This window comes from Macaca fascicularis, chromosome 1, assembly GCF_037993035.2.
Source record: "Macaca fascicularis isolate 582-1 chromosome 1, T2T-MFA8v1.1".
In the NCBI taxonomy this organism is placed as follows: domain Eukaryota; kingdom Metazoa; phylum Chordata; class Mammalia; order Primates; family Cercopithecidae; genus Macaca; species Macaca fascicularis.
This window is the reverse complement of record NC_088375.1, coordinates 91,865,214-92,153,571: the sequence shown is the minus strand read 5'-3', so window position 1 is coordinate 92,153,571 and position 288,358 is coordinate 91,865,214.

Sequence of the window (288,358 nt, the reverse complement as noted above, 5' to 3'; positions counted from 1 at the left end):
AAGAAGCTTTCTGAGAAACTGCTTAGTGTTCTGTTAATTCATCTCACAGAGTTACATCTGTATTTCGTGGATCTCTTTGCTAGCCTTATTTCTGTGGAATCTGAGAACAGATATTTCGGATCCCTTTGAAGACTATAGGGCCAAAGGAAATATTCTCCGATAACAAAGAGAAAGAAGCTTTCTTAGGAATTTCTTTTGTTCCGTGAAATCATCTCACAGAGTTACAGCTTTCCCCTCAAGAAGTCTTTCGCTAAGACAGTTCTTGTGGAATTGGCAAAGTGATATTTGGAAGCCCATAGATGGCTATGGTGAAAAAGGAAATATCCTCAGATGAAATCTGGAAAGAAGCTTTCTGAGAAACTGCTTAGTGTTCTGTGAATTCATCTCACAGAGTTACATGTGTATTTCGTGGATCTCTTCGTTAGCCTTATTTCTGTGGAATCTGAGAACAGATATTTCGGATCCGTTTGAAGACTATAGGGCCAAAGGAAATATCCTCCGATAACAAAGAGAAAGAAGCTTTCTGAGAAACTTCTTTGTGTTCTGTGAAATCATCTCACAGAGTTACAGCTTTCCCCTCAAGAAGCCTTTGGCTAAGACAGTTCTTGTGGAATTGGCAAAGTGATATTTGGAAGCCCATAGAGGGCTATGGTGAAAAAGGAAATATCCTCAGATGAAATCTGGAAAGAAGCTTTCTGAGAAACTGCTTAGTGTTCTGTTAATTCATCTCACAGAGTTACATCGGTATTTCATGGATCTCTTTGCTAGCCTTATTTCCTTAGAATCTGAGAACAGATATTTCGGATCCCTTTGAATACTATAGGGCCAAAGGAAATATCCTCCGATAACAAAGAGAAAGAAGCTTTCTGAGAAACTTCTTTGTGTTCTGTGAAATCATCTCACAGAGTTACAGCTTTCCCCTCAAGAAGCCTTTCGCTAAGACAGTTCTTGTGGAATTGGCAAAGTGATATTTGGAAGCCCGTAGAGGGCTATGGTGAAAAAGGAAATATCCTCAGATGAAATTTGGAAAGAAGCTTTCTGAGAAACTGCTTAGTGTTCTGTTAATTCATCTCACAGAGTTACATCTGTATTTCGTGGATCTCTTTGCTAGCCTTATTTCTGTGGAATCTGAGAAAAGATATTTCGGATCCCTTTGAAGACTATAGGGGCAAAGGAAATATCCTCCGATAACAAAGAGAAAGAAGCTTTCTGAGAAACTTCTTTGTGTTCTGTGAAATCATCTCACAGAGTTTCAGCTTTCCCCTCAAGAAGCCTTTCGCTAAGGCAGTTCTTGTGGAATTGGCAAAGTGATATTTGGAAGCCAATAGATGGCTATGGTGAAAAAGGAAATATCCTCAGATGAAGCCTGATAAGAACCATTCTGAGAAACTGCTTAGTGTTCTGTTAATTCATCTCACAGTGTTACATCTGTATTTCGTGAATCTCTTTGCTAGCCTTATTTCTGTGGAATCTGAGAACAGATATTTCGGATCCCTTTGAAGACTATAGGGCCAAAGGAAATATCCTCCGATAACAAAGAGAAAGAAGCTTTCTGAGAAACTTCTTTGTGTTCTGTGAAATCATCTCACAGAGTTACAGCTTTCCCCTCAAGAAGCCTTTCGCTAGGACAGTTCTTGTGGAATTGGCAAAGTGATATTTGGAAGCCCATAGAGGGCTATGGTGAAAAAGGAGATATCCTCAGATGAAACCTGATAAGAAGCTTTCTGAGAAACTGCTTAGAGTTCTGTTAATTCATCTCACAGAGTTACATCTGTATTTCGTGGATCTCTTTGCTAGCCTTATTTCTGTGGAATCTGAGAACAGATATTTCGGATCCCTTTGAAGACTTTAGGGCCAAAGGAAATATCCTCCGATAACAAAGAGAAAGAAGCTTTCTGAGAAACTTCTTTGTGTTCTGTGCAATCATCTCACAGAGTTACAGCTTTCCCCTCAAGAAGCCTTTCGCTAAGACAGTTCTTGTGGAATTGGCAAAGTGATATTTGGAAGCCCGTAGAGGGCTATGGTGAAAAAGGAAATATCCTCAGAAGAAATCTGGAAAGAAGCTTTCTGAGAAACTGCTTAGTGTTCTGTTAATTCATCTCACAGAGTTACATCTGTATTTCGTGGATCTCTTTGCTAGCCTTATTTCTGTGGAATCTGAGAAAAGATATTTCGGATCCCTTTGAAGACTATAGGGCCAAAGGAAATATCCTCCGATATCAAAGAGAAAGAAGCTTTCTGAGAAACTTCTTTGTGTTCTGTGAAATCATCTCACAGAGTTTCAGCTTTCCCCTCAAGAAGCCTTTCGCTAAGGCAGTTCTTGTGGAATTGGCAAAGTGATATTTGGAAGCCAATAGATGGCTATGGTGAAAAAGGAAATATCCTCAGATGAAACCTGATAAGAACCTTTCTGAGAAACTGCTTAGTGTTCTGTTAATTCATCTCACAGTGTTACATCTGTATTTCGTGAATCTCTTTGCTAGCCTTATTTCTGTGGAATCAGAGAACAGATATTTCGGATCCCTTTGAAGACTATAGGGCCAAAGGAAATATCCTCCGATAACAAAGAGAAAGAAGCTTTCTGAGAAACTTCTTTGTGTTCTGTGAAATCATCTCACAGAGTTACAGCTTTCCCCTCAAGAAGCCTTTCGCTAAGACAGTTCTTGTGGAATTGGCAAAGTGATATTTGGAAGCCCATAGAGGGCTATGGTGAAAAAGGAAATATCCTCAGATGAAATCTGGAAAGAAGCTTTCTGAGAAACTGCTTAGTGTTCTGTTAATTCATCTCACAGAGTTACATCTGTATTTCGTGGATCTCTTTGCTAGCCTTATTTCCGTGGAATCTGAGAACAGATATTTCGGATCCCTTTGAAGATTATAGGGACAAAGGAAATATCCTCTGATAACAAAGAGAAAGAAGCTTTCTGAGAAACTTCTTTGTGTTCTGTGAAATCATCTCACAGAGTTACAGCTTTCCCCTCAAGAAGCCTTTCGCTAAGACAGTTCTTGTGGAATTGGAAAAGTGATATTTGGAAGCCCATATAGGGCTATGGTGAAAAAGGAAATATCCTCAGATGAAATCTGGAAAGAAGCTTTCTGAGAAACTGCTTAGTGTTCTGTAAATTCCTCTCACGGAGTTACATCTGTATTTCGTGGATCTCTTTGCTAGCCTTATTTCTGTGGAATCTGAGAACAGATATTTCGGATCCCTTTGAAGACTATAGGGCCAAAGGAAATATCCTCCGATAACAAAGAGAAAGAAGCTTTCTGAGAAACTTCTTTGTGTTCTGTGAAATCATCTCACAGAGTTACAGCTTTCCCCTCAAGAAGCCTTTCGCTAAGACAGTTCTTGTGGAATTGGCAAAGTGATATTAGGAAGCCCATAGAGGGCTATGGTGAAAAAGGAATTATCCTCAGATGAAATCTGGAAAGAAGCTTTCTGAGAAACTGCTTAGTGTTCTGTTAATTCGTCTCACAGAGTTACATCTGTATTTCGTGGATCTCTTTGCTAGCCTTATTTCTGTGGAATCTGAGAACAGATATTTCGGATCCCTTTGAAGACTATAGGGCCAAAGGAAATATCCTCCGATAACAAAGAGAAAGAAGCTTTCTGAGAAACTTCTTTGTGTTCTGTGAAATCATCTCACAGAGTTACAACTTTCCCCTCAAGAAGCCTTTCGCTAAGACAGTTCTTGTGGAATTGGCAAAGTGATATTTGGAAGTCCATAGAGGGCTATGGTGAAAAAGGAATTATCCTCAGATGAAATCTGGAAAGAAGGTTTCTGAGAAACTGCTTAGTGTTCTGTCAATTCATCTCACAGAGTTACATCTGTATTTCGTGGATCTCTTTGCTAGCCTTATTTCTGTGGAATCTGAGAACAGATATTTCGGATCCCTTTGAAGACTATAGGGCCAAAGGAAATATCCTCCGATAACAAAGAGAAAGAATCTTTCTGAGAAACTTCTTTGTGTTCTGTGAAATCATCTCACAGAGTTACAGCATTCCCCTCAAGAAGCCTTTCGCTAAGACAGTTCTTGTGGAATTGGCAAAGTGATATTTGGAAGCCCGTAGAGGGCTATGGTGAAAAAGGAAATATCCTCAGATGAAATCTGGAAAGAAGCTTTCTGAGAAACTGCTTAGTGTTCTGTTAATTCATCTCACAGAGTTACATCTGTATTTCGTGGATCTCTTCGCTAGCCTTATTTCTGTGGAATCTGAGAATAGATATTTCGGATCCCTTTGAAGATTATAGGGACAAAGGAAATATCCTCTGATAACAAAGAGAAAGAAGCTTTCTGAGAAACTTCTTTGTGTTCTGTGAAATCATCTCACAGAGTTACAGCTTTCCCCTCAAGAAGCCTTTCGCTAAGACAGTTCTTGTGGAATTGGAAAAGTGATATTTGGAAGCCCATATAGGGCTATGGTGAAAAAGGAAATATCCTCAGATGAAATCTGGAAAGAAGCTTTCTGAGAAACTGCTTAGTGTTCTGTAAATTCCTCTCACAGAGTTACATCTGTATTTCGTGGATCTCTTTGCTAGCCTTATTTCTGTGGAATCTGAGAACAGATATTTCGGATCCCTTTGAAGACTATAGGGCCAAAGGAAATATCCTCCGATAACAAAGAGAAAGAAGCTTTCTGAGAAACTTCTTTGTGTTCTGTGAAATCATCTCACAGAGTTACAGCTTTCCCCTCAAGAAGCCTTTCGCTAAGACAGTTCTTGTGGAATTGGCAAAGTGATATTTGGAAGCCCATAGAGGGCTATGGTGAAAAAGGAATTATCCTCAGATGAAATCTGGAAAGAAGCTTTCTGAGAAACTGCTTAGTGTTCTGTTAATTCATCTCACAGAGTTACATCTGTATTTCGTGGATCTCTTTGCTAGCCTTATTTCTGTGGAATCTGAGAACAGATATTTCGGATCCCTTTGAAGACTATAGGGCCAAAGGAAATATCCTCCGATAACAAAGAGAAAGAAGCTTTCTGAGAAACTTCTTTGTGTTCTGTGAAATCATCTCACAGAGTTACAACTTTCCCCTCAAGAAGCCTTTCGCTAAGACAGTTCTTGTGGAATTGGCAAAGTGATATTTGGAAGCCCATAGAGGGCTATGGTGAAAAAGGAATTATCCTCAGATGAAATCTGGAAAGAAGGTTTCTGAGAAACTGCTTAGTGTTCTGTCAATTCATCTCACAGAGTTACATCTGTATTTCGTGGATCTCTTTGCTAGCCTTATTTCTGTGGAATCTGAGAACAGATATTTCGGATCCCTTTGAAGACTATAGGGCCAAAGGAAATATCCTCCGATAACAAAGAGAAAGAAGCTTTCTGAGAAACTTCTTTGTGTTCTGTGAAATCATCTCACAGAGTTACAGCTTTCTCCTAAAGAAGCCTTTCGCTAAGACAGTTCTTGTTGAATTGGCAAAGTGATATTTGAAGCCCATAGTGGGCTATGGTGAAAAAGGAAATATCCTCAGATGAAATCTGGAAAGAAGCTTTCTGAGAAACTGCTTAGTGTTCTGTTAATTCATCTCACAGAGTTACATCTGTATTTCGTGGATCTCTTTGCTAGCCTTTTTTCTGTGGAATCTGAGAACAGATATTTCGGATCACTTTGAAGACTATAGGGCCAAAGGAAATATCCTCCGATAACAAAGAGAAAGAAGCTTTCTGAGAAACTTCTTTGTGTTCTGTGAAATCATCTCACAGAGTTACAGCTTTCCCCTCAAGAAGCCTTTCGCTAAGACAGTTCTTGTGGAATTGGCAAAGTGATATTTGGAAGCCCATAGAGGGCTATGGTGAAAAAGGAAATATCCTCAGATGAAATCTGGAAAGAAGCTTTCTGAGAAACTGCTTAGTGTTCTGTTAATTCATCTCACAGAGTTACAGGTGTATTTCGTGTATCTCTTTGCTAGCCTTATTTCTGTGGAATCTGAGAACAGATATTTCGGATCCCTTTGAAGAGTATAGGGCCAAAGGAAATATCCTCCGATAACAAAGAGAAAGAAGCTTTCTGAGAAACTTCTTTGTGTTCTGTGAAATCATCTCACAGAGTTACAGCTTTCCCCTCAATAAGCCTTTCGCTAAGACAGTTCTTGTGGAATTGGCAAAGTGATATTTGGAAACCCATAGAGGGCTATGGTGAAAAAGGAAATATCCTCAGATGAAATCTGGAAAGAAGCTTTCTGAGAAACTGCTTAGTGTTCTGTTAATTCATCTCACAGAGTTACATCTGTATTTCGTGGATGTCTTTGCTAGCCTTATTTCTGTGGAATCTGAGAACAGATATTTCGGATCCCTTTGAAGATTATAGGGCCAAAGGAAATATCCTCCGATAACAAAGAGAAAGAAGCTTTCTGAGAAACTTCTTTGTGTTCTGTGAAATCATCTCACAGAGTTACAGCTTTCCCCTCAAGAAACCTTTCGCTAAGACAGTTCTTGTGGAATTGGCAAAGTGATATTTGGAAGCCCATAGAGGGCTATGGTGAAAAAGGAAATATCCTCAGATGAAATCTGGAAAGAAGCTTTCTGAGAAACTGCTTAGTGTTCTGTTAATTCATCTCACAGAGTTACATCTGTATTTCGTGGATCTCTTTGCTAGCCTTATTTCTGTGTAATCTGAGAACAGATATTTCGGATCCCTTTGAAGACTATAGGGCAAAAGGAAATATCCTCCGATAACAAAGAGAAAGAAGCTTTCTGAGAAACTTCTTTGTGTTCTGTGAAATCATGTCAAAAAGTTACAGCTTTCCCCTCAATAAGCCTTTCGCTAAGACAGTGCTTTTGGATTGGCAAAGTGATATTTGGAAGCCCATAGAGGGCTATGTTGAAAAAGGAAATATCCTCAGATGAAATCTGGAAAGAAGCTTTCTGAGAAACTGCTTAGTGTTCTGTTAATTCATCTCACAGAGTTACATCTGTATTTCGTGGATCTCTTTGCTAGCCTTATTTCTGTGGAATCTGAGAACAGATATTTCGGATCCCTTTGAAGATTATAGGGCCAAAGGAAATATCCTCTGATAACAAAGAGAAAGAAGCTTTCTGAGAAACTTCTTTGTGTTCTGTGAAATCATCTCACAGAGTTACAGCTTTCCCCTCAAGAAGCCGTTCGCTAAGACAGTTCTTGTGGAATTGGCAAAGTGATATTTGGAAGCCCATAGAGGGTTATGGTGAAAAAGGAAATATCCTCAGATGAAATCTGGAAAGAAGCTTTCTGAGAAACTGCTTAGTGTTCTGTTAATTCATCTCACAGAGTTACATCTGTATTTCGTGGATCTCTTTGCTAGCCTTATTTCTGTGGAATCTGAGAACAGATATTTCGGATCCCTTTGAAGACTATACGGCCAAAGGAATTATCCACCGATAACATAGAGAAAGAAGCTTTCTGAGAAACTTCTTTGTGTTCTGTGAAATCATCTCACAGAGTTACAGCTTTCCCCTCAAGAAGCCTTTCGCTAAGAGAGTTCTTGTGGAATTGGCAAAGTGATATTTGGAAGCCCATAGAGATCTATGGTGAAAAAGGAAATATCCTCAGATGAAATCTGGAAAGAAGCTTTCTGAGAAACTGCTTAGTGTTCTGTTAATTCATCTCACAGAGTTACAGGTGTATTTCGTGTATCTCTTTGGTAGCCTTATTTCCGTGGAAGCTGAGAACAGATATTTCGGATCCCTTTGAAGACTATAGGGCCAAAGGAAATATCCTCTGATAACAAGGAGAAAGAAGCTTTCTGAGAAACTTCTTTGTGTTCTGTGAAATCATCTCACAGAGTTACAGCTTTCCCCTCAAGAAGCCTTTCGCTAAGACAGTTCTTGTGGAATTGGCAAAGTGATATTTGGAAGCCCATAGAGGGCTATGGTGAAAAAGGAATTATCCTCAGATGAAATCTGGAAAGAAGCTTTCTGAGAAACTGCTTAGTGTTCTGTTAATTCATCTCACAGAGTTACATGTGTATTTCGTGGATCTCTTTGCTAGCCTTATTTCTGTGGAATCTGAGAACAGATATTTCGGATCCCTTTGAAGACTATAGGGCCAAAGGAAATATCCTCCGATAACAAAGAGAAAGAAGCTTTCTGAGAAACTTCTTTGTGTTCTGTGAAATCATCTCACAGAGTTACAACTTTCCCCTCAAGAAGCCTTTCGCTAAGACAGTTCTTGTGGAATTGGCAAAGTGATATTTGGAAGCCCATAGAGGGCTATGGTGAAAAAGGAATTATCCTCAGATGAAATCTGGAAAGAAGGTTTCTGAGAAACTGCTTAGTGTTCTGTCAATTCATCTCACAGAGTTACATCTGTATTTCGTGGATCTCTTTGCTAGCCTTATTTCTGTGGAATCTGAGAACAGATATTTCGGATCCCTTTGAAGACTATAGGGCCAAAGGAAATATCCTCCGATAACAAAGAGAAAGAAGCTTTCTGAGAAACTTCTTTGTGTTCTGTGAAATCATCTCACAGAGTTACAGCTTTCCCCTCAAGAAGCCTTTCGCTAAGACAGTTCTTGTGGAATTGGCAAAGTGATATTTGGAAGCCCGTAGAGGGCTATGGTGAAAAAGGAAATATCCTCAGATGAAATCTGGAAAGAAGCTTTCTGAGAAACTGCTTAGTGTTCTGTTAATTCATCTCACAGAGTTACATCTGTATTTCGTGGATCTCTTTGCTAGCCTTATTTCTGTGGAATCTGAGAATAGATATTTCGGATCCCTTTGAAGATTATAGGGACAAAGGAAATATCCTCTGATAACAAAGAGAAAGAAGCTTTCTGAGAAACTTCTTTGTGTTCTGTGAAATCATCTCACAGAGTTACAGCTTTCCCCTCAAGAAGCCTTTCGCCAAGACAGTTCTTGTGGAATTAGAAAAGTGATATTTGGAAGCCCATATAGGGCTATGGTGAAAAAGGAAATATCCTCAGATGAAATCTGGAAAGAAGCTTTCTGAGAAACTGCTTAGTGTTCTGTAAATTCCTCTCACAGAGTTACATCTGTATTTCGTGGATCTCTTTGCTAGCCTTATTTCTGTGGAATCTGAGAACAGATATTTCGGATCCCTTTGAAGACTATAGGGCCAAAGGAAATATCCTCCGATAACAAAGAGAAAGAAGCTTTCTGAGAAACTTCTTTGTGTTCTGTGAAATCATCTCACAGAGTTACAGCTTTCCCCTCAAGAAGCCTTTCGCTAAGACAGTTCTTGTGGAATTGGCAAAGTGATATTTGGAAGCCCATAGAGGGCTATGGTGAAAAAGGAATTATCCTCAGATGAAATCTGGAAAGAAGCTTTCTGAGAAACTGCTTAGTGTTCTGTTAATTCATCTCACAGAGTTACATCTGTATTTCGTGGATCTCTTTGCTAGCCTTATTTCTGTGGAATCTGAGAACAGATATTTCGGATCCCTTTGAAGACTATAGGGCCAAAGGAAATATCCTCCGATAACAAAGAGAAAGAAGCTTTCTGAGAAACTTCTTTGTGTTCTGTGAAATCATCTCACAGAGTTACAACTTTCCCCTCAAGAAGCCTTTCGCTAAGACAGTTCTTGTGGAATTGGCAAAGTGATATTTGGAAGCCCATAGAGGGCTATGGTGAAAAAGGAATTATCCTCAGATGAAATCTGGAAAGAAGGTTTCTGAGAAACTGCTTAGTGTTCTGTCAATTCATCTCACAGAGTTACATCTGTATTTCGTGGATCTCTTTGCTAGCCTTATTTCTGTGGAATCTGAGAACAGATATTTCGGATCCCTTTGAAGACTATAGGGCCAAAGGAAATATCCTCTGATAACAAAGAGAAAGAAGCTTTCTGAGAAACTTCTTTGTGTTCTGTGAAATCATCTCACAGAGTTACAGCTTTCTCCTAAAGAAGCCTTTCGCTAAGACAGTTCTTGTTGAATTGGCAAAGTGATATTTGAAGCCCATAGTGGGCTATGGTGAAAAAGGAAATATCCTCAGATGAAATCTGGAAAGAAGCTTTCTGAGAAACTGCTTAGTGTTCTGTTAATTCATCTCACAGAGTTACAGGTGTATTTCGTGTATCTCTTTGCTAGCCTTATTTCTGTGGAATCTGAGAACAGATATTTCGGATCACTTTGAAGACTATAGGGCCAAAGGAAATATCCTCCGATAACAAAGAGAAAGAAGCTTTCTGAGAAACTTCTTTGTGTTCTGTGAAATCATCTCACAGAGTTACAGCTTTCCCCTCAAGAAGCCTTTCGCTAAGACAGTTCTTGTGGAATTGGCAAAGTGATATTTGGAAGCCCATAGAGGGCTATGGTGAAAAAGGAAATATCCTCAGATGAAATCTGGAAAGAAGCTTTCTGAGAAACTGCTTAGTGTTCTGTTAATTCATCTCACAGAGTTACAGGTGTATTTCGTGTATCTCTTTGCTAGCCTTATTTCTGTGGAATCTGAGAACAGATATTTCGGATCCCTTTGAAGAGTATAGGGCCAAAGGAAATATCCTCCGATAACAAAGAGAAAGAAGCTTTCTGAGAAACTTCTTTGTGTTCTGTGAAATCATCTCACAGAGTTACAGCTTTCCCCTCAAGAAGCCTTTCGCTAAGACAGTTCTTGTGGAATTGGCAAAGTGATATTTGGAAACCCATACAGGGCTATGGTGAAAAAGGAAATATCCTCAGATGAAATCTGGAAAGAAGCTTTCTGAGAAACTGCTTAGTGTTCTGTTAATTCATCTCACAGAGTTACATCTGTATTTCGTGGATCTCTTTGCTAGCCTTATTTCTGTGGAATCTGAGAACAGATATTTCGGATCCCTTTGAAGATTATAGGGCCAAAGGAAATATCCTCCGATAACAAAGAGAAAGAAGCTTTCTGAGAAACTTCTTTGTGTTCTGTGAAATCATCTCACAGAGTTACAGCTTTCCTCTCAAGAAACCTTTCGCTAAGACAGTTCTTGTGGAATTGGCAAAGTGATATTTGGAATCCCATAGAGGGCTATGGTGAAAAAGGAAATATCCTCAGATGAAATCTGGAAAGAAGCTTTCTGAGAAACTGCTTAGTGTTCTGTGAATTCATCTCACAGAGTTACATCTGTATTTCGTGGATCTCTTTGCTAGCCTTATTTCTGTGTAATCTGAGAACAGATATTTCGGATCCCTTTGAAGACTATAGGGCAAAAGGAAATATCCTCCGATAACAAAGAGAAAGAAGCTTTCTGAGAAACTTCTTTGTGTTCTGTGAAATCATGTCAAAAAGTTACAGCTTTCCCCTCAATAAGCCTTTCGCTAAGACAGTTCTTTTGGATTGGCAAAGTGATATTTGGAAGCCCATAGAGGGCTATGTTGAAAAAGGAAATATCCTCAGATGAAATCTGGAAAGAAGCTTTCTGAGAAACTGCTAAGTGTTCTGTTAATTCATCTCACAGAGTTACATCTGTATTTCCTGGATCTCTTTGCTAGCCTTATTTCTGTGGAATCTGAGAACAGATATTTCGGATCCCTTTGAAGATTATAGGGCCAAAGGAAATATCCTCTGATAACAAAGAGAAAGAAGCTTTCTGAGAAACTTCTTTGTGTTCTGTGAAATCATCTCACAGAGTTACAGCTTTCCCCTCAAGAAGCCGTTCGCTAAGACAGTTCTTGTGGAATTGGCAAAGTGATATTTGGAAGCCCATAGAGGGTTATGGTGAAAAAGGAAATATCCTCAGATGAAATCTGGAAAGAAGCTTTCTGAGAAACTGCTTAGTGTTCTGTTAATTCATCTCACAGAGTTACATCTGTATTTCGTGGATCTCTTTGCTAGCCTTATTTCTGTGGAATCTGAGAACAGATATTTCGGATCCCTTTGAAGACTATACGGCCAAAGGAATTATCCACCGATAACATAGAGAAAGAAGCTTTCTGAGAAACTTCTTTGTGTTCTGTGAAATCATCTCACAGAGTTACAGCTTTCCCCTCAAGAAGCCTTTCGCTAAGAGAGTTCTTGTGGAATTGGCAAAGTGATATTTGGAAGCCCATAGAGATCTATGGTGAAAAAGGAAATATCCTCAGATGAAATCTGGAAAGAAGCTTTCTGAGAAACTGCTTAGTGTTCTGTTAATTCATCTCACAGAGTTACAGGTGTATTTCGTGTATCTCTTTGGTAGCCTTATTTCCGTGGAAGCTGAGAACAGATATTTCGGATCCCTTTGAAGACTATAGGGCCAAAGGAAATATCCTCTGATAACAAGGAGAAAGAAGCTTTCTGAGAAACTTCTTTGTGTTCTGTGAAATCATCTCACAGAGTTACAGCTTTCCCCTCAAGAAGCCTTTCGCTAAGACAGTTCTTGTGGAATTGGCAAAGTGATATTTGGAAGCCCATAGAGGGCTATGGTGAAAAAGGAATTATCCTCAGATGAAATCTGGAAAGAAGCTTTCTGAGAAACTGCTTAGTGTTCTGTTAATTCATCTCACAGAGTTACATGTGTATTTCGTGGATCTCTTTGCTAGCCTTATTTCTGTGGAATCTGAGAACAGATATTTCGGATCCCTTTGAAGACTATAGGGCCAAAGGAAATATCCTCCGATAACAAAGAGAAAGAAGCTTTCTGAGAAACTTCTTTGTGTTCTGTGAAATCATCTCACAGAGTTACAACTTTCCCCTCAAGAAGCCTTTCGCTAAGACAGTTCTTGTGGAATTGGCAAAGTGATATTTGGAAGCCCATAGAGGGCTATGGTGAAAAAGGAATTATCCTCAGATGAAATCTGGAAAGAAGGTTTCTGAGAAACTGCTTAGTGTTCTGTCAATTCATCTCACAGAGTTACATCTGTATTTCGTGGATCTCTTTGCTAGCCTTATTTCTGTGGAATCTGAGAACAGATATTTCGGATCCCTTTGAAGACTATAGGGCCAAAGGAAATATCCTCCGATAACAAAGAGAAAGAAGCTTTCTGAGAAACTTCTTTGTGTTCTGTGAAATCATCTCACAGAGTTACAGCTTTCCCCTCAAGAAGCCTTTCGCTAAGACAGTTCTTGTGGAATTGGCAAAGTGATATTTGGAAGCCCGTAGAGGGCTATGGTGAAAAAGGAAATATCCTCAGATGAAATCTGGAAAGAAGCTTTCTGAGAAACTGCTTAGTGTTCTGTTAATTCATCTCACAGAGTTACATCTGTATTTCGTGGATCTCTTTGCTAGCCTTATTTCTGTGGAATCTGAGAATAGATATTTCGGATCCCTTTGAAGATTATAGGGACAAAGGAAATATCCTCTGATAACAAAGAGAAAGAAGCTTTCTGAGAAACTTCTTTGTGTTCTGTGAAATCATCTCACAGAGTTACAGCTTTCCCCTCAAGAAGCCTTTCGCCAAGACAGTTCTTGTGGAATTAGAAAAGTGATATTTGGAAGCCCATATAGGGCTATGGTGAAAAAGGAAATATCCTCAGATGAAATCTGGAAAGAAGCTTTCTGAGAAACTGCTTAGTGTTCTGTAAATTCCTCTCACAGAGTTACATCTGTATTTCGTGGATCTCTTTGCCAGCCTTATTTCTGTGGAATCTGAGAACAGATATTTCGGATCCCTTTGAAGACTATAGGGCCAAAGGAAATATCCTCCGATAACAAAGAGAAAGAAGCTTTCTGAGAAACTTCTTTGTGTTCTGTGAAATCATCTCACAGAGTTACAGCTTTCCCCTCAAGAAGCCTTTCGCTAAGACAGTTCTTGTGGAATTGGCAAAGTGATATTTGGAAGCCCATAGAGGGCTATGGTGAAAAAGGAATTATCCTCAGATGAAATCTGGAAAGAAGCTTTCTGAGAAACTGCTTAGTGTTCTGTTAATTCATCTCACAGAGTTACATCTGTATTTCGTGGATCTCTTTGCTAGCCTTATTTCTGTGGAATCTGAGAACAGATATTTCGGATCCCTTTGAAGACTATAGGGCCAAAGGAAATATCCTCCGATAACAAAGAGAAAGAAGCTTTCTGAGAAACTTCTTTGTGTTCTGTGAAATCATCTCACAGAGTTACAACTTTCCCCTCAAGAAGCCTTTCGCTAAGACAGTTCTTGTGGAATTGGCAAAGTGATATTTGGAAGCCCATAGAGGGCTATGGTGAAAAAGGAATTATCCTCAGATGAAATCTGGAAAGAAGGTTTCTGAGAAACTGCTTAGTGTTCTGTCAATTCATCTCACAGAGTTATATCTGTATTTCGTGGATCTCTTTGCTAGCCTTATTTCTGTGGAATCTGAGAACAGATATTTCGGATCCCTTTGAAGACTATAGGGCCAAAGGAAATATCCTCTGATAACAAAGAGAAAGAAGCTTTCTGAGAAACTTCTTTGTGTTCTGTGAAATCATCTCACAGAGTTACAGCTTTCTCCTAAAGAAGCCTTTCGCTAAGACAGTTCTTGTTGAATTGGCAAAGTGATATTTGAAGCCCATAGTGGGCTATGGTGAAAAAGGAAATATCCTCAGATGAAATCTGGAAAGAAGCTTTCTGAGAAACTGCTTAGTGTTCTGTTAATTCATCTCACAGAGTTACAGGTGTATTTCGTGTATCTCTTTGCTAGCCTTATTTCTGTGGAATCTGAGAACAGATATTTCGGATCACTTTGAAGACTATAGGGCCAAAGGAAATATCCTCCGATAACAAAGAGAAAGAAGCTTTCTGAGAAACTTCTTTGTGTTCTGTGAAATCATCTCACAGAGTTACAGCTTTCCCCTCAAGAAGCCTTTCGCTAAGACAGTTCTTGTGGAATTGGCAAAGTGATATTTGGAAGCCCATAGAGGGCTATGGTGAAAAAGGAAATATCCTCAGATGAAATCTGGAAAGAAGCTTTCTGAGAAACTGCTTAGTGTTCTGTTAATTCATCTCACAGAGTTACAGGTGTATTTCGTGTATCTCTTTGCTAGCCTTATTTCTGTGGAATCTGAGAACAGATATTTCGGATCCCTTTGAAGAGTATAGGGCCAAAGGAAATATCCTCCGATAACAAAGAGAAAGAAGCTTTCTGAGAAACTTCTTTGTGTTCTGTGAAATCATCTCACAGAGTTACAGCTTTCCCCTCAATAAGCCTTTCGCTAAGACAGTTCTTGTGGAATTGGCAAAGTGATATTTGGAAACCCATACAGGGCTATGGTGAAAAAGGAAATATCCTCAGATGAAATCTGGAAAGAAGCTTTCTGAGAAACTGCTTAGTGTTCTGTTAATTCATCTCACAGAGTTACATCTGTATTTCGTGGATCTCTTTGCTAGCCTTATTTCTGTGGAATCTGAGAACAGATATTTCGGATCCCTTTGAAGATTATAGGGCCAAAGGAAATATCCTCCGATAACAAAGAGAAAGAAGCTTTCTGAGAAACTTCTTTGTGTTCTGTGAAATCATCTCACAGAGTTACAGCTTTCCTCTCAAGAAACCTTTCGCTAAGACAGTTCTTGTGGAATTGGCAAAGTGATATTTGGAAGCCCATAGAGGGCTATGGTGAAAAAGGAAATATCCTCAGATGAAATCTGGAAAGAAGCTTTCTGAGAAACTGCTTAGTGTTCTGTGAATTCATCTCACAGAGTTACATCTGTATTTCGTGGATCTCTTTGCTAGCCTTATTTCTGTGTAATCTGAGAACAGATATTTCGGATCCCTTTGAAGACTATAGGGCAAAAGGAAATATCCTCCGATAACAAAGAGAAAGAAGCTTTCTGAGAAACTTCTTTGTGTTCTGTGAAATCATCTCAAAAAGTTACAGCTTTCCCCTCAATAAGCCTTTCGCTAAGACAGTTCTTTTGGATTGGCAAAGTGATATTTGGAAGCCCATAGAGGGCTATGTTGAAAAAGGAAATATCCTCAGATGAAATCTGGAAAGAAGCTTTCTGAGAAACTGCTTAGTGTTCTGTTAATTCATCTCACAGAGTTACATCTGTATTTCGTGGATCTCTTTCCTAGCCTTATTTCTGTGGAATCTGAGAACAGATATTTCGGATCCCTTTGAAGATTATAGGGCCAAAGGAAATATCCTCTGATAACAACGAGAAAGAAGCTTTCTGAGAAACTTCTTTGTGTTCTGTGAAATCATCTCACAGAGTTACAGCTTTCCTCTCAAGAAGTGTTTGGCTAAGACAGTTCTTGTGGAATTGGCAAAGTGATATTTGGAAGCCCATAGAGGGCTATGGTGAAAAAGGAAATATCCTGAGATGAAATCTGGAAAGAAGCTTTCTGAGAAACTGCTTAGTGTTCTGTTAATTCATCTCACAGAGTTACATCTGTATTTCGTGGATCTCCTTGCTAGTCTTATTTCTGTGGAATCTGAGAACAGATATTTCGGATCCCTTTCAAGACTATAGGGCCAAAGGAAATATCCTCCGATAACAAAGAGAAAGAAGCTTTCTGAGAAACTTCTTTGTGTTCTGTGAAATCATCTCACAGAGTTACAGCTTTCCCCTCAAGAAGCCGTTCGCTAAGACAGTTCTTGTGGAATTGGCAAAGTGATATTTGGAAGCCCATAGAGGGTTATGGTGAAAAAGGAAATATCCTCAGATGAAATCTGGAAAGAAGCTTTCTGAGAAACTGCTTAGTGTTCTGTTAATTCATCTCACAGAGTTACATCTGTATTTCGTGGATCTCTTTGCTAGCCTTATTTCTGTGGAATCTGAGAACAGATATTTCGGATCCCTTTGAAGACTATAGGGCCAAAGGAATTATCCACCGATAACATAGAGAAAGAAGCTTTCTGAGAAACTTCTTTGTGTTCTGTGAAATCATCTCACAGAGTTACAGCTTTCCCCTCAAGAAGCCTTTCGCTAAGAGAGTTCTTGTGGAATTGGCAAAGTGATATTTGGAAGCCCATAGAGATCTATGGTGAAAAAGGAAATATCCTCAGATGAAATCTGGAAAGAAGCTTTCTGAGAAACTGCTTAGTGTTCTGTTAATTCATCTCACAGAGTTACAGGTGTATTTCGTGTATCTCTTTGGTAGCCTTATTTCCGTGGAAGCTGAGAACAGATATTTCGGATCCCTTTGAAGACTATAGGGCCAAAGGAAATATCCTCTGATAACAAGGAGAAAGAAGCTTTCTGAGAAACTTCTTTGTGTTCTGTGAAATCATCTCACAGAGTTACAGCTTTCCCCTCAAGAAGCCTTACGCTAAGACAGTTCTTGTGGAATTGGCAAAGTGATATTTGGAAGCCCATAGAGGGCTATGGTGAAAAAGGAAATATCCTCAGATGAAATCTGGAAAGAAGCTTTCTGAGAAACTGCTTAGTGTTCTGTTAATTCATCTCACAGAGTTACATCTCTATTTCGTGGATCTCTTTGCTAGCCTTATTTCTGTGGAATCTGAGAACAGATATTTCGGATCCCTTTGAAGACTATAGGGCCATAGGAAATATCCTCCGATAACAAAGAGAAAGAAGCTTTCTGAGAAACTTCTTTGTGTTCTATGAAATCATCTCACAGAGTTGCAGCTTTCCCCTCAAGAAGCCTTTCGCTAAGACAGTTCTTGTGGAATTGGCAAAGTGATATTTGGAAGCCCATAGAGGGCTATGGTGAAAAAGGAAATATCCTCAGATGAAATCTAGAAAGAAGCTTTCTGAGAAACTGCTTAGTGTTCTGTTAATTCATCTCACAGAGTTACATCTCTATTTCGTGGAACTCTTTGCTAGCCTTATTTCCTTGGAATCTGAGAACAGATATTTCGGATCCCTTTGAAGACTATAGGGCCAAAGGAAATATCCTCTGATAACAAAGAGAAAGAAGCTTTCTGAGAAACTTCTTTGTGTTCTGTGAAATCATCTCACAGAGTTACAGCTTTCCCCTCAAGAAGCCTTTCGCTAAGACAGTTCTTGTGGAATTGGCAAAGTGATATTTGGAAGCCCATAGAGGGCTATGGTGAAAAAGGAAATATCCTCAGATGAAATCTGGAAAGAAGCTTTCTGAGAAACTGCCTAGTGTTCTGTTAATTCATCTCACAGAGGTACATCTGTATTTCGTGGATCTCTTTGCTAGCCTTATTTCTGTGGAATCTGAGAACAGATATTTCGGATCACTTTGAAGACTATAGGGCCAAAGGAAATATCCTCCGATAACAAAGAGAAAGAAGCTTTCTGAGAAACTTCTTTGTGTTCTGTGAAATCATCTCACAGAGTTACAGCTTTCCCCTCAAGAAGCCTTTCGCTAAGACAGTTCTTGTGGAATTGGCAAAGTGATATTTGGAAGCCCATAGAGGGCTATGGTGAAAAAGGAAATATCCTCAGATGAAATCTGGAAAGAAGCTTTCTGAGAAACTGCTTAGTGTTCTGTTAATTCATCTCACAGAGTTACATCTGTATTTCGTGGATCTCTTTGCTGACCTTATTTCTGTGGAATCTGAGAACAGATATTTCGGATCCCTTTGAAGACTATAGGGCCAAAGGAAATATCCTCCGATAACAAAGAGAAAGAAGCTTTCTGAGAAACTTCTTTGTGTTCTGTGAAATCATCTCACAGAGTTAGAGCTTTCTCCTCAGGAAGCCTTTCGCTAAGACAGTTCTTTTGGAATTGGCAAAGTGATATTTGGAAGCCCATAGAGGGCTATGTTGAAAAAGGAAATATCCTCAGATGAAATCTGGAAAGAAGCTTTCTGAGAAACTGCTTAGTGTTCTGTTAATTCATATCACAGAGTTACATCTGTATTTCGTGGATCTCTTTGCTAGCCTTATTTCTGTGGAATCTGAGAACAGATATTTCGGATCCCTTTGAAGATTATAGGGCCAAAGGAAATATCCTCTGATAACAAAGAGAAAGAAGCTTTCTGAGAAACTTCTTTGTGTTCTGTGAAATCATCTCACAGAGTTACAGCTTTCCTCTCAAGAAGTGTTTCGCTAAGACAGTTCTTGTGGAAATGGCAAAGTGATATTTGGAAGCCCATAGAGGGCTATGGTGAAAAAGGAAATATCCTGAGATGAAATCTGGAAAGAAGCTTTCTGAGAAACTGCTTAGTGTTCTGTTAATTCATCTCACAGAGTTACATCTGTATTTCGTGGATCTCTTTGCTAGCCTTATTTCCGTGGAATCTGAGAACAGATATTTCGGATCCCTTTGAAGACTATAGGGCCAAAGGAAATATCCTCCGATAACAAAGAGAAAGAAGCTTTCTGAGAAACTTCTTTGTGTTCTGTGAAATCATCTCACAGAGTTACAGCTTTCCCCTCAAGAAGCCGTTCGCTAAGACAGTTCTTGTGGAATTGGCAAAGTGATATTTGGAAGCCCATAGAGGGCTATGGTGAAAAAGGAAATATCCTCAGATGAAATCTGGAAAGAAGCTTTCTGAGAAACTGCTTAGTGTTCTGTTAATTCATCTCACAGAGTTACATCTGTATTTCGTGGATCTCTTTGCTAGCCTTATTTCTGTGGAATCTGAAAAAAAATATTTCGGATCCCTTTGAAGACTATAGGGCCAAAGGAAATATCCTCCGACAACAAAGAGAAAGAAGCTTTCTGAGAAACTTCTTTGTGTTCTGTGAAATCATCTCACAGAGTTACAGCTTTCCCCTCAAGAAGCCTTTCGCTAAGACAGTTCTTGTGGAATTGGCAAAGTGATATTTGGAAGCCCGTAGAGGGCTATGGTGAAAAAGGAAATATCCTCAGATGAAATCTGGAAAGAAGCTTTCTGAGAAACTGCTTAGTGTTCTGTTAATTTATCTCACAGAGTTACATCTGTATTTCGTGGATCTCTTTGCTAGCCTTATTTCTGTGGAATCTGAGAAAAGATATTTCGGATCCCTTTGAAGACTATGGGGCCAAAGGAAATATCCTCCGATAACAAAGAGAAAGAAGCTTTCTGAGAAACTTCTTTGTGTTCTGTGAAATCATCTCACAGAGTTTCAGCTTTCCCCTCAAGAAGCCTTTGCTAAGGCAGTTCTTGTGGAATTGGCAAAGTGATATTTGGAAGCCCATAGAGGGCTATGGTTAAAAAGGAAATATCCTCAGATGAAATCTGGAAAGAAGCTTTCTGAGAAACTGCTTAGTGTTCTGTTAATTCATCTCACAGAGTTACATCTGTATTTCGTGGATCTCTTTGCTAGCCTTATTTCTGTGGAATCTGAGAATAGATATTTCGGATCCCTTTGAAGATTATAGGGACAAAGGAAATATCCTCTGATAACAAAGAGAAAGAAGCTTTCTGAGAAACTTCTTTGTGTTCTGTGAAATCATCTCACAGAGTTACAGCTTTCCCCTCAAGAAGCCTTTCGCTAAGACAGTTCTTGTGGAATTGGAAAAGTGATATTTGGAAGCCCTTATAGGGCTATGGTGAAAAAGGAAATATCCTCAGATGAAATCTGGAAAGAAGCTTTCTGAGAAACTGCTTAGTGTTCTGTAAATTCATCTCACAGAGTTACATCTGTATTTCGTGGATCTCTTTGCTAGCCTTATTTCTGTGGAATCTGAGAACAGATATTTCGGATCCCTTTGAAGACTATAGGGCCAAAGGAAATATCCTCCGATAACAAAGAGAAAGAAGCTTTCTGAGAAACTTCTTTGTGTTCTGTGAAATCATCTCACAGAGTTACAACTTTCCCCTCAAGAAGCCTTTCGCTAAGACAGTTCTTGTGGAATTGGCAAAGTGATATTTGGAAGCCCATAGAGGGCTATGGTGAAAAAGGAATTATTCTCAGATGAAATCTGGAAAGAAGCTTTCTGAGAAACTGCTTAGTGTTCTGTCAATTCATCTCACAGAGTTACATCTGTATTTCGTGGATCTCTTTGCTAGCCGTATTTCCTTGGAATCTGAGAACAGATATTTCGGATCCCTTTGAAGACTATAGGGCCAAAGGAAATATCCTCCGATAACAAAGAGAAAGAACCTTTCTGAGAAACTTCTTTGTGTTCTGTGAAATCATCTCACAGAGTTACAACTTTCCCCTCAAGAAGCCTTTCGCTAAGACAGCTCTTGTGGAATTGGAAAAGTGATATTTGGAAGCCCATAGAGGGCTATGGTGAAAAAGGAATTATCCTCAGATGAAATCTGGAAAGAAGCTTTCTGAGAAACTGCTTAGTGTTCTGTCAATTCATCTCACAGAGTTACATCTGTATTTCGTGGATCTCTTTGCTAGCCTTATTTCTGTGGAATCTGAGAACAGATATTTCGGATCCCTTTGAAGACTATAGGGCCAAAGGAAATATCCTCCAATAACAAAGAGAAAGAAGCTTTCTGAGAAACTTCTTTGTGTTCTGTGAAATCATCTCACAGAGTTACAGCTTTCCCCTCAAGAAGCCTTTCGCTAAGACAGTTCTTGTGGAATTGGCAAAGAGATATTTGGAAGCCCATAGAGGGCTATGGTGAAAAAGGAAATATGCTCAGATGAAATCTGGAAAGAAGCTTTCTGAGAAACTGCTTAGTGTTCTGTTAATTCATCTCACAGAGTTACATCTGTATTTCGTGGATCTCTTTGCTAGCCTTATTTCTGTGGAATCTGAGAACAGATATTTCGGATCCCTTTGAAGATTATAGGGCCAAAGGAAATATCCTCCGATAACAAAGAGAAAGAAGCTTTCTGAGAAACTTCTTTGTGTTCTGTGAAATCATCTCACAGAGTTACAGCTTTCCTCTCAAGAAACCTTTCGCTAAGACAGTTCTTGTGGAATTGGCAAAGTGATATTTGGAAGCCCATAGAGGGCTATGGTGAAAAAGGAAATATCCTCAGATGAAATCTGGAAAGAAGCTTTCTGAGAAACTGCTCAGTGTTCTGTTAATTCATCTCACAGAGTTATATCTATATTTCTTGGATCTCTTTGCTAGCCTTATTTCTGTGGAATCTGAGAAAAGATATTTCGGATCCCTTTGAAGACTAAAGGGCCAAAGGAAATATCCTCCGATAACAAAGAGAAAGAAGCTTTCTGAGAAACTTCTTTGTGTTCTGTGAAATCATCTCACAGAGTTTCAGCTTTCCCCTCAAGAAGCCTTTGCTAAGGCAGTTCTTGTGGAATTGGCAAAGTGATATTTGGAAGCCAATAGAGGGCTATGGTGAAAAAGGAAATATCCTCAGATGAAACCTGATAAGAACCTTTCTGAGAAACTGCTTAGTGTTCTGTTAATTCATCTCACAGTGTTACATCTGTATTTCGTGGATCTCTTTGCTAGCCTTATTTCTGTGGAATCTGAGAACAGATATTTCGGATCCCTTTGAACACTATAGGGCCAAAGGAAATATCCTCCGATAACAAAGAGAAAGAAGCTTTCTGAGAAACTTCTTTGTGTTCTGTGAAATCATCTCACAGAGTTACAGCTTTCCCCTCAAGAAGCCTTTCGCTAAGACAGTTCTTGTGGAATTGGCAAAGTGATATTTGGAAGCCCGTAGAGGGCTATGGTTAAAAAGGAAATATCCTCAGATGAAATCTGGAAAGAAGCTTTCTGAGAAACTGCTTAGTGTTCTGTTAATTCATCTCACAGAGTTACATCTGTATTTCGTGGATCTCTTTGCTAGCCTTATTTCTGTGGAATCTGAGAATAGATATTTCGGATCCCTTTGAAGATTATAGGGACAAAGGAAATATCTTCTGATAACAAAGAGAAAGAAGCTTTCTGAGAAACTTCTTTGTGTTCTGTGAAATCATCTCACAGAGTTACAGCTTTCCCCTCAAGAAGCCTTTCGCTAAGACAGTTCTTGTGGAATTGGAAAAGTGATATTTGGAAGCCCATATAGGGCTATGGTGAAAAAGGAAATATCCTCAGATGAAATCTGGAAAGAAGCTTTCTGAGAAACTGCTTAGTGTTCTGTAAATTCATCTCACAGAGTTACATCTGTATTTCGTGGATCTCTTTGCTAGCCTTATTTCTGTGGAATCTGAGAACAGATATTTCGGATCCCTTTGAAGACTATAGGGCCAAAGGAAATATCCTCCGATAACAAAGAGAAAGAAGCTTTCTGAGAAACTTCTTCGTGTTCTGTGAAATCATCTCACAGAGTTACAACTTTCCCCTCAAGAAGCCTTTCGCTAAGACAGTTCTTGCGGAATTGGCAAAGTGATATTTGGAAGCCCATAGAGGGCTATGGTGAAAAAGGAATTATCCTCAGATGAAATCTGGAAAGAAGCTTTCTGAGAAACTGCTTAGTGTTCTGTCAATTCATCTCACAGAGTTACATCTGTATTTCGTGGATCTCTTTGCTAGCCTTATTTCTGTGGAATCTGAGAACAGATATTTCGGATCCCTTTGAAGACTATAGGGCCAAAGGAAATATCCTCCGATAACAAAGAGAAAGAAGCTTTCTGAGAAACTTCTTTGTGTTCTGTGAAATCATCTCACAGAGTTACAACTTTCCCCTCAAGAAGACTTTCGCTAAGACAGTTCTTGTGGAATTGGCAAAGTGATATTTGGAAGCCCATAGAGGGCTATGGTGAAAAAGGAATTATCCTCAGATGAAATCTGGAAAGAAGCTTTCTGAGAAACTGCTTAGTGTTCTGTTAATTCATCTCACAGAGTTACATCTGTATTTCGTGGATCTCTTTGCTAGCCTTATTTCTGTGGAATCTGAGAACAGATATTTCGGTTCCCTTTGAAGACTATAGGGCCAAAGGAATTATCCACCGATAACATAGAGAAAGAAGCTTTCTGAGAAACTTCTTTGTGTTCTGTGAAATCATCTCACAGAGTTACAGCTTTCCCCTCAAGAAGCCTTTCGCTAAGAGAGTTCTTGTGGAATTGGCAAAGTGATATTTGGAAGCTCATAGAGATCTATGGTGAAAAAGGAAAAATCCTCAGATGAAATCTGGAAAGAAGCTTTCTGAGAAACTGCTTAGTGTTCTGGTAATTCATCTCACAGAGTTACAGGTGTATTTCGTGTATCTCTTTGGTAGCCTTATTTCCGTGGAAGCTGAGAACAGATATTTCGGATCCCTTTGAAGACTATAGGGCCAAAGGAAATATCCTCCGATAACAAAGAGAAAGAAGCTTTCTGAGAAACTTCTTTGTGTTCTGAGAAATCATCTCACAGAGTTACAGCTTTCCCCTCAAGAAGCCTTTCGCTAAGACAGTTCTTGTGGAATTGGCAAAGTGATATTTGGAAGCCCATAGAGGGCTATGGTGAAAAAGGAAATATCCTCAGATGAAATCTGGAAAGAAGCTTTCTGAGAAACTGCTTAGTGTTCTGTTAATTCATTTCACAGAGTTACATATCTATTTCGTGGATCTCTTTGCTAGCCTTATTTCTGTGGAATCTGAGAACAGATATTTCGGATCCCTTTGAAGACTATAGGGCCAAAGGAAATATCCTCTGATAACAAAGAGAAAGAAGCTTTCTGAGAAACTTCTTTGTGTTCTGTGAAATCATCTCACAGAGTTACAGCTTTCCCCTCAAGAAGCCTTTCGCTAAGACAGTTCTTGTGGAATTGGCAAAGTGATATTTGGAAGCCCATAGAGGGCTATGGTGAAAAAGGAAATATCCTCACATGAAATCTGGAAAGAAGCTTTCTGAGAAACTGCCTAGTGTTCTGTTAATTCATCTCACAGAGGTACATCTGTATTTCGTGGATCTCTTTGCTAGCCTTATTTCTGTGGAATTTGAGAACAGATATTTCGGATCCCTTTGAAGACTATAGGGCCAAAGGAAATATCCTCCGATAACAAAGAGAAAGAAGCTTTCTGAGAAACTTCTTTGTGTTCTGTGAAATCATCTCACAGAGTAACAGCTTTCCCCTCAAGAAGCCTTACGCTAAGACAGTTCTTGTGGAATTGGCAAAGTGATATTTGGAAGCCCATAGAGGGCTATGGTGAAAAAGGAAATATCCTCAGATGAAATCTGGAAAGAAGCTTTCTGAGAAACTGCTTAGTGTTCTCTTAATTCATCTCACAGAGTTACATCTGAATTTCGTGGATCTCCTTGCTAGCCTTATTTCTGTGGAATCTGAGAACAGATATTTCGGATAACTTTGAAGAATATAGGGCCAAAGGAAATATCCTCCGATAAAAAAGAGAAAGAAGCTTTCTCAGGAATTTCTTTTGTTCCGTGAAATCATCTCTCAGAGTTACAGCTTTCCCCTCAAGAAGTCTTTCGCTAAGACAGTTCTTGTGGAATTGGCAAAGTGATATTTGGAAGCCCATTGACGGCTATGGTGAAAAAGGAAATATCCTCAGATGAAATCTGGAAAGAAGCTTTCTGAGAAACTGCTTAGTGTTTTGTTATTTCATCTCACAGAGTAACATCTGTATTTCGTGGATCTGTTTGTTAGCCTTATTTCTGTGGAATCTGAGAACAGATATTTCGGATCCCTTTGAAGACTATAGAGCCAAAGGAAATATCCTCTGATAACAAAGAGAAAGAAGCTTTCTGAGAAACTTCTTTGTGTTCTGTGAAATCATCTCACAGAGTTACAGCTTTCCCCTCAAGAAGCCTTTCGCTAAGACAGTTCTTGTGGAATTGGCAATGTGATATTTGAAGCCCATAGAGGGCTATGGTGAAAAAGGAAATATCCTCAGATGAAATCTGGAAAGAAGCTTTCTGAGAAACTGCTTAGTGTTCTGTTAATTCATCTCACAGAGTTACATCTGTATTTCGTGGATCTCTTTGCTATCCTTATTTCTGTGGAATCTGAGAACAGATATTTCGGATCCCTTTGAAGACTATAGGGCCAAAGGAAATATCCTCCGATAACAAAGAGAAAGAAGCTTTCTGAGAAACTTCTTTGTGTTCTGTGAAATCATCTCACAGAGTTAGAGCTTTCTCCTCAGGAAGCCTTTCGCTAAGACAGTTCTTGTGGAATTGGCAAAGTGATATTTGAAGCCCATAGAGGGCTATGGTGAAAAAGGAAATATCCTCAGATGAAATCTGGAAAGAAGCTTTCTGAGAAACTGCTTAGTGTTCTGTTAATTCATCTCACAGAGTTACATCTGTATTTCGTGGATCTCTTTGCTAGCCTTATTTCTGTGGAATCTGAGAACAGATATTTCGGATCCCTTTGAAGACTATAGGGCAAAAGGAAATATCCTCCGATAACAAAGAGAAAGAAGCTTTCTGAGAAACTTCTTTGTGTTCTGTGAAATCATCTCACAGAGTTACAACTTTCCCCTCAAGAAGCCTTTCGCTAAGACAGTTCTTGTGGAATTGGCAATGTGATATTTGGAAGCCCATAGAGGGCTACGGTGAAAAAGGAAATATCCTCAGATGAAATCTGGAAAGAAGCTTTCTGAGAAACTGCTTAGTGTTCTGTTAATTCATCTCACAGAGTTACATCTCTATTTCGTGCATCTCTTTGCTAGCCTTATTTCTGTGGAATCTGAGAACAGATATTTCGGATCCCTTTGAAGACTATAGGGCCAAAGGAAATATCCTCCGATAACAAAGAGAAAGAAGCTTTCTGAGAAACTTCTTTGTGTTCTGTGAAATCATCTCAAAGAGTTACAGCTTTCCCCTCAATAAGACTTTCGCTAAGGCAGTTCTTTTGGAATTGGCAAAGTGATATTTGGAAGCCCATAGAGGGCTATGTTGAAAAAGGAAATATCCTCAGATGAAATCTGGAAAGAAGCTTTCTGAGAAACTGCTTAGTGTTCTGTTAATTCATCTCACAGAGTTACATCTGTATTTCGTGGATCTCTTTGCTAGCCTTATTTCTGTGGAATCTGAGAACAGATATTTCGGATCCCTTTGAAGATTATAGGGCCAAAGGAAATATCCTCTGATAACAAAGAGAAAGAAGCTTTCTGAGAAACTTCTTTGTGTTCTGTGAAATCATCTCACAGAGTTACAGCTTTCCCCTCAAGAAGCCTTTCGCTAAGACAGTTCTTGTGGAATTGGCAAAGTGATATTTGGAAGCCCATAGAGGGCTATGGTGAAAAAGGAAATATCCTGAGATGAAATCTGGAAAGAAGCTTTCTGAGAAACTGCTTAGTGTTCTGTTAATTCATCTCACAGAGTTACATCTGTATTTCGTGGATCTCTTTGCTAGCCTTATTTCCGTGGAATCTGAGAACAGATATTTCGGATCCCTTTGAAGACTATAGGGCCAAAGGAAATATCCTCCGATAACAAAGAGAAAGAAGCTTTCTGAGAAACTTCTTTGTGTTCTGTGAAATCATCTCACAGAGTTACAGCTTTCCCCTCAAGAAGCCTTTCGCTAAGACAGTTCTTGTGGAATTGGCAAAGTGATATTTGGAAGCCCATAGAGGGCTATGGTGAAAAAGGAAATATCCTCAGATGAAATCTGGGAAGAAGCTTTCTGAGAAACTGCTTAGTGTTCTGTTAATTCATCTCACAGAGTTACATCTGTATTTCGTGGATCTCTTTGCTAGCCTTATTTCTGTGGAATCTGAGAACAGATATTTCGGATCCCTTTGAAGACTATAGGGCCAAAGGAAATATCCTCCGATAACAAAGAGAAAGAAGCTTTCTGAGAAACTTCTTTGTGTTCTGTGAAATCATCTCACAGAGTTACAGCTTTCCCCTCAAGAAGCCTTTCGCTAAGACAGTTCTTGTGGAATTGGCAAAGAGATATTTGGAAGCCCATAGAGGGCTATGGTGAAAAAGGAAATATCCTCAGATGAAATCTGGAAAGAAGCTTTCTGAGAAACTGCTTAGTGTTCTGTTAATTCATCTCACAGAGTTACATCTGTATTTCGTGGATCTCTTTGCTAGCCTTATTTCTGTGGAATCTGAGAACAGATATTTCGGATCCCTTTGAAGATTATAGGGCCAAAGGAAATATCCTCCGATAACAAAGAGAAAGAAGCTTTCTGAGAAACTTCTTTGTGTTCTGTGAAATCATCTCACAGAGTTACAGCTTTCCTCTCAAGAAACCTTTCGCTAAGACAGTTCTTGTGGAATTGGCAAAGTGATATTTGGAAGCCCATAGAGGGCTATGGTGAAAAAGGAAATATCCTCAGATGAAATCTGGAAAGAAGCTTTCTGAGAAACTGCTTAGTGTTCTGTTAATTCATCTCACAGAGGTACATCTGTATTTCGTGGATCTCTTTGCTAGCCTTATTTCTGTGGAATCTGAGAACAGATATTTCAGATCCCTTTGAAGACTATAGGGCAAAAGGAAATATCCTCCGATAACAAAGAGAAAGAAGCTTTCTGAGAAACTTCTTTGTGTTCTGTGAAATCATCTCAAAGAGTTACAGCTTTCCCCTCAATAAGCCTTTCGCTAAGACAGTTCTTTTGGATTGGCAAAGTGATATTTGGAAGCCCATAGAGGGCTATGTTGAAAAAGGAAATATCCTCAGATGAAATCTGGAAAGAAGCTTTCTGAGAAACTGCTTAGTGTTCTGTTAATTCATCTCACAGAGTTACATCTGTATTTCGTGGATCTCTTTGCTAGCCTTATTTCTGTGGAATCTGAGAACAGATATTTCGGATCCCTTTGAAGATTATAGGGCCAAAGGAAATATCCTCTGATAACAAAGAGAAGGAAGCTTTCTGAGAAACTTCTTTGTGTTCTGTGAAATCATCTCACAGAGTTACAGCTTTCCCCTCATGAAGCCGTTCGCTAAGACAGTTCTTGTGGAATTGGCAAAGTGATATTTGGAAGCCCATAGAGGGCTATGGTGAAAAAGGAAATATCCTCAGATGAAATCTGGAAAGAAGCTTTCTGAGAAACTGCTTAGTGTTCTGTTAATTCATCTCACAGAGTTACAGGTGTATTTCGTGTATCTCTTTGGTAGCCTTATTTCCGTGGAAGCTGAGAACAGATATTTCGGATCCCTTTGAAGACTATAGGGCCAAAGGAAATATCCTCCGATAACAAAGAGAAAGAAGCTTTCTGAGAAACTTCTTTGTGTTCTGTGAAATCATCTCACAGAGTTACAGCTTTCCCCTCAAGAAGCCTTTCGCTAAGACAGTTCTTGTGGAATTGGCAAAGTGATATTTGGAAGCCCATAGAGGGCTATGGTGAAAAAGGAAATATCCTCAGATGAAATCTGGAAAGAAGCTTTCTGAGAAACTGCTTAGTGTTCTGTTAATTCATCTCACAGAGCTACATCTGTATTTCGTGGATCTCTTTGCTAGCCTTATTTCTGTGGAATCTGAGAACAGATATTTCGGATCCCTTTGAAGACTATAGGGCCAAAGGAAATATCCTCCGATAACAAAGAGAAAGAAGCTTTCTGAGAAACTTCTTTGTGTTCTGTGAAATCATCTCACAGAGTTACAGCTTTCCCCTCAAGAAGCCTTTCGCTAAGACAGTTCTTGTGGAATTGGCAAAGAGATATTTGGAAGCCCATAGAGGGCTATGGTGAAAAAGGAAATATCCTCAGATGAAATCTGGAAAGAAGCTTTCTGAGAAACTGCTTAGTGTTCTGTTAATTCATCTCACAGAGTTACATCTGTATTTCGTGGATCTCTTTGCTAGCCTTATTTCTGTGGAATCTGAGAACAGATATTTCGGATCCCTTTGAAGATTATAGGGCCAAAGGAAATATCCTCCGATAACAAAGAGAAAGAAGCTTTCTGAGAAACTTCTTTGTGTTCTGTGAAATCATCTCACAGAGTTACAGCTTTCCTCTCAAGAAACCTTTCGCTAAGACAGTTCTTGTGGAATTGGCAAAGTGATATTTGGAAGCCCATAGAGGGCTTTGGTGAAAAAGGAAATATCCTCAGATGAAATCTGGAAAGAAGCTTTCTGAGAAACTGCTTAGTGTTCTGTTAATTCATCTCACAGAGGTACATCTGTATTTCGTGGATCTCTTTGCTAGCCTTATTTCTGTGGAATCTGAGAACAGATATTTCAGATCCCTTTGAAGACTATAGGGCAAAAGGAAATATCCTCCGATAACAAAGAGAAAGAAGCTTTCTGAGAAACTTCTTTGTGTTCTGTGAAATCATCTCAAAGAGTTACAGCTTTCCCCTCAATAAGCCTTTCGCTAAGACAGTTCTTTTGGATTGGCAAAGTGATATTTGGAAGCCCATAGAGGGCTATGTTGAAAAAGGAAATATCCTCAGATGAAATCTGGAAAGAAGCTTTCTGAGAAACTGCTTAGTGTTCTGTTAATTCATCTCACAGAGTTACATCTGTATTTCGTGGATCTCTTTGCTAGCCTTATTTCTTTGGAATCTGAGAACAGATATTTCGGATCCCTTTGAAGATTATAGGGCCAAAGGAAATATCCTCTGATAACAAAGAGAAAGAAGCTTTCTGAGAAACTTCTTTGTGTTCTGTGAAATCATCTCACAGAGTTACAGCTTTCCCCTCATGAAGCCGTTCGCTAAGACAGTTCTTGTGGAATTGGCAAAGTGATATTTGGAAGCCCATAGAGGGCTATGGTGAAAAAGGAAATATCCTCAGATGAAATCTGGAAAGAAGCTTTCTGAGAAACTGCTTAGTGTTCTGTTAATTCATCTCACAGAGTTACATCTGTATTTCGTGGATCTCTTTGCTAGCCTTATTTCTGTGGAATCTGAGAACAGATATTTCGGTTCCCTTTGAAGACTATAGGGCCAAAGGAAATATCCTCCGATAACAAAGAGAAAGAAGCTTTCTGAGAAACTTCCTTGTGTTCTATGAAATCATCTCACAGAGTTACAGCTTTCCCCGCAAGAAGCCTTTCGCTAAGACAGTTCTGGTGGAATTGGCAAAGTGATATTTGGAAGCCCATAGAGGGCTATGGTGAAAAAGGAAATATCCTCAGATGAAATCTAGAAAGAAGCTTTCTGAGAAACTGCTTAGTGTTCTGTTAATTCATCTCACAGAGTTACATCTCTATTTCGTGGATCTCTTTGCTAGCCTTATTTCCTTGGAATCTGAGAACAGATATTTCGGATCCCTTTGAAGACTATAGGGCCAAAGGAAATATCCTCTGATAACAAAGAGAAAGAAGCTTTCTGAGAAACTTCTTTGTGTTCTGTGAAATCATCTCACAGAGTTACAGCTTTCCCCTCAAGAAGCCTTTCGCTAAGACAGTTCTTGTGGAATTGGCAAAGTGATATTTGGAAGCCCATAGAGGGCTATGGTGAAAAAGGAAATATCCTCAGATGAAATCTGGAAAGAAGCTTTCTGAGAAACTGCCTAGTGTTCTGTTAATTCATCTCACAGAGGTACATCTGTATTTCGTGGATCTCTTTGCTAGCCTTATTTCTGTGGAATCTGAGAACAGGTATTTCGGATCACTTTGAAGACTATAGGGCCAAAGGAAATATCCTCCGATAACAAAGAGAAAGAAGCTTTCTGAGAAACTTCTTTGTGTTCTGTGAAATCATCTCACAGAGTTACAGCTTTCCCCTCAAGAAGCCTTACGCTAAGACAGTTCTTGTGGAATTGGCAAAGTGATATTTGGAAGCCCATAGAGGGCTATGGTGAAAAAGGAAATATCCTCAGATGAAATCTGGAAAGAAGCTTTCTGAGAAACTGCTTAGTGTTCTGTTAATTCATCTCACAGAGTTACATCTGTATTTCGTGGATCTCCTTGCTAGCCTTATTTCTGTGGAATCTGAGAACAGATATTTCGGATAACTTTGAAGAATATAGGGCCAAAGGAAATATCCTCCGATAAAAAAGAGAAAGAAGCTTTCTCAGGAATTTCTTTTGTTCCGTGAAATCATCTCTCAGAGTTACAGCTTTCCCCTCAAGAAGTCTTTCGCTAAGACAGTTCTTGTGGAATTGGCAAAGTGATATTTGGAAGCCCATAGACGGCTTTGTTGAAAAAGGAAATATCCTCAGATGAAATCTGGAAAGAAGCTTTCTGAGAAACTGCTTAGTGTTCTGTTATTTCATCTCACAGAGTAACATCTGTATTTCGTGGATCTGTTTGTTAGCCTTATTTCTGTGGAATCTGAGAACAGATATTGCGGATCCCTTTGAAGAGCTATAGAGCCAAAGGAAATATCCTCTGATAACAAAGAGAAAGAAGCTTTCTGAGAAACTTCTTTGTGTTCTGTGAAATCATCTCACAGAGTTACAGCTTTCCCCTCAAGAAGCCTTTCGCTAAGACAGTTCTTGTGGAATTGGCAATGTGATATTTGAAGCCCATAGAGGGCTATGGTGAAAAAGGAAATATCCTGAGATGAAATCTGGAAAGAAGCTTTCTGAGAAACTGCTTAGTGTTCTGTTAATTCATCTCACAGAGTTACATCTGTATTTCGTGGATCTCTTTGCTGGCCTTATTTCCTTGGAATCTGAGAACAGATATTTCGGATCCCTTTGAAGACTATAGGGCCAAAGGAAATATCCTCCGATAACAAAGAGAAAGAAGCTTTCTGAGAAACTTCTTTGTGTTCTGTGAAATCATCTCACAGAGTTACAGCTTTCCCCCTAAGAAGCCTTTCGCTAAGACAGTTCTTTTGGAATTGGCAAAGTGATATTTGGAAGCCCATAGAGGGCTATGGTGAAAAAGGAAATATCCTCAGATGAAATCTGGAAAGAAGCTTTCTGAGAAACTGCTTAGTGTTCTGTTAATTCATCTCACAGAGTTACATCTGTATTTCGTGGATCTCTTTGCTAGCCTTATTTCTGTGGAATCTGAGAACAGATATTTCGGATCCCTTTGAAGACTATAGGGCCAAAGGAAATATCCTCCGATAACAAAGAGAAAGAAGCTTTCTGAGAAACTTCTTTGTGTTCTGTGAAATCATCGCACAGAGTTACAACTTTCCCCTCAAGAAGCCTTTCGCTAAGACAGTTCTTGTGGAATTGGCAATGTGATATTTGGAAGCCCATAGAGGGCTACGGTGAAAAAGGAAATATCCTCAGATGAAATCTGGAAAGAAGCTTTCTGAGAAACTGCTTAGTGTTCTGTTAATTCATCTCACAGAGTTACATCTCTATTTCGTGCATCTCTTTGCTAGCCTTATTTCTGTGGAATCTGAGAACAGATATTTCGGATCCCTTTGAAGACTATAGGGCCAAAGGAAATATCCTCCGATAACAAAGAGAAAGAAGCTTTCTGAGAAACTTCTTTGTGTTCTGTGAAATCATCTCAAAGAGTTACAGCTTTCCCCACAATAAGCCTTTCGCTAAGACAGTTCTTTTGGAATTGGCAAAGTGATATTTGGAAGCCCATAGAGGGCTATGTTGAAAAAGGAAATATCCTCAGATGAAATCGGGAAAGAAGCTTTCTGAGAAACTGCTTAGTGTTCTGTTAATTCATCTCACAGAGTTACATCTGTATTTCGTGGATCTCTTTGCTAGCCTTATTTCTGTGGAATCTGAGAACAGATATTTCGGATCCCTTTGAAGATTATAGGGCCAAAGGAAATATCCTCTGATAACAAAGAGAAAGAAGCTTTCTGAGAAACTTCTTTGTGTTCTGTGAAATCATCTCACAGAGTTACAGCTTTCCCCTCAAGAAGTGTTTCGCTAAGACAGTTCTTGTGGAATTGGCAAAGTGATATTTGGAAGCCCATAGAGGGCTATGGTGAAAAAGGAAATATCCTGAGATGAAATCTGGAAAGAAGCTTTCTGAGAAACTGCTTAGTGTTCTGTTAATTCATCTCACAGAGTTACATCTGTATTTCGTGGATCTCTTTGCTAGCCTTATTTCCGTGGAATCTGAGAACAGATATTTCGGATCCCTTTGAAGACTATAGGGCCAAAGGAAATATCCTCCGATAACAAAGAGAAAGAAGCTTTCTGAGAAACTTCTTTGTGTTCTGTGAAATCATCTCACAGAGTTACAGCTTTCCCCTCAAGAAGCCGTTCGCTAAGACAGTTCTTGTGGAATTGGCAAAGTGATATTTGGAAGCCCATAGAGGGCTATGGTGAAAAAGGAAATATCCTCAGATGAAATCTGGAAAGCAGCTTTCTGAGAAACTGCTTAGTGTTCTGTTAATTCATCTCACAGAGTTACATCTGTATTTCGTGGATCTCTTTGCTAGCCTTATTTCTGTGGAATCTGAAAAAAAATATTTCGGATCCCTTTGAAGACTATAGGGCCAAAGGAAATATCCTCCGATAACAAAGAGAAAGAAGCTTTCTGAGAAACTTCTTTGTGTTCTGTGAAATCATCGCACAGAGTTACAACTTTCCCCTCAAGAAGCCTTTCGCTAAGACAGTTCTTGTGGAATTGGCAATGTGATATTTGGAAGCCCATAGAGGGCTACGGTGAAAAAGGAAATATCCTCAGATGAAATCTGGAAAGAAGCTTTCTGAGAAACTGCTTAGTGTTCTGTTAATTCATCTCACAGAGTTACATCTCTATTTCGTGCATCTCTTTGCTAGCCTTATTTCTGTGGAATCTGAGAACAGATATTTCGGATCCCTTTGAAGACTATAGGGCCAAAGGAAATATCCTCCGATAACAAAGAGAAAGAAGCTTTCTGAGAAACTTCTTTGTGTTCTGTGAAATCATCTCAAAGTGTTACAGCTTTCCCCACAATAAGCCTTTCGCTAAGACAGTTCTTTTGGAATTGGCAAAGTGATATTTGGAAGCCCATAGAGGGCTATGTTGAAAAAGGAAATATCCTCAGATGAAATCGGGAAAGAAGCTTTCTGAGAAACTGCTTAGTGTTCTGTTAATTCATCTCACAGAGTTACATCTGTATTTCGTGGATCTCTTTGCTAGCCTTATTTCTGTGGAATCTGAGAACAGATATTTCGGATCCCTTTGAAGATTATAGGGCCAAAGGAAATATCCTCTGATAACAAAGAGAAAGAAGCTTTCTGAGAAACTTCTTTGTGTTCTGTGAAATCATCTCACAGAGTTACAGCTTTCCCCTCAAGAAGTGTTTCGCTAAGACAGTTCTTGTGGAATTGGCAAAGTGATATTTGGAAGCCCATAGAGGGCTATGGTGAAAAAGGAAATATCCTGAGATGAAATCTGGAAAGAAGCTTTCTGAGAAACTGCTTAGTGTTCTGTTAATTCATCTCACAGAGTTACATCTGTATTTCGTGGATCTCTTTGCTAGCCTTATTTCCGTGGAATCTGAGAACAGATATTTCGGATCCCTTTGAAGACTATAGGGCCAAAGGAAATATCCTCCGATAACAAAGAGAAAGAAGCTTTCTGAGAAACTTCTTTGTGTTCTGTGAAATCATCTCACAGAGTTACAGCTTTCCCCTCAAGAAGCCGTTCGCTAAGACAGTTCTTGTGGAATTGGCAAAGTGATATTTGGAAGCCCATAGAGGGCTATGGTGAAAAAGGAAATATCCTCAGATGAAATCTGGAAAGCAGCTTTCTGAGAAACTGCTTAGTGTTCTGTTAATTCATCTCACAGAGTTACATCTGTATTTCGTGGATCTCTTTGCTAGCCTTATTTCTGTGGAATCTGAAAAAAAATATTTCGGATCCATTTGAAGACTATAGGGCCAAAGGAAATATCCTCCGATAACAAAGAGAAAGAAGCTTTCTGAGAAACTTCCTTGTGTTCTGTGAAATCATCTCACAGAGTTACAGCTTTCCCCTCAAGAAGCCTTTCGCTAAGACAGTTCTTGTGGAATTGGCAAAGTGATATTTGGAAGCCCATAGAGGGCTATGGTGAAAAAGGAAATATCCTCAGAAGAAATCTGGAAAGAAGGATTCTGAGAAACTGCTTAGTGTTCTGTTAATTCATCTCACAGAGTTACATCTGTATTTCGTGGATCTCTTTGCTAGCCTTATTTCTGTGGAATCTGAGAACAGATATTTCGGATCCCTTTGAAGACTATAGGGCCAAAGGAAATATCCTCCGATAACAAAGAGAAAGAAGCTTTCTGAGAAACTTCTTTGTGTTCTGTGAAATCATCTCACAGAGTTACAGCTTTCCCCTCAAGAAGCCTTTCGCTAAGAGAGTTCTTGTGGAATTGGCAAAGTGATATTTGGAAGCCCATAGAGGGCTATGGTGAAAAAGGAAATATCCTCAGATGAAATCTGGAAAGAAGCTTTCTGAGAAACTGCTTAGTGTTCTGTTAATTCATCTCACAGAGTTACATCTCTATTTCGTGGATCTCTTTGCTAGCCTTATTTCTGTGGAATCTGAGAACAGATATTTCGGATCCCTTTGAAGACTATACGGCCATAGGAAATATCCTCCGATAACAAAGAGAAAGAAGCTTTCTGAGAAACTTCCTTGTGTTCTGTGAAATCATCTCACAGAGTTACAACTTTCCCCTCAAGAAGCCTTTCGCTAAGACAGTTCTTGTGGAATTGGCAATGTGATATTTGGAAGCCCATAGAGGGCTACGGTGAAAAAGGAAATATCCTCAGATGAAATCTGGAAAGAAGCTTTCTGAGAAACTGCTTAGTGTTCTGTTAATTCATCTCACAGAGTTACATCTCTATTTCGTGCATCTCTTTGCTAGCCTTATTTCTGTGGAATCTGAGAACAGATATTTCGGATCCCTTTGAAGACTATAGGGCCAAAGGAAATATCCTCCGATAACAAAGAGAAAGAAGCTTTCTGAGAAACTTCTTTGTGTTCTGTGAAATCATCTCAAAGAGTTACAGCTTTCCCCTCAATAAGCCTTTCGCTAAGACAGTTCTTTTGGAATTGGCAAAGTGATATTTGGAAGCCCATAGAGGGCTATGTTGAAAAAGGAAATATCCTCAGATGAAATCGGGAAAGAAGCTTTCTGAGAAACTGCTTAGTGTTCTGTTAATTCATCTCACAGAGTTACATCTGTATTTCGTGGATCTCTTTGCTAGCCTTACTTCTGTGGAATCTGAGAAAAGATATTTCGGATCCCTTTGAAGATTATAGGGCCAAAGGAAATATCCTCTGATAACAAAGAGAAAGAAGCTTTCTGAGAAACTTCTTTGTGTTCTGTGAAATCATCTCACAGAGTTACAGCTTTCCCCTCAAGAAGTGTTTCGCTAAGACAGTTCTTGTGGAATTGGCAAAGTGATATTTGGAAGCCCATAGAGGGCTATGGTGAAAAAGGAAATATCCTCAGATGAAATCTGGAAAGAAGCTTTCTGAGAAACTGCTTAGTGTTCTGTTAATTCATCTCACAGAGTTACATCTGTATTTCGTGGATCTCTTTGCTAGCCTTATTTCTGTGGAATCTGAGAACAGATATTTCGGATCCCATTGAAGACTACAGGGCCAAAGGAAATATCCTCCGATAACAAAGAGAAAGAAGCTTTCTGAGAAACTTCCTTGTGTTCTGTGAAATCATCTCACAGAGTTACAGCTTTCCCCTCAAGAAGCCTTTCGCTAAGACAGTTCTTGTGGAATTGGCAAAGTGATATTTGGAAGCCCATAGAGGGCTATGGTGAAAAAGGAAATATCCTCAGAAGAAATCTGGAAAGAAGCATTCTGAGAAACTGCTTAGTGTTCTGTTAATTCATCTCACAGAGTTACATCTGTATTTCGTGGATCTCTTTGCTAGCCTTATTTCTGTGGAATCTGAGAACGGATATTTCGGATCCCTTTGAAGACTATAGGGCCAAAGGAATTATCCACCGATAACAAAGAGAAAGAAGCTTTCTGAGAAACTTCTTTGTGTTCTGTGAAATCATCTCACAGAGTTACAGCTTTCCCCTCAAGAAGCCTTTCGCTAAGAGAGTTCTTGTGGAATTGGCAAAGTGATATTTGGAAGCCCATAGAGATCTATGGTGAAAAAGGAAATATCCTCAGATGAAATCTGGAAAGAAGCTTTCTGAGAAACTGCTTAGTGTTCTGGTAATTCATCTCACAGAGTTACAGGTGTATTTCGTGTATCTCTTTGGTAGCCTTATATCCGTGGAAGCTGAGAACAGATATTTCGGATCCCTTTGAAGACTATAGGGCCAAAGGAAATATCCTCCGATAACAAAGAGAAAGAAGCTTTCTGAGAAACTTCTTTGTGTTCTGTGAAATCATCTCACAGAGTTACAGCTTTCCCCTCAAGAAGCCTTTCGCTAAGACAGTTCTTGTGGAATTGGCAAAGTGATATTTGGAAGCCCATAGAGGGCTATGGTGAAAAAGGAAATATCCTCAGATGAAATCTGGAAAGAAGCTTTCTGAGAAACTGCTTAGTGTTCTGTTAATTCATCTCACAGAGTTACATCTGTATTTCGTGGATCTCTTTGCTAGCCTTATTTCTGTGGAATCTGAGAACAGATATTTCGGATCCCTTTGAAGACTATACGGCCATAGGAAATATCCTCCGATAACAAAGAGAAAGAAGCTTTCTGAGAAACTTCTTTGTGTTCTGTGAAATCATCTCACAGAGTTACAGCTTTCCCCTCAAGAAGCCTTTCGCTAAGACAGTTCTTGTGGAATTGGCAATGTGATATTTGGAAGCCCATAGAGGGCTATGGTGAAAAAGGAAATATCCTCAGATGAAATCTGGAAAGAAGCTTTCTGAGAAACTGCTTAGTGCTCTGTTAATTCATCTCACAGAGTTACATCTCTATTTCGTGCATCTCTTTGCTAGCCTTATTTCTGTGGAATCTGAGAACAGATATTTCGGATCCCTTTGAAGACTATAGGGCCAAAGGAAATATCCTCCGATAACAAAGAGAAAGAAGCTTTCTGAGAAACTTCTTTGTGTTCTGTGAAATCATCTCAAAGAGTTACAGCTTTCCCCTCAATAAGCCTTTCGCTAAGACAGTTCTTTTGGAATTGGCAAAGTGATATTTGGAAGCCCATAGAGGGCTATGGTGAAAAAGGAAATATCCTCAGATGAAATCTGGAAAGAAGCTTTCTGAGAAACTGCTTAGTGTTCTGTTAATTCATCTCACAGAGTTACATCTGTATTTCGTGGATCTCTTTGCTAGCCTTATTTCTGTGGAATCTGAGAACAGATATTTCGGATCCCTTTGAAGATTATAGGGCCAAAGGAAATATCCTCTGATAACAAAGAGAAAGAAGCTTTCTGAGAAACTTCTTTGTGTTCTGTGAAATCATCTCACAGAGTTACAGCTTTCCTCTCAAGAAGTGTTTCGCTAAGACAGTTCTTGTGGAATTGGCAAAGTGATATTTGGAAGCCCATAGAGGGCTATGGTGAAAAAGGAAATATCCTGAGATGAAATCTGGAAAGAAGCTTTCGGAGAAACTGCTTAGTGTTCTGTTAATTCATCTCACAGAGTTACATCTGTATTTCGTGGATCTCTTTGCTAGCCTTATTTCCGTGGAATCTGAGAACAGATATTTCGGATCCCTTTGAAGACTATAGGGCCAAAGGAAATATCCTCCGATAAAAAAGAGAAAGAAGCTTTCTGAGAAACTTCTTTGTGTTCTGTGAAATCATCTCACAGAGTTACAGCTTTCCCCTCAAGAAGCCGTTCGCTAAGACAGTTCTTGTGGAATTGGCAAAGTGATATTTGGAAGCCCATAGAGGGCTATGGTGAAAAAGGAAATATCCTCAGATGAAATCTGGAAAGAAGCTTTCTGAGAAACTGCTTAGTGTTCTGTTAATTCATCTCACAGAGTTACATCTGTATTTCGTGGATCTCTTTGCTAGCCTTATTTCTGTGGAATCTGAAAAAAAATATTTCGGATCCCTTTGAAGACTATAGGGCCAAAGGAAATATCCTCCGATAACAAAGAGAAAGAAGCTTTCTGAGAAACTTCCTTGTGTTCTGTGAAGTCATCTCACAGAGTTACAACTTTCCCCTCAAGAAGCCTTTCGCTAAGACAGTTCTTTTGGAATTGGCAATGTGATATTTGGAAGCCCATAGAGGGCTACGGTGAAAAAGGAAATATCCTCAGATGAAATCTGGAAAGAAGCTTTCTGAGAAACTGCTCTGTGATGTGTGACTTCCACTCACAGAGTTACATCTGTATTTCGTGGATCTCTTTGCTAGCCTTATTTCTGTGGAATCTGAGAACAGATATTTCGGATCCCTTTGAAGATTATAGGGCCAAAGGAAATATCCTCTGATAACAAAGAGAAAGAAGCTTTCTGAGAAACTTCTTTGTGTTCTGTGAAATCATCTCACAGAGTTACAGCTTTCCCCTCAAGAAGCCTTTGGCTAAGACAGTTGTTGTGGAATTGGAAAAGTGATATTTGGAAGCCCATAGAGGGCTATGGTGAAAAAGGAAATATCCTGAGATGAAATCTGGAAAGAAGCTTTCTGAGAAACTGCTTAGTGTTCTGTTAATTCATCTCACAGAGTTACATCTGTATTTCGTGGATCTCTTTGCTAGCCTTATTTCTGTGGAATCTGAGAACAGATATTTCGGATCCCTTTGAAGACTATAGGGCCAAAGGAAATATCCTCTGATAACAAAGAGAAAGAAGCTTTCTGAGAAACTTCTTTGTGTTCTGTGAAATCATCTCACAGAGTTACAGCTTTCCCCTCAAGAAGCCTTTCGCTAAGAGAGTTCTTGTGGAATTGGCAAAGTGATATTTGGAAGCCCATAGAGATCTATGGTGAAAAAGGAAATATCCTCAGATGAAATCTGGAAAGAAGCTTTCTGAGAAACTGCTTAGTGTTCTGTTAATTCATCTCACAGAGTTACAGGTGTGTTTCGTGTATCTCTTTGGTAGCCTTATTTCCGTGGAAGCTGAGAACAGATATTTCGGATCCCTTTGAAGACTATAGGGCCAAAGGAAATATCCTCCGATAACAAAGAGAAAGAAGCTTTCTGAGAAACTTCTTTGTGTTCTGTGAAATCATCTCACAGAGTTACAGCTTTCCCCTCAAGAAGCCTTTCGCTAAGACAGTTCTTGTGAAATTGGCAAAGTGATATTTGGAAGGCCATAGAGGGCTATGGTGAAAAAGGAAATATCCTCAGATGAAATCTGGAAAGAAGCTTTCTGAGAAACTGCTTAGTGTTCTGTTAATTCATCTCACAGAGTTACATCTGTATTTCGTGGATCTCTTTGCTAGCCTTATTTCTGTGGAATCTGAGAACAGATATTTCGGATCCCTTTGAAGATTATAGGGCCAAAGGAAATATCCTCTGAAAACAAAGAGAAAGAAGCTTTCTGAGAAACTTCTTTGTGTTCTGTGAAATCATCTCACAGAGTTACAGCTTTCCCCTCAAGAAGCCTTTCGCTAAGACAGTTCTTGTGGAATTGGAAAGGTGATATTTGGAAGGCCATAGAGGGCTATGGTGAAAAAGGAAATATCCTCAGATGAAATCTGGAAAGAAGCTTTCTGAGAAACTGCTTAGTGTTCTGTTAATTCATCTCACAGAGTTACATCTGTATTTCGTGGATCTCTTTGCTAGCCTTATTTCTGTGGAATCTGAGAACAGATATTTCGGATCCCTTTGAAGACTATAGGGCCAAAGGAAATATCCTCCCATAACAAAGAGAAAGAAGCTTTCTGAGAAACTTCTTTGTGTTCTGTGAAATCATCTCACAGAGTTAGAGCTTTCTCCTCAAGAAGCCTTTCGCTAAGACAGTTCTTGTGGAATTGGCAAAGTGATATTTGAAGCCCATAGAGGGCTATGGTGAAAAAGGAAATATCCTCAGATGAAATCTGGAAAGAAACTTTCTGAGAAACTGCTTAGTGTTCTGTTAATTCATCTCACAGAGTTACATCTGTATTTCGTGGATCTCTTTGCTAGCCTTATTTCTGTGGAATCTGAGAACAGATATTTCGGATCCCTTTGAAGACTATAGGGCAAAAGGAAATATCCTCCGATAACAAAGAGAAAGAAGCTTTCTGAGAAACTTCTTTGTGTTCTGTGAAATCATCTCACAGAGTTACAGCTTTCTCCTCAAGAAGCCTTTCGCTAAGACAGTTCTTGTTGAATTGGCAAAGTGATATTTGAAGCCCATAGTGGGCTATGGTGAAAAAGGAAATATCCTCAGATGAAATCTGGAAAGAAGCTTTCTGAGAAACTGCTTAGTGTTCTGTTAATTCATATCACAGAGTTACATGTGTATTTCGTGGATCTCTTTGCTAGCCTTATTTCCTTGGAATCTGAGAACAGATATTTCGGATCCCTTTGAAGACTATAGGGCCAAAGGAAATATCCTCCGATAACAAAGAGAAAGAAGCTTTCTTAGGAATTTCTTTTGTTCCGTGAAATCATCTCACAAAACTACAGCTTTCCCCTCAAGAAGTCTTTCGCTAAGACAGTTCTTGTGGAATTGGCAAAGTGATATTTGGAAGCCCATAGATGGCTATGGTGAAAAAGGAAATATCCTCAGATGAAATCTGGAAAGAAGCTTTCTGAGAAACTGCTTAGTGTTCTGTTAATTCATCTCACAGAGTAACATCTGTATTTCGCGGATCTCTTTGTTAGCCTTTTTTCTGTGGAATCTGAGAACAGATATTTCGGATCCCTTTGAAGACTATAGGGCCAAAGGAAATATCCTCCGATAACAAAGAGAAAGAAGCTTTCTGAGAAACTTCTTTGTGTTCTGTGATATCATCTCACAGAGTTACAGCATTCCCCTCAGGAAGTCTTTCGCTAAGACAGTTCTTGTGGAACTGGAAAAGTGATATTTGGAAGCCCATAGAGGGCTATGGTGAAAAAGGAAATATCCTCAGATGAAATCTGGAAAGAAGCTTTCTGAGAAACTGCTTAGTGTTCTGTTAATTCATCTCACAGAGTTACATCGGTATTTCATGGATCTCTTTGCTAGCCTTATTTACTTGGAATCTGAGAACAGATATTTCGGATCCCTTTGAATACTATAGGGGCAAAGGAAATATCCTCCGATAACAAAGAGAAAGAAGCTTTCTGAGAAACATCTTTGTGTTCCGTGAAATCATCTCACGGAGTTACAGCTTTCCCCTCAAGAAGACTTTCGCTAAGACAGTTCTTGTGGAATTGGCAAAGTGATATTTGGAAGCCCATAGAGGGCTATGGTGAAAAAGGAAACATCCTCAGATGAAATCTGGAAAGAAGCTTTCTGAGAAACTGCTCTGTGATGTGTGACTTCCACTCAAAGAGTTTATCTGTATTTCGTGGATCTCTTTGCTAGCCTTATTTCTGTGGAATCTGAGAACAGATATTTCGGATCCCTTTGAAGACTATAGGGCCAAAGGAAATATCCTCCGATAACAAAGAGAAAGAAGCTTTCTGAGAAACTTCTTTGTGTTCTGTGAAATCATCTCACAGAGTTACGGCTTTCACCTCAAGAAGCCTTTCGCTAAGACAGTTCTTTTGGAATTCGCAAAGTGATATTTGGAAGCCCATAGAGGGGTATGGTGAAAAAGGAAATATCCTCAGAAGAAATCTGGAAAGAAGGTTTCTGAGAAACTGCTCTGTGATGTTTGACTTCCACTCACAGAGTTACATCTGTATTTCGTGGATCTCTTTGCTAGCCTTATTTCTGTGGAATCTGAGAACAGATATTTCGGATCCCTTTGAAGACTATAGGGCCAAAGGAAATATCCTCCGATAACAAAGAGAAAGAAGCTTTCTGAGAAACTTCTTTGTGTTCTGTGAAATCATCTCACAGAGTTACAGCTTTCCCCTCAAGAAGCCTTTCGCTAAGACAGTTCCTGTGGAATTGGCAAAGTGATATTTGGAAGCCCCTAGAGGGATATGGTGAAAAAGGAAATATCCTCCGATGAAATCTGGAAAGAAGCTTCTGAGAAACTACTTAGTGTTCTGTTAATTCATCTCACAGAGTTACATCTGTATTTCGTGGATCTCTTTCCTAGCCTTATTTCCTTGGAATCTGAGAACAGATATTTCGGATCCCTTTGAAGACTATAGGGCCAAAGGAAATATCCTCCGATAACAAAGAGAAAGAAGCTTTCTTCGGAATTTCTTTTGTTCCGTGAAATCATCTCACAGAGTTACAGCTTTCTCCTCAAGTAGTCTTTCGCTAAGACAGTTCTTGTGGAATTGGCAAAGTGATATTTGGAAGCCCATAGATGGCTACGGTGAAAAAGGAAATATCCTCAGATGAAATCTGGAAAGAAGCTTTCTGAGAAACTGCTTAGTGTTCTGTGAATTCATCTCACAGAGTTACATCGGTATTTCATGGATCTCTTTGCTAGCCTTATTTCCTTGGAATCTGAGAACAGATATTTCGGATCCCTTTAAATACTATAGGGGCAAAGGAAATATCCTCCGATAACAAAGAGAAAGAAGCTTTCTGAGAAACAGCTTTGTGTTCCGTGAAATCATCTCACAGAGTTACAGCTTTCCCCTCAAGAAGACTTTCGCTAAGACAGTTCTTGTGGAATTGGCAAAATGATATTTGGAAGCCCATAGAGGGCTATGGTGAAAAAGGAAATATCCTAGGATGAAATCTGGAAAGAAGCTTTCTGAGAAACTGCTCTGTGATGTGTGACTTCCACTCAAAGTGTTATATCTGTATTTTGTGGATCTCTTTGCTAGCCTTATTTCTGTGGAATCTGAGAACAGATATTTCGGATCCCTTTGAAGACTATAGGGCCAAAGGAAATATCCTCCGATAACAAAGAGAAAGAAGCTTTCTGAGAAACTTCTTTGTGTTCTGTGAAATCATCTCACAGAGTTACAGCTTTCCCCTCAAGAAGCCTTTCGCTAAGACAGTTCTTTTGGAATTGGCAAAGTGATATTTGGAAGCCCATAGAGGGCTATGGTGAAAAAGGAAATATCCTGAGATGAAATCTGGAAAGAAGCTTTCTGAGAAACTGCTTAGTGTTCTGTTAATTCATCTCACAGAGTTACATCTGTATTTCGTGGATCTCTTTGCTAGCCTTATTTCTGTGAAATCTCAGAACAGATATTTCGGATCCCATTGAAGACTATAGGGCCAAAGGAAATATCCTCCGATAACAAAGAGAAAGAAGCTTTCTGAGAAACTTCTTTGTGTTCTGTGAAATCATCTCACAGAGTTACAGCTTTCCCTTCAAGAAGCCTTTCGCTAGGACAGTTCTTGTGCAATTGGAAAAGTGATATTTGGAAGCCCATTGAGGGCTATGGTGAAAAAGGAAATATCCTCAGATGAAACCTGATAAGAAGCTTTCTGAGAAACTGCTTAGAGTTCTGTTAATTCATCACACAGAGTTACATCTGTATTTCGTGGATCTCTTTGCTAGCCTTATTTCTGTGGAATCTGAGAACAGATATTTCGGATCCCTTTGAAGACTATAGGGCCAAAGGAAATATCCTCCGATAACAAAGAGAAAGAAGCTTTCTGAGAAACTTCTTTGTGTTCTGTGAAATCATCTCACAGAGTTACAGCTTTCCCCTCAAGAAGCCTTTCGCTAAGACAGTTCTTGTGGAATTGGCAAAGTGATATTTGGAAGCCCGTAGAGGGCTATGCTGAAAAAGGAAATATCCTCAGATGAAATCTGGAAAGAAGCTTTCTGAGAAACTGCTTAGTGTTCTGTTAATTCATCTCACAGAGTTACATCTGTATTTCGTGGATCTCTTTGCTAGCCTTATTTCTGTGGAATCTGCGAACAGATATTTCGGATCCCTTTGAAGACTATAGGGCCAAAGGAAATATCCTCCGATAACAAAGAGAAAGAAGCTTTCTGAGAAACTTCTTTGTGTTCTGTGAAATCATCTCACAGAGTTACAGCTTTCCCCTCAAGAAGCCTTTCGCTAAGACAGTTCTTGTGGAATTGGCAAAGTGATATTTGGAAGCCCATAGAGGGCTATGGTGAAAAAGGAAATATCCTCAGATGAAATCTGGAAAAAAGCTTTCTGACAAACTGCTTAGTGTTCTGTTAATTCATCTCACAGAGTTACATCTGTATTTCGTGGATCTCTTTGCTAGCCTTATTTCCTTGGAATCTGAGAACAGATATTTCGGATCCCTTTGAAGACTATAGGGCCACAGGAAATATCCTCCGATAACAAAGAGAAAGAAGCTTTCTCAGGAATTTCTTTTGTTCCGTGAAATCATCTCAGAGAGTTACAGCTTTCCCCTCAAGAAGCCTTTCGCTAAGAAAGTTCTTGTGGAATTGGCAATGTGATATTTGGAAGCCCATAGACGGCTATGGTGAAAAAGGAAATATCCTCAGATGAAATCTGGAAAGAAGCTTTCTGAGAAACTGCTTAGTGTTCTGTTAATTCATCTCACAGAGCTACATCTGTATTTCGTGGATCTCTTTGTTAGCCTTATTTCTGTGGAATCTGAGAACAGATATTTCGGATCCCTTTGAAGACTATAGGGCCAAAGGAAATATCCTCTGATAACAAAGAGAAAGAAGCTTTCTGAGAAACTTCTTTGTGTTCTGTGAAATCATCTCACAGAGATACAGCTTTCCCCTCAAGAAGCTTTCGCTAAGACAGTTCTTGTGGAATTGGCAAAGTGATATTTGGAAGCCCATAGAGGGCTATGGTGAAAAAGGAAATATCCTCAGATGAAATCTGGAAAGAAGCTTTCTGAGAAACTGCTTAGTGTTCTGTTAATTCATCTCACAGGGTTACATGTGTATTTCGTGGACCTCTTTGCTAGCCTTATTTCTGTGGAATCTGAGAACAGATATTTCGGATCCCTTTGAAGACTATAGGGCCAAAGGAAATATCCTCCGATAACAAAGAGAAAGAAGCTTTCTGAGAAACTTCTTTGTGTTCTGTGAAATCATCTCACAGAGTTTCAGCTTTCCCCTCAAGAAGCCTTTCGCTAAGACAGTTATTGTGGAATTGGCAAAGTGATATTTGGAAGCCCATAGAGGGCTATGGTGAAAAAGGAAATATCCTCAGATGAAATCTGGAAAGAAGCTTTCTGAGAAACTGCTTAGTGTTGTGTTAATTCATCTCACAGAGTTACATCTGTATTTCGTGGATCTCTTTGCTAGCCTTATTTCTGTGGAATCTGAGAACAGATATTTCGGATCCCTTTGAAGACTATAGGGCCAAAGGAAATATCCTCCGAAAGCAAAGAGAAAGAAGCTTTCTGAGAAACTTCTTTGTGTTCTGTGAAATCATCTCACAGAGTTACAGCTTTCCCCTCAAGAAGCCTTTCGCTGAGACAGTTCTTGTGGAATTGGCAAAGTGATATTTGGAAGCCCATAGAGGGCTATGGTGAAAAAGGAAATATCCTCAGATGAAATCTGGAAAGAAGCTTTCTGAGAAACTGCTCTGTGATGTGTGACTTCCACTCACAGAGTTACATCTGTATTTCATGGGTCTCTTTGCTAGCCTTATTTCTGTGGAATCTGAGAACAGATATTTCGGATCCCTTTGAAGACTATAGGGCCAAAGGAAATATCCTCCGATAACAAAGAGAAAGAAGCTTTCTGAGAAACTTCTTTGTGTTCTGTGAAATCATCTCACAGAGTTACAGCTTTCCCCTCAAGAAGCCTTTCGCTAAGACCGTACTTGTGGAATAGGCAAAGTGATATTTGGAAGCCCATAGAGGGCTATGGTGAAAAAGGAAATATCCTGAGATGAAATCTGGAAAGAAGCTTTCTGAGAAACTGCTTAGTGTTCTGTTAATTCATCTCAGAGAGTTACATCTGTATTTCGTGGATCTCTTTGCTAGCCTTATTACTGTGAAATCTGAGAACAGATATTTCGGATCCCTTTGAAGACTATAGGGCCAAAGGAAATATCCTCCGATAACAAAGAGAAAGAAGCTTTCTGAGAAACTTCTTTGTGTTCTGTGAACTCATCTCACAGAGTTACAGCTTTCCCTTCAAGAAGCCTTTCGCTAGGACAGTTCTTGTGGAATTGGAAAAGTGATATTTGGAAGCCCATAGAGGGCTATGGTGAAAAAGGAAATATCCTCAGATGAAACCTGATAAGAAGCTTTCTGAGAAACTGCTTAGAGTTCTGTTAATTCATCACACAGAGTTACATCTGTATTTCGTGGATCTCTTTGCTAGCCTTAGTTCTGTGGAATCTGAGAACAGATATTTCGGATCCCTTTGAAGACTATAGGGCCAAAGGAAATATCCTCCGATAACAAAGAGAAGGAAGCTTTCTGAGAAACTTCTTTGTGTTCTGTGAAATCATCTCACAGAGTTACAGCTTTCCCCTCAAGAAGCCTTTCACTAAGACAGTTCTTGTGGAATTGGCAAAGTGATATTTGGAAGCCCGTAGAGGGCTATGGTGAAAAAGGAAATATCCTCAGACGAAATCTGTAAAGAAGCGTTCTGAGAAACTGCTTAGTGTTCTGTTAATTCATCTCACAGAGTTATATCTGTATTTCGTGGATCTCTTTGCTAGCCTTATTTCTTTGGAATCTGAGAACAGATATTTCGGATCCCTTTGAAGACTATAGGGCCAAAGGAAATATCCTCCGATAACAAAGAGAAAGAAGCTTTCTGAGAAACTTCTTTGTGTTCTGTGATATCATCTCACAGAGTTACAGCTTTCCCCTCAAGAAGCCTTTCGCTAAGACAGTTCTTGTGGAATTGGCAAAGTGATATTTGGAAGCCCATGGAGGGCTATGGTGAAAAAGGAAATATCCTCAGATGAAATCTGGAAAAAAGCTTTCTGAGAAACTGCTTAGTGTTCTGTTAATTCATCTCACAGAGTTACATCTGTATTTCGTGGATCTCTTTGCTAGCCTTATTTCCTTGGAATCTGAGAACAGATATTTCGGATCCCTTTGAAGACTATAGGGCCAAAGGAAATATCCTCCGATAACAAAGAGAAAGAAGCTTTCTCAGGAATTTCTTTTGTTCCGTGAAATCATCTCACAGAGTTACAGCTTTCCCCTCAAGAAGTCTTTCGCTAAGACAGTTCTTGTGGAATTGGCAATGTGATATTTAGAAGCCCATAGACGGCTATGGTGAAAAAGGAAATATCCTCAGATGAAATCTGGAAAGAAGCTTTCTGAGAAACTGCTTAGAGTTCTGTTAATTCATCTCACAGAGTAACATCTGTATTTCGTGGATCTCTTTGTTAGCCTTATTTCTGTGGAATCTGAGAACAGATATTTCGGATCCCTTTGAAGACTATAGGGCCAAAGGAAATATCCTCCGATAACAAAGAGAAAGAAGCTTTCTGAGAAACGTCTTTGTGTTCTGTGAAATCATCTCACAGAGATACAGCTTTCCCTTCAAGAAGCTTTCGCTAAGACAGTTCTTGTGGAATTGGCAAAGTGATATTTGGAAGCCCATAGAGGGCTATGGTGGAAAAGGAAATATCCTCAGGTGAAATCTGGAAAGAAGCTTTCTGAGAAACTGCTTAGTGTTCTGTTAATTCATCTCACAGAGTTATATCGGTATTTCGTGGATCTCTTTGCTAGCCTTATTTCCTTGGAATCTGAGAACAGATATTTCGGATCCCTTTGAATACTATAGGGGAAAAGGAAATATCCTCCGATAACAAAGAGAAAGAAGCTTTCTGAGAAACATCTTTGTGTTCCGTGAAATCATCTCACAGAGTTATAGCTTTCCCCTCAAGAAGACTTTCGCTAAGACAGTTCTTGTGGAATTGGAAAAGTGTTATTTGGAAACCCATAGAGGGCTATAGTGAAAAAGGAAATATCCTCAGATGAAATCTGGAAAGAAGCTTTCTGAGAAACTGCTCTGTGATGTGTGACTTCCACTCAAAGAGTTATATCTGTATTTCGTGGATCTCTTTGCTAGCCTTATTTCTGTGGAATCTGAGAACAGATATTTCGGATCCCTTTGAAGACTATAGGGCCAAAGGAAATATCCTCCGATAACAAAGAGAAAGAAGCATTCTGAGAAACTACTTTGTGTTCTGTGAAATCATCTCACAGAGTTACAGCTTTCCCCTCAAGAAGCCTTTCGCTTAGACAGTTCTTGTGGAATTGGCAAAGTGATATTTGGAAGCCCATACAGGGCTATGGTGAAAAAGGAAATATCCTCAGATGAAATCTGATAAGAAGCTTTCTGAGAAACTGCTTAGTGTTCTGTTAATTCATCTCACAGAGTTACATCTGTATTTCGTGGATCTCTTTGCTAGCCTTATTTCTGTGGAATCTGAGAACAGATATTTCGGATCCCTTTGAAGACTATAGGGCCAAAGGAAATATCCTCCGATAACAAAGAGAAAGAAGCTTTCTGAGAAACTTCTTTGTGTTCTGTGAAATCATCTCACAGAGTTACAGCTTTCCCCTCAAGAAGCCTTTCGCTAAGACAGTTCTTGTGGAATTGGAAAAGTGATATTTGGAAGCCCATAGAGGGCTATGGTGAAAAAGGAAATATCCTCAGATGAAATCTGGAAAAAAGCTTTCTGAGAAACTGCTTAGTGTTCTGTTAATTCATCTCACAGAGTTACATCTGTATTTCGTGGATCTCTTTGCTAGCCTTATTTCCTTGGAATCTGAGAACAGATATTTCGGATCCCTTTGAAGACTATAGGGCCAAAGGAAATATCCTCCGATAACAAAGAGATAGAAGCTTTCTTAGGAATTTCTTTTGTTCCGTGAAATCATCTCACAGAGTTACAGCTTTCCCCTCAAGAAGTCTTTCGCTAAGACAGTTCTTGTGGAATTGGCAAAGTGATATTTGGAAGCCCATAGAGGGCTATGGTGAAAAAGGAAATATCCTCAGATGAAATCTGGAAAGAAGCTTTCTGAGAAACTGCTTAGTGTTCTGTTAATTCATCTCACAGAGTAACATCTGTATTTCGTGGATCTCTTTGTTAGCCTTATTTCTGTGGAGTCTGAGAACAGATATTTCGGATCCCTTTGAAGACTATAGGGCCAAAGGAAATATCCTCCGATAACAAAGAGAAAGAAGCTTTCTGAGAAACTTCTTTGTGTTCTGTGAAATCATCTCACAGAGTTACAGCTTTCCCCTCAGGAAGCCTTTCGCTAAGACAGTTCTTGTGGAATTGGCAAAGTGATATTTGGAAGCCCCTAGAGGGCTATGGTGAAAAAGGAAATATCCTCAGATGAAATCTGGAAAGAAGCTTTCTGAGAAACTGCTCTGTGATGTGTGACTTCCACTCAAAGAGTTATATCTGTATTTCGTGGATCTCTTTGCTAGCCTTGTTTCTGTGGAATCTGAGAACAGATATTTCGGATCCCTTTGAAGACTATAGGGCCAAAGGAAATATCCTCCGATCACAAAGAGAAAGAAGCTTTCTGAGAAACTTCTTTGTGTTCTGTGAAATCATCTCACAGAGTTACAGCTTTCCCCTCAAGAAGCCTTTCGCTAAGACAGTTCTTTTGGAATTGGCAAAGTGATATTTGGAAGCCCATAGAGGGGTATGGTGAAAAAGGAAATATCCTCAGAAGAAATCTGGAAAGAAGGTTTCTGAGAAACTGCTCTGTGATGTGTGACTTCCACTTACAGAGTTACATCTGTATTTCGTGGATCTCTTTGCTAGCCTTATTTCTGTGGAATCTGAGAACAGATATTTCGGATCCCTTTGAAGACTATAGGGCCAAAGGAAATATCCTCCGATAACAAAGAGAACGAAGCTTTCTGAGAAACTTCCTTGTGTTCTGTGAAATCATCTCACAGAGTTACAGCTTTCCCCTCAAGAAGCCTTTCGCTAAGACACTTCTTGTGGAATAGGCAAAGTGATATTTGGAAGCCCATAGAGGGCTATGGTGAAAAAGGAAATATCCTCAGATGAAATCTGGAAAGAAGCTTTCTGAGAAACTGCTTAGTGTTCTCTTAATTCATCTCACAGAGTTACATCTGTATTTCGTGGATCTCTTTGCTAGCCTTATTTCTGTGGAATCTGAGAACAGATATTTCGGATCCCTTTGAAGACTATAGGGCCAAAGGAAATATCCTCCGATAACAAAGAGAAAGATGCTTTCTCAGGAATTTCTTTTGTTCCGTGAAATCATCTCATGGAGTTACAGCTTTCCCCTCAAGAAGCCTTTCGCTAAGACAGTTCTTGTGGAATTGGCAAAGTGATATTTGGAAGCCCATAGAGGGCTATGGTGAAAAAGGAAATATCCTCAGATGAAATCTGGAAAGAAGCTTTCTAAGAAACTGCTCTGTGATGTGTGACTTCCACTCACAGAGTTACATCTGTATTTCATGGGTCTCTTTGCTAGCCTTATTTCTGTGGAATCTGAGAACAGATATTTCGGATCCCTTTGAAGACTATAGGGCCAAAGGAAATATCCTCCGATAACAAAGAGAAAGAAGCTTTCTGAGAAACTTCTTTGTGTTCTGTGAAATCATCTCACAGAGTTACAGCTTTCCCCTCAAGAAGCCTTTCGCTAAGACCGTACTTGTGGAATAGGCAAAGTGATATTTGGAAGCCCATAGAGGGCTATGGTGAAAAAGGAAATATCCTGAGATGAAATCTGGAAAGAAGCTTTCTGAGAAACTGCTTAGTGTTCTGTTAATTCATCTCAAAGAGTTACATCTGTATTTCGTGGATCTCTTTGCTAGCCTTATTTCTGTGAAATCTGAGAACAGATATTTCGGATCCCTTTGAAGACTATAGGGCCAAAGGAAATATCCTCCGATAACAAAGAGAAAGAAGCTTTCTGAGAAACTTCTTTGTGTTCTGTGAAATCATCTCACAGAGTTACAGCTTTCCCTTCAAGAAGCCTTTCGCTAGGACAGTTCTTGTGGAATTGGAAAAGTGATATTTGGAAGCCCATAGAGGGCTATGGTGAAAAAGGAAATATCCTCAGATGAAACCTGATAAGAAGCTTTCTGAGAAACTGCTTAGAGTTCTGTTAATTCATCACACAGAGTTACATCTGTATTTCGTGGATCTCTTTGCTAGCCTTATTTCTGTGGAATCTGAGAACAGATATTTCGGATCCCTTTGAAGACTATAGGGCCAAAGGAAATATCCTCCGATAACAAAGAGAAAGAAGCTTTCTGAGAAACTTCTTTGTGTTCTGTGAAATCATCTCACAGAGGTACAGCTTTCCCCTCAAGAAGCCTTTCGCTAAGACAGTTCTTGTGGAATTGGCAAAGTGATATTTGGAAGCCCGTAGAGGGCAATGGTGAAAAAGGAAATATCCTCAGATGAAATCTGGAAAGAAGCTTTCTGAGAAACTGCTTAGTGTTCTGTTAATTCATCTCACAGAGTTACATCTGTATTTCGTGGATCTCTTTGCTTGCCTTATTTCTGTGGAATCTGAGAACAGATATTTCGGTTCCCTTTGAAGACTATAGGGCCAAAGGAAATATCCTCCGATAACAAAGAGAAAGAAGCTTTCTGAGAAACTTCTTTGTGTTCTGTGAAATCATCTCACAGAGTTACAGCTTTCCCCTCAAGAAGCCTTTCGCTAAGACAGTTCTTGTGGAATTGGCAAAGTCATATTTGGAAGCCCATAGAGGGCTATGGTGAAAAAGGAAATATCCTCAGATGAAATCTGGAAAAAAGCTTTCTGAGAAACTGCTTAGTGTTCTGTTAATTCCTCTCACAGAGTTACATCTCTATTTCGTGGATCTCTTTGCTAGCCTTATTTCCTTGGAATCTGAGAACAGATATTTCGGATCCCTTTGAAGACTATAGGGCCAAAGGAAATATCCTCCGATAACAAAGAGAAAGATGCTTTCTCAGGAATTTCTTTTGTTCCGTGAAATCATCTCATGGAGTTACAGCTTTCCCCTCAAGAAGTCTTTCGCTAAGACAGTTCTTGTGGAATTGGCAATGTGATATTTGGAAGCCCATAGACGGCTATGGTGAAAAAGGAAATATCCTCAGATGAAATCTGGAAAGAAGCTTTCTGAGAAACTGCTTAGTGTTCTGTTAATTCATCTCACAGAGTAACATCTGTATTTCGTGGATCTCTTTGTTAGCCTTATTTCTGTGGAATCTGAGAACAGATATTTTGGATCCCTTTGAAGACTATAGGGCCAAAGGAAATATCCTCCGATAACAAAGAGAAAGAAGCTTTCTGAGAAACTTCTTTGTGTTCTGTGAAATCATCTCACAGAGATACAGCTTTCCCCTCAAGAAGCTTTCGCTAAGACAGTTCTTGTGGAATTGGCAAAGTGATATTTGGAAGCCCATAGGGGGCTATGGTGAAAAAGGAAATATCCTCAGGTGAAATCTGGAAAGAAGCTTTCTGAGAAACTGCTTAGTGTTCTGTTAATTCATCTCACAGAGTTACATGTGTATTTCGTGGATCTCTTTGCTAGCCTTATTTCCTTGGAATCTGAGAACAGATATTTCGGATCCCTTTGAATACTATAGGTGCAAAGGAAATATCCTCCGATAAGAAAGAGAAAGAAGCTTTCTGAGAAACATCTTTGTGTTCCGTGAAATCATCTCACAGAGTTACAGCTTTCCCCTCAAGAAGACTTTCGCTAAGACAGTTCTTGTGGAATTGGCAAAGTGATATTTGGAAACCCGTAGAGGGCTATGGTGAAAAAGGAAATATCCTCAGATGAAATCTGGAAAGAAGCTTTCTGAGAAACTGCTCTGTGATGTGTGACTTCCACTCAAAGAGTTATATCTGTATTTCGTGGATCTCTTTGCTAGCCTTATTTCTGTGGAATCTGAGAACAGATATTTCGGATCCCTTTGAAGACTATAGGGCCAAAGGAAATATCCTCCGATAACAAAGAGAAAGAAGCTTTCTGAGAAACTACTTTGTGTTGTGTGAAATCATCTCACAGAGTTACAGCTTTCCCCTCAAGAAGCCTTTCGCTAAGACAGTTCTTGTGGAATTGGCAAAGTGATATTTGGAAGCCCATAGAGGGCTATGGTGAAAAAGGAAATATCCTCAGATGAAATCTGATAAGAAGCTTTTTGAGAAACTGCTTAGTGTTCTGTTAATTCATCTCACAGAGTTACATCTGTATTTCGTGGATCACTTTGCTAGCCTTATTTCTGTGGAATCTGAGAACAGATATTTCGGATCCCTTTGAAGACTATAGGGCCAAAGGAAATATCCTCCGATAACAAAGAGAAAGAAGCTTTCTGAGAAACTTCTTTGTGTTCTGTGAAATCATCTCACAGAGTTACAGCTTTCCCCTCAAGAAGCCTTTCGCTAAGACAGTTCTTGTGGAATTGGAAAAGTGATATTTGGAAGCCCATAGAGGGCTATGGTGAAAAAGGAAATATCCTCAGATGAAATCTGGAAAAAAGCTTTCTGAGAAACTGCTTAGTGTTCTGTTAATTCATCTCACAGAGTTACATCTGTATTTCGTGGACCTCTTTGCTAGCCTTATTTCCTTGGAATCTGAGAACAGATATTTCGGATCCCTTTGAAGACTATAGGGCCAAAGGAAATATCCTCCGATAACAAAGAGATAGAAGCTTTCTTAGGAATTTCTTTTGTTCCGTGAAATCATCTCACAGAGTTACAGCTTTCCCCGCAAGAAGTCTTTCGCTAAGACAGTTCTTGTGGAATTGGCAAAGTGATATTTGGAAGCCCATAGATGGCTATGGTGAAAAAGGAAATATCCTCAGATGAAATCTGGAAAGAAGCTTTCTGAGAAACTGGTTAGTGTTCTGTTAATTCATCTCACAGAGTAATATCTGTATTTCGTGGATCTCTTTGTTAGCCTTATTTCTGTGGAATCTGAGAACAGATATTTCGGATCCCTTTGAAGACTATAGGGCCAAAGGAAATATCCTCCGCTAACAAAGAGAAAGAAGCTTTCTGAGAAACTTCTTTGTGTTCTGTGAAATCATCTCACAGAGTTACAGCTTTCTCCTCAGGAAGCCTTTCGCTAAGACAGTTCTTGTGGAATTGGCAAAGTGATATTTGGAAGCCCATAGAGGGCTATGGTGAAAAAGGAAATATCCTCAGATGAAATCTGGAAAGAAGCTTTCTGAGAAACTGCTTAGTGTTCTGTTAATTCATCTCACAGAGTTACATCGGTATTTCATGGATCTCTTTGCTAGCCTTATTTCCTTGGAATCTGAGAACAGATATTTCGGATCCCTTTGAATACTATAGGGGCAAAGGAAATATCCTCCGATAACAAAGAGAAAGAAGCTTTCTGAGAAACATCTTTGTGTTCCGTGAAATCATCTCACAGAGTTACAGCTTTCCCCTCAAGAAGCCTTTCGCTAAGACAGTTCTTGTGGAATTGGCAAAGTGATATTTGGAAGCCCCTAGAGGGCTATGGTGAAAAAGGAAATATCCTCAGATGAAATCTGGAAAGAAGCTTTCTGAGAAACTGCTCTGTGATGTGTGACTTCCACTCAAAGAGTTATATCTGTATTTCGTGGATCTCTTTGCTAGCCTTATTTCTGTGGAATCTGAGAACAGATATTTCGGATCCCTTTGAAGACTATAGGGCCAAAGGAAATATCCTCCGATAACAAAGAGAAAGAAGCTTTCTGAGAAACTTCTTTGTGTTCTGTGAAATCATCTCACAGAGTTACAGCTTTCCCCTCAAGAAGCCTTTCGCTAAGACAGTTCTTTTGGAATTGGCAAAGTGATATTTGGAAGCCCATAGAGGGGTATGGTGAAAAAGGAAATATCCTCAGAAGAAATCTGGAAAGAAGGTTTCTGAGAAACTGCTCTGTGATGTGTGACTTCCACTCACAGAGTTACATTTGTATTTCGTGGATCTCTTTGCTAGCCTTATTTCTGTGGAATCTGAGAACAGATATTTCGGATCCCTTTGAAGACTATAGGGCCAAAGGAAACATCCTCCGATAACAAAGAGAACGAAGCTTTCTGAGAAACTTCCTTGTGTTCTGTGAAATCATCTCACAGAGTTACAGCTTTCCCCTCAAGAAGCCTTTCGCTAAGACAGTTCTTGTGGAATAGGCAAAGTGATATTTGGAAGCCCATAGAGGGCTATGGTGAAAAAGGAAATATCCTCAGATGAAATCTGGAAAGAAGCTTTCTGAGAACCTGCTTAGTGTTCTCTTAATTCATGTCACAGAGTTACATCTGTATTTCGTGGATCTCTTTGCTAGCCTTATTTCTGTGGAATCTGAGAACAGATATTTCGGATCCCTTTGAAGACTATAGGGCCAAAGGAAATATCCTCCGATAACAAAGAGAAAGAAGCTTTCTGAGAAACTTCTTTGTGTTCTGTGAAATCATCCCACAGAGTTACAGCTTTCCCTTCAAGAAGCCTTTCGCTAGGACAGTTCTTGTGGAATTGGAAAAGTGATATTTGGAAGCCCATAAAGGGCTATGGTGAAAAAGGAAATATCCTCAGATGAAACCTGATAAGAAGCTTTCTGAGAAACTGCTTAGAGTTCTGTTAATTCATAACACAGAGTTACATCTGTATTTCGTGGATCTCTTTGCTAGCCTTATTTCTGTGGAATCTGAGAACAGATATTTCGGATCCCTTTGAAGACTATAGGGCCAAAGGAAATATCCTCCGATAACAAAGAGAAAGAAGCTTTCTGAGAAACTTCTTTGTGTTCTGTGAAATCATCTCACAGAGTTACAGCTTTCCCCTCAAGAAACCTTTCGCTAAGACAGTTCTTGTGGAATTGGCAAAGTGATATTTGGAAGCCCGCAGAGGGCTATGGTGAAAAAGGAAATATCCTCAGATGAAATCTGGAAACAAGCTTTCTGAGAAACTGCTTAGTGTTCTGTTAATTCATCTCACAGAGTTACATCTGTATTTCGTTGATCTCTTTGCTAGCCTTATTTCTGTGGAATCTGAGAACAGATTTTTCGGTTCCCTTTGAAGACTATAGGGCCAAAGGAAATATCCTCCGATAACGAAGAGAAAGAAGCTTTCTGAGAAACTTCTTTGTGTTCTGTGAAATCATCTCACAGAGTTACAGCTTTCCCCTCAAGAAGCCTTTCGCTAAGACAGTTCTTGTGGAATTGGCAAAGTGATATTTGGAAGCCCATAGAGGGCTATGGTGAAAAAGGAAATATCCTCAGATGAAATCTGGAAAAAAGCTTTCTGAGAAACTGCTTAGTGTTGTTTAATTCATCTCACAGAGTTACATCTGTATTTCGTGGATCTCTTTGCTAGCCTTATTTCCTTGGAATCTGAGAACAGATATTTCGGATCCCTTTGAAGACTATAAGGCCAAAGGAAATATCCTCCGATAACAAAGAGAAAGAAGCTTTCTCAGGAATTTCTTTTGTTCCGTGAAATCATCTCACGGAGTTACAGCTTTCCCCTCAAGAAGTCTTTCGCTATGACAGTTCTTGTGGAATTGGCAATGTGATATTTGGAAGCCCATAGACGGCTATGGTGAAAAAGGAAATATCCTCAGATGAAATCTGGAAAGAAGCTTTCTGAGAAACTGCTTAGTGTTCTGTTAATTCATCTCACAGAGTTACATCTGTATTTCGTGGATCTCTTTGCTAGCCTTATTTCCTTGGAATCTGAGAACAGATATTTCGGATCCCTTTGAAGACTATAGGGCCAAAGGAAATATCCTCCGATAACAAAGAGAAAGAAGCTTTCTGAGAAACTTCTTTGTGTTCTGTGAAATCATCTCACAGAGTTTCAGCTTTCCCCTCAAGAAGCCTTTCGCTAAGACAGTTCTTGTGGAATTGGCAAAGTGATATTTGGAAGCCCTTAGAGGGCTATGGTGAAAAAGGAAATATCCTCTGAAGAAATCTGGAAAGAAGCTTTCTGAGAAACTGCTCTGTGATGTGTGACTTCCACTCACAGAGTTACATCTGTATTTCGTGGATCTCTTTGCTAGCCTTATTTCTGTGGAATCTGAGAACAGATATTTCGGATCCCTTTGAAGACTATAGGGCCAAAGGAAATATCCTCCGATAACAAAGAGAAAGAAGCTTTCTGAGAAACTTCTTTGTGTTCTGTGAAATCATCTCACAGAGATACAGCTTTCCCCTCAAGAAGCCTTTCGCTAAGACAGTTCTTGTGGAATTGGCAAAGTGATATTTGGAAGCCCATAGATTGCTATGGTGAAAAAGGAAATATCCTCAGATGAAATCTGTAAAGAAGCTTTCTGAGAAACTACTTAGTGTTCTGTTAATTCATCTCACAGAGTTACATCTGTATTTCGTGGATCTCTTTGCTAGCCTTATTTCTGTGGAATCTGAGAACAGATATTTCGGATCCCTTTGAAGACTATAGGGCCAAAGGAAATATCCTCCAATAACAAAGAGAAAGAAGCTTTCTGAGAAACTTCTTTGTGTTCTGTGAAATCATCTCACAGAGTTACAGCTTTCCCCTCAAGAAGCCTTTCGCTAAGACAGTTCTAGTGGAATTGGCAAAGTGATATTTGGAAGCCCATAGAGGGCTATGGTGAAAAAGGAAATATCCTCAGATGAAATCTGTAAAGAAGCCCTCTGAGAAACTGCGTAGTGTTCTGTTAATTCATCTCACAGAGTTACATGTGTATTTCGTGGATCTCTTTGCTAGCCTTATTTCTGTAGAATCTGAGAACAGATATTTCGGATCCCTTTGAAGACTCTAGGGCCAAAGGAAATATCCTCCGATAACAAAGAGAAAGAAGCTTTCTGAGAAACTTCTTTGTGTTCTGTGAAATCATCTCACAGAGTTTCAGCTTTCCCCTCAAGAAGCCTTTCGCTAAGACAGTTCTTGTGGAATTGGCAAAGTGATATTTGGAAGCCCAAAGAGGGCTATGGTGAAAAAGGAAATATCCTCAGATGAAATCTGGAAAGAAGCTTTCTGAGAAACTGCTTAGTGTTCTGTTAATTCATCTCACAGAGTTGCATCTGTATTTCGTGGATCTCTTTGCTAGCCTTATTTCTGTGGAATCTGAGAACAGATATTTCGGATCCTTTTGAAGACTATAGGGCCAAAGGAAATATCCTCCGATAAAAAAGAGAAAGAAGATTTCTGAGAAACTTCTTTGTGTTCTGTGAAATCATCTCACAGAGTTACAGCTTTCCCCTCAGGAAGCCTTTCGCTAAGACAGTTCTTGTGGAATTGGCAAAGTGATATTTGGAAGCCCATAGAGGGCTATGGTGAAAAAGGAAATATCCTCAGATGAAATCTGGAAAGAAGCTTTCTGAGAAACTGCTTAGTGTTCTGTTAATTCACCTCACAGAGTTACATGTGTATTTCGTGGATCTCTTTGCTAGCCTTATTTCTGTGGAATCTGAGAACAGATATTTCGGATCCCTTTGAAGACTCTAGGGCCAAAGGAAATATCCTCCGATAACAAAGAGAAAGAAGCTTTCTGAGAAACTTCTTTGTGTTCTGTGAAATCATCTCACAGAGTTTCAGCTTTCCCCTCAAGAAGCCTTTGGCTAAGACAGTTCTTGTGGAATTGGCAAAGTGATATTTGGAAGCCCAAAGAGGGCTATGGTGAAAAAGGAAATATCCTCAGATGAAATCTGGAAAGAAGCTTTCTGAGAAACTGCTTAGTGTTCTGTTAATTCATCTCACAGAGTTGCATCTGTATTTCGTGGATCTCTTTGCTAGCCTTATTTCTGTGGAATCTGAGAACAGATATTTCGGATCCCTTTGAAGACTATAGGGCCAAAGGAAATATCCTCCGATAAAAAAGAGAAAGAAGATTTCTGAGAAACTTCTTTGTGTTCTGTGAAATCATCTCACAGAGTTACAGCTTTCCCCTCAGGAAGCCTTTCGCTAAGACAGTTCTTGTGGAATTGGCAAAGTGATATTTGGAAGCCCATAGAGGGCTATGGTGAAAAAGGAAATATCCTCAGATGAAATCTGGAAAGAAGCTTTCTGAGAAACTGCTCTGTGATGTGTGACTTCCACTCACAGAGTTACATCTGTATTTCATGGATCTCTTTGCTATCCTTATTTCTGTGGAATCTGAGAACAGATATTTCGGATCCCTTTGAAGACTATAGGGCCAAAGGAAATATCCTCCGATAACAAAGAGAAAGAAGCTTTCTGAGAAACTTCTTTGTGTTCTGTGAAATCATCTCACAGAGTTACAGCTTTCCCCTCAAGAAGCCTTTCGCTAAGACCGTACTTGTGGAATAGGCAAAGTGATATTTGGAAGCCCATAGAGGGCAATGGTGAAAAAGGAAATATCCTGAGATGAAATCTGGAAAGAAGCTTTCTGAGAAACTGCTTAGTGTTCTGTTAATTCATCTCACAGAGTTACATCTGTATTTCGTGGATCTCTTTGCTAGCCTTATTTCTGTGAAATCTGAGAACAGATATTTCGGATCCCTTTGAAGACTATAGGGCCAAAGGAAACATCCTCCGATAACAAAGAGAAAGAAGCTTTCTGAGAAACTTCTTTGTGTTCTGTGAAATCATCTCACAGAGTTACAGCTTTCCCTTCAAGAAGCCTTTCGCTAGGACAGTTCTTGTGGAATTGGAAAAGTGATATTTGGAAGCCCATAGAGGGCTATGGTGAAAAAGGAAATATCCTCAGATGAAACCTGATAAGAAGCTTTCTGAGAAACTGCTTAGAGTTCTGTTAATTCATCACAGAGAGTTACATCTGTATTTCGTGGATCTCTTTGCTAGCCTTATTTCCTTGGAATCTGAGAACAGATATTTCGGATCCCTTTGAAGTCTATAGGGCCAAAGGAAATATCCTCCGATAACAAAGAGAAAGAAGCTTTCTCAGGAATTTCTTTTGTTCCGTGAAATCATCTCACAGAGTTACAGCTTTCCCCTCAAGAAGTCTTTCGCTAAGACAGTTCTTGTGGAATTCGCAATGTGATATTTGAAAGCCCAAAGAGGGCTATGGTGAAAAAGGAAATATCCTCAGATGAAATCTGGAAAGAAGCTTTCTGAGAAACTGCTTAGTGTTCTGTTAATTCATCTCACAGAGTTGCATCTGTATTTCGTGGATCTCTTTGCTAGCCTTATTTCTGTGGAATCTGAGAACAGATATTTCGGATCCCTTTGAAGACTATAGGGCCAAAGGAAATATCCTCCGATAGCAAAGAGAAAGAAGCTTTCTGAGAAACTTCTTTGTGTTCTGTGAAATCATCTCACAGAGTTACAGCTTTCCCCTCAAGAAGCCTTTCGCTAAAACAGTTCTTGTGGAATTGGCAAAGTGATATTTGGAAGCCCATAGAGGGCTATGGTGAAAAATAAAATATCCTCAGATGAAATCTGGAAAGAAGCTTTCTGAGAAACTGCTTAGTGTTCTGTTAATTCATCTCACAGGGTTACATGTGTATTTCGTGGATCTCTTTGCTAGCCATATTTCTGTGGAATCTGAGAACAGATATTTCGGATCCCTTTGAAGACTATAGGGCCAAAGGAAATATCCTCCGATAACAAAGAGAAAGAAGCTTTCTGAGAAACTTCTTTGTGTTCTGTGAAATCATCTCACAGAGATACAGCTTTCCCCTCAAGAAGCTTTCGCTAAGACAGTTCTTGTGGAATTGGCAAAGTGATATTTGGAAGCCCATAGAGGGCTATGGTGAAAAAGGAAATATCCTCAGGTGAAATCTGGAAAGAAGCTTTCTGAGAAACTGCTTAGTGTTCTGTTAATTCATCTCACAGAGTTACATCAGTATTTCGTGGATCTCTTTGCTAGCCTTATTTCCTTGGAATCTGAGAACAGATATTTCGGATCCCTTTGAATACTATAGGGGCAAAGGAAATATCCTCCGATAACAAAGAGAAAGAAGCTTTCTGAGAAACATCTTTGTGTTCTGTGAAATCATCTCACAGAGTTACAGCTTTCCCCTCAAGAAGCCTTTCGCTAAGACAGTTCTTGTGGAATTGGCAAAGTGATATTTGGAAGCCCATAGAGGGCTATGGTGAAAAAGGAAATATCCTCAGATGAAATCTGATAAGAAGCTTTCTGAGAAACTGCTTAGTGTTCTGTTAATTCATCTCACAGAGTTACATCTGTATTTCGTGGATCTCTTTGCTAGCCTTATTTCTGTGAAATCTGAGAACAGATATTTCGGATCCCTTTGAAGACTATAGGGCCAAAGGAAATATCCTCCGATAACAAAGAGAAAGAAGCTTTCTGAGAAACTTCTTTGTGTTCTGTGAAATCATCTCACAGAGTTACAGCTTTCCCTTCAAGAAGCCTTTCGCTAGGACAGTTCTTGTGGAATTGGAAAAGTGATATTTGGAAGCCCATAGAGGGCTATGGTGAAAAAGGAAATATCCTCAGATGAAACCTGATAAGAAGCTTTCTGAGAAACTGCTTAGAGTTCTGTTAATTCATCACAGAGAGTTTCATCTGTATTTCGTGGATCTCTTTGCTAGCCTTATTTCCTTGGAATCTGAGAACAGATATTTCGGATCCCTTTGAAGACTATAAGGCCAAAGGAAATATCCTCCGATAACAAAGAGAAAGAAGCTTTCTCAGGAATTTCTTTTGTTCCGTGAAATCATCTCACGGAGTTACAGCTTTCCCCTCAAGAAGTCTTTCGCTATGACAGTTCTTGTGGAATTGGCAATGTGATATTTGGAAGCCCATAGACGGCTATGGTGAAAAAGGAAATATCCTCAGATGAAATCTGGAAAGAAGCTTTCTGAGAAACTGCTTAGTGTTCTGTTAATTCATCTCACAGAGTTACATCTGTATTTCGTGGATCTCTTTGCTGGCCTTATTTCCTTGGAATCTGAGAACAGATATTTCGGATCCCTTTGAAGACTATAGGGCCAAAGGAAATATCCTCCGATAACAAAGAGAAAGAAGCTTTCTGAGAAACTTCTTTGTGTTCTGTGAAATCATCTCACAGAGTTTCAGCTTTCCCCTCAAGAAGCCTTTCGCTAAGACAGTTCTTGTGGAATTGGCAAAGTGATATTTGGAAGCCCTTAGAGGGCTATGGTGAAAAAGGAAATATCCTCTGAAGAAATCTGGAAAGAAGCTTTCTGAGAAACTGCTCTGTGATGTGTGACTTCCACTCACAGAGTTACATCTGTATTTCGTGGATCTCTTTGCTAGCCTTATTTCTGTGGAATCTGAGAACAGATATTTCGGATCCCTTTGAAGACTATAGGGCCAAAGGAAATATCCTCCGATAACAAAGAGAAAGAAGCTTTCTGAGAAACTTCTTTGTGTTCTGTGAAATCATCTCACAGAGATACAGCTTTCCCCTCAAGAAGCCTTTCGCTAAGACAGTTCTTGTGGAATTGGCAAAGTGATATTTGGAAGCCCATAGATTGCTATGGTGAAAAAGGAAATATCCTCAGATGAAATCTGGAAAGAAGCTTTCTGAGAAACTACTTAGTGTTCTGTTAATTCATCTCACAGAGTTACATCTGTATTTCGTGGATCTCTTTGCTAGCCTTATTTCTGTGGAATCTGAGAACAGATATTTCGGATCCCTTTGAAGACTATAGGGCCAAAGGAAATATCCTCTGATAACAAAGAGAAAGAAGCTTTCTGAGAAACTTCTTTGTGTTCTGTGAAATCATCTCACAGAGTTACAGCTTTCCCCTCAAGAAGCCTTTCGCTAAGACAGTTCTTGTGGAATTGGCAAAGTGATATTTGGAAGCCCATAGATTGCTATGGTGAAAAAGGATTTATCCTCAGATGAAATCTGGAAAGAAGCTTTCTGAGAAACTACTTAGTGTTCTGTTAATTCATCTCACAGAGTTACATCTGTATTTCGTGGATCTCTTTGCTATCCTTATTTCTGTGGAATCTGAGAACAGATATTTCGGATCCCTTTGAAGACTATAGGGCCAAAGGAAATATCCTCCGATAACAAAGAGAAAGAAGCTTTCTGAGAACCTTCTTTGTGTTCTGTGAAATCATCTCACAGAGTTACAGCTTTCCCCTCAAGAAGCCTTTCGCTAAGACAGTTCTAGTGGAATTGGCAAAGTGATATTTGGAAGCCCATAGAGGGCTATGGTGAAAAAGGAAATATCCTCAGATGAAATCTGGAAAGAAGGTTTCTGAGAAACTGCTTAGTGTTCTGTTAATTCACCTCACAGAGTTACATGTGTATTTCGTGGATCTCTTTGCTAGCCTTATTTCTGTGGAATCTGAGAACAGATATTTCGGATCCCTTTGAAGACTATAGGGCCAAAGGAAATATCCTCCGATAACAAAGAGAAAGAAGCTTTCTGAGAAACTTCTTTGTGTTCTGTGAAATCATCTCACAGAGTTTCAGCTTTCCCCTCAAGAAGCCTTTGGCTAAGACAGTTCTTGTGGAATTGGCAAAGTGATATTTGGAAGCCCAAAGAGGGCTATGGTGAAAAAGGAAATATCCTCAGATGAAATCTGGAAAGAAGCTTTCTGAGAAACTGCTTAGTGTTCTGTTAATTCATCTCACAGAGTTGCATCTGTATTTCGTGGATCTCTTTGCTAGCCTTATTTCTGTGGAATCTGAGAACAGATATTTCGGATCCCTTTGAAGACTATAGGGCCAAAGGAAATATCCTCCGATAAAAAAGAGAAAGAAGATTTCTGAGAAACTTCTTTGTGTTCTGTGAAATCATCTCACAGAGTTACAGCTTTCCCCTCAGGAAGCCTTTCGCTAAGACAGTTCTTGTGGAATTGGCAAAGTGATATTTGGAAGCCCATAGAGGGCTATGGTGAAAAAGGAAATATCCTCAGATGAAATCTGGAAAGAAGCTTTCTGAGAAACTGCTCTGTGATGTGTGACTTCCACTCACAGAGTTACATCTGTATTTCATGGATCTCTTTGCTATCCTTATTTCTGTGGAATCTGAGAACAGATATTTCGGATCCCTTTGAAGACTATAGGGCCAAAGGAAATATCCTCCGATAACAAAGAGAAAGAAGCTTTCTGAGAAACTTCTTTGTGTTCTGTGAAATCATCTCACAGAGTTACAGCTTTCCCCTCAAGAAGCCTTTCGCTAAGACCGTACTTGTGGAATAGGCAAAGTGATATTTGGAAGCCCATAGAGGGCTATGGTGAAAAAGGAAATATCCTGAGATGAAATCTGGAAAGAAGCTTTCTGAGAAACTGCTTAGTGTTCTGTTAATTCATCTCACAGAGTTACATCTGTATTTCGTGGATCTCTTTGCTAGCCTTATTTCTGTGAAATCTGAGAACAGATATTTCGGATCCCTTTGAAGACTATAGGGCCAAAGGAAATATCCTCCGATAACAAAGAGAAAGAAGCTTTCTGAGAAACTTCTTTGTGTTCTGTGAAATCATCTCACAGAGTTACAGCTTTCCCTTCAAGAAGCCTTTCGCTAGGACAGTTCTTGTGGAATTGGAAAAGTGATATTTGGAAGCCCATAGAGGGCTATGGTGAAAAAGGAAATATCCTCAGATGAAACCTGATAAGAAGCTTTCTGAGAAACTGCTTAGAGTTCTGTTAATTCATCACAGAGAGTTACATCTGTATTTCGTGGATCTCTTTGCTAGCCTTATTTCCTTGGAATCTGAGAACAGATATTTCGGATCCCTTTGAAGTCTATAGGGCCAAAGGAAATATCCTCCGATAACAAAGAGAAAGAAGCTTTCTCAGGAATTTCTTTTGTTCCGTGAAATCATCTCACAGAGTTACAGCTTTCCCCTCAAGAAGTCTTTCGCTATGACAGTTCTTGTGGAATTGGCAATGTGATATTTGGAAGCCCATAGACGGCTATGGTGAAAAAGGAAATATCCTCAGATGAAATCTGGAAAGAAGCTTTCTGAGAAACTGCTTAGTGTTCTGTTAATTCATCTCACAGAGTTACATCTGTATTTCGTGGATCTCTTTGCTGGCCTTATTTCCTTGGAATCTGAGAACAGATATTTCGGATCCCTTTGAAGACTATAGGGCCAAAGGAAATATCCTCCGATAACACAGAGAAAGAAGCTTTCTGAGAAACTTCTTTGTGTTCTGTGAAATCATCTCACAGAGTTTCAGCTTTCCCCTCAAGAAGCCTTTCGCTAAGACAGTTCTTGTGGAATTGGCAAAGTGATATTTGGAAGCCCTTAGAGGGCTATGGTGAAAAAGGAAATATCCTCTGAAGAAATCTGGAAAGAAGCTTTCTGAGAAACTGCTCTGTGATGTGTGACTTCCACTCACAGAGTTACATCTGTATTTCGTGGATCTCTTTGCTAGCCTTATTTCTGTGGAATCTGAGAACAGATATTTCGGATCCCTTTGAAGACTATAGGGCCAAAGGAAATATCCTCCGATAACAAAGAGAAAGAAGCTTTCTGAGAAACTTCTTTGTGTTCTGTGAAATCATCTCACAGAGATACAGCTTTCCCCTCAAGAAGCCTTTCGCTAAGACAGTTCTTGTGGAATTGGCAAAGTGATATTTGGAAGCCCATAGATTGCTATGGTGAAAAAGGAAATATCCTCAGATGAAATCTGGAAAGAAGCTTTCTGAGAAACTACTTAGTGTTCTGTTAATTCATCTCACAGAGTTACATCTGTATTTCGTGGATCTCTTTGCTAGCCTTATTTCTGTGGAATCTGAGAACAGATATTTCGGATCCCTTTGAAGACTATAGGGCCAAAGGAAATATCCTCTGATAACAAAGAGAAAGAAGCTTTCTGAGAAACTTCTTTGTGTTCTGTGAAATCATCTCACAGAGTTACAGCTTTCCCCTCAAGAAGCCTTTCGCTAAGACAGTTCTTGTGGAATTGGCAAAGTGATATTTGGAAGCCCATAGATTGCTATGGTGAAAAAGGATTTATCCTCAGATGAAATCTGGAAAGAAGCTTTCTGAGAAACTACTTAGTGTTCTGTTAATTCATCTCACAGAGTTACATCTGTATTTCGTGGATCTCTTTGCTATCCTTATTTCTGTGGAATCTGAGAACAGATATTTCGGATCCCTTTGAAGACTATAGGGCCAAAGGAAATATCCTCCGATAACAAAGAGAAAGAAGCTTTCTGAGAACCTTCTTTGTGTTCTGTGAAATCATCTCACAGAGTTACAGCTTTCCCCTCAAGAAGCCTTTCGCTAAGACAGTTCTAGTGGAATTGGCAAAGTGATATTTGGAAGCCCATAGAGGGCTATGGTGAAAAAGGAAATATCCTCAGATGAAATCTGGAAAGAAGGTTTCTGAGAAACTGCTTAGTGTTCTGTTAATTCACCTCACAGAGTTACATGTGTATTTCGTGGATCTCTTTGCTAGCCTTATTTCTGTGGAATCTGAGAACAGATATTTCGGATCCCTTTGAAGACTATAGGGCCAAAGGAAATATCCTCCGATAACAAAGAGAAAGAAGCTTTCTGAGAAACTTCTTTGTGTTCTGTGAAATCATCTCACAGAGTTTCAGCTTTCCCCTCAAGAAGCCTTTGGCTAAGACAGTTCTTGTGGAATTGGCAAAGTGATATTTGGAAGCCCAAAGAGGGCTATGGTGAAAAAGGAAATATCCTCAGATGAAATCTGGAAAGAAGCTTTCTGAGAAACTGCTTAGTGTTCTGTTAATTCATCTCACAGAGTTGCATCTGTATTTCGTGGATCTCTTTGCTAGCCTTATTTCTGTGGAATCTGAGAACAGATATTTCGGATCCCTTTGAAGACTATAGGGCCAAAGGAAATATCCTCCGATAAAAAAGAGAAAGAAGATTTCTGAGAAACTTCTTTGTGTTCTGTGAAATCATCTCACAGAGTTACAGCTTTCCCCTCAGGAAGCCTTTCGCTAAGACAGTTCTTGTGGAATTGGCAAAGTGATATTTGGAAGCCCATAGAGGGCTATGGTGAAAAAGGAAATATCCTCAGATGAAATCTGGAAAGAAGCTTTCTGAGAAACTGCTCTGTGATGTGTGACTTCCACTCACAGAGTTACATCTGTATTTCATGGATCTCTTTGCTATCCTTATTTCTGTGGAATCTGAGAACAGATATTTCGGATCCCTTTGAAGACTATAGGGCCAAAGGAAATATCCTCCGATAACAAAGAGAAAGAAGCTTTCTGAGAAACTTCTTTGTGTTCTGTGAAATCATCTCACAGAGTTACAGCTTTCCCCTCAAGAAGCCTTTCGCTAAGACCGTACTTGTGGAATAGGCAAAGTGATATTTGGAAGCCCATAGAGGGCTATGGTGAAAAAGGAAATATCCTGAGATGAAATCTGGAAAGAAGCTTTCTGAGAAACTGCTTAGTGTTCTGTTAATTCATCTCACAGAGTTACATCTGTATTTCGTGGATCTCTTTGCTAGCCTTATTTCTGTGAAATCTGAGAACAGATATTTCGGATCCCTTTGAAGACTATAGGGCCAAAGGAAATATCCTCCGATAACAAAGAGAAAGAAGCTTTCTGAGAAACTTCTTTGTGTTCTGTGAAATCATCTCACAGAGTTACAGCTTTCCCTTCAAGAAGCCTTTCGCTAGGACAGTTCTTGTGGAATTGGAAAAGTGATATTTGGAAGCCCATAGAGGGCTATGGTGAAAAAGGAAATATCCTCAGATGAAACCTGATAAGAAGCTTTCTGAGAAACTGCTTAGAGTTCTGTTAATTCATCACAGAGAGTTACATCTGTATTTCGTGGATCTCTTTGCTAGCCTTATTTCCTTGGAATCTGAGAACAGATATTTCGGATCCCTTTGAAGTCTATAGGGCCAAAGGAAATATCCTCCGATAACAAAGAGAAAGAAGCTTTCTCAGGAATTTCTTTTGTTCCGTGAAATCATCTCACAGAGTTACAGCTTTCCCCTCAAGAAGTCTTTCGCTAAGACAGTTCTTGTGGAATTCGCAATGTGATATTTGAAAGCCCAAAGAGGGCTATGGTGAAAAAGGAAATATCCTCAGATGAAATCTGGAAAGAAGCTTTCTGAGAAACTGCTTAGTGTTCTGTTAATTCATCTCACAGAGTTGCATCTGTATTTCGTGGATCTCTTTGCTAGCCTTATTTCTGTGGAATCTGAGAACAGATATTTCGGATCCCTTTGAAGACTATAGGGCCAAAGGAAATATCCTCCGATAAAAAAGAGAAAGAAGATTTCTGAGAAACTTCTTTGTGTTCTGTGAAATCATCTCACAGAGTTACAGCTTTCCCCTCAGGAAGCCTTTCGCTAAGACAGTTCTTGTGGAATTGGCAAAGTGATATTTGGAAGCCCATAGATTGCTATGGTGAAAAAGGATTTATCCTCAGATGAAATCTGGAAAGAAGCTTTCTGAGAAACTACTTAGTGTTCTGTTAATTCATCTCACAGAGTTACATCTGTATTTCGTGGATCTCTTTGCTAGCCTTATTTCTGTGGAATCTGAGAACAGATATTTCGGATCCCTTTGAAGACTATAGGGCCAAAGGAAATATCCTCCGATAACAAAGAGAAAGAAGCTTTCTGAGAAACTTCTTTGTGTTCCGTGAAATCATCTCACAGAGTTACAGCTTTCCCCTCAAGAAGCCTTTCGCTACGACAGTTCTAGTGGAATTGGCAAAGTGATATTTGGAAGCCCATAGAGGGCTATGGTGAAAAAGGAAATATCCTCAGATGAAATCTGGAAAGAAGCTTTCTGAGAAACTGCTTAGTGTTCTGTTAATTCATCTCACAGAGTTACATGTGTATTTCGTGGATCTCTTTGCTAGCCTTATTTCTGTGGAATCTGAGAACAGATATTTCGGATCCCTTTGAAGACTATAGGGCCAAAGGAAATATCCTCCGATAACAAAGAGAAAGAAGCTTTCTGAGAAACTTCTTTGTGTTCTGTGAAATCATCTCACAGAGTTTCAGCTTTCCCCTCAAGAAGCCTTTCGCTAAGACAGTTCTTGTGGAATTGGCAAAGTGATATTTGGAAGCCCAAAGAGGGCTATGGTGAAAAAGGAAATATCCTCAGATGAAATCTGGAAAGAAGCTTTCTGAGAAACTGGTTAGTGTTCTGTTAATTCATCTCACAGAGTTGCATCTGTATTTCGTGGATCTCTTTGCTAGCCTTATTTCTGTGGAATCTGAGAACAGATATTTCGGATCCCTTTGAATACTATAGGGGCAAAGGAAATATCCTCCGATAACAAAGAGAAAGAAGATTTCTGGGAAACTTCTTTGTGTTCTGTGAAATCATCTCACAGAGTTACAGCTTTCCCCTCAGGAAGCCTTTCGCTAAGACAGTTCTTGTGGAATTGGCAAAGTGATATTTGGAAGCCCATAGAGGGCTATGGTGAAAAAGGAAATATCCTCAGATGAAATCTGGAAAGAAGCTTTCTGAGAAACTGCTCTGTGATGTGTGACTTCCATCACAGAGTTACATCTGTATTTCATGGATCTCTTTGCTAGCCTTATTTCTGTGGAATCTGAGAACAGATATTTCGGATCCCTTTGAAGACTATAGGGCCAAAGGAAATATCCTCCGATAACAAAGAGAAAGAAGCTTTCTGAGAAACTTCTTTGTGTTCTGTGAAATCATCTCACAGAGTTACAGCTTTCCCCTCAAGAAGCCTTTCGCTAAGACAGTTCTTGTGGAATTGGCAAAGTGATATTTGGAAGCCCATAGAGGGCTATGGTGAAAAAGGAAATATCCTCAGGTGAAATCTGGAAAGAAGCTTTCTGAGACACTGCTTAGTGTTCTGTTAATTCATCTCACAGAGTTACATCGGTATTTCGTGGATCTCTTTGCTAGCCTTATTTCCTTTGAATCTGAGAACAGATATTTCGGATCCCTTTGAATACTATAGGGGCAAAGGAAATATCCTCTGATAACAAAGAGAAGGAAGCTTTCTGAGAAACATCTTTGTGTCCGTGAAATCATCTCACAGAGTTACAGCTTTCCTCTCAAGAAGACTTTCGCTAAGACAGTTCTTGTGGAATTGGCAAAGTGATATTTGGAAGCCCATAGAGGGCTATGGTGAAAAAGGAAATATCCTCAGATGAAATCTGCAAAGAAGCTTTCTGAGAAACTGCTCTGTGATGTGTGACTTCCACTCAAAGAGTTATATCTGTATTTCGTGGATCTCTTTGCTAGCCTTATTTCTGTGGAATCTGAGTACAGATATTTCGGATCCCTTTGAAGACTATAGGGCCAAAGGAAATATCCTCCGATAACAAAGAGAAAGAAGCTTTCTGAGAAACTACTTTGTGTTCTGTGAAATCATCTCACAGAGTTACAGCTTTCCCCTCAAGAAGCCTTTCGCTAAGACAGTTCTTGTGGAATTGGCAAAGTGATATTTGGAAGCCCATAGAGGGCTATGGTGAAAAAGGAAATATCCTCAGATGAAATCTGATAAGAAGCTTTCTGAGAAACTGCTTAGTGTTCTGTTAATTCATCTCACAGAGTTACATCTGTATTTCGTGGATCTCTTTGCTAGCCTTATTTCTGTGGAATCTGAGAACAGATATTTCGGATCCCTTTGAAGACTATAGGGCCAAAGGAAATATCCTCCGATAACAAAGAGAAAGAAGCTTTCTGAGAAACTTCTTTGTGTTCTGTGAAATCATCTCACAGAGTTACAGCTTTCCCCTCAAGAAGCCTTTCGCTAAGACAGTTCTTGTGGAATTGGCAAAGTGATATTTGGAAGCCCGTAGAGGGGTATGGTGAAAAAGGAAATATCCTCAGAAGAAATCTGGAAAGAAGGTTTCTGAGAAACTGCTCTGTGATGTGTGACTTCCACTCACAGAGTTACATCTGTATTTCGTGGATCTCCTTGCTAGCCTTATTTCTGTGGAATCTGAGAACAGATATTTCGGATCCCTTTGAAGACTATAGGGCCAAAGGAAATATCCTCCGATAACAAAGAGAACGAAGCTTTCTGAGAAACTTGCTTGTGTTCTGTGAAATCATCTCACAGAGTTACAGCTTTCCCCTCAAGAAGCCTTTCGCTAAGACAGTTCTTGTGGAATAGGCAAAGTGATATTTGGAAGCCCATAGAGGGCTATGGTGAAAAAGGAAATATCCTCAGATGAAATCTGGAAAGAAGCTTTCTGAGAAACTGCTTAGTGTTCTCTTAATTCATCTCACAGAGTTACATCTGTATTTCGTGGATCTCTTTGCTAGCCTTATTTCTGTGGAATCTGAGAACAGATATTTCGGATCCCTTTGAAGACTATAGGGCCAAAGGAAATATCCTCCGATAACAAAGAGAAAGAAGCTTTCTGAGAAACTTCTTTGTGTTCTGTGAAATCATCTCACAGAGTTTCAGCTTTCCCCTCAAGAAGCCTTTCGCTAAGACAGTTCTTGTGGAATTGGCAAAGTGATATTTGGAAGCCCATAGAGTGCTATGGTGAAAAAGGAAATATCCTCTGAAGAAATCTGGAAAGAAGCTTTCTGAGAAACTGCTCTGTGATGTGTGACTTCCACTCACAGAGTTACATCTGTATTTCGTGGATCTCTTTGCTAGCTTTATTTCTGTGGAATCTGAGAACAGATATTTCGGATCCCTTTGAAGACTATAGGGCCAAAGGAAATATCCTCCGATAACAAAGAGAAAGAAGCTTTCTGAGAAACTTCTTTGTGTTCTGTGAAATCATCTCACAGAGTTACAGCTTTCCCCTCAAGAAGCCTTTCGCTAAGACAGTTCTTGTGGAATTGGCAAAGTGATATTTGGAAGCCCATAGAGGGCTATGGTGAAAAAGGAAATATCCTCAGATGAAATCTGGAAAGAAGCTTTCTGAGAGACTACTTAGTGTTCTGTTAATTCATCTCACAGAGTTACATCTGTCTTTCGTGGATCTCTTTGCTAGCCTTATTTCTGTGGAATCTGAGAACAGATATTTCGGATCCCTTTGAAGACTATAGGGCCAAAGGAAATATCCTCCGATAGCAAAGAGAAAGAAGCTTTCTGAGAAACTTCTTTGTGTTCTGTGAAATCATCTCACAGAGTTACAGCTTTCCCCTCAAGAAGCCTTTCGCTAAAACAGTTCTTGTGGAATTGGCAAAGTGATATTTGGAAGCCCATAGAGGGCTATGGTGAAAAAGGAAATATCCTCAGATGAAATCTGGAAAGAAGCTTTCTGAGAAACTGCTTAGTGTTCTGTTAATTCATCTCACAGGGTTACATGTGTATTTCGTGGATCTCTTTGCTAGCCTTATTTCTGTGGAATCTGAGAACAGATATTTCGGATCCCTTTGAAGACTATAGGGCCAAAGGAAATATCCTCCGATAACAAAGAGAAAGAAGCTTTCTGAGAAACTTCTTTGTGTTCTGTGAAATCATCTCACAGACATACAGCTTTCCCCTCAAGAAGCTTTCGCTAAGACAGTTCTTGTGGAATTGGCAAAGTGATATTTGGAAGCCCATAGAGGGCTATGGTGAAAAAGGAAATATCCTCAGGTGAAATCTGGAAAGAAGCTTTCTGAGAAACTGCTTAGTGTTCTGTTAATTCATCTCACAGAGTTACATCGGTATTTCGTGGATCTCTTTGCTAGCCTTATTTCCTTGGAATCTGAGAACAGATATTTCGGATCCCTTTGAATACTATAGGGGCAAAGGAAATATCCTCCGATAACAAAGAGAAAGAAGCTTTCTGAGAAACATCTTTGTGTTCTGTGAAATCATCTCACAGAGTTACAGCTTTCCCCTCAAGAAGCCTTTCGCTAAGACAGTTCTTGTGGAATTGGCAAAGTGATATTTGGAAGCCCATAGAGGGCTATGGTGAAAAAGGAAATATCCTCAGATGAAATCTGATAAGAAGCTTTCTGAGAAACTGCTTAGTGTTCTGTTAATTCATCTCACAGAGTTACATCTGTATTTCGTGGATCTCTTTGCTAGCCTTATTTCTGTGGAATCTGAGAACAGATATTTCGGATCACTTTGAAGACTATAGGGCCAAAGGAAATATCCTCCGATAACAAAGAGAAAGAAGCTTTCTGAGAAACTTCTTTGTGTTCTGTGAAATCATCTCACAGAGTTACAGCTTTCCCCTCAAGAAGCCTTTCGCTAAGACAGTTCTTGTGGAATTGGCAAAGTGATATTTGGAAGCCCGTAGAGGGGTATGGTGAAAAAGGAAATATCCTCAGAAGAAATCTGGAAAGAAGGTTTCTGAGAAACTGCTCTGTGATGTGTGACTTCCACTCACAGAGTTACATCTGTATTTCGTGGATCTCTTTGCTAGCCTTATTTCTGTGGAATCTGAGAACAGATATTTCGGATCCCCTTGAAGACTATAGGGCCAAAGGAAATATCCTCCGATAACAAAGAGAACGAAGCTTTCTGAGAAACTTCCTTGTGTTCTGTGAAATCATCTCACAGAGTTACAGCTTTCCCCTCAAGAAGCCTTTCGCTAAGACAGTTCTTGTGGAATAGGCAAAGTGATATTTGGAAGCCCATAGAGGGCTATGGTGAAAAAGGAAATATCCTCAGATGAAATCTGGAAAGAAGCTTTCTGTGAAACTGCTTAGTGTTCCCTTAATTCATCTCACAGAGTTACATCTGTATTTCGTGGATCTCTTTGCTAGCCTTATTTCTGTGGAATCTGAGAACAGATATTTCGGATCCCTTTGAAGACTATAGGGCCAAAGGAAATATCCTCCGATAACAAAGAGAAAGAAGCTTTCTGAGAAACTTCTTTGTGTTCTGTGAAATCATCTCACAGAGTTTCAGCTTTCCCCTCAAGAAGCCTTTCGTAAGACAGTTCTTGTGGAATTGGCAAAGTGATATTTGGAAGCCCATAGAGTGCTATGGTGAAAAAGGAAATATCCTCTGAAGAAATCTGGAAAGAAGCTTTCTGAGAAACTGCTCTGTGATGTGTGACTTCCACTCACAGAGTTACATCTGTATTTCGTGGATCTCTTTGCTAGCTTTATTTCTGTGGAATCTGAGAACAGATATTTCGGATCCCTTTGAAGACTTTAGGGCTAAAGGAAATATCCTCCGATAACAAAGAGAAAGAAGCTTTCTGAGAAACTTCTTTGTGTTCTGTGAAATCATCTCACAGAGTTACAACTTTCCCCTCAAGAAGCCTTTCGCTAAGACAGTTCTTGTGGAATTGGCAAAGTGATATTTGGAAGCCCATAGAGGGCTATGGTGAAAAAGGAAATATCCTCAGATGAAATCTGGAAAGAAGCTTTCTGAGAAACTACTTAGTGTTCTGTTAATTCATCTCACAGGGTTACATGTGTATTTCGTGGATCTCTTTGCTATCCTTATTTCTGTGGAATCTGAGAACCGATATTTCGGATCCCTTTGAAGACTATAGGGCCAAAGGAAATATCCTCCGATAACAAAGAGAAAGAAGCTTTCTGAGAAACTTCTTTGTCTTCTGTGAAATCATCTCACAGAGATACAGCTTTCCCCTCAAGAAGCTTTCGCTAAGACAGTTCTTGTGGAATTGGCAAAGTGATATTTGGAAGCCCATAGAGGGCTATGGTGAAAAAGGAAATATCCTCAGGTGAAATCTGGAAAGAAGCTTTCTGAGAAACTGCTTAGTGTTCTGTTAATTCATCTCACAGAGTTACATCGGTATTTCGTGGATCTCTTTGCTAGCCTTATTTCCTTGGAATCTGAGAACAGATATTTCGGATCCCTTTGAATACTATAGGGGCAAAGGAAATATCCTCCGATAACAAAGAGAAAGAAGCTTTCTGAGAAACATCTTTGTGTTCCGTGAAATCATCTCACAGAGTTACAGCTTTCCCCTCAAGAAGACTTTCGCTAAGACAGTTCTTGTGGAATTGGCAAAGTGATATTTGGAAACCCATAGAGGGCTATGGTGAAAAAGGAAATATCCTCAGATGAAATCTGGAAAGAAGCTTTCTGAGAAACTGCTCTGTGATGTGTGACTTCCACTCAAAGAGTTATATCTGTATTTCGTGGATCTCTTTGCTAGCCTTATTTCTGTGGAATCTGAGAACAGATATTTCGGATCCCTTTGAAGACTATAGGGCCAAAGGAAATATCCTCCGATAACAAAGAGAAAGAAGCTTTCTGAGAAACTACTTTGTGTTCTGTGAAATCATCTCACAGAGTTACAGCTTTCCCCTCAAGAAGCCTTTCGCTAAGACAGTTCTTGTGGAATTGGCAAAGTGATATTTGGAAGCCCATAGAGGGCTATGGTGAAAAAGGAAATATCCTCAGATGAAATCTGATAAGAAGCTTTCTGAGAAACTGCTTAGTGTTCGGTTAATTCATCTCACAGAGTTACATCTGTATTTCGTGGATCTCTTTGCTAGCCTTATTTCTGTGGAATCTGAGAACAGATATTTCGGATCACTTTGAAGACTACAGGGCCAAAGGAAATATCCTCCGATAACAAAGAGAAAGAAGCTTTCTGAGAAACTTCTTTGTGTTCTGTGAAATCATCTCACAGAGTTACAGCTTTCCCCTCAAGAAGCCTTTCGCTAAGACAGTTCTTGTGGAATTGGCAAAGTGATATTTGGAAGCCCGTAGAGGGGTATGGTGAAAAAGGAAATATCCTCAGAAGAAATCTGGAAAGAGGGTTTCTGAGAAACTGCTCTGTGATGTGTGACTTCCACTCACAGAGTTACATCTGTATTTCGTGGATCTCTTTGCTAGCCTTATTTCTGTGGAATCTGAGAACAGATATTTCGGATCCCCTTGAAGACTATAGGGCCAAAGGAAATAACCTCCGATAACAAAGAGAACGAAGCTTTCTGAGAAACTTCCTTGTGTTCTGTGAAATCATCTCACAGAGTTACAGCTTTCCCCTCAAGAAGCCTTTCGCTAAGACAGTTCTTTTGGAATAGGCAAAGTGATATTTGGAAGCCCATAGAGGGCTATGGTGAAAAAGGAAATATCCTCAGATGAAATCTGGAAAGAAGCTTTCTGAGAAACTGCTTAGTGTTCTCTTAATTCATCTCACAGAGTTACATCTGTATTTCGTGGATCTCTTTGCTAGCCTTATTTCTGTGGAATCTGAGAACAGATATTTCGGATCCCTTTGAAGACTATAGGGCCAAAGGAAATATCCTCCGATAACAAAGAGAAAGAAGCTTTCTGAGAAACTTCTTTGTGTTCTGTGAAATCATCTCACAGAGTTTCAGCTTTCCCCTCAAGAAGCCTTTCGCTAAGACAGTTCTTGTGGAATTGGCAAAGTGATATTTGGAAGCCCATAGAGTGCTATGGTGAAAAAGGAAATATCCTCAGAAGAAATCTGGAAAGAAGCTTTCTGAGAAACTGCTCTGTGATGTGTGACTTCCACTCACAGAGTTACATCTGTATTTGGTGGATCTCTTTGCTAGCTTTATTTCTGTGGAATCTGAGAACAGATATTTCGTATCCCTTTGAAGACTATAGGGTCAAAGGAAATATCCTCCGATAACAAAGAGAAAGAAGCTTTCTGAGAAACTTCTTTGTGTTCTGTGAAATCATCTCACAGAGTTACAGCTTTCCCCTCCAGAAGCCTTTCGATAAGACAGTTCTTGTGGAATTGGCAAAGTGATATTTGGAAGCCCATAGAGGGCTATGGTGAAAAAGGAAATATCCTCAGATGAAATCTGGAAAGAAGCTTTCTGAGAGACTACTTAGTGTTCTGTTAATTCATCTCACAGAGTTACATCTGTATTTCGTGGATCTCTTTGCTAGCCTTATTTCTGTGGAATCTGAGAACAGATATTTCGGATCCCTTTGAAGACTATAGGGCCAAAGGAAATATCCTCCGATAACAAAGAGAAAGAAGCTTTCTGAGAAACTTCTTGGTGTTCTGTGAAATCATCTCACAGAGTTACAGCTTTCCCCTCAAGAAGCCTTTCGCTAAGACAGTTCTTGTGGAATTGGCAAAGTGATATTTGAAAGCCCATAGAGGGCTACGGTGAAAAAGGAATTATCCTCAGATGAAATCTGGAAAGAAGCTTTCTGAGAAACTGCTTAGTGTTCTGTTAATTCATCTCACAGGGTTATATGTGTATTTCGTGGATCTCTTTGCTAGCCTTATTTCTGTGGAATCTGAGAACAGATATTTCGGATACCTTTGAAGACTATAGGGCCAAAGGAAATATCCTCCGATAACAAAGAGAAAGAAGCTTTCTGAGAAACTTCTTTGTGTTCTGTGAAATCATCTCACAGAGTTTCAGCTTTCCCCTCAAGAAGCCTTTCGCTAAGACAGTTCTTGTGGAATTGGCAAAGTGATATTTGGAAGCCCATAGAGGGCTATGGTGAAAAAGGAAATATCCTCAGATGAAATCTGGAAAGAAGCTTTCTGAGAAACTGCTTAGTGTTCTGTTAATTCATCTCACAGAGTTACATCTGTATTTCGTGGATCTCTTTGCTAGCCTTATTTCTGTGGAATCTGAGAACAGATATTTCGGATCCCTTTGAAGACTATAGGGCCAAAGGAAATATCCTCCGATAACAAAGAGAAAGAAGCTTTCTGAGAAACTTCTTTGTGTTCTGTGAAATCATCTCACAGAGTTTCAGCTTTCCCCTCAAGAAGCCTTTCGCTAAGACAGTTCTTGTGGAATTGGCAAAGTGATATTTGGAAGCCCTTAGAGGGCTATGGTGAAAAAGGAAATATCCTCTGAAGAAATCTGGAAAGAAGCTTTCTGAGAAACTGCTCTGTGATGTGTGACTTCCACTCACAGAGTTACATCTGTATTTCGTGGATACCTTTGCTAGCTTTATTTCTGTGGAATCTGAGAACAGATATTTCGGATCCCTTTGAAGACTATAGGGCCAAAGGAAATATCCTCCGATAACAAAGAGAAAGAAGCTTTCTGAGAAACTTCTTTGTGTTCTGTGAAATCATCTCACAGAGTTACAGCTTTCCCCTCAAGAAGCCTTTCGCTAAGACAGTTCTTGTGGAATTGGCAAAGTGATATTTGGAAGCCCATAGAGGGCTATGGTGAAAAAGGAAATATCCTCAGATGAAATCTGGAAAGAAGCTTTCTGAGAAACTACTTAGTGTTCTGTTAATTCATCTCACAGAGTTACATCTGTATTTCGTGGATCTCTTTGCTAGCCTTATTTCTGTGGAATCTGAGAACAGATATTTCGAATCCCTTTGAAGACTATAGGGCCAAAGGAAATATCCTCCGATAACAAAGAGAAAGAAGCTTTCTGAGAAACTTCTTTGTGTTCTGTGAAATCATCTCACAGAGTTACAGCTTTCCCCTCAAGAAGCCTTTCGCTAAGACAGTTCTTGTGGAATTGGCAAAGTGATATTTGGAAGCCCATAGAGGGCTATGGTGAAAAAGGAAATATCCTCAGATGAAATCTGGAAAGAAGATTTCTGAGAAACTGCTCTGTGATGTGTGACTTCCACTCAAAGAGTTATATCTGTATTTCGTGGATCTCTTTGCTAGCCTTATTTCTGTGGAATCTGAGAACAGATATTTCGGATCCCTTTGAAGACTATAGGGCCAAAGGAAATATCCTCCGATAACAAAGAGAAAGAAGCTTTCTGAGAAACTACTTTGTGTTGTGTGAAATCATCTCACAGAGTTACAGCTTTCCCCTCAAGAAGCCTTTCGCTAAGACAGTTCTTGTGGAATTGGCAAAGTGATATTTGGAAGCCCATGGAGGGCTATGGTGAAAAAGGAAATATCCTCAGATGAAATCTGATAAGAAGCTTTCTGAGAAACTGCTTAGTGTTCTGTTAATTCATCTCACAGAGTTACATCTGTATTTCGTGGATCACTTTGCTAGCCTTATTTCTGTGGAATCTGAGAACAGATATTTCGGATCCCTTTGAAGACTATAGGGCCAAAGGAAATATCCTCCGATAACAAAGAGAAAGAAGCTTTCTGAGAAACCTCTTTGTGTTCTGTGAAATCATCTCACAGAGTTACAGCTTTCCCCTCAAGAAGCCTTTCGCTAAGACAGTTCTTGTGGAATTGGAAAAGTGATATTTGGAAGCCCATAGAGGGCTATGGTGAAAAAGGAAATATCCTCCGATGAAATCTGGAAAAAAGCTTTCTGAGAAACTGCTTAGTGTTCTGTTAATTCATCTCACAGAGTTACATCTGTATTTCGTGGATCTCTTTGCTAGCCTTATTTCCTTGGAATCTGAGAACAGATATTTCGGATCCCTTTGAAGACTATAGGGCCAAAGGAAATATCCTCCGATAACAAAGAGAAAGAAGCTTTCTGAGAAACTTCTTTGTGTTCTGTGAAATCATCTCACAGAGTTAGAGCTTTCCCCTCAGGAAGCCTTTCGCTAAGACAGTTCTTGTGGAATTGGCAAAGTGATATTTGGAAGCCCATAGAGGGCTATGGTGAAAAAGGAAATATCCTCAGATGAAATCTGGAAAGAAGCTTTCTGAGAAACTGCTTAGTGTTCTGTTAATTCATCTCACAGAGTTACATCGGTATTTCATGGATCTCTTTGCTAGCCTTATTTCCTTGGAATCTGAGAACAGATATTTCGGATCCCTTTGAATACTATAGGGGCAAAGGAAATATCCTCCGATAACAAAGAGAAAGAAGCTTTCTGAGAAACATCTTTGTGTTCCGTGAAATCATCTCACAGAGTTACAGCTTTCCCCTCAAGAAGACTTTCGCTAAGACAGTTCTTGTGGAATTGGCAAAGTGATATTTGGAAGCCCATAGAGGGCTATGGTGAAAAAGGAAATATCCTCAGATGAAATCTGGAAAGAAGCTTTCTGAGAAACTGCTCTGTGATGTGTGACTTCCACTCAAAGAGTTATATCTGTATTTCGTGGATCTCTTTGCTAGCCTTATTTCTGTGGAATCTGAGAACAGATATTTCGGATCCCTTTGAAGACTCTAGGGCCAAAGGAAATATCCTCCGATAACAAAGAGAAAGAAGCTTTCTGAGAAACTTGTTTGTGTTCTGTGAAATCATCTCACAGAGTTACAGCTTTCCCCTCAAGAAGCCTTTCGCTAAGACAGTTCTTTTGGAATTGGCAAAGTGATATTTGGAAGCCCATAGAGGGGTATGGTGAAAAAGCAGATATCCTCAGAAGAAATCTGGAAAGAAGGTTTCTGAGAAACTGCTCTGTGATGTGTGACTTCCACTCACAGAGTTACATCTATATTTCGTGGATCTCTTTGCTAGCCTTATTTCTGTGGAATCTGAGAACAGATATTTCGGATCCCTTTGAAGACTATAGGGCCAAAGGAAATATCCTCCGATAACAAAGAGAACGAAGCTTTCTGAGAAACTTCCTTGTGTTCTGTGAAATCATCTCACAGAGTTACAGCTTTCCCCTCAAGAAGCCTTTCGCTAAGACAGTTCTTGTGGAATAGGCAAAGTGATATTTGGAAGCCCATAGAGGGCTATGGTGAAAAAGGAAATATCCTCAGATGAAATCTGGAAAGATGCTTTCTGAGAACCTGCTTAGTGTTCTCTTAATTCATCTCACAGAGTTACATCTGTATTTCGTGGATCTCTTTGCTAGCCTTATTTCTGTGGAATCTGAGAACAGATATTTCGGATCCCTTTGAAGACTATAGGGCCAAAGGAAATATCCTCCGATAACAAAGAGAAAGAAGCTTTCTGAGAAACTTCTTTGTGTTCTGTGAAATCATCTCACAGAGTTTCAGCTTTCCCCTCAAGAAGCCTTTCGCTAAGACAGTTCTTGTGGAATTGGCAAAGTGATATTTGGAAGCCCTTAGAGGGCTATGGTGAAAAAGGAAATATCCTCTGAAGAAATCTGGAAAGAAGCTTTCTGAGAAACTGCTCTGTGATGTGTGACTTCCACTCACAGAGTTACATCTGTGTTTCGTGGATCTCTTTGCTAGCTTTATTTCAGTGGAATCTGAGAACAGATATTTCGGATCCCTTTGAAGACTATAGGGCCAAAGGAAATATCCTCCGATGACAAAGAGAAAGAAGCTTTCTAAGAAACTTCTTTGTGTTCTGTTAAATCATCTCACAGAGTTACAGCTTTCCCCTCAAGAAGCCTTTCGCTAAGACAGTTCTTGTGGAATTGGCAAAGTGATATTTGGAAGCCCATAGAGGGCTATGGTGAAAAAGGAAATATCCTCAGATGAAATCTGGAAAGAAGCTTTCTGAGAAACTACTTAGTGTTCTGTTAATTCATCTCACAGAGTTACATCTGTATTTCGTGGATCTCTTTGCTAGCCTTATTTCTGTGGAATCTGAGAACAGATATTTCGGATCCCTTTAAGACTATAGGGCCAAAGGAAATATCCTCCGATAACAAAGAGAAAGAAGCTTTCTGAGAAACTTCTTTGTGTTCTGTGAAATCATCTCACAGAGTTACAGCTTTCCCCTCAAGAAGCCTTTCGCTAAGACAGTTCTTGTGGAATTGGCAAAGTGATATTTGGAAGCCCCTCGAGGGCTATGGTGAAAAAGGAAATATCCTCAGATGAAATCTGGAAAGAAGCTTTCTGAGAAACTGCTTAGTGTTCTGTTAATTCATCTCACAGAGTTACATCGGTATTTCGTGGATCTCTTTGCTAGCCTTATTTCCTTGGAATCTGAGAACAGATATTTCGGATCCCTTTGAATACTATAGGTGCAAAGGAAATATCCTCCGATAACAAAGAGAAAGAAGCTTTCTGAGAAACATCTTTGTGTTCCGTGAAATCATCTCACAGAGTTACAGCTTTCCCCTCAAGAAGCCTTTCGCTAAGACAGTTCTTGTGGAATTGGCAAAGTGATATTTGGAAGCCCATAGAGGGCTATGGTGAAAAAGGAAATATCCTCAGATGAAATCTGGAAAGAAACTTTCTGAGAAACTGCTCTGTGATGTGTGACTTCCACTCAAAGAGTTATATCTGTATTTCGTGGATCTCTTTGCTAGCCTTATTTCTGTGGAATCTGAGAACAGATATTTCGGATCCCTTTGAAGACTATAGGGCCAAAGGAAATATCCTCCGATAACAAAGAGAAAGAAGCTTTCTGAGAAACTTCTTTGTGTTCTGTGAAATCATCTCACAGAGTTACAGCTTTCCCCTCAAGAAGCCTTTCGCTAAGACAGTTCTTGTGGAATTGGCAAAGTGATATTTGGAAGCCCATAGAGGGGTATGGTGAAAAAGGAAATATCCTCAGAAGAAATCTGGAAAGAAGGTTTCTGAGAAACTGCTCTGTGATGTGTGACTTCCACTCACAGAGTTACATCTGTATTTCGTGGATCTCTTTGCTAGCCTTATTTCTGTGGAATCTGAGAACAGATATTTCGGATCCCTTTGAAGACTATAGGGCCAAAGGAAATATCCTCCGATAACAAAGAGAACGAAGCTTTCTGAGAAACTTCCTTGTGTTCTGTGAAATCATCTCACAGAGTTACAGCTTTCCCCTCAAGAAGCCTTTCGCTAAGACAGTTCTTGTGGAATAGGCAAAGTGATATTTGGAAGCCCATAGAGGGCTATGGTGAAAAAGGAAATATCCTCAGATGAAATCTGGAAAGAAGCTTTCTGAGAACCTGCTTAGTGTTCTCTTAATTCATCTCACAGAGTTACATCTGTATTTCGTGGATCTCTTTGCTAGCCTTATTTCTGTGGAATCTGAGAACAGATATTTCGGATCCCTTTGAAGACTATAGGGCCAAAGGAAATATCCTCCGATAACAAAGAGAAAGAAGCTTTCTGAGAAACTTCTTTGTGTTCTGTGAAATCATCTCACAGAGTTTCAGCTTTCCCCACAAGAAGCCTTTCGCTAAGACAGTTCTTGTGGAATTGGCAAAGTGATATTTGGAAGCCCTTAGAGGGCTATGGTGAAAAAGGAAATATCCTCTGAAGAAATCTGGAAAGAAGCTTTCTGAGAAACTGCTCTGTGATGTGTGACTTCCACTCACAGAGTTACATCTGTATTTCGTGGATCTCTTTGCTAGCTTTATTTCTGTGGAATCTGAGAACAGATATTTCGGATCCCTTTGAAGACTATAGGGCCAAAGGAAATATCATCCGATAACAAAGAGAAAGAAGCTTACTGAGAAACTTCTTTCTGTTCTGTGAAATCATCTCACAGAGTTACAGCTTTCCCCTCAAGAAGACTTTCGCTAAGACAGTTCTTGTGGAATTGGCAAAGTGATATTTGGAAGCCCATAGAGGGCTATGGTGAAAAAGGAAATATCCTCAGATGAAATCTGGAAAGAAGCTTTCTGAGAAACTACTTAGTGTTCTGTTAATTCATCTCACAGAGTTACATCTGTATTTCGTGGATCTCTTTGCTAGCCTTATTTCTGTGGAATCTGAGAACAGATATTTCGGATCCCTTTGAAGACTATAGGGCCAAAGGAAATATCCTCCGATAACAAAGAGAAAGAAGCTTTCTGAGAAACTTCTTTGTGTTCTGTGAAATCATCTCACAGAGTTACAGCTTTCCCCTCAAGAAGCCTTTCGCTAAGACAGTTCTAGTGGAATTGGCAAATTGATATTTGGAAGCCCATAGAGGGCTATGGTGAAAAAGGAAATATCCTCAGATGAAATCTGGAAAGAAGCTTTCTGAGAAACTGCTTAGTGTTCTGTGAATTCATCTCACAGGGTTACATGTGTATTTCGTGGATCTCTTTGCTAGCCTTATTTCTGTGGAATCTGAGAACAGATATTTCGGATCCCTTTGAAGACTATAGGGCCAAAGGAAATATCCTCCGATAACAAAGAGAAAGAAGCTTTCTGAGAAACTTCTTTGTGTTCTGTGAAATCATGTCACAGAGTTACAGCTTTCCCCTCAAGAAGCCTTTCGCTAAGACAGTTCTTGTGGAATTGGAAAAGTGATATTTGGAAGCCCATAGAGGGCTATGGTGAAAAAGGAAATATACTCAGATGAAATCTGGAAAGAAGCTTTCTGAGAAACTGCTTAGTGTTCTGTTAATTCATCTCACAGAGTTACATCTGTATTTCGTGGATCTCTTTGCTAGCCTTATTTCTGTGGAATCTGAGAACAGATATTTCGGATCCCTTTGAAGACTATAGGGCCAAAGGAAATATCCTCCGATAACAAAGAGAAAGAAGATTTCTGAGAAACTTCTTTGTATTCTGTGAAATCATCTCACAGAGTTACAGCTTTCCCCTCAAGAAGCCTTTCGCTAAGACAGTTCTTGTGGAATTGGCAAAGTGATATTTGGAAGCCCATAGAGGGCTATGGTGAAAAAGGAAATATCCTCATATGAAATCTGGAAAGAAGCTTTCTGAGAAACTGCTCTGTGATGTGTGACTTCCACTCACAGAGTTACATCTGTATTTCATGGATCTCTTTGCTAGCCTTATTTCTGTGGAATCTGAGAACAGATATTTCGGATCCCTTTGAAGACTATAGGGCCAAAGGAAATATCCTCCGATAACAAAGAGAAAGAAGCTTTCTGAGAAACTTCTTTGTGTTCTGTGAAATCATGTCACAGAGTTACAGCTTTCCCCTCAAGAAACCTTTCGCTAAGACCGTACTTGTGGAATAGGCAAAGTGATATTTGGAAGCCCATAGAGGGCAATGGTGAAAAAGGAAATATCCTGAGATGAAATCTGGAAAGAAGCTTTCTGAGAAACTGCTTAGTGTTCTGTTAATTCATCTCACAGAGTTACATCTGTATTTCGTGGATATCTTTGCTAGCCTTATTTCTGTGAAATCTGAGAACAGATATTTCGGATCCCTTTGAAGACTATAGGGCCAAAGGAAATATCCTCCGATAACAAAGAGAAAGAAGCTTTCTGAGAAACTTCTTTGTGTTCTGTGAAATCATCTCACAGAGTTACAGCTTTCCCTTCAAGAAGCCTTTCGCTAGGACAGTTCTTGTGCAATTGGAAAAGTGATATTTGGAAGCCCTTAGAGGGCTATGGTGAAAAAGGAAATATCCTCAGATGAAACCTGATAAGAAGCTTTCTGAGAAACTGCTTAAAGTTCTGTTAATTCATCACACAGAGTTACATCTGTATTTCGTGGATCTCTTTGCTAGCCTTATTTCCTTGGAATCTGAGAACAGATATTTCGGATCCCTTTGAAGACTATAGGGCCAAAGGAAATATCCTCCGATAACAAAGAGAAAGAAGCTTTCTCAGGAATTTCTTTTGTTCCGTGAAATCATCTCACAGAGTTACAGCTTTCCCCTCAAGAAGTCTTTCGCTAAGACAGTTCTTGTGGAATTGGCAATGTGATATTTGGAAGCCCATAGACGGCTATGGTGAAAAAGGAAATATCCTCAGATGAAATCTGGAAAGAAGCTTTCTGAGAAACTGCTTAGTGTTCTGTTAATTCATCTCACAGAGTAACATCTGTATTTCGTGGATCTCTTTGTTAGCCTTATTTCTGTGGAATCTGAGAACAGATATTTCGGATCCCTTTGAAGACTATAGGGACAAAGGAAATATCCTCCGATAACAAAGAGAAAGAAGTTTCTGAGAAATTTCTTTGTGTTCTGTGAAATCATCTCACGGAGTTACAGCTTTCCCCTCAAGAAGCCTTTCGCTAAGACATTTCTAGTGAAATTGGCAAAGTGATATTTGGAAGCCCATAGAGGGCTATGGTGAAAAAGGAAATATCCTCAGATGAAATCTGGAAAGAAGCTTTCTGAGATACTGCTTAGTGTTCTCTTAATTCATCTCACAGAGTTACATCTGTATTTCGTGGATCTCTTTGCTAGCCTTATTTCTGTGGAATCTGAGAACAGATATTTCGGATCCCTTTGAAGACTATAGGGCCAAAGGAAATATCCTCCGATAACAAAGAGAAAGAAGCTTTCTGAGAAACTTCTTTGTGTTCTGTGAAATCATCTCACAGAGGTTCAGCTTTCCCCTCAAGAAGCCTTTCGGTAAGACAGTTCTTGTGGAATTGGCAAAGTGATATTTGGAAGCCCTTAGAGGGCTATGGTGAAAAAGGAAATATCCTCTGAAGAAATCTGGAAAGAAGCTTTCTGAGAAACTGCTCTGTGATGTGTGACTTCCACTCACAGAGTTACATCTGTATTTCGTGTATCTCTTTGCTAGCTTTATTTCTGTGGAATCTGAGAACAGATGTTTCGGATCCCTTTGAAGACTATAGGGCCAAAGGAAATATCCTCCGATAACAAAGAGAAAGAAGCTTTCTGAGAAACTTCTTTGTGTTCTGTGAAATCATCTCACAGAGTTACAGCTTTCCCCTCAAGAAGCCTTTCGCTAAGACAGTTCTTGTGGAATTGGAAAAGTGATACTTGGAAGCCCATAGAGGGCTATGTTGAAAAAGGAAATATCCTCAGATGAAACCTGATAAGAAGCTTTCTGAGAAACTGCTTAGAGTTCTGTTAATTCATCACACAGGGTTACATCTGTATTTCGTTTATCTCTTTGCTAGCCTTATTTCTCTGGAATCTGAGAACAGATATTTCGGATCCCTTTGAAGACTATAGGGCCAAAGGAAATATCCTCCGATAACAAAGAGAAAGAAGCTTTCTGAGAAACTTCTTTGTGTTCTGTGAAATCATCTCGCAGAATTACAGCTTTCCCCTCAAGAAGCCTTTCGCTAAGACAGTTCTTGTGGAATTGGCAAAGTGATATTTGGAAGCCCGTAGAGGGCTATGGTGAAAAAGGAAATATCCTCAGATGAAATCTGGAAAGAAGCTTTCTGAGAAACTGCTTAGTGTTCTGTTAATTCATCTCACAGAGTTACATCTGTATTTCGTGGATCTCTTTGCTAGCCTTATTTCTGTGGAATCTGAGAACAGATATTTCGGATCCCTTTGAAGACTATAGGGCCAAAGGAAATATCCTCCGATAACAAAGAGAAAGAAGCTTTCTGAGAAACTTCTTTGTGTTCTGTGAAATCATCTCACAGAGTTACAGCTTTTCCTTCAAGAAGCCTTTCGCTAAGACAGTTCTTGTGGAATTGGCAAAGTGATATTTGGAAGCGCATAGAGGGCTATGGTGAAAAAGGAAATATCCTCAGATGAAATCTGGAAAGAAGCTTTCTGAGAAACTGCTTAGTGTTCTGTGAATTCATCTCACAGAGTTACATCTGTATTTCGTGGATCTCTTTGCTAGCCTTATTTCTGTGGAATCTGAGAACAGATATTTCGAATTTCTTTGAAGACTATAGGGCCAGGGGAAATATCCTCCGATAACAAAGAGAAAGAAGCTTTCTGAGAAACTTCTTTGTGTTCTGTGAAATCATCTCACAGAGTTTCAGCTTTCCCCTCAAGAAGCCTTTCGCTAAGACAGTTCTTGTGGAATTGGCAAAGTGATATTTGGAAGCCAATAGAGGGCTATGGTGAAAAAGGAATTATCCTCAGATGAAACCTGATAAGAAGCTTTCTGAGAAACTGCTTAGTGTTCTGTTAATTCATCTCACAGTGTTACATCTGTATTTCGTGGATCTCTTTGCTAGCCTTATTTCTGTGGAATCTGAGAACAGATATTTCGGATCCCTTTGAAGACTATAGGGCCAAAGGAAATATCCTCCGATAACAAAGAGAAAGAAGCTTTCTGAGAAACTGCTTTGTGTTCTGTAATCATCTCACAGAGTTACAGCTTTCCCCTCAAGAAGCCTTTCGCTAAGACAGTTCTTGTGGAAATGGCAAAGTGATATTTGGAAGCCCATAGAGGGCTATGGTGAAAAAGGAAATATCCTCAGATGAAATCTGGAAAGAAGCTTTCTGAGAAACTGCTTAGTGTTCTGTTAATTCATCTCACAGAGTTACATCTGTATTTCGTGGATCTCTTTGCTAGCCTTATTTCTGTGGAATCTGAGAACAGATATTTCGGATCCCTTTGAAGACTATAGGGCCAAAGGAAATATCCTCCGATAACAAAGAGAAAGAAGCATTATGAGAAACTTCTTTGTGTTCTGTGAAATCATCTCACAGAGTTACAGCTTTCCCCTCAGGAAACCTTACGCTAAGACAGTTCTTGTGGAATTTGCAAAGTGATATTTGAAAGCCTTTAGAGGGCTATGGTGAAAAAGGAAATATCCTGAAATGAAATCTGGAAAGAAGCTTTCTGAGAAACTGCTTAGTGTTCTGTGAATTCATCTCACAGAGTTACATCTGTATTTCGTGGATCTCTTTGCTAGCCTTATTTCTGTGGAATCTGAGAACAGATATTTCGGATCCCTTTGAAGACTGTAGGGCCAAAGGAAATATCCTGCGATAACAAAGAGAAAGAAGCTTTCTGATAAACTTCTTTGTGTTCTGTGAAATCATCTCACAGAGTTACAGCATTCCCCTCAAGAAGCCTTTCGCTAAGACAGTTCTTGTGGAATTGACAAAGTGATATTTGGAAGCCCATAGAGGGCTATGGTGAAAAAGGAAATATCCTCAGATGAAATCTGGAAAGAAGCTTTCTGAGAAACTGCTTAGTGTTCTGTTAAATCATCTCACAGAGTTACATCTGTATTTCGTGGATCTCTTTGCTAGCCTTATTTCTGTGGAATCTGAGAACAGATATTTCGGATCCCTTTGAAGACTATAGGGCCAAAGGAAATATCCTCCGATAACAAAGAGAAAGAAGCTTTCTGAGAAACTTCTTTGTGTTCTGTGAAATCATCTCACAGAGTTACAGCTTTCCCCTCAAGAAACCTTACGCTAAGACAGTTCTTGTGGAATTGGCAAAGTGATTTGGAAGCCCTTAGAGGGCTATGGTGAAAATGGAAATATCCTCAGATGAAATCTGGAAAGAAGCTTTCTGAGAAACTGCTTAGTGTTCTGTTAATTTATCTCACAGAGTTACATCTCTATTTCGTGGTTCTCTTTGCTAGCCTTATTTCTGTGGAATCTGAGAACAGATATTTCGGATCCCTTTGAAGACTATAGGGCCAAAGGAAATCTCCTCCGATAACAAAGAGAAAGAAGCTTTCTGAGAAACTTCTTTGTGTTCTGTGAAATCATCACACAGAGTTATAGCTTTCCCCTCAAGGAGCCTTTCGCTAAGACAGTTCTTGTGGAATTGGCAAAGTGATATTTGGAAGCCCATAGAGGGCTATGGTGAAAAAGGAAATATCCTCTGAAGAAATCTGGAAAGAAGCTTTCTGAGAAACTGCTCTGTGATGTGTGACTTCCACTCACAGAGTTAAATCTGTATTTCGTGGATCTCTTTGCTAGCTTTCTTTCTGTGGAATCTGAGAACAGATATTTCGGATCCCTTTGAAGACTATAGGGCCAAAGGAAATATCCTCCGATAACAAAGAGAAAGAAGCTTTCTGAGAAACTTCTTTGTGTTCTGTGAAATCATCTCACAGAGTTACAGCTTTCCCCTCAAGAAGCCTTTCGCTAAGAGAGTTCTTGTGGAATTGGCAAAATGATATTTGGAAGCCCATAGAGGGCTATGGTGAAAAAGGAAATATCCTCAGATGAAATCTGGAAAGAAGCTTTCTGAGAAACTGCTTAGTGTTCTGTTAATTCATCTCACAGAGTTACATCTGTATTTCGTGGATCTCTTTGCTAGCCTTATTTCTGTGGAATCTGAGAACAGATATTTCGGATCCCTTTGAAGACTATAGGGCCAAAGGAAATATCCTCCGATAACAAAGAGAAAGAAGCTTTCTGAGAAACTTCTTTGTGTTCTGTGAAATCATCTCACAGAGTTACAGCTTTCCCCTCAAGAAGCCTTTCGCTAAGACAGTTCTTTTGGAATTGGCAAAGTGATATTTGGAAGCCCTTAGAGGGCTATGGTGAAAAAGGAAATATCCTCAGATGAAATCTGGAAAGAAGCTTTCTGAGAAACTGCTTAGTGTTCTGTTAATTCATCTCACAGAGTTACATCGGTATTTCGTGGATCTCTTTGCTAGCCTTATTTCTGTGGAATCTGAGAACAGATATTTCGGATCCCTTTGAAGACTACAGGGCCAAAGGAAATATCCTCCGATAACAAAGAGAAAGAAGCTTTCTGAGAAACTTCTTTGTGTTCTGTGAAATCATCTCACAGAGTTACAGCTTTCCCCTCAAGAAGCCTTTCGCTAAGACAGGTCTTGTGGAATTGGCAAAGTGATATTTGGAAGCCCATAGGGGGCTATGGTGAAAAAGGAAATATCCTCAGATGAAATCTGGAAAGAAGCTTTCTGAGAAACTGCTTAGTGTTCTGTGAATTCATCTCACAGAGTTACATCTGTATTTCGTGGATCTCTTTGCTAGCCTTATTTCTGTGGAATCTGAGAACAGATATTTCGGATCCCTTTGAAGACTATAGGGCCAAAGGAAATATCCTCCGATAACAAAGAGAAAGAAGCATTATGAGAAACTTCTTTGTGTTCTGTGAAATCATCTCACAGAGTTACAGCTTTCCCCTCAGGAAACCTTACGCTAAGACAGTTCTTGTGGAATTTGCAAAGTGATATTTGAAAGCCTTTAGAGGGCTATGGTGAAAAAGGAAATATCCTGAAATGAAATCTGGAAAGAAGCTTTCTGAGAAACTGCTTAGTGTTCTGTGAATTCATCTCACAGACTTACATCTGTATTTCGTGGATCTCTTTGCTAGCCTTATTTCTGTGGAATCTGAGAACAGATATTTCGGATCCCTTTGAAGACTGTAGGGCCAAAGGAAATATCCTGCGATAACAAAGAGAAAGAAGCTTTCTGATAAACTTCTTTGTGTTCTGTGAAATCATCTCACAGAGTTACAGCATTCCCCTCAAGAAGCCTTTCGCTAAGACAGTTCTTGTGGAATTGGCCAACTGATATTTGGAAGCCCATAGAGGGCTATGGTGAAAAAGGAAATATCCTCAGATGAAATCTGGAAAGAAGCTTTCTGAGAAACTGCTTAGTGTTCTGTTAATTCATCTCACAGAGTTACATCTGTATTTCGTGGATCTCTTTGCTAGCCTTATTTCTGTGGAATCTGAGAACAGATATTTCGGATCCCTTTGAAGACTATAGGTCCAAAGGAAATATCCTCCGATAACAAAGAGAAAGAAGCTTTCTGAGAAACTTCTTTGTGTTCTGTGAAATCATCTCACATAGTTTCAGCTTTCCCCTCAAGAAGCCTTTCGCTAAGACAGTTCTTGTGGAATTGGCAAAGTGATATTTGGAAGCCCATAGAGGGCTATGGTGAAAAAGGAAATATCCTCTGAAGAAATCTGGAAAGAAGCTTTCTGAGAAACTGCTCTGTGATGTGTGACTTCCACTCACAGAGTTAAATCTGTATTTCGTGGATCTCTTTGCTAGCTTTCTTTCTGTGGAATCTGAGAACAGATATTTCGGATCCCTTTGAAGACTATAGGGCCAAAGGAAATATCCTCCGATAACAAAGAGAATGAAGCTTTCTGAGAAACTTCTTTGTGTTCTGTGAAATCATCTCACAGAGTTACAGCTTTCCCCTCAAGAAGCCTTTCGCTAAGACAGTTCTTGTGGAATTGGCAAAGTGATATTTGGAAGCCCATAGAGGGCTATGGTGAAAACGGAAATATCCTCAGATGAAATCTGGAAAGAAGCTTTCTGAGAAACTGCTTAGTGTTCTGTGAATTCATCTACCAGAGTTACATCTGTATTTCGTGGATCTCTTTGCTAGCCTTATTTCTGTGGAATCTGAGAACAGATATTTCGGATTTCTTTGAAGACTATAGGGCCAGGGGAAATATCCTCCGATAACAAAGAGAAAGAAGCTTTCTGAGAAACTTCTTTGTGTTCTGTGAAATCATCTCACAGAGTTTCAGCTTTCCCCTCAAGAAGCCTTTCGCTAAGACAGTTCTTGTGGAATTGGCAAAGTGATATTTGGAAGCCAATGGAGGGCTATGGTGAAAAAGGAATTATCCTCAGATGAAACCTGATAAGAAGCTTTCTGAGAAACTGCTTAGTGTTCTGTTAATTCATCTCACAGTGTTACATCTGTATTTCGTGGATCTCTTTGCTAGCGTTATTTCTGTGGAATCTGAGAACAGATATTTCGGATCCCTTTGAAGACTATAGGGCCAAAGGAAATATCCTCCGATAACAAAGAGAAAGAAGCTTTCTGAGAAACTGCTTTGTGTTCTGTGAAATCATCTCACAGAGTTTCAGCTTTCCCCTCAAGAAGCCTTTCGCTAAGACAGTTCTTGTGGAATTGGCAAAGTGATATTTGGAAGCCCATAGAGGGCTATGGTGAAAAAGGAAATATCCTCAGATGAAATCTGGAAAGAAGCTTTCTGAGAAACTGCTTAGTGTTCTGTGAATTCATCTCACAGTGTTACATCTGTATTTCGTGGATCTCTTTGCTAGCCTTATTTCTGTGGAATCTGAGAACAGATATTTCGGATCCCTTTGAAGACAATAGGGCCAAAGGAAATATCCTCCGATAACAAAGAGAAAGAAGCTTTCTGAGAAACTTCTTTGTGTTCTGTGAAATCATCTCACAGAGTTACAGCTTTCCCCTCAGGAAACCTTACGCTAAGACAGTTCTTGTGGAATTGACAAAGTGATATTTGGAAGCCCATAGAGGGCTATGGTGAAAAAGGAAATATCCTCAGATGAAATCTGGAAAGAAGCTTTCTGAGATACTGCTTAGTGTTCTGTTAATTCATCTCACAGAGTTACATCTGTATTTCGTGGATCTCTTTGCTAGCCTTATTTCTGTGGAATCTGAGAACAGATATTTCGGATCCCTTTGAAGACTATAGGTCCAAAGGAAATATCCTCCGATAACAAAGAGAAAGAAGCTTTCTGAGAAACTTCTTTGTGTTCTGTGAAATCATCTCACATAGTTTCAGCTTTCCCCTCAAGAAGCCTTTCGCTAAGACAGTTCTTGTGGAATTGGCAAAGTGATATTTGGAAGCCAATAGAGGGCTATGGTGAAAAACGAAATATCCTCAGATGAAACCTGATAAGAAGCTTTCCGAGAAACTGCTTAGAGTTCTGTTAATTCATCTCACAGAGTTACATCTGTATTTCGTGGATCTCTTTGCTAGCCTTATTTCTGTGGAATCTGAGAACAGATATTTCGGATCCCTTTGAAGACTATAGGGCCAAAGGAAATATCCTCCGATAACAAAGAGAAAGAAGCTTTCTGAGAAAGTTCTTTGTGTTCTGTGAAATCATCTCACAGACTTACAGCTTTCCCCTCAAGAAGCCTTTCGCTAAGACAGTTCTTGTGGAATTGGCAAAGTGATATTTGGAAGCCCTTAGAGGGCTATGGTGAAAAAGGAAATATCCTCAGATGAAATCTGGAAAGTAGCTTTCTGAGAAACTGCTTAGTGTTCTGTTAATTCATCTCACAGAGTTACATCTGTATTTCGTGGATCTCTTTACTAGCCTTATTTCTGTGGAATCTGAGAACAGATATTTCGGATCCCTTTGAAGACTATAGGGCCAAAGGAAATATCCTCCGATAACAAAGAGAAAGAAGCTTTCTGAGAAACTGCTTTGTGTTCTGTGAAATCATCACACAGAGTTATAGCTTTCCCCTCAAGGAGCCTTTCGCTAAGACAGTTCTTGTGGAATTGGCAAAGTGATATTTGGAAGCCCATAGAGGGCTATGGTGAAAAAGGAAATATCCTCTGAAGAAATCTGGAAAGAAGCTTTCTGAGAAACTGCTCTGTGATGTGTGACTTCCACTCACAGAGTTAAATCTGTATTTTGTGGATCTCTTTGCTAGCTTTCTTTCTGTGGAATCTGAGAACAGATATTTCGGATCCCTTTGAAGACTATAGGGCCAAAGGAAATATCCTCCGATAACAAAGAGAAAGAAGCTTTCTGAGAAACTTCTTTGTGTCCTGTGAAATCATCTCACAGAGTTACAGCTTTCCCTTCAAGAAGCCTTTCGCTAGGACAGTTCTTGTGGAATTGGAAAAGTGATATTTGGAAGCCCATAGAGGGCTATGGTGAAAAAGGAAATATCCTCAGATGAAACCTGATAAGAAGCTTTCTGAGAAACTGCTTAGAGTTCTGTTAATTCATCACACAGAGTTACATCTGTATTTCGTGGATCTCTTTGCTAGCCTTATTTCTGTGGAATCTGAGAACAGATATTTCGGATCCCTTTGAAGACTATAGGGCCAAAGGAAATATCCTCAGATAACAAAGAGAAAGAAGCTTTCTGAGAAACTTCTTTGTGTTCTGTGAAATCATCTCACAGAGTTACAGCTTTCCCCTCAAGAAGCCTTTCGCTAAGACAGTTCTTGTGGAATTGGCAAAGTGATATTTGGAAGCCCGTAGAGGGCTATGGTGAAAAAGGAAATATCCTCAGATGAAATCTGGAAAGAAGCTTTCTGAGAAACTGCTTAGTGTTCTGTGAATTCATCTCACAGAGTTACATCTGTATTTCGTGGATCTCTTTGCTAGCCTTATTTCTGTGGAATCTGAGAACAGATATTTCGGATTTCTTTGAAGACTATAGGGCCAGGGGAAATATCCTCCGATAACAAAGAGAAAGAAGCTTTCTGAGAAACTTCTTTGTGTTCTGTGAAATCATCTCACAGAGTTTCAGCTTTCCCCTCAAGAAGCCTTTCGCTAAGACAGTTCTTGTGGAATTGGCAAAGTGATATTTGGAAGCCAATAGAGGGCTATGGTGAAAAAGGAATTATCCTCAGATGAAACCTGATAAGAAGCTTTCTGAGAAACTGCTTAGTGTTCTGTTAATTCACCTCACAGTGTTACATCTGTATTTCGTGGATCTCTTTGCTAGCGTTATTTCTGTGGAATCTGAGAACAGATATTTCGGATCCCTTTGAAGACTATAGGGCCAAAGGAAATATCCTCCGATAACAAAGAGAAAGAAGCTTTCTGAGAAACTGCTTTGTGTTCTGTGAAATCATCTCACAGAGTTACAGCTTTCCCCTCAAGAAGCCTTTCGCTAAGACAGTTCTTGTGGAATTGGCAAAGTGATATTTGGAAGCCCATAGAGGGCTACGGTGAAAAAGGAAATATCCTCAGATGAAATCTGGAAAGAAGCTTTCTGAGAAACTGCTTAGTGTTCTGTGAATTCATCTCACAGAGTTACATCTGTATTTCGTGGATCTCTTTGCTAGCCTTATTTCTGTGGAATCTGAGAACAGATATTTCGGATCCCTTTGAAGACTATAGGGCCAAAGGAAATATCCTCCGATAACAAAGAGAAAGAAGCTTTTTGAGAAAGTTCTTTGTGTTCTCTGAAATCATCTCACAGAGTTACAGCTTTCCCCTCAGGAAACCTTACGCTAAGACAGTTCTTGTGGAATTTGCAAAGTGATATTTGAAAGCCTTTAGAGGGCTATGGTGAAAAAGGAAATATCCTGAAATGAAATCTGGAAAGAAGCTTTCTGAGAAACTGCTTAGTGTTCTGTTAATTCATCTCACAGAGTTACATCTGTATTTCGTGGATCTCTTTGCTAGCCTTATTTCTGTGAAATCTGAGAACAGATATTTCGGATCCCTTTGAAGACTATAGGGCCAAAGGAAATATCCTCCGATAACAAAGAGAAAGAAGCTTTCTGAGAAACTTCTTTGTGTTCTGTGAAATCATCTCACAGAGTTACAGTTTCCCTTCAAGAAGCCTTTCGCTAGGACAGTTCTTGTGGAATTGGAAAAGTGATATTTGGAAGCCCATAGAGGGCTATGGTGAAAAAGGAAATATCCTCAGATGAAACCTGATAAGAAGCTTTCTGAGAAACTGCTTAGAGTTCTGTTAATTCATCACACAGAGTTACATCTCTATTTCGTGGATCTCTTTGCTAGCCTTATTTCTGTGGAATCTGAGAACAGATATTTCGGATCCCTTTGAAGACTATAGGGCCAAAGGAAATATCCTCCGATAACAAAGAGAAAGAAGCTTTCTGAGAAACTTCTTTGTGTTCTGTGAAATCATCTCACAGAGTTACAGCTTTCCCCTCAAGAAGCCTTTCACTAAGACAGTTCTTGTGGAATTGGCAAAGTGATATTTGGAAGCCCGTAGAGGGCTATGGTGAAAAAGGAAATATCCTCAGATGAAATCTGGAAAGAAGCTTTCTGAGAAACTGCTTAGTGTTCTGTGAATTCATCTCACAGAGGTACATCTGTATTTCGTGGATCTCTTTGCTAGCCTTATTTCTGTGAAATCTCAGAACAGATATTTCGGATCCCTTTGAAGACTATAGGGCCAAAGGAAATATCCTCCGATAACAAAGAGAAAGAAGCTTTCTGAGAAACTTCTTTGTGTTCTGTGAAATCATCTCACAGAGTTACAGCTTTCCCTTCAAGAAGCCTTTCGCTAGGACAGTTCTTGTGGAATTGGAAAAGTGATATTTGGAAGCCCATAGAGGGCTATGGTGAAAAAGGAAATATCCTCAGATGAAACCTGATAAGAAGCTTTCTGAGAAACTGCTTAGAGTTCTGTTAATTCATCACACAGAGTTACATCTGTATTTCGTGGATCTCTTTGCTAGCCTTCTTTCTGTGGAATCTGAGAACAGATATTTCGGATCCCTTTGAAGACTATAGGGCCAAAGGAAATATCCTCCGATAACAAAGAGAAAGAAGCTTTCTGAGAAACTTCTTTGTGTTCTGTGAAATCATCTCACAGAGTTACAGCTTTCCCCTCAAGAAGCCTTTCGCTAAGACAGTTCTTGTGGAATTGGCAAAGTGATATTTGGAAGCCCGTAGAGGGCTATGGTGAAAAAGGAAATATCCCCAGATGAAATCTGGAAAGAAGCTTTCTGAGAAACTGCTTAGTGTTCTGTGAATTCATCTCACAGAGTTACATCTGTATTTCGTGGATCTCTTTGCTAGCCTTCTTTCTGTGGAATCTGAGAACAGATATTTCGGATCCCTTTGAAGACTATAGGGCCAAAGGAAATATCCTCCGATAACAAAGAGAAAGAAGCTTTCTGAGAAACTTCTTTGTGTTCTGTGAAATCATCTCACATAGTTTCAGCTTTCCCCTCAAGAAGCCTTTCGCTAAGACAGTTCTTGTGGAATTGGCAAAGTGATATTTGGAAGCCAATAGAGGGCTATGGTGAAAAACGAAATATCCTCAGATGAAACCTGATAAGAAGCTTTCCGAGAAACTGCTTAGAGTTCTGTTAATTCATCTCACAGAGTTACATCTGTATTTCGTGGATCTCTTTGCTAGCCTTATTTCTGTGGAATCTGAGAACAGATATTTCGGATCCCTTTGAAGACTATAGGGCCAAAGGAAATATCCTCCGATAACAAAGAGAAAGAAGCTTTCTGAGAAAGTTCTTTGTGTTCTGTGAAATCATCTCACAGACTTACAGCTTTCCCCTCAAGAAGCCTTTCGCTAAGACAGTTCTTGTGGAATTGGCAAAGTGATATTTGGAAGCCCTTAGAGGGCTATGGTGAAAAAGGAAATATCCTCAGATGAAATCTGGAAAGTAGCTTTCTGAGAAACTGCTTAGTGTTCTGTTAATTCATCTCACAGAGTTACATCTGTATTTCGTGGATCTCTTTACTAGCCTTATTTCTGTGGAATCTGAGAACAGATATTTCGGATCCCTTTGAAGACTATAGGGCCAAAGGAAATATCCTCCGATAACAAAGAGAAAGAAGCTTTCTGAGAAACTGCTTTGTGTTCTGTGAAATCATCACACAGAGTTATAGCTTTCCCCTCAAGGAGCCTTTCGCTAAGACAGTTCTTGTGGAATTGGCAAAGTGATATTTGGAAGCCCATAGAGGGCTATGGTGAAAAAGGAAATATCCTCTGAAGAAATCTGGAAAGAAGCTTTCTGAGAAACTGCTCTGTGATGTGTGACTTCCACTCACAGAGTTAAATCTGTATTTTGTGGATCTCTTTGCTAGCTTTCTTTCTGTGGAATCTGAGAACAGATATTTCGGATCCCTTTGAAGACTATAGGGCCAAAGGAAATATCCTCCGATAACAAAGAGAAAGAAGCTTTCTGAGAAACTTCTTTGTGTCCTGTGAAATCATCTCACAGAGTTACAGCTTTCCCTTCAAGAAGCCTTTCGCTAGGACAGTTCTTGTGGAATTGGAAAAGTGATATTTGGAAGCCCATAGAGGGCTATGGTGAAAAAGGAAATATCCTCAGATGAAACCTGATAAGAAGCTTTCTGAGAAACTGCTTAGAGTTCTGTTAATTCATCACACAGAGTTACATCTGTATTTCGTGGATCTCTTTGCTAGCCTTATTTCTGTGGAATCTGAGAACAGATATTTCGGATCCCTTTGAAGACTATAGGGCCAAAGGAAATATCCTCAGATAACAAAGAGAAAGAAGCTTTCTGAGAAACTTCTTTGTGTTCTGTGAAATCATCTCACAGAGTTACAGCTTTCCCCTCAAGAAGCCTTTCGCTAAGACAGTTCTTGTGGAATTGGCAAAGTGATATTTGGAAGCCCGTAGAGGGCTATGGTGAAAAAGGAAATATCCTCAGATGAAATCTGGAAAGAAGCTTTCTGAGAAACTGCTTAGTGTTCTGTGAATTCATCTCACAGAGTTACATCTGTATTTCGTGGATCTCTTTGCTAGCCTTATTTCTGTGGAATCTGAGAACAGATATTTCGGATTTCTTTGAAGACTATAGGGCCAGGGGAAATATCCTCCGATAACAAAGAGAAAGAAGCTTTCTGAGAAACTTCTTTGTGTTCTGTGAAATCATCTCACAGAGTTTCAGCTTTCCCCTCAAGAAGCCTTTCGCTAAGACAGTTCTTGTGGAATTGGCAAAGTGATATTTGGAAGCCAATAGAGGGCTATGGTGAAAAAGGAATTATCCTCAGATGAAACCTGATAAGAAGCTTTCTGAGAAACTGCTTAGTGTTCTGTTAATTCACCTCACAGTGTTACATCTGTATTTCGTGGATCTCTTTGCTAGCGTTATTTCTGTGGAATCTGAGAACAGATATTTCGGATCCCTTTGAAGACTATAGGGCCAAAGGAAATATCCTCCGATAACAAAGAGAAAGAAGCTTTCTGAGAAACTGCTTTGTGTTCTGTGAAATCATCTCACAGAGTTACAGCTTTCCCCTCAAGAAGCCTTTCGCTAAGACAGTTCTTGTGGAATTGGCAAAGTGATATTTGGAAGCCCATAGAGGGCTACGGTGAAAAAGGAAATATCCTCAGATGAAATCTGGAAAGAAGCTTTCTGAGAAACTGCTTAGTGTTCTGTGAATTCATCTCACAGAGTTACATCTGTATTTCGTGGATCTCTTTGCTAGCCTTATTTCTGTGGAATCTGAGAACAGATATTTCGGATCCCTTTGAAGACTATAGGGCCAAAGGAAATATCCTCCGATAACAAAGAGAAAGAAGCTTTTTGAGAAAGTTCTTTGTGTTCTCTGAAATCATCTCACAGAGTTACAGCTTTCCCCTCAGGAAACCTTACGCTAAGACAGTTCTTGTGGAATTTGCAAAGTGATATTTGAAAGCCTTTAGAGGGCTATGGTGAAAAAGGAAATATCCTGAAATGAAATCTGGAAAGAAGCTTTCTGAGAAACTGCTTAGTGTTCTGTTAATTCATCTCACAGAGTTACATCTGTATTTCGTGGATCTCTTTGCTAGCCTTATTTCTGTGAAATCTGAGAACAGATATTTCGGATCCCTTTGAAGACTATAGGGCCAAAGGAAATATCCTCCGATAACAAAGAGAAAGAAGCTTTCTGAGAAACTTCTTTGTGTTCTGTGAAATCATCTCACAGAGTTACAGTTTCCCTTCAAGAAGCCTTTCGCTAGGACAGTTCTTGTGGAATTGGAAAAGTGATATTTGGAAGCCCATAGAGGGCTATGGTGAAAAAGGAAATATCCTCAGATGAAACCTGATAAGAAGCTTTCTGAGAAACTGCTTAGAGTTCTGTTAATTCATCACACAGAGTTACATCTGTATTTCGTGGATCTCTTTGCTAGCCTTATTTCTGTGGAATCTGAGAACAGATATTTCGGATCCCTTTGAAGACTATAGGGCCAAAGGAAATATCCTCCGATAACAAAGAGAAAGAAGCTTTCTGAGAAACTGCTTTGTGTTCTGTGAAATCATCACACAGAGTTATAGCTTTCCCCTCAAGGAGCCTTTCGCTAAGACAGTTCTTGTGGAATTGGCAAAGTGATATTTGGAAGCCCATAGAGGGCTATGGTGAAAAAGGAAATATCCTCAGATGAAATCTGGAAAGAAGCTTTCTGAGAAACTGCTCTGTGATGTGTGACTTCCACTCACAGAGTTACATAAGTATTTCGTGGATCTCTTTGCTAGCTTTATTTCTGTGGAATCTGAGAACAGATATTTCGGATCCCTTTGAAGACTATAGAGCCAAAGGAAATATCCTGGGATAACAAAGAGAAAGAAGCTTTCTGAGAAACTTCTTTGTGTTCTGTGAAATCATCTCACAGAGTTACAGCTTTCCCCTCAAGAAGCCTTTCGCTAAGACAGTTCTTGTGGAATTGGCAAAGTGATATTTGGAAGCCCATAGAGGGCTATGGTGAAAAAGGAAATATCCTCAGATGAAATCTGGAAAGAAGCTTTCTGAGAAACTGCTTAGTGTTCTGTTAATTCATCTCACAGAGTTACATCTGTATTTCGTGGATCTCTTTGCTAGCCTTATTTCTGTGGAATCTGAGAACAGATATTTCGGATCCCTTTGAAGACTATAGGGCCAAAGGAAATATCCTCCGATAACAAAGAGAAAGAAGCTTTCTGAGAAACTTCTTTGTGTTCTGTGAAATCATCTCACAGAGTTACAGTTTTCCCCTCAAGAAGCCTTTCGCTAAGACAGTTCTTGTGGAATTGGCAAAGTGATATTTGGAAGCCCATAGAGGGCTATGGTGAAAAAGGAAATATCCTCAGATGAAATCTGGAATGAAGCTTTCTGAGAAACTGCTTAGTGTTCTGTTAATTCATCTCACAGAGTTACATCTGTATTTCGTGGATCTCTTTGCTAGCCTTATTTCTGTGGAACCTGAGAACAGATATTACGGATCCCTTTGAAGACTATAGGGGCAAAGGAAATATCCTCCGATAACAAAGAGAAAGAAGCTTTCTGAGAAACTTCTTTGTGTTCTGTGAAATCATCTCACAGAGTTTCAGCTTTCCCCTCAAGAAGCCTTTCGCTAAGGCAATTCTTGTGGAATTGGCAAAGTGATATTTTGAAGCCCATAGAGGGCTATGGTGAAAAAGGAAATATCCTCAGATGAAATCTGGAAAGAAGCTTTCTGAGAAACTGCTAAGTGTTCCGTTAATTCATCTCACAGAGTTACATCTGTATTTCGTGGATCTCTTTGCTAGCCTTATTTCTGTGGAATCTGAGAACAGATAGTTCGGATCCCTTTGAAGACTATAGAGCCAAAGGAAATAGCCTCCGATAACAAAGAGAAAGAAGCTTTCTGAGAAACCTCTTTTTGTTCTGTGAAATCATCTCACAGAGTTACAGCTTTCCCCTCAAGAAGCCTTTCGCTAAGACAGTTCTTGTGGAATTGGCAAAGTGATATTTGGAAGCCCATAGAGGGCTGTGGTGAAAAAGGAAATATCCTCAGAAGAAATCTGGAAAGAAGCTTTCTGAGAAACTGCTCTGTGATGTGTGACTTCCACTCACAGAGTTACATCTGTATTTCATGGATCTCTTTGCTAGCCTTATTTCTGTGGAATCTGAGAACAGATAATTCGGATCCCTTTGAAGACTATAGGGCCAAAGGAAATATCCTCCGATAACAAAGAGAAAGAAGCTTTCTGAGAAACTTCTTTGTGTTCTGTGAAATCATCTCACAGAGTTTCAGCTTTCCCCTCAAGAAGCCTTTCGCTAAGACAGTTCTTGTGGAATTGGCAAGGTGATATTTGGAAGCCCATAGAGGGCTATGGTGAAAAAGGAAATATCCTCAGATGAAATCTGGAAAGAAGCTTTCTGAGAAACTGCTTAGTGTTCTGTTAATTCATCTCACAGAGTTACATCTGTATTTCGTGGATCTCTTTGCTAGCCTTATTTCTGTGGAATCTGAGAACAGATATTTCGGATCCCTTTGAAGACTATAGGGCCAAAGGAAATATCCTCCGATAAGAAAGAGAAAGAAGCTTTCTGAGAAACTTCTTTGTGTTCTGTGAAATCATCTCACAGAGTTACAGCTTTCCCCTCAAGAAGCCTTTCGCTAAGACCGTACTTGTGGAATAGGCAAAGTGATATTTGGAAGCGCATAGAGGGCTATGGTGAAAAAGGAAATATCCTGAGATGAAATCTGGAAAGAAGCTTTCTGAGTAACTGCTTAGTGTTCTTTTAATTCATTTCACAGAGTTACATCTGTATTTCGTGGATCTCTTTGCTAGCCTTATTTCTGTGGAATCTGAGAACAGATATTTCGGATCCCTTTGAAGACTATAGGGCCACAGGAAATATCCTCCGATTACAAAGAGAAAGAAGCTTTCTGAGAAAGTTCTTTGTGTTCTGTGAAATCATCTCACAGAGTTACAGCTTTCGCCTCAAGAAGCCTTTCGCTAAGACAGTTCTTGTGGAATTGGCAAAGTGATATTTGGAAGCCCATAGAGGGCTATGCTGAAAAAGGAAATATCCTCAGATGAAACCTGATAAGAAGCTATCTGAGAAACTGCTTAGAGTTCTGTTAATTCATCTCACAGAGTTACATCTGTATTTCGTGGATCTCTTTGCTAGCCTTATTTCTGTGGAATCTGAGAACAGATATTTCGGATCCCTTTGAAGACTGTAGGGCCAAAGGAAATATCCTCCGATAACAAAGAGAAAGAAGCTTTCTGAGAAACTTCTTTCTGTTCTGTGAAATCATCTCACAGAGTTACAGCTTTCCCCTCAAGAAGCCTTTCGCTAAGACAGTTCTTGTGGAATTGGCAAAGTGATATTTGGAAGCCCATAGAGGGCTATGGTGAAAAAGGAAATATCCTCAGATGAAATCTGGAAAGAAGCTTTCTGAGAAACTGCTTAGTGTTCTGTTAATTCATCTCACAGAGTTACATCTGTATTTCGTGGATCTCTTTGCTAGCCTTATTTCTGTGGAATCTGAGAACAGATATTTCGGATCCCTTTGAAGACTATAGGGCCAAAGGAAATATCCTCCGATAAGAAAGAGAAAGAAGCTTTCTGAGAAACTTCTTTGTGTTCTGTGAAATCATCTCACAGAGTTACAGTTTTCCCCTCAAGAAGCCTTTCGCTAAGACAGTTCTTGTGGAATTGGCAAAGTGATATTTGGAAGCCCATAGAGGGCTATGGTGAAAAAGGAAATATCCTCAGATGAAATCTGGAATGAAGCTTTCTGAGAAACTGCATAGTGTTCTGTTAATTCATCTCACAGAGTTACATCTGTATTTCGTGGATCTCTTTGCTAGCCTTATTTCTGTGGAACCTGAGAACAGATATTTCGGATCCCTTTGAAGACTATAGGGCCAAAGGAAATATCCTCCGATAACAAAGAGAAAGAAGCTTTCTGAGAAACTTCTTTGTGTTCTGTGAAATCATCTCACAGAGTTTCAGCTTTCCCTTCAAGAAGCCTTTCGCTAAGACAATTCTTGTGGAATTGGCAAAGTGATATTTGGAAGCCAATAGAGGGCTATGGTGAAAAAGGAAATATCCTCAGATGAAATCTGGAAAGAAGCTTTCTGAGAAACTGCTAAGTGTTCCGTTAATTCATCTCACAGAGTTACATCTGTATTTCGTGGATCTCTTTGCTAGCCTTATTTCTGTGGAATCTGAGAGCAGATATTTCGGATCCCTTTGAAGACTATAGGGACAAAGGAAATAGCCTCCGATAACAAAGAGAAAGAAGCTTTCTGAGAAACTTCTTTTTGTTCTGTTAAATCATCTCACAGAGTTACAGCTTTCCCCTCAAGAAGCCTTTCGCTAAGACAGCTCTTGTGGAATTGGCAAAGTGATATTTGGAAGCCCATAGAGGGCTGTGGTGAAAAACGAAATATCCTCAGAAGAAATCTGGAAAGAAGTTTTCTGAGAAACTGCTCTGTGATGTGTGACTTCCACTCACAGAGTTACATCTGTATTTCATGGATCTCTTTGCTAGCCTTATTTCTGTGGAATCTGAGAACAGATATTTCGGATCCCTTTGAAGACTATAGGGCCAAAGGAAATATCCTCCGATAACAAAGAGAAAGAAGCTTTCTGAGAAACTTCTTTGTGTTCTGTGAAATCATCTCACAGAATTTCAGCTTTCCCCTCAAGAAGCCTTTCGCTAAGACAGTTCTTGTGGAATTGGCAAGGTGATATTTGGAAGCCCATAGAGGGCTATGGTGAAAAAGGAAATATCCTCAGATGAAATCTGGAAAGAAGCTTTCTGAGAAACTGCTTAGTGTTCTGTTAATTCATCTCACAGAGTTACATCTGTATTTCGTGGATCTCTTTGCTAGCCTTATTTCTGTGGAATCTGAGAACAGATATTTCGGATCCCTTTGAAGACTATAGGGACAAAGGAATTATCCTCCGATAACAAAGAGAAAGAAGCTTTCTGAGAAACTTCTTTGTGTTCTGTGAAATCATCTCACAGAGTTACAACTTTCCCCTCAGGAAACCTTACGCTAAGACAGTTCTTGTGGAATTGGCAAAGTGATATTTGGAAGCCCATAGAAGGCTATGGTGAAAAAGGAAATATCCTCAGAGGAAATCTGGAAAGAAGCTTTCTGAGAAACTGCTTAGTGTTCTGTTAATTCATCTCACAGAGTTACATCTGTATTTCGTGGATCTCTTTGCTAGCCTTATTTCTGTGGAATCTGAGAACAGATATTTCGGATCCCTTTGAAGACTATAGGGCCAAAGGAAATATCCTCCGATAACAAAGAGAAAGAAGCTTTCTGAGAAACTTCTTTGTGTTCTGTGAAATCATCTCACAGAGTTACAGCTTTCCCCTCAAGAAACCTTACGCTAAGACAGTTCTTGTGGAATTGGCAAAGTGATATTTGGAAGCCCTTAGAGGGCTATGGTGAAAAAGGAAATATCCTCAGATGAAATCTGCAAAGAAGCTTTCTGAGAAACTGCTTAGTGCTCTGTTAATTCATCTCACAGAGTTACATCTGTATTTCGTGGATCTCTTTGCTAGCCTTATTTCTGTGGAATCTGAGAACAGATATTTCGGATCCCTTTGAAGACTATAGGGCCAAAGGAAATATCCTCCGATAACAAAGAGAAAGAAGCTTTCTGAGAAACTTCTTTGTGTTCTGTGAAATCATCACACAGAGTTATAGCTTTCCCCTCAAGGAGCCTTTCGCTAAGACAGTTCTTGTGGAATTGGCAAAGTGATATTTGGAAGCCCATAGAGGGCTATGGTGAAAAAGGAAATATCCTCTGAAGAAATCTGGAAAGAAGCTTTCTGAGAAACTGCTCTGTGATGTGTGACTTCCACTCACGGAGTTAAATCTGTATTTCGTGGATCTCTTTGCTAGCTTTCTTTCTGTGGAATCTGAGAACAGATATTTCGGATCCCTTTGAAGACTATAGGGCCAAAGGAAATATCCTCCGATAACAAAGAGAAAGAAGCTTTCTGAGAAACTTCTTTGTGTTCTGTGAAATCATCTCACAGAGTTACAGCTTTCCCTTCAAGAAGCCTTTCGCTAGGACAGTTCTTGTGGAATTGGAAAAGTGATATTTGGAAGCCCATAGAGGGCTATGGTGAAAAAGGAAATATCCTCAGATGAAACCTGATAAGAAGCTTTCTGAGAAACTGCTTAGAGTTCTGTTAATTCATCACACAGAGTTACATCTGTATTTCGTGGATCTCTTTGCTAGCCTTATTTCTGTGGAATCTGAGAACAGATATTTCGGATCCCTTTGAAGACTATAGGGCCAAAGGAAATATCCTCCGATAACAAAGAGAAAGAAGCTTTCTGAGAAACTTCTTTGTGTTCTGTGAAATCATCTCACAGAGTTACAGCTTTCCCCTCAAGAAGCCTTTCGCTAAGACAGTTCTTGTGGAATTGGCAAAGTGATATTTGGAAGCCCATAGAGGGCTATGGTGAAAAAGGAAATATCCTCAGATGAAATCTGGAAAGAAGCTTTCTGAGAAACTGCTTAGTGTTCTGTGAATTCATCTCACAGAGTTACATCTGTATTTCGTGGATCTCTTTGCTAGCCTTATTTCTGTGGAATCTGAGAACAGATATTTCGGATCCCTTTGAAGACTATAGGGCCAAAGGAAATATCCTCCGATAACAAAGAGAAAGAAGCTTTCTGAGAAACTTCTTTGTGTTCTGTGAAATCATCTCACAGAGTTACAGCTTTCCCCTCAGGAAACCTTACGCTAAGACAGTTCTTGTGGAATTTGCAAAGTGATATTTGAAAGCCTTTAGAGGGCTATGGTGAAAAAGGAAATATCCTGAAATGAAATCTGGAAAGAAGCTTTCTGAGAAACTGCTTAGTGTTCTGTTAATTCATCTCACAGAGTTACATCTGTATTTCGTGGATCTCTTTGCTAGCCTTATTTCTGTGAAATCTCAGAACAGATATTTCGGATCCCTTTGAAGACTATAGGGCCAAAGGAAATATCCTCCGATAACAAAGAGAAAGAAGCTTTCTGAGAAACTTCTTTGTGTTCTGTGAAATCATCTCACAGAGTTACAGCTTTCCCTTCAAGAAGCCTTTCGCTAGGACAGTTCTTGTGGAATTGGAAAAGTGATATTTGGAAGCCCATAGAGGGCTATGGTGAAAAAGGAAATATCCTCAGATGAAACCTGATAAGAAGCTTTCTGAGAAACTGCTTAGAGTTCTGTTAATTCATCACACAGAGTTACATCTGTATTTCGTGGATCTCTTTGCTAGCCTTCTTTCTGTGGAATCTGAGAACAGATATTTCGGATCCCTTTGAAGACTATAGGGCCAAAGGAAATATCCTCCGATAACAAAGAGAAAGAAGCTTTCTGAGAAACTTCTTTGTGTTCTGTGAAATCATCTCACAGAGTTACAGCTTTCCCCTCAAGAAGCCTTTCGCTAAGACAGTTCTTGTGGAATTGGCAAAGTGATATTTGGAAGCCCGTAGAGGGCTATGGTGAAAAAGGAAATATCCCCAGATGAAATCTGGAAAGAAGCTTTCTGAGAAACTGCTTAGTGTTCTGTGAATTCATCTCACAGAGTTACATCTGTATTTCGTGGATCTCTTTGCTAGCCTTATTTCTGTGGAATCTGAGAACAGATATTTCGGATTTCTTTGAAGACTATAGAGCCAGGGGAAATATCCTCCGATAACAAAGAGAAAGAAGCTTTCTGAGAAACTTCTTTGGGTTCTGTGAAATCATCTCACAGACTTTCAGCTTTCCTCTCAAGAAGCCTTTCGCTAAGACAGTTCTTGTGGAATTGGCAAAGTGATATTTGGAAGCCAATAGAGGGCTATGGTGAAAAACGAAATATCCTCAGATGAAACCTGATAAGAAGCTTTCTGAGAAACTGCTTAGAGTTCAGTTAATTCATCTCACAGAGTTACATCTGTATTTCGTGGATCTCTTTGCTAGCCTTATTTCTGTGGAATCTGAGAACAGATATTTCGGATCCCTTTGAAGACTATAGGGCCAAAGGAAATATCCTCCGATAACAAAGAGAAAGAAGCTTTCTGAGAAAGTTCTTTGTGTTCTGTGAAATCATCTCACAGAGTTACAGCTTTCCCCTCAGGAAACCTTACGCTAAGACAGTTCTTGTGGAATTGGCAAAGTGGTATTTGGAAGCCCATAGAAGGCTATGGTGAAAAAGGAAATATCCTCAGATGAAATCTGGAAAGAAGCTTTCTGAGAAACTGCTTAGTGTTCTGTTAATTCATCTCACAGAGTTACATCTGTATTTCGTGGATCTCTTTGCTAGCCTTATTTCTGTGGAATCTGAGAACAGATATTTCGGATCCCTTTGAAGACTATAGGGCCAAAGGAAATATCCTCCGATAACAAAGAGAAAGAAGCTTTCTGAGAAACTTCTTTGTGTTCTGTGAAATCATCTCACTGAGTTACAGCTTTCCCCTCAAGAAACCTTACGCTAAGACAGTTCTTGTGGAATTGGCAAAGTGATATTTGGAAGCCCTTAGAGGGCTATGGTGAAAAAGGAAATATCCTCAGATGAAATCTGCAAAGAAGCTTTCTGAGAAACTGCTTAGTGCTCTGTTAATTCATCTCACAGAGTTACATCTGTATTTCGTGGATCTCTTTGCTAGCCTTATTTCTGTGGAATCTGAGAACAGATATTTCGGATCCCTTTGAAGACTATAGGGCCAAAGGAAATATCCTCCGATAACAAAGAGAAAGAAGCTTTCTGAGAAACTGCTTTGTGTTCTGTGAAATCATCACACAGAGTTATAGCTTTCCCCTCAAGGAGCCTTTCGCTAAGACAGTTCTTGTGGAATTGGCAAAGTGATATTTGGAAGCCCATAGAGGGCTATGGTGAAAAAGGAAATATCCTCAGATGAAATCTGGAAAGAAGCTTTCTGAGAAACTGCTCTGTGATGTGTGACTTCCACTCACAGAGTTACATAAGTATTTCGTGGATCTCTTTGCTAGCTTTATTTCTGTGGAATCTGAGAACAGATATTTCGGATCCCTTTGAAGACTATAGAGCCAAAGGAAATATCCTGGGATAACAAAGAGAAAGAAGCTTTCTGAGAAACTTCTTTGTGTTCTGTGAAATCATCTCACAGAGTTACAGCTTTCCCCTCAAGAAGCCTTTCGCTAAGACAGTTCTTGTGGAATTGGCAAAGTGATATTTGGAAGCCCATAGAGGGCTATGGTGAAAAAGGAAATATCCTCAGATGAAATCTGGAAAGAAGCTTTCTGAGAAACTGCTTAGTGTTCTGTTAATTCATCTCACAGAGTTACATCTGTATTTCGTGGATCTCTTTGCTAGCCTTATTTCTGTGGAATCTGAGAACAGATATTTCGGATCCCTTTGAAGACTATAGGGCCAAAGGAAATATCCTCCGATAACAAAGAGAAAGAAGCTTTCTGAGAAACTTCTTTGTGTTCTGTGAAATCATCTCACAGAGTTACAGTTTTCCCCTCAAGAAGCCTTTCGCTAAGACAGTTCTTGTGGAATTGGCAAAGTGATATTTGGAAGCCCATAGAGGGCTATGGTGAAAAAGGAAATATCCTCAGATGAAATCTGGAATGAAGCTTTCTGAGAAACTGCTTAGTGTTCTGTTAATTCATCTCACAGAGTTACATCTGTATTTCGTGGATCTCTTTGCTAGCCTTATTTCTGTGGAACCTGAGAACAGATATTACGGATCCCTTTGAAGACTATAGGGGCAAAGGAAATATCCTCCGATAACAAAGAGAAAGAAGCTTTCTGAGAAACTTCTTTGTGTTCTGTGAAATCATCTCACAGAGTTTCAGCTTTCCCCTCAAGAAGCCTTTCGCTAAGGCAATTCTTGTGGAATTGGCAAAGTGATATTTGGAAGCCCATAGAGGGCTATGGTGAAAAAGGAAATATCCTCAGATGAAATCTGGAAAGAAGCTTTCTGAGAAACTGCTAAGTGTTCCGTTAATTCATCTCACAGAGTTACATCTGTATTTCGTGGATCTCTTTGCTAGCCTTATTTCTGTGGAATCTGAGAACAGATAGTTCGGATCCCTTTGAAGACTATAGAGCCAAAGGAAATAGCCTCCGATAACAAAGAGAAAGAAGCTTTCTGAGAAACCTCTTTTTGTTCTGTGAAATCATCTCACAGAGTTACAGCTTTCCCCTCAAGAAGCCTTTCGCTAAGACAGTTCTTGTGGAATTGGCAAAGTGATATTTGGAAGCCCATAGAGGGCTGTGGTGAAAAAGGAAATATCCTCAGAAGAAATCTGGAAAGAAGCTTTCTGAGAAACTGCTCTGTGATGTGTGACTTCCACTCACAGAGTTACATCTGTATTTCATGGATCTCTTTGCTAGCCTTATTTCTGTGGAATCTGAGAACAGATAATTCGGATCCCTTTGAAGACTATAGGGCCAAAGGAAATATCCTCCGATAACAAAGAGAAAGAAGCTTTCTGAGAAACTTCTTTGTGTTCTGTGAAATCATCTCACAGAGTTTCAGCTTTCCCTTCAAGAAGCCTTTCGCTAAGACAATTCTTGTGGAATTGGCAAAGTGATATTTGGAAGCCAATAGAGGGCTATGGTGAAAAAGGAAATATCCTCAGATGAAATCTGGAAAGAAGCTTTCTGAGAAACTGCTAAGTGTTCCGTTAATTCATCTCACAGAGTTACATCTGTATTTCGTGGATCTCTTTGCTAGCCTTATTTCTGTGGAATCTGAGAGCAGATATTTCGGATCCCTTTGAAGACTATAGGGACAAAGGAAATAGCCTCCGATAACAAAGAGAAAGAAGCTTTCTGAGAAACTTCTTTTTGTTCTGTTAAATCATCTCACAGAGTTACAGCTTTCCCCTCAAGAAGCCTTTCGCTAAGACAGCTCTTGTGGAATTGGCAAAGTGATATTTGGAAGCCCATAGAGGGCTGTGGTGAAAAACGAAATATCCTCAGAAGAAATCTGGAAAGAAGTTTTCTGAGAAACTGCTCTGTGATGTGTGACTTCCACTCACAGAGTTACATCTGTATTTCATGGATCTCTTTGCTAGCCTTATTTCTGTGGAATCTGAGAACAGATATTTCGGATCCCTTTGAAGACTATAGGGCCAAAGGAAATATCCTCCGATAACAAAGAGAAAGAAGCTTTCTGAGAAACTTCTTTGTGTTCTGTGAAATCATCTCACAGAATTTCAGCTTTCCCCTCAAGAAGCCTTTCGCTAAGACAGTTCTTGTGGAATTGGCAAGGTGATATTTGGAAGCCCATAGAGGGCTATGGTGAAAAAGGAAATATCCTCAGATGAAATCTGGAAAGAAGCTTTCTGAGAAACTGCTTAGTGTTCTGTTAATTCATCTCACAGAGTTACATCTGTATTTCGTGGATCTCTTTGCTAGCCTTATTTCTGTGGAATCTGAGAACAGATATTTCGGATCCCTTTGAAGACTATAGGGACAAAGGAATTATCCTCCGATAACAAAGAGAAAGAAGCTTTCTGAGAAACTTCTTTGTGTTCTGTGAAATCATCTCACAGAGTTACAACTTTCCCCTCAGGAAACCTTACGCTAAGACAGTTCTTGTGGAATTGGCAAAGTGATATTTGGAAGCCCATAGAAGGCTATGGTGAAAAAGGAAATATCCTCAGAGGAAATCTGGAAAGAAGCTTTCTGAGAAACTGCTTAGTGTTCTGTTAATTCATCTCACAGAGTTACATCTGTATTTCGTGGATCTCTTTGCTAGCCTTATTTCTGTGGAATCTGAGAACAGATATTTCGGATCCCTTTGAAGACTATAGGGCCAAAGGAAATATCCTCCGATAACAAAGAGAAAGAAGCTTTCTGAGAAACTTCTTTGTGTTCTGTGAAATCATCTCACAGAGTTACAGCTTTCCCCTCAAGAAACCTTACGCTAAGACAGTTCTTGTGGAATTGGCAAAGTGATATTTGCAAGCCCTTAGAGGGCTATGGTGAAAAAGGAAATATCCTCAGATGAAATCTGCAAAGAAGCTTTCTGAGAAACTGCTTAGTGCTCTGTTAATTCATCTCACAGAGTTACATCTGTATTTCGTGGATCTCTTTGCTAGCCTTATTTCTGTGGAATCTGAGAACAGATATTTCGGATCCCTTTGAAGACTATAGGGCCAAAGGAAATATCCTCCGATAACAAAGAGAAAGAAGCTTTCTGAGAAACTTCTTTGTGTTCTGTGAAATCATCACACAGAGTTATAGCTTTCCCCTCAAGGAGCCTTTCGCTAAGACAGTTCTTGTGGAATTGGCAAAGTGATATTTGGAAGCCCATAGAGGGCTATGGTGAAAAAGGAAATATCCTCTGAAGAAATCTGGAAAGAAGCTTTCTGAGAAACTGCTCTGTGATGTGTGACTTCCACTCACGGAGTTAAATCTGTATTTCGTGGATCTCTTTGCTAGCTTTCTTTCTGTGGAATCTGAGAACAGATATTTCGGATCCCTTTGAAGACTATAGGGCCAAAGGAAATATCCTCCGATAACAAAGAGAAAGAAGCTTTCTGAGAAACTTCTTTGTGTTCTGTGAAATCATCTCACAGAGTTACAGCTTTCCCTTCAAGAAGCCTTTCGCTAGGACAGTTCTTGTGGAATTGGAAAAGTGATATTTGGAAGCCCATAGAGGGCTATGGTGAAAAAGGAAATATCCTCAGATGAAACCTGATAAGAAGCTTTCTGAGAAACTGCTTAGAGTTCTGTTAATTCATCACACAGAGTTACATCTGTATTTCGTGGATCTCTTTGCTAGCCTTATTTCTGTGGAATCTGAGAACAGATATTTCGGATCCCTTTGAAGACTATAGGGCCAAAGGAAATATCCTCCGATAACAAAGAGAAAGAAGCTTTCTGAGAAACTTCTTTGTGTTCTGTGAAATCATCTCACAGAGTTACAGCTTTCCCCTCAAGAAGCCTTTCGCTAAGACAGTTCTTGTGGAATTGGCAAAGTGATATTTGGAAGCCCATAGAGGGCTATGGTGAAAAAGGAAATATCCTCAGATGAAATCTGGAAAGAAGCTTTCTGAGAAACTGCTTAGTGTTCTGTGAATTCATCTCACAGAGTTACATCTGTATTTCGTGGATCTCTTTGCTAGCCTTATTTCTGTGGAATCTGAGAACAGATATTTCGGATCCCTTTGAAGACTATAGGGCCAAAGGAAATATCCTCCGATAACAAAGAGAAAGAAGCTTTCTGAGAAACTTCTTTGTGTTCTGTGAAATCATCTCACAGAGTTACAGCTTTCCCCTCAGGAAACCTTACGCTAAGACAGTTCTTGTGGAATTTGCAAAGTGATATTTGAAAGCCTTTAGAGGGCTATGGTGAAAAAGGAAATATCCTGAAATGAAATCTGGAAAGAAGCTTTCTGAGAAACTGCTTAGTGTTCTGTTAATTCATCTCACAGAGTTACATCTGTATTTCGTGGATCTCTTTGCTAGCCTTATTTCTGTGAAATCTCAGAACAGATATTTCGGATCCCTTTGAAGACTATAGGGCCAAAGGAAATATCCTCCGATAACAAAGAGAAAGAAGCTTTCTGAGAAACTTCTTTGTGTTCTGTGAAATCATCTCACAGAGTTACAGCTTTCCCTTCAAGAAGCCTTTCGCTAGGACAGTTCTTGTGGAATTGGAAAAGTGATATTTGGAAGCCCATAGAGGGCTATGGTGAAAAAGGAAATATCCTCAGATGAAACCTGATAAGAAGCTTTCTGAGAAACTGCTTAGAGTTCTGTTAATTCATCACACAGAGTTACATCTGTATTTCGTGGATCTCTTTGCTAGCCTTCTTTCTGTGGAATCTGAGAACAGATATTTCGGATCCCTTTGAAGACTATAGGGCCAAAGGAAATATCCTCCGATAACAAAGAGAAAGAAGCTTTCTGAGAAACTTCTTTGTGTTCTGTGAAATCATCTCACAGAGTTACAGCTTTCCCCTCAAGAAGCCTTTCGCTAAGACAGTTCTTGTGGAATTGGCAAAGTGATATTTGGAAGCCCGTAGAGGGCTATGGTGAAAAAGGAAATATCCCCAGATGAAATCTGGAAAGAAGCTTTCTGAGAAACTGCTTAGTGTTCTGTGAATTCATCTCACAGAGTTACATCTGTATTTCGTGGATCTCTTTGCTAGCCTTATTTCTGTGGAATCTGAGAACAGATATTTCGGATTTCTTTGAAGACTATAGAGCCAGGGGAAATATCCTCCGATAACAAAGAGAAAGAAGCTTTCTGAGAAACTTCTTTGGGTTCTGTGAAATCATCTCACAGACTTTCAGCTTTCCTCTCAAGAAGCCTTTCGCTAAGACAGTTCTTGTGGAATTGGCAAAGTGATATTTGGAAGCCAATAGAGGGCTATGGTGAAAAACGAAATATCCTCAGATGAAACCTGATAAGAAGCTTTCTGAGAAACTGCTTAGAGTTCAGTTAATTCATCTCACAGAGTTACATCTGTATTTCGTGGATCTCTTTGCTAGCCTTATTTCTGTGGAATCTGAGAACAGATATTTCGGATCCCTTTGAAGACTATAGGGCCAAAGGAAATATCCTCCGATAACAAAGAGAAAGAAGCTTTCTGAGAAAGTTCTTTGTGTTCTGTGAAATCATCTCACAGAGTTACAGCTTTCCCCTCAGGAAACCTTACGCTAAGACAGTTCTTGTGGAATTGGCAAAGTGGTATTTGGAAGCCCATAGAAGGCTATGGTGAAAAAGGAAATATCCTCAGATGAAATCTGGAAAGAAGCTTTCTGAGAAACTGCTTAGTGTTCTGTTAATTCATCTCACAGAGTTACATCTGTATTTCGTGGATCTCTTTGCTAGCCTTATTTCTGTGGAATCTGAGAACAGATATTTCGGATCCCTTTGAAGACTATAGGGCCAAAGGAAATATCCTCCGATAACAAAGAGAAAGAAGCTTTCTGAGAAACTTCTTTGTGTTCTGTGAAATCATCTCACTGAGTTACAGCTTTCCCCTCAAGAAACCTTACGCTAAGACAGTTCTTGTGGAATTGGCAAAGTGATATTTGGAAGCCCTTAGAGGGCTATGGTGAAAAAGGAAATATCCTCAGATGAAATCTGCAAAGAAGCTTTCTGAGAAACTGCTTAGTGCTCTGTTAATTCATCTCACAGAGTTACATCTGTATTTCGTGGATCTCTTTGCTAGCCTTATTTCTGTGGAATCTGAGAACAGATATTTCGGATCCCTTTGAAGACTATAGGGCCAAAGGAAATATCCTCCGATAACAAAGAGAAAGAAGCTTTCTGAGAAACTGCTTTGTGTTCTGTGAAATCATCACACAGAGTTATAGCTTTCCCCTCAAGGAGCCTTTCGCTAAGACAGTTCTTGTGGAATTGGCAAAGTGATATTTGGAAGCCCATAGAGGGCTATGGTGAAAAAGGAAATATCCTCAGATGAAATCTGGAAAGAAGCTTTCTGAGAAACTGCTCTGTGATGTGTGACTTCCACTCACAGAGTTACATAAGTATTTCGTGGATCTCTTTGCTAGCTTTATTTCTGTGGAATCTGAGAACAGATATTTCGGATCCCTTTGAAGACTATAGAGCCAAAGGAAATATCCTGGGATAACAAAGAGAAAGAAGCTTTCTGAGAAACTTCTTTGTGTTCTGTGAAATCATCTCACAGAGTTACAGCTTTCCCCTCAAGAAGCCTTTCGCTAAGACAGTTCTTGTGGAATTGGCAAAGTGATATTTGGAAGCCCATAGAGGGCTATGGTGAAAAAGGAAATATCCTCAGATGAAATCTGGAAAGAAGCTTTCTGAGAAACTGCTTAGTGTTCTGTTAATTCATCTCACAGAGTTACATCTGTATTTCGTGGATCTCTTTGCTAGCCTTATTTCTGTGGAATCTGAGAACAGATATTTCGGATCCCTTTGAAGACTATAGGGCCAAAGGAAATATCCTCCGATAACAAAGAGAAAGAAGCTTTCTGAGAAACTTCTTTGTGTTCTGTGAAATCATCTCACAGAGTTACAGTTTTCCCCTCAAGAAGCCTTTCGCTAAGACAGTTCTTGTGGAATTGGCAAAGTGATATTTGGAAGCCCATAGAGGGCTATGGTGAAAAAGGAAATATCCTCAGATGAAATCTGGAATGAAGCTTTCTGAGAAACTGCTTAGTGTTCTGTTAATTCATCTCACAGAGTTACATCTGTATTTCGTGGATCTCTTTGCTAGCCTTATTTCTGTGGAACCTGAGAACAGATATTACGGATCCCTTTGAAGACTATAGGGGCAAAGGAAATATCCTCCGATAACAAAGAGAAAGAAGCTTTCTGAGAAACTTCTTTGTGTTCTGTGAAATCATCTCACAGAGTTTCAGCTTTCCCCTCAAGAAGCCTTTCGCTAAGGCAATTCTTGTGGAATTGGCAAAGTGATATTTGGAAGCCCATAGAGGGCTATGGTGAAAAAGGAAATATCCTCAGATGAAATCTGGAAAGAAGCTTTCTGAGAAACTGCTAAGTGTTCCGTTAATTCATCTCACAGAGTTACATCTGTATTTCGTGGATCTCTTTGCTAGCCTTATTTCTGTGGAATCTGAGAACAGATAGTTCGGATCCCTTTGAAGACTATAGAGCCAAAGGAAATAGCCTCCGATAACAAAGAGAAAGAAGCTTTCTGAGAAACCTCTTTTTGTTCTGTGAAATCATCTCACAGAGTTACAGCTTTCCCCTCAAGAAGCCTTTCGCTAAGACAGTTCTTGTGGAATTGGCAAAGTGATATTTGGAAGCCCATAGAGGGCTGTGGTGAAAAAGGAAATATCCTCAGAAGAAATCTGGAAAGAAGCTTTCTGAGAAACTGCTCTGTGATGTGTGACTTCCACTCACAGAGTTACATCTGTATTTCATGGATCTCTTTGCTAGCCTTATTTCTGTGGAATCTGAGAACAGATAATTCGGATCCCTTTGAAGACTATAGGGCCAAAGGAAATATCCTCCGATAACAAAGAGAAAGAAGCTTTCTGAGAAACTTCTTTGTGTTCTGTGAAATCATCTCACAGAGTTTCAGCTTTCCCCTCAAGAAGCCTTTCGCTAAGACAGTTCTTGTGGAATTGGCAAGGTGATATTTGGAAGCCCATAGAGGGCTATGGTGAAAAAGGAAATATCCTCAGATGAAATCTGGAAAGAAGCTTTCTGAGAAACTGCTTAGTGTTCTGTTAATTCATCTCACAGAGTTACATCTGTATTTCGTGGATCTCTTTGCTAGCCTTATTTCTGTGGAATCTGAGAACAGATATTTCGGATCCCTTTGAAGACTATAGGGCCAAAGGAAATATCCTCCGATAAGAAAGAGAAAGAAGCTTTCTGAGAAACTTCTTTGTGTTCTGTGAAATCATCTCACAGAGTTACAGCTTTCCCCTCAAGAAGCCTTTCGCTAAGAACGTACTTGTGGAATAGGCAAAGTGATATTTGGAAGCGCATAGAGGGCTATGGTGAAAAAGGAAATATCCTGAGATGAAATCTGGAAAGAAGCTTTCTGAGTAACTGCTTAGTGTTCTTTTAATTCATTTCACAGAGTTACATCTGTATTTCGTGGATCTCTTTGCTAGCCTTATTTCTGTGGAATCTGAGAACAGATATTTCGGATCCCTTTGAAGACTATAGGGCCACAGGAAATATCCTCCGATTACAAAGAGAAAGAAGCTTTCTGAGAAAGTTCTTTGTGTTCTGTGAAATCATCTCACAGAGTTACAGCTTTCGCCTCAAGAAGCCTTTCGCTAAGACAGTTCTTGTGGAATTGGCAAAGTGATATTTGGAAGCCCATAGAGGGCTATGCTGAAAAAGGAAATATCCTCAGATGAAACCTGATAAGAAGCTATCTGAGAAACTGCTTAGAGTTCTGTTAATTCATCTCACAGAGTTACATCTGTATTTCGTGGATCTCTTTGCTAGCCTTATTTCTGTGGAATCTGAGAACAGATATTTCGGATCCCTTTGAAGACTGTAGGGCCAAAGGAAATATCCTCCGATAACAAAGACAAAGAAGCTTTCTGAGAAACTTCTTTCTGTTCTGTGAAATCATCTCACAGAGTTACAGCTTTCCCCTCAAGAAGCCTTTCGCTAAGACAGTTCTTGTGGAATTGGCAAAGTGATATTTGGAAGCCCATAGAGGGCTATGGTGAAAAAGGAAATATCCTCAGATGAAATCTGGAAAGAAGCTTTCTGAGAAACTGCTTAGTGTTCTGTTAATTCATCTCACAGAGTTACATCTGTATTTCGTGGATCTCTTTGCTAGCCTTATTTCTGTGGAATCTGAGAACAGATATTTCGGATCCCTTTGAAGACTATAGGGCCAAAGGAAATATCCTCCGATAAGAAAGAGAAAGAAGCTTTCTGAGAAACTTCTTTGTGTTCTGTGAAATCATCTCACAGAGTTACAGTTTTCCCCTCAAGAAGCCTTTCGCTAAGACAGTTCTTGTGGAATTGGCAAAGTGATATTTGGAAGCCCATAGAGGGCTATGGTGAAAAAGGAAATATCCTCAGATGAAATCTGGAATGAAGCTTTCTGAGAAACTGCATAGTGTTCTGTTAATTCATCTCACAGAGTTACATCTGTATTTCGTGGATCTCTTTGCTAGCCTTATTTCTGTGGAACCTGAGAACAGATATTTCGGATCCCTTTGAAGACTATAGGGCCAAAGGAAATATCCTCCGATAACAAAGAGAAAGAAGCTTTCTGAGAAACTTCTTTGTGTTCTGTGAAATCATCTCACAGAGTTTCAGCTTTCCCTTCAAGAAGCCTTTCGCTAAGACAATTCTTGTGGAATTGGCAAAGTGATATTTGGAAGCCAATAGAGGGCTATGGTGAAAAAGGAAATATCCTCAGATGAAATCTGGAAAGAAGCTTTCTGAGAAACTGCTAAGTGTTCCGTTAATTCATCTCACAGAGTTACATCTGTATTTCGTGGATCTCTTTGCTAGCCTTATTTCTGTGGAATCTGAGAGCAGATATTTCGGATCCCTTTGAAGACTATAGGGACAAAGGAAATAGCCTCCGATAACAAAGAGAAAGAAGCTTTCTGAGAAACTTCTTTTTGTTCTGTTAAATCATCTCACAGAGTTACAGCTTTCCCCTCAAGAAGCCTTTCGCTAAGACAGCTCTTGTGGAATTGGCAAAGTGATATTTGGAAGCCCATAGAGGGCTGTGGTGAAAAACGAAATATCCTCAGAAGAAATCTGGAAAGAAGTTTTCTGAGAAACTGCTCTGTGATGTGTGACTTCCACTCACAGAGTTACATCTGTATTTCATGGATCTCCTTGCTAGCCTTATTTCTGTGGAATCTGAGAACAGATATTTCGGATCCCTTTGAAGACTATAGGGCCAAAGGAAATATCCTCCGATAACAAAGAGAAAGAAGCTTTCTGAGAAACTTCTTTGTGTTCTGTGAAATCATCTCACAGAATTTCAGCTTTCCCCTCAAGAAGCCTTTCGCTAAGACAGTTCTTGTGGAATTGGCAAGGTGATATTTGGAAGCCCATAGAGGGCTATGGTGAAAAAGGAAATATCCTCAGATGAAATCTGGAAAGAAGCTTTCTGAGAAACTGCTTAGTGTTCTGTTAATTCATCTCACAGAGTTACATCTGTATTTCGTGGATCTCTTTGCTAGCCTTATTTCTGTGGAATCTGAGAACAGATATTTCGGATCCCTTTGAAGACTATAGGGACAAAGGAATTATCCTCCGATAACAAAGAGAAAGAAGCTTTCTGAGAAACTTCTTTGTGTTCTGTGAAATCATCTCACAGAGTTACAGCTTTCCCCTCAGGAAACCTTACGGTAAGACAGTTCTTGTGGAATTGGCAAAGTGATATTTGGAAGCCCTTAGAGGGCTATGGTGAAAAAGGAAATATCCTCAGATGAAATCTGGAAAGAAGCTTTCTAAGAAACTGCTTAGTGTTCTGTGAATTCATCTCACAGAGTTACATCTGTATTTCGTGGATCTCTTTGCTAGCCTTATTTCTGTGGAATCTGAGAACAGATATTTCGGATCCCTTTGAAGACTATAGGGCCAAAGGAAATATCCTCCGATAACAAAGAGAAAGAAGCTTTCTGAGAAACTTCTTTGTGTTCTGTGAAATCATCTCACAGAGTTTCACCTTTCCCTTCAAGAATCCTTTCGCTAAGACAATTCTTGTGGAATTGGCAAAGTGATATTTGGAAGCCAATAGAGGGCTATGGTGAAAAAGGAAATATCCTCAGATGTAATCTGGAAAGAAGCTTTCTGAGAAACTGCTAAGTGTTCCGTTAATTCATCTCACAGAGTTACATCTGTATTTCGTGGATCTCTTTGCTAGCCTTATTTCTGTGGAATCTGAGAACAGATATTTCAGATCCCTTTGAAGACTATAGGGCCAAAGGAAATAGCCTCCGATAACAAAGAGAAAGAAGCTTTCTGAGAAACTTCTTTGTGTTCTGTGAAATCATCTCACAGAGTTACAGCTTTCCCCTCAAGAAGCCTTTCGCTAACACAGTTCTTGTGGAATTGGCAAAGTGATATTTGGAAGCCCATAGAGGGCTGTGGTGAAAAAGGAAATATCCTCAGAAGAAATCTGGAAAGAAGCTTTCTGAGAAACTGCTCTGTGATGTGTGACTTCCACTCACAGAGTTACACCTGTATTTCATGGATCTCTTTGCTAGCCTTATTTCTGTGGAATCTGAGAACAGATATTTCGGATCCCTTTGAAGACTATAGGGCCAAAGGAAATATCCTCCGATAACAAAGAGAAAGAAGCTTTCTGAGAAACTTCTTTGTGTTCTGTGGAATCATCTCACAGAGTTTCAGCTTTCCCCTCAAGAAGCCTTTCGCTAAGACAGTTCTTGTGGAATTGGCAAGGTGATATTTGGAAGCCCATAGAGGGCTATGGTGAAAAAGGAAATATCCTCAGATGAAATCTGGAAAGAAGCTTTCTGAGAAACTGCTTAGTGTTCTGTTAATTCATCTCACAGAGTTACATCTGTATTTCGTGGATCTCTTTGCTAGCCTTATTTCTGTGGAATCTGAGAACAGATATTTCGGATCCCTTTGAAGACTATAGGGCCAAAGGAAATATCCTCCGATAACAAAGAGAAAGAAGCTTTCTGAGAAACTTCTTTGTGTTCTGTGAAATCATCTCACAGAGTTACAGCTTTCCCCTCAAGAAGCCTTTCGCTAAGACCGTACTTGTGGAATAGGCAAAGTGATATTTGGAAGCGTATAGAGGGCTATGGTGAAAAAGGAAATATCCTGAGATGAAATCTGGAAAGAAGCTTTCTGAGTAACTGCTTAGTGTTCTTTTAATTCATCTCACAGAGTTACATCTGTATTTCGTGGATTTCTTTGCTAGCCTTATTTCTGTGGAATCTGAGAACAGATATTTCGGATCCCTTTGAAGACTATAGGGCCACAGGAAATATCCTCCGATTACAAAGAGAAAGAAGCTTTCTGAGAAACTTCTTTGTGTTCTGTGAAATCATCTCACAGAGTTACAGCTTTCCCCTCAAGAAGCCTTTCGCTAAGACAGTTCTTGTGGAATTGGCAAAGTGATATTTGGAAGCACATAGAGGGCTATGGTGAAAAAGGAAATATCCTCAGATGAAACCTGATAAGAAGCTTTCTGAGAAACTGCTTAGAGTTCTGTTAATTCATCTCACAGAGTTACATCTGTATTTCGTGGATCTCTTTGCTAGCCTTATTTCTGTGGAATCTGAGAACAGATATTTCGGATCCCTTTGAAGACTGTAGGGCCAAAGGAAATATCCTCCGATAACAAAGAGAAAGAAGCTTCCTGAGAAACTTCTTTGTGTTCTCTGAAATCATCACACAGAGTTATAGCTTTCCCCTCAAGAAGCCTTTCGCTAGGACAGTTCTTGTGGAATTGGCAAAGTGATATTTGGAAGCCCTTAGAGGCAATGGTGAAAAAGGAAATATCCTCTGAAGAAATCTGGAAAGAAGCTTTCTGAGAAACTGCTCTGTGATGTGTGACTTCCACGAACAGAGTTACATCTGTGTTTCGTGGATCTCTTTGCTAGCTTTATTTCTGTGGAATCTGAGAACAGATATTTCGGATCCCTTTGAAGACTATAGGGCCAAAGGAAATATCCTCCGAAAACAAAGAGAAAGAAGCTTTCTGAGAAACTTCTTTGTGTTCTGTGAAATCATCTCACAGAGTTACAGCTTTCCCCTCAAGAAGCCTTTCGCTAAGACAGTTCTTGTGGAATTGGCAAAGTGATATTTGGAAGCCCATAGAGGGCTATGGTGAAAAAGGAAATCTTCTCAGATGAAATCTGGAAAGAAGCTTTCTGAGAAACTACTTAGTGTTCTGTTAATTCATCTCACAGAGTTACATCTGTATTTCGTGGATCTCTTTGCTAGCCTTATTTCTGTGGAATCTGAGAACAGATATTTCGGATCCCTTTGAAGACTATAGGGCCAAAGGAAATATCCTCCGATCACAAAGAGAAAGAAGCTTTCTGAGAAACTTCTTTGTGTTCTGTGAAATCATCTCACAGAGTTACAGCTTTCCCCTCAAGAAGCCTTTCGCTAAGACAGTTCTTGTGGAATTGGCAAAGTGATATTTGGAAGCCCATAGAGGGCTATGGTGAAAAAGGAAATATCCTCAGATGAAATCTGGAAAGAAGCTTTCTGAGAAACTGCTTAGTGTTCTGTTAATTCATCTCACAGAGTTACATCTGTATTTCGTGGATCTCTTTGCTAGCCTTATTTCTGTGGAATCTGAGAACAGATATTTCGGATCCCTTTGAAGACTATAGGGCCAAAGGAAATATCCTCCGATAACAAAGAGAAAGAAGCTTTCTGAGAAACTTCTTTGTGTTCTGTGAAATCATCTCACAGGGTTACAGCTTTCCCCTCAAGAAGCCTTTCGCTAAGACAGTTCTTGTGGAATTGGCAAAGTGATATTTGGAAGCCCATAGAGGGCTATGGTGAAAAAGGAAATATCCTCAGATGAAATCTGGAAAGAAGCTTTCTGAGAAACTGCTTAGTGTTCTGTTAATTCATCTCACAGAGTTACATGTGTATTTCGTGGATCTCTTTGCTAGCCTTATTTCTGTGGAATCTGAGAACAGATATTTCGGATCCCTTTGAAGACTATAGGGCCTGAGGAAATATACTCCGATAACAAAGAGAAAGAAGCTTTCTGAGAAACTTCTTTGTGTTCTGTGAAATCATCTCACAGAGTTACAGCTTTCCCCTCAAGAAGCCTTACGCTAAGACAGTTCTTGTGGAATTGGCAAAGTGATATTTGGAAGCCCCTAGAGGGCTATGGTGAAAAAGGAAATATCCTCAGATGAAATCTGGAAAGAAGCTTTCTGAGCAACTGCTTAGTTTTCTGTTAATTCATCTCACAGAGTTACATGTGTATTTCGTGGATCTCTTTGCTAGCCTTATTTCTGTGGAATCTGAGAACAGATATTTCGGATCCCTTTGAAGACTATAGATCCAAAGGAAATATCCTCCGATAACAAAGAGAAAGAAGCTTTCTGAGAAACTTCTTTGTGTTCTGTGAAATCATCTCACAGAGTTACAGCTTTCCCCTCAAGAAGCCTTTCGCTAAGACAGTTCTTGTGGAATTGGCAAAGTGATATTTGGAAGCCTATAGAGGGCTATGGTGAAAAAGGAAATATCCTCAGAAGAAATCTGGAAAGAATCTTTCTGAGAAACTGCTTAGTGTTCTGTTAATTCATCTCACAGAGTTACATGTGTATTTCGTGGATCTCTTTGCTAGCCTTATTTCTGTGGAATCTGAGAACAGATATTTCGGATCCCTTTGAAGACTATAGGGCCAAAGGAAATATCCTCGGATAACAAAGAGAAAGAAGCTTTCTGAGAAACTTCTTTGTGTTCTGTGAAATCATCTCACAGAGTTACAGCTTTCCCCTCAAGAAGCCTTTCGCTAAGACAGTTCTTGTGGAATTGGCAAAGTGATATTTGGAAGCCCATAGAGGGCTATGGTGAAAAAGGAAATATCCTCAGATGAAATCTGGAAAGAAGCTTTCTGAGAAACTGCTTAGTGTTCTGTGAATTCATCTCACAGAGTTACATATGTATTTCGTGGATCTCTTTGCTAGCCTTATTTCTGTGGAATCTGAGAACAGATATTTCGGATCCCTTTGAAGACTATAGGGCCAAAGGAAATATCCTCCGATAACAAAGAGAAAGAAGCTTTCTGAGAAACTTCTTTGTGTTCTGTGAAATCATCTCACAGAGTTACAGATTTCCCCTCAAGAAGCCTTACGCTAAGACAGTTCTTGTGGAATTGGCAAAGTGATATTTGGAAGCCCATAGAGGGCTATGGTGAAAAAGGAAATATCCTGAGATGAAATCTGGAAAGAAGCTTCCTGAGAAACTGCTTAGTGTTCTGTTAATTCATCTCACAGAGTTACATCTGTATTTCGGGGATCTCTTTGCTAGCCTTATTTCTGTGGAATCTGAGAACAGATATTTCGGATCCCTTTGAAGACTATGGGGCCAAAGGAAATATCCTACGATAACAAAGAGAAAGAAGCTTTCTGAGAAACTTCTTTGTGTTCTGTGAAATCATCTCACAGAGTTACAGCTTTCCCCTCAAGAAGCCTTTCGCTAAGACAGTTCTTGTGGAATTGGCAAAGTGATATTTGGAAGCCCATAGAGGGCTATGGTGAAAAAGGAAATATCCTCAGAAGAAATCTGGAAAGAAGCTATCTGAGAAAGGGCTTTGTGATGTGTGACTTCCAATCACAGAGTTACATCTGTACTTCGTGGATCTCTTTGCTTGCCTTATTTCTGTGGAGTCTGAGAACAGATATTTCGGATCCCTTTGAAGACTATAGGGCCAAAGGAAATATCCTCCGATAACAAAGAGAAAGAAGCTTTCTGAGAAACTTCTTTGTGTTCTGTGAAATCATCTCACAGAGTTACAGCTTTCCCCTCAATAAGCCTTTCGCTAAGACAGTTCTTGTGGAATTGGCAAAGTGATATTTGGAAGCCCATAGAGGGCTATGGTGAAAAAGGAAATATCCACAGATGAAATCTGGAAAGAAGCTTTCTGAGAAACTGCTTAGTGTTCTGTTAATTCATCTCACAGAGTTACATGTGTTTCGTGTATCTCTTTGCTTGCCTTATTTCTGTGGAATCTGAGAACAGATATTTCGGATCCCTTTGAAGACTATAGGGCCAAAGGAAATATCCTCCGATAACAAAGAGAAAGAAGCTTTCTGAGAAACTTCTTTGTGTTCTGTGAAATCATCTCACAGAGTTACAGCTTTCCCCTCAAGAAGCCTTACGCTAAGACAGTTCTTGTGGAATTGGCAAAGTGATATTTGGAAGCCAATAGAGGGCTATGGTGAAAAAGGAAATATCCTCAGATGAAATCTGGAAAGAAGCTTTCTGAGAAACTGCTTAGTGTTCTGTTAATTCATCTCACAGAGTTACATCTGTATTTCGTGGATCTCTTTGCTAGCCTTATTTCTGTGGAATCTGAGAACAGATATTTCAGATCCCTTTGAAGACTATAGGGCCAAAGGAAATATCCTCCGATAACAAAGAGAAAGAAGCTTTCTGAGAAACTTCTTTGTGTTCTGTGAAATCATCTCACCGAGTTACAGCTTTCCCCTCAAGAAGCCTTTCGCTAAGACAGTTCTTGTGGAATTGGCAAAGTGATATTTGGAAGCCCATAGAGGGCTATGGTGAAAAAGGAAATATCCTCAGAAGAAATCTGGAAAGAAGCTTTCTGAGAAACTGCTCTGTGATGTGTGACTTCCACTCACAGAGTTACATCTGTATTTCGTGGATCTCTTTGCTAGCCTTATTTCTGTGGAATCTGAGAACAGATATTTCGGATCCCTTTGAAGACTATAGGGCCAAAGGAAATATCCTCCGATAACAAAGAGAAAGAAGCTTTCTGAGAAACTTCTTTGTGTTCTGTGAAATCATCTCACAGAGTTACAGCTTTCCCCTCAAGAAGCCTTACGCTAAGACAGTTCTTGTGGAATTGGCCAAGTGATATTTGGAAGCCCTTAGAGGGCTATGGTGAAAAAGGAAATATCCTCAGATGAAATCTGGAAAGAAGCTTTCTGAGAAACTGCTCTGTGATGTGTGACTTCCACTCACAGAGTTACATTTGTATTTCGTGGATCTCTTTGCTAGCCTTATTTCTGTGGAATCTGAGAACAGATATTTCGGATCCCTTTGAAGACTATAGGGCCAAAGGAAATATCCTCCGATAACAAAGAGAAAGAAGCTGTCTGAGAAACTTCTTTATGTTCTGTGAAATCATCTCACAGAGTTACAGCTTTCCCCTCAAGAAGCCTTTCGCTAAGACAGTTCTTGTGGAATTGGCAAAGTGATATTTGGAAGCCCTTAAAGGGCTATGGTGAAAAAGGAAATATCCTCAGATGAAATCTGGAAAGAAGCTTTCGGAGAAACTGCTTAGTGTTCTGTTAATTCATCTCACAGAGTTACATCTGTATTTCGTGGATCTCTTTGCTAGCCTTATTTCTGTAGAATCTGAGAACAGATATTTCGGATCCCTTTGAAGACTATAGGGCCAAAGGAAATATCCTCCGATAACAAAGAGAAAGAAGCTTTCTGAGAAACTTCTTTGTGTTCTCTGAAATCATCTCACATAGTTACAGCTTTCCCCTCAAGAAGCCTTTCGCTAAGACAGTTCTTGTGGAATTGGCAAAGTGATATTTGGAAGCCCTAGGAGGGCTAAGGTAAAAAAGGAAATATCCTCAGAAGAAACCTGGAAAGAAGCTTTCTGAGAAACTGCTCTGTGATGTGTGACTTCCACTCACAGAGTTACATCTGTACTTCGTGGATCACTTTGCTAGCCTTATTTCTGTGGAATCTGAGAACAGATATTTCGGATCCCTTTGAAGACTATAGGGCCAAAGGAAATATCCTCCGATAACAAAGAGAAAGAAGCTTTCTGAGAAACTTCTTTGTGTTCTGTGAAATCATCTCACAGAGTTACAGCTTTCCCCTCAAGAAGCCTTACGCTAAGACAGTTCTTGTGGAATTGGCAAAGTGATATTTGGAAACCCATAGAGGGCTATGGTGAAAAAGGAAATATCCTCAGATGAAATCTGGAAAGAAGCTTCCTGAGAAACTGCTTAGTGTTCTGTTAATTCATCTCACAGAGTTACATCTGTATTTCGTGGATCTCTTTGCTAGCCTTATTTCAGTGGAATCTGAGAACAGATGTTTCGGATCCCTTTGAAGACTATAGGGCCAAAGGAAATATCCTCCGATAACAAAGAGAAAGAAGCTTTTTGAGAAACTTCTTTGTGTTCTGTGAAATCATCTCACAGAGTTACAGCTTTCCCCTCAAGAAGCCTTTCGCTAAGACAGTTCTTGTGGAATTGGCAAAGTGATATTTGGAAGCCCATAGAGCGCTATGGTGAAAAGGGAAATATCCTCAGAAGAAATCTGGAAGAAGCTTTCTGAGAAACTGCTCTGTGATGTGTGACTTCCACTCACAGAGTTACATCTGTATTTCGTGGATCTCTTTGCTAGCCTTATTTCTGTGGAATCTGAGAACAGATATTTCGGATCCCTTCGAAGACTATAGGGCCAAAGGAAATATCCTCCGATAACAAAGAGAAAGAAGCTTTCTGAAAAACTTCTTTGTGTTCTGTGAAATCATCTCACAGGGTTACAGCTTTCCCCTCAAGAAGCCTTTCGCTAAGACAGTTCTTGTGGAATTGGCAAAGTGATATTTGGAAGCCCATAGAGGGCTATGGTGAAAAAGGAAATATCCTCAGATGAAATCTGGAAAGAAGCTTCCTGAGAAACTGCTTAGTGTTCTGTTAATTCATCTCACAGAGTTACATCTGTATTTCGTGGATCTCTTTGCTAGCCTTATTTCTGTGGAATCTGAGAACAGATATTTCGGATCCCTTTGAAGACTATAGGGCCAAAGGAAATATCCTCCGATAACAAAGAGAAAGAAGCTTTCTGAGAAACTTCTTTGTGTTCTGTGAAATCATCTCACAGGGTTACAGCTTTCCCCTCAAGAAGCCTTACGCTAAGACAGTTCTTGTGGAATTGGCAAAGTGATATTTGGAAGCCCATAGAGGGCTATGGTGAAAAAGGAAATATCCTGAGATGAAATCTGGAAAGAAGCTTCCTGAGAAACTGCTTAGTGTTCTGTTAATTCATCTCACAGAGTTACATCTGTATTTCGGGGATCTCTTTGCTAGCCTTATTTCTGTGTAATCTGAGAACAGATATTTCGGATCCCTTTGAAGACTATAGGGCCAAAGGAAATCTCCTCCGATAACAAAGAGAAAGAAGCTTTCTGAGAAACTTCTTTGTGTTCTGTGAAATCATCTCACAGAGTTACAGCTTTCCCCTCAAGAAGCCTTACGCTAAGACAGCTCTTGTGGAATTGGCAAAGTGATATTTGGAAGCCCATAGAGGGCTATGGTGAAAAAGGAAATATCCTGAGATGAAATCTGGAAAGAAGCTTTCGGAGAAACTGCTTAGTGTTCTGTTAATTCATCTCACAGAGTTACATCTGTATTTCGGGGATCTCTTTGCTAGCCTTATTTCTGTGTAATCTGAGAACAGATATTTCGGATCCCTTTGAAGACTATAGGGCCAAAGGAAATATCCTCCGATAACAAAGAGAAAGAAGCTTTCTGAGAAACTTCTTTGTGTTCTGTGAAATCATCTCACTGAGTTACAGCTTTCCCCTCAAGAAGCCTTTCGCTAAGACAGTTCTTGTGGAATTGGCAAAGTGATATTTGGAAGCCCATAGAGGGCTATGGTGAAAAAGGAAATATCCTCAGAAGAAATCTGGAAAGAAGCTATCTGAGAAACTGCTCTGTGATGTGTGACTTCCACTCACAGAGTTACATCTGTACTTCGTGGATCTCTTTGCTTGCCTTATTTCTGTGGAATCTGAGAACAGATATTTCGGATCCCTTTGAAGACTATAGGGCCAAAGGAAATATCCTCGTATAACAAAGAGAAAGAAGCTTTCTGAGAAACTTCTTTGTGTTCTGTGAAATCATCTCACAGAGTTACAGCTTTCCCCTCAAGTAGCCTTACGCTAAGACAGTTCTTGTGGAATTGGCCAAGTGATATTTGGAAGCCCTTAGAGGGCTATGGTGAAAAAGGAAATATCCTCAGATGAAATCTGGAAAGAAGCTTTCGGAGAAACTGCTTAGTGTTCTGTTAATTCATCTCACAGAGTTACATCTGTATTTCGTGGATCTCTTTGCTAGCCTTATTTCTGTGGAATCTGAGAACAGATATTTCGGATCCCTTTGAAGACTATAGGGCCAAAGGAAATATCCTCCGATAACAAAGAGAAAGAAGCTTTCTGAGAAACTTCTTTGTTTTCTGTGAAATCATCTCACAGAGTTACAGCTTTCCCGTCAAGAAGCCTTTCGCTAAGACAGTTCTTGTGGAATTGGCAAAGTGATATTTGGAAGCCCATAGAGGGCTATGGTGAAAAAGGAAATATCCTCAGAAGAAATCTGGAAAGAAGCTTTCTGAGAAACTGCTCTGTGATGTGTGACTTCCACTCACAGAGTTACATTTGTATTTCGTGGATCTCTTTGCTAGCCTTATTTCTGTGGAATCTGAGAACAGATATTTCGGATCCCTTTGAAGACTATAGGGCCAAAGGAAATATCCTCCGATAACAAAGAGAAAGAAGCTGTCTGAGAAACTTCTTTATGTTCTGTGAAATCATCTCACAGAGTTACAGCTTTCCCCTCAAGAAGCCTTTCGCTAAGACAGTTCTTGTGGAATTGGCAAAGTGATATTTGGAAGCCCTTAAAGGGCTATGGTGAAAAAGGAAATATACTCAGATGAAATCTGGAAAGAAGCTTTCGGAGAAACTGCTTAGTGTTCTGTTAATTCATCTCACAGAGTTACATCTGTATTTCGTGGATCTCTTTGCTAGCCTTATTTCTGTAGAATCTGAGAACAGATATTTCGGATCCCTTTGAAGACTATAGGGCCAAAGGAAATATCCTCCGATAACAAAGAGAAAGAAGCTTTCTGAGAAACTTCTTTGTGTTCTGTGAAATCATCTCACTGAGTTACAGCTTTCCCCTCAAGAAGCCTTTCGCTAAGACAGTTCTTGTGGAATTGGCAAAGTGATATTTGGAAGCCCATAGAGGGCTATGGTGAAAAAGGAAATATCCTCAGAAGAAATCTGGAAAGAAGCTATCTGAGAAACTGCTCTGTGATGTGTGACTTCCACTCACAGAGTTACATCTGTACTTCGTGGATCTCTTTGCTTGCCTTATTTCTGTGGAATCTGAGAACAGATATTTCGGATCCCTTTGAAGACTATAGGGCCAAAGGAAATATCCTCGTATAACAAAGAGAAAGAAGCTTTCTGAGAAACTTCTTTGTGTTCTGTGAAATCATCTCACAGAGTTACAGCTTTCCCCTCAAGAAGCCTTACGCTAAGACAGTTCTTGTGGAATTGGCAAAGTGATATTTGGAAGCCCATAGAGGGCTATGGTGAAAAAGGAAATATCCTCAGATGAAATCTGGAAAGAAGCTTTCTGAGAAACTGCTTAGTGTTCTGTTAATTCATCTCACAGAGTTACATCTGTATTTCGTGGATCTCTTTGCTAGCCTTATTTCTGTGGAATCTGAGAACAGATATTTCGGATCCCTTTGAAGACTATAGGGCCAAAGGAAATATCCTCCGATAACAAAGAGAAAGAAGCTTTCTGAGAAACTTCTTTGTGTTCTCTGAAATCATCTCACAGAGTTACAGCTTTCCCCTCAAGAAGCCTTTGGGTAAGACAGTTCTTGTGGAATTGGCAAAGTGATATTCGGAAGCCCATAGAGGGCTATGGTGAAAAAGGAAATATCCTCAGATGAAATCTGGAAAGAAGCTTTCTGAGAAACTGCTCTGTGATGTGTGACTTCCACTCACAGAGTTACATCTGTATTTCGTGGATCTCTTTGCTAGCCTTATTTCTGTGGAATCTGAGAACAGATATTTCGGATCCCTTTGAAGACTATAGGGCCAAAGGAAATATCCTCCGATAACAAAGAGAAAGAAGCTTTCTGAGAAACTTCTTTGTGTTCTGTGAAATCATCTCACAGAGTTACAGCTTTCCCCTTAGGAAGCGTTTCGCTAAGACAGTTCTTGTGGAATTGGCAAAGTGATATTTGGAAGCCCATAGATGGCTATGGTGAAAAAGGAAATATCCTCAGATGAAATCTGGAAAGAAGCTTTCTGAGAAACTGCTTCGTGTTCTGTTAATTCATCTCACAGAGTTACATCTGTATTTCGTGGATCTCTTTGCTAGCCTTATTTCTGTGGAATCTGAGAACAGATATTTCGGATCCCTTTGAAGACTATAGGGCCAAAGGAAATATACTCCGATAACAAAGAGAAAGAAGCTTTCTGAGAAACTTCTTTGTGTTCTGTGAAATCATCTCACAGAGTTACAGCTTTCCCCTCAAGAAGCCTTTCGCTAAGACAGCTCTTGTGGAATTGGCAAAGTGATATTTGGAAGCCCGTAGAGGGCTACGGTGAAAAAGTAAATATACTCAGAAGAACTCTGGAAAGAAGCTTTCTGAGAAACTGCTCTGTGATGTGTGACTTCCACTCACAGAGTTACATGTGTATTTCGTGGATCTCTTTGCAAGCCTTATTTCTGTGGAATCTGAGAACAGATATTTCGGATCCCTTTGAAGACTATAGGGCCAAAGGAAATATCCTCCGATAACAAAGAGAAAGAAGCTTTCTGAGAAACTTCTTTGTGTTCTGTGAAATCATCTCACAGATTTACAGCTTTCCCCTCAAGAAGCCTTTCGCTAAGACAGTTCTTGTGGAATTGGCAAAGTGATATTTGGAAGCCCATAGATGGCTATGGTGAAAAAGGAAATATCCTCAGATGAAACCTGATAAGAAGCTTTCTGAGAAACTGCTCTGTGATGTGTGACTTCCATTCACAGAGTTACATGTGTATTTCGTGGATCTCTTTGCTAGCCTTATTTCTGTGGAATCTGAGAACAGATATTTCGGATCCCTTTGAAGACTATAGGGCCAAAGGAAATATCCTCCGATAACAAAGAGAAAGAAGCTTTCTGAGAAACTTCTTTGTGTTCTGTGAAATCATGTCACAGAGTTACAGCTTTCCCCTCAAGAAGCCTTTCGCTAAGACAGTTCTTGTGGAATTGGCAAAGTGATATTTGGAAGCCCATAGAGGGCTATGGTGAAAAAGGAAATATCCTCAGATGAAATCTGGAAAGAAGCTTTCTGAGAAACTGCTCTGTGATGTGTGACTTCCACTCACAGAGTTACATCTGTATTTCCTGGATCTCTGTGCTAGCCTTATTTCTGTGGAATCTGAGAACAGATATTTCGGATGCCTTTGAAGACTATAGGGCCAAAGGAAATATCCTCCGATAACAAAGAGAAAGAAGCTTTCTGAGAAACTTCTTTGTGTTCTGTGAAATCATCTCACAGAGTTACAGCTTTCCCCTCAAGAAGCCTTACGCTAAGACAGTTCTTGTGGAATTGGCAAAGTGATATTTGGAAGCCCGTAGAGGGCAATGGTGAAAAAGGAAATATCCTCAGATGAAATCTGGAAAGAAGCTTTCTGAGAAACTGCTTAGTGTTCTGTTAATTCATCTCACAGAGTTACATCTGTATTTCGTGGATCTCTTTGCTAGCCTTATTTCTGTGGAATCTGAGAACAGATATTTCGGATCCCTTTGAAGACTATAGGGCCAAAGGAAATATTCTCCGATAACAAAGAGAAAGAAGCTTTCTGAGAAACTTCTTTGTTTTCTGTGAAATCATCTCACAGAGTTACAGCTTTCCCCTCAAGAAGCCTTTCGCTAAGACAGTTCTTGTGGAATTGGCAAAGTGATATTTGGAAGCCCATAGAAGGCTATGGTGAAAAAGTAAATATCCTCAGAAGAACTCTGGAAAGAAGCTTTCTGAGAAACTGCTCTGTGATGTGTGACTTCCACTCACAGAGTTACATCTGTATTTCGTGGATCTCTTTGCTAGCCGTATTTCTGTGGAATCTGAGAACAGATATTTCGGATCCCTTTGAAGACTATAGGGCCAAAGGAAATATCCTCCGATAACAAAGAGAAAGAAGCTTTCTGAGAAACTTCTTTGTGTTCTGTGAAATCATCTCACAGAGTTACAGCTTTCCCCTCAAGAAGCCTTACGCTAAGACAGTTCTTGTGGAATTGGCAAAGTGTTATTTGGAAGCCAATAGAGGGCTATGGTGAAAAAGGAAATATCCTCAGATGAAATCTGGAAAGAAGCTTTCTGAGAAACTGCTTAGTGTTCTGTTAATTCATCTCACAGAGTTACATCTGTATTTCGTGGATCGCTTTGCTAGCCTTATTTCTGTGGAATCTGAGAACAGATATTTCGGATCCCTTTGAAGACTATAGGGCCAAAGGAAATATCCTCCGATAAGAAAGAGAAAGAAGCTTTCTGAGAAACTTCTTTGTGTTCTGTGAAATCATCTCACAGAGTTACAGATTTCCCCTCAAGAAGCCTTTAGCTAAGACAGTTCTTGTGGAATTGGCAAAGTGATATTTGGAAGCCCATAGAGGGCTATGGTGAAAAAGGAAATATCCTCAGATGAAATCTGGAAAAAAGTTTTCTGAGAAACTGCTCTGTGATGTGTGACTTCCACTCACAGAGTTACATCTGTATTTCGTGGATCTCTGTGCTAGCCTTATTTCTGTGGAATCTGAGAACAGATATTTCGGATCCCTTTGAAGACTATAGGGCCAAAGGAAATATCCTCCGATAACAAAGAGAAAGAAGCTTTCTGAGAAACTTCTTTGTCTTCTGTGAAATCATCTCACAGAGTTACAGCTTTCCCCTCAAGAAGCATTTCGCTAAGACAGTTCTTGTGGAATTGGCAAAGTGATATTTGGAAGCCCATAGAGGGCTATGGTGAAAAAGGAAATATCCTCAGATGAAATCTGGAAAGAAGCTTTCTGAGAAACTGCTTAGTGTTCTGTTAATTCATCTGACAGAGTTACAGCTGTATTTCGTGGATCTCTTTGCTAGCCTTATTTCTGTGGAATCTGAGAACAGATATTTCGGATCCCTTTGAAGACTATAGGGCCAAAGGAAATATCCTCCGATAACAAAGAGAAAGAAGCTTTCTGAGAAACTTCTTTGTGTTCTGTGAAATCATCTCACAGAGTTACAGCTTTCCCCTCAAGAAGCCTTTCGCTAAGACAGTTCTTGTGGAATTGGCAAAGTTATATTTGGAAGCCCATAGAGGGCTAGGGTGAAAAAGGAATTATCCTCAGATGAAATCTGGAAAGAAGCTTTCTGAGAAACTGCTTAGTGTTCTGTTAATTCATCTCACAGAGTTACATCTGTATTTCATGGATCTCTTTGCTAGCCTTATGTCTGTGGAATCTGAGAACAGATATTTCGGATCCCTTTGAAGACTATAGGGCCTAAGGGAATATACTCCGATAACAAAGAGAAAGAAGCTTTCTGAAAAACTTCTTTGTGTTCTGTGAAATCATCTCACAGAGTTACAGCTTTCCCCTCAAGAAGCCTTTCGCTAAGACAGTTCTTGTGGAATTGGCAAAGTGATATTTGGAAGCCCTTAGAGGGCTATGGTGAAAAAGGAAATATCCTCAGAAGAAATCTGGAAAGAATCTTTCTGAGAAACTGCTTAGTGTTCTGTTAATTCATCTCACAGAGTTACATGTGTATTTCGTGGATCTCTTTGCAAGCCTTATTTCTGTGGAATCTGAGAACAGGTATTTCGGATCCCCTTGAAGACTATAGGGCCAAAGGAAATATCCTCCGATAACAAAGAGAAAGAAGCTTTCTGAGAAACTTCTTTCTGTTCTGTGAAATCATCTCACAGAGTTACAGCTTTCCCCTCAAGACGCCTTACGCTAAGACAGTTCTTGTGGAATTGGCAAAGTGATATTTGGAAGCCCATAGAGGGCTATGGTGAAAAAGGAAATATCCTCAGAAGAAATATGGAAAGAAGCTTTCTAAGAAACTGCTCTGTGATGTGTGACTTCCACTTACAGAGTTACATCTGTATTTCGTGGATCTCTTTGCTAGCCTTATTTCTGTGGAATCTGAGAACAGATACTTCGGATCCCTTTGAAGACTATAGGGCCAAAGGAAATATCCTCCGATAACAAAGAGAAAGCAGGTTTCTGAGAAACTTCTTTGTGTTCTGTGAAATCATCTCACAGAGTTTCAGCTTTCCCCTCAAGAAGCCTTTCCCTAAGACAGTTCTTGTGGAATTGGCAAAGTGATATTTGGAAGCCCATAGAGGGCTATGGTGAAAAAGGAAATATCCTCAGAAGAAATCTGGAAAGAAGCTTTCTGAGAAACTGCTTAGTGTTCTGTTAATTCATCTCACAGAGTTACATCTGTATTTCGTGGATCTCTTTGCTAGCCTTATGTCCTTGGAATCTGAGAACAGATATTTCGCATCCCTTTGAAGACTATAGGGCCAAAGGAAATATCCTCCGATAACAAAGAGAAAGAAGCTTTCTGAAAAACTTCTTTGTGTTCTGTGAAATCATCTCACAGAGTTACAGCTTTCCCCTCAAGAAGCCTTTCGCTAAGACAGTTCTTGTGGAATTGGCAAAGTGATATTTGGAAGCCCATAGAGGGCTATGGTGAAAAAGGAAATATCCTCAGAAGAAATCTGGAAAGAAGCTTTCTGAGAAACTGCTTAGTGTTCTGTTAATTCATCTCACAGAGTTACAGCTGTATTTCCTGGATCTCTTTGCTAGCCTTATTTCTGTGGAATCTGAGAACAGATATTTCGGATCCCTTTGAAGACTATAGGGCCAAAGGAAATATCCTCCGATAACAAAGAGAAAGAACCTTCCTGGGAAACTTCTTTGTGTTCTGTGAAATCATCTCACAGAGTTACAGCTTTCCCCTCAAGAAGCCTTACGCTAAGACAGTTCTTGTGGAATTGGCAAAGTGATATTTGGAAGCCCTTAGAGGGCTATGGTGAAAAAGGAAATATCCTCAGATGAAATCTGGAAAGAAGCTTTCTGAGAAACTGCTTAGTGTTCTGTTAATTCATCTCACAGAGTTACATGTGTATTTCGTGGATCTCTTTGCTAGCCTTATTTCTGTGGAATCTGAGAACAGATATTTCGGATCCCTTTGAAGACTATAGGGCCAAAGGAAATATCCTCCGATAACAAAGAGAAAGAAGCTTTCTGAGAAACTTCTTTGTGTTCTGTAAAATCATCTCACAGAGTTACAGCTTTCCCCTCAAGAAGCCTTTCGCTAAGACAGTTCTTGTGGAATTGGCAAAGTGATATTTGGAAGCCCATAGAGGGCTATGGTGAAAAAGGAAAGATCCTCAGAAGAAATCTGGAAAGAAGTTTCTGAGAAACTGCTCTGTGATGTGTGACTTCCACTCACAGAGTTACATCTGTATTTCGTGGATCTCTTTGCTAGCCTTATTTCTGTGGAATCTGAGAACAGATATTTCGGATCCCTTTGAAGACTATAGGGCCAAAGGAATTATCCTCAGATAACAAAGAGAAAGAATCTTTCTGAGAAACTTCTTTGTGTTCTGTGAAATCATCTCACAGAGTTACAGCTTTCCCCTCAAGAAGCCTTTCGCTAAAACAGTTCTTGTGGAATTGGCAAAGTGATATTTGGAAGCCCATAGAGGGCTATGTTGAAAAAGGAAATATCCTCAGATGAAATCTGGAAAGAAGCTTTCTGAGAAACTGCTTAGTGTTCTGTTAATTCATCTCACAGAGTTACATGTGTATTTCGTGGATCTCTTTGCTAGCCTTATTTCTGTGGAATCTGAGAACAGATATTTCGGATCCCTTTGAAGACTATAGGGCCAAAGGAAATATCCTCGTATAACAAAGAGAAAGAAGCTTTCTGAGAAACTTCTTTGTGTTCTGTGAAATCATCTCACAGAGTTACAGCTTTCCCCTCAAGAAGCCTTTCGCTAAGACAGTTCTTGTGGAATTGGCAAAGTGATATTTGGAAGCCCGTAGAGGGCTATGGTGAAAAAGGAAATATCCTCAGAAGAAATATGGAAAGAAGTTTTCTGAGAAACTGCTCTGTGATGTGTGACTTCCACTTACAGAGTTACATCTGTATTTCGTGGATCTCTTTGCTAGCCTTATTTCTGTGGAATCTGAGAACAGATATTTCGGATCCCTTTGAAGACTATAGGGCCAAAGGAAATATCCTCCGATAACAAAGAGAAAGAAGCTTTCTGAGAAACTTCTTTGTGTTCTGTGAAATCATCTCACAGAGTTACAGCTTTCCCCTCAAGAAGCCTTTCCCTAAGACAGTTCTTGTGGAATTGGCAAACTGATATTTGGAAGCCCATAGAGGGCTATGGTGAAAAAGGAAATATCCTCAGATGAAATCTGGAAAGAAGGTTTCTGAGAAACTGCTTAGTGTTCTGTTAATTCATCTCACAGAGTTACATCTGTATTTCGTGGATCTCTTTGCTAGCCTTATTTCTGTGGAATCTGAGAACAGATATTTCGGATCCCTTTGAAGACTATAGGGCCAAAGGAAATATCCTCCGATAACAAAGAGAAAGAAGCTTTCTGAGAAACTTCTTTGTGTTCTGTGAAATCATCTCACAGAGTTACAGCTTTCCCCTCAAGAAGCCTTTCGCTAACACAGTTCTTGTGGAATTGGCAAAGTGATATTTGGAAGCCCATAGAGGGCTGTTTTGAAAAAGGAAATATCCTCAGATGAAATCTGGAAGAAGCTTTCTGAGAAACTGCTTAGTGTTCTGTTAATTCATCTCACAGAGTTACAGCTGTATTTCGTGGATCTCTTTGCTAGCCTTATTTCTGTGGAATCTGAGAACAGATATTTCGGATCCCTTTGAAGACTATAGGGCCAAAGGAAATATCCTCTGATAACAAAGAGAAAGAAGCTTTCTGAGAAACTTCTTTGTGTTCTGTGAAATCATCTCTCAGAGTTACAGCTTTCCCCTCAAGAAGCCTTTCGCTAAGACAGTTCTTGTGGATTTGGCAAAGTGATATTTGGAAGCCCTTAGAGGGCTATGGTGAAAAAGGAAATATCCTCAGATGAAATCTGGAAAGAAGCTTTCTGAGAAACTGCTTAGTGTTCTCTTAATTCATCTCACAGATTTACATCTGTATTTCGTGGATCTCTTTGCTAGCCTTATGTCTGTGGAATCTGAGAACAGATATTTCGGATCCCTTTGAAGACTATAGGGCCAAAGGAAATATCCTCCGATAACAAAGAGAAAGAAGCTTTCTGAAAAACTTCTTTGTGTTCTGTGAAATCATCTCACAGAGTTACAGCTTTCCCCTCAAGAAGCCTTTCGCTAAGACAGTTCTTGTGGAATTGGCAAAGTGATATTTGGAAGCCCATAGAGGGCTATGGTGAAAAAGGAAATATCCTCAGAAGAAATCTGGAAAGAATCTTTCTGAGAAACTGCTTAGTGTTCTGTTAATTCATCTCACAGAGTTACATCTGTATTTCGTGGATCTCTTTGCTAGCCTTATTTCTGTGGAATCTGAGAACAGGTATTTCGGATCCCTTTGAAGACTATAGGGCCAAAGGAAATATCCTCCGATAACAAAGAGAAAGAAGCTTTCTGAGAAACTTCTTTGTGTTCTGTGAAATCATCTCACAGAGTTACAGCTTTCCTCTCAAAAAGCCTTACGCTAAGACAGTTCTTGTGGAATTGGCAAAGTGATATTTGGAAGCCATAGAGGGCTATGGTGAAAAAGGAAATATCCTCAGATGAAATCTGGAAAGAAGCTTTCTGAGAAACTGTTTAGTGTTCTGTTAATTCATCTCACAGAGTTACATCTGTATTTCGTGGGTCTCTTTGCTAGACTTATTTCTGTGGAATCTGAGAACAGATATTTCGGATCCCTTTGAAGACTATAGGGCCAAAGGAAATATCCTCTGATAACAAAGAGAAAGAAGCTTTCTGAGAAACTTCTTTCTGTTCTGTGAAATCATCTCACAGAGTTACAGCTTTCCCCTCAAGAAGCCTTTCGCTAAGACAGTTCTTGTGGAATTGGCAAAGTGATATTTGGAAGCCCATAGAGGGCTATGGTGAAGAAGGAAATATCCTCAGAAGAAATCTGGAAAGAAGCTTTCTGAGAAACTGCTCTGTGATGTGTGACTTCCACTTACAGAGTTACATCTGTATTTCGTGGATCTCTTTGCTAGCCTTATTTCTGTGGAATCTGAGAACAGATATTTCGGATCCCTTTGAAGACTATAGGGCCAAAGGAAATATCCTCCGATAACAAAGAGAAAGCAGCTTTCTGAGAAACTTCTTTGTGTTCTGTGAAATCATCTCACAGAGTTACAGCTTTCCCCTCAAGAAGCCTTTCCCTAAGACAGTTCTTGTGGAATTGGCAAAGTGATATTTGGAAGCCCATAGAGGGCTATGGTGAAAAAGGAAATATCCTCAGAAGAAATCTGGAAAGAATCTTTCTGAGAAACTGCTTAGTGTTCTGTTAATTCATCTCACAGAGTTACATCTGTATTTCGTGGATCTCTTTGCTAGCCTTATTTCTGTGGAATCTGAGAACAGGTATTTCGGATCCCTTTGAAGACTATAGGGCCAAAGGAAATATCCTCCGATAACAAAGAGAAAGAAGCTTTCTGAGAAACTTCTTTGTGTTCTGTGAAATCATCTCACAGAGTTACAGCTTTCCTCTCAAAAAGCCTTACGCTAAGACAGTTCTTGTGGAATTGGCAAAGTGATATTTGGAAGCCCATAGAGGGATATGGTGAAAAAGGAAATATCCTCAGATGAAATCTGGAAAGAAGCTTTCTGAGAAACTGTTTAGTGTTCTGTTAATTCATCTCACAGCGTTACATCTGTATTTCGTGGGTCTCTTTGCTAGACTTATTTCTGTGGAATCTGAGAACAGATATTTCGGATCCCTTTGAAGACTATAGGGCCAAAGGAAATATCCTCTGATAACAAAGAGAAAGAAGCTTTCTGAGAAACTTCTTTCTGTTCTGTGAAATCATCTCACAGAGTTACAGCTTTCCACTCAAGAAGCCTTTCGCTAAGACAGTTCTTGTGGAATTGGCAAAGTGATATTTGGAAGCCCATAGAGGGCTATGGTGAAGAAGGAAATATCCTCAGAAGAAATCTGGAAAGAAGCTTTCTGAGAAACTGCTCTGTGATGTGTGACTTCCACTTACAGAGTTACATCTGTATTTCGTGGATCTCTTTGCTAGCCTTATTTCTGTGGAATCTGAGAACAGATATTTCGGATCCCTTTGAAGACTATAGGGCCAAAGGAAATATCCTCCGATAACAAAGAGAAAGCAGCTTTCTGAGAAACTTCTTTGTGTTCTGTGAAATCATCTCACAGAGTTACAGCTTTCCCCTCAAGAAGCCTTTCCCTAAGACAGTTCTTGTGGAATTGGCAAAGTGATATTTGGAAGCCCATAGAGGGCTATGGTGAAAAAGAAAATATCCTCAGATGAAATCTGGAAAGAAGCTTTCTGAGAAACTACTTAGTATTCTGTTAATTCATCTCACAGAGTTACATCTGTATTTCGTGGATCTCTTTGGTAGCCTTTTTTCTGTGGAATCTGAGAACAGATATTTCGGATCCCTTTGAAGACTATAGGGCCAAAGGAAATATCCTCCGATAACAAAGAGAAAGAAGCTTTCTGAGAAACTTCTTTGTGTTCTGTGAAATCAGCTCACAGAGTTACAGCTTTCCCCTCAAGAAGCCTTTCGCTAAGACAGTTATTGTGGAATTGGCAAAGTTATATTTGGAAGCCCATAGAGGGCTATGCTGAAAAAGGAAATATCCTCAGAAGAAATCTGGAAAGAAGCTTTCTGAGAAACTGCTTAGTGTTCTCTTAATTCATCTCACAGAGTTACATCTGTATTTCGTGGATCTCTTTGCTAGCCTTATGTCCTTGGAATCTGAGAACAGATATTTCGGATCCCTTTGAAGACTATAGGGCCAAAGGAAATATCCTCCGATAACAAAGAGAAAGAAGCTTTCTGAAAAACTTCTTTGTGTTCTGTGAAATCATCTCACAGAGTTACAGCTTTCCCCTCATGAAGCCTTTCGCTAAGACAGTTCTTGTGGAATTGGCAAAGTGATATTTGGAAGCCCATAGAGGGCTATGGTGAAAAAGGAAATATCCTCAGAAGAAATCTGGAAAGTAGCTTTCTGAGAAACTGCTTAGTGTTCTGTTAATTCATCTCACAGAGTTACAGCTGTATTTCGTGGATCTCTTTGCTAGCCTTATTTCTGTGGAATCTGAGAACAGATATTTCGGATCCCTTTGAAGACTTTAGGGCCAAAGGAAATATCCTCCGATAACAAAGAGAAAGAAGCTTCCTGAGAAACTTCTTTGTGTTCTGTGAAATCATCTCACAGAGTTACAGCTTTCCCCTAAAGAAGCCTTACGCTAAGACGGTTCTTGTGGAATTGGCAAAGTGATATTTGGAAGCCCATAGAGGGCTATGGTGAAAAAGGAAATATCCTCAGATGAAATCTGGAAAGAAGCTTTCTGAGAAACTGCTTAGCGTTCTGTTAATTCATCTCACAGAGTTACATGAGTATTTCTGGATCTCTTTGCTAGCCTTATTTCTGTGGAATCTGAGAACAGATATTTCGGATCCCTTTGAAGACTATAGGGCCAAAGGAAATATCCTCCTATAACAAAGAGAAAGAAGCTTTCTGAGAAACTTCTTTGTGTTCTGTGAAATCATCTCACAGAGTTACAGCTTTCCCCTCGAGAAGCCTTTCGCTAAGACAGTTCTTGTGGAATTGGCAAAGTGATATTTGGAAGCCCATAGAGGGCTATGGTGAAAAAGGAAAGATCCTCAGAAGAAATCTGGAAAGAAGTTTCTGAGAAACTGCTCTGTGATGTGTGACTTCCACTCACAGAGTTACATCTGTATTTCGTGGATCTCTTTGCTAGCCTTATTTCTGTGGAATCTGAGAACAGATATTTCGGATCCCTTTGAAGACTATAGGGCCAAAGGAATTATCCTCAGATAACAAAGAGAAAGAATCTTTCTGAGAAACTTCTTTGTGTTCTGTGAAATCATCTCACAGAGTTACAGCTTTCCCCTCAAGAAGCCTTTCGCTAAGACAGTTCTTGTGGAATTGGCAAAGTGATATTTGGAAGCCCATAGAGGGCTATGTTGAAAAAGGGAATATCCTCAGATGAAATCTGGAAAGAAGCTTTCTGAGAAACTGCTTAGTGTTCTGTTAATTCATCTCACAGAGTTACATGTGTATTTCGTGGATCTCTTTGCTAGCCTTATTTCTGTGGAATCTGAGAACAGATATTTCGGATCCCTTTGAAGACTATAGGGCCAAAGGAAATATCCTCGTATAACAAAGAGAAAGAAGCTTTCTGAGAAACTTCTTTGTGTTCTGTGAAATCATCTCACAGAGTTACAGCTTTCCCCTCAAGAAGCCTTTCGCTAAGACAGTTCTTGTGGAATTGGCAAAGTGATATTTGGAAGCCCATAGAGGGCTATGGTGAAAAAGGAAATATCCTCAGAAGAAATATGGAAAGAAGCTTTCTGAGAAACTGCTCTGTGATGTGTGACTTCCACTTACAGAGTTACATCTGTATTTCGTGGATCTCTTTGCTAGCCTTATTTCTGTGGAATCTGAGAACAGATATTTCGGATCCCTTTGAAGACTATAGGGCCAAAGGAAATATCCTCCGATAACAAAGAGAAAGAAGCTTTCTGAGAAACTTCTTTGTGTTCTGTGAAATCATCTCACAGAGTTACAGCTTTCCCCTCAAGAAGCCTTTCCCTAAGACAGTTCTTGTGGAATTGGCAAACTGATATTTGGAAGCCCATAGAGGGCTATGGTGAAAAAGGAAATATCCTCAGATGAAATCTGGAAAGAAGGTTTCTGAGAAACTGCTTAGTGTTCTGTTAATTCATCTCACAGAGTTACATCTGTATTTCGTGGATCTCTTTGCTAGCCTTATTTCTGTGGAATCTGAGAACAGATATTTCGGATCCCTTTGAAGACTATAGGGCCAAAGGAAATATCCTCCGATAACAAAGAGAAAGAAGCCTTCTGAGAAACTTCTTTGTGTTCTGAGAAATCATCTCACAGAGCTACAGCTTTCCCTTCAAGAAGCCTTTCGCTAACACAGTTCTTGTGGAATTGGCAAAGTGATATTTGGAAGCCCATAGAGGGCTGTTTTGAAAAAGGAAATATCCTCAGATGAAATCTGGAAGAAGCTTTCTGAGAAACTGCTTAGTGTTCTGTTAATTCATCTCACAGAGTTACAGCTGTATTTCGTGGATCTCTTTGCTAGCCTTATTTCTGTGGAATCTGAGAACAGATATTTCGGATCCCTTTGAAGACTATAGGGCCAAAGGAAATATCCTCCGATAACAAAGAGAAAGAAGCTTTCTGAGAAACTTCTTTGTGTTCTGTGAAATCATCTCTCAGAGTTACAGCTTTCCCCTCAAGAAGCCTTTCGCTAAGACAGTTCTTGTGGAATTGGCAAAGTGATATTTGGAAGCCCTTAGAGGGCTATGGTGAAAAAGGAAATATCCTCAGATGAAATCTGGAAAGAAGCTTTCTGAGAAACTGCTTAGTGTTCTCTTAATTCATCTCACAGATTTACATCTGTATTTCGTGGATCTCTTTGCTAGCCTTATTTCTGTGGAATCTGAGAACAGATATTTCGGATCCCTTTGAAGACTATAGGGCCAAAGGAAATATCCTCCGATAACAAAGAGAGAGAAGCTTTCTGAGAAACTTCTTTGTGTTCTGTGAAATCATCTCACAGAGTTACAGCTTTCCCCTCAAGAAGCCTTTCGCTAAGACAGTTCTTGTGGAATTGGCAAAGTGATATTTGGAAGCCCATAGAGGGCTACGGTGAAAAAGGAAATATCCTCAGAAGAAATCTGGAAAGAAGCTTTCTGAGAAACTGCTTAGTGTTCTGTTAATTCATCTCACAGAGTTACATGTGTATTTCGTGGATCTCTTTGCTAGCCTTATTTCTGTGGAATCTGAGAACAGATATTTCGGATCCCTTTGAAGACTATAGGGCCAAAGGAAATATCCTCCGATAACAAAGAGAAAGAAGCTTTCTGAGAAACTTCTTTGTGTTCTGTGAAATCATCTCAGAGAGTTACAGCTTTCCCCTCAAGAAGCCTTACGCTAAGACTGTTCTTGTGGAATTGGCAAAGTGATATTTGGAAGCCCATAGAGGGCTATGGTGAAAAAGGAAATATCCTCAGATGAAATCTGGAAAGAAGCTTTCTGAGAAACTGCTTAGTGTTCTGTTAATTCATCTCACAGAGTTACATCTGTATTTCGTGGATCTCTTTGCTAGACTTATTTCTGTGGAATCTGAGAACAGATATTTCGGATCCCTTTGAAGAATATAGGGCCAAAGGAAATATCCTCCGATAACAAAGAGAAAGAAGCTTTCTGAGAAACTTCTTTCTGTTCTGTGAAATCATCTCACAGAGTTACAGCTTTCCCCTCAAGAAGCCTTTCGCTAAGACAGTTCTTGTGGAATTGGCAAAGTGATATTTGGAAGCCCATAGAGGGCTATGGTGAAAAAGGAAAGATCCTCAGAAGAAATCTGGAATGAAGCTTTCTGAGAAACTGCTCTGTGATGTGTGACTTCCACTTACAGAGTTACATCTGTATTTCGTGGATCTCTTTGCTAGCCTTATTTCTGTGGAATCTGAGAACAGATATTTCGGATCCCTTTGAAGACTATAGGGCCAAAGGAAATATCCTCGGATAACAAAGAGAAAGAAGCTTTCTGAGAAACATCTTTGTGTTCTGTGAAATCATCTCACAGAGTTACAGCTTTCCCCTCAAGAAGCCTTTCGCTAACACAATTCTTGTGGAATTGGCAAAGTGATATTTGGAAGCCCATAGAGGGCTGTGGTGAAAAAGGAAATATCCTCAGATGAAATCTGGAAAGAAGCTTTCTGAGAAACTGCTTAGTGTTCTGTTAATTCATCTCACAGAGTTACATGTGTATTTCGTGGATCTCTTTGCTAGCCTTATTTCTGTGGAATCTGAGAACAGATATTTCGGATCCCTTTGAAGACTATAGGGCCAAAGGAAATATCCTCCGATAACAAAGAGAAAGAAGCCTTCTGAGAAACTTCTTTGTGTTCTGTGAAATCATCTCACAGAGTTACAGCTTTCCCCTCAAGAAGCCTTTCGCTAACACAGTTCTTGTGGAATTGGCAAAGTGATATTTGGAAGCCCATAGAGGGCTGTGGTGAAAAAGGAAATATCCTCAGATGAAATCTGGAAGAAGCTTTCTGAGAAACTGCTTAGTGTTCTGTTAATTCATCTCACAGAGTTACAGCTGTATTTCGTGGATCTCTTTGCTAGCCTTATTTCTGTGGAATCTGAGAACAGATATTTCGGATCCCTTTGTAGACTATAGGGCCAAAGGAAATATCCTCCGATAACAAAGAGGAAGAAGCTTTCTGAGAAACTTCTTGGTGTTCTGTGAAATCATCTCTCACAGTTACAGCTTTCCCCTCAAGAAGCCTTTCGCTAAGACAGTTCTTGTGGAATTGGCAAAGTGATATTTGGAAGCCCTTAGAGGGCTATGGTGAAAAAGGAAATATCCTCAGATGAAATCTGGAAAGAAGCTTTCTGAGAAACTGCTTAGTGTTCTGTTAATTCATCTCACAGAGTTACATCTGTATTTCGTGGATCTCTTTGCTAGCCTTATTTCTGTGGAATCTGAGAACAGATATTTCGGATCCCTTTGAAGACTATAGGGCCAAAGGAAATATCCTCCGATAACAAAGAGAAAGAAGCTTTCTGAGAAACTTCTTTGTGTTCTGAGAAATCATCTCACAGAGTTACAGCTTTCTCCTCAAGAAGCCTTTCGCTAAGACAGTTCTTGTGGAATTGGCAAAGTGATATTTGCAACCCCTAGAGGGCTATGGTGAAAAAGGAAATATCCTCAGATGAAATCTGGAAAGAAGCTTTCTGAGAAACTGCTTAGTGTTCTGTTAATTCATCCCACAGAGTTACATGTGTATTTCGTGGGTCACTTTGCTAGCCTTATTTCTGTGGAATCTGAGAAAAGATATTTCAGATCCCTTTGAAGACTATAGGGCCAAAGGAAATATCCTCCGATAACAAAGAGAAAGAAGCTTCCTGAGAAACTTCTTTGTGTTCTGTGAAATCATCTCACAGATTTACAGCTTTCCCCTCAAGAAGCCTTTCGCTAAGACAGTTCTTGTGGAATTGGCAAAGTGATATTTGGAAGCCCATAGATGGCTATGGTGAAAAAGGAAATATCCTCAGATGAAACCTGATAAGAAGCTTTCTGAGAAACTGCTCTGTGATGTGTGACTTCCATTCACAGAGTTACATGTGTATTTCGTGGATCTCTTTGCTAGCCTTATTTCTGTGGAATCTGAGAACAGATATTTCGGATCCCTTTGAAGACTATAGTGCCAAAAGAAATATCCTCCGATAACAAAGAGAAAGAAGCTTTCTGAGAAACTTCTTTGTGTTCTGTGAAATCATCTCACAGAGTTACAGCTTTCCCCTCAAGAAGCCTTTCGCTAAGACAGTTCTTGTGGAATTGGCAAAGTGATATTTGGAAGCCCATAGAGGGCTATGGTGAAAAAGGAAATATCCTCAGATGAAATCTGGAAAGAAGCTTTCTGAGAAACTACTTAGTGTTCTGTTAATTCATCTCACAGAGTTACATCTGTATTTCGTGGATCTCTTTGCTAGCCTTATTTCTGTGGAATCTGAGAACAGATATTTCGGATCCCTTTGAAGACTATAGGGCCAAAGGAAATATCCTCCGATAACAAAGAGAAAGAAGCTTTCTGAGAAACTTCTTTGTGTTCTGTGAAATCATCTCACAGTTACAGCTTTCCCCTCAAGAAGCCTTTGGCTAAGACAGTTCTTGTGGAATTGGCAAAGTGATATTTGGAAGCCCATAGAGGGCTGTTTTGAAAAAGGAAATATCCTCAGATGAAATCTGGAAGAAGCTTTCTGAGAAACTGCTTAGTGTTCTGTTAATTCATCTCACAGAGTTACAGCTGTATTTCGTGGATCTCTTTGCTAGCCTTATTTCTGTGGAATCTGAGAACAGATATTTCGGATCCATTTGAAATCTATAGGGCCAAAGGAAATATCCTCCGATAACAAAGAGAAAGAAACTTTCTGAGAAACTTCTTTGTGTTCTGTGAAATCATCTCTCAGAGTTACAGCTTTCCCCTCAAGAAGCCTTTCTCTAAGACAGTTCTTGTGGAATTGGCAAAGTGATATTTGGAAGCCCTTAGAGGGCTATGGTGAAAAAGGAAATATCCTGAGATGAAATCTGGAAAGAAGCTTTCTGAGAAACTGCTTAGTGTTCTCTTAATTCATCTCACAGATTTACATCTGTATTTCGTGGATCTCTTTGCTAGCCTTATTTCTGTGGAATCTGAGAACAAATATTTCGGATCCCTTTGAAGACTATAGGGCCAAAGGAAATATCCTCCGATAACAAAGAGAGAGAAGCTTTCTGAGAAACTTCTTTGTGTTCTGTGAAATCATCTCACAGAGTTACAGCTTTCCCCTCAAGAAGCCTTTCGCTAAGACAGTTCTTGTGGAATTGGCAAAGTGATATTTGGAAGCCCATAGAGGGCTATGGTGAAAAAGGAAATATCCTCAGAAGAAATCTGGAAAGAAGCTTTCTGAGAAACTGCTTAGTGTTCTGTTAATTCATCTCACAGAGTTACATGTGTATTTCGTGGATCTCTTTGCTAGCCTTATTTCTGTGGAATCTGAGAACAGATATTTCGGATCCCTTTGAAGACTATAGGGCCAAAGGAAATATCCTCCGATAACAAAGAGAAAGAAGCTTTCTGAGAAACTTCTTTGTGTTCTGTGAAATCATCTCACAGAGTTACAGCTTTCCCCTCCAGAAGCCTTACGCTAAGACTGTTCTTGTGGAATTGGCAAAGTGATATTTGGAAGCCCTTAGAGGGCTATGGTGAAAAAGGAAATATCCTCAGATGAAATCTGGAAAGAAGCTTTCTGAGAAACTGCTTAGTGTTCTGTTAATTCATCTCACAGACTTACATCTGTATTTCTTGGATCTCTTTGCTAGACTTATTTCTGTGGAATCTGAGAACAGATATTTCGGATCCCTTTGAAGACTATAGGGCCAAAGGAAATATCCTCCGATAACAAAGAGAAAGAAGCTTTCTGAGAAACTTCTTTGTGTTCTGTGAAATCATCTCACAGAGTTACAGCTTTCCCCTCAAGAAGCCTTTCGCTAACACAGTTCTTGTGGAATTGGCAAAGTGATATTTGGAAGCTCATAGAGGGCTGTTTTGAAAAAGGAAATATCCTCAGATGAAACCTGGAAGAAGCTTTCTGAGAAACTGCTTAGTGTTCTGTTAATTCATCTCACAGAGTTGCAGCTGTATTTCGTGGATCTCTTTGCTAGCCTTATTTCTGTGGAATCTGAGAACAGATATTTCGGATCCCTTTGAAGACTATAGGGCCAAAGGAAATATCCTCCGATAACAAAGAGAAAGAAGCTTTCTGAGAAACTTCTTTGTGTTCTGTGAAATCATCTCTCAGAGTTACAGCTTTCCCCTCAAGAAGCCTTTCGCTAGGACAGTTCTTGTGGAATTGGCAAAGTGATATTTGGAAGCCCTTAGAGGGCTATGGTGAAAAAGTTAATATCCTCAGATGAAATCTGGAAAGAAGCTTTCTGAGAAACTGCTTAGTGTTCTCTTAATTCATCTAACAGATTTACGTCTGTATTTCGTGGATCTCTTTGCTAGCCTTATTTCTGTGGAATCTGAGAACAGATATTTCGGATCCCTTTGAAGACTATAGGGCCAAAGGAAATATCCTCCGATAACAAAGAGAGAGAAGCTTTCTGAGAAACTTCATTGTATTCTGTGAAATCATCTCACAGAGTTACAGCTTTCCCCTCAAGAAGCCTTTCGCTAAGACAGTTCTTGTGGAATTGGCAAAGTGATATTTGGAAGCCCATAGAGGGCTATGGTGAAAAAGGAAATATCCTCAGAAGAAATCTGGAAAGAAGCTTTCTGAGAAACTGCTTAGTGTTCTGTTAATTCATCTCACAGAGTTACATGTGTATTTCGTGGATCTCTTTGCTAGCCTTATTTCGGTGGAATCTGAGAACAGATATTTCGGATCCCTTTGAAGACTATAGGGCCAAAGGAAATATCCTCCGATAACAAAGAGAAAGAAGCTTTCTGAGAAACTTCTTTGTGTTCTGTGAAATCATCTCACAGAGTTACAGCTTTCCCCTCCAGAAGCCTTACGCTAAGACTGTTCTTGTGGAATTGGCAAAGTGATATTTGGAAGCCCTTAGAGGGCTATGGTGAAAAAGGAAATATCCTCAGATGAAATCTGGAAAGAAGCTTTCTGAGAAACTGCTTAGTGTTCTGTTAATTCATCTCACAGACTTACATCTGTATTTCTTGGATCTCTTTGCTAGACTTATTTCTGTGGAATCTGAGAACAGATATTTCGGATCCCTTTGAAGACTATAGGGCCAAAGGAAATATCCTCCGATAACAAAGAGAAAGAAGCTTTCTGAGAAACTTCTTTGTGTTCTGTGAAATCATCTCACAGAGTTACAGCTTTCCCCTCAAGAAGCCTTTCGCTAAGACAGTTCTTGTGGAATTGGCAAAGTGATATTTGGAAGCCCAAAGAGGGCTATGGTGAAAAAGGAAAGATCCTCAGAAGAAATCTGGAAAGAAGCTTTCTGAGAAACTGCTCTGTGATGTGTGACTTCCATTCACAGAGTTACATGTGTATTTCGTGGATCTCTTTGCTAGCCTTTTTTCTGTTGAATCTGAGAACAGATATTTCGGATCCCTTTGAAGACTATAGTGCCAAAAGAAATATCCTCCGATAACAAAGAGAAAGAAGCTTTCTGAGAAATTTCTTTGTGTTCTGTGAAATCATCTCACAGAGTTACAGCTTTCCCCTCAAGAAGCCTTTCGCTAAGACAGTTCTTGTGGAATTGGCAAAGTGATATTTGGAGGCCCACAGAGGGCTATGGTGAAAAAGGAATTATCCTCAGATGAAATCTGGAAAGAAGCTTTCTGAGAAACTGCTTAGTGTTCTGTTAATTCATCTCACAGAGTTACATCAGTATTTCGTGGATCTCTTTGCTAGCCTTATTTCTGTGGAATCTGAGAACAGATATTTCGGATCCCTTTGAAGACTATAGGGCCAAAGGAAATATCCTCCGATAACAAAGAGAAAGAAGCTTTCTGGGAAACTTCTTTGTGTTCTGTGAAATCATCTCACAGAGTTACAACTTTCTCCTCAAGAATCCTTTCGCTAAGACAGTTCTTGTGGAATTGGCAAAGTGATATTTGCAACCCCTAGAGGGCTATGGTGAAAAAGGAAATATCCTCAGATGAAATCTGGAAAGAAGCTTTCTGAGAAACTGCTTAGTGTTCTGTTAATCATCTCACAGAGTTACATGTGTATTTCGTGGATCTCTTTGCTAGCCTTATTTCTTTGGAATCTCAGAACAGATATTTCGGATCCCTTTGAAGACTATAGGGCCAAAGGAAATATCCTCCGATAACAAAGAGAAAGAAGCTTTCTGAGAAACTTCTTTGTGTTCTGTGAAATCATCTCACAGATTTACAGCTTTCCCCTCAAGAAGCCTTACGCTAAGACAGTTCTTGTGGAATTGGCAAAGTGATATTTGGAAGCCCATAGAGGGCTATGGTTAAAAAGGAAATATCCTCAGATGAAATCTGGAAAGAAGCTTTCTGAGAAACTGCTTAGTGTTCTGTTAATTCATCTCACAGAGTTACATGTGTATTTCGTGGATCTCTTTGCTAGCCTTATTTCTTTGGAATCTGAGAACAGATATTTCGGATCCCTTTGAAGACTATAGGTCCAAAGGAAATATCCTCCGATAACAAAGAGAAAGAAGCTTTCTGAGAAACTTCTTTGTGTTCTGTGAAATCATCTCAGAGAGTTACAGCTTTCCCCTCAAGAAGCCTTTCGCTAAGACAGTTCTTGTGGAATTGGCAAAGTGATATTTGGAAGCCCATAGAGGGCTATGGTGAAAAAGGAAATATCCTCAGATGAAATCTGGAAAGAAGCTTTCTGAGAAACTGCTTAGTGTTCTGTTAATTCATCTCACAGGGTTACATGTGTATTTCGTGGATGTCTTTGCTAGCCTTATTTCTGTGGAATCTGAAAACAGATATTTCGGATCCCTTTGAAGACTATAGGGCCAAAGGAAATATCCTCCGATAACAAAGAGAAAGAAGCTTTCTGAGAAACTTCTTTTTGTTCTGTGAAATCATCTCACAGAGTTACAGCTTTCCCCTCAAGAAGCCTTTCGCTAAGACAGTTCTTGTGGAATTGGCAAAGTGATATTTGGAAGCCCTTAGAGGGCTATGGTGAAAAAGGACATATCCTCAGATGAAATCTGGAAAGAAGCTTTCTGAGAAACTGCTTAGTGTTCTGTGAATTCATCTCACAGAGTTACATCAGTATTTCGTGGATCTCTTTGCTAGCCTTATTTCTGTGGAATCTGAGAACAGATATTTCGGATCCCTTTGAAGACTATAGGGCCAAAGGAAATATCCTCCGATAACAAAGAGAAAGAAGCTTTAGGAGAAACTTCTTTGTGTTCTGTGAAATCATCTCACAGAGTTACAGCTTTCCCCTCAAGAAGCCTTTCGCTAAGAGAGTTCTTGTGGAATTGGCAAAGTGATATTTGGAAGCCCATAGATGGCTATGGTGAAAAAGGAAATATCCTCAGATGAAATCTGGAAAGAAGCTTTCTGAGAAATTGCTTAGTGTTCTGTGAATTCATCTCACAGAGTTACATCAGTATTTCGTGAATCTCTTTGCTAGCCTTATTTCTGTGGAATCTGAGAACAGATATTTCGGATCCCTTTGAAGACTATAGGGCCAAAGGAAATATCCTCCGATAACAAAGAGAAAGAAGCTTTCTGAGAAACTTCTTTGTGTTCTGTGAAATCATCTCACAGAGTTACAGCTTTCCCCTCAAGAAGCCTTTCGCTAAGACAGTTCTTGTGGAATTGGCAAAGTGATATTTGGAAGCCCTTAGAGGGCTATTGAGAAAAAGGAAATACCCTCAGATGAAATCTGGAAAGAAGCTTTCTGAGAAACTGCTTAGTGTTCTCTTAATTCATCTCACAGAGTTACATCTGTATTTCGTGGATCTCTTTGCTAGCCTTATTTCTGTGGAATCTGAGAACAAATATTTCGGATCCCTTTGAAGACTATAGGGACAAAGGAAGTATCCTCCGATAACAAAGGGAAAGAAGCTTTCTGAGAAAATTCTTTGTGTTCTGTGAAATCATCTCACCGAGTTACAGCTTTCCCCTCAAGAAGCCTTTCGCTAGGACAGTTCTTGTGGAATTGGCAAAGTGATATTTGGAAGCCCATAGAGGGCTATGGTGAAAAAGGAAATATCCTCAGAAGAAATCTGGAAAGAAGCTTTCTGAGAAACTGCTCTGGGTTGTGTGACTTCCACTCACAGAGTTACATCTGTATTTCGTGGATCTCTTTGCTAGCCTTATTTCTGTGGAATCTGAGAACAGATATTTCGGATCCCTTGGAAGACTATAGGGCCAAAGGAAATATCCTCCGATAACAAACAGAAAGAAGCTTTCTGAGAAACTTCTTTGTGTTCTGTGAAATCATCTCACAGAGTTACAGCTTTCCCCTCAAGAAGCCTTTCGCTAAGACAGTTCTTGTGGAATTGGCAAAGTGATATTTGGAAGCCCATAGAGGGCTATGGTGAAAAAGGAAATATCCTCAGATGAAATCTGGAAAGAAGCTTTCTGAGAAACTGCTTAGTGTTCTGTGAATTCATCTCACAGAGTTACATGTGTATTTCGTGGATCTCTTTGCTAGCCTTATTTCTGTGGAATCTGAGACAGATATTTCGGATCCCTTTGAAGACTATAGGGCCAAAGGAAATATCCTCCGATAACAAAGAGAAAGAAGCTTTCTGAGAAACTTCTTTGTGTTCTGTGAAATCATCTCACAGAGTTACAGCTTTCCCCTCAAGAAGCCTTTCGCTAAGACAGTTCTTGTGGAATTGGCAAAGTGATATTTGGAAGCCCTTAGAGGGCTATGGTGAAAAAGGAAATATCCTCAGAAGAAATCTGGAAAGAAGCTTTCTGAGAAACTGCTCTGGGTTGTGTGACTTCCACTCACAGAGTTACATCTGTATTTCGTGGATCTCTTTGCTAGCCTTATTTCTGTGGAATCTGAGAACAGATATTTCGGATCCCTTTGAAGACTATAGGGCCAAATGAAATATCCTCCGATAACAAAGAGAAAGAAGCTTTCTGAGAAACTTCTTTGTGTTCTGTGAAATCATCTCACAGAGTTACAGCTTTCCCCTCAAGAAGCCTTTCGCTAAGACAGTTCTTGTGGAATTGGCAAAGTGATATTTGGAAGCCCATAGAGGGCTATGGTGAAAAAGGAAATATCCTCAGATGAAATCTGGAAAGAAGCTTTCTGAGAAACTGCTTAGTGTTCTGTGAATTCATCTCACAGAGTTACATGTGTATTTCGTGAATCTCTTTGCTAGCCTTATTTCTGTGGAATCTGAGAACAGATATTTCGGATCCCTTTGAAGACTATAGGGCCAAAGGAAATATCCTCCGATAACAAAGAGAAAGAAGCTTTCTGAGAAACTTCTTTGTGTTCTGTGAAATCATCTCACAGAGTTACAGCTTTCCCCTCAAGAATTCTTTCGCTAAGACAGTTCTTGTGGAATTGGCAAAGTGATATTTGGAAGCCCATAGAGGGCTATGGTGAAAAAGGAAATATCCTCAGATGAAATCTGGAAAGAAGCTTTCTGAGAAACTGCTTAGTGTTCTGTGAATTCATCTCACAGAGTTACATTTGTATTTCGTGGATCTCTTTGCTAGCCTTATTTCTGTGGAATCTGAGAACAGATATTTCGGATCCCTTTGAAGACTATAGGGCTAAAGGAAATATCCTCCGATAACAAAGAGAAAGAAGCTTTCTGAGAAACTTCTTTGTGTTCTGTGAAATCATCTCACAGAGTTACAGCTTTCCCCTCAAGAAGCCTTTCGCTAAGACAGTTCTTGTGGAATTGGCAAAGTGATATTTGGAAGCCCATAGAGGGCTATGGTGAAAAAGGAAATATCCTCAGATGAAATCTGGAAAGAAGCTTTCTGAGAAACTGCTTAGTGTTCTGTTAATTCGTCTCACAGAGTTACATCTGTATTTCGTGGATCTCTTTGCTAGCCTTATTTCTCTGGGATCTGAGAACAGATATTTCGGATCCCTTTGAAGACTATAGGGCCAAAGGAAATATCCTCCGATAACAAAGAGAAAGAGGCTTTCTCAGAAACTTCTTTGTGTTCTGTGAAATCATCTCACAGAGTTACAGCTTTCCCCTCAAGAAGCCTTTCGCTAAGACAGTTCTTTTGGAATTGGCAAAGTGATATTTGGAAGCCCATAGAGGGCTATGGTGAAAAAGGAAATATCCTCAGAGCAAATCTGGAAAGAAGCTTTCTGAGAAACTGCTTAGTGTTCTGTGAATTCATCTCACAGAGTTACATGTGTGTTTCGTGGATCTCTTTGCTAGCCTTATTTCTGTGGAATCTGAGAACAGATATTTCGGATCCCTTTGAAGACTATAGGGCCAAAGGAAATATCCTCGGATAACAAAGAGAAAGAAGCTTTCTGAGAAACTTCTTTGTGTTCTGTGAAATCATCTCACAGAGTTACAGCTTTCCCCTCAAGAAGCCTTTCGCTAAGACAGTTCTTGTGGAATTGGCAAAGTGATATTTGGAAGCCCATAGAGGGCTATGGTGAAAAAGGAAATATCCTCAGATGAAATCTGGAAAGAAGCTTTCTGAGAAACTGCTTAGTGTTCTGTGAATTCATCTCACAGAGTTACATATGTATTTCGTGGATCTCTTTGCTAGCCTTATTTCTGTGGAATCTGAGAACAGATATTTCGGATCCCTTTGAAGACTATAGGGCCAAAGGAAATATCCTCCGATAACAAAGAGAAAGAAGCTTTCTGAGAAACTTCTTTGTGTTCTGTGAAATCATCTCACAGAGTTACAGCTTTCCCCTCAAGAAGCCTTTCGCTAAGACAGTTCTTGAGGAATTGGCAAAGTGATATTTGGAAGTCCATAGAGGGCTATGGTGAAAAAGGAAATATCCTCAGAAGAAATCTGGAAAGAAGATTTCTGAGAAACTTCTCTGGGTTGTGTGACTTCCACTCACAGAGTTACATCTGTATTTCGTGGATCTCTTTGCTAGCCTTATTTCTGTGGAATCTGAGAACAGATATTTCGGATCCCTTTGAAGACCATAGGGCCAAAGGAAATATCCTCCGATAACAAAGAGAAAGAAGCTTTCTGAGAAACTTCTTTGTGTTCTGTGAAATCATCTCACAGAGTTACAGCTTTCCCCTCAAGAAGCCTTTCGCTAAGACAGTTCTTGTGGAATTGGCAAAATGATATTTGGAAGCCCATAGAGGGCTATGGTGAAAAAGGAAAGATCCTCAGAAGAAATCTGGAAGGAAGCTTTCTGAGAAACTGCTCTGTGATGTGTGACTTCCATTCAGAGAGTTACATGTGTATTTCGTGGATCTCTTTGCTAGCCTTATTTCTGTGGAATCTGAGAACAGATATTTCGGATCCCTTTGAAGACTATAGGGCCAAAGGAAATATCCTCCGATAATAAAGAGAAAGAAGCTTTCTGAGAAACTTCTTTGTGTTCTGTGAAATCATCTCACAGAGTTACAGCTTTCCCCTCAAGAAGCCTTTCGCTAAGACAGTTCTTGTGGAATTGGCAAAGTGATATTTGGAAGCCCAAAGAGGCCTATGGTGAAAAAGGAAATATCCTCAGAAGAAACCTGGAAAGAAGCTTTCTGAGAAACTGCTTAGTGTTCTCTTAATTCATCTCACAGAGTTACATCTGTATTTCGTGGATCTCTTTGCTAGCCTTATTTCTGTGGAATCTGAGAACAGATATTTCGGATCCCTTTGAAGACTATAGGGCCAAAGGAAATATCCTCCGATAACAAAGAGAAAGAAGCTTTCTGAGAAACTTCTTTGTGTTCTGTGAAATCATTTCACAGAGTTACAGCTTTCCCCTCAAGAAGCCTTTCGCTAAGACAGTTCTTGTGGAATTGGAAAAATGATATTTGGAAGCCCATAGAGGGCTATGGTGAAAAAGGAAATATCCTCAGAAGAAATCTGGAAAGAAGCTTTCTGAGAAACTGCTCTGTGATGTGTGACTTCCATTCACAGAGTTACATGTGTATCTCGTGGATCTCTTTGCTAGCCTTATTTCTGTGGAATCTGAGAACAGATATTTCGGATCCCTTTGAAGACTATAGGGCCAAAGGAAATATCCTCCGATAACAAAGAGAAAGAAGCTTTCTGAGAAACTTCTTTGTGTTCTGTGAAATCATCTCACAGAGTTACAGCTTTCCCCTCAAGAAGCCTTTCGCTAAGACAGTTCTTGTGGAATTGGCAAAGTGATATTTGGAAGCCCTTAGAGGGCTATGGTGAAAAAGGAAATATCCTCAGATGAAATCTGGAAAGAAGCTTTCTGAGAAACTGCTTAGTGTTCTGTTAATTCATCTCACAGAGTTACATGTGTATTTCGTGGATCTCTTTGCTAGCCTTATTTCTGTGGAATCTGAGAACAGATATTTCGGATCCCTTTGAAGACTATAGGGCCAAAGGAAATATCCTCCGATAACAAAGAGAAAGAAGCTTTCTGAGAAACTTCTTTGTGTTCTGTGAAATCATCTCACAGAGTTACAGCTTTCCCCTCAAGAAGGCTTTCGCTAAGACAGTTCTTGTGGAATTGGCAAAGTGATATTTGGAAGCCCATAGAGGGCTATGGTGAAAAAGGAAATATCCTCAGATGAAATCTGGAAAGAAGCTTTCTGAGAAACTGCTTAGTGTTCTGTTAATTCATCTAACAGAGTTACATGTGTATTTCGTGGATCTCTTTGCTAGCCTTATTTCTGTGGAATCTGAGAACAGATATTTCGGATCCCTTTGAAGACTATAGGGCCAAAGGAAATATCCTCCGATAACAAAGAGAAAGAAGCTTTCTGAGAAACTTCTTTGTGTTCTGCGAAATCATCTCACAGAGTTACAGCTTTCCCCTCAAGAATTCTTTCGCTAAGACAGTTCTTGTGGAATTGGCAAAGTGATATTTGGAAGCCCATAGATGGCTATGGTGAAAAAGGAAATATCCTCAGATGAAATCTGGAAAGAAGCTTTCTGAGAAACTGCTTAGTGTTCTGTGAATTCATCACACAGAGTTACATGTGTATTTCGTGGATCTCTTTGCTAGCCTTATTTCTGTGGAATCTGAGAACAGATATTTCGGATCCCTTTGAAGACTATAGGGCTAAAGGAAATATCCTCCGATAACAAAGAGAAAGAAGCTTTCTGAGAAACTTCTTTGTGTTCTGTGAAATCATCTCACAGAGTTACAGCTTTCCCCTCAAGAAGCCTTTCGCTAAGACAGTTCTTGTGGAATTGGCAAAGTGATATTTGGAAGCCCATAGAGGGCTGTTTTGAAAAAGGAAATATCCTCAGATGAAATCTGGAAGAAGCTTTCTGAGAAACTGCTTAGTGTTCTGTTAATTCATCTCACAGAGTTACAGCTGTATTTCGTGGATCTCTTTGCTAGCCTTATTTCTGTGGAATCTGAGAACAGATATTTCGGATCCATTTGAAGACTATAGGGCCAAAGGAAATATCCTCCGATAACAAAGACAAAGAAGCTTTCTGAGAAACTTCTTTGTGTTCTGTGAAATCATCTCTCAGAGTTACAGCTTTCCCCTCAAGAAGCCTTTCTCTAAGACAGTTCTTGTGGAATTGGCAAAGTGATATTTGGAAGCCCTTAGAGGGCTATGGTGAAAAAGGAAATATCCTCAGATGAAATCTGGAAAGAAGCTTTCTGAGAAACTGCTTAGTGTTCTCTTAATTCATCTCACAGATTTACATCTGTATTTCGTGGATCTCTTTGCTAGCCTTATTTCTGTGGAATCTGAGAACAGATATTTCGGATCCCTTTGAAGACTATAGGGCCAAAGGAAATATCCTCCTATAACAAAGAGAGAGAAGCTTTCTGAGAAACTTCTTTGTGTTCTGTGAAATCATCTCACAGAGTTACAGCTTTCCCCTCAAGAAGCCTTTCGCTAAGACAGTTCTTGTGGAATTGGCAAAGTGATATTTGGAAGCCCATAGAGGGCTACGGTGAAAAAGGAAATATCCTCAGAAGAAATCTGGAAAGAAGCTTTCTGAGAAACTGCTTAGTGTTCTGTTAATTCATCTCACAGAGTTACATGTGTATTTCGTGGATCTCTTTGCTAGCCTTATTTCTGTGGAATCTGAGAACAGATATTTCGGATCCCTTTGAAGACTATAGGGCCAAAGGAAATATCCTCCGATAACAAAGAGAAAGAAGCTTTCTGAGAAACTTCTTTGTGTTCTGTGAAATCATCTCAGAGAGTTACAGCTTTCCCCTCAAGAAGCCTTACGCTAAGACTGTTCTTGTGGAATTGGCAAAGTGATATTTGGAAGCCCATAGAGGGCTATGGTGAAAAAGGAAATATCCTCAGATGAAATCTGGAAAGAAGCTTTCTGAGAAACTGCTTAGTGTTCTGTTAATTCATCTCACAGAGTTACATCTGTATTTCGTGGATCTCTTTGCTAGACTTATTTCTGTGGAATCTGAGAACAGATATTTCGGATCCCTTTGAAGACTATAGGGCCAAAGGAAATATCCTCCGATAACAAAGAGAAAGAAGCTTTCTGAGAAACTTCTTTCTGTTCTGTGAAATCATCTCACAGAGTTACAGCTTTCCCCTCAAGAAGCCTTTCGCTAAGACAGTTCTTGTGGAATTGGCAAAGTGATATTTGGAAGCCCATAGAGGGCTATGGTGAAAAAGGAAAGATCCTCAGAAGAAATCTGGAATGAAGCTTTCTGAGAAACTGCTCTGTGATGTGTGACTTCCACTTACAGAGTTACATCTGTATTTCGTGGATCTCTTTGCTAGCCTTATTTCTGTGGAATCTGAGAACAGATATTTCGGATCCCTTTGAAGACTATAGGGCCAAAGGAAATATCCTCGGATAACAAAGAGAAAGAAGCTTTCTGAGAAACATCTTTGTGTTCTGTGAAATCATCTCACAGAGTTACAGCTTTCCCCTCAAGAAGCCTTTCGCTAACACAGTTCTTGTGGAATTGGCAAAGTGATATTTGGAAGCCCATAGAGGGCTGTGGTGAAAAAGGAAATATCCTCAGATGAAATCTGGAAAGAAGCTTTCTGAGAAACTGCTTAGTGTTCTGTTAATTCATCTCACAGAGTTACATGTGTATTTCGTGGATCTCTTTGCTAGCCTTATTTCTGTGGAATCTGAGAACAGATATTTCGGATCCCTTTGAAGACTATAGGGCCAAAGGAAATATCCTCCGATAACAAAGAGAAAGAAGCCTTCTGAGAAACTTCTTTGTGTTCTGTGAAATCATCTCACAGAGTTACAGCTTTCCCCTCAAGAAGCCTTTCGCTAACACAGTTCTTGTGGAATTGGCAAAGTGATATTTGGAAGCCCATAGAGGGCTGTGGTGAAAAAGGAAATATCCTCAGATGAAATCTGGAAGAAGCTTTCTGAGAAACTGCTTAGTGTTCTGTTAATTCATCTCACAGAGTTACAGCTGTATTTCGTGGATCTCTTTGCTAGCCTTATTTCTGTGGAATCTGAGAACAGATATTTCGGATCCCTTTGTAGACTATAGGGCCAAAGGAAATATCCTCCGATAACAAAGAGGAAGAAGCTTTCTGAGAAACTTCTTGGTGTTCTGTGAAATCATCTCTCACAGTTACAGCTTTCCCCTCAAGAAGCCTTTCGCTAAGACAGTTCTTGTGGAATTGGCAAAGTGATATTTGGAAGCCCTTAGAGGGCTATGGTGAAAAAGGAAATATCCTCAGATGAAATCTGGAAAGAAGCTTTCTGAGAAACTGCTTAGTGTTCTGTTAATTCATCTCACAGAGTTACATCTGTATTTCGTGGATCTCTTTGCTAGCCTTATTTCTGTGGAATCTGAGAACAGATATTTCGGATCCCTTTGAAGACTATAGGGCCAAAGGAAATATCCTCCGATAACAAAGAGAAAGAAGCTTTCTGAGAAACTTCTTTGTGTTCTGAGAAATCATCTCACAGAGTTACAGCTTTCTCCTCAAGAAGCCTTTCGCTAAGACAGTTCTTGTGGAATTGGCAAAGTGATATTTGCAACCCCTAGAGGGCTATGGTGAAAAAGGAAATATCCTCAGATGAAATCTGGAAAGAAGCTTTCTGAGAAACTGCTTAGTGTTCTGTTAATTCATCCCACAGAGTTACATGTGTATTTCGTGGGTCACTTTGCTAGCCTTATTTCTGTGGAATCTGAGAAAAGATATTTCAGATCCCTTTGAAGACTATAGGGCCAAAGGAAATATCCTCCGATAACAAAGAGAAAGAAGCTTCCTGAGAAACTTCTTTGTGTTCTGTGAAATCATCTCACAGATTTACAGCTTTCCCCTCAAGAAGCCTTTCGCTAAGACAGTTCTTGTGGAATTGGCAAAGTGATATTTGGAAGCCCATAGATGGCTATGGTGAAAAAGGAAATATCCTCAGAAGAAATCTGGAAAGAAGCTTTCTGAGAAACTGCTCTGTGATGTGTGACTTCCATTCACAGAGTTACATGTGTATTTCGTGGATCTCTTTGCTAGCCTTATTTCTGTGGAATCTGAGAACAGATATTTCGGATCCCTTTGAAGACTATAGTGCCAAAAGAAATATCCTCCGATAACAAAGAGAAAGAAGCTTTCTGAGAAACTTCTTTGTGTTCTGTGAAATCATCTCACAGAGTTACAGCTTTCCCCTCAAGAAGCCTTTCGCTAAGACAGTTCTTGTGGAATTGGCAAAGTGATATTTGGAAGCCCATAGAGGGCTATGGTGAAAAAGGAAATATCCTCAGATGAAATCTGGAAAGAAGCTTTCTGAGAAACTACTTAGTGTTCTGTTAATTCATCTCACAGAGTTACATCTGTATTTCGTGGATCTCTTTGCTAGCCTTATTTCTGTGGAATCTGAGAACAGATATTTCGGATCCCTTTGAAGACTATAGGGCCAAAGGAAATATCCTCCGATAACAAAGAGAAAGAAGCTTTCTGAGAAACTTCTTTGTGTTCTGTGAAATCATCTCACAGTTACAGCTTTCCCCTCAAGAAGCCTTTGGCTAAGACAGTTCTTGTGGAATTGGCAAAGTGATATTTGGAAGCCCATAGAGGGCTGTTTTGAAAAAGGAAATATCCTCAGATGAAATCTGGAAGAAGCTTTCTGAGAAACTGCTTAGTGTTCTGTTAATTCATCTCACAGAGTTACAGCTGTATTTCGTGGATCTCTTTGCTAGCCTTATTTCTGTGGAATCTGAGAACAGATATTTCGGATCCATTTGAAATCTATAGGACCAAAGGAAATATCCTCCGATAACAAAGAGAAAGAAGCTTTCTGAGAAACTTCTTTGTGTTCTGTGAAATCATCTCTCAGAGTTACAGCTTTCCCCTCAAGAAGCCTTTCTCTAAGACAGTTCTTGTGGAATTGGCAAAGTGATATTTGGAAGCCCTTAGAGGGCTATGGTGAAAAAGGAAATATCCTGAGATGAAATCTGGAAAGAAGCTTTCTGAGAAACTGCTTAGTGTTCTCTTAATTCATCTCACAGATTTACATCTGTATTTCGTGGATCTCTTTGCTAGCCTTATTTCTGTGGAATCTGAGAACAGATATTTCGGATCCCTTTGAAGACTATAGGGCCAAAGGAAATATCCTCCGATAACAAAGAGAGAGAAGCTTTCTGAGAAACTTCTTTGTGTTCTGTGAAATCATCTCACAGAGTTACAGCTTTCCCCTCAAGAAGCCTTTCGCTAAGACAGTTCTTGTGGAATTGGCAAAGTGATATTTGGAAGCCCATAGAGGGCTATGGTGAAAAAGGAAATATCCTCAGAAGAAATATGGAAAGAAGCTTTCTGAGAAACTGCTTAGTGTTCTGTTAATTCATCTCACAGAGTTACATGTGTATTTCGTGGATCTCTTTGCTAGCCTTATTTCTGTGGAATCTGAGAACAGATATTTCGGATCCCTTTGAAGACTATAGGGCCAAAGGAAATATCCTCCGATAACAAAGAGAAAGAAGCTTTCTGAGAAACTTCTTTGTGTTCTGTGAAATCATCTCACAGAGTTACAGCTTTCCCCTCCAGAAGCCTTACGCTAAGACTGTTCTTGTGGAATTGGCAAAGTGATATTTGGAAGCCCATAGAGGGCTATGGTGAAAAAGGAAATATCCTCAGATGAAATCTGGAAAGAAGCTTTCTGAGAAACTGCTTAGTGTTCTGTTAATTCATCTCACAGACTTACATCTGTATTTCTTGGATCTCTTTGCTAGACTTATTTCTGTGGAATCTGAGAACAGATATTTCGGATCCCTTTGAAGACTATAGGGCCAAAGGAAATATCCTCCGATAACAAAGAGAAAGAAGCTTTCTGAGAAACTTCTTTCTGTTCTGTGAAATCATGTCACAGAGTTACAGCTTTCCCCTCAAGAAGCCTTTCGCTAAGACAGTTCTTGTGGAATTGGCAAAGTGATATTTGGAAGCCCATAGAGGGCTATGGTGAAAAAGGAAAGATCCTCAGAAGAAATCTGGAAAGAAGCTTTCTGAGAAACTGCTCTGTGATGTGTGACTTCCACTTACAGAGTTACATCTGTATTTCGTGGATCTCTTTGCTAGCCTTATTTCTGTGGAATCTGAGAACAGATATTTCGGATCCCTTTGAAGACTATAGGGCCAAAGGAAATATCCTCCGATAACAAAGAGAAAGAAGCTTTCTGAGAAACTTCTTTGTGTTCTGTGAAATCATCTCACAGAGTTACAGCTTTCCCCTCAAGAAGCCTTTCGCTAACACAGTTCTTGTGGAATTGGCAAAGTGATATTTGGAAGCTCATAGAGGGCTGTTTTGAAAAAGGAAATATCCTCAGATGAAACCTGGAAGAAGCTTTCTGAGAAACTGCTTAGTGTTCTGTTAATTCATCTCACAGAGTTACAGCTGTATTTCGTGGATCTCTTTGCTAGCCTTATTTCTGTGGAATCTGAGAACAGATATTTCGGATCCCTTTGAAGACTATAGGGCCAAAGGAAATATCCTCCGATAACAAAGAGAAAGAAGCTTTCTGAGAAACTTCTTTGTGTTCTGTGAAATCATCTCTCAGAGTTACAGCTTTCCCCTCAAGAAGCCTTTCGCTAGGACAGTTCTTGTGGAATTGGCAAAGTGATATTTGGAAGCCCTTAGAGGGCTATGGTGAAAAAGTTAATATCCTCAGATGAAATCTGGAAAGAAGCTTTCTGAGAAACTGCTTAGTGTTCTCTTAATTCATCTAACAGATTTACGTCTGTATTTCGTGGATCTCTTTGCTAGCCTTATTTCTGTGGAATCTGAGAACAGATATTTCGGATCCCTTTGAAGACTATAGGGCCAAAGGAAATATCCTCCGATAACAAAGAGAGAGAAGCTTTCTGAGAAACTTCATTGTATTCTGTGAAATCATCTCACAGAGTTACAGCTTTCCCCTCAAGAAGCCTTTCGCTAAGACAGTTCTTGTGGAATTGGCAAAGTGATATTTGGAAGCCCATAGAGGGCTATGGTGAAAAAGGAAATATCCTCAGAAGAAATCTGGAAAGAAGCTTTCTGAGAAACTGCTTAGTGTTCTGTTAATTCATCTCACAGAGTTACATGTGTATTTCGTGGATCTCTTTGCTAGCCTTATTTCTGTTGAATCTGAGAACAGATATTTCGGATCCCTTTGAAGACTATAGTGCCAAAAGAAATATCCTCCGATAACAAAGAGAAAGAAGCTTTCTGAGAAATTTCTTTGTGTTCTGTGAAATCATCTCACAGAGTTACAGCTTTCCCCTCAAGAAGCCTTTCGCTAAGACAGTTCTTGTGGAATTGGCAAAGTGATATTTGGAGGCCCACAGAGGGCTATGGTGAAAAAGGAATTATCCTCAGATGAAATCTGGAAAGAAGCTTTCTGAGAAACTGCTTAGTGTTCTGTTAATTCATCTCACAGAGTTACATCAGTATTTCGTGGATCTCTTTGCTAGCCTTATTTCTGTGGAATCTGAGAACAGATATTTCGGATCCCTTTGAAGACTATAGGGCCAAAGGAAATATCCTCCGATAACAAAGAGAAAGAAGCTTTCTGAGAAACTTCTTTGTGTTCTGTGAAATCATCTCACAGAGTTACAGCTTTCTCCTCAAGAATCCTTTCGCTAAGACAGTTCTTGTGGAATTGGCAAAGTGATATTTGCAACCCCTAGAGGGCTATGGTGAAAAAGGAAATATCCTCAGATGAAATCTGGAAAGAAGCTTTCTGAGAAACTGCTTAGTGTTCTGTTAATCATCTCACAGAGTTACATGTGTATTTCGTGGATCTCTTTGCTAGCCTTATTTCTTTGGAATCTGAGAACAGATATTTCGGATCCCTTTGAAGACTATAGGGCCAAAGGAAATATCCTCCGATAACAAAGAGAAAGAAGCTTTCTGAGAAACTTCTTTGTGTTCTGTGAAATCATCTCACAGATTTACAGCTTTCCCCTCAAGAAGCCTTACGCTAAGACAGTTCTTGTGGAATTGGCAAAGTGATATTTGGAAGCCCATAGAGGGCTATGGTGAAAAAGGAAATATCCTCAGATGAAATCTGGAAAGAAGCTTTCTGAGAAACTGCTTAGTGTTCTGTTAATTCATCTCACAGAGTTACATGTGTATTTCGTGGATCTCTTTGCTAGCCTTATTTCTTTGGAATCTGAGAACAGATATTTCGGATCCCTTTGAAGACTATAGGTCCAAAGGAAATATCCTCCGATAACAAAGAGAAAGAAGCTTTCTGAGAAACTTCTTTGTGTTCTGTGAAATCATCTCAGAGAGTTACAGCTTTCCCCTCAAGAAGCCTTTCGCTAAGACAGTTCTTGTGGAATTGGCAAAGTGATATTTGGAAGCCCATAGAGGGCTATGGTGAAAAAGGAAATATCCTCAGATGAAATCTGGAAAGAAGCTTTCTGAGAAACTGCTTAGTGTTCTGTTAATTCATCTCACAGGGTTACATGTGTATTTCGTGGATGTCTTTGCTAGCCTTATTTCTGTGGAATCTGAAAACAGATATTTCGGATCCCTTTGAAGACTATAGGGCCAAAGGAAATATCCTCCGATAACAAAGAGAAAGAAGCTTTCTGAGAAACTTCTTTGTGTTCTGTGAAATCATCTCACAGAGTTACAGCTTTCCCCTCAAGAAGCCTTTCGCTAAGACAGTTCTTGTGGAATTGGCAAAGTGATATTTGGAAGCCCTTAGAGGGCTATGGTGAAAAAGGACATATCCTCAGATGAAATCTGGAAAGAAGCTTTCTGAGAAACTGCTTAGTGTTCTGTGAATTCATCTCACAGAGTTACATCAGTATTTCGTGGATCTCTTTGCTAGCCTTATTTCTGTGGAATCTGAGAACAGATATTTCGGATCCCTTTGAAGACTATAGGGCCAAAGGAAATATCCTCCGATAACAAAGAGAAAGAAGCTTTAGGAGAAACTTCTTTGTGTTCTGTGAAATCATCTCACAGAGTTACAGCTTTCCCCTCAAGAAGCCGTTCGCTAAGAGAGTTCTTGTGGAATTGGCAAAGTGATATTTTGAAGCCCTTAGAGGGCTATGGTGAAAAAGGAAATATCCTCAGATGAAATCTGGAAAGAAGCTTTCTGAGAAATTGCTTAGTGTTCTGTGAATTCATCTCACAGAGTTACATCAGTATTTCGTGAATCTCTTTGCTAGCCTTATTTCTGTGGAATCTGAGAACAGATATTTCGGATCCCTTTGAAGACTATAGGGCCAAAGGAAATATCCTCCGATAACAAAGAGAAAGAAGCTTTCTGAGAAACTTCTTTGTGTTCTGTGAAATCATCTCACAGAGTTACAGCTTTCCCCTCAAGAAGCCTTTCGCTAAGACAGTTCTTGTGGAATTGGCAAAGTGATATTTGGAAGCCCTCAGAGGGCTATTGTGAAAAAGGAAATACCCTCAGATGAAATCTGGAAAGAAGCTTTCTGAGAAACTGCTTAGTGTTCTGTTAATTCATCTCACAGAGTTACATGTGTATTTCGTGGATCTCTTTGCTAGCCTTATTTCTGTGGAATCTGAGAACAGATATTTCGGATCCCTTTGAAGACTATAGGGACAAAGGAAGTATCCTCCGATAACAAAGGGAAAGAAGCTTTCTGAGAAAATTCTTTGTGTTCTGTGAAATCATCTCACAGAGTTACAGCTTTCCCCTCAAGAAGCCTTTCGCTAGGACAGTTCTTGTGGAATTGGCAAAGTGATATTTGGAAGCCCATAGAGGGCTATGGTGAAAAAGGAAATATCCTCAGAAGAAATCTGGAAAGAAGCTTTCTGAGAAACTGCTCTGGGTTGTGTGACTTCCACTCACAGAGTTACATCTGTATTTCGTGGATCTCTTTGCTAGCCTTATTTCTGTGGAATCTGAGAACAGATATTTCGGATCCCTTGGAAGACTATAGGGCCAAAGGAAATATCCTCCGATAACAAACAGAAAGAAGCTTTCTGAGAAACTTCTTTGTGTTCTGTGAAATCATCTCACAGAGTTACAGCTTTCCCCTCAAGAAGCCTTTCGCTAAGACAGTTCTTGTGGAATTGGCAAAGTGATATTTGGAAGCCCATAGAGGGCTATGGTGAAAAAGGAAATATCCTCAGATGAAATCTGGAAAGAAGCTTTCTGAGAAACTGCTTAGTGTTCTGTGAATTCATCTCACAGAGTTACATGTGTATTTCGTGGATCTCTTTGCTAGCCTTATTTCTGTGGAATCTGAGACAGATATTTCGGATCCCTTTGAAGACTATAGGGCCAAAGGAAATATCCTCCGATAACAAAGAGAAAGAAGCTTTCTGAGAAACTTCTTTGTGTTCTGTGAAATCATCTCACAGAGTTACAGCTTTCCCCTCAAGAAGCCTTTCGCTAAGACAGTTCTTGTGGAATTGGCAAAGTGATATTTGGAAGCCCTTAGAGGGCTATGGTGAAAAAGGAAATATCCTCAGATGAAATCTGGAAAGAAGCTTTCTGAGAAACTGCTTAGTGTTCTGTTAATTCATCTCACAGAGTTACATGTGTATTTCGTGGATCTCTTTGCTAGCCTTATTTCTGTGGAATCTGAGAACAGATATTTCGGATCCCTTTGAAGACTATAGGGCCAAAGGAAATATCCTCCGATAACAAAGAGAAAGAAGCTTTCTGAGAAACTTCTTTGTGTTCTGTGAAATCATCTAACAGAGTTACAGCTTTCCCCTCAAGAAGCCTTTCGCTAAGACAGTTCTTGTGGAATTGGCAAAGTGATATTTGGAAGCCCTTAGAGGGCTATGGAGAAAAAGGAAATATCCTCAGATGAAATCTGGAAAGAAACTTTCTGAGAAACTGCTTAGTGTTCTCTTAATTCATCTCACAGAGTTACATATGTATTTCGTGGATCTCTTTGCTAGCCTTATTTCTGTGGAATCTGAGAACAGATATTTCGGATCCCTTTGAAGACTATAGGGACAAAGGAAGTATCCTCCGATAACAAAGGGAAAGAAGCTTTCTGAGAAACTTCTTTGTGTTCTGTGAAATCATCTCACAGAGTTACAGCTTTCCCCTCAAGAAGCCTTTCGCTAAGACAGTTCTTGTGGAATTGGCAAAGTGATATTTGGAAGCCCATAGAGGGCTATGGTGAAAAAGGATATATCCTCAGAAGAAATCTGGAAAGAAGCTTTCTGAGAAACTGCTCTGGGTTGTGTGACTTCCACTCACAGAGTTACATCTGTATTTCGTGGATCTCTTTGCTAGCCTTATTTCTGTGGAATCTGAGAACAGATATTTCGGATCCCTTTGAAGACTATAGGGCCAAAGGAAATATCCTCTGATAACAAAGAGAAAGAAGCTTTCTGAGAAACTTCTTTGTGTTCTGTGAAATCATCTCACAGAGTTACAGCTTTCCCCTCAAGAAGCCTTTCGCTAACACAGTTCTTGTGTAATTGGCAAAGTGATATTTGGAAGCCCATAGAGGGCTATGGTGAAAAAGGAAATATCCTCAAAAGAAATCTGGAAAGAAGCTTTCTGAGAAACTGCTCTGGGTTGTGTGACTTCCACTCACAGAGTTACATCTGTATTTCGTGGATCTCTTTGCTAGCCTTATTTCTGTGGAATCTGAGAACAGATATTTCGGATCCCTTTGAAGACTATAGGGCCAAAGGAAATATCCTCCGATAACAAAGAGAAAGAAGCTTTCTGAGAAACTTCTTTGTGTTCTGTGAAATCATCTCACAGAGTTACAGCTTTCCCCTCAAGAAGCCTTTCGCTAAGACAGTTCTTGTGGAATTGGCAAAGTGATATTTGGAAGCCCATAGAGGGCTATGGTGAAAAAGGAAATATCCTCAGATGAAATCTGGAAAGAAGCTTTCTGAGAAACTGCTTAGTGTTCTGTGAATTCATCTCACAGAGTTACATGTGTATTTCGTGAATCTCTTTGCTAGCCTTATTTCTGTGGAATCTGAGAACAGATATTTCGGATCCCTTTGAAGACTATAGGGCCAAAGGAAATATCCTCCGATAACAAAGAGAAAGAAGCTTTCTGAGAAACTTCTTTGTGTTCTGTGAAATCATCTCACAGAGTTACAGCTTTCCCCTCAAGAATTCTTTCGCTAAGACAGTTCTTGTGGAATTGGCAAAGTGATATTTGGAAGCCCATAGAGGGCTATGGTGAAAAAGGAAATATCCTCAGATGAAATCTGGAAAGAAGCTTTCTGAGAAACTGCTTAGTGTTCTGTGAATTCATCTCACAGAGTTACATTTGTATTTCGTGGATCTCTTTGCTAGCCTTATTTCTGTGGAATCTGAGAACAGATATTTCGGATCCCTTTGAAGACTATAGGGCTAAAGGAAATATCCTCCGATAACAAAGAGAAAGAAGCTTTCTGAGAAACTTCTTTGTGTTCTGTGAAATCATCTCACAGAGTTACAGCTTTCCCCTCAAGAAGCCTTTCGCTAAGACAGTTCTTGTGGAATTGGCAAAGTGATATTTGGAAGCCCATAGAGGGCTATGGTGAAAAAGGAAATATCCTCAGATGAAATCTGGAAAGAAGCTTTCTGAGAAACTGCTTAGTGTTCTGTTAATTCGTCTCACAGAGTTACATCTGTATTTCGTGGATCTCTTTGCTAGCCTTATTTCTCTGGGATCTGAGAACAGATATTTCGGATCCCTTTGAAGACTATAGGGCCAAAGGAAATATCCTCCGATAACAAAGAGAAAGAGGCTTTCTCAGAAACTTCTTTGTGTTCTGTGAAATCATCTCACAGAGTTACAGCTTTCCCCTCAAGAAGCCTTTCGCTAAGACAGTTCTTTTGGAATTGGCAAAGTGATATTTGGATGCCCATAGAGGGCTATGGTGAAAAAGGAAATATCCTCAGAGCAAATCTGGAAAGAAGCTTTCTGAGAAACTGCTTAGTGTTCTGTGAATTCATCTCACAGAGTTACATGTGTGTTTCGTGGATCTCTTTGCTAGCCTTATTTCTGTGGAATCTGAGAACAGATATTTCGGATCCCTTTGAAGACTATAGGGCCAAAGGAAATATCCTCGGATAACAAAGAGAAAGAAGCTTTCTGAGAAACTTCTTTGTGTTCTGTGAAATCATCTCACAGAGTTACAGCTTTCCCCTCAAGAAGCCTTTCGCTAAGACAGTTCTTGTGGAATTGGCAAAGTGATATTTGGAAGCCCATAGAGGGCTATGGTGAAAAAGGAAATATCCTCAGATCAAATCTGGAAAGAAGCTTTCTGAGAAACTGCTCTGTGATGTGTGACTTCCACTCACAGAGTTACATCTGTATTTCGTGGATCTCTTTGCTAGCCTTATTTCTGTGGAATCTGAGACAGATATTTCGAATCCCTTTGAAGACTATAGGGCCAAAGGAAATATCCTCCGATAACAAAGAGAAAGAAGCTTTCTGAGAAACTTCTTTGTGTTCTGTGAAATCATCTCACAGAGTTACAGCTTTCCCCTCAAGAAGCCTTTCGCTAAGACAGTTCTTGTGGAATTGGCAAAGTGATATTTGGAAGCCCTTAGAGGGCTATGGTGAAAAAGGAAATATCCTCAGATGAAATCTGGAAAGAAGCTTTCTGAGAAACTGCTTAGTGTTCTGTTAATTCATCTCACAGAGTTACATGTGTATTTCGTGGATCTCTTTGCTAGCCTTATTTCTGTGGAATCTGAGAACAGATATTTCGGATCCCTTTGAAGACTATAGGGCCAAAGGAAATATCCTCCGATAACAAAGAGAAAGAAGCTTTCTGAGAAACTTCTTTGTGTTCTGTGAAATCATCTCACAGAGTTACAGCTTTCCCCTCAAGAAGCCTTTCGCTAAGACAGTTCTTGTGGAATTGGCAAAGTGATATTTGGAAGCCCATAGAGGGCTATGGTGAAAAAGGAAATATCCTCAGATGAAATCTGGAAAGAAGCTTTCTGAGAAACTGCTTAGTGTTCTGTGAATTCATCTCACAGAGTTACATATGTATTTCGTGGATCTCTTTGCTAGCCTTATTTCTGTGGAATCTGAGAACAGATATTTCGGATCCCTTTGAAGACTATAGGGCCAAAGGAAATATCCTCAGATAACAAAGAGAAAGAAGCTTTCTGAGAAACTTCTTTGTGTTCTGTGAAATCATCTCACAGAGTTACAGCTTTCCCCTCAAGAAGCCTTTCGCTAAGACAGTTCTTGAGGAATTGGCAAAGTGATATTTGGAAGTCCATAGAGGGCTATGGTGAAAAAGGAAATATCCTCAGAAGAAATCTGGAAAGAAGATTTCTGAGAAACTTCTCTGGGTTGTGTGACTTCCACTCACAGAGTTACATCTGTATTTCGTGGATCTCTTTGCTAGCCTTATTTCTGTGGAATCTGAGAACAGATATTTCGGATCCCTTTGAAGACCATAGGGCCAAAGGAAATATCCTCCGATAACAAAGAGAAAGAAGCTTTCTGAGAAACTTCTTTGTGTTCTGTGAAATCATCTCACAGAGTTACAGCTTTCCCCTCAAGAACCCTTTCGCTAAGACAGTTCTTGTGGAATTGGCAAAATGATATTTGGAAGCCCATAGAGGGCTATGGTGAAAAAGGAAAGATCCTCAGAAGAAATCTGGAAGGAAGCTTTCTGAGAAACTGCTCTGTGATGTGTGACTTCCATTCAGAGAGTTACATGTGTATTTCGTGGATCTCTTTGCTAGCCTTATTTCTGTGGAATCTGAGAACAGATATTTCGGATCCCTTTGAAGACTATAGGGCCAAAGGAAATATCCTCCGATAATAAAGAGAAAGAAGCTTTCTGAGAAACTTCTTTGTGTTCTGTGAAATCATCTCACAGAGTTACAGCTTTCCCCTCAAGAAGCCTTTCGCTAAGACAGTTCTTGTGGAATTGGCAAAGTGATATTTGGAAGCCCAAAGAGGCCTATGGTGAAAAAGGAAATATCCTCAGAAGAAACCTGGAAAGAAGCTTTCTGAGAAACTGCTTAGTGTTCTCTTAATTCATCTCACAGAGTTACATCTGTATTTCGTGGATCTCTTTGCTAGCCTTATTTCCGTGGAATCTGAGAACAGATATTTCGGATCCCTTTGAAGACTATAGGGCCAAAGGAAATATCCTCCGATAACAAAGAGAAAGAAGCTTTCTGAGAAACTTCTTTGTGTTCTGTGAAATCATTTCACAGAGTTACAGCTTTCCCCTCAAGAAGCCTTTCGCTAAGTCAGTTCTTGTGGAATTGGAAAAATGATATTTGGAAGCCCATAGAGGGCTATGGTGAAAAAGGAAATATCCTCAGAAGAAATCTGGAAAGAAGCTTTCTGAGAAACTGCTCTGTGATGTGTGACTTCCATTCACAGAGTTACATGTGTATCTCGTGGATCTCTTTGCTAGCCTTATTTCTGTGGAATCTGAGAACAGATATTTCGGATCCCTTTGAAGACTATAGGGCCAAAGGAAATATCCTCCGATAACAAAGAGAAAGAAGCTTTCTGAGAAACTTCTTTGTGTTCTGTGAAATCATCTCACAGAGTTACAGCTTTCCCCTCAAGAAGCCTTTCGCTAAGACAGTTCTTGTGGAATTGGCAAAGTGATATTTGGAAGCCCATAGAGGGCTATGGTGAAAAAGGAAATATCCTCAGATGAAATCTGGAAAGAAGCTTTCTGAGAAACTGCTTAGTGTTCTGTTAATTCATCTCACAGAGTTACATGTGTATTTCGTGGATCTCTTTGCTAGCCTTATTTCTGTGGAATCTGAGAACAGATATTTCGGATCCCTTTGAAGACTATAGGGCCAAAGGAAATATCCTCCGATAACAAAGAGAAAGAAGCTTTCTGAGAAACTTCTTTGTGTTCTGTGAAATCATCTCACAGAGTTACAGCTTTCCCCTCAAGAAGGCTTTCGCTAAGACAGTTCTTGTGGAATTGGCAAAGTGATATTTGGAAGCCCATAGAGGGCTATGGTGAAAAAGGAAATATCCTCAGATGAAATCTGGAAAGAAGCTTTCTGAGAAACTGCTTAGTGTTCTGTTAATTCATCTAACAGAGTTACATGTGTATTTCGTGGATCTCTTTGCTAGCCTTATTTCTGTGGAATCTGAGAACAGATATTTCGGATCCCTTTGAAGACTATAGGGCCAAAGGAAATATCCTCCGATAACAAAGAGAAAGAAGCTTTCTGAGAAACTTCTTTGTGTTCTGTGAAATCATCTCACAGAGTTACAGCTTTCCCCTCAAGAATTCTTTCGCTAAGACAGTTCTTGTGGAATTGGCAAAGTGATATTTGGAAGCCCATAGATGGCTATGGTGAAAAAGGAAATATCCTCAGATGAAATCTGGAAAGAAGCTTTCTGAGAAACTGCTTAGTGTTCTGTGAATTCATCTCACAGAGTTACATGTGTATTTCGTGGATCTCTTTGCTAGCCTTATTTCTGTGGAATCTGAGAACAGATATTTCGGATCCCTTTGAAGACTATAGGGCTAAAGGAAATATCCTCCGATAACAAAGAGAAAGAAGCTTTCTGAGAAACTTCTTTGTGTTCTGTGAAATCATCTCACAGAGTTACAGCTTTCCCCTCAAGAAGCCTTTCGCTAAGACAGTTCTTGTGGAATTGGCAAAGTGATATTTGGAAGCCCGTAGAGGGCTATGGTGAAAAAGGAAATATCCTCAGATGAAATCTGGAAAGAAGCTTTCTGAGAAACTGCTTAGTGTTCTGTTAATTCGTCTCACAGAGTTACATCTGTATTTCGTGGATCTCTTTGCTAGCCTTATTTCTGTGGGATCTGAGAACAGATATTTCGGATCCCTTTGAAGACTATAGGGCCAAAGGAAATATCCTCCGATAACAAAGAGAAAGAAGCTTTCTGAGAAACTTCTTTGTGTTCTCTGAAATCATCTCACAGAGTTACAGCTTTCCCCTCAAGAAGCCTTTCGCTAAGACAGTTCTTTTGGAATTGGCAACGTGATATTTGGAAGCCCATAGAGGGCTATGGTGAAAAAGGAAATATCCTCAGATCAAATCTGGAAAGAAGCTTTCTGAGAAACTGCTTAGTGTTCTGTTAATTCATCTCACAGAGTTACATGTGTGTTTCGTGGATCTCTTTGCTAGCCTTATTTCTGTGGAATCTGAGAACAGATATTTCGGATCCCTTTGAAGACTATAGGGCCAAAGGAAATATCCTCGGATAACAAAGAGAAAGAAGCTTTCTGAGAAACTTCTTTGTGTTCTGTGAAATCATCTCACAGAGTTACAGCTTTCCCCTCAAGAAGCCTTTCGCTAAGACAGTTCTTGTGGAATTGGCAAAGTGATATTTGGAAGCCCATAGAGGGCTATGGTGAAAAAGGAAATATCCTCAGATCAAATCTGGAAAGAAGCTTTCTGAGAAACTGCTCTGTGATGTGTGACTTCCACTCACAGAGTTACATCTGTATTTCGTGGATCTCTTTGCTAGCCTTATTTCTGTGGAATCTGAGACAGATATTTCGGATCCCTTTGAAGACTATAGGGCCAAAGGAAATATCCTCCGATAACAAAGAGAAAGAAGCTTTCTGAGAAACTTCTTTGTGTTCTGTGAAATCATCTCACAGAGTTACAGCTTTCCCCTCAAGAAGCCTTTCGCTAAGACAGTTCTTGTGGAATTGGCAAAGTGATATTTGGAAGCCCTTAGAGGGCTATGGTGAAAAAGGAAATATCCTCAGATGAAATCTGGAAAGAAGCTTTCTGAGAAACTGCTTAGTGTTCTGTTAATTCATCTCACAGAGTTACATCTGTATTTCGTGGATCTCTTTGCTAGCCTTATTTCTGTGGAATCTGAGAACAGATATTTCGGATCCCTTTGAAGACTATAGGGCCAAAGGAAATATCCTCCGATAACAAAGAGAAAGAAGCTTTCTGAGGAACTTCTTTGTGTTCTGTGAAATCATCTCACAGAGTTACAGCTTTCCCCTCAAGAAGCCTTTCGCTAAGACAGTTCTTGTGGAATTGGCAAAGTGATATTTGGAAGCCCATAGAGGGCTATGGTGAAAAAGGAAATATCCTCAGATGAAATCTGGAAAGAAGCTTTCTGAGAAACTGCTTAGTGTTCTGTGAATTCATCTCACAGAGTAACATATGTATTTCGTGGATCTCTTTGCTAGCCTTATTTCTGTGGAATCTGAGAACAGATATTTCGGATCCCTTTGAAGACTATAGGGCCAAAGGAAATATCCTCCGATAACAAAGAGAAAGAAGCTTTCTGAGAAACTTCTTTGTGTTCTGTGAAATCATCTCACAGAGTTACAGCTTTCCCCTCAAGAAGCCTTTCGCTAAGACAGTTCTTGAGGAATTGGCAAAGTGATATTTGGAAGCCCATAGAGGGCTACGGTGAAAAAGGAAATATCCTCAGAAGAAATCTGGAAAGAAGATTTCTGAGAAACTTCTCTGGGTTGTGTGACTTCCACTCACAGAGTTACATCTGTATTTCGTGGATCTCTTTGCTAGCCTTATTTCTGTGGAATCTGAGAACAGATATTTCGTATCCCTTTGAAGACTATAGGGCCAAAGGAAATATCCTCCGATAACAAAGAGAAAGAAGCTTTCTGAGAAACTTCTTTGTGTTCTGTGAAATCATCTCACAGAGTTACAGCTTTCCCCTCAAGAAGCCTTTCGCTAAGACAGTTCTTGTGGAATTGGCAAAGTGATATTTGGAAGCCCTTAGAGGGCTATGGTGAAAAAGGAAATATCGTCAGAAGAAATCTGGAAGGAAGCTTTCTGAGAAACTGCTCTGTGATGTGTGACTTCCATTCAGAGAGTTACATGTGTATTTCGTGGATCTCTTTGCTAGCCTTATTTCTGTGGAATCTGAGAACAGATATTTCGGATCCCTTTGAAGACTATAGGGCCAAAGGAAATATCCTCCGATAACAAAGAGAAAGAAGCTTTCTGAGAAACTTCTTTGTGTTCTGTGAAATCATCTCACAGAGTTACAGCTTTCCCCTCAAGAAGCCTTTCGCTAAGACAGTTCTTGTGGAATTGGCAAAGTGATATTTGGAAGCCCATAGAGGGCTATGGTGAAAAAGGAAATATCCTCAGATGAAATCTGGAAAGAAGCTTTCTGAGAAACTGCTTAGTGTTCTGTGAATTCATCTCACAGAGTTACATGTGTATTTCGTGAATCTCTTTGCTAGCCTTATTTCTGTGGAATCTGAGAACAGATATTTCGGATCCCTTTGAAGACTATAGGGCCAAAGGAAATATCCTCCGATAACAAAGAGAAAGAAGCTTTCTGAGAAACTTCTTTGTGTTCTGTGAAATCATCTCACAGAGTTACAGCTTTCCCCTCAAGAATTCTTTCGCTAAGACAGTTCTTGTGGAATTGGCAAAGTGATATTTGGAAGCCCATAGAGGGCTATGGTGAAAAAGGAAATATCCTCAGATGAAATCTGGAAAGAAGCTTTCTGAGAAACTGCTTAGTGTTCTGTGAATTCATCTCACAGAGTTACATTTGTATTTCGTGGATCTCTTTGCTAGCCTTATTTCTGTGGAATCTGAGAACAGATATTTCGGATCCCTTTGAAGACTATAGGGCTAAAGGAAATATCCTCCGATAACAAAGAGAAAGAAGCTTTCTGAGAAACTTCTTTGTGTTCTGTGAAATCATCTCACAGAGTTACAGCTTTCCCCTCAAGAAGCCTTTCGCTAAGACAGTTCTTGTGGAATTGGCAAAGTGATATTTGGAAGCCCATAGAGGGCTATGGTGAAAAAGGAAATATCCTCAGATGAAATCTGGAAAGAAGCTTTCTGAGAAACTGCTTAGTGTTCTGTTAATTCGTCTCACAGAGTTACATCTGTATTTCGTGGATCTCTTTGCTAGCCTTATTTCTCTGGGATCTGAGAACAGATATTTCGGATCCCTTTGAAGACTATAGGGCCAAAGGAAATATCCTCCGATAACAAAGAGAAAGAGGCTTTCTCAGAAACTTCTTTGTGTTCTGTGAAATCATCTCACAGAGTTACAGCTTTCCCCTCAAGAAGCCTTTCGCTAAGACAGTTCTTTTGGAATTGGCAAAGTGATATTTGGATGCCCATAGAGGGCTATGGTGAAAAAGGAAATATCCTCAGAGCAAATCTGGAAAGAAGCTTTCTGAGAAACTGCTTAGTGTTCTGTGAATTCATCTCACAGAGTTACATGTGTGTTTCGTGGATCTCTTTGCTAGCCTTATTTCTGTGGAATCTGAGAACAGATATTTCGGATCCCTTTGAAGACTATAGGGCCAAAGGAAATATCCTCGGATAACAAAGAGAAAGAAGCTTTCTGAGAAACTTCTTTGTGTTCTGTGAAATCATCTCACAGAGTTACAGCTTTCCCCTCAAGAAGCCTTTCGCTAAGACAGTTCTTGTGGAATTGGCAAAGTGATATTTGGAAGCCCATAGAGGGCTATGGTGAAAAAGGAAATATCCTCAGATCAAATCTGGAAAGAAGCTTTCTGAGAAACTGCTCTGTGATGTGTGACTTCCACTCACAGAGTTACATCTGTATTTCGTGGATCTCTTTGCTAGCCTTATTTCTGTGGAATCTGAGACAGATATTTCGAATCCCTTTGAAGACTATAGGGCCAAAGGAAATATCCTCCGATAACAAAGAGAAAGAAGCTTTCTGAGAAACTTCTTTGTGTTCTGTGAAATCATCTCACAGAGTTACAGCTTTCCCCTCAAGAAGCCTTTCGCTAAGACAGTTCTTGTGGAATTGGCAAAGTGATATTTGGAAGCCCTTAGAGGGCTATGGTGAAAAAGGAAATATCCTCAGATGAAATCTGGAAAGAAGCTTTCTGAGAAACTGCTTAGTGTTCTGTTAATTCATCTCACAGAGTTACATGTGTATTTCGTGGATCTCTTTGCTAGCCTTATTTCTGTGGAATCTGAGAACAGATATTTCGGATCCCTTTGAAGACTATAGGGCCAAAGGAAATATCCTCCGATAACAAAGAGAAAGAAGCTTTCTGAGAAACTTCTTTGTGTTCTGTGAAATCATCTCACAGAGTTACAGCTTTCCCCTCAAGAAGCCTTTCGCTAAGACAGTTCTTGTGGAATTGGCAAAGTGATATTTGGAAGCCCATAGAGGGCTATGGTGAAAAAGGAAATATCCTCAGATGAAATCTGGAAAGAAGCTTTCTGAGAAACTGCTTAGTGTTCTGTGAATTCATCTCACAGAGTTACATATGTATTTCGTGGATCTCTTTGCTAGCCTTATTTCTGTGGAATCTGAGAACAGATATTTCGGATCCCTTTGAAGACTATAGGGCCAAAGGAAATATCCTCAGATAACAAAGAGAAAGAAGCTTTCTGAGAAACTTCTTTGTGTTCTGTGAAATCATCTCACAGAGTTACAGCTTTCCCCTCAAGAAGCCTTTCGCTAAGACAGTTCTTGAGGAATTGGCAAAGTGATATTTGGAAGTCCATAGAGGGCTATGGTGAAAAAGGAAATATCCTCAGAAGAAATCTGGAAAGAAGATTTCTGAGAAACTTCTCTGGGTTGTGTGACTTCCACTCACAGAGTTACATCTGTATTTCGTGGATCTCTTTGCTAGCCTTATTTCTGTGGAATCTGAGAACAGATATTTCGGATCCCTTTGAAGACCATCGGGCCAAAGGAAATATCCTCCGATAACAAAGAGAAAGAAGCTTTCTGAGAAACTTCTTTGTGTTCTGTGAAATCATCTCACAGAGTTACAGCTTTCCCCTCAAGAACCCTTTCGCTAAGACAGTTCTTGTGGAATTGGCAAAATGATATTCGGAAGCCCATAGAGGGCTATGGTGAAAAAGGAAAGATCCTCAGAAGAAATCTGGAAGGAAGCTTTCTGAGAAACTGCTCTGTGATGTGTGACTTCCATTCAGAGAGTTACATGTGTATTTCGTGGATCTCTTTGCTAGCCTTATTTCTGTGGAATCTGAGAACAGATATTTCGGATCCCTTTGAAGACTATAGGGCCAAAGGAAATATCCTCCGATAATAAAGAGAAAGAAGCTTTCTGAGAAACTTCTTTGTGTTCTGTGAAATCATCTCACAGAGTTACAGCTTTCCCCTCAAGAAGCCTTTCGCTAAGACAGTTCTTGTGGAATTGGCAAAGTGATATTTGGAAGCCCAAAGAGGCCTATGGTGAAAAAGGAAATATCCTCAGAAGAAACCTGGAAAGAAGCTTTCTGAGAAACTGCTTAGTGTTCTCTTAATTCATCTCACAGAGTTACATCTGTATTTCGTGGATCTCTTTGCTAGCCTTATTTCCGTGGAATCTGAGAACAGATATTTCGGATCCCTTTGAAGACTATAGGGCCAAAGGAAATATCCTCCGATAACAAAGAGAAAGAAGCTTTCTGAGAAACTTCTTTGTGTTCTGTGAAATCATTTCACAGAGTTACAGCTTTCCCCTCAAGAAGCCTTTCGCTAAGACAGTTCTTGTGGAATTGGAAAAATGATATTTGGAAGCCCATAGAGGGCTATGGTGAAAAAGGAAATATCCTCAGAAGAAATCTGGAAAGAAGCTTTCTGAGAAACTGCTCTGTGATGTGTGACTTCCATTCACAGAGTTACATGTGTATCTCGTGGATCTCTTTGCTAGCCTTATTTCTGTGGAATCTGAGAACAGATATTTCGGATCCCTTTGAAGACTATAGGGCCAAAGGAAATATCCTCCGATAACAAAGAGAAAGAAGCTTTCTGAGAAACTTCTTTGTGTTCTGTGAAATCATCTCACAGAGTTACAGCTTTCCCCTCAAGAAGCCTTTCGCTAAGACAGTTCTTGTGGAATTGGCAAAGTGATATTTGGAAGCCCTTAGAGGGCTATGGTGAAAAAGGAAATATCCTCAGATGAAATCTGGAAAGAAGCTTTCTGAGAAACTGCTTAGTGTTCTGTTAATTCATCTCACAGAGTTACATGTGTATTTCGTGGATCTCTTTGCTAGCCTTATTTCTGTGGAATCTGAGAACAGATATTTCGGATCCCTTTGAAGACTATAGGGCCAAAGGAAATATCCTCCGATAACAAAGAGAAAGAAGCTTTCTGAGAAACTTCTTTGTGTTCTGTGAAATCATCTCACAGAGTTACAGCTTTCCCCTCAAGAAGGCTTTCGCTAAGACAGTTCTTGTGGAATTGGCAAAGTGATATTTGGAAGCCCATAGAGGGCTATGGTGAAAAAGGAAATATCCTCAGATGAAATCTGGAAAGAAGCTTTCTGAGAAACTGCTTAGTGTTCTGTTAATTCATCTAACAGAGTTACATGTGTATTTCGTGGATCTCTTTGCTAGCCTTATTTCTGTGGAATCTGAGAACAGATATTTCGGATCCCTTTGAAGACTATAGGGCCAAAGGAAATATCCTCCGATAACAAAGAGAAAGAAGCTTTCTGAGAAACTTCTTTGTGTTCTGTGAAATCATCTCACAGAGTTACAGCTTTCCCCTCAAGAATTCTTTCGCTAAGACAGTTCTTGTGGAATTGGCAAAGTGATATTTGGAAGCCCATAGATGGCTATGGTGAAAAAGGAAATATCCTCAGATGAAATCTGGAAAGAAGCTTTCTGAGAAACTGCTTAGTGTTCTGTGAATTCATCTCACAGAGTTACATGTGTATTTCGTGGATCTCTTTGCTAGCCTTATTTCTGTGGAATCTGAGAACAGATATTTCGGATCCCTTTGAAGACTATAGGGCTAAAGGAAATATCCTCCGATAACAAAGAGAAAGAAGCTTTCTGAGAAACTTCTTTGTGTTCTGTGAAATCATCTCACAGAGTTACAGCTTTCCCCTCAAGAAGCCTTTCGCTAAGACAGTTCTTGTGGAATTGGCAAAGTGATATTTGGAAGCCCGTAGAGGGCTATGGTGAAAAAGGAAATATCCTCAGATGAAATCTGGAAAGAAGCTTTCTGAGAAACTGCTTAGTGTTCTGTTAATTCGTCTCACAGAGTTACATCTGTATTTCGTGGATCTCTTTGCTAGCCTTATTTCTGTGGGATCTGAGAACAGATATTTCGGATCCCTTTGAAGACTATAGGGCCAAAGGAAATATCCTCCGATAACAAAGAGAAAGAAGCTTTCTGAGAAACTTCTTTGTGTTCTCTGAAATCATCTCACAGAGTTACAGCTTTCCCCTCAAGAAGCCTTTCGCTAAGACAGTTCTTTTGGAATTGGCAACGTGATATTTGGAAGCCCATAGAGGGCTATGGTGAAAAAGGAAATATCCTCAGATCAAATCTGGAAAGAAGCTTTCTGAGAAACTGCTTAGTGTTCTGTTAATTCATCTCACAGAGTTACATGTGTGTTTCGTGGATCTCTTTGCTAGCCTTATTTCTGTGGAATCTGAGAACAGATATTTCGGATCCCTTTGAAGACTATAGGGCCAAAGGAAATATCCTCGGATAACAAAGAGAAAGAAGCTTTCTGAGAAACTTCTTTGTGTTCTGTGAAATCATCTCACAGAGTTACAGCTTTCCCCTCAAGAAGCCTTTCGCTAAGACAGTTCTTGTGGAATTGGCAAAGTGATATTTGGAAGCCCATAGAGGGCTATGGTGAAAAAGGAAATATCCTCAGATCAAATCTGGAAAGAAGCTTTCTGAGAAAGTGCTCTGTGATGTGTGACTTCCACTCACAGAGTTACATCTGTATTTCGTGGATCTCTTTGCTAGCCTTATTTCTGTGGAATCTGAGACAGATATTTCGGATCCCTTTGAAGACTATAGGGCCAAAGGAAATATCCTCCGATAACAAAGAGAAAGAAGCTTTCTGAGAAACTTCTTTGTGTTCTGTGAAATCATCTCACAGAGTTACAGCTTTCCCCTCAAGAAGCCTTTCGCTAAGACAGTTCTTGTGGAATTGGCAAAGTGATATTTGGAAGCCCTTAGAGGGCTATGGTGAAAAAGGAAATATCCTCAGATGAAATCTGGAAAGAAGCTTTCTGAGAAACTGCTTAGTGTTCTGTTAATTCATCTCACAGAGTTACATCTGTATTTCGTGGATCTCTTTGCTAGCCTTATTTCTGTGGAATCTGAGAACAGATATTTCGGATCCCTTTGAAGACTATAGGGCCAAAGGAAATATCCTCCGATAACAAAGAGAAAGAAGCTTTCTGAGGAACTTCTTTGTGTTCTGTGAAATCATCTCACAGAGTTACAGCTTTCCCCTCAAGAAGCCTTTCGCTAAGACAGTTCTTGTGGAATTGGCAAAGTGATATTTGGAAGCCCATAGAGGGCTATGGTGAAAAAGGAAATATCCTCAGATGAAATCTGGAAAGAAGCTTTCTGAGAAACTGCTTAGTGTTCTGTGAATTCATCTCACAGAGTAACATATGTATTTCGTGGATCTCTTTGCTAGCCTTATTTCTGTGGAATCTGAGAACAGATATTTCGGATCCCTTTGAAGACTATAGGGCCAAAGGAAATATCCTCCGATAACAAAGAGAAAGAAGCTTTCTGAGAAACTTCTTTGTGTTCTGTGAAATCATCTCACAGAGTTACAGCTTTCCCCTCAAGAAGCCTTTCGCTAAGACAGTTCTTGAGGAATTGGCAAAGTGATATTTGGAATCCCATAGAGGGCTACGGTGAAAAAGGAAATATCCTCAGAAGAAATCTGGAAAGAAGATTTCTGAGAAACTTCTCTGGGTTGTGTGACTTCCACTCACAGAGTTACATCTGTATTTCGTGGATCTCTTTGCTAGCCTTATTTCTGTGGAATCTGAGAACAGATATTTCGTATCCCTTTGAAGACTATAGGGCCAAAGGAAATATCCTCCGATAACAAAGAGAAAGAAGCTTTCTGAGAAACTTCTTTGTGTTCTGTGAAATCATCTCACAGAGTTACAGCTTTCCCCTCAAGAAGCCTTTCGCTAAGACAGTTCTTGTGGAATTGGCAAAGTGATATTTGGAAGCCCTTAGAGGGCTATGGTGAAAAAGGAAATATCGTCAGAAGAAATCTGGAAGGAAGCTTTCTGAGAAACTGCTCTGTGATGTGTGACTTCCATTCAGAGAGTTACATGTGTATTTCGTGGATCTCTTTGCTAGCCTTATTTCTGTGGAATCTGAGAACAGATATTTCGGATCCCTTTGAAGACTATAGGGCCAAAGGAAATATCCTCCGATAATAAAGAGAAAGAAGCTTTCTGAGAAACTTCTTTGTGTTCTGTGAAATCATCTCACAGAGTTACAGCTTTCCCCTCAAGAAGCCTTTCGCTAAGACAGTTCTTGTGGAATTGGAAAAATGATATTTGGAAGCCCATAGAGGGCTATGGTGAAAAAGGAAATATCCTCAGAAGAAATCTGGAAAGAAGCTTTCTGAGAAACTGCTCTGTGATGTGTGACTTCCATTCACAGAGTTACATGTGTATCTCGTGGATCTCTTTGCTAGCCTTATTTCTGTGGAATCTGAGAACAGATATTTCGGATCCCTTTGAAGACTATAGGGCCAAAGGAAATATCCTCCGATAACAAAGAGAAAGAAGCTTTCTGAGAAACTTCTTTGTGTTCTGTGAAATCATCTCACAGAGTTACAGCTTTCCCCTCAAGAAGCCTTTCGCTAAGACAGTTCTTGTGGAATTGGCAAAGTGATATTTGGAAGCCCTTAGAGGGCTATGGTGAAAAAGGAAATATCCTCAGATGAAATCTGGAAAGAAGCTTTCTGAGAAACTGCTTAGTGTTCTGTTAATTCATCTCACAGAGTTACATGTGTATTTCGTGGATCTCTTTGCTAGCCTTATTTCTGTGGAATCTGAGAACAGATATTTCGGATCCCTTTGAAGACTATAGGGCCAAAGGAAATATCCTCCGATAACAAAGAGAAAGAAGCTTTCTGAGAAACTTCTTTGTGTTCTGTGAAATCATCTCACAGAGTTACAGCTTTCCCCTCAAGAAGGCTTTCGCTAAGACAGTTCTTGTGGAATTGGCAAAGTGATATTTGGAAGCCCATAGAGGGCTATGGTGAAAAAGGAAATATCCTCAGATGAAATCTGGAAAGAAGCTTTCTGAGAAACTGCTTAGTGTTCTGTTAATTCATCTAACAGAGTTACATGTGTATTTCGTGGATCTCTTTGCTAGCCTTATTTCTGTGGAATCTGAGAACAGATATTTCGGATCCCTTTGAAGACTATAGGGCCAAAGGAAATATCCTCCGATAACAAAGAGAAAGAAGCTTTCTGAGGAACTTCTTTGTGTTCTGTGAAATCATCTCACAGAGTTACAGCTTTCCCCTCAAGAAGCCTTTCGCTAAGACAGTTCTTGTGGAATTGGCAAAGTGATATTTGGAAGCCCAAAGAGGCCTATGGTGAAAAAGGAAATATCCTCAGATGAAATCTGGAAAGAAGCTTTCTGAGAAACTGCTTAGTGTTCTCTTAATTCATCTCACAGAGTTACATCTGTATTTCGTGGATCTCTTTGCTAGCCTTATTTCTGTGGAATCTGAGAACAGATATTTCGGATCCCTTTGAAGACTATAGGGCCAAAGGAAATATCCTCCGATAACAAAGAGAAAGAAGCTTTCTGAGAAAGTTCCTTGTGTTCTGTGAAATCATCTCACAGAGTTACAGCTTTCCCCTCAAGAAGCCTTTCGCTAAGACAGTTCTTGTGGAATTGGAAAAAATGATATTTGGAAGCCCATAGAGGGCTATGGTGAAAAAGGAAATATCCTCAGAAGAAATCTGGAAAGAAGCTTTCTGAGAAACTGCTCTGTGATGTGTGACTTCCATTCACAGAGTTACATGTGTATTTCGTGGATCTCTTTGCTAGCCTTATTTCTGTGGAATCTGAGAACAGATATTTCGGATCCCTTTGAAGACTATAGGGCCAAAGGAAATATCCTCCGATAAGAAAGAGAAAGAAGCATTCTGAGAAACTTCTTTGTGTTCTGTGAAATCATCTCACAGAGTTACAGCTTTCCCCTCAAGAAGCCTTTCGCTAAGACAGTTCTTGTGGAATTGGCAAAGTGATATTTGGAAGCCCATAGAGGGCTATGGTGAAAAAGGAAATATCCTCAGATGAAATCTGGAAAGAAGCTTTCTGAGAAACTGCTTAGTGTTCTGTTAATTCATCTCACAGAGTTACATCTGTATTTCGTGGATCTCTTTGCTAGCCTTATTTCTGTGGGATCTGAGAACAGATATTTCGGATCCCTTTGAAGACTATAGGGCCAAAGGAAATATCCTCCGATAACAAAGAGAAAGAAGCTTTCTGAGAAACTTCTTTGTGTTCTGTGAAATCATCTCACAGAGTTACAGCTTTCCCCTCAAGAAGCCTTTCGCTATGACAGTTCTTGTTGAATTGGCAAAGGGATATTTGGAAGCCCATAGAGGGCTATGGTGAAAAAGGAAATATCCTCAGATGAAATCTGGAAAGAAGCTTTCTCAGAAACTGCTTAGTGTTCTGTGAATTCATCTCACAGAGTTACATCTGTATTTCGTGGATCTCTTTGCTAGCCTTATTTCTGTGGAATCTGAGAACAGATATTTCGGATCCCTTTGAAGACTATAGGGCCAAAGGAATATCCTCCGATAACAAAGAGAAAGAAGCTTTCTGAGAAACTTCTTTGTGTTCTGTGAAATCATCTCACAGAGTTACAGCTTTCCCCTCAAGAAGCCTTTCGCTAAGACAGTTCTTGTGGAATTGGCAAAGTGATATTTGGAAGCCCATAGAGGGCTATGGTGAAAAAGGAAATATCCTCTGATGAAATCTGGAAAGAAGATTTCTGAGAAACTGCTTAGTGTTCTGTGAATTCATCTCACAGAGTTACATCAGTATTTCGTGGATCTCTTTGCTAGCCTTATTTCTGTGGAATCTGAGAACAGATATTTCGGATCCCTTTGAAGACTATAGGGCCAAAGGAAACATCCTCCGATAATAAAGAGAAAGAAGCTTTCTGAGAAGCTTCTTTGTGTTCTGTGAAATCATCTCACAAAGTTACAGCTTTCCCCTTTCGCTAAGACAGTTCTTGTGGAATTGGCAAAGTGATATTTGGAAGCCCATAGAGGGCTATTGTGAAAAAGGAAATATCCTCAGATGAAATCTGGAAAGAAGCTTTCTGAGAAACTGCTTAGTGTTCTGTTAATTCATCTCACAGAGTTACATCTGTATTTCGTGGATCTCTTTGCTAGCCTTATTTCTGTGGAATCTGAGAACAGATATTTCGGATCCCTTTGAAGACTATAGGGCCAAAGGAAATATCCTCCGATAACAAAGAGAAAGAAGCTTTCTGAGAAACTTCTTTGTGTTCTGTGCAATCATCTCACAGAGTTTCAGCTTTCCCCTCAAGAAGCCTTTCGCTAAGACAGTTCTTGTGGAATTGGCAAACTGATATTTGGAAGCCCATAGAGGGCTATGGTGAAAAAGGAAATATCCTCAGATGAAATCTGGAAAGAAGCTTTCTGAGAAACTGCTTAGTGTTTTGTGAATTCATCTCACAGAGTTACATCTGTATTTCGTGGATCTCTTTGCTAGCCTTATTTCTGTGGAATCTGAGAACAGATATTTCGGATCCCTTTGAAGACTATAGGGCCAAAGGAAATATCCTCCGATAACAAAGAGAAAGAAGCTTTCTGAGAAAGTTCTTTGTGTTCTGTGAAATCATCTCACAGACTTACAGCTTTCCCCTCAAGAAGCCTTTCTCTAAGACAGTTCTTGTGGAATTGGCAACGTGATATTTGGAAGCCCATAGAGGGCTATGGTGAAAAAGGAAATATCCTCAGATGAAATCTGGAAAGAAGATTTCTCAGAAACTGCTTAGTGTTCTGTGAATTCATCTCACAGAGTTACATCTGTATTTCGTGGATCTCTTTGCTAGCCTTATTTCTGTGGAATCTGAGAACAGATATTTCGGATCCCTTTGAAGACTATAGGGCCAAAGGAAATATCCTCCGATAACAAAGAGAAAGAAGCTTTCTGAGAAACTTCTTTGTGTTCTGTGAAATCATCTCACAGAGTTACAGCTTTCCCCTCAAGAAGCCTTTCGCTAAGACAGTTCTTGTGGAATTGGCAAAGTGATATTTGGAAGCCCATAGATGGCTATGGTGAAAAAGGAAATATCCTCTGATGAAATCTGGAAAGAAGCTTTCTGAGAAACTGCTTAGTGTTCTGTGAATTCATCTCACAGGGTTACATCAGTATTTCGTGGATCTCTTTGCTAGCCTTATTTCTGTGGAATCTGAGAACAGATATTTCGGATCCCTTTGAAGACTATAGGGCCAAAGGAAATATCCTCCGATAATAAAGAGAAAGAAGCTTTCTGAGAAGCTTCTTTGTGTTCTGTGAAATCATCTCACAAAGTTACAGCTTTCCCCTCAAGAAGCCTTTCGCTAAGAGAGTTCTTGTGGAATTGGCAAAGTGATATTTGGAAGCCCATAGAGGGCTATTGTGAAAAAGGAAATATCCTCAGATGAAATCTGGAAAGAAGCTTTCTGTGAAACTGCTTAGTGTTCTGTTAATTCATCTCACAGAGTTACATCTGTATTTCGTGGATGTCTTTGCTAGCCTTATTTCTGTGGAATCTGAGATCAGATATTTCGGATCCCTTTGAAGACTATAGGGCCAAGGGAAATATCCTCCGATAACAAAGAGAAAGAAGCTTTCTGAGAAACTTCTTTGTGTTCTGTGCAATCATCTCACAGAGTTACAGCTTTCCCCTCAAGAAGCCTTTCGCTAAGACAGTTCTTGTGGAATTGGCAAAGTGATATTTGGAAGCCCATAGAGGGCTATGGTGAAAAAGGAAATAACCTCAGATGAAATCAGGAAACAAGCTTTCGGAGAAACTGCTTAGTGTTCTGTTAATTCATCTCACAGAGTTACATCTGTATTTCGTGGATCTCTTTGCTAGCCTTATTTCTGTGGAATCTGAGAACAGATATTTCGGATCCCTTTGAAGACTATAGGGCCAAAGGCAATATCCTCCGATAACAAAGAGAAAGAAGCTTTCTGAGAAACTTCTTTGTGTTCTGTGAAATCATCTCACAGAGTTACAGCTTTCCCCTCAAGAAGCCTTTGGCTAAGACAGTTCTTGTGGAATTGGCAAAGTGATATTTGGAAGCCCCTAGAGGGCTATGGTGAAAAAGGAAATATCCTCAGATGAAATCTGGAAAGAAGCTTTCTGAGAAACTGCTTAGTGTTCTGTGAATTCGTCTCACAGAGTTACATCTGTATTTCGTGGATCTCTTTGCTAGCCTTATTTCTGTGGAATCTGAGAACAGATATTTCGGATCCCTCTGAAGACTATAGGGACAAAGGAAATATACTCCGATAACAAAGAGAAAGAAGCTTTCTGAGAAACTTCTTTCTGTTCTGTGAAATCATCTCACAGAGTTACAGCTTTCCCCTCAAGAAGCCTTTCGCTAAGACAGTTCTTGTGGAATTGGCAAACTGATATTTGGAAGCCCATAGAGGGCTATGGTGAAAAATGAAATATCCTCAGATGAAATCTGGAAAGAAGCTTTCTGAGAAACTGCTTAGTGTTCTGTGAATTCATCTCACAGAGTTACATGTGTATTTCGTGGATCTCTTTGCTAGCCTTATTTCTGTGTAATCTGAGAACAGATATTTCGGATCCCTTTGAAGACTATAGGGCCAAAGGCAATATCCTCCGATAACAAAGAGAAAGAAGCTTTCTGAGAAACTTCTTTGTGTTCTGTGAAATCACCTCACAGAGTTACAGCATTCCCCTCAAGAAGACTTTGGCTAAGACAGTTCTTGTGGAATTGGCAAAGTGATATTTGGAAGCCCCTAGAGGGCTATGGTGAAAAAGGAAATATCCTCAGATGAAATCTGGAAAGAAGCTTTCTGAGAAACTGCTTAGTGTTCTGTTAATTCATCTCACAGAGTTACATCTGTATTTCGTGGATCTCTTTGCTAGCCTTATTTCTGTGGAATCTGAGAACAGATATTTCGGATCCCTTTGAAGACTATAGGGCCAAGGGAAATATCCTCCGATAACAAAGAGAAAGAAGCTTTCTGAGAAACTTCTTTGTGTTCTGTGAAATCATCTCACAGAGTTACAGCTTTCCGCTCAAGAAGCATTTCGCTAAGACAGTTCTTGTGGAATTGGCAAACTGATATTTGGAAGCCCATAGAGGGCTATGGTGAAAAAGGAAATATCCTCAGATGAAATCTGGAAAGAAGCTTTCTGAGAAACTGCTTAGTGTTTTGTGAATTCATCTCACAGAGTTACATCTGTATTTCGTGGATCTCTTTGCTAGCCTTATTTCTGTGGAATCTGAGAACAGATATGTCGGATCCCTTTGAAGACTATAGGGCCAAAGGAAATATCCTCCGATAACAAAGAGAAAGAACCTTTCTGAGAAACTTCTTTGTGTTCTGTGAAATCATCTCACAGAGTTACAGCTTTCCCCTCAAGAAGGCTTTCGCTAAGACAGTTCTTGTGGAATTGGCAAAGTGATATTTGGAAGCCCATAGAGGGCTATGGTGAAAAAGGAAATATCCACAGATGAAATCTGGAAAGAAGCTTTCTGAGAAACTGCTTAGTGTTCTGTTAATTCATCTCACAGAGTTACATGTGTATTTCGTGGATCTCTTTGCTAGCCTTATTTCTGTGGAATCTGAGAACAGATATTTCGGATCCCTTTGAAGACTATAGGGCCAAAGGAAATATCCTCCGATAACAAAGAGAAAGAAGCTTTCTGAGAAAGTTGTTTGTGTTCTGTGAAATCATCTCACAGACTTACAGCTTTCCCCTCAAGAAGCCTTTCGCTAAGACAGTTCTTGTGGAATTGGCAACGTGATATTTGGAAGCCCATAGAGGGCTATGGTGAAAAAGGAAATATCCTCAGAAGAAATCTGGAAAGAAGCTTTCTGAGAAACTGCTCTGTGATCTGTGACTTCCATTCACAGAGTTACATCTGTATTTCGTGGATCTCTTTGCTAGCCTTATTTCCTTGGAATCTGAGAACAGATATTTCGGATCCCTTTGAAGACTATAGGGCCAAAGGAAATATCCTCCGATAATAAAGAGAAAGAAGCTTTCTGAGAAACTGCTCTGTGATGTGTGACTTCCACTCACAGAGTTACATCTGTATTTCGTGGATCTCTTTGCTAGCCTTCTTTCTGTGGAATCTGAGAACAGATATTCGGATCCCTTTGAAGACTATAGGTCCAAAGGAAATATCCTCCGATAACAAAGAGAAAGAAGCTTTCTGAGAAACTTCTTTGTGTTCTGTGAAATCATCTCACAGAGTTACAGCTTTCCCCTCAAGAAGCCTTTCGCTAAGACAGTTCTTGTGAAATTGGCAAAGTGATATTTGGAAGCCCGTAGAGGGCTATGGTGAAAAAGGAAATATCCTCAGATGAAATCTGGAAAGAAGGTTTCTGAGAAACTGCTTAGTGTTCTGTTAATTCATCTCATAGAGTTACATGTGTATTTCGTGGATCTCTTTGCTAGCCTTATTTCTGTGGAATCTGAGAACAGATATTTCGGATCCCTTTGAAGACTATAGGGCCAAAGGAAATATCCTCCGATAACAAAGAGAAAGAAGCTTTCTGAGAAACTTCTTTGTGTTCTGTGAAATCATCTCACAGAGTTACAGCTTTCCCCTCAAGAAGCCTTTCGCTAAGACAGTTCTTGTGGAATTGGCAAAGTGATATTTGGAAGCCCATAGAGGGCTATGGTGAAAAAGGAAATATCCTCAGATGAAATCTGGAAAAAAGCTTTCTGAGAAACTGCTAAGTGTTCTCTTAATTCATCTCACAGAGTTACATCTGTATTTCGTGGATCTCTTTGCTAGCCTTATTTCTCTGGAATCTGAGAACAGATATTTCGGATCCCTTTGAAGACTATAGGGCCAAAGAAAATATCCTCGGATAACAAAGAGAAAGAAGCTTTCTGAGAAACTTCTTTGTGTTCTGTGAAATCATCTCACAGAGTTACAGCTTTCCCCTCAAGAGGCCTTTCGCTAAGACAGTTCTTGTGGAATTGGCAAAGTGATATTTGGAAGCCCTTAGAGGGCTATGGTGAAAAAGGAAATATCCTCAGATCAAATCTGGAAAGAAGCTTTCTGAGAAACTGCTCTGTGACGTGTGACTTCCACTCACAGAGTTACATGTGTATTTCGTGTATCTCTTTGCTAGCCTTATTTCTGTGGAATCTGAGAACAGATATTTCGGATCCCTTTGAAGGCTATAGGGCCAAAGGAAATATCCTCCGATAACAAAGAGAAAGAAGCTTTCTGAGAAACTTCTTTGTGTTCTGTGAAATCATCTCACAGAGTTACAGCTTTCCCCTCAAGAAGCCTGTCGCTAAGACAGTTCTTGTGGAATTGGCAAAGTGATATTTGGAAGCCCATAGAGGGCTATGGTGAAAAAGGAAATATACTCAGATGAAATCTGGAAAGAAGCTTTCTGAGAAACTGCTTAGTGTTCTGTGAATTCATCTCACAGAGTTACATCAGTATTTCGTGGATCTCTTTGCTAGCCTTATTTCTGTGGAATCTGAGAACAGATATTTCGGATCCCTTTGAAGACTATAGGGCCAAAGGAAATATCCTCCGATAACAAAGAGAAAGAAGCTTTCTGAGAAACTTCTTTGTGTTCTGTGAAATCATCTCACAGAGTTACAGCTTTCCCCTCAAGAAGCCTTTCGCTAAGACAGTTCTTGTGGAATTGGCAAAGTGATATTTGCAAGCCCATAGAGGGCTATGGTGAAAAAGGAAATATCCTCAGATGAAATCTGGAAAGAAGCTTTCTGAGAAACTGCTTAGTGTTCTGTTAATTCATCTCACAGAGTTACATCTGTATTTCGTGGATCTCTTTGCTAGCCTTATTTCTGTGGGATCTGAGAACAGATATTTCGGATCCCTTTGAAGACTATAGGGCCAAAGGAAATATCCTCCGATAACAAAGAGAAAGAAGCTTTCTGAGAAACTTCTTTGTGTTCTGTGAAATCATCTCACAGAGTTACAGCTTTCCCCTCAAGTAGCCTTTCGCTAAGACAGTTCTTGTGGAATTGGCAACGTGATATTTGGAAGCCCATAGAGGGCTATGGTGAAAAAGGAAATATCCTCAGAAGAAATCTGCAAAGAAGCTTTCTGAGAAACTGCTCTGTGATCTGTGACTTCCATTCACAGAGTTACATCTGTATTTCGTGGATCTCTTTGCTAGCCTTATTTCTGTGGAATCTGGGAACAGATATTTCGGATTCCTTTGAAGACTATAGGGCCAAAGGAAATATCCTCCGATAACAAAGAGAAAGAAGCTTTCTGAGAAACTTCTTTGTGTTCTGTGAAATCATCTCAAAGAGTTATAGCTTTCCCCTCAAGATGCCTTTCGCTGAGACAGTTCTTGTGGAATTGGCAAAGTGATATTTGGAAGCCCATAGAGGTCTATGGTGAAAAAGGAAATATCCTCAGATGAAATCTGGAAAAAAGTTTTCTGAGAAACTGCTAAGTGTTCTGTTAATTCATCTCACAGAGTTACATCTGTATTTCGTGGATCTCTTTGCTAGCCTTATTTCTCTGGAATCTGAGAACAGATATTTCGGATCCCTTTGAAGACTATACGGCCAAAGAAAATATCCTCCGATAACAAAGAGAAAGAAGCTTTCTGAGAAACTTCTTTGTGTTCTGTGAAATCATCTCACAGAGTTACAGCTTTCCCCTCAAGAAGCCTTTCGCTAACACAGTTCTTGTGGAATTGGCAAAGTGATATTTGGAAGCCCATTGAGGGCTATGGTGAAAAAGGAAATATCCTCAGATGAAATCTGGAAAGAAGCTTTCTGAGAAACTGCTCTGTGATGTGTGACTTCCACTCACAGAGTTACATGTGTATTTCGTGGATCTCTTTGCTAGCCTTATTTCTGTGGAATCTGAGAACAGATATTTCGGATCCCTTTGAAGACTATAGGGCCAAAGGAAATATCCTCCGATAACAAAGAGAAAGAAGCTTTCTGAGAAACTTCTTTGTGTTCTGTGAAATCATCTCACAGAGTTACAGCTTTCCCCTCAAGAAGCCTTTCGCTAAGACAGTTCTTGTGGAATTGGCAAACTGATATTTGGAAGCCCATAGAGGGCTATGGTGAAAAAGGAAATATCCTCAGATGAAATCTGGAAAGAAGCTTTCTGAGAAACTGCTTAGTGTTCTGTGAATTCATCTCACAGAGTTACATCTGTATTTCGTGGATCTCTTTGCTAGCCTTATTTCTGTGGAATCTGAGAACAGATATTTCGGATCCCTTTGAAGACTATAGGGCCAAAGGAAATATCCTCCGATAACAAAGAGAAAGAAGCTTTCTGAGAAACTTCTTTGTGTTCTGTGAAATCATCTCACAGAGTTACAGCTTTCCCCTCAAGAAGCCTTTCGCTAAGACAGTTCTTGTGGAATGGGCAAAGGGATATTTGGAAGCCCATAGAGGGCTATGATGAAAAAGGAAATATCCTCAGAAGAAATCTGGAAAGAAGGTTTCTGAGAAACTGCTCTGGGTTGTGTGACTTCCATTCACAGAGTTACATCTGTATTTCGTGGATCTCTTTGCTAGCCTTATTTCTGTGGAATCTGAGAACAGATATTTCGGATCCCTTTGAAGACTATAAGGCCAAAGGAAATATCCTCCGATAACAAAGAGAAAGAAGCTTTCTGAGAAACTTCTTTGTGTTCTGTGAAATCATCTCACAGAGTTACAGCTTTCCCCTCAAGAAGCCTGTCGCTAAGACAGTTCTTGTGGAATTGGCAAAGTGATATTTGGAAGCCCATAGAGGGCTATGGTGAAAAAGGAAATATCCTCAGATGAAATCTGGAAAGAAGCTTTCTGAGAAACTGCTTAGTGTTCTGTGAATTCATCTCACAGAGTTACATCAGTATTTCGTGGATCTCTTTGCTAGCCTTATTTCTGTGGAATCTGAGAACAGATATTTCGGATCCCTTTGAAGACTATAGGGCCAAAGGAAATATCCTCCGATAACAAAGAGAAAGAAGCTTTCTGAGAAACTTCTTTGTGTTCTGTGAAATCATCTCACAGAGTTACAGCTTTCCCCTCAAGAAGCCTTTCGCTAAGACAGTTCTTGTGGAATTGGCAAAGTGATATTTGGAAGCGCATAGAGGGCTATGGTGAAAAAGGAAATATCCTCAGATGAAATCTGGAAAGAAGCTTTCTGAGAAACTGCTTAGTGTTCTGTTAATTCATCTCATAGAGTTACATGTGCATTTCGTGGATCTCTTTGCTAGCCTTATTTCTGTGGAATCTGAGAACAGATATTTCGGATCCCTTTGAAGACTATAGGGCCAAACGAAATATCCTCCGATAACAAAGAGAAAGAATCTTTCTGAGAAACTTCTTTGTGTTCTGTGAAATCATCTCACAGAGTTACAGCTTTCCCCTCAAGAAGCCTTTCGCTAAGACAGTTCTTGTGGAATTGGCAAAGTGATATTTGGAAGCCCATAGAGGGCTATGGTGAAAAAGAAATATCCTCAGATGAAATCTGGAAAAAGCTTTCTGAGAAACTGCTAAGTGTTCTGGTAATTCATCTCACAGAGTTACATCTGTATTTCGTGGATCTCTTTGCTAGCCTTATTTCTCTGGAATCTGAGAACAGATATTTCGGATCCCTTTGAAGACTATAGGGCCAAAGGAAATATCCTCCCATAACAAAGAGAAAGAAGCTTTCTGAGAAACTTCTTTGTGTTCTGTGAAATCATCTCACAGAGTTACAGCTTTCCCCTCAAGAAGCCTTTCGCTAAGACAGTTCTTGTGGAATTGGCAAAGTGATATTTGGAAGCCCATAGAGGGCTATGGTGAAAAAGGAAATATCCTCAGATGAAATCTGGAAAGAAGCTTTCTGAGAAACTGCTCTGTGACGTGTGACTTCCACTCACAGAGTTACATGTGTATTTCGTGGATCTCTTTGCTAGCCTTATTTCTGTGGAATCTGAGAACAGATATTTCGGATCCCTTTGAAGACTATAGGGCCAAAGGAAATATCCTCCGATAACAAAGAGAAAGAAGCTTTCTGAGAAACTTCTTTGTGTTCTGTGAAATCATCTCACAGAGTTACAGCTTTCCCCTCAAGAAGCCTGTCGCTAAGACAGTTGTTGTGGAATTGGCAAAGTGATATTTGGAAGCCCATAGAGGGCTATGGTGAAAAAGGAAATATCCTCAGATGAAATCTGGAAAGAAGCTTTCTGAGAAACTGCTTAGTGTTCTGTTAATTCATCTCACAGAGTTACATCTGTATTTCGTGGATCTCTTTGCTAGCCTTATTTCTGTGGGATCTGAGAACAGATATTTCGGATCCCTTTGAAGACTATAGGGCCAAAGGAAATATCCTCCGATAACAAAGAGAAAGAAGCTTTCTGAGAAACTTCTTTGTGTTCTGTGAAATCATCTCACAGAGTTACAGCTTTCCCCTCAAGAAGCCTTTCGCTATGACAGTTCTTGCTGAATTGGCAAAGGGATATTTGGAAGCCCATAGAGGGCTATGGTGAAAAAGGAAATATCCTCAGATGAAATCTGGAAAGAAGCTTTCTCAGAAACTGCTTAGTGTTCTGTGAATTCATCTCACAGAGTTACATCTGTATTTGGTGGATCTCTTTGCTAGCCTTATTTCTGTGGAATCTGAGAACAGATATTTCGGATCCCTTTGAAGACTATAGGGCCAAAGGAAATATCCTCCGATAACAAAGAGAAAGCAGGTTTCTGAGAAACTTCTTTGTGTTCTGTGAAATCATCTCACAGAGTTACAGCTTTCCCCTCAAGAAGCCTTTCGCTAAGACAGTTCTTGTGGAATTGGCAAAGTGATATTTGGAAGCCCATAGAGGGCTATGGTGAAAAAGGAAATATCCTCTGATGAAATCTGGAAAGAAGCTTTCTGAGAAACTGCTTAGTGTTCTGTGAATTCATCTCACAGAGTTACATCAGTATTTCGTGGATCTCTTTGCTAGCCTTATTTCTGTGGAATCTGAGAACAGATATTTCGGATCCCTTTGAAGACTATAGGGCCAAAGGAAATATTCTCCGATAATAAAGAGAAAGAAGCTTTCTGAGAAGCTTCTTTGTGTTCTGTGAAATCATCTCACAAAGTTACAGCTTTCCCCTTTCGCTAAGACAGTTCTTGTGGAATTGTCAAAGTGATATTTGGAAGCCCGTAGAGGGCTATTGTGAAAAAGGAAATATCCTCAGATGAAATCTGGAAAGAAGCTTTCTGAGAAACTGCTTAGTGTTCTGTTAATTCATCTCACAGAGTTACAGCTTTCCCCTCAAGAAGCCTTTCGCTAAGACAGTTCTTGTGGAATTGGCAAAGTGATATTTGGAAGCCCCTAGAGGGCTATGGTGAAAAAGGAAATATCCTCAGATGAAATCTGGAAAGAAGCTTTCTGAGAAACTGCTTAGTGTTCTGTTAATTCATCTCACAGAGTTACATCTGTATTTCGTGGATCTCTTTGCTAGCCTTATTTCTGTGGAATCTGAGAACACATATTTCGGATCCCTTTGAAGACTATAGGGCCAAGGGAAATATCCTCCGATAACAAAGAGAAAGAAGCTTTCTGAGAAACTTCTTTGTGTTCTGTGAAATCATCTCACAGAGTTACAGCTTTCCGCTCAAGAAGCATTTCGCTAAGACAGTTCTTGTGGAATTGGCAAACTGATATTTGGAAGCCCATAGAGGCCTATGGTGAAAAAGGAAATATCCTCAGATGAAATCTGGAAAGAAGCTTTCTGAGAAACTGCTTAGTGTATTGTGAATTCATCTCACAGAGTTACATCTGTATTTCGTGGATCTCTTTGCTAGCCTTATTTCTGTGGAATCTGAGAACAGATATTTCGGATCCCTTTGAAGACTATAGGGCCAAAGGAAATATCCTCCGATAACAAAGAGAAAGAAGCTTTCTGAGAAACTTCTTTGTGTTCTGTGAAATCATCTCACAGAGTTACAGCTTTCCCCTCAAGAAGGCTTTCGCTAAGACAGTTCTTGTGGAATTGGCAAAGTGATATTTGGAAGCCCATAGAGGGCTATGGAGAAAAAGGAAATACCCTCAGATGAAATCTGGAAAGAAGCTTTCTGAGAAACTGCTTAGTGTTCTGTTAATTCATCTCACAGAGTTACATGTGTATTTCGTGGATCTCTTTGCTAGCCTTATTTCTGTGGAATCTGAGAACAGATATTTCGTATCCCTTTGAAGACTATAGGGCCAAAGGAAATATCCTCCGATAACAAAGAGAAAGAAGCTTTCTGAGAAAGTTCTTTGTGTTCTGTGAAATCATCTCAGAGACTTACAGCTTTCCCCTCAAGAAGCCTTTCGCTAAGACAGTTCTTGTGGAATTGGCAACGTGATATTTGTAAGCCCATATAGGGCTATGGTGAAAAAGGAAATATCCTCAGAAGAAATCTGGAAAGAAGCTTTCTGAGAAACTGCTCTGTGATCTGTGATTTCCATTCACAGAGTTACATCTGTATTTCGTGGATCTCTTTGCTAGCCTTATTTCCTTGGAATCTGAGAACAGATATTTCGGATCCCTTTGAAGACTATAGGGCCAAAGGAAATATCCTCCGATAACAAAGAGAAAGAAGCTTTCTGAGAAACTTCTTCGTGTTCTGTGAAATCATCTCACAGAGTTCCAGCTTTCCCCTCAAGAAGCCTTTCGCTAAGACAGTTCTTGTGGTATTGGCAAAGTGATATTTGGAAGCCCATAGAGGGCTATGGTGAAAAAGGAAATATCCTCAGATGAAATCTGGAAAGAAGCTTTCTGAGAAACTGCTTAGTGTTCTGTTAATTCATCTCACAGAGTTACATCTGTATTTCGTGGATCTCTTTGCTAGCCTTATTTCTGTGGGATCTGAGAACAGATATTTCGGATCCCTTTGAAGACTATAGGGCCAAAGGAAATATCCTCCGATAACAAAGAGAAAGAAGCTTTCTGAGAAACTTCTTTGTGTTCTGTGAAATCATCTCACAGAGTTACAGCTTTCCCCTCAAGAAGCCTTTCGCTAAGACAGTTCTTGTGGAATTGGCAAAGTGATATTTGGAAGCCCATAGAGGGCTATGGTGAAAAAGGAAATATCCTCAGATGAAATCTGGAAAGAAGCTTTCTCAGAAACTGCTTAGTGTTCTGTGAATTCATCTCACAGAGTTACATCTGTATTTCGTGGATCTCTTTGCTAGCCTTATTTCTGTGGAATCTGAGAACAGATATTTCTGATCCCTTTGAAGACTATAGGGCCAAAGGAAATATCCTCCGATAAGAAAGAGAAAGAAGCTTTCTGAGAAACTTCTTTGTGTTCTGTGAAATCATCTCACAGAGTTACAGCTTTCCCCTCAAGAAGCCTTTCGCTAAGACAGTTCTTGTGGAATTGGCAAAGTGATATTTGGAAGCCCATAGAGGGCTATGGTGAAAAAGGAAATATCCTCTGATGAAATCTGGAAAGAAGCTTTCTGAGAAACTGCTTAGTGTTCTGTGAATTCATCTCACAGGGTTACATCAGTATTTCGTGGATCTCTTTGCTAGCCTTATTTCTGTGGAATCTGAGAACAGATATTTCGGATCGCTTTGAAGACTATAGGGCCAAAGGAAATATCCTCCGATAATAAAGAGAAAGAAGCTTTCTGAGAAGCTTCTTTGTGTTCTGTGAAATCATCTCACAAAGTTACAGCTTTCCCCTCAAGAAGACTTTCGCTAAGACAGTTCTTGTGGAATTGGCAAAGTGATATTTTGAAGCCCATAGAGGGCTATTGTGAAAAAGGAAATATCCTCAGATGAAATCTGGAAAGAAGCTTTCTGTGAAACTGCTTAGTGTTCTGTTAATTCATCTCACAGAGTTACATCTGTATTTCGTGGATGTCTTTGCTAGCCTTATTTCTGTGGAATCTGAGATCAGATATTTCGGATCCCTTTGAAGACTATAGGGCCAAGGGAAATATCCTGCGATAACAAAGAGAAAGAAGCTTTCTGAGAAACTTCTTTGTGTTCTGTGCAATCATCTCACAGAGTTACAGCTTTCCCCTCAAGAAGCCTTTCGCTAAGACAGTTCTTGTGGAATTGGCAAAGTGATATTTGGAAGCCCATAGAGGGCTATGGTGAAAAAGGAAATAACCTCAGATGAAATCAGGAAACAAGCTTTCGGAGAAACTGCTTAGTGTTCTGTTAATTCATCTCACAGAGTTACATCTGTATTTCGTGGATCTCTTTGCTAGCCTTATTTCTGTGGAATCTGAGAACAGATATTTCGGATCCCTTTGAAGACTATAGGGCCAAAGGCAATATCCTCCGATAACAAAGAGAAAGAAGCTTTCTGAGAAACTTCTTTGTGTTCTGTGAAATCATCTCACAGAGTTACAGCTTTCCCTTCAAGAAGCCTTTGGCTAAGACAGTTCTTGTGGAATTGGCAAAGTGATATTTGGAAGCCCCTAAAGGGCTATGGTGAAAAAGGAAATATCCTCAGATGAAATCTGGAAAGAAGCTTTCTGAGAAACTGCTTAGTGTTCTGTGAATTCATCTCACAGAGTTACATGTGTATTTCCTGGATCTCTTTGCTAGCCTTATTTCTGTGGAATCTGAGAACAGATATTTCGGATCCCTCTGAAGACTATAGGGACAAAGGAAATATCCTCCGATAACAAAGAGAAAGAAGCTTTCTGAGAAACTTCTTTCTGTTCTGTGAAATCATCTCACAGAGTTACAGCTTTCCCCTCAAGAAGCCTTTCGCTAAGACAGTTCTTGTGGAATTGGCAAACTGATATTTGGAAGCCCATAGAGGGCTATGGTGAAAAAGGAAATATCCTCAGATGAAATCAGGAAAGAAGCTTTCTGAGAAACTGCTTAGTGTTCTGTGAATTCATCTCACAGAGTTACATGTGTATTTCGTGGATCTCTTTGCTAGCCTTATTTCTGTGTAATCTGAGAACAGATATTTCGGATCCCTTTGAAGACTATAGGGCCAAAGGAAATATCCTCCGATAACAAAGAGAAAGAAGCTTTCTGAGAAACTTCTCTGTCTTCTGTGAAATCATGTCACAGAGTTACAGCTTTCCCCTCAAGAAGCCTTTCGCTAAGACAGTTCTTGTGGAATTGGCAAAGTGATATTTGGAAGCCCTTAGAGGGCTATGGTGAAAAAGGAAATATACTCAGATCAACTCTGGAAAGAAGCTTTCTGAGAAACTGCTCTGTGACGTGTGACTTCCACTCACAGAGTTACATGTTTATTTCGTGGATCTCTTTGCTAGCCTTATTTCTGTGGAATCTGAGAACAGATATTTCGGATCCCTTTGAAGACTATAGGGCCAAAGGAAATATCCTCCGATAACAAAGAGAAAGAAGCTTTCTGAGAAACTTCTTTGTGTTCTGTGAAATCATCTCACAGAGTTACAGCTTTCCCCTCAAGAAGCCTTTCGCTACGACAGTTCTTGTGGAATTCGCAAACTGATATTTGGAAGCCCATAGAGGGCTATGGTGAAAAAGGAAATATCCTCAGATGAAATCTGGAAAGAAGCTTTTTGAGAAACTGCTTAGTGTTCTGTGAATTCATCTCACAGAGTTACATCTGTATTTCGTGGATCTCTTTGCTAGCCTTATTTCTGTGGAATCTGAGAACAGAGATTTCGGATCCCTTTGAAGAATATAGGGCCAAAGGAAATATCCTCCGATAACAAAGAGAAAGAAGCTTTCTGAGAAACTTCTTTGTGTTCTGTGAAATCATCTCACAGAGTTACAGCTTTCCCCTCAAGAAGCCTGTCGCTAAGACAGTTCTTGTGGAATTGGCAAAGTGATATTTGGAAGCCCATAGAGGACTATGGTGAAAAAGGAAATATCCTCAGAAGAAATCTGGAAAGAAGCTTTCTGAGAGACTGCTCTGGGTTGTGTGACTTCCACTCACAGAGTTACATCAGTATTTCGTGGATCTCTTTGCTCGCCTTATTTCTGTGGAATCTGAGAACAGATATTTCGGATCCCTTTGAAGACTATAGGGCCAAAGGAAATATCCTCCGATAACAAAGAGAAAGAAGCTTTCTGAGAAACTTCTTTGTGTTCTGTGAAATCATCTCACAGAGTTACAGCTTTCCCCTCAAGAAGCCTGTCGCTAAGACAGTTCTTGTGGAATTGGCAAAGTGATATTTGGAAGCCCATAGAGGGCTATGGTGAAAAAGGAAATATCCTCAGATGAAATCTGGAAAGAAGCTTTCTGAGAAACTGCTTAGTGTTCTGTGAATTCATCTCACAGAGTTACATCAGTATTTCGTGGATCTCTTTGCTAGCCTTCTTTCTGTGGAATCTGAGAACAGATATTTCGGATCCCTTTGAAGACTATAGGGCCTAAGGAAATATCCTCCGATAACAAAGAGAAAGAAGCTTTCTGAGAAACTTCTTTGTGTTCTGTGAAATCATCTCACAGAGTTACAGCTTTCCCCTCAAGAAGCCTTTCGCTAAGACAGTTCTTGTGGAATTGGCAAAGTGATATTTGGAAGCCCATAGAGGGCTATGGTGAAAAAGGAAATATCCTCAGATGAAATCTGGAAAGAAGCTTTCTGAGAAACTGCTTAGTCTTCTGTTAATTCATCTCACAGAGTTACATCTGTATTTCGTGGATCTCTTTGCTAGCCTTATTTCTGTGGGATCTGAGAACAGATATTTCGGATCCCTTTGAAGACTATAGGGCCAAAGGAAATATCCTCCGATAACAAAGAGAAAGAAGGTTTCTGAGAAACTTCTTTGTGTTCTGTGAAATCATCTCACAAAGTTACAGCTTTCCCCTCAAGAAGCCTTTCGCTAAGACAGTTCTTGTGGAATTGGCAACGTGATATTTGGAAGCCCATAGAGGGCTATGGTGAAAAAGGAAATATCCTCAGAAGAAATCTGGAAAGAAGCTTTCTGAGAAACTGCTCTGTGATCTGTGACTTCCATTCACAGAGTTACATGTGTATTTCGTGGATCTCTTTGCTAGCCTTATTTCTGTGGAATCTGGGAACAGATATTTCGGATTCCTTTAAAGACTATAGGGCCAAAGGAAATATCCTCCGATAACAAAGAGAAAGAAGCTTTCTGAGAAACTTCTTTGTGTTCTGTGAAATCATCTCACAGAGTTATAGCTTTCCCCTCAAGAAGCCTTTCGCTGAGACAGTTCTTGTGGAATTGGCAAAGTGATATTTGGAAGCCCATAGAGGGCTATGTTGAAAAAGGAAATATCCTCAGATGAAATCTGGAAAAAAGTTTTCTGAGAAACTGCTAAGTGTTCTGTTAATTCATCTCACAGAGTTACATCTGTATTTCGTGGATCTCTTTGCTAGCCTTATTTCTCTGGAATCTGAGAACAGATATTTCGGATCCCTTTGAAGACTATAGGGCCAAAGAAAATATCCTCCGATAACAAAGAGAAAGAAGCTTTCTGAGAAACTTCTTTGTGCTCTGTGAAATGATATCACAGAGTTACAGCTTTCCCCTCAAGAAGCCTTTCGCTAAGACAGTTCTTGTGGAATTGGCAAACTGATATTTGGAAGCCCATAGAGGGCTATGGTGAAAAAGGAAATATCCTCAGATGAAATATGGAAAGAAGCTTTCTGAGAAACTGCTCTGTGATGTGTGACTTCCACTCACAGAGTTACATGTGTATTTCGTGGATCTCTTTGCTAGCCTTATTTCTGTGGAATCTGAGAACAGATATTTCGGATCCCTTTGAAGACTATAGGGCCAAAGGAAATATCCTCCGATAACAAAGAGAAAGAAGCTTTCTGAGAAACTTCTTTGTGTTCTGTGAAATCATCTCACAGAGTTACAGCTTTCCCCTCAAGAAGCCTTTCGCTAAGACAGTTCTTGTGGAATTGGCAAACTGATATTTGGAAGCCCATAGTGGGCTATGGTGAAAAAGGAAATATCCTCAGATGAAATCTGGAAAGAAGCTTTGTGAGAAACTGCTTAGTGTTCTGTGAATTCATCTCACAGAGTTACATATGTATTTCGTGGATCTCTTTGCTAGCCTTATTTCTGTGGAATCTGAGAACAGATATTTCGGATCCCTTTGAAGACTATAGGGCCAAAGGAAATATCCCCGATAACAATGAGAAAGAAGCTTTCTGAGAAACTTCTTTGTGTTCTGTGAAATCATCTCACAGAGTTACAGCTTTCCCCTCAAGAAGCCTTTCGCTAAGACAGTTCTTGTGGAATGGGCAAAGTGATATTTGGAAGCCCATAGAGGGCTATGATGAAAAAGGAAATATCCTCAGAAGAAATCTGGAAAGACGCTTTCTGAGAAACTGCTCTGGGTTGTGTGACTTCCACTCACAGAGTTACATCTGTATTTCGTGTATCTCTTTGCTAGCCTTATTTCTGTGGAATCTGAGAACAGATATTTCGGATCCCTTTGAAGACTATAAGGCCAAAGGAAATATCCTCCGATAACAAAGAGAAAGAAGCTTTCTGAGAAACTTCTTTGTGTTCTGTGAAATCATCTCACAGAGTTACATCTTTCCCCTCAAGAAGCCTGTCGCTAAGACAGTTCTTGTAGATTTGGCAAAGTGATATTTGGAAGCCCATAGAGGGCTATGGTGAAAAAGGAAATATCCTCAGATGAAATCTGGAAAGAAGCTTTCTGAGAAACTGCTTAGTGTTCTGTGAATTCATCTCACAGAGATACATCAGTATTTCGTGGATCTCTTTGCTAGCCTTATTTCTGTGGAATCTGAGAACAGATATTTCGGATCCCTTTGAAGACTATAGGGCCAAAGGAAATATCCTCCGATAACAAAGAGAAAGAAGCTTTCTGAGAAACTTCTTTGTGTTCTGTGAAATCATCTCACAGAGTTACAGCTTTCCCCTCAAGAAGCCTTTCGCTAAGACAGTTCTTGTGGAATTGGCAAAGTGATATTTGGAAGTCCATAGAGGGCTATGGTGAAAAAGGAAATATCCTCTGATGAAATCTGGAAAGAAGCTTTCTGAGAAACTGCTTAGTGTTCTGTGAATTCATCTCACAGGGTTACATCAGTATTTCGTGGATCTCTTTGCTAGCCTTATTTCTGTGGGATCTGAGAACAGATATTTCGGATCCCTTTGAAGACTATAGGGCCAAAGGAAATATCCTCCGATAATAAAGAGAAAGAAGCTTTCTGAGAAGCTTCTTTGTGTTCTGTGCAATCATCTCACAGAGTTACAGCTTTCCCCTCAAGAAGCCTTTCGCTAAGACAGTTCTTGTGGAATTGGCAAAGTGATATTTGGAAGCCCATAGAGGGCTATGGTGAAAAAGGAAATAAAATCAGATGAAATCAGGAAACAAGCTTTCGGAGAAACTGCTTAGTGTTCTGTTAATTCATCTCACAGAGTTACATGTGTATTTCGTGGATCTCTTTGCTAGCCTTATTTCTGTGGAATCTGAGAACAGATATTTCGGATCCCTTTGAAGACTATAGGACCAAAGGCAATATCCTCCGATAACAAAGAGAAAGAAGCTTTCTGAGAAACTTCTTTGTGTTCTGTGAAATCATCTCACAGAGTTACAGCTTTCCCCTCAAGAAGCCTTTGGCTAAGACAGTTCTTGTGGAATTGGCAAAATGATATTTGGAAGCCCCAAGAGGGCTATGGTGAAAAAGGAAATATCCTCAGACGAAATCTGGAAAGAAGCTTTCTGAGAAACTGCTTAGTGTTCTGTGAATTCATCTCACAGAGTTACATCTGTATTTCGTGGATCTCTTTGCTAGCCTTATTTCTGTGGAATCTGAGAACAGATATTTCTGATCCCTCTGAAGACTATAGGGCCAAAGGAAATATCCTCCGATAACAAAGAGAAAGAAGCTTTCTGAGAAACTTCTTTCTGTTCTGTGAAATCATCTCACAAAGTTACAGCTTTCCCCTCAAGAAGCCTTTCGCTAAGACAGTTCTTGTGGAATTGGCAAACTGATATTTGGAAGCCCATAGAGGGCTATGGTGAAAAAGGAAATATCCTCAGATGAAATCTGGAAAGAAGCTTTCTGAGAAACTGCTTAGTGTTCTGTGAATTCATCTCACAGAGTTACATGTGTATTTCGTGGATCTCTTTGCTAGCCTTATTTCTGTGTAATCTGAGAACAGATATTTCGGATCCCTTTGAAGACTATAGGGCCAAAGGAAATATCCTCCGATAACAAAGAGAAAGAAGCTTTCTGAGAAACTTCTCTGTCTTCTGTGAAATCATGTCACAGAGTTACAACTTTCCCCTCAAGAAGCCTTTCGCTAAGACAGTTCTTGTGGAATTGGCAAAGTGATATTTGGAAGCCCATAGAGGGCTATGGTGAAAAAGGAAATATCCTGAGATGAAATCTGGAAAGAAGCTTTCTGAGAAACTGCTTAGTGTTCTGTTAATTCATCTCAGAGAGTTACATGTGTATTTCGTGGATCTCTTTGCTAGCCTTATTTCTGTGGAATCTGAGAACAGATATTTCGGATCCCTTAGAAGACTATAGGGCCAAAGGAAATATCCTCGGATAACAAAGAGAAAGAAGCTTTCTGAGAAACTTCTTTGTGCTCTGTGAAATCATCTGACAGAGTTAGAGCTTTCCCCTCAAGAAGCCTTTCGCTAAGACAGTTCTTGTGGAATTGGCAAAGTGATATTTGGAAGCCCATAGAGGGCTATGGTGAAAAAGGAAATATCCTCAGAAGAAATCTGGAAAGAAGCTTTCTGAGAAACTGCTCTGTGATGTGTGACTTCCACTCACAGAGTTACATCTGTATTTCGTGGATCTCTTTGCTAGCCTTATTTCTGTGGTATCTGAGAACAGATATTTCGGATCCCTTTGAAGACTATAGGTCCAAAGGAAATATCCTCCGATAACAAAGAGAAAGAAGCTTTCTGAGAAACTTCTTTGTGTTCTGTGAAATCATCTCACAGAGTTACAGCTTTCCCCTCAAGAAGCCTTTCGCTAAGACAGTTCTTGTGAAATTGGCAAAGTGATATTTGGAAGCCCATAGAGGGCTATGGTGAAAAAGGAAATATCCTCAGATGAAATCTGGAAAGAAGCTTTCTGAGAAACTGCTTAGTGTTCTGTTAATTCATCTCATAGAGTTACATGTGTATTTCGTGGATCTCTTTGCTAGCCTTATTTCTGTGGAATCTGAGAACAGATATTTCGGATCCCTTTGAAGACTATAGGGCCAAAGGAAATATCCTCCGATAACAAAGAGAAAGAAGCTTTCTGAGAAACTTCTTTGTGTTCTGTGAAATCATCTCACAGAGTTACAGCTTTCCCCTCAAGAAGTCTTTCGCTAAGACAGTTCTTGTGGAATTGGCAAAGTGATATTTGGAAGCCCATAGAGGGCTATGGTGAAAAAGGAAATATCCTCAGATGAAATCTGGAAAAAAGCTTTCGGAGAAACTGCTAAGTGTTCTGTTAATTCATCTCACAGAGTTACATCTGTATTTCGTGGATCTCTTTGCTAGCCTTATTTGTCTGGAATCTGAGAGCAGATATTTCGGATCCCTTTGAAGACTATAGGGCCAAAGAAAATATCCTCGGATAACAAAGAGAAAGAAGCTTTCTGAGAAACTTCTTTGTGTTCTGTGAAATCATCTCACAGAGTTACAGCTTTCCCCTCAAGAAGCCTTTCGCTAAGACAGTTCTTGTGGAATTGGCAAAGTGATATTTGGAAGCCCATAGAGGGCTATGGTGAAAAAGGAAATATCCTCAGATGAAATCTGGAAAGAAGCTTTCTGAGAAACTGCTCTGTGATGTGTGACTTCCACTCACAGAGTTACATTTGTATTTCGTGGATCTCTTTGCTAGCCTTATTTCTGTGGAATCTGAGAACAGATATTTCGGATCCCTTTGAAGACTATAGGGCCAAAGGAAATATCCTCCGATAACAAAGAGAAAGAAGCTTTCTGAGAAACTTCTTTGTGTTCTGTGAAATCATCTCACAGAGTTACAGCTTTCCCCTCAAGAAGCCTTTCGCTAAGACAGTTCTTGTGGAATTGGCAAAGTGATATTTGGAAGCCCATAGAGGGCTATGGTGAAAAAGGAAATATCCTCAGATGAAATCTGGAAAGAAGCTTTCTGAGAAACTGCTTAGTGTTCTGTGAATTCATCTCACAGAGTTACATCGGTATTTCGTGGATCTCTTTGCTAGCCTTATTTCTGTGGAATCTGAGAACAGATATTTCGGATCCCTTTGAAGACTATAGGGCCAAAGGAAATATCCTCCGATAACAAAGAGAAAGAAGCTTTCTGAGAAAGTTCTTTGTGTTCTGTGAAATCATCTCACAGAGTTACAGCTTTCCCCTCAAGAAGCCTTTCGCTAAGACAGTTCTTGTGGAATTGGCAACGTGATATTTGGAAGCCCATAGAGGGCTATGGTGAAAAAGGAAATATCCTCAGAAGAAATCTGGAAAGAAGCTTTCTGAGAAACTGCTCTGTGATGTGTGACTTCCATTCACAGAGTTACATGTGTATTTCGTGGATCTCTTTGCTAGCCTTATTTCTGTGGAATCTGAGAACAGATATTTCGGATCCCTGTGAAGACTATAGGGCCAAAGGAAATATCCTCTGATAACAAAGAGAAAGAAGCTTTCTGAGAAACTTCTTTGTGTTCTGTGAAATCATCTCACAGAGTTACAGCTTTCCCCTCAAGAAGCCTTTCGCTAAGACAGTTCTTGTGGTATTGGCAAAGTGATATTTGGAAGCCCATAGAGGGCTATGGTGAAAAAGGAAATATCCTCAGATGAAATCTGGAAAGAAGCTTTCTGAGAAACTTCTTAGTGTTCTGTTAATTCATCTCACAGTGTTACATCGGTATTTCGTGGATCTCTTTGCTAGCCTTATTTCTGTGGGATCTGAGAACAGATATTTCGGATCCCTTTGAAGTCTATAGGGCCAAAGGAAATATCCTCCGATAACAAAGAGAAAGAAGGTTTCTGAGAAACTTCTTTGTGTTCTGTGAAATCATCTCACAGAGTTACAGCTTTCCCCTCAAGAAGCCTTTCGCTAAGACAGTTCTTGTGGAATTGGCAAAGTGATATTTGGAAGCCCATAGAGGGCTACGGTGAAAAAGGAAATATCCTCAGATGAAATCTGGAAAGAAGCTTTCTGAGAAACTGATTAGTGTTCTGTGAATTCATCTCACAGAGTTACATGTGTATTTCGTGGATCTCTTTGCCAGCCTTATTTCTGTGGAATCTGAGAACAGATATTTCGGATCCCTTTGAAGACTATAGGGCCAAAGGAAATATCCTCCGATAACAAAGAGAAAGAAGCTTTCTGAGAAACTTCTTTGTGTTCTGTGAAATCATCTCACAGAGTTACAGCTTTCCCCTCAAGAAGCCTTTCGCTAAGACAGTTCTTGTGGAAATGGCAAAGTGATATTTGGAAGCCCATAGAGGGCTATGGTGAAAAAGGAAATATCCTCTGATGAAATCTGGAAAGAAGCTTTCTGAGAAACTGCTTAGTGTTCTGTTAATTCATCTCACAGGGTTACATCAGTATTTCGTGGATCTCTTTGCTAGCCTTATTTCTGTGGAATCTGAGAACAGATATTTCGGATCCCTTTGAAGACTATAGGGCCAAAGGAAATATCCTCCGATAATAAAGAGAAAGAAGCTTTCTGAGAAGATTCTTTGTGTTCTGTGCAATCATCTCACAGAGTTACAGCTTTCCCCTCAAGAAGCCTTTCGCTAAGACAGTTCTTGTGGAATTGGCAAAGTGATATTTGGAAGCCCATAGAGGGCTATGGTGAAAAAGGAAATAAAATCAGATGAAATCAGGAAACAAGCTTTCGGAGAAACTGCTTAGTGTTCTGTTAATTCATCTCACAGAGTTACATGTGTATTTCGTGGATCTCTTTGCTAGCCTTATTTCTGTGGAATCTGAGAACAGATATTTCGGATCCCTTTGAAGACTATAGGGCCAAAGGAAATATCCTCCGATAACAAAGAGAAAGAAGCTTTCTGAGAAACTTCTTTGTGTTCTGTGAAATCATCTCACAGAGTTACAGCTTTCCCCTCAAGAAGCCTTTGGCTAAGACAGTTCTTGTGGAATTGGCAAAGTGATATTTGGAAGCCCCTAGAGGGCTATGGTGAAAAAGGAAATATCCTCAGATGAAATCTGGAAAGAAGCTTTCTGAGAAACTGCTTAGTGTTCTGTTAATTCATCTCACAGAGTTACATCTGTATTTCGTGGATCTCTTTGCTAGCCTTATTTCTGTGGAATCTGAGAACAGATATTTCGGATCCCTCTGAAGACTCTAGGGCCAAAGAAAATATCCTCCGATAACAAAGAGAAAGAAGCTTTCTGAGAAACTTCTTTCTGTTCTGTGAAATCATCTCACAGAGTTACAGCTTTCCCCTCAAGAAGCCTTTCGCTAAGACAGTTCTTGTGGAATTGTCAAAGTGATATTTGGAAGCCCATAGAGGGCTATGGTGAAAAAGGAAATATCCTGAGATGAAATCTGGAAAGAAGCTTTCTGAGAAACTGCTTAGTGTTCTGTTAATTCATCTCACAGAGTTACATGTGTATTTCGTGGATCTCTTTGCTAGCCTTATTTCTCTGGAATCTGAGAACAGATATTTCGGATCCCTTTGAAGACTATAGGGCCAAAGGAAATATCCTCGGATAACAAAGAGAAAGAAGCTTTCTGAGAAACTTCTTTGTGTTCTGTGAAATCATCTCACAGAGTTACAGCTTTCCCCTCAAGAAGCCTTTCGCTAAGACAGTTCTTGTGGAATTGGCAAAGTGATATTTGGAAGCCCATAAAGGGCTATGGTGAAAAAGGAAATATCCTCAGAAGAAATCTGGAAAGAAGCTTTCTGAGAAACTGCTCTGTGATGTGTGACTTCCACTCACAGAGTTACATCTGTATTTCGTGGATCTCTTTGCTAGCCTTATTTCTGTGGAATCTGAGAACAGATATTTCGGATCCCTTTGAAGACTATAGGTCCAAAGGAAATATCCTCCGATAACAAAGAGAAAGAAGCTTTCTGAGAAACTTCTTTGTGTTCTGTGAAATCATCTCACAGAGTTACAGCTTTCCCCTCAAGAAGCCTTTCGCTAAGACAGTTCTTGTGAAATTGGCAAAGTGATATTTGGAAGCCCATAGAGGGCTATGGTGAAAAAGGAAATATCCTCAGATGAAATCTGGAAAGAAGCTTTCTGAGAAACTGCTTAGTGTTCTGTTAATTCATCTCACAGAGTTACATGTGTATTTCGTGGATCTCTTTGCTAGCCTTATTTCTGTGGAATCTGAGAACAGAGATTGAGGATCCCTTTGAAGACTATAGGGCCAAAGGAAATATCCTCCGATAACAAAGAGAAAGAAGCTTTCTGAGAAACTTCTTTGTGTTCTGTGAAATCATCTCACAGAGTTACAGCTTTCCCCTCAAGAAGCCTTTCGCTAAGACAGTTCTTGTGGAATTGGCAAAGTGATATTTGGAAGCCCATAGAGGGCTATGGTGAAAAAGGAAATATCCTCAGAAGAAATCTGGAAAGAAGCTTTCTGAGAAACTGCTCTGGGTTGTGTGACTTCCACTCACAGAGTTACATCTGTATTTCGTGGATCTCTTTGCTAGCCTTATTTCTGTGGAATCTGAGAACAGATATTTCGGATCCCTTTGAAGACTATAGGGCCAAAGGAAATATCCTCCGATAACAAAGAGAAAGAAGCTTTCTGAGAAACTTTTTTGTGTTCTGTGAAATCATCTCACAGAGTTACAGCTTTCCCCTCAAGAAGCCTTTCGCTAAGACAGTTGTTGTGGAATTGGCAAAGTGATATTTGGAAGCCCATAGAGGGCTGTGGTGAAAAAGGAAATATCCTCAGATGAAATCTGGAAAGAAGCTTTCTGAGAAACTGCTTAGTGTTCTGTGAATTCATCTCACAGAGTTACATCTGTATTTCGTGGATCTCTTTGCTAGCCTTATTTCTGTGGAATCTGAGAACAGATATTTCGGATCCCTTTGAAGACTATAGGGCCAAAGGAAATATCCTCCGATAACAAAGAGAAAGAAGCTTTCTGAGAAACTTCTTTGTGTTCTGTGAAATCATCTCACAGAGTTACAGCTTTCCCCTCAAGAAGCCTTTCGCTAACACAGTACTTGTGGAATTGGCAAAGTGATATTTGGAAGCCCCTAGAGGGCTATGGTGAAAAAGGAAATATCCTCAGATGAAATCTGGAAAGAAGCTTTCTGAGAAACTGCTTAGTGTTCTGTTAATTCATCTCACAGAGTTACATCTGTATTTCGTGGATCTCTTTGCTAGCCTTATTTCTGTGGAATCTGAGAACAGATATTTCGGATCCCTTTGAAGACTACAGGGCCAAAGGAAATATCCTCCGATAACAAAGAGAAAGAAGCTTTCTGAGAAACTTCTTTGTGTTCTGTGAAATCATCTCACAGAGTTACAGCTTTCCCCTCAAGAAGCCTTTCGCTAACACAGTACTTGTGGAATTGGCAAAGTGATATTTGGAAGCCCCTAGAGGGCTATGGTGAAAAAGGAAATATCCTCAGATGAAATCTGGAAAGAAGCTTTCTGAGAAACTGCTTAGTGTTCTGTTAATTCATCTCACAGAGTTACATCTGTATTTCGTGGATCTCTTTGCTAGCCTTATTTCTGTGGAATCTGAGAACAGATATTTCGGATCCCTTTGAAGACTACAGGGCCAAAGGAAATATCCTCCGATAACAAAGAGAAAGAAGCTTTCTGAGAAACTTCTTTGTGTTCTGTGAAATCATCTCACAGAGTTACAGCTTTCCCCTCAAGAAGCCTTTCGCTAAGACAGTTCTTGTGGAATTGGCAAAGTGATATTTGGAAGCCCATAGAGGGTTATGTTGAAAAAGGAAATATCCTCCGATGAAAACTGGAAACAAGCTTTCTGAGAAACTGCTTAGTGTTCTGTTAATTCATCTCGCAGAGTTACATCCGTATTTCGTGGATCTCTTTGCTAGCCTTATTTCTGTGGAATCTGAGAACAGATATTTCGGATCCCTTTGAAGACTATAGGGCCAAAGGCAATATCCTCTGATAACAAAGAGAAAGAAGCTTTCTGAGAAACTTCTTTGTGTTCTGTGAAATCATCTCACAGAGTTACAGCTTTCCCCTCAAGAAGCCTTTGGCTAAGACAGTTCTTGTGGAATTGGCAAAGTGATATTTGGAAGCCCCTAGAGGGCTATGGTGAAAAAGGAAATATCCTCAGATGAAATCTGGAAAGAAGCTTTCTGAGAAACTGCTTAGTGTTCTGTTAATTCATCTCACATAGTTACATCTGTATTTCGTGGATCTCTTTGCTAGCCTTATTTCTGTGGAATCTGAGAACAGATATTTCGGATCCCTTTGAAGACTATAGGGCCAAAGGAAATATCCTCCGATAACAAAGAGAAAGAAGCTTTCTGAGAAACTTCTTTGTGTTCTGTGAAATCATCTCACAGAGTTACAGCTTTCCCCTCAAGAAGCCTTTCGCTAAGACAGTTCTTGTGGAATTTGCAAAGTGATATTTAGAAGCCCATAGAGGGCTATGGTGAAAAGGGAAATATCCTCAGATGAAATCTGGAAAGAAGCTTTCTGAGAAACTGCTTAGTGTTCTGTTAATTCATCTCACAGAGTTACATCTGTATTTCGTGGATCTCTTTGCAAGCCTTTTTTCTGTGGAATCTGAGAACAGATATTTCAGATCCCTTTGAAGACTATAGGGCCAAAGGAAATATCCTCCGATAACAAAGAGAAAGAAGCTTTCTAAGAAACTTCTTTCTGTTCTGTGAAATCATCTCACAGAGTTACAGCTTTCCCCTCAAGAAGCCTTTCGCTAAGACAGTTCTTGTGGAATTGGCAAAGTGATATTTGGAAGCCCTTAGAGGGCTATGGTGAAAAAGGAAATATCCTCAGATGAAATCTGGAAAGAAGCTTTCTGAGAAACTGCTTAGTGTTCTGTTAATTCATCTCACAGAGTTACATCTGTATTTCGTGGATCTCTTTGCTAGCCTTATTTCTGTGGAATCTGAGAACAGATATTTCGGATCACTTTGAAGACTTTAGGGCCAAAGGAAATATCCTCCGATAACAAAGAGAAAGAAGCTTTCTGAGAAACTTCTTTGTGTTCTGTGAAATCATCTCACAGAGTTACAGCTTTCCCCTCAAGAAGCCTTTCGCTAAGACAGTTCTTGTGGAATTGGCAAAGTGATATTTGGAAGCCCATAGAGGGCTAGGGTGAAAAAGGAAATATCCTCAGATGAAATCTGGAAAGAAGCTTTCTGAGAAACTGCTTAGTGTTCTGTGAATTCATCTCACAGAGTTACATCAGTATTTCGTGGATCTCTTTGCTAGCCTTATTTCTGTGGAATCTGAGAACAGATATTTCGGATCCCTTTGAAGACTATAGGGCCAAAGGCAATATCCTCCGATAACAAAGAGAAAGAAGCTTTCTGAGAAACTTCTTTGTGTTCTGTGAAATCATCTCACAGAGTTACAGCTTTCCCCTAAAGAAGCCTTTGGCTAAGACAGTTCTTGTGGAATTGGCAAAGTGATATTTGGAAGCCCCTAGAGGGCTATGGTGAAAAAGGAAATATCCTCAGATGAAATCTGGAAAGAAGCTTTCTGAGAAACTGCTTAGTGTTCTGTGAATTCATGTCACATTGTTACTTCTGTATTTCGTGTATCTCTTTGCTAGCCTTATTTCTGTGGAATCTGAGAACAGATATTTCGGATCCCTTTGAAGACTATAGGGCCAAAGGAAATATCCTCCGATAACAAAGAGAAAGAAGCTTTCTGAGAAACTTCTTTGTTTTCTGTGAAATCATCTCACAGAGTTACAGCTTTCCCCTCAAGAAGCCTTTCGCTAAGACAGTTCTTGTGGAATTGGCAAAGTGATATTTGGAAGCCCATAGAGGGCTATGGTGAAAAAGGAAATATCCTCAGATGAAATCTGGAAAGAAGCTTTCTGAGAAACTGCTTAGTGTTCTGTGAATTCATCTCACAGAGTTACATCTGTATTTCGTGGATCACTTTGCTAGCCTTATTTCTGTGGGATCTGAGAACAGATATTTCGGATCCCTTTGAAGACTATAGGGCCAAAGGAAATATCCTCCGATAACAAAGAGAAAGAAGGTTTCTGAGAAACTTCTTTGTGTTCTGTGAAATCATCTCACAGAGTTACAGCTTTCCCCTCAGGAAGCCTTTCGCTAAGACAGTTCTTGTGGAATTGGCACAGTGATATTTGGAAGCCCTTAGAGGGCTATGGTGAAAAAGGAAATATCCTCAGATGAAATCTGGAAAGAAGCTTTCTGGGAAACTGCTTAGTGTTCTGTGAATTCATCTCACAGAGTTACATCTGTATTTCGTGGATCTCTTTGCTAGCCTTATTTCTGTGGAATCTGAGAACAGATATTTCGGATCCCTTTGAAGACTATAGGGCCAAAGGAAATATCCTCCGATAACAAAGAGAAAGAAGCTTTCTGAGAAACTTCTTTGTGTTCTGTGAAATCATCTCACAGAGTTACAGCTTTCCCCTCAAGAAGCCTTTCGCTAAGACAGTTCTTGTGGAATTGGCAAAGTGATATTTGGAAGCCCATAGAGGGCTATGGTGAAAAAGGAAATATCCTCAGAAGAAATCTGGAAAGAAGCTTTCTGAGAAACTGCTCTGGGTTGTGTGACTTCCACTCACAGAGTTACATCTGTATTTCGTGGATCTCTTTGCTAGCCTTATTTCTGTGGAATCTGAGAACAGATATTTCGGATCCCTTTGAAGACTATAGGGCCAAAGGAAATATCCTCCGATAACAAAGAGAAAGAAGCTTTCTGAGAAACTTTTTTGTGTTCTGTGAAATCATCTCACAGAGTTACAGCTTTCCCCTCAAGAAGCCTTTCGCTAAGACAGTTGTTGTGGAATTGGCAAAGTGATATTTGGAAGCCCATAGAGGGCTGTGGTGAAAAAGGAAATATCCTCAGATGAAATCTGGAAAGAAGCTTTCTGAGAAACTGCTTAGTGTTCTGTGAATTCATCTCACAGAGTTACATCTGTATTTCGTGGATCTCTTTGCTAGCCTTATTTCTGTGGAATCTGAGAACAGATATTTCGGATCCCTTTGAAGACTATAGGGCCAAAGGAAATATCCTCCGATAACAAAGAGAAAGAAGCTTTCTGAGAAACTTCTTTGTGTTCTGTGAAATCATCTCACAGAGTTACAGCTTTCCCCTCAAGAAGCCTTTCGCTAACACAGTACTTGTGGAATTGGCAAAGTGATATTTGGAAGCCCCTAGAGGGCTATGGTGAAAAAGGAAATATCCTCAGATGAAATCTGGAAAGAAGCTTTCTGAGAAACTGCTTAGTGTTCTGTTAATTCATCTCACAGAGTTACATCTGTATTTCGTGGATCTCTTTGCTAGCCTTATTTCTGTGGAATCTGAGAACAGATATTTCGGATCCCTTTGAAGACTACAGGGCCAAAGGAAATATCCTCCGATAACAAAGAGAAAGAAGCTTTCTGAGAAACTTCTTTGTGTTCTGTGAAATCATCTCACAGAGTTACAGCTTTCCCCTCAAGAAGCCTTTCGCTAAGACAGTTCTTGTGGAATTGGCAAAGTGATATTTGGAAGCCCATAGAGGGTTATGTTGAAAAAGGAAATATCCTCCGATGAAAACTGGAAACAAGCTTTCTGAGAAACTGCTTAGTGTTCTGTTAATTCATCTCGCAGAGTTACATCCGTATTTCGTGGATCTCTTTGCTAGCCTTATTTCTGTGGAATCTGAGAACAGATATTTCGGATCCCTTTGAAGACTATAGGGCCAAAGGCAATATCCTCTGATAACAAAGAGAAAGAAGCTTTCTGAGAAACTTCTTTGTGTTCTGTGAAATCATCTCACAGAGTTACAGCTTTCCCCTCAAGAAGCCTTTGGCTAAGACAGTTCTTGTGGAATTGGCAAAGTGATATTTGGAAGCCCCTAGAGGGCTATGGTGAAAAAGGAAATATCCTCAGATGAAATCTGGAAAGAAGCTTTCTGAGAAACTGCTTAGTGTTCTGTTAATTCATCTCACATAGTTACATCTGTATTTCGTGGATCTCTTTGCTAGCCTTATTTCTGTGGAATCTGAGAACAGATATTTCGGATCCCTTTGAAGACTATAGGGCCAAAGGAAATATCCTCCGATAACAAAGAGAAAGAAGCTTTCTGAGAAACTTCTTTGTGTTCTGTGAAATCATCTCACAGAGTTACAGCTTTCCCCTCAAGAAGCCTTTCGCTAAGACAGTTCTTGTGGAATTTGCAAAGTGATATTTAGAAGCCCATAGAGGGCTATGGTGAAAAGGGAAATATCCTCAGATGAAATCTGGAAAGAAGCTTTCTGAGAAACTGCTTAGTGTTCTGTTAATTCATCTCACAGAGTTACATCTGTATTTCGTGGATCTCTTTGCAAGCCTTTTTTCTGTGGAATCTGAGAACAGATATTTCAGATCCCTTTGAAGACTATAGGGCCAAAGGAAATATCCTCCGATAACAAAGAGAAAGAAGCTTTCTAAGAAACTTCTTTCTGTTCTGTGAAATCATCTCACAGAGTTACAGCTTTCCCCTCAAGAAGCCTTTCGCTAAGACAGTTCTTGTGGAATTGGCAAAGTGATATTTGGAAGCCCTTAGAGGGCTATGGTGAAAAAGGAAATATCCTCAGATGAAATCTGGAAAGAAGCTTTCTGAGAAACTGCTTAGTGTTCTGTTAATTCATCTCACAGAGTTACATCTGTATTTCGTGGATCTCTTTGCTAGCCTTATTTCTGTGGAATCTGAGAACAGATATTTCGGATCACTTTGAAGACTTTAGGGCCAAAGGAAATATCCTCCGATAACAAAGAGAAAGAAGCTTTCTGAGAAACTTCTTTGTGTTCTGTGAAATCATCTCACAGAGTTACAGCTTTCCCCTCAAGAAGCCTTTCGCTAAGACAGTTCTTGTGGAATTGGCAAAGTGATATTTGGAAGCCCATAGAGGGCTAGGGTGAAAAAGGAAATATCCTCAGATGAAATCTGGAAAGAAGCTTTCTGAGAAACTGCTTAGTGTTCTGTGAATTCATCTCACAGAGTTACATCAGTATTTCGTGGATCTCTTTGCTAGCCTTATTTCTGTGGAATCTGAGAACAGATATTTCGGATCCCTTTGAAGACTATAGGGCCAAAGGCAATATCCTCCGATAACAAAGAGAAAGAAGCTTTCTGAGAAACTTCTTTGTGTTCTGTGAAATCATCTCACAGAGTTACAGCTTTCCCCTAAAGAAGCCTTTGGCTAAGACAGTTCTTGTGGAATTGGCAAAGTGATATTTGGAAGCCCCTAGAGGGCTATGGTGAAAAAGGAAATATCCTCAGATGAAATCTGGAAAGAAGCTTTCTGAGAAACTGCTTAGTGTTCTGTGAATTCATGTCACATTGTTACTTCTGTATTTCGTGTATCTCTTTGCTAGCCTTATTTCTGTGGAATCTGAGAACAGATATTTCGGATCCCTTTGAAGACTATAGGGCCAAAGGAAATATCCTCCGATAACAAAGAGAAAGAAGCTTTCTGAGAAACTTCTTTGTTTTCTGTGAAATCATCTCACAGAGTTACAGCTTTCCCCTCAAGAAGCCTTTCGCTAAGACAGTTCTTGTGGAATTGGCAAAGTGATATTTGGAAGCCCATAGAGGGCTATGGTGAAAAAGGAAATATCCTCAGATGAAATCTGGAAAGAAGCTTTCTGAGAAACTGCTTAGTGTTCTGTGAATTCATCTCACAGAGTTACATCTGTATTTCGTGGATCACTTTGCTAGCCTTATTTCTGTGGGATCTGAGAACAGATATTTCGGATCCCTTTGAAGACTATAGGGCCAAAGGAAATATCCTCCGATAACAAAGAGAAAGAAGGTTTCTGAGAAACTTCTTTGTGTTCTGTGAAATCATCTCACAGAGTTACAGCTTTCCCCTCAGGAAGCCTTTCGCTAAGACAGTTCTTGTGGAATTGGCACAGTGATATTTGGAAGCCCTTAGAGGGCTATGGTGAAAAAGGAAATATCCTCAGATGAAATCTGGAAAGAAGCTTTCTGAGAAACTGCTTAGTGTTCTGTGAATTCATCTCACAGAGTTACATCTGTATTTCGTGGATCTCTTTGCTAGCCTTATTTCTGTGGAATCTGAGAACAGATATTTCGGATCCCTTTGAAGACTATAGGGCCAAAGGAAATATCCTCCGATAACAAAGAGAAAGAAGCTTTCTGAGAAACTTCTTTGTGTTCTGTGAAATCATCTCACAGAGTTACAGCTTTCCCCTCAAGAAGCCTGTCGCTAAGACAGTTCTTGTGGAATTGGCAAAGTGATATTTGGAAGCCCATGGAGGGCTATGGTGAAAAAGGAAATATCCTCAGATGAAATCTGGAAAGAAGCTTTCTGAGAAACTGCTTAGTGTTCTGTGAATTCATCTCACAGAGTTACATCAGTATTTCGTGGATCTCTTTGCTAGCCTTATTTCTGTGGAATCTGAGAACAGATATTTCGGATCCCTTTGAAGACTATAGGGCCAAAGGAAATATCCTCCGATAACAAAGAGAAAGAAGCTTTCTGAGAAACTTCTTTGTGTTCTGTGAAATCATCTCACAGAGTTACAGCTTTCCCCTCAAGAAGACTTTCGCTAAGACAGTTCTTGTGGAATTGGCAAAGTGATATTTGGAAGCCCTTAGAGGGCTATGGTGAAAAAGGAAATATCCTCAGATGAAATCTGGAAAGAAGCTTTCTGAGAAACTGCTTAGTGTTCTGTTAATTCATCTCACAGAGTTACATCTGTATTTCGTGGATCTCTTTGCTAGCCTTATTTCTGTGGGATCTGAGAACAGATATTTCGGATCCCTTTGAAGACTATAGGGCCAAAGGAAATATCCTCCGATAACAAAGAGAAAGAAGGTTTCTGAGAAACTTCTTTGTGTTCTGTGAAATCATCTCACAGAGTTACAGCTTTCCCCTCAAGAAGCCTTTCGCTAAGACAGTTCTTGTGGAATTGGCAAAGTGATATTTGGAAGCCCATAGAGGGCTATGGTGAAAAAGGAAATATCCTCAGAAGAAATCTGGAAAGAAGCTTTCTGAGAAACTGCTCTGGGTTGTGTGACTTCCATTCACAGAGTTACATCTGTATTTCGTGGATCTCTTTGCTAGCCTTATTTCTGTGGAATCTGAGAACAGATATTTCGGATCCCTTTGAAGACTATAGGGCCAAAGGAAATATCCTCCGATAACAAAGAGAAAGAAGCTTTCTGAGAAACTTCTTTGTGTTCTGTGAAATCATCTCACAGAGTTACAGCTTTCCCCTCAAGAAGCCTGTCGCTAAGACAGTTCTTGTGGAATTGGCAAAGTGATATTTGGAAGCCCATAGAGGGCTATGGTGAAAAAGGAAATATCCTCAGATGAAATCTGGAAAGAAGCTTTCTGAGAAACTGCTTAGTGTTCTGTGAATTCATCTCACAGAGTTACATCAGTATTTCGTGGATCTCTTTGCTAGCCTTATTTCTGTGGAATCTGAGAACAGATATTTCGGATCCCTTTGAAGACTATAGGGCCAAAGGAAATATCCTCCGATAACAAAGAGAAAGAAGCTTTCTGAGAAACTTCTTTGTGTTCTGTGAAATCATCCCACAGAGTTACAGCTTTCCCCTCAAGAAGCCTTTCGCTAAGACAGTTCTTGTGGAATTGGCAAACTGATATTTGGAAGCCCATAGAGGACTATGGTGAAAAAGGAAATATCCTCAGATGAAATCTGGAAAGAAGCTTTCTGAGAAACTGCTCTGTGATGTGTGACTTCCACTCACAGAGTTACATGTGTATTTCGTGGATCTCTTTGCTAGCCTTATTTCTGTGGAATCTGAGAACTGATATTTCGGATCCCTTTGAAGACTATAGGGCCAAAGGAAATATCCTCCGATAACAAAGAGAAAGAAGCTTTCTGAGAAACTTCTTTGTGTTCTGTGAAATCATCTCACAGAGTTACAGCTTTCCCCTCAAGAAGCCTTTGGCTAAGACAGTTCTTGTGGAATTGGCAAAGTGATATTTGGAAGCCCATAGAGGGCTATGGTGAAAAAGGAAATATCCTCAGATGAAATCTGGAAAGAAGCTTTCTGAGAAACTGCTTAGTGTTCTGTGAATTCATCTCACAGAGTTACATCTGTATTTCGTGGATCTCTTTCCTAGCCTTATTTCTCTGGAATCTGAGAACAGATATTTCGGATCCCTTTGAAGACTACAGGGTCAAAGAAAATATCCTCCGATAACCAAGAGAAAGAATCTTTCTGAGAAACTTCTTTGTGTTCTGTGAAATCATCTCACAGAGTTACAGCTTTCCCCTCAAGAAGCCTTTCGCTAAGACAGTTCTTGTGGAATTGGCAAAGTGATATTAGGAAGCCCATAGAGGGCTATGGTGAAAAAGGAAATATCCTCAGATGAAATCTGGAAAGAAGCTTTCTGAGAAACTGCTTAGTGTTCTGTGAATTCATCTCACAGAGTTACATCTGTATTTCGTGGATCTCTTTGCTAGCCTTATTTCTGTGGAATCTGAGAAAAGATATTTTGGATCCCTTTGAAGACTATAGGGCCAAAGGAAATATCCTCCGATAACAAAGAGAAAGAAGCTTTCTGAGAAACTTCTTTGTGTTCTGTGAAATCATCTCACAGAGTTACAGCTTTCCCCTCAAGAAGCCTTTGGCTAAGACAGTTCTTGTGGAATTGGCAAAGTGATATTTGGAAGCCCATAGAGGGCTATGGTGAAAAAGGAAATATCCTCAGATGAAATCTGGAAAGAAGCTTTCTGAGAAACTGCTTAGTGTTCTGTGAATTCATCTCACAGAGTTACATCTGTATTTCGTGGATCTCTTTGCTAGCCTTATTTCTGTGGAATCTGAGAACAGAGATTTCGGATCCCTTTGAAGACTATAGGGCCAAAGGAAATATCCTCCGATAACAAAGAGAAAGAAGCTTTCTGAGAAACTTCTTTGTGTTCTGTGAAATCATCTCACAGAGTTACAGCTTTCCCCTCAAGAAGCCTTTCGCTAAGACAGTTCTTGTGGAATTGGCAAAGTGATATTTGGAAGCCCATAGAGGGCTATGGTGAAAAAGGAAATATCCTCAGAAGAAATCTGGAAAGAAGCTTTCTGAGAAACTGCTCTGGGTTGTGTGACTTCCATTCACAGAGTTACATCTGTATTTCGTGGATCTCTTTGCTAGCCTTATTTCTGTGGAATCTGAGAACAGATATTTCGGATCCCTTTGAAGACTATAGGGCCAAAGGAAATATCCTCCGATAACAAAGAGAAAGAAGGTTTCTGAGAAACTTCTTTGTGTTCTGTGAAATCATCTCACAGAGTTACAGCTTTCCCCTCAAGAACCCTTTCGCTAAGACAGTTCTTGTGGAATTGGCAACGTGATATTTGGAAGCCCATAGAGGGCTATGGTGAAAAAGGAAATATCCTCAGAAGAAATCTGGAAAGAAGCTTTATGAGAAACTGCTCTGTGATCTGTGACTTCCATTCACAGAGTTACATGTGTATTTCGTGGATCTCTTTGCTAGCCTTATTTCTGTGGAATCTGGGAACAGATATTTCGGATCCCTTTGAAGACTATAGGGCCAAAGGAAATATCCTCCAATAACAAAGAGAAAGAAGCTTTCTGAGAAACTTCTTTGTGTTCTGTGAAATCATCTCACAGAGTTACAGCTTTCCCCTCAAGAAGCCTTTCGCTGAGACAGTTCTTGTGGAATTGGCAAAGTGATATTTGGGGGCCCATAGAGGGCTATGGTGAAAAAGGAAATATCCTCAGATGAAATCTGGAAAAAAGTTTTCTGAGAAACTGCTAAGTGTTCTGTTAATTCATCTCACAGAGTTACATCTGTATTTCGTGGATCTCTTTGCTAGCCTTATTTCTCTGGAATCTGAGAACAGATATTTCGGATCCCTTTGAAGACTATAGGGCCAAAGAAATTATCCTCCGATAACAAAGAGAAAGAAGCTTTCTGAGAAACTTCTTTGTGTTCTGTGACATCATCTCACAGAGTTACAGTTTTCCCGTCAAGAAGCCTTTTGCTAAGACAGTTCTTCTGGTATGGGCAAAGTGATATTTGGAAGCCCATAGAGGGCTATGGTGAAAAAGGAAATATCCTCAGAAGAAATCTGGAAAGAAGCTTTCTGAGAAACTGCTCTGGGTTGTGTGACTTCCACTCACAGAGTTACATCTGTATTTCGTGGATCTCTTTGCTAGCCTTATTTCTGTGGAATCTGAGAACAGATATTTCGGATCCCTTTGAAGACTATAGGGCCAAAGGAAATATCCTCCGATAACAAAGAGAAAGAAGCTTTCTGAGAAACTTCTTTGTGTTCTGTGAAATCATCTCACAGAGTTACAGCTTTCCCCTCAAGAAGCCTGTCGCTAAGACAGTTCTTGTGGAATTGGCAAAGTGATATTTGGAAGCCCATAGAGGGCTATGGTGAAAAAGGAAATATCCTCAGATGAAATCTGGAAAGAAGCTTTCTGAGAAACTGCTTAGTGTTCTGTGAATTCATCTCACAGAGTTACATCAGTATTTCGTGGATCTCTTTGCTAGCCTTATTTCTGTGGAATCTGAGAACAGATATTTCGGATCCCTTTGAAGACTATAGGGCCAAATTAAATATCCTCTGATAACAAAGAGAAAGAAGCTTTCTGAGAAACTTCTTTGTGTTCTGTGAAATCATCTCACAGAGTTACAGCTTTCCCCTCAAGAAGCCTTTGGCTAAGACAGTTCTTGTGGAATTGGCAAAGTGATATTTGGAAGCCCCTAGAGGGCTATGGTGAAAAAGGAAATATCCTCAGATGAAATCTGGAAAGAAGCTTTCTGAGAAACTGCTTAGTGTTCTGTGAATTCATGTCACATTGTTACATCTGTATTTCGTGTATCTCTTTGCTAGCCTTATTTCTGTGGAATCTGAGAACAGATATTTCGGATCCCTTTGAAGACTATAGGGCCAAAGGAAATATCCTCCGATAACAAAGAGAAAGAAGCTTTCTGAGAAACTTCTTTGTGTTCTGTGAAATCATCTCACAGAGTTACAGCTTTCCCCTCAAGAAGCCTTTCGCTAAGACAGTACTTGTGGAATTGGCAAAGTGATATTTGGAAGCCCATAGAGGGCTATGGTGAAAAAGGAAATATCCTCAGATGAAATCTGGAAAGAAGCTTTCTGAGAAACTGCTTAGTGTTCTGTGAATTCATCTCACAGAGTTACATCTGTATTTCGTGGATCTCTTTGCTAGCCTTATTTCTGTGGAATCTGAGAACAGATATTTCGGATCCCTTTGAAGACTACAGGGCCAAAGGAAATATCCTCCGATAACAAAGAGAAAGAAGCTTTCTGAGAAACTTCTTTGTGTTCTGTGAAATCATCTCACAGAGTTACAGCTTTCCCCTCAAGAAGCCTTTCGCTAAGACAGTTCTTGTGGAATTGGCAAAGTGATATTTGGAAGCCCATAGAGGGTTATGTTGAAAAAGGAAATATCCTCAGATGAAATCTGGAAACAAGCTTTCTGAGAAACTGCTTAGTGTTCTGTTAATTCATCTCACAGAGTTACATCCGTATTTCGTGGATCTCTTTGCTAGCCTTATTTCTGTGGAATCTGAGAACAGATATTTCGGATCCCTTTGAAGACTATAGGGCCAAAGGCAATATCCTCTGATAACAAAGAGAAAGAAGCTTTCTGAGAAACTTCTTTGTGTTCTGTGAAATCATCTCACAGAGTTACAGCTTTCCCCTCAAGAAGCCTTTGGCTAAGACAGTTCTTGTGGAATTGGCAAAGTGATATTTGGAAGCCCCTAGAGGGCTATGGTGAAAAAGGAAATATCCTCAGATGAAATCTGGAAAGAAGCTTTCTGAGAAACTGCTTAGTGTTCTGTTAATTCATCTCACATAGTTACATCTGTATTTCGTGGATCTCTTTGCTAGCCTTATTTCTGTGGAATCTGAGAACAGATATTTCGGATCCCTTTGAAGACTATAGGGCCAAAGGAAATATCCTCCGATAACAAAGAGAAAGAAGCTTTCTGAGAAACTTCTTTGTGTTCTGTGAAATCATCTCACAGAGTTACAGCTTTCCCCTCAAGAAGACTTTCGCTAAGACAGTTCTTGTGGAATTTGCAAAGTGATATTTAGAAGCCCATAGAGGGCTATGGTGAAAAGGGAAATATCCTCAGATGAAATCTGGAAAGAAGCTTTCTGAGAAACTGCTTAGTGTTCTGTTAATTCATCTCACATAATTACATCTGTATTTCGTGGATCTCTTTGCTAGCCTTATTTCTGTGCAATCTGAGAACAGATATTTCGGATCCCTTTGAAGACTATAGGGCCAAAGGAAATATCCTCCGATAACAAAGAGAAAGAAGCTTTCTGAGAAACTTCTTTGTGTTCTGTGAAATCATCTCACAGAGTTACAGCTTTCCCCTCAAGAAGACTTTCGCTAAGACAGTTCTTGTGGAATTTGCAAAGTGATATTTAGAAGCCCATAGAGGGCTATGGTGAAAAGGGAAATATCCTCAGATGAAATCTGGAAAGAAGCTTTCTGAGAAACTGCTTAGTGTTCTGTTAATTCATCTCACAGAGTTACATCTGTATTTCGTGGATCTCTTTGCAAGCCTTTTTTCTGTGGAATCTGAGAACAGATATTTCAGATCCCTTTGAAGACTATAGGGCCAAAGGAAATATCCTCCGATAACAAAGAGAAAGAAGCTTTCTGAGAAACTTCTTTCTGTTCTGTGAAATCATCTCACAGAGTTACAGCTTTCCCCTCAAGAAGCCTTTCGCTAAGACAGTTCTTGTGGAATTGGCAAAGTGATATTTGGAAGCCCATAGAGGGCTATGGTGAAAAAGGAAATATCCTCAGATGAAATCTGGAAAGAAGCTTTCTGAGAAACTGCTTAGTGTTCTGTTAATTCATCTCACAGAGTTACATCTGTATTTCGTGGATCTCTTTGCTAGCCTTATTTCTGTGGGATCTGAGAACAGATATTTCGGATCCCTTTGAAGACTATAGGGCCAAAGGAAATATCCTCCGATAACAAAGAGAAAGAAGCTTTCTGAGAAACTTCTTTGTGTTCTGTGAAATCATCTCACAGAGTTACAGCTTTCCCCTCAAGTGCCTTTCGCTAAGACAGTTCTTGTGGAATTGGCAAAGTGATATTTGGAAGCCCATAGAGGGCTATGGTGAAAAAGGAAATATCCTCAGATGAAATCTGGAAAGAAGCTTTCTGAGAAACTGCTTAGTGTTCTGTGAATTCATCTCACAGAACTACATCTGTATTTCGTGGATCTCTTTACAAGCCTTATTTCTGTGGAATCTGAGAACAGATATTTCGGATCACTTTGAAGACTTTAGGGCCAAAGGAAATATCCTCCGATAACAAAGAGAAAGAAGCTTTCTGAGAAACTTCTTTGTGTTCTGTGAAATCATCTCACAGAGTTACAGCTTTCCCCTCAAGAAGCCTTTCGCTAAGACAGTTCTTGTGGAATTGGCAAAGTGATATTTGGAAGCCCATAGAGGGCTAGGGTGAAAAAGGAAATATCCTCAGATGAAATCTGGAAAGAAGCTTTCTGAGAAACTGCTTAGTGTTCTGTGAATTCATCTCACAGAGTTACATCAGTATTTCGTGGATCTCTTTGCTAGCCTTATTTCTGTGGAATCTGAGAACAGATATTTCGGATCCCTTTGAAGACTATAGGGCCAAAGGCAATATCCTCCGATAACAAAGAGAAAGAAGCTTTCTGAGAAACTTCTTTGTGTTCTGTGAAATCATCTCACAGAGTTACAGCTTTCCCCTCAAGTGCCTTTCGCTAAGACAGTTCTTGTGGAATTGGCAACGTGATATTTGGAAGAACATAGAGGGCTATGGTGAAAAAGGAAATATCCTCAGAAGAAATCTGGAAAGAAGCTTTCTGAGAAACTGCTCTGGGTTGTGTGACTTCCACTCACAGAGTTACATCTGTATTTCGTGGATCTCTTTGCTAGCCTTATTTCTGTGGAATCTGAGAACAGATATTTTGGATCCCTTTGAAGACTATAGGGCCAAAGGAAATATCCTCCGATAACAAAGTGAAAGAAGCTTTCTGAGAAACTTCTTTGTGTTCTGTGAAATCATCTCACAGAGTTACAGCTTTCCCCTCAAGAAGCCTGTCGCTAAGACAGTTCTTGTGGAATTGGCAAAGTGATATTTGGAAGCCCATAGAGGGCTATGGTGAAAAAGGAAATATCCTCTGATGAAATCTGGAAAGAAGCTTTCTGAGAAACTGCTTAGTGTTCTGTGAATTCATCTCACAGAGTTACATCAGTGTTTCGTGGATCTCTTTGCTAGCCTTATTTCTGTGGAATCTGAGAACAGATATTTCGGATCCCTTTGAAGACTATAGGGCCAAAGGAAATATCCTCCGATAACAAAGAGAAAGAAGCTTTCTGAGAAACTTCTTTGTGTTCTGTGAAATCATCTCACAGAGTTACAGCTTTCCCCTCAAGAAGCCTTTCGCTAAGACAGTTCTTGTGGAATTGGCAAAGTGATATTTGGAAGCCCATAGAGGGCTATGGTGAAAAAGGAAATATCCTCAGATGAAATCTGGAAAGAAGCTTTCTGAGAAACTGCTTAGTGTTCTGTGAATTCATCTCACAGAGTTACATCTGTATTTCGTGGATTTCTTTGCTAGCCTTATTTCTGTGGGATCTGAGAACAGATATTTCGGATCCCTTTGAAGACTATAGGGCCAAAGGAAATATCCTCCGATAACAAAGAGAAAGAAGGTTTCTGAGAAACTTCTTTGTGTTCTGTGAAATCATCTCACAGAGTTACAGCTTTCCCCTCAAGAAGCCTTTCGCTAAGACAGTTCTTGTGGAATTGGCAACGTGATATTTGGAAGCCCATAGAGGGCTATGGTGAAAAAGGAAATATCCTCAGATGAAATCTGGAAAGAAGCTTTATGAGAAACTGCTCTGTGATCTGTGACTTCCATTCACAGAGTTACATGTGTATTTCGTGGATCTCTTTGCTAGCCTTATTTCTGTAGAATCTGGGAACAGATATTTCGGATCCCTTTGAAGACTATAGGGCCAAAGGAAATATCCTCCGATAACAAAGAGAAAGAAGCTTTCTGAGAAACTTCTTTGTGTTCTGTGAAATCATCTCACAGAGTTACAGCTTTCCCCTCAAGAAGCCTTTCGCTGAGACAGTTCTTGTGGAATTGGCAAAGTGATATTTGGAAGCCCATAGAGGGCTATGGTGAAAAAGGAAATATCCTCAGATGAAATCTGGAAAAAAGTTTTCTGAGAAACTGCTAAGTGTTCTGTTAATTCATCTCACAGAGTTACATCTGTATTTCGTGGATCTCTTTGCTAGCCTTATTTCTCTGGAATCTGAGAACAGATATTTCGGATCCCTTTGAAGACTATAGGGCCAAAGAAAATATCCTCCGATAACAAAGAGAAAGAAGCTTTCTGAGAAACTTCTTTGTGTTCTGTGAAATCATCTCACAGAGTTACAGTTTTCCCGTCAAGAAGCCTTTCGCTAAGACAGTTCTTCTGGAATGGGCAAAGTGATATTTGGAAGCCCATAGAGGGCTATGGTGAAAAAGGAAATATCCTCAGAAGAAATCTGGAAAGAAGCTTTCTGAGAAACTGCTCTGGGTTGTGTGACTTCCACTCACAGAGTTACATCTGTATTTCGTGGATCTCTTTGCTAGCCTTATTTCTGTGGGATCTGAGAACAGATATTTCGGATCCCTTTGAAGACTATAGGGCCAAAGGAAATATCCTCCGATAACAAAGAGAAAGAAGCTTTCTGAGAAACTTCTTTGTGTTCTGTGAAATCATCTCACAGAGTTACAGCTTTCCCCTCAAGAAGCCTGTCGCTAAGACAGTTCTTGTGGAATTGGCAAAGTGATATTTGGAAGCCCATAGAGGGCTATGGTGAAAAAGGAAATATCCTCAGATGAAATCTGGAAAGAAGCTTTCTGAGAAACTCCTTAGTGTTCTGTGAATTCATGTCACATTGTTGCATCTGTATTTCGTGTATCTCTTTGCTAGCCTTATTTCTGTGGAATCTGAGAACAGATATTTCGGATCCCTTTGAAGACTATAGGGCCAAAGGAAATATCCTCCGATAACAAAGAGAAAGAAGCTTTCTGAGAAACTTCTTTGTGTTCTGTGAAATCATCTCACAGAGTTACAGCTTTCCCCTCAAGAAGCCTTTCGCTAACACAGTACTTGTGGAATTGGCAAAGTGATATTTGGAAGCCCCTAGAGGGCTATGGTGAAAAAGGAAATATCCTCAGATGAAATCTGGAAAGAAGCTTTCTGAGAAACTGCTTAGTGTTCTGTTAATTCATCTCACAGAGTTACATCTGTATTTCGTGGATCTCTTTGCTAGCCTTATTTCTGTGGAATCTGAGAACAGATATTTCGGATCCCTTTGAAGACTACAGGGCCAAAGGAAATATCCTCCGATAACAAAGAGAAAGAAGCTTTCTGAGAAACTTCTTTGTGTTCTGTGAAATCATCTCACAGAGTTACAGCTTTCCCCTCAAGAAGCCTTTCGCTAAGACAGTTCTTGTGGAATTGGCAAAGTGATATTTGGAAGCCCATAGAGGGTTATGTTGAAAAAGGAAATATCCTCAGATGAAATCTGGAAACAAGCTTTCTGAGAAACTGCTTAGTGTTCTGTTAATTCATCTCGCAGAGTTACATCAGTATTTCGTGGATCTCTTTGCTAGCCTTATTTCTGTGGAATCTGAGAACAGATATTTCGGATCCCTTTGAAGACTATAGGGCCAAAGGCAATATCCTCCGATAACAAAGAGAAAGAAGCTTTCTGAGAAACTTCTTTGTGTTCTGTGAAATCATCTCACAGAGTTACAGCTTTCCCCTAAAGAAGCCTTTGGCTAAGACAGTTCTTGTGGAATTGGCAAAGTGATATTTGGAAGCCCCTAGAGGGCTATGGTGAAAAAGGAAATATCCTCAGATGAAATCTGGAAAGAAGCTTTCTGAGAAACTGCTTAGTGTTCTGTGAATTCATGTCACATTGTTACTTCTGTATTTCGTGTATCTCTTTGCTAGCCTTATTTCTGTGGAATCTGAGAACAGATATTTCGGATCCCTTTGAAGACTATAGGGCCAAAGGAAATATCCTCCGATAACAAAGAGAAAGAAGCTTTCTGAGAAACTTCTTTGTTTTCTGTGAAATCATCTCACAGAGTTACAGCTTTCCCCTCAAGAAGCCTTTCGCTAAGACAGTTCTTGTGGAATTGGCAAAGTGATATTTGGAAGCCCATAGAGGGCTATGGTGAAAAAGGAAATATCCTCAGATGAAATCTGGAAAGAAGCTTTCTGAGAAACTGCTTAGTGTTCTGTGAATTCATCTCACAGAGTTACATCTGTATTTCGTGGATCTCTTTGCTAGCCTTATTTCTGTGGGATCTGAGAACAGATATTTCGGATCCCTTTGAAGACTATAGGGCCAAAGGAAATATCCTCCGATAACAAAGAGAAAGAAGGTTTCTGAGAAACTTCTTTGTGTTCTGTGAAATCATCTCACAGAGTTACAGCTTTCCCCTCAGGAAGCCTTTCGCTAAGACAGTTCTTGTGGAATTGGCACAGTGATATTTGGAAGCCCTTAGACGGCTATGGTGAAAAAGGAAATATCCTCAGATGAAATCTGGAAAGAAGCTTTCTGAGAAACTGCTTAGTGTTCTGTGAATTCATCTCACAGAGTTACATCTGTATTTCGTGGATCTCTTTGCTAGCCTTATTTCTGTGGAATCTGAGAACAGATATTTCGGATCCCTTTGAAGACTATAGGGCCAAAGGAAATATCCTCCGATAACAAAGAGAAAGAAGCTTTCTGAGAAACTTCTTTGTGTTCTGTGAAATCATCTCACAGAGTTACAGCTTTCCCCTCAAGAAGCCTGTCGCTAAGACAGTTCTTGTGGAATTGGCAAAGTGATATTTGGAAGCCCATAGAGGGCTATGGTGAAAAAGGAAATATCCTCAGATGAAATCTGGAAAGAAGCTTTCTGAGAAACTGCTTAGTGTTCTGTGAATTCATCTCACAGAGTTACATCAGTATTTCGTGGATCTCTTTGCTAGCCTTATTTCTGTGGAATCTGAGAACAGATATTTCGGATCCCTTTGAAGACTATAGGGCCAAAGGAAATATCCTCCGATAACAAAGAGAAAGAAGCTTTCTGAGAAACTTCTTTGTGTTCTGTGAAATCATCTCACAGAGTTACAGCTTTCCCCTCAAGAAGCCTTTCGCTAAGACAGTTCTTGTGGAATTGGCAAAGTGATATTTGGAAGCCCTTAGAGGGCTATGGTGAAAAAGGAAATATCCTCAGATGAAATCTGGAAAGAAGCTTTCTGAGAAACTGCTTAGTGTTCTGTTAATTCATCTCACAGAGTTACATCTGTATTTCGTGGATCTCTTTGCTAGCCTTATTTCTGTGGGATCTGAGAACAGATATTTCGGATCCCTTTGAAGACTATAGGGCCAAAGGAAATATCCTCCGATAACAAAGAGAAAGAAGGTTTCTGAGAAACTTCTTTGTGTTCTGTGAAATCATCTCACAGAGTTACAGCTTTCCCCTCAAGAAGCCTTTCGCTAAGACAGTTCTTGTGGAATTGGCAAAGTGATATTTGGAAGCCCATAGAGGGCTATGGTGAAAAAGGAAATATCCTCAGAAGAAATCTGGAAAGAAGCTTTCTGAGAAACTGCTCTGGGTTGTGTGACTTCCATTCACAGAGTTACATCTGTATTTCGTGGATCTCTTTGCTAGCCTTATTTCTGTGGAATCTGAGAACAGATATTTCGGATCCCTTTGAAGACTATAGGGCCAAAGGAAATATCCTCCGATAACAAAGAGAAAGAAGCTTTCTGAGAAACTTCTTTGTGTTCTGTGAAATCATCTCACAGAGTTACAGCTTTCCCCTCAAGAAGCCTGTCGCTAAGACAGTTCTTGTGGAATTGGCAAAGTGATATTTGGAAGCCCATAGAGGGCTATGGTGAAAAAGGAAATATCCTCAGATGAAATCTGGAAAGAAGCTTTCTGAGAAACTGCTTAGTGTTCTGTGAATTCATCTCACAGAGTTACATCAGTATTTCGTGGATCTCTTTGCTAGCCTTATTTCTGTGGAATCTGAGAACAGATATTTCGGATCCCTTTGAAGACTATAGGGCCAAAGGAAATATCCTCCGATAACAAAGAGAAAGAAGCTTTCTGAGAAACTTCTTTGTGTTCTGTGAAATCATCCCACAGAGTTACAGCTTTCCCCTCAAGAAGCCTTTCGCTAAGACAGTTCTTGTGGAATTGGCAAACTGATATTTGGAAGCCCATAGAGGACTATGGTGAAAAAGGAAATATCCTCAGATGAAATCTGGAAAGAAGCTTTCTGAGAAACTGCTCTGTGATGTGTGACTTCCACTCACAGAGTTACATGTGTATTTCGTGGATCTCTTTGCTAGCCTTATTTCTGTGGAATCTGAGAACTGATATTTCGGATCCCTTTGAAGACTATAGGGCCAAAGGAAATATCCTCCGATAACAAAGAGAAAGAAGCTTTCTGAGAAACTTCTTTGTGTTCTGTGAAATCATCTCACAGAGTTACAGCTTTCCCCTAAAGAAGCCTTTGGCTAAGACAGTTCTTGTGGAATTGGCAAAGTGATATTTGGAAGCCCCTAGAGGGCTATGGTGAAAAAGGAAATCTCCTCAGATGAAATCTGGAAAGAAGCTTTCTGAGAAACTGCTTAGTGTTCTGTGAATTCATCTCACAGAGTTACATCAGTATTTCGTGGATCTCTTTGCTAGCCTTATTTCTGTGGAATCTGAGAACAGATATTTCGGATCCCTTTGAAGACTATAGGGCCAAAGTAAATATCCTCCGATAACAAAGAGAAAGAAGCTTTCTGAGAAACTTCTTTGTGTTCTGTGAAATCATCTCACAGAGTTACAGCTTTCCCCTCAAGAAGCCTTTCGCTAAGACAGTTCTTGTGGAATTGGCAAAGTGATATTTGGAAGCCCATAGAGGGCTATGGTGAAAAAGGAAATATCCTCAGATGAAATCTGGAAAGAAGCTTTCTGAGAAACTGCTTAGTGTTCTGTGAATTCATCTCACAGAGTTACATCTGTATTTCGTGGATCTCTTTGCAAGCCTTATTTCTGTGGAATCTGAGAACAGATATTTCGGATCCCTTTGAAGACTTTAGGGCCAAAGGAAATATCCTCCGATAACAAAGAGAAAGAAGCTTTCTGAGAAACTTCTTTGTGTTCTGTGAAATCATCTCACAGAGTTACAGCTTTCCCCTCAAGAAGCCTTTCGCTAAGACAGTTCTTGTGGAATTGGCAAAGTGATATTTGGAAGCCTATAGAGGGCTAAGGTGAAAAAGGAAATATGCTCAGATGAAATCTGGAAAGAAGCTTTCTGAGAAACTGCTTAGTGTTCTGTGAATTCATCTCACAGAGTTACATCAGTATTTCGTGGATCTCTTTGCTACCCTTATTTCTGTGGAATCTGAGAACAGATATTTCGGATCCTTTTGAAGACTATAGGGCCAAAGGAAATATCCTCCGATAACTAAGAGAAAGAAGCTTTCTGAGAAACATCTTTGTGTGCTGTGAAATCATCTCACAGAGTTACAGCTTTCCCCTCAAGAAGCCTTTCGCTAAGACAGTTCTTGTGTAATTGGCAAAGTGATATTTGGAAGCCCTTAGAGGGCTATGGTGAAAAAGGAAATATCCTCAGATGACATCTGGAAAAAAGCTTTCTGAGAAACTGCTAAGTGTTCTGTTAATTCATCTCACAGAGTTACATCTGTATTTCGTGGATCTCTTTGCTAGCCTTATTTCTGTGGAATCTGAGAACAGATATTTCGGATCCTTTTGAAGACTATAGGGCCAAAGGAAATATCCTCCTATAACTAAGAGAAAGAAGCTTTCTGAGAAACTTCTTTGTGTTCTGTGAAATCATCTCACAGAGTTACAGCTTTCCCCTCAAGAAGCCTTTCGCTAAGACAGTTCTTGTGGAATTGGCAAAGTGATATTTGGAAGCCCTTAGAGGGCTATGGTGAAAAAGAAAATATCCTCAGAAGAAATCTGGAAAGAAGTTTTCTGAGAAACTGCACTGTGATCTGTGACTTCCATTCACAGAGTTACATGTGTATTTCGTGGATCTCTTTGCTAGCCTTATTTCTGTGGAATCTGAGAACAGATATTTCGGATCCCTTTTAAGACTATAGGGCCAAAGGAAATATCCTCCGATAACAAAGAGAAAGAAGCTTTCTGAGAAATTTCTTTGTGTTCTGTGAAATCATCTCACAGAGTTACAGCTTTCCCCTCAAGAAGCCTTTCACTGAGACAGTTCTTGTGGAATTGGCAAAGTGATATTTGGAAGCCCATAGAGGGCTATGGTGAAAAAGGAAATATCCTCAGATGAAATATGGAAAAAAGCTTTCTGAGAAACTGCTAAGTGTTCTGTTAATTCATCTCACAGAGTTACATCTGTATTTCGTGGATCTCTTTCCTAGCCTTATTTCTCTGGAATCTGAGAACAGATATTTCGGATCCCTTTGAAGACTACAGGGTCAAAGAAAATATCCTCCGATAACCAAGAGAAAGAATCTTTCTGAGAAACTTCTTTGTGTTCTGTGAAATCATCTCACAGAGTTACAGCTTTCCCCTCAAGAAGCCTTTCGCTAAGACAGTTCTTGTGGAATTGGCAAAGTGATATTAGGAAGCCCATAGAGGGCTATGGTGAAAAAGGAAATATCCTCAGATGAAATCTGGAAAGAAGCTTTCTGAGAAACTGCTTAGTGTTCTGTGAATTCATCTCACAGAGTTACATCTGTATTTCGTGGATCTCTTTGCTAGCCTTATTTCTGTGGAATCTGAGAAAAGATATTTTGGATCCCTTTGAAGACTATAGGGCCAAAGGAAATATCCTCCGATAACAAAGAGAAAGAAGCTTTCTGAGAAACTTCTTTGTGTTCTGTGAAATCATCTCACAGAGTTACAGCTTTCCCCTCAAGAAGCCTGTCGCTAAGACAGTTCTTGTGGAATTGGCAAAGTGATATTTGGAAGCCCATAGAGGGCTATGGTGAAAAAGGAAATATCCTCAGATGAAATCTGGAAAGAAGCTTTCTGAGAAACTGCTTAGTGTTCTGTGAATTCATCTCACAGAGTTACATCAGTATTTCGTGGATCTCTTTGCTAGCCTTATTTCTGTGGAATCTGAGAACAGATATTTCGGATCCCTTTGAAGACTATAGGGCCAAAGGAAATATCCTCCGATAACAAAGAGAAAGAAGCTTTCTGAGAAACTTCTTTGTGTTCTGTGAAATCATCTCACAGAGTTACAGCTTTCCCCTCAAGAAGCCTTTCGCTAAGACAGTTCTTGTGGAATTGGCAAAGTGATATTTGGAAGCCCATAGAGGGCTATGGTGAAAAAGGAAATATCCTCAGATGAAATCTGGAAAGAAGCTTTCTGAGAAATTGCTTAGTGTTCTGTGAATTCATCTCACAGAGTTACATCTGTATTTCGTGGATCTCTTTGCTAGCCTTATTTCTGTGGGATATGAGAACAGATATTTCGGATCCCTTTGAAGACTATAGGGCCAAAGGAAATATCCTCCGATAACAAAGAGAAAGAAGGTTTCTGAGAAACTTCTTTGTGTTCTGTGAAATCATCTCACAGAGTTACAGCTTTCCCCTCAAGAACCCTTTCGCTAAGACAGTTCTTGTGGAATTGGCAACGTGATATTTGGAAGCCCATAGAGGGCTATGGTGAAAAAGGAAATATCCTCAGAAGAAATCTGGAAAGAAGCTTTATGAGAAACTGCTCTGTGATCTGTGACTTCCATTCACAGAGTTACATGTGTATTTCGTGGATCTCTTTGCTAGCCTTATTTCTGTAGAATCTGGGAACAGATATTTCGGATCCCTTTGAAGACTATAGGGCCAAAGGAAATATCCTCCGATAACAAAGAGAAAGAAGCTTTCTGAGAAACTTCTTTGTGTTCTGTGAAATCATCTCACAGAGTTACAGCTTTCCCCTCAAGAAGCCTTTCGCTGAGACAGTTCTTGTGGAATTGGCAAAGTGATATTTGGAAGCCCATAGAGGGCTATGGTGAAAAAGGAAATATCCTCAGATGAAATCTGGAAAAAAGTTTTCTGAGAAACTGCTAAGTGTTCTGTTAATTCATCTCACAGAGTTACATCTGTATTTCGTGGATCTCTTTGCTAGCCTTATTTCTCTGGAATCTGAGAACAGATATTTCGGATCCCTTTGAAGACTATAGGGCCAAAGAAAATATCCTCCGATAACAAAGAGAAAGAAGCTTTCTGAGAAACTTCTTTGTGTTCTGTGAAATCATCTCACAGAGTTACAGTTTTCCCGTCAAGAAGCCTATCGCTAATACAGTTCTTCTGGAATGGGCAAAGTGATATTTGGAAGCCCATAGAGGGCTATGGTGAAAAAGGAAATATCCTCAGATCAAATCTGGAAAGAAGCTTTCTGAGAAACTGCTCTGGGTTGTGTGACTTCCACTCACAGAGTTACATCTATATTTCGTGGATCTCTTTGCTAGCCTTATTTCTGTGGAATCTGAGAACAGATATTTCGGATCCCTTTGAAGACTATAGGGCCAAAGGAAATATCCTCCGATAACAAAGAGAAAGAAGCTTTCTGAGAAACTTCTTTGTGTTCTGTGAAATCATCTCACAGAGTTACAGCTTTCCCCTCAAGAAGCCTGTCGCTAAGACAGTTCTTGTGGAATTGGCAAAGTGATATTTGGAAGCCCATAGAGGGCTATGGTGAAAAAGGAAATATCCTCAGATGCAATCTGGAAAGAAGCTTTCTGAGAAACTGCTTAGTGTTCTGTGAATTCATCTCACAGAGTTACATCAGTATTTCGTGGATCTCTTTGCTAGCCTTATTTCTGTGGAATCTGAGAACAGATATTTCGGATCCCTTTGAAGACTATAGGGCCAAATTAAATATCCTCTGATAACAAAGAGAAAGAAGCTTTCTGAGAAACTTCTTTGTGTTCTGTGAAATCATCTCACAGAGTTACAGCTTTCCCCTCAAGAAGCCTTTGGCTAAGACAGTTCTTGTGGAATTGGCAAAGTGATATTTGGAAGCCCATAGAGGGCTATGGTGAAAAAGGAAATATCCTCAGATGAAATCTGGAAAGAAGCTTTCTGAGAAACTGCTTAGTGTTCTGTGAATTCATCTCACAGAGTTACATCTGTATTTCGTGGATCTCTTTGCTAGCCTTATTTCTGTGGCATCTGAGAACAGATATTTCGGATCCCTTTGAAGACTATAGGGCCAAAGGAAATATCCTCCGATAACAAAGAGAAAGAAGGTTTCTGAGAAACTTCTTTGTGTTCTGTGAAATCATCTCACAGAGTTACAGCTTTCCCCTCAAGAAGCCTTTCGCTAAGACAGTTCTTGTGGAATTGGCACAGTGATATTTGGAAGCCCATAGAGGGCTATGGTGAAAAAGGAAATATCCTCAGATGAAATCTGGAAAGAAGCTTTCTGAGAAACTGCTTAGTGTTCTGTGAATTCATCTCACAGAGTTACATCTGTATTTCGTGGATCTCTTTGCTAGCCTTATTTCTGTGGAATCTGAGAACAGATATTTCGGATCCCTTTGAAGACTATAGGGCCAAAGGAAATATCCTCCGATAACAAAGAGAAAGAAGGTTTCTGAGAAACTTCTTTGTGTTCTGTGAAATCATCTCACAGAGTTACAGCTTTCCCCTCAAGAAGCCTTTCGCTAAGACAGTTCTTGTGGAATTGGCAACGTGATATTTGGAAGCCCATAGAGGGCTATGGTGAAAAAGGAAATATCCTCAGAAGAAATCTGGAAAGAAGCTTTATGAGAAACTGCTCTGTGATCTGTGACTTCCATTCACAGAGGTACATGTGTATTTCGTGGATCTCTTTGCTAGCCTTATTTCTGTGGAATCTGGGAACAGATATTTCGGATCCCTTTGAAGACTATACGGCCAAAGGAAATATCCTCCGATAACAAAGAGAAAGAAGCTTTCTGAGAAACTTCTTTGTGTTCTGTGAAATCATCTCACAGAGTTACAGCTTTCCCCTCAAGAAGCCTTTCGCTGAGACAGTTCTTGTGGAATTGGCAAAGTGATATTTGGGGGCCCATAGAGGGCTATGGTGAAAAAGGAAATATCCTCAGATGAAATCTGGAAAAAAGTTTTCTGAGAAACTGCTAAGTGTTCTGTTAATTCATCTCACAGAGTTACATCTGTATTTCGTGGATCTCTTTGCTAGCCTTATTTCTCTGGAATCTGAGAACAGATATTTCGGATCCCTTTGAAGACTATAGGGCCAAAGAAATTATCCTCTGATAACAAAGAGAAAGAAGCTTTCTGAGAAACTTCTTTGTGTTCTGTGACATCATCTCACAGAGTTACAGTTTTCCCGTCAAGAAGCCTTTTGCTAAGACAGTTCTTCTGGAATGGGCAAAGTGATATTTGGAAGCCCATAGAGGGCTATGGTGAAAAAGGAAATATCCTCAGAAGAAATCTGGAAAGAAGCTTTCTGAGAAACTGCTCTGGGTTGTGTGACTTCCACTCACAGAGTTACATCTGTATTTCGTGGATCTCTTTGCTAGCCTTATTTCTGTGGAATCTGAGAACAGATATTTCGGATCCCTTTGAAGACTATAGGGCCAAAGGAAATATCCTCCGATAACAAAGAGAAAGAAGCTTTCTGAGAAACTTCTTTGTGTTCTGTGAAATCATCTCACAGAGTTACAGCTTTCCCCTCAAGAAGCCTGTCGCTAAGACAGTTCTTGTGGAATTGGCAAAGTGATATTTGGAAGCCCATAGAGGGCTATGGTGAAAAAGGAAATATCCTCAGATGAAATCTGGAAAGAAGCTTTCTGAGAAACTGCTTAGTGTTCTGTGAATTCATCTCACAGAGTTACATCAGTATTTCGTGGATCTCTTTGCTAGCCTTATTTCTGTGGAATCTGAGAACAGATATTTCGGATCCCTTTGAAGACTATAGGGCCAAATTAAATATCCTCTGATAACAAAGAGAAAGAAGCTTTCTGAGAAACTTCTTTGTGTTCTGTGAAATCATCTCACAGAGTTACAGCTTTCCCCTCAAGAAGCCTTTGGCTAAGACAGTTCTTGTGGAATTGGCAAAGTGATATTTGGAAGCCCCTAGAGGGCTATGGTGAAAAAGGAAATATCCTCAGATGAAATCTGGAAAGAAGCTTTCTGAGAAACTGCTTAGTGTTCTGTGAATTCATGTCACATTGTTACATCTGTATTTCGTGTATCTCTTTGCTAGCCTTATTTCTGTGGAATCTGAGAACAGATATTTCGGATCCCTTTGAAGACTATAGGGCCAAAGGAAATATCCTCCGATAACAAAGAGAAAGAAGCTTTCTGAGAAACTTCTTTGTGTTCTGTGAAATCATCTCACAGAGTTACAGCTTTCCCCTCAAGAAGCCTTTCGCTAAGACAGTACTTGTGGAATTGGCAAAGTGATATTTGGAAGCCCCTAGAGGGCTATGGTGAAAAAGGAAATATCCTCAGATGAAATCTGGAAAGAAGCTTTCTGAGAAACTGCTTAGTGTTCTGTGAATTCATCTCACAGAGTTACATCTGTATTTCGTGGATCTCTTTGCTAGCCTTATTTCTGTGGAATCTGAGAACAGATATTTCGGATCCCTTTGAAGACTACAGGGCCAAAGGAAATATCCTCCGATAACAAAGAGAAAGAAGCTTTCTGAGAAACCTCTTTGTGTTCTGTGAAATCATCTCACAGAGTTACAGCTTTCCCCTCAAGAAGCCTTTCGCTAAGACAGTTCTTGTGGAATTGGCAAAGTGATATTTGGAAGCCCATAGAGGGTTATGTTGAAAAAGGAAATATCCTCAGATGAAATCTGGAAACAAGCTTTCTGAGAAACTGCTTAGTGTTCTGTTAATTCATCTCACAGAGTTACATCCGTATTTCGTGGATCTCTTTGCTAGCCTTATTTCTGTGGAATCTGAGAACAGATATTTCGGATCCCTTTGAAGACTATAGGGCCAAAGGCAATATCCTCTGATAACAAAGAGAAAGAAGCTTTCTGAGAAACTTCTTTGTGTTCTGTGAAATCATCTCACAGAGTTACAGCTTTCCCCTCAAGAAGCCTTTGGCTAAGACAGTTCTTGTGGAATTGGCAAAGTGATATTTGGAAGCCCCTAGAGGGCTATGGTGAAAAAGGAAATATCCTCAGATGAAATCTGGAAAGAAGCTTTCTGAGAAACTGCTTAGTGTTCTGTTAATTCATCTCACATAGTTACATCTGTATTTCGTGGATCTCTTTGCTAGCCTTATTTCTGTGGAATCTGAGAACAGATATTTCGGATCCCTTTGTAGACTATAGGGCCAAAGGAAATATCCTCCGATAACAAAGAGAAAGAAGCTTTCTGAGAAACTTCTTTGTGTTCTGTGAAATCATCTCACAGAGTTACAGCTTTCCCCTCAAGAAGCCTTTCGCTAAGACAGTTCTTGTGGAATTTGCAAAGTGATATTTAGAAGCCCATAGAGGGCTATGGTGAAAAGGGAAATATCCTCAGATGAAATCTGGAAAGAAGCTTTCTGAGAAACTGCTTAGTGTTCTGTTAATTCATCTCACATAATTACATCTGTATTTCGTGGATCTCTTTGCTAGCCTTATTTCTGTGCAATCTGAGAACAGATATTTCGGATCCCTTTGAAGACTATAGGGCCAAAGGAAATATCCTCCGATAACAAAGAGAAAGAAGCTTTCTGAGAAACTTCTTTGTGTTCTGTGAAATCATCTCACAGAGTTACAGCTTTCCCCTCAAGAAGCCTTTCGCTAAGACAGTTCTTGTGGAATTTGCAAAGTGATATTTAGAAGCCCATAGAGGGCTATGGTGAAAAGGGAAATATCCTCAGATGAAATCTGGAAAGAAGCTTTCTGAGAAACTGCTTAGTGTTCTGTTAATTCATCTCACAGAGTTACATCTGTATTTCGTGGATCTCTTTGCAAGCCTTTTTACTGTGGAATCTGAGAACAGATATTTCAGATCCCTTTGAAGACTATAGGGCCAAAGGAAATATCCTCCGATAACAAAGAGAAAGAAGCTTTCTGAGAAACTTCTTTCTGTTCTGTGAAATCATCTCACAGAGTTACAGCTTTCCCCTCAAGAAGCCTTTCGCTAAGACAGTTCTTGTGGAATTGGCAAAGTGATATTTGGAAGCCCATAGAGGGCTATGGTGAAAAAGGAAATATCCTCAGATGAAATCTGGAAAGAAGCTTTCTGAGAAACTGCTTAGTGTTCTGTTAATTCATCTCACAGAGTTACATCTGTATTTCGTGGATCTCTTTGCTAGCCTTATTTCTGTGGGATCTGAGAACAGATATTTCGGATCCCTTTGAAGACTATAGGGCCAAAGGAAATATCCTCCGATAACAAAGAGAAAGAAGCTTTCTGAGAAACTTCTTTGTGTTCTGTGAAATCATCTCACAGAGTTACAGCTTTCCCCTCAAGAAGCCTTTCGCTAAGACAGTACTTGTGGAATTGGCAAAGTGATATTTGGAAGCCCCTAGAGGGCTATGGTGAAAAAGGAAATATCCTCAGATGAAATCTGGAAAGAAGCTTTCTGAGAAACTGCTTAGTGTTCTGTGAATTCATCTCACAGAGTTACATCTGTATTTCGTGGATCTCTTTGCTAGCCTTATTTCTGTGGAATCTGAGAACAGATATTTCGGATCCCTTTGAAGACTACAGGGCCAAAGGAAATATCCTCCGATAACAAAGAGAAAGAAGCTTTCTGAGAAACCTCTTTGTGTTCTGTGAAATCATCTCACAGAGTTACAGCTTTCCCCTCAAGAAGCCTTTCGCTAAGACAGTTCTTGTGGAATTGGCAAAGTGATATTTGGAAGCCCATAGAGGGTTATGTTGAAAAAGGAAATATCCTCAGATGAAATCTGGAAACAAGCTTTCTGAGAAACTGCTTAGTGTTCTGTTAATTCATCTCACAGAGTTACATCCGTATTTCGTGGATCTCTTTGCTAGCCTTATTTCTGTGGAATCTGAGAACAGATATTTCGGATCCCTTTGAAGACTATAGGGCCAAAGGCAATATCCTCTGATAACAAAGAGAAAGAAGCTTTCTGAGAAACTTCTTTGTGTTCTGTGAAATCATCTCACAGAGTTACAGCTTTCCCCTCAAGAAGCCTTTGGCTAAGACAGTTCTTGTGGAATTGGCAAAGTGATATTTGGAAGCCCCTAGAGGGCTATGGTGAAAAAGGAAATATCCTCAGATGAAATCTGGAAAGAAGCTTTCTGAGAAACTGCTTAGTGTTCTGTGAATTCATGTCACATTGTTACATCTGTATTTCGTGTATCTCTTTGCTAGCCTTATTTCTGTGGAATCTGAGAACAGATATTTCGGATCCCTTTGAAGACTATAGGGCCAAAGGAAATATCCTCCGATAACAAAGAGAAAGAAGCTTTCTGAGAAACTTCTTTGTGTTCTGTGAAATCATCTCACAGAGTTACAGCTTTCCCCTCAAGAAGCCTTTCGCTAAGACAGTACTTGTGGAATTGGCAAAGTGATATTTGGAAGCCCCTAGAGGGCTATGGTGAAAAAGGAAATATCCTCAGATGAAATCTGGAAAGAAGCTTTCTGAGAAACTGCTTAGTGTTCTGTGAATTCATCTCACAGAGTTACATCTGTATTTCGTGGATCTCTTTGCTAGCCTTATTTCTGTGGAATCTGAGAACAGATATTTCGGATCCCTTTGAAGACTACAGGGCCAAAGGAAATATCCTCCGATAACAAAGAGAAAGAAGCTTTCTGAGAAACCTCTTTGTGTTCTGTGAAATCATCTCACAGAGTTACAGCTTTCCCCTCAAGAAGCCTTTCGCTAAGACAGTTCTTGTGGAATTGGCAAAGTGATATTTGGAAGCCCATAGAGGGTTATGTTGAAAAAGGAAATATCCTCAGATGAAATCTGGAAACAAGCTTTCTGAGAAACTGCTTAGTGTTCTGTTAATTCATCTCACAGAGTTACATCCGTATTTCGTGGATCTCTTTGCTAGCCTTATTTCTGTGGAATCTGAGAACAGATATTTCGGATCCCTTTGAAGACTATAGGGCCAAAGGCAATATCCTCTGATAACAAAGAGAAAGAAGCTTTCTGAGAAACTTCTTTGTGTTCTGTGAAATCATCTCACAGAGTTACAGCTTTCCCCTCAAGAAGCCTTTGGCTAAGACAGTTCTTGTGGAATTGGCAAAGTGATATTTGGAAGCCCCTAGAGGGCTATGGTGAAAAAGGAAATATCCTCAGATGAAATCTGGAAAGAAGCTTTCTGAGAAACTGCTTAGTGTTCTGTTAATTCATCTCACATAGTTACATCTGTATTTCGTGGATCTCTTTGCTAGCCTTATTTCTGTGGAATCTGAGAACAGATATTTCGGATCCCTTTGTAGACTATAGGGCCAAAGGAAATATCCTCCGATAACAAAGAGAAAGAAGCTTTCTGAGAAACTTCTTTGTGTTCTGTGAAATCATCTCACAGAGTTACAGCTTTCCCCTCAAGAAGCCTTTCGCTAAGACAGTTCTTGTGGAATTTGCAAAGTGATATTTAGAAGCCCATAGAGGGCTATGGTGAAAAGGGAAATATCCTCAGATGAAATCTGGAAAGAAGCTTTCTGAGAAACTGCTTAGTGTTCTGTTAATTCATCTCACATAATTACATCTGTATTTCGTGGATCTCTTTGCTAGCCTTATTTCTGTGCAATCTGAGAACAGATATTTCGGATCCCTTTGAAGACTATAGGGCCAAAGGAAATATCCTCCGATAACAAAGAGAAAGAAGCTTTCTGAGAAACTTCTTTGTGTTCTGTGAAATCATCTCACAGAGTTACAGCTTTCCCCTCAAGAAGCCTTTCGCTAAGACAGTTCTTGTGGAATTTGCAAAGTGATATTTAGAAGCCCATAGAGGGCTATGGTGAAAAGGGAAATATCCTCAGATGAAATCTGGAAAGAAGCTTTCTGAGAAACTGCTTAGTGTTCTGTTAATTCATCTCACAGAGTTACATCTGTATTTCGTGGATCTCTTTGCAAGCCTTTTTACTGTGGAATCTGAGAACAGATATTTCAGATCCCTTTGAAGACTATAGGGCCAAAGGAAATATCCTCCGATAACAAAGAGAAAGAAGCTTTCTGAGAAACTTCTTTCTGTTCTGTGAAATCATCTCACAGAGTTACAGCTTTCCCCTCAAGAAGCCTTTCGCTAAGACAGTTCTTGTGGAATTGGCAAAGTGATATTTGGAAGCCCATAGAGGGCTATGGTGAAAAAGGAAATATCCTCAGATGAAATCTGGAAAGAAGCTTTCTGAGAAACTGCTTAGTGTTCTGTTAATTCATCTCACAGAGTTACATCTGTATTTCGTGGATCTCTTTGCTAGCCTTATTTCTGTGGGATCTGAGAACAGATATTTCGGATCCCTTTGAAGACTATAGGGCCAAAGGAAATATCCTCCGATAACAAAGAGAAAGAAGCTTTCTGAGAAACTTCTTTGTGTTCTGTGAAATCATCTCACAGAGTTACAGCTTTCCCCTCAAGTGCCTTTCGCTAAGACAGTTCTTGTGGAATTGGCAAAGTGATATTTGGAAGCCCATAGAGGGCTATGGTGAAAAAGGAAATATCCTCAGATGAAATCTGGAAAGAAGCTTTCTGAGAAACTGCTTAGTGTTCTGTGAATTCATCTCACAGAATTACATCTGTATTTCGTGGATCTCTTTACAAGCCTTATTTCTGTGGAATCTGAGAACAGATATTTCGGATCACTTTGAAGACTTTAGGGCCAAAGGAAATATCCTCCGATAACAAAGAGAAAGAAGCTTTCTGAGAAACTTCTTTGTGTTCTGTGAAATCATCTCACAGAGTTACAGCTTTCCCCTCAAGAAGCCTTTCGCTAAGACAGTTCTTGTGGAATTGGCAAAGTGATATTTGGAAGCCCATAGAGGGCTAGGGTGAAAAAGGAAATATCCTCAGATGAAATCTGGAAAGAAGCTTTCTGAGAAACTGCTTAGTGTTCTGTGAATTCATCTCACAGAGTTACATCAGTATTTCGTGGATCTCTTTGCTAGCCTTATTTCTGTGGAATCTGAGAACAGATATTTCGGATCCCTTTGAAGACTATAGGGCCAAAGGCAATATCCTCCGATAACAAAGAGAAAGAAGCTTTCTGAGAAACTTCTTTGTGTTCTGTGAAATCATCTCACAGAGTTACAGCTTTCCCCTAAAGAAGCCTTTGGCTAAGACAGTTCTTGTGGAATTGGCAAAGTGATATTTGGAAGCCCCTAGAGGGCTATGGTGAAAAAGGAAATATCCTCAGATGAAATCTGGAAAGAAGCTTTCTGAGAAACTGCTTAGTGTTCTGTGAATTCATGTCACATTGTTACTTCTGTATTTCGTGTATCTCTTTGCTAGCCTTATTTCTGTGGAATCTGAGAACAGATATTTCGGATCCCTTTGAAGACTATAGGGCCAAAGGAAATATCCTCCGATAACAAAGAGAAAGAAGCTTTCTGAGAAACTTCTTTGTTTTCTGTGAAATCATCTCACAGAGTTACAGCTTTCCCCTCAAGAAGCCTTTCGCTAAGACAGTTCTTGTGGAATTGGCAAAGTGATATTTGGAAGCCCATAGAGGGCTATGGTGAAAAAGGAAATATCCTCAGATGAAATCTGGAAAGAAGCTTTCTGAGAAACTGCTTAGTGTTCTGTGAATTCATCTCACAGAGTTACATCTGTATTTCGTGGATGTCTTTGCTAGCCTTATTTCTGTGGGATCTGAGAACAGATATTTCGGATCCCTTTGAAGACTATAGGGCCAAAGGAAATATCCTCCGATAACAAAGAGAAAGAAGGTTTCTGAGAAACTTCTTTGTGTTCTGTGAAATCATCTCACAGAGTTACAGCTTTCCCCTCAAGAAGCCTTTCGCTAAGACAGTTCTTGTGGAATTGGCAAAGTGATATTTGGAAGCCCATAGAGGGCTATGGTGAAAAAGGAAATATCCTCAGATGAAATCTGGAAAGAAGCTTTCTGAGAAACTGCTTAGTGTTCTGTGAATTCATCTCACAGAGTTACATCTGTATTTCGTGGATCTCTTTGCTAGCCTTATTTCTGTGGAATCTGAGAACAGATATTTCGGATCCCTTTGAAGACTATAGGGCCAAAGGAAATATCCTCCGATAACAAAGAGAAAGAAGGTTTCTGAGAAACTTCTTTGTGTTCTGTGAAATCATCTCACAGAGTTACAGCTTTCCCCTCAAGAAGCCTTTCGCTAAGACAGTTCTTGTGGAATTGGCAACGTGATATTTGGAAGCCCATAGAGGGCTATGGTGAAAAAGGAAATATCCTCAGAAGAAATCTGGAAAGAAGCTTTATGAGAAACTGCTCTGTGATCTGTGACTTCCATTCACAGAGTTACATGTGTATTTCGTGGATCTCTTTGCTAGCCTTATTTCTGTGGAATCTGGGAACAGATATTTCGGATCCCTTTGAAGACTATAGGGCCAAAGGAAATATCCTCCGATAACAAAGAGAAAGAAGCTTTCTGAGAAACTTCTTTGTGTTCTGTGAAATCATCTCACAGAGTTACAGCTTTCCCCTCAAGAAGCCTTTCGCTGAGACAGTTCTTGTGGAATTGGCAAAGTGATATTTGGAAGCCCATAGAGGGCTAGGGTGAAAAAGGAAATATCCTCAGATGAAATCTGGAAAGAAGCTTTCTGAGAAACTGCTTAGTGTTCTGTGAATTCATCTCACAGAGTTACATCAGTATTTCGTGGATCTCTTTGCTAGCCTTATTTCTGTGGAATCTGAGAACAGATATTTCGGATCCCTTTGAAGACTATAGGGCCAAAGGCAATATCCTCCGATAACAAAGAGAAAGAAGCTTTCTGAGAAACTTCTTTGTGTTCTGTGAAATCATCTCACAGAGTTACAGCTTTCCCCTCAAGAAGCCTTTGGCTAAGACAGTTCTTGTGGAATTGGCAAAGTGATATTTGGAAGCCCCTAGAGGGCTATGGTGAAAAAGGAAATATCCTCAGATGAAATCTGGAAAGAAGCTTTCTGAGAAACTGCTTAGTGTTCTGTTAATTCATCTCACAGAGTTACATCTGTATTTCGTGGATCTCTTTGCTAGCCTTATTTCTGTGGAATCTGAGAACAGATATTTCGGATCCCTTTGAAGACTATAGGGCCAAAGGAAATATCCTCCGATAACAAAGAGAAAGAAGCTTTCTGAGAAACTTCTTTGTGTTCTGTGAAATCATCTCACAGAGTTACAGCTTTCCCCTCAAGAAGCCTTTCGCTAAGACAGTTCTTGTGGAATTTGCAAAGTGATATTTAGAAGCCCATAGAGGGCTATGGTGAAAAGGGAAATATCCTCAGATGAAATCTGGAAAGAAGCTTTCTGAGAAACTGCTTAGTGTTCTGTTAATTCATCTCACAGAGTTACATCAGTATTTCGTGGATGTCTTTGCAAGCCTTTTTTCTGTGGAATCTGAGAAGAGATATTTCAGATCCCTTTGAAGACTATAGGGCCAAAGGAAATATCCTCCGATAACAAAGAGAAAGAAGCTTTCTGAGAAACTTCTTTGTGTTCTCTGAAATCATCTCACAGAGTTACAGCTATCCCCTCAAGAAGCCTTTCGCTAAGACAGTTCTTGTGGAATTGGCAAAGTGATATTTGGAAGCCCATAGAGGACTATGGTGAAAAAGGAAATATCCTCAGATGAAATCTGGAAAGAAGCTTTCTGAGAAACTGCTTAGTGTCCTGTGAATTCATCTCACAGAATTACATCTGTATTTCGTGGATCTCTTTGCAAGCCTTATTTCTGTGGAATCTGAGAACAGATATTTCGGATCACTTTGAAGACTTTAGGGCCAAAGGAAATATCCTCCGATAACAAAGAGAAAGAAGCTTTCTGAGAAACTTCTTTGTGTTCTGTGAAATCATCTCACAGAGTTACAGCTTTCCCCTCAAGAAGCCTTTCGCTAAGACAGTTCTTGTGGAATTGGCAAAGTGATATTTGGAAGCCCATAGAGGGCTAGGGTGAAAAAGGAAATATCCTCAGATGAAATCTGGAAAGAAGCTTTCTGAGAAACTGCTTAGTGTTCTGTGAATTCATCTCACAGAGTTACATCAGTATTTCGTGGATCTCTTTGCTAGCCTTATTTCTGTGGAATCTGAGAACAGATATTTCGGATCCCTTTGAAGACTATAGGGCCAAAGGCAATATCCTCCGATAACAAAGAGAAAGAAGCTTTCTGAGAAACTTCTTTGTGTTCTGTGAAATCATCTCACAGAGTTACAGCTTTCCCCTAAAGAAGCCTTTGGCTAAGACAGTTCTTGTGGAATTGGCAAAGTGATATTTGGAAGCCCCTAGAGGGCTAGGGTGAAAAAGGAAATATCCTCAGATGAAATCTGGAAAGAAGCTTTCTGAGAAACTGCTTAGTGTTCTGTGAATTCATGTCACATTGTTACTTCTGTATTTCGTGTATCTCTTTGCTAGCCTTATTTCTGTGGAATCTGAGAACAGATATTTCGGATCCCTTTGAAGACTAAAGGGCCAAAGGAAATATCCTCCGATAACAAAGAGAAAGAAGCTTTCTGAGAAACTTCTTTGTGTTCTGTGAAATCATCTCACAGAGTTACAGCTTTCCCCTCAAGAAGCCTTTCGCTAAGACAGTTCTTGTGGAATTGGCAAAGTGATATTTGGAAGCCCAAAGAGGGCTATGTTGAAAAAGGAAATATCCTCAGATGAAATCTGGAAAGAAGCTTTCTGAGAAACTGCTTAGTGTTCTGTGAATTCATCTCACAGAGTTACATCTGTATTTCGTGGATCTCTTTGCTAGCCTTATTTCTGTGGGATCTGAGAACAGATATTTCGGATCCCTTTGAAGACTATAGGGCCAAAGGAAATATCCTCCGATAACAAAGAGAAAGAAGGTTTCTGAGAAACTTCTTTGTGTTCTGTGAAATCATCTCACAGAGTTACAGCTTTCCCCTCAAGAAGCCTTTCGCTAAGACAGTTCTTGTGGAATTGGCACAGTGATATTTGGAAGCCCATAGAGGGCTATGGTGAAAAAGGAAATATCCTCAGATGAAATCTGGAAAGAAGCTTTCTGAGAAACTGCTTAGTGTTCTGTGAATTCATCTCACAGAGTTACATCTGTATTTCGTGGATCTCTTTGCTAGCCTTATTTCTGTGGAATCTGAGAACAGATATTTCGGATCCCTTTGAAGACTATAGGGCCAAAGGAAATATCCTCCGATAACAAAGAGAAAGAAGGTTTCTGAGAAACTTCTTTGTGTTCTGTGAAATCATCTCACAGAGTTACAGCTTTCCCCTCAAGAAGCCTTTCGCTAAGACAGTTCTTGTGGAATTGGCAAAGTGATATTTGGAAGCCCAAAGAGGGCTATGTTGAAAAAGGAAATATCCTCAGATGAAATCTGGAAAGAAGCTTTCTGAGAAACTGCTTAGTGTTCTGTGAATTCATCTCACAGAGTTACATCTGTATTTCGTGGATCTCTTTGCTAGCCTTATTTCTGTGGGATCTGAGAACAGATATTTCGGATCCCTTTGAAGACTATAGGGCCAAAGGAAATATCCTCCGATAACAAAGAGAAAGAAGGTTTCTGAGAAACTTCTTTGTGTTCTGTGAAATCATCTCACAGAGTTACAGCTTTCCCCTCAAGAAGCCTTTCGCTAAGACAGTTCTTGTGGAATTGGCACAGTGATATTTGGAAGCCCATAGAGGGCTATGGTGAAAAAGGAAATATCCTCAGATGAAATCTGGAAAGAAGCTTTCTGAGAAACTGCTTAGTGTTCTGTGAATTCATCTCACAGAGTTACATCTGTATTTCGTGGATCTCTTTGCTAGCCTTATTTCTGTGGAATCTGAGAACAGATATTTCGGATCCCTTTGAAGACTATAGGGCCAAAGGCAATATCCTCCGATAACAAAGAGAAAGAAGCTTTCTGAGAAACTTCTTTGTGTTCTGTGAAATCATCTCACAGAGTTACAGCTTTCCCCTCAAGAAGCCTTTCGCTAAGACAGTTCTTGTGGAATTGGCACAGTGATATTTGGAAGCCCATAGAGGGCTATGGTGAAAAAGGAAATATCCTCAGAAGAAATCTGGAAAGAAGCTTTATGAGAAACTGCTCTGTGATCTGTGACTTCCATTCACAGAGTTACATGTGTATTTCGTGGATCTCTTTGCTAGCCTTATTTCTGTGGAATCTGGGAACAGATATTTCGGATCCCTTTGAAGACTATAGGGCCAAAGGAAATATCCTCCGATAACAAAGAGAAAGAAGCTTTCTGAGAAACTTCTTTGTGTTCTGTGAAATCATCTCACAGAGTTACAGCTTTCCCCTCAAGAAGCCTTTCGCTGAGACAGTTCTTGTGGAATTGGCAAAGTGATATTTGGAAGCCCATAGAGGGCTATGGTGAAAAAGGAAATATCCTCAGATGAAATCTGGAAAAAAGTTTTCTGAGAAACTGCTAAGTGTTCTGTTAATTCATCTCACAGAGTTACATCTGTATTTCGTGGATCTCTTTGCTAGCCTTATTTCTCTGGAATCTGAGAACAGATATTTCGGATCCCTTTGAAGACTATAGGGCCAAAGAAAATATCCTCCGATAACAAAGAGAAAGAAGCTTTCTGAGAAACTTCTTTGTGTTCTGTGAAATCATCTCACAGAGTTACAGTTTTCCCGTCAAGAAGCCTTTCGCTAAGACAGTTCTTCTGGAATGGGCAAAGTGATATTTGGAAGCCCATAGAGGGCTATGGTGAAAAAGGAAATATCCTCAGAAGAAATCTGGAATGAAGCTTTCTGAGAAACTGCTCTGGGTTGTGTGACTTCCACTCACAGAGTTACATCTGTATTTCGTGGATCTCTTTGCTAGCCTTATTTCTGTGGAATCTGAGAACAGATATTTCGGATCCCTTTGAAGACTATAGGGCCAAAGGAAATATCCTCCGATAACAAAGAGAAAGAAGCTTTCTGAGAAACTTCTTTGTGTTCTGTGAAATCATCTCACAGAGTTACAGCTTTCCCCTCAAGAAGCCTGTCGCTAAGACAGTTCTTGTGGAATTGGCAAAGTGATATTTGGAAGCCCCTAGAGGGCTATGGTGAAAAAGGAAATATCCTCAGATGAAATCTGGAAAGAAGCTTTCTGAGAAACTGCTTAGTGTTCTGTTAATTCATCTCACAGAGTTACATCAGTATTTCGTGGATCTCTTTGCTAGCCTTATTTCTGTGGAATCTGAGAACAGATATTTCGGATCCCTTTGAAGACTATAGGGCCAAATTAAATATCCTCCGATAACAAAGAGAAAGAAGCTTTCTGAGAAACTTCTTTGTGTTCTGTGAAATCATCTCACAGAGTTACAACTTTCCCCTCAAGAAGCCTTTCGCTAAGACAGTTCTTGTGGAATTGGCAAAGTGATATTTGGAAGCCCATAGAGGGCTAGGGTGAAAAAGGAAATATCCTCAGATGAAATCTGGAAAGAAGCTTTCTGAGAAACTGCTTAGTGTTCTGTGAATTCATCTCACAGAGTTACATCAGTATTTCGTGGATCTCTTTGCTAGCCTTATTTCTGTGGAATCTGAGAACAGATATTTCGGATCCCTTTGAAGACTATAGGGCCAAAGGCAATATCCTCCGATAACAAAGAGAAAGAAGCTTTCTGAGAAACTTCTTTGTGTTCTGTGAAATCATCTCACAGAGTTACAGCTTTCCCCTAAAGAAGCCTTTGGCTAAGACAGTTCTTGTGGAATTGGCAAAGTGATATTTGGAAGCCCCTAGAGGGCTAGGGTGAAAAAGGAAATATCCTCAGATGAAATCTGGAAAGAAGCTTTCTGAGAAACTGCTTAGTGTTCTGTGAATTCATGTCACATTGTTACTTCTGTATTTCGTGTATCTCTTTGCTAGCCTTATTTCTGTGGAATCTGAGAACAGATATTTCGGATCCCTTTGAAGACTATAGGGCCAAAGGAAATATCCTCCGATAACAAAGAGAAAGAAGCTTTCTGAGAAACTTCTTTGTGTTCTGTGAAATCATATCACAGAGTTACAGCTTTCCCCTCAAGAAGCCTTTCGCTAAGACAGTTCTTGTGGAATTGGCAAAGTGATATTTGGAAGCCCAAAGAGGGCTATGGTGAAAAAGGAAATATCCTCAGATGAAATCTGGAAAGAAGCTTTCTGAGAAACTGCTTAGTGTTCTGTGAATTCATCTCACAGAGTTACATCTGTATTTCGTGGATCTCTTTGCTAGCCTTATTTCTGTGGGATCTGAGAACAGATATTTCGGATCCCTTTGAAGACTATAGGGCCAAAGGAAATATCCTCCGATAACAAAGAGAAAGAAGGTTTCTGAGAAACTTCTTTGTGTTCTGTGAAATCATCTCACAGAGTTACAGCTTTCCCCTCAAGAAGCCTTTCGCTAAGACAGTTCTTGTGGAATTGGCACAGTGATATTTGGAAGCCCATAGAGGGCTATGGTGAAAAAGGAAATATCCTCAGATGAAATCTGGAAAGAAGCTTTCTGAGAAACTGCTTAGTGTTCTGTGAATTCATCTCACAGAGTTACATCTGTATTTAGTGGATCTCTTTGCTAGCCTTATTTCTGTGGAATCTGAGAACAGATATTTCGGATCCCTTTGAAGACTATAGGGCCAAAGGAAATATCCTCCGATAACAAAGAGAAAGAAGGTTTCTGAGAAACTTCTTTGTGTTCTGTGAAATCATCTCACAGAGTTACAGCTTTCCCCTCAAGAAGCCTTTCGCTAAGACAGTTCTTGTGGAATTGGCAACGTGATATTTGGAAGCCCATAGAGGGCTATGGTGAAAAAGGAAATATCCTCAGAAGAAATCTGGAAAGAAGCTTTATGAGAAACTGCTCTGTGATCTGTGACTTCCATTCACAGAGTTACATGTGTATTTCGTGGATCTCTTTGCTAGCCTTATTTCTGTGGAATCTGGGAACAGGTATTTCGGATCCCTTTGAAGACTATAGGGCCAAAGGAAATATCCTCCGATAACAAAGAGAAAGAAGCTTTCTGAGAAACTTCTTTGTGTTCTGTGAAATCATCTCACAGAGTTACAGCTTTCCCCTCAAGAAGCCTTTCGCTGAGACAGTTCTTGTGGAATTGGCAAAGTGATATTTGGAAGCCCATAGAGGGCTATGGTGAAAAAGGAAATATCCTCAGATGAAATCTGGAAAAAAGTTTTCTGAGAAACTGCTAAGTGTTCTGTTAATTCATCTCACAGAGTTACATCTGTATTTCGTGGATCTCTTTGCTAGCCTTATTTCTCTGGAATCTGAGAACAGATATTTCGGATCCCTTTGAAGACTATAGGGCCAAAGAAAATATCCTCCGATAACAAAGAGAAAGAAGCTTTCTGAGAAACTTCTTTGTGTTCTGTGAAATCATCTCACAGAGTTACAGTTTTCCCGTCAAGAAGCCTTTCGCTAAGACAGTTCTTCTGGAATGGGCAAAGTGATATTTGGAAGCCCATAGAGGGCTATGGTGAAAAAGGAAATATCCTCAGAAGAAATCTGGAATGAAGCTTTCTGAGAAACTGCTCTGGGTTGTGTGACTTCCACTCACAGAGTTACATCTGTATTTCGTGGATCTCTTTGCTAGCCTTATTTCTGTGGAATCTGAGAACAGATATTTCGGATCCCTTTGAAGACTATAGGGCCAAAGGAAATATCCTCCGATAACAAAGAGAAAGAAGCTTTCTGAGAAACTTCTTTGTGTTCTGTGAAATCATCTCACAGAGTTACAGCTTTCCCCTCAAGAAGCCTGTCGCTAAGACAGTTCTTGTGGAATTGGCAAAGTGATATTTGGAAGCCCATAGAGGGCTATGGTGAAAAAGGAAATATCCTCAGATGAAATCTGGAAAGAAGCTTTCTGAGAAACTGCTTAGTGTTCTGTGAATTCATCTCACAGAGTTACATCAGTATTTCGTGGATCTCTTTGCTAGCCTTATTTCTGTGGAATCTGAGAACAGATATTTCGGATCCCTTTGAAGACTATAGGGCCAAATTAAATATCCTCCGATAACAAAGAGAAAGAAGCTTTCTGAGAAACTTCTTTGTGTTCTGTGAAATCATCTCACAGAGTTACAGCTTTCCCCTCAAGAAGCCTTTCGCTAAGACAGTTCTTGTGGAATTGGCAAAGTGATATTTGGAAGCCCATAGAGGGCTATGGTGAAAAAGGAAATATCCTCAGATGAAATCTGGAAAGAAGCTCTCTGAGAAACTGCTTAGTGTTCTGTTAATTCATCTCACAGAGTTACATCTGTATTTCGTGGATCTCTTTGCTAGCCTTATTTCTGTGGGATCTGAGAACAGATATTTCGGATCCCTTTGAAGACTATAGGGCCAAAGGAAATATCCTCCGATAACAAAGAGAAAGAAGCTTTCTGAGAAACTTCTTTGTGTTCTGTGAAATCATCTCACAGAGTTACAACTTTCCCCTCAAGAAGCCTTTCGCTAAGACAGTTCTTGTGGAATTGGCAAAGTGATATTTGGAAGCCCATAGAGGGCTAGGGTGAAAAAGGAAATATCCTCAGATGAAATCTGGAAAGAAGCTTTCTGAGAAACTGCTTAGTGTTCTGTGAATTCATCTCACAGAGTTACATCAGTATTTCGTGGATCTCTTTGCTAGCCTTATTTCTGTGGAATCTGAGAACAGATATTTCGGATCCCTTTGAAGACTATAGGGCCAAAGGCAATATCCTCCGATAACAAAGAGAAAGAAGCTTTCTGAGAAACTTCTTTGTGTTCTGTGAAATCATCTCACAGAGTTACAGCTTTCCCCTAAAGAAGCCTTTGGCTAAGACAGTTCTTGTGGAATTGGCAAAGTGATATTTGGAAGCCCCTAGAGGGCTATGGTGAAAAAGGAAATATCCTCAGATGAAATCTGGAAAGAAGCTTTCTGAGAAACTGCTTAGTGTTCTGTGAATTCATGTCACATTGTTACTTCTGTATTTCGTGTATCTCTTTGCTAGCCTTATTTCTGTGGAATCTGAGAACAGATATTTCGGATCCCTTTGAAGACTATAGGGCCAAAGGAAATATCCTCCGATAACAAAGAGAAAGAAGCTTTCTGAGAAACTTCTTTGTTTTCTGTGAAATCATCTCACAGAGTTACAGCTTTCCCCTCAAGAAGCCTTTCGCTAAGACAGTTCTTGTGGAATTGGCAAAGTGATATTTGGAAGCCCCTAGAGGGCTATGGTGAAAAAGGAAATATCCTCAGATGAAATCTGGAAAGAAGCTTTCTGAGAAACTGCTTAGTGTTCTGTGAATTCATCTCACAGAGTTACATCTGTATTTCGTGGATCTCTTTGCTAGCCTTATTTCTGTGGAATCTGAGAACAGATATTTCAGATCCCTATGAAGACTATAGGGCCAAAGGAAATATCCTCCGATAACAAAGAGAAATAAGCTTTCTGAGAAACTTCTTTCTGTTCTGTGAAATCATCTCACAGAGTTACAGCTTTCCCCTCAAGAAGCCTTTCGCTAAGACAGTTCTTGTGGAATTGGCAAAGTGATATTTGGAAGCCCATAGAGGGCTATGGTGAAAAAGGAAATATCCTCAGATGAAATCTGGAAAGAAGCTTTCTGAGAAACTGCTTAGTGTTCTGTTAATTCATCTCACAGAGTTACATCTGTATTTCGTGGATCTCTTTGCTAGCCTTATTTCTGTGGGATCTGAGAACAGATATTTCGGATCCCTTTGAAGACTATAGGGCCAAAGGAAATATCCTCCGATAACAAAGAGAAAGAAGCTTTCTGAGAAACTTCTTTGTGTTCTGTGAAATCATCTCACAGAGTTACAGCTTACCCCTCAAGAAGCCTTTCGTTAAGACAGTTCTTGTGGAATTGGCAAAGTGATATTTGGAAGCCCATAGAGGGCTATGGTGAAAAAGGAAATATCCTCAGATGAAATCTGGAAAGAAGCTTTCTGAGAAACTGCTTAGTGTTCTGTGAATTCATCTCACAGAATTACATCTGTATTTCGTGGATCTCTTTGCAAGCCTTATTTCTGTGGAATCTGAGAACAGATATTTCGGATCACTTTGAAGACTTTAGGGCCAAAGGAAATATCCTCCGATAACAAAGAGAAAGAAGCTTTCTGAGAAACTTCTTTGTGTTCTGTGAAATCATCTCACAGAGTTACAGCTTTCCCCTCAAGAAGCCTTTCGCTAAGACAGTTCTTGTGGAATTGGCAAAGTGATATTTGGAAGCCCATAGATGGTTATGTTGAAAAAGGAAATATCCTCAGATGAAATCTGGAAAGAAGCTTTCTCAGAAACTGCTTAGTGTTCTGTTAATTCATCTCACAGAGTTACATCCGTATTTCGTGGATCTCTTTGCTAGCCTTATTTCTGTGGAATCTGAGAACAGATATTTCGGATCCCTTTGAAGACTATAGGGCCAAAGAAAATATCCTCCGATAACAAAGAGAAAGAAGCTTTCTGAGAAACTTCTTTGTGTTCTGTGAAATCATCTCACAGAGTTACAGCTTTCCCCTCAAGAAGTCTTTGGCTAAGACAGTTCTTGTGGAATTGGCAAAGTGATATTTGGAAGCCCCTAGAGGGCTATGGTGAAAAAGGAAATATCCTCAGATGAAATCTGGAAAGAAGCTTTCTGAGAAACTGCTTAGTGTTCTGTGAATTCATCTCACATAGTTACATCTGTATTTCGTGGATCTCTTTGCTAGCCTTATATCTGTGGAATCTGAGAACAGATATTTCGGATCCCTTTGAAGACTATAGGGCCAAAGGAAATATCCTCCGATAACAAAGAGAAAGAAGCTTTCTGAGAAACTTCGTGTTCTGTGAAATCATCTCACAGAGTTACAGCTTTCCCCTCAAGAAGCCTTTCGCTAAGACAGTTCTTGTGGAATTTGCAAAGTGATATTTAGAAGCCCTAGAGGGCTATGGTGAAAAGGGAAATATCCTCAGATGAAATCTGGAAAGAAGCTTTCTGAGAAACTGCTTAGTGTTCTGTTAATTCATCTCACAGAGTTACATCTGTATTTCGTGGATCTCTTTGCTAGCCTTTTTTCTGTGGAATCTGAGAACAGATATTTCAGATCCCTTTGAAGACTATAGGGCCAAAGGAAATATCCTCCGATAACAAAGAGAAAGAAGCTTTCTGAGAAACTTCTTTCTGTTCTGTGAAATCATCTCACAGAGTTACAGCTTTCCCCTCAAGAAGCCTTTCGCTAAGACAGTTCTTGTGGAATTTGCAAAGTGATATTTAGAAGCCCATAGAGGGCTATGGTGAAAAAGGAAATATCCTCAGATGAAATCTGGAAAGAAGCTTTCTGAGAAACTGCTTGGTGTTCTGTTAATTCATCTCACAGAGTTACATCGGTATTTCGTGGATCTCTTTGCTAGCCTTATTTCTGTGGAATCTGAGAACAGATATTTCGGATCCCTTTGAAGACTATAGGGCCAAAGGAAATATCCTCCGATAACAAAGAGAAAGAAGCTTTCTGAGAAACTTCTTTGTTTTCTGTGAAATCATCTCACAGAGTTACAGCTTTCCCCTCAAGAAGCCTTTCGCTAAGACAGTTCTTGTGGAATTGGCAAAGTGATATTTGGAAGCCCATAGATGGTTATGTTGAAAAAGGAAATATCCTCAGATGAAATCTGGAAAGAAGCTTTCTGAGAAACTGCTTAGTGTTCTGTTAATTCATCTCACAGAGTTACATCCGTATTTCGTGGATCTCTTTGCTAGCCTTATTTCTGTGGAATCTGAGAACAGATATTTCGGATCCCTTTGAAGACTATAGGGCCAAAGGAAATATCCTCGGATAACAAAGAGAAAGAAGCTTTCTGAGAAACTTCTTTGTGTTCTGTGAAATCATCTCACAGAGTTACAGCTTTCCCCTCAAGAAGCCTTTGGCTAAGACAGTTCTTGTGGAATTGGCAAAGTGATATTTGGAAGCCCCTAGAGGGCTATGGTGAAAAAGGAAATATCCTCAGATGAAATCTGGAAAGAAGCTTTCTGAGAAACTGCTTAGTGTTCTGTGAATTCATCTCACATAGTTACATCTGTATTTCGTGGATCTCTTTGCTAGCCTTATTTCTGTGGAATCTGAGAACAGATATTTCGGATCCCTTTGAAGACTATAGGGCCAAAGGAAATATCCTCCGACAACAAAGAGAAAGAAGCTTTCTGAGAAACTTCGTGTTCTGTGAAATCATCTCACAGAGTTACAGCTTTCCCCTCAAGAAGCCTTTCGCTAAGACAGCTCTTGTGGAATTTGCAAAGTGATATTTAGAAGCCCATAGAGGGCTATGGTGAAAAGGGAAATATCCTCAGATGAAATCTGGAAAGAAGCTTTCTGAGAAACTGCTTAGTGTTCTGTTAATTCATCTCACAGAGTTACATCTGTATTTCGTGGATCTCTTTGCTAGCCTTATTTCTGTGGAATCTGAGAAGAGATATTTCGGATCCCTTTGAAGAATACAGGGCCGAAGGAAATATCCTCCGATAACAAAGAGAAAGAAGCTTTCTGAGAAACTTCTTTGTGTTCTGAGAAATCATCTCACAGAGTTACAGTTTTCCCCTCAAGAAGCCTTTCGCTAAGACAGTTCTTGTGGAATTGGCAAAGTGATATTGGGAAGCCCATAGAGGGCAATGGTGAAAAAGGAAATATCCTCAGATGAAATCTGGAAAGAAGCTTTCTGAGAAACTGCTTAGTGTTCTGTTAATTCATCTCACAGAATTACATCTGTATTTCGTGGATCTCTTTGCTAGCCTTATTTCTGTGGAATCTGAGAACAGATATTTGGATCCCTTTCAAGACTATAGGGACAAAGGAAATATCCTCCGATAACAAAGAGAAAGAAGCTTTCTGAGAAACTTCTTTGTGTTCTGTGAAATCATCTCACAGAATTACAGCTTGCCCCTCCAGAAGCCTTTCGCTAAGACAGTTCTTGTGGAATTGAGAAAGTGATATTTGGAAGCCCATAGAAGGCTATCGTGAAAAAGGAAATAACCTCAGATGAAATCTGGAAAGAAGCTTTCTGAGAAACTGCTTAGTGTTCTGTTAATTCATCTCACAGAGTTACATGTGTATTTCGTGGATCTCTTTGCTAGCCTTATTTCTGTGGAATCTGAGAACAGAGATTTCGGATCCCTTTGGAGATATAGGGCCAAAGGAAATATCCTCAGATAACAAAGAGAATGAAGCTTTCTGAGAAACTTCTTTGTGTTCTGTGAAATCATCTCACAGAGTTACAGCTTTCCCCTCAAGAAGCCTTTCGCTAAGACAGTTCTTGTGGAATTGGCAAAGTGATATTTGGAAGCCCCTAGAGGGCTATGGTGAAAAAGGAAATATCCTCAGATGAAATCTGGAAAGAAGCTTTCTGAGAAACTGCTTAGTGTTCTGTTAATTCATCTCACAGAGTTACATCTGTATTTCGTGGATCTCTTTGCTAGCCTTATTTCTGTGGAATCTGAGAACAGATATTTCGGATCCCTTTGCAGACTATAGGGCCAAAGGAAATATCCTCCGATAACAAAGAGAAAGAAGCTTTCTGAGAAACTTCTTTGTGTTCTGTGAAATCATCTCACAGAGTTACAGCGATCCCCTCAAGAAGCCTTTCGCTAAGACAGTTCTTGTGGAATTGGCAAAGTGATATTTGGAAGCCCATAGAGGGCTATGGTGCAAAAGGAAATCTCCTCAGATGAAATCTGGAAAGGAGCTTTCTGAGAAACTGCTTAGTGTTCTGTGAATTCATCTCACAGAGTTACATGTGTATTTCCTGGATCTCTTTGCTAGCCTTATTTCTGTGGAATCTGAGAACAGATATTTCGGATCCCTTTGAAGACTATAGGGCCAAAGGAAATATCCTCCGATAACAAAGAGAAAGAAGCTTTCTGAGAAACTTCTTTGTGTTCTGTGAAATCATCTCACAGAGTTACAGCTTTCCCCTCAAGAAGCCTTTCGCTAAGACAGTTCTTGTGGAATTGGCAAAGTGATATTTGGAAGCCCATAGAGGGCTATGGTGAAAAAGCAAATATCCTCAGATGAAATCTGGAAAGAAGCTTTCTCAGAAACTGCTTAGTGTTCTGTTAATTCATCTCACAGAGTTACATGTGTATTTCGTGGATCTCTTTGCTAGCCTTATTTCTGTGGAATCTGAGAACAGATATTTCGGATCCCTTTGAAGACTATAGGGCCAAAGTAAATATCCTCTGATAACAAAGAGAAAGAAGCTTTCTGAGAAACTTCCTTGTGTTCTGTGAAATCATCTCACAGAGTTTCAGCTTTCCCCTCAAGAAGCCTTTCGCTAAGACAGTTCTTGTGGAATTGGCAAAGTGATATTGGGAAGCCCATAGAGGGCTATGGTGAAAAAGGAAATATCCTCAGATGAAATCTGGAAAGAAGCTTTCGGAGAAACTGCTTAGTGTTCTGTTAATTCATCTCACAGAGTTACCTGATTATGTCGTGGATCTCTTTGCTAGCCTTATTTCTGTGGAATCTGAGAACAGATATTTCGGATCCCTTTGAAGACTATAGGGCCAAAGGAAATATCCTCCGATAACAACGAGAAAGAAGCTTTCTGAGAAAGTTCTTTGTGTTCTGTGAAATCATCTCACAGACTTACAGCTTTCCCATCAAGAAGCCTTTCGCTAAGACAGTTCTTGTGGAATTGGCAACGAGATATTTGGAAGCCCATAGAGGGCTATGGTGAAAAAGGAAATATCCTCAGAAGAAATCTGGAAAGAAGCTTTCTGAGAAAATGCTCTGTGATCTGTGACTTCCATTCACAGAGTTACATGTGTATTTCGTGGAGCTCTTGGCTAGCCTTATTTCTGTTGAATCTGAGAAGAGATATTTCGGATCCCTTTGAAGAATACAGGGCCGAAGGAAATATCCTCCGATAACAAAGAGAAAGAAGCTTTCTGAGAAACTTCTTTGTGTTCTGAGAAATCATCTCACAGAGTTACAGTTTTCCCCTCAAGAAGCCTTTCGCTAAGACAGTTCTTGTGGAATTGGCAAAGTGATATTGGGAAGCCCATAGAGGGCAATGGTGAAAAAGGAAATATCCTCAGATGAAATCTGGAAAGAAGCTTTCTGAGAAACTGCTTAGTGTTCTGTTAATTCATCTCACAGAATTACATCTGTATTTCGTGGATCTCTTTGCTAGCCTTATTTCTGTGGAATCTGAGAACAGATATTTGGATCCCTTTCAAGACTATAGGGACAAAGGAAATATCCTCCGATAAGAAAGAGAAAGAAGCTTTCTGAGAAACTTCTTTGTGTTCTGTGAAATCATCTCACAGAATTACAGCTTGCCCCTCCAGAAGCCTTTCGCTAAGACAGTTCTTGTGGAATTCAGAAAGTGATATTTGGAAGCCCATAGAAGGCTATCGTGAAAAAGGAAATGACCTCAGATGAAATCTGGAAAGAAGCTTTCTGAGAAACTGCTTAGTGTTCCGTTAATTCATCTCACAGAGTTACATGTGTATTTCGTGGATCTCTTTGCTAGCCTTATTTCTGTGGAATCTGAGAACAGAGATTTCGGATCCCTTTGGAGATATAGGGCCAAAGGAAATATCCTCAGATAACAAAGAGAATGAAGCTTTCTGAGAAACTTCTTTGTGTTCTGTGAAATCATCTCACAGAGTTACAGCTTTCCCCTCAAGAAGCCTTTGGCTAAGACAGTTCTTGTGGAATTGGCAAAGTGATATTTGGAAGCCCATAGAGGGCTATGGTGAAAAAGGAAATATCCTCAGATGAAATCTGGAAAGAAGCTTTCTGAGAAACTGCTTAGTGTTCTGTTAATTCATCTCACAGAGTTACATCTGTATTTCGTGGATCCCTTTGCTAGCCTTATTTCTGTGGAATCTGAGAACAGATATTTCTGATCCCTTTGCAGACTATAGGGCCAAAGGATATATCCTCCGATAACAAAGAGAAAGAAGCTTTCTGAGAAACTTCTTTGTGTTCTGTGAAATCATCTCACAGAGTTACAGCTTTCCCCTCAAGAAGCCTTTCGCTAAGACAGTTCTTGTGGAATTGGCAAAGTGATATTTGGAAGCCCATAGAGGGCTATGGTGCAAAAGGAAATCTCCTCAGATGAAATCTGGAAAGAAGCTTTCTGAGAAACTGCTTAGTGTTCTGTGAATTCATCTCACAGAGTTACATGTGTATTTCGTGGATCTCTTTGCTAGCCTTATTTCTGTGGAATCTGAGAACAGATATTTCGGATCCCTTTGAAGACTATAGGGCCAAAGGAAATATCCTCCGATAACAAAGAGAAAGAAGCTTTCTGAGAAACTTCTTTGTGTTCTGTGAAATCATCTCACAGAGTTACAGCTTTCCCCTCAAGAAGCCTTTCGCTAAGACAGTTCTTGTGGAATTGGCAAAGTGATATTTGGAAGCCCATAGAGGGCTATGGTGAAAAAGCAAATATCCTCAGATGAAATCTGGAAAGAAGCTTTCTCAGAAACTGCTTAGTGTTCTGTTAATTCATCTCACAGAGTTACATGTGTATTTCGTGGATCTCTTTGCTAGCCTTATTTCTGTGGAATCTGAGAACAGATATTTCGGATCCCTTTGAAGACTATAGGGCCAAAGTAAATATCCTCTGATAACAAAGAGAAAGAAGCTTTCTGAGAAACTTCCTTGTGTTCTGTGAAATCATCTCACAGAGTTTCAGCTTTCCCCTCAAGAAGCCTTTCGCTAAGACAGTTCTTGTGGAATTGGCAAAGTGATATTGGGAAGCCCATAGAGGGCTATGGTGAAAAAGGAAATATCCTCAGATGAAATCTGGAAAGAAGCTTTCGGAGAAACTGCTTAGTGTTCTGTTAATTCATCTCACAGAGTTACCTGATTATGTCGTGGATCTCTTTGCTAGCCTTATTTCTGTGGAATCTGAGAACAGATATTTCGGATCCCTTTGAAGACTATAGGGCCAAAGGAAATATCCTCCGATAACAACGAGAAAGAAGCTTTCTGAGAAAGTTCTTTGTGTTCTGTGAAATCATCTCACAGACTTACAGCTTTCCCATCAAGAAGCCTTTCGCTAAGACAGTTCTTGCGGAATTGGCAACGAGATATTTGGAAGCCCATAGAGGGCTATGGTGAAAAAGGAAATATCCTCAGAAGAAATCTGGAAAGAAGCTTTCTGAGAAAATGCTCTGTGATCTGTGACTTCCATTCACAGAGTTACATGTGTATTTCGTGGAGCTCTTGGCTGGCCTTATTTCTGTTGAATCTGAGAAGAGATATTTCGGATCCCTTTGAAGAATACAGGGCCGAAGGAAATATCCTCCGATAACAAAGAGAAAGAAGCTTTCTGAGAAACTTCTTTGTGTTCTGAGAAATCATCTCACAGAGTTACAGTTTTCCCCTCAAGAAGCCTTTCGCTAAGACAGTTCTTGTGGAATTGGCAAAGTGATATTGGGAAGCCCATAGAGGGCAATGGTGAAAAAGGAAATATCCTCAGATGAAATCTGGAAAGAAGCTTTCTGAGAAACTGCTTAGTGTTCTGTTAATTCATCTCACAGAATTACATCTGTATTTCGTGGATCTCTTTGCTAGCCTTATTTCTGTGGAATCTGAGAACAGATATTTGGATCCCTTTCAAGACTATAGGGACAAAGGAAATATCCTCCGATAACAAAGAGAAAGAAGCTTTCTGAGAAACTTCTTTGTGTTCTGTGAAATCATCTCACAGAATTACAGCTTGCCCCTCCAGAAGCCTTTCGCTAAGACAGTTCTTGTGGAATTGAGAAAGTGATATTTGGAAGCCCATAGAAGGCTATCGTGAAAAAGGAAATAACCTCAGATGAAATCTGGAAAGAAGCTTTCTGAGAAACTGCTTAGTGTTCCGTTAATTCATCTCACAGAGTTACATGTGTATTTCGTGGATCTCTTTGCTAGCCTTATTTCTGTGGAATCTGAGAACAGAGATTTCGGATCCCTTTGGAGATATAGGGCCAAAGGAAATATCCTCAGATAACAAAGAGAATGAAGCTTTCTGAGAAACTTCTTTGTGTTCTGTGAAATCATCTCACAGAGTTACAGCTTTCCCCTCAAGAAGCCTTTCGCTAAGACAGTTCTTGTGGAATTGGCAAAGTGATATTTGGAAGCCCCTAGAGGGCTATGGTGAAAAAGGAAATATCCTCAGATGAAATCTGGAAAGAAGCTTTCTGAGAAACTGCTTAGTGTTCTGTTAATTCATCTCACAGAGTTACATCTGTATTTCGTGGATCCCTTTGCTAGCCTTATTTCTGTGGAATCTGAGAACAGATATTTCTGATCCCTTTGCAGACTATAGGGCCAAAGGAAATATCCTCCGATAACAAAGAGAAAGAAGCTTTCTGAGAAACTTCTTTGTGTTCTGTGAAATCATCTCACAGAGTTACAGCTTTCCCCTCAAGAAGCCTTTCGCTAAGACAGTTCTTGTGGAATTGGCAAAGTGATATTTGGAAGCCCATAGAGGGCTATGGTGCAAAAGGAAATCTCCTCAGATGAAATCTGGAAAGAAGCTTTCTGAGAAACTGCTTAGTGTTCTGTGAATTCATGTCACAGAGTTACATGTGTATTTCGTGGATCTCTTTGCTAGCCTTATTTCTGTGGAATCTGAGAACAGATATTTCGGATCCCTTTGAAGACTATAGGGCCAAAGGAAATATCCTCCGATAACAAAGAGAAAGAAGCTTTCTGAGAAACTTCTTTGTGTTCTGTGAAATCATCTCACAGAGTTACAGCTTTCCCCTCAAGAAGCCTTTCGCTAAGACAGTTCTTGTGGAATTGGCAAAGTGATATTTGGAAGCCCATAGAGGGCTATGGTGAAAAAGCAAATATCCTCAGATGAAATCTGGAAAGAAGCTTTCTCAGAAACTGCTTAGTGTTCTGTTAATTCATCTCACAGAGATACATGTGTATTTCGTGGATCTCTTTGCTAGCCTTATTTCTGTGGAATCTGAGAACAGATATTTCGGATCCCTTTGAAGACTATAGGGCCAAAGTAAATATCCTCTGATAACAAAGAGAAAGAAGCTTTCTGAGAAACTTCCTTGTGTTCTGTGAAATCATCTCACAGAGTTTCAGCTTTCCCCTCAAGAAGCCTTTCGCTAAGACAGTTCTTGTGGAATTGGCAAAGTGATATTGGGAAGCCCATAGAGGGCTATGGTGAAAAAGGAAATATCCTCAGATGAAATCTGGAAAGAAGCTTTCGGAGAAACTGCTTAGTGTTCTGTTAATTCATCTCACAGAGTTACCTGATTATGTCGTGGATCTCTTTGCTAGCCTTATTTCTGTGGAATCTGAGAACAGATATTTCGGATCCCATTGAAGACTACAGGGCCAAAGGAAATATCCTCCGATAACAAAGAGAAAGAAGCTTTCTGAGAAACTTCTTTGTGTTCTGAGAAATCATCTCACAGAGTTACAGTTTTCCCCTCAAGAAGCCTTTCGCTAAGACAGTTCTTGTGGAATTGGCAAAGTGATATTGGGAAGCCCATAGAGGGCAATGGTGAAAAAGGAAATATCCTCAGATGAAATCTGGAAAGAAGCTTTCTGAGAAACTGCTTAGTGTTCTGTTAATTCATCTCACAGAATTACATCTGTATTTCGTGGATCTCTTTGCTAGCCTTATTTCTGTGGAATCTGAGAACAGATATTTGGATCCCTTTCAAGACTATAGGGACAAAGGAAATATCCTCCGATAACAAAGAGAAAGAAGCTTTCTGAGAAACTTCTTTGTGTTCTGTGAAATCATTTCACAGAATTACAGCTTGCCCCTCCAGAAGCCTTTCGCTAAGACAGTTCTTGTGGAATTGAGAAAGTGATATTTGGAAGCCCATAGAAGGCTATCGTGAAAAAGGAAATAACCTCAGATGAAATCTGGAAAGAAGCTTTCTGAGAAACTGCTTAGTGTTCTGTTAATTCATCTCACAGAGTTACATGTGTATTTCGTGGATCTCTTTGCTAGCCTTATTTCTGTGGAATCTGAGAACAGAGATTTCGGATCCCTTTGGAGACTATAGGGCCAAAGGAAATATCCTCAGATAACAAAGAGAATGAAGCTTTCTGAGAAACTTCTTTGTGTTCTGTGAAATCATCTCACAGAGTTACAGCTTTCCCCTCAAGAAGCCTTTCGCTAAGACTGTTCTTGTGGAATTGGCAAAGTGATATTTGGAAGCCCTTAGAGGGCTATGGTGAAAAAGGAAATATCCTCAGATGAAATCTGGAAAGAAGCTTTCTGGGAAACTGCTTAGTGTTCTGTTAATTCAACTCACAGAGTTACATCTGTATTTCGTGGATCTCTTTGCTAGCCTTATTTCTGTGGAATCTGAGAACAGATATTTCGGATCCCTTTGCAGACTATAGGGCCAAAGGAAATATCCTCAGATAACAAAGAGAAAGAAGCTTTCTGAGAAACTTCTTTGTGTTCTGTGAAATCATCTCACAGAGTTACAGCTTTCCCCTCAAGAAGCCTTTCGCTAAGACAGTTCTTGTGGAATTGGCAAAGTGATATTTGGAAGCCCATAGAGGGCTATGGTGAAAAAGGAAATATCCTCAGATGAAATCTGAAAGAAGCTTTCTCAGAAACTGCTTAGTGTTCTGTTAATTCATCTCACAGAGTTACATGTGTATTTCGTGGATCTCTTTGCTAGCCTTATTTTTGTGGAATCTGATAACAGATATTTCGGATCCCTTTGAAGACTATAGGGCCAAAGGAAATATCCTCCGATAACAAAGAGAAAGAAGCTTTCTGAGAAACTTCTTTGTGTTCTCTGAAATCATCTCCCAGAGTTACAGCTTTCCCCTCTAGAAGCCTTTCGCTAAGACAGTTCTTGTGGCATTGACAAAGTGATATTTGGAAGCCCATAGAGGGCTATGTTGAAAAAGGAAATATCCTCAGATGAAATCTGGAAAGAAGCTTTCTGAGAAACTGCTTAGTGTTCTGTTAATTCATCTCACAGAGTTACCTGTTTATGTCGTGAATCTCTTTGCTAGCCTTATTTCTGTGGAATCTGAGAACAGATATTTCGGATCCCTTTGCAGACTATAGGGCCAAAGTAAATATCCTCCGATAACAAAGAGAAAGAAGCTTTCTGAGAAACTTCTTTGTGTTCTGTGAAATCATCTCACAGAGTTACAGCTTTCCCCTCAAGAAGACTTTCGCTAAGACAGTTCTTGTGGAATTGGCAAAATGATATTTGGAAGCTCCTAGAGGGCTATGGTGAAAAAGGAAATATCCTCAGATGAAATCTGGAAAGAAGCTTTCTGAGAAACTGCTTAGTGTTCTGTGAATTCATCTCACAGAGTTACATGTGTATTTCGTGGATCTCTTTGCTAGCCTTATTTCTGTGGAATCTGAGAACAGATATTTCGGATGCCATTGAAGACTACAGGGCCACAGGAAATATCCTCCGATAACAAAGAGAAAGAAGCTTTCTGAGAAACTTCTTTGTGTTCTGTGAAATCATCTCACAGAGTTACAGCTTTCCCCTCAAGAAGCCTTTCGCTAACACAGTTCTTGTGGAATTGGCAAAGTGATATTTGGAAGCCCATAGAGGGCTATGGTGAAAAAGGAAATATCCTCAGATGAAATCTGGAAAGAAGCTTTCTGAGAAACTGCTTAGTGTTCTGTTAATTCATCTCACAGAGTTACATGTGTATTTCATGGATCTCTTTGCTAGCCTTATTTCTGTGGAATCTGAGAACAGATATTTCGGATCCCTTTGAAGACTACAGGGCCGAAGGAAATATCCTCCGATAACAAAGAGAAAGAAGCTTTCTGAGAAACTTCCTTGGGTTCTGTGAAATCATCTCACAGAGTTACAGCTTTCCCCTCAAGAAGCCTTTCGCTAAGACACTTCTTGTGGAATTGGCAAAGTGATATTTGGAAGGGCATAGAGGGCTATGGTGAAAAAGGAAATATCCTAAGATGAAATCTGGAAAGAAGATTTCTGAGAAACTGCTTAGTGTTCTGTTAATTCATCTCACAGAGTTACATGTGTATTTCGTGGATCTCTTTGCTAGCCTTATTTCTGTGGAATCTGCGAACAGATATTTCGGATCCCTTTGAAGACTATAGGGCCAAAGGAAATATCCTCCGATAAGAAAGAGAAACAAGCTTTCTGAGAAACTTCTTTGTGTTCTGTGAAATCATCTCACAGAGTTACAGCTTTCCCCTCAAGAAGCCTTTCGCTAAGACAGTTCTTGTGGAATTGGCAAAGTGATATTTGGAAGCCCATAGAGGGCTATGGTGAAAAAGGAAATATCCTCAGTTGAAATCTGGAAAGAAGCTTTCTGAGAAACTGCTTAGTGTTCTGTTAATTCATCTCACAGAGTTACATGTGTATTTCGTGGATCTCTTTGCTAGCCTTATTTCTGTGGAATCTGAGAACAGATATTTCGGATCCCTTTGAAGACTATAGGGCCAAAGGAAATATCCTCCGATAACAAAGAGAAAGAAGCTTTCTGAGGAACTTCCTTGTGTTCTGTGAAATCATCTCACAGAGTTTCAGCTTTCCTCTCAAGAAGCCTTTCGCTAAGACAGTTCTTGTGGAAATGGCAAAGTGATATTTGGTAGCCCATAGAGGGCTATTGTGAAAAAGGAAATATCCTCAGATGAAATCTGGAAAGAAGCTTTCGGAGAAACTGCTTAGTGTTCTGTTAATTCATCTCACAGAGTTACATGTGTATTTCGTGGATCTCTTTGCTAGACTTATTTCTGTGGAATCTGAGAACAGATATTTCGGATCCCTTTGAAGACTATAAGGCCAAAGGAAATATCCTCTGATAACAAAGAGACAGAAGCTTTCTGAGAAACTTCTTTGTGTTCTGTGAAATCATCTCCCAGAGTTACAGCTTTCCCCTCAAGAAGCCTTTCGCTAAGACAGTTCTTGTGGAATTGGCAAAGTGATATTTGGAAGCCCATAGAGGGCTATGGTGAAAAAGGAAATATCCTCAGATGAAATCTGGAAAGAAGCTTTCTGAGAAACTGCTTAGTGTTCTGTTAATTCATTTCACAGAGTTACATGTGTATTTCGTGGATCTATTTGCTAGCCTTATTTCTGTGGAATCTGAGAACAGATATTTCGGATCCCTTTGAAGACTACAGGGCCAAAGGAAATATCCTCCGATAACAAAGAGAAAGAAGCTTTCTGAGAAACTTCTTTGTGTTCTGTGAAATCATCTCACAGAGTTACAGCTTTCCCCTCAAGAAGCCTTTCGCTAAGACAGTTCTAGTGTAATTGACAAAGTGATATTTGGAAGCCCTTAGAGGGCTATGGTGAAAAAGGAAATATCCTCAGATGAAATCTGGAAAGAAGCTTTCTGAGAAACTGCTTAGTGTTCTGTAAATTCATCTCACAGAGTTACATGTGTATTTCGTGGATCTCTTTGCTAGCCTTATTTCTGTCGAATCTGAGAACAGATATTTCGGATCCCGTTGAAGACTATAGGGCCAAAGGAAATATCCTCCGATAACAAAGAGAAAGAAGCTTTCTGAGAAACTCTTTGTGTGCTGTGAAATCATCTCAGAGAGTTACAGCTTTCCCCTCAAGAAGTCTTTCGCTAAGACAGTTCTTGTGGAATTGACAAAGTGATATTTGGAAGCCCTGAGAGGGCAATGGTGAAAAAGGAAATATCCTCAGATGAAATCTGGAAAGAAGCTTTCTGAGAAACTGCTTAGTGTTCTGTTAATTCATCTCACAGAGTTACATTTGTATTTCGTGGATCTCTTTGCTAGCCTTATTTCTGTGGAATCTGAGAACAGATATTTCGGATCCCTTTGAAGACTATAGGGCCACAGGAAATATCCTCCGATAACAAAGAGAAAGAAACTTTCTGAGAAACTTCTTTGTGTTCTGTGAAATCATCTCACAGAGTTACAGATTTCCCCCCAAGAAGCCTTTCGCTAAGACAGTTCTTGTGGCATTGACAAAGTGATATTTTGAAGCCCATAGAGGGCCATGGTGAAAAAGGAAATATCCTCAGATGAAATCAGGAAAGAAGCATTCTCAGAAACTGCTTAGTGTTCTGTTAATTCATCTCACAGAGTTACATGAGTATTTCGTGGATCTCTTTGGTAGCCTTATTTCTGTGGAATCTGAGAACAGATATTTCGTATGCCTTTGCAGACTATAGGGCCAAAGAATATATCCTCTGATAACAAAGAGAATGAAGCTTTCTGAGAAACTTCTTTGTGTTCTGTGAAATCATCTCACAGAGTTACAGCTTTCCCCTCAAGAAGCCTTTCGCTAAGACAGTTCTTGTGGAATTGGCAAAGTGATATTTGGAAGCCCATAGAGGGCTACGGTGAAAAAGGAAATATCCTCAGATGAAATCTGGACACAAGCTTTCTGAGAAACTGCTTAGTGTTCTGTTAATTCATCTCACAGAGTTTCATGTGTATTTCGTAGATCTCTTTGCTAGCCTTATTTCTGTCGAATCTGAGAACAGATATTTCGGATCCCTTTGAAGACTATAGGGCCAAAGGAAATATCCTCCGATAACAGAGAGAAAGAAGCTTTCTGAGAAACTTCTCTGTGTTCTGTGAAATCATCTCACAGAGTTACAGCTTTCCCCTCAGGAAGCCTTTCGCTAAGACAGTTCTTGTGGAATTGGCAAAATGATATTTGGAAGACCATAGAGGGCTATGTTGAAAAAGGAAATCTCCTCAGATGAAATCTGGAAAGAAGCTTTCTGAGAAACTGCTTAGTGTTCTGTTAATTCATCTCACAGAGTTACATGTGTATTTCGTGGATCTCTTTGCTAGCCTTATTTCTGTGGAATCTGAGAACAGATATTTCGGATCCCATTGAAGACTACAGGGCCAAAGGAAATATCCTCCGATAACAAAGAGAAAGAAGCTTTCTGAGAAACTTCTCTGTGTTCTGTGAAATCATCTCATAGAGTTACAGCTTTCCCCTCAAGAAGCCTTTCGCTAAGACAGTTCTTGTGGAATTGGCAAAGTGATATTTGGAAGCCCATAGAGGGCTAGGGTGAAAAAGGAAATATCCACAGATGAAATCTGGAAAGAAGCTTTCTGAGAAACTGCTTAGTGTTCTGTTAATTCATCTCACAGAGTTACATGTGTATTTCGTGGATCTCTTTGCTAGCCTTATTTCTGTGGAATCTGAGAACAGATATTTCGGATCCCTTTGAAGACTATAGGTCCGAAGGAAATATCCTCCAATAACAAAGAGAAAGAAGCTTTCTGAGAAACTTCGTTGGGTTCTGTGAAATCATCTCACAGAGTTACAGCTTTTCCCTCAAGAAGCCTTTCGCTAAGACAGTTCTTGTGGAATTGACAAAGTGATATTTGGAAGCCCATAGAGGGCTATGGTGAAAAAGGAAATATCCTCAGATGAAATCTGGACACAAGCTTTCTGAGAAACTGCTTAGTGTTCTGTTAATTCATCTCACAGAGTTTCATGTGTATTTCGTAGATCTCTTTGCTAGCCTTATTTCTGTCGAATCTGAGAACAGATATTTCGGATCCCTTTGAAGACTATAGGGCCAAAGGAAATATCCTCCGATAACAGAGAGAAAGAAGCTTTCTGAGAAACTTCTCTGTGTTCTGTGAAATCATCTCACAGAGTTACAGCTTTCCCCTCAGGAAGCCTTTCGCTAAGACAGTTCTTGTGGAATTGGCAAAATGATATTTGGAAGCCCATAGAGGGCTATGTTGAAAAACGAAATCTCCTCAGATGAAATCTGCAAAGAAGCTTTCTGAGAAACTGCTTAGTGTTCTGTTAATTCATCTCACAGAGTTACATGTGTATTTCGTGGATCTCTTTGCTAGCCTTATTTCTGTGGAATCTGAGAACAGATATTTCGGATCCCTTTGAAGACTATAGGGCCAAAGGAAATATCCTCCAATAACAAAGAGAAAGAAGCTTTCTGAGAAACTTCTTTGGGTTCTGTGAAATCATCTCACAGAGTTACAGCTTTTCCCTCAAGAAGCCTTTCGCTAAGACAGTTCTAGTGTAATTGACAAAGTGATATTTGGAAGCCCTTAGAGGGCTATGGTAAAAAAGGAAATATCCTCAGATGAAATCTGGAAAGAAGCTTTCTGAGAAACTGCTTAGTGTTCTGTAAATTCAACTCACAGAGTTACATGTGTATTTCGTGGATCTCTTTGCTAGCCTTATTTCTGTCGAATCTGAGAACAGATATTTCGGATCCCTTTGAAGACTATAGGGCCAAAGGAAATATCCTCCGATAACAAAGAGAAAGAAGCTTTCTGAGAAACTTCTTTGTGTTCTGTGAAATCATCTCACAGAGTTACAGCTTTCCCGTCAAGAAGCCTTTCGCTAAGACATTTCTTGTGGAATTGGCAAACTGATATTTGGAAGCCCTGAGAGGGCAATGGTGAAAAAGGAAATATCCTCAGATGAAATCTGGAAAGAAGCTTTCTGAGAAACTGCTTAGTGTTCTGTTAATTCATCTCACAGAGTTACATTTGTATTTCGTGGATCTCTTTGTTAGCCTTATTTCTGTGGAATCTGAGAACAGATATTTCGGATCCCTTTGAAGACTATAGGGCCACAGGAAATATCCTCCGATAACAAAGAGAAAGAAACTTTCTGAGAAACTTCTTTGTGTTCTGTGAAATCATCTCATAGAGTTACAGATTTCCCCTCAAGAAGCCTTTCGCTAAGACAGTTCTTGTGGCATTGACAAAGTGATATTTGGAAGCCCATAGAGGGCTATGGTGAAAAAGGAAATATCCGCAGATGAAATCTGGAAAGAAGCATTCTCAGAAACTGCTTAGTGTTCTGTTAATTCATCTCACAGAGTTTCATGTGTATTTCGTAGATCTCTTTGCTAGCCTTATTTCTGTCGAATCTGAGAACAGATATTTCCGAACCCTTTGAAGACTATAGGGCCAAAGGAAATATCCTCCGATAACAGAGAGAAAGAAGCTTTCTGAGAAACTTCTCTGTGTTCTGTGAAATCATCTCACAGAGTTACAGCTTTCCCCTCAGGAAGCCTTTCACTAAGACAGTTCTTGTGGAATTGGCAAAATGATATTTGGAAGCCCATAGAGGGCTATGTTGAAAAAGGAAATCTCCTCAGATGAAATCTGGAAAGAAGCTTTCTGAGAAACTGCTTAGTGTTCTGTTAATTCATCTCACAGAGTTCCATGTGTATTTCGTGGATCTCTTTGCTAGCCTTATTTCTGTGGAATCTGAGAACAGATATTTCGGATCCCCTTGAAGACTTCAGGGCCAAAGGAAATATCCTCCGATAACAAAGAGAAAGAAGCTTTCTGAGAAACTTCTCTGTGTTCTGTGAAATCATCTCATAGAGTTACAGCTTTCCCCTCAAGAAGCCTTTCGCTGTGACAGTTCTTGTGGAATTGGCAAAGTGATATTTGGAAGCCCATAGAGGGCTATGGTGAAAAAGGAAATATCCACAGATGAAATCTGGAAAGAAGCTTTCTGAGAAACTGCTTAGTGTTCTGTTAATTCATCTCACAGAGTTACATGTGTATTTCGTGGATCTCTTTGCTAGCGTTATTTCTGTGGAATCTGAGAACAGATATTTGGGATCCCTTTGAAGACTATAGGGCCAAAGGAAATATCCTCCAATAACAAAGAGAAAGAAGCTTTCTGAGAAACTTCTTTGGGTTCTGTGAAATCGTCTCACAGAGTTACAGCTTTTCCCTCAAGAAGCCTTTCGCTAAGACAGTTCTTGTGGAATTGACAAAGTGATATTTGGAAGCCCATAGAGGGCTACGGTGAAAAAGGAAATATCCTCAGATGAAATCTGGAAACAAGCTTTCTGAGAAACTGCTTAGTGTTCTGTTAATTCATCTCACAGTGTTACATGTGTATTTCGTGGATCTCTTTGCTAGCCTTATTTCTGTGGAATCTGAGAACAGAGATTTCGGATCCCTTTGAAGACTATAGGGCCAAAGGAAATATCCTCCGATAACAAAGAGAAAGAAGCTTTCTGAGAAACTTCTTTGTGTTCTGTGAAATCATCTCACAGAGTTACAGCTTTCCCCTCAAGAAGCCTTTCGCTAAGACAGTTCTTGTGGAATTGGCAAAGTGATATTTGGAAGCCCATAGAGGGCTATGGTGAAAAAGGAAATATCCTCAGATGAAATCTGGACACAAGCTTTCTGAGAAACTGCTTAGTGTTCTGTTAATTCATCTCACAGAGTTTCATGTGTATTTCGTAGATCTCTTTGCTAGCCTTATTTCTGTCGAATCTGAGAACAGATATTTCGGATCCCTTTGAAGACTATAGGGCCAAAGGAAATATCCTCCGATAACAAAGAGAAAGAAGCTTTCTGAGAAACTTCTTTGTGTTCTGTGAAATCATCTCACAGAGTTACAGCTTTCCCCTCAAGAAGCCTTTCGCTAAGACAGTTCTTGTGGAATTGGCAAAGTGATATTTGGAAGCCCGTAGAGGGCTATGGTGAAAAAGGAAATCTCCTCAGATGAAATCTGGAAAGAAGCTTTCTGAGAAACTGCTTAGTATTCTGTTAATTCATCTCACAGAGTTACATGTGTATTTCGTGGATCTCTTTGCTAGCCTTATTTCTGTGGAATCTGAGAACAGATATTTCGGATCCCTTTGAAGACTACAGGGCCAAAGGAAATATCCTCCGATAACAAAGAGAAAGAATCTTTCTGAGAAACTTCTCTGTGTTCTGTGAAATCATCTCATAGAGTTACAGCTTTCCCCTCAAGAAGCCTTTCGCTAAGACAGTTCTTGTGGAATTGGCAAAGTGATATTTGGAAGCCCCTAGAGGGCTATGTTGAAAAAAGAAATATCCACAGATGAAATCTGGAAAGAAGCTTTCTGAGAAACTGCTTAGTGTTCTGTTAATTCATCTCACAGAGTTACATGTGTATTTCGTGGATCTCTTTGCTAGCCTTATTTCTGTGAAATCTGAGAACAGATATTTAGGATCCCTTTGAAGACTATAGGGCCAAAGGAAATATCCTCCGATAACAAAGAGAAACAAGCTTTCTGAGAAACTTCTTTGGGTTCTGTGAAATCATCTCACAGAGTTACAGCTTTTCCCTCAAGAAGCCTTTCGCTAAAACAGTTCTTGTGGAATTGGCAAAATGATATTTGGAAGCCCATAGAGGGCTATGGTGAAAAAGGAAATCTCCTCAGATGAAATCTGGAAAGAAGCTTTCTGAGAAACTGCTTAGTATTCTGTTAATTCATCTCACAGAGTTACATGTGTATTTCGTGGATCTCTTTGCTAGCCTTATTTCTGTGGAATCTGAGAACAGATATTTCGGATCCCATTGAAGACTATAGGGCCAAAGGAAATATCCTCCGATAACAAAGACAAAGAAGCTTTCTGAGAAACTTCTTTGTGTTCTGTGAAATCATCTCACAGAGTTACAGCTTTCCCCTCAAGAAGACTTTCGCTAAGACAGTTCTTGTGGAATTGGCAAACTGATATTTGGAAGCCCATAGAGGGCTACGGTGAAAAAGGAAATATCCTCAGATGAAATCTGGAAAGAAGCTTTCTGAGAAACTGCTTAGTGTTCTGTTAATTCATCTCACAGTGTTACATGTGTATTTCGTGGATCTCTTTGCTAGCCTTATTTCTGTGGAATCTGAGAACAGATATTTCAGATCCCTTTGAAGACTATACGGCCAAAGGAAATATCCTCCGATAACAAAGAGAAAGAAGCTTTCTGAGAAACTCTTTGTGTGCTGTGAAATCATCTCACAGAGTTACAGCTTTCCCCTCAAGAAGTCTTTCGCTAAGACAGTTCTTGTGGAATTGACAAAGTGATATTTGGAAGCCCTTAGAGGGCAATGGTGAAAAAGGAAATATCCTCAGATGAAATCTGGAAAGAAGCTTTCTGAGAAACTGCTTAGTGTTCTGTTAATTCATCTCACAGATTTACATTTGTATTTCGAGGATCTCTTTGCTAGCCTTATTTCTGTGGAATCTGAGAACAGATATTTCGGATCCCTTTGAAGACTATAGGGCCAAAGGAAATATCCTCCGATAACAAAGAGAAAGAAGCTTTCTGAGAAACTTCTTTGTGTTCTGTGAAATCATCTCACAGAGTTACAGCTTTCACCTCAAGAAGCCTTTCAGTAAGACAGTTCTTGTGGAATTGGCAAAGTGATATTTGGAAGCCCATAGAGGGCTATGGTGAAAAAGGAAATATCCTCAGATGAAATCTGGAAAAAAGCTTTCTGAGAAACTGCTTAGTGTTCTGTTAATTCATCTCACAGTGTTACATGTGTATTTCGTGGATCTCTTTGCTAGCCTTATTTCTGTGAAATCTGAGAACAGATATTTCCTATCCCTTTGAAGACTATACGGCCAAAGGAAATATCCTCCGATAACAAAGAGAAAGAAGCTTTCTGAGAAACTCTTTGTGTGCTGTGAAATCATCTCACAGAGTTACAGCTTTCCCCTCAAGAAGTCTTTCGCTAAGACAGTTTCTGTGGAATTGACAAAGTGATATTTGGAAGCCCTTAGAGGGCAATGGTGAAAAAGGAAATATCCTCAGATGAAATCTGGAAAGAAGCTTTCTGAGAAACTGCTTAGTGTTCTGTTAATTCATCTCACAGAGTTACATTTGTATTTCGTGGATCTCTTTGCTAGCCTTATTTCTGTGGAATCTGAGAACAGATATTTCGGATCCCTTTGAAGACTATAGGGCCAAAGGAAATATCCTCCGATAACAAAGAGAAAGAAGCTTTCTGAGAAACTTCTTTGTGTTCTGTGAAATCATCTCACAGAGTTACAGCTTTCCCCTCAAGAAGCCTTTCGCTAAGACAGTTCTTGTGACATTGACAAAGTGATATTTGGAAGCCCATAGAGGGCTATGGTGAAAAAGGAAATATCCTCAGATGAAATCTGGAAAGACGCATTCTCAGAAACTGCTTAGTGTTCTGTTAATTCATCTCACAGAGTTACATGTTTATTTCGTGGATCTCTTTGCTAGCCTTATTTCTGTGGAATCTGAGAACAGATATTTCGTATCCCTTTGCAGACTATAGGGCCAAAGTAAATATCCTCTGATAACAAAGAGAATGAGGCTTTCTGAGAAACTTCTTTGTGTTCTGTGAAATCATCTCACAGAGTTACAGCTTTCCCCTCAAGAAGCCTTTCGCTAAGACAGTTCTTGTGGAATTGGCAAAGAGATATTTGGAAGCCCATAGAGGGCTATGGTGAAAAAGGAAATATCCTCAGATGAAATCTGGACACAAGCTTTCTGAGAAACTGCTTAGTGTTCTGTTAATTCATCTCACAGAGTTTCATGTGTATTTCGTAGATCTCTTTGCTAGCCTTATTTCTGTCGAATCTGAGAACAGATATTTCGGATCCCTTTGAAGACTATAGGGCCAAAGGGAATATCCTCCGATAACAAAGAGAAAGAAGCTTTGTTAGAACCTCTTTGTGTGCTGTGAAATCATCTCACAGAGTTACAGCTTTCCCCTCAAGAAGTCTTTCGCTAAGACAGTTCTTGTGGAATTGACAAAGTGATATTTGGAAGCCCTTAGAGGGCAATGGTGAAAAAGGAAATATCCTCAGATGAAATCTGGAAAGAAGCTTTCTGAGAAACTGCTTAGTGTTCTGTTAATTCATCTCACAGTGTTACATGTGTATTTCGTGGATCTCTTTGCTAGCCTTATTTCTGTGGAATCTGAGAACAGATATTTCAGATCCCTTTGAAGACTATAGGGCCAAAGGAAATATCCTCCGATAACAAAGAGAAAGAAGCTTTCTGAGAAACTTCTTTGTGTTCTGTGAAATCATCTCATAGAGTTACAGCTTTCCCCTCAAGAAACCTTTCCCTAAGACAGTTCTTGTGGAATTGGCAAAGTGATATTTGGAAGCCCATAGAGGGCTATGGTGAAAAAGGAAATATCCTCAGATGAAATCTGGAAAGAAGCTTTCTGAGAAACTGCTTAGTGTTCTGTTAATTCATCTCACAGTGTTACATGTGTATTTCGTGGATCTCTTTGCTAGCCTTATTTCTGTGAAATCTGAGAACAGATATTTCCTATCCCTTTGAAGACTATACGGCCAAAGGAAATATCCTCAGATAACAAAGAGAAAGAAGCTTTCTGAGAAACTCTTTGTGTGCTGTGAAATCATCTCACAGAGTTACAGCTTTCCCCTCAAGAAGTCTTTCGCTAAGACAGTTCTTGTGGAATTGACAAAGTGATATTTGGAAGCCCTTAGAGGGCAACGGTGAAAAAGGAAATATCCTCAGATGAAATCTGGAAAGAAGCTTTCTGAGAAACTGCTTAGTGTTCTGTTAATTCATCTCACAGAGTTACATTTGTATTTCGTGGATCTCTGTGCTAGCCTTATTTCTGTGGAATCTGAGAACAGATATTTCGGATCCCTTTGAAGACTATAGGGCCAAAGGAAATATCCTCCGATAACAAAGAGAAAGAAGCTTTCTGAGAAACTTCTTTGTGTTCTGTGAAATCATCTCACAGAGTTACAGCTTTCCCCTCAAGAAGCCTTTCGCTAAGACAGTTCTTGTGACATTGACAAAGTGATATTTGGAAGCCCATAGAGGGCTACGGTGAAAAAGGAAATATCCTCAGATGAAATCTGGAAAGAAGCATTCTCAGAAACTGCTTAGTGTTCTGTTAATTCATCTCACAGAGTTACATGTTTATTTCGTAGATCTCTTTGCTAGCCTTATTTCTGTCGAATCTGAGAACAGATATTTCGGATCCCTTTGAAGACTATAGGGCCAAAGAGAATATCCTCCGATAACAAAGAGAAAGAAGCTTTCTGAGAAACTTCTTTGTGTTCTGTGAAATCATCTCACAGAGTTACAGCTTTCCCCTCAAGAAGCCTTTCGCTAAGACAGTTCTTGTGGAATTGGCAAAATGATATTTGGAAGCCCATAGAGGGCTATGGTGAAAAAGGAAATCTCCTCAGATGAAATCTGGAAAGAAGCTTTCTGAGAAACTGCTTAGTATTCTGTTAATTCATCTCACAGAGTTACATGTGTATTTCGTGGATCTCTTTGCTAGCCTTATTTCTGTGGAATCTGAGAACAGATATTTCGGATCCCGTTGAAGACTTTAGGGCCAAAGGAAATATCCTCCGATAACAAAGAGAAAGAAGCTTTGTGAGAAACTCTTTGTGTGCTGTGAAATCATCTCACAGAGTTACAGCTTTCCCCTCAAGAAGTCTTTCGCTAAGACAGTTCTTGTGGAATTGACAAAGTGATATTTGGAAGCCCTTAGAGGGCAATGGTGAAAAAGGAAATATCCTCAGATGAAATCTGGAAAGAAGCTTTCTGAGAAACTGCTTAGTGTTCTGTTAATTCATCTCACAGTGTTACATGTGTATTTCGTGGATCTCTTTGCTAGCCTTATTTCTGTGGAATCTGAGAACAGATATTTCAGATCCCTTTGAAGACTATAGGGCCAAAGGAAATATCCTCCGATAACAAAGAGAAAGAAGCTTTCTGAGAAACTTCCTTGTGTTCTGTGAAATCATCTCACAGAGTTACAGCTTTCCCCTCAAGAAGCCTTTCGCTAAGACAGTTCTAGTGTAATTGACAAAGTGATATTTGGAAGCCCTTAGAGGGCTATGGTGAAAAAGGAAATATCCTCAGATGAAATCTGGAAAGAAGCTTTCTGAGAAACTGCTTAGTGTTCTGTAAATTCAACTCACAGCGTTACATGTGTATTTCGTGGATCTCTTTGCTAGCCTTATTTCTGTCGAATCTGAGAACAGATATTTCGGATCCCTTTGAAGACTATAGGGCCAAAGGAAATATCCTCCGATAACAAAGAGAAAGAAGCTTTCTGAGAAACTTCTTTGTGTTCTGTGAAATCATCTGACAGAGTTACAGCTTTCCCGTCAAGAAGCCTTTCGCTAAGACAGTTCTTGTGGAATTGGCAAACTGATATTTGGAAGCCCTGAGAGGGCAATGGTGAAAAAGGAAATATCCTCAGATGAAATCTGGAAAGAAGCTTTCTGAGAAACTGCTTAGTGTTCTGTTAATTCATCTCACAGAGTTACATTTGTATTTCGTGGATCTCTTTGCTAGCCTTATTTCTGTGGAATCTGAGAACAGATATTTAGGATCCCTTTGAAGACTATAGGGCCAAAGGAAATATCCTCCGATAACAAAGAGAAAGAAACTTTCTGAGAAACTTCTTTGTGTTCTGTGAAATCATCTCATAGAGTTACAGATTTCCCCTCAAAAAGCCTTTCGCTAAGACAGTTCTTGTGGCATTGACAAAGTGATATTTGGAAGCCCATAGAGGGCTATGGTGAAAAAGGAAATATCCGCAGATGAAATCTGGAAAGAAGCATTCTCAGAAACTGCTTAGTGTTCTGTTAATTCATCTCACAGAGTTACATGGGTGTTTCGTGGATCTCTTTGCTAGCCTTATTTCTGTGGAATCTGAGAACAGATATTTCGTATGCCTTTGCAGACTATAGGGCCAAAGAATATATCCTCTGATAACAAAGAGAATGAAGCTTTCTGAGAAATTTCTTTGTGTTCTGTGAAATCATCTCACAGAGTTACAGCTTTCCCTTCAAGAAGCCTTTCGCTAAGACAGTTCTTGTGGAATTGGCAAAGTGATATTTGGAAGCCCATAGAGGGCTATGGTGAAAAAGGAAATATCCTCAGATGAAATCTGGACACAAGCTTTCTGAGAAACTGCTTAGTGTTCTGTTAATTCATCTCACAGAGTTTCATGTGTATTTCGTAGATCTCTTTGCTAGCCTTATTTCTGTCGAATCTGAGAACAGATATTTCGGATCCCTTTGAAGACTATAGGGCCAAAGGAAATATCCTCCGATAACAGAGAGAAAGAAGCTTTCTGAGAAACTTCTCTGTGTTCTGTGAAATCATCTCACAGAGTTACAGCTTTCCCCTCAGGAAGCCTTTCACTAAGACAGTTCTTGTGGAATTGGCAAAATGATATTTGGAAGCCCATAGAGGGCTATGTTGAAAAAGGAAATCTCCTCAGATGAAATCTGGAAAGAAGCTTTCTGAGAAACTGCTTAGTGTTCTGTTAATTCATCTCACAGAGTTCCATGTGTATTTCGTGGATCTCTTTGCTAGCCTTATTTCTGTGGAATCTGAGAACAGATATTTCGGATCCCCTTGAAGACTACAGGGCCAAAGGAAATATCCTCGATAACAAAGAGAAAGAAGCTTTCTGAGAAACTTCTCTGTGTTCTGTGAAATCATCTCATAGACTTACAGCTTTCCCCTCAAGAAGCCCTTCGCTGAGACAGTTCTTGTGGAATTGGCAAAGTGATATTTGGAAGCCCATAGAGGGCTATGGTGAAAAAGGAAATATCCTCAGATGAAATCTGGAAAGAAGCTTTCTGAGAAACTGCTTAGTGTTCTGTTAATTCATCTCACAGAGTTACATGTGTATTTCGTGGATCTCTTTGCTAGCGTTATTTCTGTGGAATCTGAGAACAGATATTTCGGATCCCTTTGAAGACTATAGGGCCAAAGGAAATATCCTCCAATAACAAAGAGAAAGAAGCTTTCTGAGAAACTTCTTTGGGTTCTGTGAAATCATCTCACAGAGTTACAGCTTTTCCCTCAAGAAGCCTTTCGCTAAGACAGTTCTTGTGGAATTGACAAAGTGATATTTGGAAGCCCATAGAGGGCTACGGTGAAAAAGGAAATATCCTCAGATGAAATCTGGAAACAAGCTTTCTGAGAAACTGCTTAGTGTTCTGTTAATTCATCTCACAGTGTTACATGTGTATTTCGTGGATCTCTTTGCTAGCCTTATTTCTGTGGAATCTGAGAACAGAGATTTCGGATCCCTTTGAAGACTATAGGGCCAAAGGAAATATCCTCCGATAACAAAGAGAAAGAAGCTTTCTGAGAAACTTCTTTGTGTTCTGTGAAATCATCTCACAGAGTTACAGCTTTCCCCTCAAGAAGCCTTTCGCTAAGACAGTTCTTGTGGAATTGGCAAAGTGATATTTGGAAGCCCATAGAGGGCTATGGTGAAAAAGGAAATATCCTCAGATGAAATCTGGACACAAGCTTTCTGAGAAACTGCTTAGTGTTCTGTTAATTCATCTCACAGAGTTTCATGTGTATTTCGTAGATCTCTTTGCTAGCCTTATTTCTGTCGAATCTGAGAACAGATATTTCGGATCCCTTTGAAGACTATAGGGCCAAAGGAAATATCCTCCGATAACAAAGAGAAAGAAGCTTTCTGAGAAACTTCTTTGTGTTCTGTGAAATCATCTCACAGAGTTACAGCTTGCCCCTCAAGAAGCCTTTCGCTAAGACAGTTCTTGTGGAATTGGCAAACTGAAATTTGGAAGCCCATAGAGGGCTACGGTGAAAAAGGAAATATCCTCAGATGAAATCTGGAAAGAAGCTTTCTGAGAAACTGCTTAGTGTTCTGTTAATTCATCTCACAGTGTTACATGTGTATTTCGTGGATCTCTTTGCTAGCCTTATTTCTGTGGAATCTGAGAACAGATATTTCAGATCCCTTTGAAGACTATACGGCCAAAGGAAATATCCTCCGATAACAAAGAGAAAGAAGCTTTCTGAGAAACTCTTTGTGTGCTGTGAAATCATCTCACAGAGTTACAGCTTTCCCCTCAAGAAGTCTTTCGCTAAGACAGTTCTTGTGGAATTGACAAAGTGATATTTGGAAGCCCTTAGAGGGCAATGGTGAAAAAGGAAATATCCTCAGATGAAATCTGGAAAGAAGCTTTCTGAGAAACTGCTTAGTGTTCTGTTAATTCATCTCACAGAGTTACATTTGTATTTCGAGGATCTCTTTGCTAGCCTTATTTCTGTGGAATCTGAGAACAGATATTTCGGATCCCTTTGAAGACTATAGGGCCAAAGGAAATATCCTCCGATAACAAAGAGAAAGAAGCTTTCTGAGAAACTTCTTTGTGTTCTGTGAAATCATCTCACAGAGTTACAGCTTTCCCCTCAAGAAGCCTTTCACTAAGACAGTTCTTGTGGAATTGGCAAAGTGATATTTGGAAGCCCATAGAGGGCTATGGTGAAAAAGGAAATATCCTCAGATGAAATCTGGAAAGAAGCTTTCTGAGAAACTGCTTAGTGTTCTGTTAATTCATCTCACAGTGTTACATGTGTATTTCGTGGATCTCTTTGCTAGCCTTATTTCTGTGAAATCTGAGAACAGATATTTCCTATCCCTTTGAAGACTATACGGCCAAAGGAAATATCCTCCGATAACAAAGAGAAAGAAGCTTTCTGAGAAACTCTTTGTGTGCTGTGAAATCATCTCACAGAGTTACAGCTTTCCCCTCAAGAAGTCTTTCGCTAAGACAGTTCTTGTGGAATTGACAAAGTGATATTTGGAAGCCCTTAGAGGGCAACGGTGAAAAAGGAAATATCCTCAGATGAAATCTGGAAAGAAGCTTTCTGAGAAACTGCTTAGTGTTCTGTTAATTCATCTCACAGAGTTACATTTGTATTTCGTGGATCTCTTTGCTAGCCTTATTTCTGTGGAATCTGAGAACAGATATTTCGGATCCCTTTGAAGACTATAGGGCCAAAGGAAATATCCTCCGATAACAAAGAGAAAGAAGCTTTCTGAGAAACTTCTTTGTGTTCTGTGAAATCATCTCAAAGAGTTACAGCTTTCCCCTCAAGAAGCCTTTCGCTAAGACAGTTCTTGTGACATTGACAAAGTGATATTTGGAAGCCCATAGAGGGCTATGGTGAAAAAGGAAATATCCTCAGATGAAATCTGGAAAGAAGCATTCTCAGAAACTGCTTAGTGTTCTGTTAATTCATCTCACAGAGTTACATGTTTATTTCGTGGATCTGTTTGCTAGCCTTATTTCTGTGGAATCTGAGAACAGATATTTCGTATCCCTTTGCAGACTATAGGGCCAAAGTAAATATCCTCTGATAACAAAGAGAATGAGGCTTTCTGAGAAACTTCTTTGTGTTCTGTGAAATCATCTCACAGAGTTACAGCTTTCCCCTCAAGAAGCCTTTCGCTAAGACAGTTCTTGTGGAATTGGCAAAGTGATATTTGGAAGCCCATTGAGGGCTAGGGTGAAAAAGGAAATATCCTCAGATGAAATCTGGACACAAGCTTTCTGAGAAACTGCTTAGTGTTCTGTTAATTCATCTCACAGAGTTTCATGTCTATTTCGTAGATCTCTTTGCTAGCCTTATTTCTGTCGAATCTGAGAACAGATATTTCGGATCCCTTTGAAGACTATAGGGCCAAAGGGAATATCCTCCGATAACAAAGAGAAAGAAGCTTTCTGAGAAACTTCTTTGTGTTCTGTGAAATCATCTCACAGAGTTACAGTTTTCCCCTCAAGAAGCCTTTCGCTAAGACAGTTCTTGTGGAATTGGCAAAATGATATTTGGAAGCCCATAGAGGACTATGGTGAAAAAGGAAATCTCCTCAGATGAAATCTGGAAAGAAGCTTTCTGAGAAACTGCTTAGTATTCTGTTAATTCATCTCACAGAGTTACATGTGTGTTTCGTGGATCTCTTTGCTAGCCTTATTTCTGTGGAATCTGAGAACAGATATTTCGGATCCCATTGAAGACTACAGGGCCAAAGGAAATATCCTCCGATAACAAAGAGAAAGACGCTTTGTGAGAAACTCTTTGTGTGCTGTGAAATCATCTCACAGAATTACAGCTTTCCCCTCAAGAAGTCTTTCGCTAAGACAGTTCTTGTGGAATTGACAAAGTGATATTTGGAAGCCCTTAGAGGGCAATGGTGAAAAAGGAAATATCCTCAGATGAAATCTGGAAAGAAGCTTTCTGAGAAACTGCTTAGTGTTCTGTTAATTCATCTCACAGAGTTACATTTGTATTTCGTGGATCTCTTTGCTAGCCTTATTTCTGTGGAATCTGAGAACATATATATCGGATCCCTTTGAAGACTATAGGGCCAAAGGAAATATCCTCCGATAACAAAGAGAAAGAAGCTTTCTGAGAGACTTCTCTGTGTTCTGTGAAATCATCTCATAGAGTTACAGCTTTCCCCTCAAGAAGCCTTTCGCTAAGACAGTTCTTGGGGAATTGGCAAAGTGATATTTGGAAGCCCATAGAGGGTTATGTTGAAAAAGGAAATATCCACAGCAGAAATCTGGAAAGAAACTTTCTGAGAAACTGCTTAGTGTTCTGTTAATTCATCTCACAGAGTTACATGTGTATTTCGTGGATCTCTTTGCTAGCCTTATTTCTGTGGAATCTGAGAACAGATATTTCGGATCCCTTTGCAGACTATAGGGCCCAAGTAAATATCCTCTGATAACAAAGAGAAAGAAGCTTTCTGAGAAACTTCCATGTGTTCTGTGAAATCATCTCACAGAGTTACAGCTTTCCCCTCAAGAAGCCTTTCGCTAAGACAGTTCTTGTGGAATTGGCAAAGTGATATGGGAAGCCCACAGAGGGCAATGGTGAAAAAGGAAATATCCTCAGATGAAATCTGGAAAGAAGCTTTCGGAGAAACTGCTTAGTGTTCTGTTAATTCATCTCACAGAGTTACATGTGTATTTCATGGATCTCTTTCCTAGCCTTATTTCTGTGGAATCTGAGAACAGATATTTCGGATCCCTTTGAAGACTATAGGGCCAAAGGAAATATCCTCCGATAACAAAGAGAAAGAAGCTTTCTGAGAAACTTCTTTGTGTTCTGTGAAATCATCTCACAGAGTTACAGCTTTCCCCTCAAGAAGCCTTTCGCTAAGACAGTTCTTGTGGAATTGGCAAAGTGATATTTGGAAGCCCATAGAGGGCTATGGTGAAAAAGGAAATATCCTCAGATGAAATCTGGAAAGAAGCTTTCGTAGAAACTGCTTAGTGTTCTGTTAATTCATCTCACAGTGTTACATGTGTATTTCGTGGATCTCTTTGCTAGACTTATTTCTGTGGAATCTGAGAGCAGATATTTCGGATCCCTTTGAAGCCTATAGGGCCAAAGGAAATATCCTCCGATAACAAACAGAAACAAGCTTTCTGAGAAACTCTTTGGGTGATGTGAAATCATCTCACAGAGTTACAGCTTTCCCCTCAAGAAGCCTTTCGCTAAGACAGTTCTTGTGGAATTGACAAAGTGATATTTGGAAGCCCTTAGAGGGCTATGGTGAAAAAGGAAATATCCTTAGATGAAATCTGGAAAGAAGCTTTCTGAGAAACTGCTTAGTGTTCTGTTAATTCATCTCACAGAGTTACATCTGTATTTCGTGGATCTCTTTGCTAGCCTTATTTCTGTGGAATCTGAGAACAGATATTTCGGATCCCTTTGAAGACTATAGGGCCAAAGGAAATATCCTCCGATAACAAAGAGAAAGAAGCTTTCTGAGAAACTTCTTTGTGTTCTGTGAAATCATCTCACAGAGTTACAGCTTTCCCCTCAAGAAGCCTTTCGCTAAGACAGTTCTTGTGGAATTGTCAAAGTGATATTTGGAAGCCCATAGAGGGTTATGGTGAAAAAGGAAATATCCTCAGATGAAATCTGGAAACAAGCTTTCTGAGAGACTGCTTAGTGTTCTGTTAATTCATCTCAGAGAGTTACATGTGTATTTCGTGGATCTCTTTGCTAGCCTTATTTCTGTGGAATCTGAGAACAGATATTTCGGATCCCTTTGAAGACTATAGGGCCAAAGGAAATATCCTCCGATAACAAAGAGAAAGAAGCTTTCTGAGAAACTTCCATGTGTTCTGTGAAATCATCTCACAGAGTTACAGCTTTCCCCTCAAGAAGTCTTTCGCTAAGACAGTTCTTGTGGAATTGACAAAGTGATATTTGGAAGCCCTTAGAGGGCAATGGTGAAAAAGGAAATATCCTCAGATGAAATCTGGAAAGAAGCTTTCTGAGAAACTGCTTAGTGTTCTGTTAATTCATCTCACAGAGTTACATTTGTATTTCGAGGATCTCTTTGCTAGCCTTATTTCTGTGGAATCTGAGAACAGATATTTCGGATCCCTTTGAAGACTATAGGGCCAAAGGAAATATCCTCCGATAACAAAGAGAAAGAAGCTTTCTGAGAAACTTCTTTGTGTTCTGTGAAATCATCTCACAGAGTTACAGCTTTCCCCTCAAGAAGCCTTTCACTAAGACAGTTCTTGTGGAATTGGCAAAGTGATATTTGGAAGCCCATAGAGGGCTATGGTGAAAAAGGAAATATCCTCAGATGAAATCTGGAAAGAAGCTTTCTGAGAAACTGCTTAGTGTTCTGTTAATTCATCTCACAGTGTTACATGTGTATTTCGTGGATCTCTTTGCTAGCCTTATTTCTGTGAAATCTGAGAACAGTTATTTCCTATCCCTTTGAAGACTATACAGCCAAAGGAAATATCCTCCGATAACAAAGAGAAAGAAGCTTTCTGAGAAACTCTTTGTGTGCTGTGAAATCATCTCACAGAGTTACAGCTTTCCCCTCAAGAAGTCTTTCGCTAAGACAGTTCTTGTGGAATTGACAAAGTGATATTTGGAAGCCCTTAGAGGGCAATGGTGAAAAAGGAAATATCCTCAGATGAAATCTAGAAAGAAGCTTTCTGAGAAACTGCTTAGTGTTCTGTTAATTCATCTCACAGAGTTACATTTGTATTTCGTGGATCTCTTTGCTAGCCTTATTTCTGTGGAATCTGAGAACAGATATTTCGGATCCCTTTGAAGAGTATAGGGCCAAAGGAAATATCCTCCGATAACAAAGAGAAAGAAGCTTTCTGAGAAACTTCTTGTGTTCTGTGAAATCATCTCACAGAGTTACAGCTTTCACCTCAAGAAGCATTTCGCTAACACAGTTCTTGTGGAATTGGCAAAGTGATATTTGGAAGCCCATAGAGGGCTATGGTGAAAAAGGAAATATCCTCAGATGAAATCTGGAAAGAAGCTTTCTGAGAAACTGCTTAGTGTTCTGTTAATTCATCTCACAGAGTTACATGTGTATTTCGTGGATCTCTTTGCTAGCCTTATTTCTGTGGAATCTGAGAACAGATATTTCGGATCCCTTTGAAGACTATAGGGCCAAAGTAAATATCCTCCGATAACAAAGAGAAAGAAGCTTTCTGAGAAACTTCTTTGTGTTCTGTGAAATCATCTCACAGAGTTACAGCTTTCCCCTCAAGAAGCCTTTCGCTAAGACAGTTCTTGTGGAATTGGCAAACTGATATCTGGAAGCCCATAGAGGGCTACGGTGAAAAAGGAAATATCCTCAGATGAAATCTGGAAAGAAGCTTTCTGAGAAACTGCTTAGTGTTCTGTTAATTCATCTCACAGTGTTACATCTGTATTTCGTGGATCTCTTTGCTAGCCTTATTTCTGTGGAATCTGAGAACAGATATTTCAGATCCCTTTGAAGACTATACGGCCAAAGGAAATATCCTCCGATAACAAAGAGAAAGAAGCTTTCTGAGAAACTCTTTGTGTGCTGTGAAATCATCTCACAGAGTTACAGCTTTCCCCTCAAGAAGTCTTTCGCTAAGACAGTTCTTGTGGAATTGACAAAGTGATATTTGGAAGCCCTTAGAGGGCAATGGTGAAAAAGGAAATATCCTCAGATGAAATCTGGAAAGAAGCTTTCTGAGAAACTGCTTAGTGTTCTGTTAATTCATCTCACAGAGTTACATTTGTATTTCGAGGATCTCTTTGCTAGCCTTATTTCTGTGGAATCTGAGAACAGATATTTCGGATCCCTTTGAAGACTATAGGGCCAAAGGAAATATCCTCCGATAACAAAGAGAAAGAAGCTTTCTGAGAAACTTCTTTGTGTTCTGTGAAATCATCTCACAGAGTTACAGCTTTCCCCTCAAGAAGCCTTTCACTAAGACAGTTCTTGTGGAATTGGCAAAGTGATATTTGGAAGCCCATAGAGGGCTATGGTGAAAAAGGAAATATCCTCAGATGAAATCTGGAAAGAAGCTTTCTGAGAAACTGCTTAGTGTTCTGTTAATTCATCTCACAGTGTTACATGTGTATTTCGTGGATCTCTTTGCTAGCCTTATTTCTGTGAAATCTGAGAACAGATATTTCCTATCCCTTTGAAGACTATACGGCCAAAGGAAATATCCTCCGATAACAAAGAGAAAGAAGCTTTCTGAGAAACTCTTTGTGTGCTGTGAAATCATCTCACAGAGTTACAGCTTTCCCCTCAAGAAGTCTTTCGCTAAGACAGTTCTTGTGGAATTGACAAAGTGATATTTGGAAGCCCTTAGAGGGCAATGGTGAAAAAGGAAATATCCTCAGATGAAATCTGGAAAGAAGCTTTCTGAGAAACTGCTTAGTGTTCTGTTAATTCATCTCACAGAGTTACATTTGTATTTCGTGGATCTCTTTGCTAGCCTTATTTCTGTGGAATCTGAGAACAGATATTTCGGATCCCTTTGAAGACTATAGGGCCAAAGGAAATATCCTCCGATAACAAAGAGAAAGAAGCTTTCTGAGAAACTTCTTTGTGTTCTGTGAAATCATCTCACAGAGTTACAGCTTTCCCCTCAAGAAGCCTTTCGCTAAGACAGTTCATGTGACATTGACAAAGTGATATTTGGAAGCCCATAGAGGGCTATGGTGAAAAAGGAAATATCCTCAGATGAAATCTGGAAAGAAGCATTCTCAGAAACTGCTTAGTGTTCTGTTAA